Source organism: Zootoca vivipara, chromosome 3, assembly GCF_965207765.1.
Source record: "Zootoca vivipara chromosome 3, rZooViv2.hap1.1, whole genome shotgun sequence".
Classification (NCBI taxonomy): Eukaryota; Metazoa; Chordata; class Lepidosauria; order Squamata; family Lacertidae; genus Zootoca; species Zootoca vivipara.
In genome coordinates, this window is record NC_142586.1 from 70,230,430 (window position 1) to 70,452,689 (window position 222,260).

At 41.8% G+C, this 222,260-nt stretch overlaps 2 protein-coding genes and 1 long non-coding RNA gene across 48 annotated transcripts; 2 read left to right on the forward strand and 1 right to left on the reverse strand.

The window, feature by feature from the left end:
* Positions 1–52,058: 52,058 nt before the first annotated feature.
* LOC148686295 (uncharacterized) lies at positions 52,059–64,313 on the reverse strand. 2 transcript variants are annotated; one of them, XR_015949052.1, is made up of 3 exons: positions 64,189–64,313; positions 59,831–59,903; positions 52,059–52,197 (listed from the first exon to the last, which is right to left on the reverse strand). It is a non-coding gene; the product is annotated as an uncharacterized LOC148686295 (long non-coding RNA). The 2 variants fall into 2 exon arrangements; XR_015949053.1 differs by lacking the exon at positions 64,189–64,313 and adding an exon at positions 60,816–60,947.
* AFDN (afadin, adherens junction formation factor) lies at positions 63,031–154,847 on the forward strand. Of its 45 annotated transcripts, none has more exons than XM_088666349.1 (34): positions 63,031–64,025; positions 85,749–85,944; positions 89,057–89,172; positions 89,818–89,978; positions 92,248–92,408; positions 92,650–92,807; positions 94,771–94,882; positions 95,932–96,099; positions 100,711–100,755; positions 110,753–110,847; positions 112,058–112,317; positions 113,458–113,527; positions 114,966–115,078; positions 117,047–117,108; positions 118,423–118,628; positions 121,357–121,377; positions 122,124–122,269; positions 122,913–123,007; positions 123,821–124,086; positions 124,492–124,635; positions 125,650–125,848; positions 126,259–126,362; positions 126,660–126,746; positions 134,033–134,098; positions 134,227–134,300; positions 135,549–135,694; positions 136,811–137,005; positions 137,602–137,693; positions 137,793–137,981; positions 139,397–140,425; positions 145,340–145,474; positions 147,361–147,874; positions 150,963–151,044; positions 152,748–154,847. In XM_088666349.1, exons 1-34 carry the CDS (start codon positions 63,915–63,917, stop codon positions 152,890–152,892), a joined length of 5,763 nt encoding a protein of 1,920 aa, XP_088522475.1. In that variant the 5' UTR covers positions 63,031–63,914; the 3' UTR covers positions 152,893–154,847. The 45 variants fall into 45 exon arrangements, with proteins under 45 accessions (XP_088522475.1, XP_088522499.1, XP_088522506.1 ...); XM_088666373.1 differs by having other exon boundaries at positions 147,361–147,649; XM_088666380.1 differs by having other exon boundaries at positions 147,361–147,457.
* A 2,489-nt stretch (positions 154,848–157,336) lies between these two features.
* KIF25 (kinesin family member 25) lies at positions 157,337–199,869 on the forward strand. The gene is made up of 15 exons (XM_035108534.3): positions 157,337–157,482; positions 160,705–160,770; positions 164,344–164,466; positions 166,696–166,834; positions 168,483–168,586; positions 169,460–169,548; positions 173,428–173,470; positions 178,010–178,077; positions 180,965–181,039; positions 182,938–183,087; positions 185,703–185,879; positions 191,119–191,273; positions 193,413–193,616; positions 196,510–196,665; positions 198,769–199,869. The coding sequence occupies exons 1-15, from the start codon at positions 157,408–157,410 to the stop codon at positions 198,924–198,926; spliced, it is 1,782 nt and encodes a 593-aa protein (XP_034964425.1). The 5' UTR covers positions 157,337–157,407; the 3' UTR covers positions 198,927–199,869.
* Positions 199,870–222,260: the final 22,391 nt, after the last annotated feature.

Consider the following 222,260-nt stretch of genomic DNA (forward strand, 5'->3'; position numbering starts at 1 on the left):
GGAAGGACAGATCGTGAAGCTGAGGCTCCAATACTTTGGCCACCTCATGAGAAGAGAAGACTCCGTGGAAAAGACCCTGATGTTGGGAAAGATTGAGGGCACAAGGAGAAGGGGACGACAGAGGATGAGATGGTTGGACAGTGTTCTCGAAGCTACGGACATGAGTTTGACCAAACTGCGGGAGGCAGTGCAAGACAGGAGTGCCTGGCGTGCTATGGTCCATGGGGTCACGAAGAGTCGGACACGACTAAACGACTAAACAACAACAACAATCTGCAACAGACATTGGGAAGGACCAAGAGGGCAGAAAGCCAAGAGACTTTTGTCAAGAGTTTTCAATCAGCTAGAATTCGTGTGATATTTGAATCCAGCCAGAAGTTTTCATGAAACACGCATTCAGGTCAGAGGCACGCTGTTAATTATTACCGTCCTCATTAGAGCTTGCGAGTTACTCATTACACAAATAGGTTTCCAAACAACTTGCAACACATTTAAGAACATTAGAATGCATTATCGTAAAAACGCATTTACACAAAACAAATGCCATTCATAAAAAACACACGAAGCAACTCCTAATAACAGTAGCAGAAAGCTTTGGCAACATGACTAACAGTAAGCAACATCATGGAGGTACATCAAAAGCCTGAGGAAAAGGTGAGTTTTTACCCAGCAACAAAAAGACATTGTTAAAGGTGCCAGTCGTGCCTCATTGGGGAGAGTGTTCTACAAATGGGGTGTTGTTGTTGTTTAGTAGTTATAAAGTCTGCTCCAAGCCAGAAAATGTCAGAATGCCATTATACAAACCAGTGGCACAGCACATTTCATATCTCCCAAGTGCCCTGGAAAAAAGGGACATCCTAATTTTTCATGCAAGGTCTTGGCAGCCATTTTTGGTGCCGCAATCTCTTGCACCCTCACACCACGTTTTCACCCCAAAAAAGCACTTGGGGGGCATGGGTCACGTGATTCACTTGGGAGTGCATCCTGGAAGACGGACGTTCTAGTTTGGGGCTTGAAAAAGATGGATGGTATGACATTGACTTCTTGTCTTAATGTCAAAGTACATATTAAAGTAAATGGGTACATAGCTGCCATACAAAATGGCAGCCCTATGTCTAGTTCTGCCTCCCTGCACTTCCCATAATGACTAGTAGAACTTATTGTGTCATGTGTCACATTTGTTTTCAAGTCATTCCAGTTGAATTTAATAGAACTGAATACTAAGCATGCTTACCTGAAAGTATTTCACTGAAGTTCAGAGTAAGTGGGTTTCACAAAAGACTAAAGACTAGATTGGTCTGGCTTGGCCATGTCCACAGAATGGAAGATGGCAGGATCCCTGTGGACTTGCTGTATGGGAAGCTGGCTAACAAGAAGGCTTGGAACATTAACCCCCACCATGTGGGAATCCCTTGCAGATGACCACAGTGCTTGGAGACAGACAGTCAGGTTATGTATCCGTAGCAGTGACCAGAGGAAGAATGATCACTGGGAGGAGTGCAGAGAGAAGAAGTGTTGTGCTGCATCTGCAACAGCAAAAGTGGACACCTTCTGCTGTCCCAGCTGCAACAAAACATGTCTCTCCCATTTCGGTGTCATGGTCCGGGCTGTTTACAAGTGAAGTCCCAGCAAGGAGCATTGGGACCGGGGGCAAGATGGTAGGCACAAACGTCCGAAGAGCAGAGGTCAAGAAGCACAAGGAAAGAAGTCACAGTCCGAAGGTCAAAGCACAAAGTCACAGTCCGGGGGTTCAGGGCACAAAGGCACAGTCAAAAGGCTTACCTTCCAACTCCCGGACTGCAGAATCCGGGACCGGCAGCCATGTGACACCGGAAGTTGCGTCGGCGTAACTTCCGGTGTTGCTTTGCTCTTCTATGGGCACCAAAAATGGCCGCCGCCAGCTTCGAAAGTCGCTTGTACGCATGTCAGGAAGTGCGTCGGCGCAACTTCTGGTGTCCCTCCGCCCATCTATGGGCACCAAAAATGGCCGCCGCCGACACCGGAAGTCGCGTCTATGCACTTCCGGACATGCGTAGATGTGACTTTTGAAGCCGGCGGCGGCCATTTTTGGTGCCCATAGAAGGGCAAATCAGAAAGAAAAAAATGGCCGCCGGCAGGAGAAAATAACGGAGAAAAACGGGAGACGAAGTGATACAGGGGACCACCGGGAAAAGGTAAGTAAAATTGGGGTTTTCCCGGAGAAAACGGGGTATTTGGCAGCTATGGTCAAAAGGTAAGGAGGCACACGGCGAGGCAGAGAGTGCATTGCTGTGGCAAAGAGCTGAGGGGAAATGCTGGCCTTATATACCCTGCCAGCTCTTGCCACCAGGTGCAGCAAATACCAAGTGGCCTCACCTGTGCGGCCGCGCCCTGCCTCCCCGGAACAAGCTGAAGAGAATCCCAGTCCTGCAAAGCCCTGCTGGTCCAGGGCCCGGCTCCTGTGCAAACTCCTGACATTCGGTCTCTATACCCACAGACTTCACCCCCAAAGGCACACTCTTCCATTGTCTCCCAAGACAGATGGGTGCCAACTAAAAACTAGATTAGATTAGAAGTGAGTTTTTCACCATCCAAACGAGGCACAATAAATGGATGTCCATCTGCCATATTTTAGTCGGGATTCTTGTGTTCCAGGGGATTGGAAGATGACCCTTGGGCTCCCTTCCAACTCATTCTATGCATCACACAACACTGAGTTCAGGAAGTGGTTTCAAATTCCTTGATCTACTTTTGTGACTTTGACATCTATGTAAGAGGTAAAGGGATCAGTCCAAACCTAATTAAAGTAAATGTATTTTCCACTCTCTGGCTCTAAGATTTTCATCAAAACTGAGTGTAGCTTGGACTATTTCGTGGGTTTTAATTTTTGCTAATGCACTTCTAATGGAATCCAGCTATTAAAAAGAGCAGTGAACTGCTTGAAGGTGTACCACTTGCATCTGATTCATTTTCACTAGATTTCAGGAATACTGAACAGTCTGCTGATAAGCTCCAGGAGCTTGTTACAAGGAACATTTTGAAAGGCTGAGACTGTCATACCTACAAGCATCTGACTAATTAATTTTCTGGGATCAATCAGAAAGAGGCAGTGTTCCAACAGTTAGTATGGTCAAGAGGCTACAAGGAACAGCCATGTTCATTTAGTACTTGAGGAGGGAAATTCCTCCTCCTAGTAACTATTCACTGCCTTTCATAACACTCAAAATCAGCTGCCCAAGGCAACTGCCTCACTCTCCCTAATTTAGGGCTGGCGCTGTGTCTGCACCATTCACATAAAAAGCGTCCGGGTGGGGGGGCGAGGCTTACTTTTAACACATGTCACATGGATAAAAGGGGAAGTCATTCTCATGTATTATTGCCTCCATTCCATTTGTTGCTTTAGCCCAGTCTAAGGGCTGTTGTCAATGAAGTCCTAGAGAAAAACCACTGAAATTATTGAACATGAATTAGTCACCTATATTAATGTCCTTACGTCTACTCTGAGCTTTCACTGAATATCACATGTATGTTGTGACCATAAGGTGTGATTTAGGACATCTCCTATCACTACCATTGTTTAAATAAAGATAACAGTTTAGTGTAGTGGTTAGAGTGTCCGACCATGACTGAGGAGGACCCAGGTTCATATCCCAACAGGCACTGAAGCTCATTTTGGCTCAGTCACACTTGCACAGTCTAACCTGCCTCACAGGCTTGCTCTGAGGGTAAAATCAGGGCCATTTGGCGCCCTGGTGCCGTGGTGCGACGGATCCAGCGTGACGGGCGGGCGGAGCTGCAGCGCAGCAGGCAGGCAAGCAGGCGCCCTGATGCCCTGCGCCACCCAGCCTGGCCGTAGGGCCGGCCCTGGGTAAAATGAGGGGTGGGATGCAACCATTTCTTCTTTTTTTAAAATTATTTTTTATTAAAAAAAATTCAAGTAATAATAAAGAACAATCATGACAATCATACTTCCAGTTCCATATAACCACATCCAATATATAACATAAAATAACAGCAAAAAAAGAAGTACAAACACAGATAAGAAAAATTAAAAAAAATACCAATGACATATAACATACAAAAAAAAAGAATATTCAATTAAAATTTCATATTTATAGATTTCATAATTCCTTAATGGACCTCCTCGAGTCCCCTTTTTAACGGTTCCAATGGGATGCAACCATTTCTACTTCCTCAAATTCGTCAGGAGAAGGGTGGGATTTTGTTGTTGTTGTTTAGTCATTTAGTCATGTCTGACTCTTCGTGACCCCATGGACCAGAGCACGCCAGGCACTCCTGTCTTGCACTGCCTCCCGCAGTTTGGTCAAACTCATGTTCGTAGCTTCGAGAACACTGTCCAACCATCTCGTCCTCTGTCGTCCCCTTCTCCTAGTGCCCTCCATCTTTCCCAACATCAGGGTCTTTTCCAGGGAGTCTTCTCTTCTCATGAGGTGGCCAAAGTAGTGGAGCCTCAGCTTCAGGATCTGTCCTTCCAGTGAGCACTCAGGGCTGATTTCCTTAAGAATGGATAGGTTTGATCTTCTTGCAGTCCATGGGACTCTCAAGAGTCTCCAGGGTGGGATTTAAATGTGACTAATAATAAACAAACAACCATTTATTCATAGTAAGAAGAAATAAACTTATTTATAGCATTATCACCTTATTATTATAAACTTATTTATAGCATTATCACCTTATTATTATAACTTATTTATAGCATTATCACCTTGTCTTTCCTTAATTTTCTGCTTATTGTTCAGGAACATAAGAACATAAGATGAGCCTGCTGGGTCAAACCAATGGCCCATCTGGTGCAGTATCTTGCTCTCACAGTGACCGACCAGAGGCCAATGGGAAGCCCAAAGCAGGACCCAAATACAACAGCACTCTGTCCACTTCTGATTTCCAGTAGAAGAGCGCCATCGTTCTCACCTTATATTAGGCCAGAACGGGATGTGACAAGAGTGATATGGCTGCCACTGAAAAGAGTAGGAGAAAGGATACTAGCAGTCCTGTAGATAATGACACATGGTTGCATCTGGTGCTAGTTCTACTTAGAATAAAGGTAAAGGGACCCCTGACTGTCAGGTCCACTCACGGACGACTCTGGGGTTGTGGTGCTCATCTCGCTCTATAGGCCGAGGAGCCGGCGTTTGTCCACTGACAGCTTCCAGGTCATGTGGCCAGCATGACTAAGCCGCTTCTGGCGAACCAGAGCAGCACACGGAAATGCCGTTTACCTTCCCACCGGAGCGGTACCTATTTATCTACTTGCACTTGACATGCTTTCAAACTGCTATGTTGGCAGGAGCTGGGACCGAGCCACAAGAGCTCACCCCCCTTGCGGGGATTTGAACTGCCGACCTTCTGATCGGCAAGCCCTAGGATCAGTGGTTTAGACCGCAGCACCACCTGCGTCCCATTTCTACTTAGAATAGACCCAGTGAAATCAACAAACCTAAGTTAGTTATGTCCACCAACTTCAAGGGGTTCATTCTCAGTAGGACTAGCGTTGAATACCACCCATGGTGCCCTGCGGTGCATTATGATGCTCGGACTTTGGAGACCTGTGTTCAAATGCCCACTCATCCATAAAGATCACTGAGTGATATTGGCTCAGTCACTATCTTTCAGGCCAATATACCTCACGGGGTTACTGTGAGGAGTAAATGGAGTAGTGGAGGGCACGAACTGCGTACGCCATCTTGAGCTCATAGTGTGTTTTCTAATTCTAGCTGTTTCCAGGACAGAGAGAAGGTGATGCTGAATTGCTGGTTGTGACACCAGCCAACTATCTGCCATTATGTCAGTTCTGGCAGCTCGAATGTAGAACGGACACTTTATTAATCTAAAGACACTTTCTCAAGCTCATTTTTCTGATTTTTATCTATTCATCTGTAGCGGACTCTGTTTCAGAGAAAAGGCTCCCTAAGCAAGATTCAGCCGAACCAAGCAAGGCCTTTCAGCCTTGAGGTTATTTAAAACGGCTTTCACCTTTCCAAAGAAAACGTGTTCTTGTCTACAGTTGCAGGCATTGCGCCCCCAGGTGATATCCACATTCCGTTGTGCTGAAGTGCAAGAATTTATTCCTCCCCTTCAGGGTAATCTATACCTACTCACTCCTTTGACAACTGATAAAAATAGAAAGCAGATATCACATTCTCCCCAATGTCGCGCAGGTGGAGAAACAGCGTAGGGACACAGGCTAAGGAATGGGACATTTCTTTCTTAGCTTTATCGAAAGAGTTTGCAGCACATACATTTTTATGGATGTCGACTCAGACATAAGCCCCGTTGAATTCAATGAGACTTGCTCCCAGGGAAGTGTATGTGGGATTGCAGCCTTAAGGTGGCACAATGAAGCAGGTGAAAGAGGCCTGGGGGGTGCCACTGAGGCAGAGTGTTTCAAGGACCAGGGGAGCTTCTTGAAATGTAAAGAAACTGTCAGATCTGATCAGCTGGTTTTGTGAAGGTGGGGAATGTCAACACAGTGCTTCGACTTTCCCGGGGACTGAGGCTGTCAGATAAAGGGAAGTTGGCGACAGGGACACCTGTGCATCGGAATGAAAACACTTTGCAGTTCGGATAGAGGAATTGGCAATCCTTTTTACAATACTCTGTAAATCAAAGGATAGGGAACTCCCATCACCATTAGCAACGTTGGCAGGTGGGAGGCAGAGGGCCACAGATTCCCATCCCTGCTGTGAGATTCCTCACTTCCATTCTGCAGTCAAAGCTGGAAGTCTATATTTAAATCTAGGGCTGCCTTCTCCCACTTGTCTGTCACACTTGCATCCCCACACTTTCTCCAAGGAGATCAGGGCAGTGTTTACAGTGGAATCTCTATTTGTGACCATAATCCGTTCCGGAGGTCCATCCGGAGGTTGAAACGGGTCGCTAGGAGAGGCGCCGTTGTGCGCAGGTGGCGATTGCCGCTTCTGCGCATGCACGAATGGCGATTGCTGCTCCTGCGCATGTGTGAACGGCGGCAAACCCACCAGTTACTTCCAGGTTTGCCGCGGTCATGACTTGAAACAACCATAAGAAGAGGCGGTGGTAAGTAGAGGTTCGACTGTATAGCATTCCAAGAACCGCAGGAGGGAGGTTGGTCAGAGAGAGAGAAATTTGCCAGAGGCAATCTAGTGAGTTTCATGACTGAGCAGGGATTTGAACCTGGGCTTTTCCAGTACCCAAACTCTGCCCACTGCACCATACAGCTTTGCTGACCCCATTGTCTGCTTCAGTTATGGTATAAAATGAGATGTTTGCTTATAGTGCAAATGCATATACAACTTCCCCACGAAAAATAACAAAGTGAAGCACAATACAAAATGTGCCATAAAACTCAGTGCAAAGATTCAAGTCCCATTTGTCAATGGTATACATATCTGGGTCACACATCAGTTCAAATACAGAGTCAATAATGAAATCAGCTTTGCCTTGAGCGGTGTGGAAAGCTTCACAATGTTGTCAGGAGATTATACACTATTAACTGAGTTGCACTGCTGTTACCACATGGAATATCCCTAGCTGGAATAGTTTTGGGGCCGACTGGTATGGTCAGTGCTTTTTTTTTTCTTAAAAAATGTTTAGGGGCACTCTCATTTTGACTCAAGAAAATCACAATTTTTTAGTTCAAATCGGGGAAAGTAAATACAGTAAATGGACAAAAGTACAAAGAACATGCATTACCTCATATTACACAGCTGAAGTGCTAGATTCCAACTCCTACTTCACACATTAAATGCTCACTTCCACCTGAGACACAGGAAACACCGTGACAAGGAAATGAGGCTGCCATTGGAGGTAGCAATGGAACTGATGATTCACCGTGCTAGAGAAGAAACTATTTTTTAGAAGTTTTTTCTTCTGTTAGATTCACAAAACGTTTAGGGGTGCACGTCCTCCCCCCCCTGCATCCCCCCAGAAAAAATGCACTGGTATGGTCAACACTTCATGTTCACATTTACCAATGCCATCATAGAAACCCTGCACGAGATGGAGCAATTTTGGCAGCCACAGTACTACAGTATGTATAATCTGAACCACACTGTTGCATGTGACACCAGTTCTCAAATACCAAGGTAGCACAATGCAGGAAGAGGCGAAGCAGACAGTAACCCCTACTGCCCATAAAAACACTATATTCCTTCACTCTCTATAGCCATCGTTTTCCTGGGCTGCAAAGACAGGGGCCCCTTTTGCTCCCTGCTTCTCCCTACATCAAAGGGAGCTCTGATTCTTTGAGATGTGTGATTCATCCGTTAGCATCTGCTTCAGAAACTGCAATGACAGGCTGATGCTGTTAGCCGGTGATGAAACAGCAAAACAATCTCTGCTCGGCGTGTTTAGATGGCACAAACTGCTGGGTCAGCAAATTCTGCAGAGTTATGTCTACACAGGTACTGAACCAGAAAAACCAGCTTCTCCTCCTCCTCAAGATTATAGAGTGCTTCTCTGCTGCTTGAATGAAATGTCCAAGACAAATGTTTGTTTTGGAGTCGGTGTGCGAATTTGAATTTTAGATCTCGCCCACCCCACTTAGCATACAGTAGAATCTCTTAGACTGTGTCACAGAATAGCCAAGCGATGTCTGGTTTGGGGTCACACTACAGCCATTCAGAAAGGGACGAGGGAGGGCTGACTTCAAAAATGGCACAGAGGCTTTTCATTAGGAACAGACACTATACAAGCAAAATTAAAGAGTAGGCGTCCAGGTTTTGCAGGTTCATTGCCGATCTTGTTCTACAACCAGAGTACAGTGCTGACTGCAAACGTTGATGATGTCAGACCGTACTTAAGAGCAATTCCCTCCAAGCTTCAGGCAACTCTACATATGCTCAAGGATCAAAGCAGTCCATTGCACTGATTTATTGCATTTTTGTCTCACCCTTCCTCCAACAAAGTCAGGGAGGTATGCAGGGAGTTATGCTAGTTTATCCTCACAAAAGCTCTGTCAGGTTGGTTAGGCTGAGATACTGGCTCACCCAAGGTTACACAGGGAGCTTCCTAGCTGAGTGAGATTGGATCACAGGCCTTCCTCACCCCCACCTCTCTAGTTGGGCAAACCAAAGGCATCCAGGAAGAAAAATGAAAACTGAATGAAAAATGAAAATGAAAACGGATCCTTTGGGTGCATCCATTTCAACGGATCTTTGGGAAACAGAAACCCCTTGCAAAATTTCGGCAGCTTCTCTTTAAAAAGTTTATATCTCTGCATGGGGAAATAATAACTTGAACAGGGCATGAAGTGATATTATTTACATTTGCTCAGCAAACAGCGCAAGAAACGACTGTAGATGCCAAACTCATTTGTCACAAGAATGTGCCCAGTTTGACTTGGGCTTAATTCTGGTTTGGCAAGCTAATTTTACATAAGTACAGAACCCCACCTCCATTAGTGGAGACACTCCTATGTCTCACCAATAATGGCTTCAGATGCCCTGATAGCCACCCATTCAGCTGTGATCATCTCATCCTGTGGGAGCTTTCATTCCATTGCTGGGAACTGCCTACGCTGCTAACTAGCCCAACCCACCCCAAATGCCCCAGGTAATGTGGCTGCCAGGGCCACCCTTGCTGCCTGCACTTGTATTATCATACGTCTTGGGGCCAATTTACAAACTGTTCTGACTAAATCTGCCCTGTTGTTGTTTAGTCATTTAGTCATATCCGACTCTTCGTGACCCCATGGACCATAGCACGCCAGGCACTCCTGTCTTCCACTGCCTCCCGCAGTTTGGTCAAACTCATGTTTGTAGCTTCGAGAACACTGTCCAACCATCTCGTCCTCTGTCGTCCCCTTCTCCTAGTGCCCTCAATCTTTCCCAACATCAGGGTCTTTTCCAGGGAGTCTTCTCTTCTCATGAGGTGACCAAAGTATTGGAGCCTCAGCTTCAGGATCTGTCCTTCCAGTGAGCACTCGGGGCTGATTTCCTTCAGGATGGATAGGTTTGATCTTCTTGCAGTCCATGGGACTCTCAAAAGTCTCCTCCAGCACCATAAATCTGGCCTACTGGTGTGGAAAGGAGAGCTGTTGGGGCTGCTCCTTCAGCATCATGTAGACATGCAGCTGCTGGGTGGGCAACAACTGGACCACAGATACCATTATCTCAGCACATGCCCAGGGCCATTCCTGCTGGAGCTCTGAAAAGTTCTCTTGGAAGACTAAATAGACTTGGCTTACTTTATACAGCAGCATTTGCCAATTGGACATAGATACCTTCTCCAGTGTTTATAAACAGCCCTGGGAACCTTGCCACCGAAGGTGGAGTATATAAATCATTTAAATAAAATAAGTAAAATCAATCTGAGTAAAACATGCTTAGAATTAGGATCTTGCTCTCCTGCTTTTCACCTCAGAATGCCATTTTGCAGGATTCTCCCGAAGGTTAATTTCATGAATATCTGGAAGCTGAGACTTGAAATGAACTCTGCTTTCTTCTTTTTGTACAATGGTGGGTTCATCACATGACAAGCACGATTCAAGCTATAACGCTGGTGGCAGAATTGCTGAACTGCAGATGACCTGTAGTTTGAAAGAGCCGTGGAAATTGCCCTGGCATGATAACTGCTTGTCCACAAGTCTTAGCCGTCTGCATGACATCCTTGGAATCCCTATTTCATTCAACTCAACAAAGGATTCAAAATCTGGAAAGTAAAAAGGACTTAGGTGAAAGCCTTTCCAAATGATTGATATGTAGAGCAACAAACACACACACACACACACACTCTACACATTTGATTGGAGGAGGGAAGCCAGTAATCTCCCTGAAATGCACATATTAGCATTTTTTGGGGGGGGGGATATCCCAGTTTACCTAGCCCTGAACTGTGACATGTATCTGAGCACAATGTGTGCTAGAATATCCACTACTATTCTCAGTACTATGTGAGTGTCATAATCCCCTATCAGATAATGGTGCCCAATTGCTTAATTGTAAGCAAATTTCAAGATGTTAGAAAAGAACATTGAAAGCAAATTTCAAGATGTTAGAAAAGACAATTGTATAGCTTCATATTAAACTATGAGAGCAGCAATCCTATGCATAAAGGTAAAGGCACACATTGTGCTCGGATACATGTCGCAGTTCAGGGCTAGGTAAACTGGGATATCCCAATAATAAAAATGCTAGTACAGTATGTGCATTTCAGGGAGATTACTGGCTTCCCCCCTCCTCCAATCAAATGTGTATAGCTATGCATACTTCCTTACTAAGGCATAAGTCCCATTGAACCTGCACAGGCTCAGGCTGCCAGAATAACCCTTATACTGTAAAGAAGGAAGTGATACTGATGCCACAGTTTTAGGAGAGCTGCCTGTTTAATTCTTGAAATAAATATACAGGCTCGTGTTCCTTACCGAGCATTAGCCTTCCTGTTGCCTTCTTAACACTTATGCAAAAGGACAGTCCATGGACTTTTGCCCTACCTACTAAACCATTGCACCACACTGATCTATGTGGCATCTTCTTTAACTGTGTCTTTAGGTCAATTCGAGGTGGTTCTGCTGTTCCCCCGATGGCTAGTTGCAAGGTCATATGACTGTCCCAGTGAATATGCAGCTGAAGTGGGTGGGGGTGGGTGGGAAGTGACAAGGCAAGTCACACAGCCTGGGATATGGGGTCACTGAGCTATTGTCTTTTTGGTTTTAGTCATTTCCTTTCAGAACATGACATGGGCATGGCTTGATGCAGTGCTGCCTCGCACCATCTCTCTAATTGCATTCGTTCGTTCTGCACCACCTGATTAGGCCCCAGGTGACAAACCTCCTGTTTTGTTTTTAATTCCACACTTTCAGGCAGCCCACACCAACTTTTAAGCCATGTGGATTGGGGGAAAGGGCTTGATTGGATCAGAATCCGCCTTGCTGGCAGGTGCGAGCCTTGATCCTTTCTAGGCAAGTGGTACTGTAACCCTCCCGATGTTGTTGGAATCCGACTCCCACAACTAGTGTGGTCAATGATCCAGGATAAAGGGAGTTGTGAGCCAACAACTTCCTTCCTTGGAGAGCAGCTCAGCGGTACTGAATCTGCTTTGCATGCAAAATGTCCCTGGTTCAATCTCTGGCATCTCCAGGGAGGACTTGGAAAAGCTCCCCATATGAAACCCTGGAGAGCTGCTACCAGTCAGTGTAGACAATACTGAGCCATATGGATTTCTGGTCTATTTTGTTCCTAATATCTGAAGGACCAGAGGCTCCCCTTCCCTGTTTTCCAGCTGCCACTATAAGCTCATTTGTGTGTACATGTGCATTATGTCCCTGAAAGACATTGCAAGACATTAAAGCAGTAGCACCCTTTCATACCCTCCAACCTTTCTCCGATGAAAATAGGGATGTCCTAGTCCATCATCATCATTTTATTATTTATATCCCACCTATCTGACTGGGTTGCCCCAGCTACTCTGGGCACCTTCCAAAATATATAAAAGCATAATAAAACTACAGTGGTTGCCCAGATGTCTTCCAAAGGTTGTAAAGTTGCATATCTCCTTGGCTCAAGGGTCGCATAACTCCATAACCTCCAATATTTCTCCAATGAAAATAGGGACATCCTAAGGAAAAGTGGGACATTCTAGGATCAAATCAGAAACGCTTCTGTAAATCCAGGACTGTCCCTGGAAAATAGGGACACTTGGAGGGGCTGCCCTATAGGCTGAGGGGGAGAGAAAGAGGTGGGTTCAGGAAAAGGGAGAAAAAAGTCAGGGGTAGAAAGTGGCTCTGTCTCTACCTATCACCAGCATGATGCCCCCTCACCCTGCCCCAGATTACCCCAAGGGTATTTTACTTTAGTTTCACAATTTATAACCTGCTTTGCATTCAGAGAATCCCCAAGTGATATATGGAAATGAAATATAAAACATAATAAAAATAACAAAACAGTATTTTTTAAAAGCCAAGAGAAATGCTACCCAGCCCTCGACAGAGGAAAAACGTCCAATAGAGCAGCATCCTTCTTCCAGGCATCCTCACAGTCTATAGCAATATTCATTCATCTGCGGTATTAAGTTTGCTAGCTCACCCAACTCAGTGCACACAAATCCTTTCGAATGTGGGGGTGAGGAGATAAACCAGGCATCCCCAAACTTCAGCCCTCCAGATGTTTTGGACTACAATTCCCATCTTCCCCAACCACTGGTCCTGTTAGCTAGGGATCATGGGAGTTGTAGGCCAAAACATTTGGAGGGCCGCAGTTTGGGGATGCCTGAGATAAACTGAGTCCCCCCACCCTTCTTGCCATATGCCTGCAGAATACAGAAAAGAACACTGGCTCCAGGCAAGTTGGTGACCTCTGTCTGTAAGTCCCTAAACTGGGATTTAAATCTTCAGGTATGCAACCAATGCCCTAACAAAACTCAGTGCATTGAAACCTTAGAGAGAGGGCTGCATAATTAATCTTCCATGGGTTTTAAGAAGCATTATAATAAATCAGGCACATCTGAATTTTGATAAAACTAAAATAGCAGAAGGTATACTGTACAAATGTAATTGCCCCTTCAGGAAGAAATATATGATTATTATTATAACTTTTTTTTAAAAAAAAACTTTTATATTGCTACTCTCATTTCCTCTGATAATTTAAGCATATCATCAACAAATCAAATTCAGACGCTTTTGGTTTTTATATTTAGATGGAATACTTTTAAAGACCAACAGCATGGTAGCCTGAGGCAAACTGCCTGAAATAGTCATTAGCTAAATGTAGATCTACATTTACTTGTGAAAAGCCTTCATAATGAATACCTAGCCTATTTGCTGTAGAAACAGGTCCCTCAAAATAAAATTGCACTTGAGACCTGATAAGCCTTATCAAATCCACTCCTATAGTCAGATGTTTGCTATGCCACGCATTTGTTAATGTATACTTAAAAGCCATTCCATTTCTTGGTCTGTTCACCTGAAAATAAATATCCCTCTGTTCATGCCTTTAAGAAAAAGAACAAGGTGTTTTGTCCTGAAATTGTCTTTTCAAATAGGTTTCGATCAAGCCTGATGAGTGATATAATCTGATGAATGGTAATTGTGAATTAACTTTTTTCTTTCTTTCTTTGCAGAATAATTTACCTTTAACACTCATTGATCCTCTTCCTAATTTGTGTCAATTGGGCCGATCCCTATAACAAATAAATTTATGATGGCAGAAATAAAGAACAGCCCATGTCAAATCAATGTCCATAAACACTGGTGAGCATCACTGACGGCAATCCATTTTAAAATTGCAAGGGAAGGGAAATAAGAAAAACACAGCGCTTCCAAATCTCCATACCATATGGTCATAATTTATTCACCTGCTTTCTTCTATAGCTTGGCCACCATTCATTAGGGGGCAATTCACATGCTTGAATAAAGATGTATTCTGGGAGAATGCTGTTGTGCTCCGTTCTTGCTTATGTGCTTCTTATGGGCATGTCGTTGGCCACTATGAGAACAGGATACTAGACAATAGGGGCCTTTGGTCTGATCCAGCAAGGCTCTTGTGTTCTTATGATATGAATACTTCCTCTATATGCCATAGCCTATCATGATAGCCTGCCTTTCCCTTACTCTCATTTATTCTTTTGGGAAAATGCGCATGGCCAGTCAAGAAGAGAATGCTGGTAGTGCTATCTGATTGTGAGAATGGGGTCTATAGAATTTTCACCATTGTGTAACGTTACATTTTTGATGTGGGTATGCTTGATCAAATAGTTCAGGCATATAAATTGAAAGTTTTTTTTGGGAGAGGAGAAATCATAAGTATATGGTTGCCTAAGGAGAAACAGCTTTATTTCATAAATGTTATTCATACATTTGATAACATTTATGTACCACTATGGCTTAGATCCAGAGAAGTGCCAGTGGAAGAGAGCTGGTGGAGCACTGACTTTCTTGCACCTTCCTCCCCCTATCAGCCCCCTGAAAAGTTTCTCCAGAGGGTGGAGAAACTCCACCCCACTCAATGGGGTGACCTGTAGCCTGGGGAAGAAAGGAGGCAAAAACCTTGGGTAGATGTACTTTCTGTAAGCAGAACATCTCTGGAATGAAGCCTACGTTTTTTAGATGTACACCTGAGATTTTAAAGTGTACACACCTAAACAGATGCTCTGGCTGCAATCCAAAATATATTTCCTAGGGAGTGAACCCTGTTGAAAGCATTCAGATTTAATTTCCCAATAAACTTACATAGGATTGTGCTGCACATGAATGAGACAAACACATGTCTTGTAAACACATCTGTTACACAGAAATCCTCAATGTTTATCAGATAGTCAGGACTGACATCATTTCGTTGTTGAGTGTACAACCAATGGAATATCCAGACTTCTCAACACACTGGCTTCAAAGCGTCGCTTCAAAGTTTAAAACTGTTGCTTCAAAGTTTAAACCTTGGCTTACCGCACATGTTTGGGGAAAGCAAACTATAAAATCTGCCTTTCATAGAATGCAACCACAACCTCTGATTTGTTCCCTGCTGAACACTGAAGGAAGGAGTGGGTAAGGACTGATGTGTGCATTCCCCTTAAACCATGGTTTGTTTTAAACCAAGGGTGGTGAACCTGAGCTCTCTAGATTCCACCTTCCATCCACCCCAGTCAGCATGTCCAATGACCAGAATTTATGGGGAAGGCAGTCCAACAACATCGTGGGAGGGGAAACAAGTTCCCCACCCCCCTTTTCAACTATAATTTTAAATGATTTGTGAACCAGGCCAAAATGTTGAATAGCTTCTAGCGGCACATCTCTCCTCCCTACATTCTTTTTAGGTAATCTATAGTAATAGAATCATAGAACCATATATTTGTAGAGTTGGAATGTCCCCTGCAAAACAGAAATCTCAACTAAAGCATCCATGACAGATGGCCATCCAACATCCAACTTCTGCTTAAAAACTTCTAGTGGGTGAGAGTTCACAACCTCCCGAGGGAGTCCATTCCATTGTCGAACAACTCTTACTAAACCTGTCCATTAATACAGGTTGGTTGGTTGGTTTTTTATTACAGTGGTACCTCGGTTTACAAACTTAATCTGTTCTGGAAATTCACTCCTAAACCGAAACCATTCTTAAACTGAGGCACACTTTCCCTAAAGAGGCCTCCTGCCACCAGTGCCCTTCCACCATTCGAATTCTGTTCTTAGACCAAGGTAAAGTGCTTTTGCGGAGTTCATAAACCGAATAGTTCATAAACAGGGTTGCTCTTAAACCAAAGTACCACTGTAGTGTAGCTTTTTCTAAATGGAAATAAGAAGAGGGGGTTGTTTTGACAACAATGCTATATCATGTTCTGGTCACAATATTTGAGAGATGGAAATCTGAAACCCACTGTCACAGAAGCATCATTGCAGCCGCTAACATGAGTAGTTAAATCAGTGGGATTGTTGGATGAATGGCAGTGAATCAGATCATGTCGTGATATCATTTCCTAATAGAAGTACTGTAGGTCGGCTTGGGATGTTCCAATTACGGTATGTGTTCTATATAGGGGGTTCTGGATCCTTTTCAAAAAGGGAAGGTTAGAGCAAATGCAGCCTCTTCCCTCCAGAGGATCACTAATAAATAATGGTTATTGTTAGCTGCCTCTCTCTTTCCCTGAAGACTGACACTGAACAAGACAGAACTAAGGGATATTGGCAAAATCATTCTGCAGACCTTTCAGCCCTGAATTATTATCATTTTGGGATTACACATTATCAATTATTCTCTCACAATTTAAGGCTGAGAGGAGTATACCTGTATTCCTCATATACAGTGAGCATCTATCTCATTACGTAGTGTGCTAAAGTGAGTGTAAATTGGGAGGTGGGAGTGTGACCTCATACATGTGGCCTTAGTCAAGCCCTTGGTCTCAAACACAGTCCTTCACCAACTCAAAGGTTGCTGTTAGAAACTAACATATCTTATGGGACTTTAAGGTTAGAAGATAAAGTATGTGAAGTGCTCTGAACTATGTGGCATAAATGCTCAGGCTGGTAGCCAACAAAGTAGTTCCATTTGGACGAGGATTTCTGACTGTTCAAGGGGACTTCACTTCCCTCTACACTCCCCATGTGCCTCTTAAATCTCTTATGGGTCCCCGCCCCGCCCCCGCACTTCCAGAGAAGATCTGGGGGTGGTGCTGGGAGATCCGGGGTAAGGAGAGGGAGGAGAAGTTCCATTGCACAAATGGAAATGGTGGTACAGCTCTGTCTGAGGTGAACCACCACAGATGCCTTCTTTCCTGGCCAACAGAGATAATAGTAAAGGTTGATGGCTCTGTGGAGCTTTATGGACATGCCTCATGCCTGGGTCTCAGCTACATTAGTCAAAAAATAACATTTTGGATGTGTTATAAACATGCAACTCCAGATGGCACCAGAGAGCAAAGAAAATTTCTATGTGATTTTTACATAGTGTATTTTCTTCTTCTTTTCATGATGATTTAATTTCTGGCTTATTTATAGCATCTCCCCGCCCCGCCCCGCCCCCGCATGTAGATCCACCCGGTTGGTTTTCAACCCACTGAAGTCATTGAGGTCATTCTCATCTTCTTAGTACAGCAATTCACTACTGGTATGATCACCTTGGTACTTAATGGAAATTGGCTCAAAGTATAACACTTCTATGCAGTGCTTTTTTCTTTTAAAAAATGTTGAGGGGTACTCTCATTTTCCTACTCATATTGAAATACTGCCCCTCAGTGAGGCCAAACTTAAGATTCACAAGATGTTTAAGGGTATGCGTACTCCCAGAAAAAAAGCACTGCTTCTATGGAACTGAAGCCTGCAAAGCAGGGTTGTGAGCTTGCCTATATGGTGAGTTGCACCAACTGCATCACAATCATTTTTCATGCACCAGGAACAAGGAGACCTGTCCCTGAAAAAGAGGTGTGTGGAAGTTGCTGGCCCCATTTTGCAATGTGCATTTGATGAGACTGCACAAATCACTTCTGATTTCTGTTCAGGTCAACCAGCCAGCTTATGTAATAGGGACATGGCCTCTCCCCAGTGTCCATACAAGTAACATGACTGACTGTCAGCTTCTCTTTCTTGTAAGCTGGAACACTGCTGATTTTTATATGGCCAAACCAACCCTAATTTTGTGAGATTAACTAGTATTATGTCTAAAATATTCATCTCACCATCAGCAATTAATTTGGATTGCTTAATATAGCCAACATTGAGTGATGTTTTACGCTGCTAATTTCAGGGTCAATAATTTTAATAACAGCTCTCAAAGTCTGAGGATGCAACACATCACTTGCCTTTCTAATGAGTGGATAGTGATTAACATTGTAATCCCTACTCAGAAGTTAGCCCCATTTAGTTCAATGGGTCCTACTCTGAAGTAAGCATCGGGCTGAATCCTAAGTAGATATGCCAGTGAGTTATTCCCATTCAACTCAGTGGGACTAACCTGTAAGTAAACATGTTTATGATGGAAATGAAAGTGTTACATTCTTGCTTGTCTGAAGATGAAGTTGATTATTCGCCCACAGAGAGAGGGAATGTTTCATGGTTGCATCAGTACTAGTTTATCCCTTTAAAGTATTATGCTTTCAACACATTTCATATTTCAGATGCAAATAGGAGTGCATAAATTACATGTTACAATCTGTTAATCTCCTCCCATTCTATCTCCTGAGAACTGAAACATAGCCATGGAGAATGGGTGTGCTGAACATAAAATGAAATCTATGCCTGAAAACTTCATAATGGGAGCGTCAGAATTATTGCTAGTAGTAAGTGCTTTTCATTAGGCTCTCTTCACACTATTGTTTAATGTGCGTTCACCACATTTCCAGTCCTGTTCATATGACGTTCTTAGGAAATGCCTGTGCATTCTGTTTCTTTTTGAAGAAAAGATAGCAATTGAAGAATTTCCCACCCCCAACTGGCTCCACAGCGATTGGAGTTCACAAGCTGAGCATTCTAAGCATTCTCAGCGACGATATTCCGAAAATTTTGAGAGAAATTTTTCTATGTGCCACAGCTACAGCTCAAACATTGATAGCAATGAACTGGAAAGGGGGAAATGTTCCAGCCATAACAGACTGGCAAAATAAATTACAGGGATATGTAGAAATGGCGCAACTGACTAATAGCTTGAGAGGCAACACAAGACAAGTAGTCGTACAAAAATGGGATAAATATAAGAAATATTTACAAAATTATAACAGTGGTATAACATCTATGGCAGCATTTGATTGACCCTTACATAGTGAAACATATGAGAAATAAGTCAAAAGGTACTAACTGTTGTAAGACTGTATTAGAAGGAATATAAAGAATAACTCAATAATGATAGGTATATTCATTATAGAATAAGGCTATACACTGGGAAATGATAGGAAGTCCAACTACACCTTTTTCTTTTTTTCTTTTTTTTTTCTTTCTTTAATTCATGCTAATAAATGGATATGACAACAAAAGATAGTAAAAATATGAATCAGTTTAATTTACGTAAGTAAACAAAATACTACTTGCATCTGTTTTTGCTTACACGGATTATATATACATTTACTCAAGAGGATATACATTTACTCAAGAGGATATACAATACATATGTATATGTACTGTATATGTTATACGAGATATGCTATATGAGATGTGTCATATGATATAAGAGATTGTTAATAAAGAAAAAAAAAGGAATTCACAAGCTAATACATATTCACAAGCTAATACATATTTGTCTTTAGTTAAGATGTGAACTCCTTTATCAAAGCTGTCCTAAGTGGTGATGTCATCACGACAGTGATCAGAACCAAACACACATTGGCTATGGATGGGGTAGAAACAATACCATCCCATAAACGCCTCCTAGTGTGAAATATTGAAACAAATCAGAGACTAATCAGCCACTGGGGGATGCAAGGTGATGTTTCAAAGCACAATATGAAAAACAGACCTCAGTGCACTCTAAAGTGAAAACGTGAACATGCCCTTAGTCACCATTGCAAGTCACTATCAGGTGGGGAGTGTCTAAAGCAACACGGTGCCTTCTTTTGTGGAAGGGGGTTGGTGGTTTTGGTTCACTGCCAACCTGTGCAGTGACTGGCACCCGCACTAAGTCACAGTAGTAAGCTTGGCTGAGCAAAGCACTCATGCTTCAGTGAACTTATTCAGAATATCTGCTGAGAAGCCAAACAGCAGGCTCCTGAAGCAAAAACTGACAGGCCAGGGGGAAGTGTCTGCCTTAGTCCTCTCTTCTGGGGTTGAAAGATCTCTTTTCCAGATGGTCTTTGTGATGAGCGAGTGCTTATGCCCTGACCAGCAGGCCCTTCCCACCCAGCCTGTTCCTGTTCAAGTAGAAAAAGGTTTAAGGCAGACAACAGCAAGAGGGCTGGCAAGAAAAGCTACCAGTTGGGCGTCTCATCTCAGGAGACATCTGGCAACCTTGGGGTGGTACCTACCCAGGAGCAGCCTATCTATTATGAGTTTAGCAACTGATTTATTTATCTGCTCTATCTGCAATCAGGCCTTCTTTCAAAGAGCTCAGAGCAGTGTTTTAGCTTGCACTTGAGGCGTTCTTGATGGAATCTTAAAACTTGTGAGACTTTGTCTTGACTTAATATAAGAACAACCCTGACCAACATACACCATCCTGTTGCCCAGAGAGGCCAAACAGAAGCCTATAGGAAGTTCACAATTATGTATCTTATTTAACGTGCTGTGTCACCCACCCCATTTCATTTATTTGTGTTCTTATGTTGATATCCCATCTTTTTTTTCCATCATGGAACTAGAGGTGGCATACATATGGTTCCCAGGTGGCTTTAGCATCACATGACCTCATGTTCCCCCTAGACCATACCTTGTTGACTGCAGTTACCTGCCCAGCCGATGGATTTCAGAGACACAACATGAGAATAATGAAATTTCCTGTAAATACAGGCTTATTTGGCAGATGTGAATTTTGCAATCTAAGATCTACAAATTACTTGTCAAGATCTAGAGTGGCAAATACGAGTTCTGCTATTTCTCGGGGTTGTTTCTTCTTCCTCCTTAACCACCTTGTCAACACATGGGTGTGAGGGTGTGAGCATTCTTTCGACTGTCAGGCAGACACAACCTAATCTCTCCACCACTGATAAAACAGGCTTTGTCTTTGCTTGCCCCACTGTGTCATATCCCTTTCTGTAAGGTGATGTTCATCATGGGTACAGTCTTCAGGTCCCTCTCAGAAATTTCCAGATGGTGCATTGAAATAAGGCTACAAGAAACCTTATATTGAATCAGTCCTTTGGTCCATCTCTGCCCCACTGGTTGGCCTGAAAGTGGAGATTTGCTGATTCCCAAATTATTCAGTACCACATATTCTCATGAACACCTCCATATGTCATACTGAGCACAGGTAACATGACACCACAAACATGCAGTGGTATGTTATCTGTACAAGCACCACCTGATAAGTGAAAATATGTGTATGGTGCATGGTGGCACTGTGGGTTAAACCACAGAACCTAGGGCTTGCCGATAAGAAGGTTGGCGGTTCAAATCCCCGCGACGGGGTGAGCTCCCAGTTTGAAAGCACATCAAAGTGCAAGTAGATAAATAGGTACCGCTACAGCGGGAAGGTAAATGGCGTTTCTGTGTGCTGCTCTGGTTATCCAGTAGTGGCTTTGTCATGCTGGCCACATGACCTGGAAGCTATACACTGGCTCCCTCGGCCAATAATGCGAGATGAGCACGCAACCCCAGAGTCGGTCATGACTGGAACTAATGGTCAGGGGTCCCTTTACCTTTACCTTTTACAGTATAAGAACAGAAGAAGTGCCCGCTAGATATATTCAGATATATATATATTGCCTCCTGCACTGAAGGTAGTACATGCCCTTCATGGCTAGCAGCCATTGAAAACTGTATCCTCTGTGAATTTGTCTACTCCCTTTCTAAAGCTGTCCAGGTTGGTGAGCATCACCACACGTGGCACTAGCACTTCCCAGACAGAAAAGACTTCTGAATTTCAGTGATAAGCATTGAAGTTGCTTATGTTGAATCTCATTTTGAGATATAGAATACTGTCATAAGCCAGAGGGCCAGCTCACAACATTGTGCCGCCTGAGGCAAAGAACAAGATGGCATACTACCAGCATCCATTCCACATACAGAAAGCAACTGGACTGGCAGCTGAATCTTACTTCAATGTTGGTGACAGCATATGCTACTTAAGGCAATTGCCTCATTTGACCTAATGGTAGGGCTGGCCCAGCAAAGCTGCTTTAGGTGAGAAGTGTGTTCCTTAGGTTCTCAGGTGAGCCAGATGTCTCCCTCCCTAGATAAGGTGGAGACCATCTTCAAAGAAGCATCATGGATAACAGAAAAGCCTAAACCTTTCATGTCCAGTAGGCAGGATTTGATGGGCTGTTTGGCTTCTCTTCCCCTACCCCCACCACTTTTTTCTTTAACCTCTTCCTCTTCTCCATTAAAATATCTGGCAAACCAACAGTTTGTGCTCTTTTAGCCAGTTCTTTTGAATAAAGAGACTCAGCTTGCATTTGGCTAAGGAATATTACAACTCTATAGATAGATATTTCCCATTGCGCTGCAATCCCCCTCTTGCATGTGTACTTTGGCATTCACTTCCTTCTTATTGTAACAGCTAGGGCCAAATGTATTTGAAGAGAAAATAAAATTTAAAGAAAATGAAATACGGTAGGTAAAGCACCATAGTTATTTTCCCTAATGAGAGACAGAAAGGCAGCTGCAGCTTTATTTGTGCATCTTACATGAAATTATCAGCTCCAAACGCAGGTGCATATCCCCATTCACACCAGTAGATAACAGCCATCAAGTTCAGTGGAGCTCAGAATGGGTATCACATGGCAAACAAACATCCACACCAGGTATACATGTAGATTTCCCTTCTTGGGTCTTGGCAAGTGTCCCAAGAAAACAGCAGAGATGTTACACTGACGGTGGTGATGGCTGCAACTTATTAGACAGGTCCATGGAGGGTAAGGCTGTCAATGCCTACTGGTTTATGATGACTATAGGTTACCTCCAGAATCAGAGGCAGCATGCCTCAGTGGAGAAACAGCAGTTATGGGGAACAATGGTTGGAGAGGGTCATTGCCCTAATGTCCTGCTTGTGAGCTTCCAATAACTTGGTTCAGCACTGTGGAAAACAGGATGCTGGATTAAACTGGTCAGATCCAGCAGTGCAGGGTGTTTGTCATGGACCAGGAGCCAGCTTCACCTGCTGAACAGCAGCCTGAAGGGGGAGTGACTCCGCCTGCAGCTGATCAGCCTTCAAGGACACAGAGGAGAAGGGGCGGATGAGAACCAGCTGGCTTCACCTTCTTAAGCAGAGCTTCCAGCAACAGTCAAATGATTGAAACAATGCTTGTAGTTTCTGGCCCTACCTTGTTGTTGCCTGCTCATCTTGACACTTGATCATTGGATTCCCTGATCCCTGGACTGTCTGACCATGTGGATTGCTGTTTGCCCACCCTTAGGACTGGACCTGACTTTGGACACTGAGCCTGCTTTCAGGCCATAGCTGCCAAGTCTCCCATTTTCCCCGGGAAATCCCCATTTTTCCAATTGTTCCTAGCTGAAAAAATGGATTTTTTTGTTTTTTCCCGGTTTATTCTGGTGCGGTGGCCATTTTGGAACTGGGCGGAGCATGCTCAGAAGCAACTTTTGATGCTGCTCTGCCCAGTTACAAAATGGCTGCAGTGCGACTTCTGGCGCGACAGCCATTTTGGAACTGGGCAAAGCAGCATCAAAAGTCACTTCTGAGCATGCTCCGCCCAGTTCCAAAATGGCGGCAGCACTACTTCCGGTCTGCTATTTCTGGCCGGTCCCTTATTTCTCTGACAGCAACTTGGCAGGTATGCTCCAGGCAAGTACAACTCAGAGACTCTTCTGGCTGGCTGGTCTCTCACTCCGCTCATTTCTGTGCATTGCTGCTCAGCAATGAGACGACGACAGTGTTGGACTTTGTGACTCTCGGGGTCCCTTCTAACTCTACAATTATGAATCTTTTTACTTTTTTAATGCCGTGTTCTTATGTTCTTAACTCAAAATGGGAAGGTAAAACCCTGTTTACTTCCAATGAAATCTAAACAGTATTCCATTGTACCTGAAAATTGGTTCTCAAGTTTCAGTCTTAGAATTTGGGATTTGGTTGGTGTGTGCGTGGAATTTAAGGCTTGGCTTTTGTTGATTTTTCCCAAATGTTTCTTTTAATCATGTTCATTTCCATGTTCTCATTAAAAACACAGCACAGAATGACAAAGGCTATTTATGTTGCAGATGACTAAGAGCCTAGGTTGCCATTAGCTTCTTGGGCTCCTAGTTTATAAATCCTGCTTGACAAGAACCACCTAACCAACATGAAAAAGAGAAACAGGTATTTTCTGCATGCCAAATATTGTCCAGACTACCCTGATGTTTACAGATGAGAATACAAAGGCTTGGCTCAAAAGAGCAGGAAGCTGAGAAGGAAGTCAAGACCTGCAGATATCAACAGATGGGAATGAGATCACTATTTCTAGGAAGATTGGACTGAATAGACTTCACAGGAAAATAAATTAGCTATCGGAATAACACCCTCATAATGTTCTGATATGCGGGGATTCGGGAAACAGAATGAAATGGTGCATTAAAAAAAGGCATCAAAGTCGAAGAATGTTTTTCTATCAGCATGAGGCTCCAAATCAAATTCATTTGTTGACTCTTTGCTAACATCCTTTGGCATGGTGGCCAAAATGGACACTGCTGCACAGTGTACGTTTTTGGGCAGATAATGTATTGGATATTAGAAAACTTGGGCAAACATTTACAGCACAGCTTGAATTCAGTTCAGATATATGCTTCCATTCAAAGTTTGAGAAAGGATTACTGGACCTAAACAGGATGCATTTGAGTAACACAGATGGTTCAAATATTGGCCTTGGATATATGGACTGCAGATTTGAATTCCACCCAGCACTGCCTGGGCAACTGTATTTTCCAGGGAAATACAGGTTTCAGAACTTGAAACCAAATTTCAAAATTTTTAGTTTCAGAGTTCCACCCAAATAAAAAGTGTCTAGAATGCTAGAATCTAGTCTTGGGTTCCAGTGAGTCGTGTTTTTTTACAAAAAAATCCTTTTACTGTGACAGTTGAAACATTAATACTTTCCTCATGTGCAGTAGCATATGTATTGCTTCTTTCGGGGCTTTCTGTGTTTGCTAATATCGTATGCAATATTTTCCACTGAAAAGGGTTCAAAGAGACTTGTGGCAACCTATCAGTTTTCATGAAGCACTAATTTAAACATAGGCCAAGGTGCATTCAGTGTTCCTACCTGCTTTTTTAAAAAACTGAACATCACATTATTCTGCTACAATAAATTAATGCACTGTGGTGTTTGTAATTTTTTTAACCTAGGGATGGGGAAATCTGTGGCCTTCCAAATGTTTTTGGACTAAGGGCAGCAATGCAGCTTCCCCTTCCCATCCCTAGGTTAACAGAATTACAAACATGGCAGTGCATTAATTTATTGTACTACTATAATGTGATGTTCAGTAAAAGGAGCAGGTAGGAACACTAAAGTACAATGATTCATGGTTCACAGAAGAGCACAACAAGAAGGCTTGGGCATGATGGGTTTGTGGGGAATTCAGTGCAATCCGTATGACACAAAGGGCATTTTCATCGCACCCAATTTCTCTGACTTCTTTCAGGCACACCCAGAGTGGCAAGATGAGCCAGTATTTGGTTTAAGGAAGGAACACCCACCCAACACTCCCCACTGTAATAGGATACAAAAACAACTTTGGCTGCATTCACTTACTATGCATACACATCATACATTTAAACCATGGCTTTCCTCCCAAAAAGTATTCTCGGAACTGTAGTTTATATCTCAGAGAGCTACCATTCCATTACAGGCACCTTTCACAAATTACAGTTCCCAGTAATGGGATGTGCTACCCCGAGTTTTACTTCAATTCCACTTATAATAGTGAGCAATAACTAGAAAACAACACCATAATCTCTCATATACCTTTGTTCCCCATGAAAATATTCCTGGAGAATATTTCATGGGAATATTTCCCAAAGCAATTTTTACATGCAATCTAGACATTACTGCCAAAGTGTGTGTGTGTGTGTGTGTGTGTGCGCGCGCACACACACACACACACACAAGCGCACACACAGAGCTGAAATCCACACAAATTACAAAAATTCCAGTCAAAATGTAAAAATGAAGTATCCATATCAAAACCCATCCTATTCCAGGGCCTGTGCTACCTTGAGGCACAGAAACAGTCAACAGAAAACTTCTGGCAGCAACTAACCCCTGAGGCATAGTCTAGAGGTAGTTTTTAGTCAGAATTTTCTTCTTCTTCTTCTTTGATGATCACTTGTTGCTGAGTAAGATTGTCTCCCATAAACACGGTTTTAACAATGAGTCCGTAAGTGACTGTGGATGCCAATTCTGGACCCACACGTCCTTCCATGGTGGGGACATTGGTTCCCGGGCGGGAGTTGACCACGGTGTGGATTTGCCAAGCATGCCTTCCTCTTAGCACGTTTCTCCCTTGCGTTCTGAGTTTGAGTGTCTTCAAAGTCCATGACACCTTTGGTAAAGGCTGTTCTCCAACTGGAGCGCTCACAGGCCAGTGATTTACAATATCCTGCAGCAATAGGGCAAGCCAAACTTCCTGAGATGAATGGTTTTTGATGGCCCTATTTGTCTTCCAAAGTGGTGAAAGGTCTTTTGATTTTGCTTTTTTTAATGAAGGCTTTCATTTAATACACTTCCAGTAGCCAGGAATAGGGTGAGGTGGCATTTAGCCAATATTTGGGAGTTTTCTGGTTTGCAACCTACACTGAGCTCTTGGGACAGGGTGAACTAAAGAAATATAGATTTAGAATATCAGCATTTCCTCTACTTTCCAGGGTCAGATGCAGTTTATTTCTGATAAATAAATACTTGCTAGATAAATAAATACTTGCTAGATACTACAAGACGTGAGAGCGCTCTTGTGTCAAGTCCTGCTTGTGGGTTTCTGGTTGGCCTCTGTGGGAACAGGATGCAGGAGCAGATGGGCCATTGGCCTGATCCAGCAGGCTCTTCTTGTGTTCTTAATCATATAAGATCTCTTTTAAAAAAGAGAAAATTACAATAGAGCAGAAACATTGTACAGTCGTAACTTGGAATTTGAACGGAATCCATTCCAGGAGTCTGTTCAACTTTCAAAACATTCGGAAACCAAAGCGCGGCTTCTGATTGGCTGCAGGAAGCTCCTGCAGCCAATAGGAAGCCGCGGAAGCCCTGTCAGACGTTCAGCTTCCAAAAATAGTTTGCAGGCCGCAAAAGTCACTTCCGGGTTTGCGGTGTTCAGGATCCAAAATGTTGTAGAACTAAGCTGTTTGAAAACCAAGGTATGACTGTACTAGTACAGCAGTTTTGGAAAGCCTCACTCACTCTTGGCCAGGGGTAAGCAAACTTTTTCAGCAGAGGGCCGGTCCACTGTCCCTCGGACCTTGTGGGGGGCCAGACTATATTTTGGAGGGGGGAAAAGAATGAATTCCTATGCCCCACAAATAACCTAGAGATGCATTTTAAATACAGTAAAAGGGCACATTCTAAAAGGTAAAGGTAAAGATACTCCTGACAGTTAAGTCCAGTCATGAATGACTCTGGGGTTGCGGTGCTCATCTTGCTTTACAGGCCAAGGGAGCTGGCATTTGTCCGCTTCCGCAGAAAGTTTTTCTGGGTCATGTGGCCAGCATAACTAAGCCGCTTCTAGCGAAGCCAGAGCAGCGCATGGAAACACCGTTTTCCTTTCCGCCGGAGCAGTACCTATTTATCTACTTGCACTTTTTGGCGTGCTTTCGAACTGCCAGGTTGGCAGGAGCTGGGACCGAACAACCGGAGCTCACCCCGTTGCGGGGTCTTGAACCGCTTACCTTCCTATAGGCCAGTCCAAGCGGCACAGTGGTTTAAACCACAATGCCACCCGCGTCCTTACACATTCTACTCATGTAAAAACACACTGATTCCGGGACCGTCCGTGGGCTGGATTTAGAAGGCGATTGGGCCGGATCTGGCCCCTGGCCCTTAGTTTGCCTACCCATGCTCTTGGCCACATTGAACTTGTTTATTATTTACTTTTATTGGTTGCCTCATGATATAAACTCTCTAGGTGGCATGCAAACATTAGATATAAAGCAGGATTGAAAATGCCAACAAAACTACACTCAGTTCTGTGCTACGAAGCAACATGAAAAAGAAAAGACTAAAACCGAGTGCCAGCTGCAGGTAAGCAGAATCATTGAATACATAGGAAGGGAGGGGGCACACATAAGAACAGTTACAAAGCCAACTGGATTCAAAAAGAATTTGGGTTCACGGATGAGTATGGTTTGTTTGATGTTTATTTTTCTGCATTTTGGAGCACTAAAGTATAACTTTGCTTCAGTTCATAGACCATTAACAATGACTGTATTTACTGTCATAGGAGTCTCTTGACAGCTCTCCTATTGATGCCAGAAAGTGATGTGCCTGTACATCACGAGGATTTTAGCTTACTACCTTCACTCATAACCTCTCTGTCAGGAAACTTCTCAGATTTGGCAGTCAGCTCCTCTGTTCGACTCTGCCTTTCATACATACAGAATGAGAACAGGTCAGACTTGATTTCTGGGACACACTTACTCCAAAACATAACACTGCTGCCTTCCCCCTGGGAGTCTACCAGCAGAACAAAAACATGAATAAAATTACTGGGTTGCAGTTATCCCTCCCCCCAATCTCTTTCCTGCCTGCTCAGAGAATGGGTTTTATGTAGCTTGACTCCTTGGAATAGCTTTAATCGGAGTCTGTTATTGCATGTGGTGACATGTGTAATTTGGGGTCACAGCCACGCCATACATTTAAAGCACTCTTATATCACTTTAATGATCATGTCTCCCCACCCTCACCAGAATCCTGGGAACTGTAGTTTATTAGGGGTGCTGAGCTACAATTCCCAGCACCTTTAACAAACTACAGGTCCCAGGATTCTTTGTGGGGAAGATGTGACTGCTAAAGTGGAGTTACAGGTAGGTAGCCGTGTTGGTCTGAGTCGAAGCAAAAATAAAAAAAAATCCTTCAGTAGCACCCTAAAGACCAACTAAGTTTTTATTTTGGTATGAGCTTTCGTGTGCATGCACACTTCCTCAGATACACTTGAAACAGAAGCATCAGACCCTTATGTATGACGCTTCTGTTTCAAGTGTATCTGAGGAAGTGTGCATGCACACGAAAGCTCATACCAAAATAAAAACTTAGTTGGCCTTTAAGGTGCTACTGAAGGAATTTTTTATTTTTGCTAAAGTGGAGTAAGAGTTCTTTGAATGTATGGGGTGGATGTACTCCAAGTGATTTTCCTGATTCCCAGAACCACCACCAGTTGGGTTGACTATTGGTGTTGATGGGTCACAGGTAGGTTCAGCTCAAAATGGCAGCCGATGAATTAATTTGGGTCTTGCACTCTTGAGTGAACATGTTCCTCCGTTAGAAGGCATAAGGGAAAACAAAACTGTGGATTCCAACATAGTCATCTGACTCATCCCTGAACATTCTCAGAATGCAAACTTCCACCATACAAGGTGAATGAGCTAATTCATTCATTCAAGAAAGGGGCATTGCATTACATCTGCTGACTCCCCCCACCCCCGTATCAGAGGTGATTCATATTACACATGGTGTCTGATTCATAACAACCTGTGTGATAACTGAACACACAGTTTGACCGTCACATCAACATTAGCTTTGCACAGGAACATTTCCTTTTTCTCGGCTCTCATCTTGTGTTCAAATAAGCCACTTAGCTTGGTGCTTCCCAGAAAGTCTCCTTGCTGTAATTTAATTGTTTAAAGGAGCATAGTCAGCCTATTCTTTGCAAGCTGTCTTGACCAACCAGTTACCTTCTGGGTCCAAATCAAGATATTGTGTTTGAAATGCAACGTCCACTGTAGTCTAGGCCTGGCATATTTTCTGCATGAGCATAAACATTCTCTTTTTTCTCAGGTAAATCACCTTATCTGGTAGCTGCTTACAGCTATCAGCCAATTGTTATTCAATTTACAATTGTATATTTATTGCCAGGGAGCGGTGATTGTGAGATTTTCTGACTCAAGAGCCAGAATGACTTGGCTGACCCATATGCTTTGACATGGGCATTTCTGCTCCACCTCAGGCAGCGAAATGCCTTGGGCTGTGCCTATGCAGCACTAGCACAAAGATCCATGCAAATGGGCCTCAGAGTTGGAGAAAAATCACATACCTAGATTCATCAATCAATCCTGAACCCACTTTCATTAAGTCTCATTCATAATCAAGAGAGCAAAGATAACATGGCATCTGTGCTTGATGAAACCACTAAGAACTACAGTGGTACCTCGGTTTAAGTACACAATTGGTTCCGGAAGTCTGTATTTAACCTGAAGCGTACTCAACCTGAAGTGAACTTTCCCATTGAAAGTAATGGAAAGTGGATTAATCCATTCCAGACGGGTCCGCGGAGTACTCAACCTGAAGCGTACTTAACCCGAAGTATGAGTGTACAGTAATTGGTTCTGGAAGTCCATACTTAACCTGAAGCGAACTTTCCCATTGAAAGTAATGGAAAGTGGATTAATCCATTCCAGATGGGTCCGCGGAGTACTTAAACTGAAAGTACTCAAAAGTGTACTTAAACCGAGTATGACTGTATGTTTATAAGAGGTTATGACAAATCTTTAGAAGACTTGTGGTACCGTAAATAAATGACTGTCCTACAGAGCGCTTGGCTCTTGCTTTCTCGTGCTCAGTTTCATTCTGGGTTTTTTTTTTCCAGTCAATGCCTAATAATTATCTTCAGAATGATGATCAAATATAAGTTACTATTTTAATTCCTTCGTGGCAACAGCTTGTTATTTTTATCCAGTTTCACATGTACTGCAAACATCTTTCACAACTCTCAACCCAAATGTGTGACTTTGACTGATTTTGCCAAAATATAGCAGAGAACATTTCTCCACAGAAAGCTGTCTAGGAAATTCTATTTCATTTATCAAAATGGTTCTCCTTTCCAGTTCTTATCACTCTTCTTTTGAAGGTGATGCCACATTTCTATGAGAAAAACTGAATTAAGAAATGCAATTAAGATAAGCTAATTGGCTACCCTATGGAACGAAGAGGCACACATATAAAAATACATGCGTCTTCAGGGAGAGAAAACTATTGCTTATGTAGGCAAAATTGTAGCACACACACCCTGCAAGAGGGAGATATGAGCAGGCTTTGGGGGGACCTGGAGATTTGCAGAAGTACCAAAGCATCTTTAGAACCCTCCCCCTCCTTGCAAATAAACAGACCAATGAGGGCTGTTTGCTCAGCAGCCTTGCCTATTGGAAATGGGATAGAAAACTGTCACCAGGGCAATGCAGTGGAGAGGCTGGAATTCCAAACAGGGAGCATTTCACACAGCAACATTTTGTTTTGGTCCCACTTACACAGTTGGCGGTTGTGCAGATGACATACGCAGAAATTGGAATTCAACTATCAACTAGCATTTGTAATGCACATCGAAAAAGGGCAGGCTTCCTTGAGCAGGTGCCATGGTTTCTTTTCTATTGAAATCGCATCCCCCCAAGGATGGACATGATGGATTTTATCGGCTGATCTATCCTGTCAGGAGCAGATTTTCTTTCCTCGGGCTTCTGCCTAATACTGTTCAGAATGATATGCTGCATGTGTTCCCTTGTGGGGCGCCATATTGCCAAGTAATATTCCCTTACGAACTGATGCATATGAATGTGAAAATTAGCCCACAACCTTTAGGCTACTAATGCATTTGCAAGTTATGGCAAAGTGACTAAGTAATGGATGCAAATAAGACCAGAGCCTTAATTTCCCATTGAACGTCAACCTTCCAACCCTTTTAGGTGGCCCACAGGCTTTTCATTATAAACTTAAGAGCCTCACTTTAATAAATGATTGTGCGCCTCAAGCCTTAATGTTTTATGAAGACCCAAGCCTTCATACCTGGGTCTGAAGAGAAATGAAGTCAGAAATCAAATTTAAGGGTGTAAGAGCATCCCAAACATACGTTACCCACTCTGTCCTAAACAAATAGGATCAGGTTGCAGCATATATTCTTCATCTCTCTATAGCTCTGTAAGCAGTACTGTCCTACAGAACTCTAGCCCCCTCCAGGGATGATCTAGCCTTCTCCTTCCCAGAACTTTGAGCTTTCATTTCAAAAAGTGCAAGTTCTCCATCACTTTGCCTACACCAGGGTTGGGAAACCTGTGGCTCTTCCAGCTGTTCCACCATCCCTGACCATTGGACATGTTGACTGGGACTGATGGGTGCTGGAGCCCAGCATCATTTGGAGGGCGGCAGGTTCCCCACCCCTGAGCTACAGAGAAACAATGGAAAACATGCAAGCAGTATTTGACTCCTGTAACTCAATAATCATTAACCTGTTCTCCCATTCTAAGATGATGAACAAGCACTTTAAAAAAAGTGTTTAAATTGGACTTGCATGTATTAACATTATTTATTTATTTATTTATTTGGCGCGTGTATAACCTCCGACTCATTAACAATGTTCTTTTTTTATTGGCTTCAAACAGATCAGGCTTCTTATACGGTACTTAGGTATTTGCTGTTTCACATTGACATCCAATGGGCTTGCTTTGTATTATTTATCTTATTTTTCACTGTTGGATCACCCACCTTAAAAAGCTACCCTATGAGATAGGTTAGAGTGTTAGTCTAAGAGATATTATTATTATTATTATTATTATTACTACTACTACTACTACTACTACTAGAAATATCAACAACCTCAGATATGCAGATGACACAACCTTGATGGCAGAAAGTGAGGAGGAATTAAAGAACCTTTTAATGAGGGTGAAAGAGGAGAGCGCAAAATATGGTCTGAAGCTCAACATCAAAAAAACCAAGATCATGGCCACTGGTCCCATCACCTCCTGGCAAATAGAAGGGGAAGAAATGGAGGCAGTGAGAGATTTTACTTTCTTGGGCTCCTTGATCACTGCAGATGGTGACAGCAGTCACGAAATTAAAAGACGCCTGCTTCTTGGGAGAAAAGCAATGACAAACCTAGACAGCATCTTAAAAAGCAGAGACATCACCTTGCCGACAAAGGTCCGTATAGTTAAAGCTATGGTTTTCCCAGTAGTGATGTATGGAAGTGAGAGCTGGACCATAAAGAAGGCTGATCGCCGAAGAATTGATGCTTTTGAATTATGGTGCTGGAGGAGACTCTTGAGAGTCCCATGGACTGCAAGAAGATCAAACCTATCCATTCTTAAGGAAATCAGCCCTGAGTGCTCCCTGGAAGGACAGATCGTGAAGCTGAGGCTCCAATACTTTGGCCACCTCATGAGAAGAGAAGAATCCTTGGAAAAGACCCTGATGTTGGGAAAGATTGAGGGCACTAGGAGAAGGGGACGACAGAGGACAAGATGGTTGGACAGTGTTCTCGAAGCTACGAACATGAGTTTGACCAAACTGCGGGAGGCAGTGCAAGACAGGAGTGCCTGGCGTGCTCTGGTCCATGGGGTCACGAAGAGTCGGACACGACTAAACGACTAAACAACAACACTACTACTACTACTACTACTACTATCTCAATGAATGTTTCGGAAGCAAGAAACACACTGGGTGGATGAATGGGAGATAGAGGCAAGGAAGTGGTCTAGGCTAGCTAAGATTAGGGAGAAAGACGAACTCCTGCCATCTATAGGGGTGGGCTACGGTACCTGAAAAAGTAGCACAGAGGAGCCTTCTAGGATGATTGCAAAAAGCCTAACAAAATTAGGATCTGAGGTGTCCTTTTATGGGAAATCTTATCATACAACCTCACCCTCAAAAAAGCTTTCAATGAGAGTCTCCTATACTCTAAATCACCGTATTTTCTTTCACATATTAATGGATGCAATGTGGTTGTTTTGCTGTTTTGACTGAGTTGCCAACTCAGCCACGTTTAGAAAAATAACAGTTTTCCTTCATATTCCAATTCTTGTAAGTTTATGATTTGTGAAGGACGCCAGTTTTCAGTTTCAGGTTTGAAAAGAAGAGCTTGGTAATGCTTCCAAATAGGACACACTCACCAGAGATTATAGGAGAGAGTAAATCTTAGCTCCATTTCATCTCTCCCTCTTTTCTGGGACAAGCATCGCAACAACCCCCGAGGCCAAATTTCCCATAATATGTTGCCTGTGGTTTCTCCCACCTGGATCTGCTTCAAAGGAGACTCCTCCTCCTCCTTCTTCTTCAAAAAGGCATGAGCAAGGGACAACAAATGTTTATGATGAAATGCACCTTGCAACTTTAAATGGAAGTGTTGGTGTGCTGACAGCTGCGTTGTTGTTGAATGCTTCTGAGATTTATAATAGAAACAAACTATTGCATGAATGTGAGTCACCGAATTTTGGCGCCAATCTCAGTACAGTTAAGGTTAAAAATACATACTGCTGAAGAGACCAGTGGGTCCTGACTCAGTGCTTTGTGGATCAGTGCTGTAGCTGTCATGTGCTCAGGCCTGCAGACCGACTGGCATGCAAGCTCTAGGCAAGCAGTTGCTCAAACTGAGAGTGGGACTGCAGTGGATCTGGGAGCTGTAAGGGAGCTTTAAGCAACTGGAATCACCTAATTTTACAAGACCAGGAGGATTCTGGGCTTTTATGCTATCTCCCAAGCAGCCGTCATGATAAGAAATCAGAAATCATAGAATCATCTTCTAGTCCAACCCCCTGCAGGAATCAGTGGTTGATCCACGTGGCTGAATTACCAAAGTGGCTAGGTCAAAGCCTGAGGTGCCTGATGCTGCTCTAGGTCAGGGGTGGGGAACCTGCTGCCTTTCAGATGTTGTTGGACTCCAACTCCCATCAACCCTAGCTGGTAAAAAAGGTAAAGGACCCCCAGACAGTTAAGTCCAGTCAAAGGCGACCCTGGGGTTGCGGCGCTCATCTCGCTTTCAGGCCGAGGGAGCCGGCGTTTGTACACAGACAGCTTTCCGGGTCATGTGGCCAGCATGACTAAACCGCTTCTGGTGCAATGGAACACCGTGACAGAAGCCAGAGTGCATGGAAATGCCGTTTACCTTCCCGCCGCAGCAGTACCTTTTGAATGGCTAGGTTGGCAGGAGTTGGGACAGAGCAATAGGACTCACCCCGTCTCGGGGATTTGAACCGCTGACCTTCTGATTGGCAAGCCCAAGAGGCTCAGTGGTTTAGACCACAGTGCCACCCGTGGCCACTAGTCAGTGATGATGGAGTCCAATGTCGACTGGAGAGAGACAGGTTCCCCACTTCTGCTCTAGGAAATCTTCAATGAAGGATTTTAAGCCAGATTGTTTGTGGACCATTGCTGGCTTTCTGGCTATTCCTCTCTCAGGCTCCATTCCCACCTGAAGAGTGAGATTATTAGTGAACTTGCTTCAAATGACTGTTGTAAGAAGGAATACTACAAGAAAATGTTGACACAGTGTATGTCGGGTGTGTGTGTGTGTCTGTGTAATATATGAAGCAGCAAAACTTTTTCTCATGAATGAGGCATGGCAAGACCATAAAACAAGCCTGACTCTATGGAACTCTGCCTTTCCTCTTTGAAAGCTTCCTTTGTGTTTTGTGCAGGAAATCACAAGAGTTCTTTGTTAGTATTGCTTGCAAAGTTTTCATAGGTGTGTCTTCTTGTCTCTCTTGGCAGCACAGCTTTAAACCTGTGCCACACTGGCTGTCAAATTCAGAAGAGTATTCTCTATAGAATTGCTTGTGACTGTTCTGCAGTGGTAGCGCTTTGTCATCGAGGTTTGGCTGTTTTCACTGCTACCAGGAAGCTGCACAGTGTTCGGAACAGAATCCTTATCTTATAAGACTGTTTCATGCAGCAAGTGGTTCTTATGAACTAGCTCATCACACATCGCTTCCGTCTTGCTGCATATTTGTATTGTTGCATGCTACCCCAGTCTCCTAGTGGTGTAGTATTCCCGGGGTTCTAGGCGCTTACCCAGGGTGCAGTTTCCTTGGAATGAGGGTCGGTGGAGACTGGTGTCTTTAAGATACATGGTTTATTTGCACATATATACAACCAGAGCCTCCAATGGAGGGCCTCCCCAAAAGATCTTGCTTCTCCCTTAGTCACAACTTGGATTCAAGCAGAAATCAAGCATGACTCTCACTCTCTGGCCAATACCTGCTTCCAGCCCAGCTCACAAACACAACTCTATGGCTATTGCCCTCGCTACCAGCCAGATGGAGGTGCCCCATCCATTTGCCCTCTGGTACAGAGCAGCTTTCTTTCTTATACTAAGAACCCACACTTAGGGGCCATTATGCCCCCTGCCTGGCTAATTCAACAATGGTATCTTCCATTAGATTTTAACCCTTGCTAGATCCAGGAATTAGAAGGGGCTCAGGTATTGTACATCCTAACCTGCAGGCACGGTGCTAGGGCTTTTTGCGCCCTAGGCTAAATCACCTTCTGGTGCCTCCCCCCGGCACATGCGTCATGACGCCTGCGGTGTGCGTCATGACGCACACGTCATGACGCGTGCACAACGCCGCTGATGCCGCTGCGTCCCCTCCATACGCGGGAGGGCGCTGAGCTCTCATTTCGGCTCGCGCGCCTCCCGCCTATGAAGGGGACGCTGTAAGCTCTTCAGCGGCCGCGGCAGTGAGCGAGCGTCGGCGTCGGCAGCAACAGCGCCCATAGCTGAAGGCTTCAGCTATGTGCGCTGCCACCGCCACCGCTCCTTCTTTGCTCCCGGCACGGGCGGCCGGCGGGCAGGCTCAACAGCGCCCCCTCCATTTCGGCGCCCTAGGCCAAGGCCTAGTTTGCCTAAATGGAGGCACCGGCCCTGCTAACCTGCTTCCCAAACTCACAACACTATTTATTCATTTATGAAATTGTTTATAGGCCGCTCAAGTTGGGCTCATTAAAAAAACATACCAAGAAATGAAAACAATCCTAAAGTGACAAAGACAGCAATATTGACAGCTGTCAAAAACATAGATCAGTGCAAGCAAATAATAAAAGACTTAACCACTAACAGAGCAATGCTCTCTAATATAGTTCCTTGGAAACACTTATTTTTTAAAAGGTAGTTTTTCAAAGGTAAAACACATTAAAAATAGCTCCAGTAAATATGATACAAGTATCTTTCAGGGACTGAGAAAACTCTCCCTGGTGTGAGTCATTCCTTGTGTGAACTTGAGTGTCATATGAAACTGCCTTGTATTGAGTCAGACTATTGGTCCATCCAGCTGAGTATTGGTTGCACTGACAGCAGTGGCTCGCCCAGATTTCATGCTGGAATCTCTCCCAGCCTATGTGGAGATGCTGCAGATCAAACCTGGGACCTTCTGCATGTGGTGCCCCTGAGCTCTGGCAATGTGGCCGAATTTGGGCTCTCAAATTTCAGCGGCACCCTGCATGATGCTAAAATTCAGCACCACTCCACCTCTCGTGCTTCGTTCTACAGCATTGTTGTGGCGGCCCCCGCAGCATGGCGTCCAGTGTGGCTGCACCAGTTGTACTACCCTAAAAATCACCTCTGGCTCTGACCCTTGAATGAGTACATTCCGCTCTCCAGTTGCCACATCTGTAATTTGAATTCTTTGTTGCAGTTGTCTGTGGAACATGTACAGCCCCTTTTAAGGTCTCTCTCCTGAGGGGGTTCTCTGATGTACAAACAGAGTTGCACTCCAAAATCGTTCACTCCCAGGCTTGTTTCCCTCCTCTTTTGAGGTTTAGCAAGGGACAGTGAAAACGGCCAGAGAAGGCCGGTTCACACATATAGTGCAATGTAAGGGCCGGTTTCTCCATGTCTTCATTTCAAGCCACAAGAGACTGCTGTTTTGTAATATGTTTACGCTGTGTACATAAATAAGGTTTTAGAGTATGAACTCTTAGAGCAGGCACCCCCAAACTTTGGCCCTCCAGATGTTTTGGACTACAATTCCCATCATCCCTGACCACTGGTCCTATTAGCTAGGGATCATGGGAGTTGTAGGCCAAAACATCTGGAGGGCCGCAGTTTGGGGATGCCTGTCTTAGAGGCTAACACTGGGTGGTTATATTTCTAAAAGACTAAGGCTTCTGTCACATTAAGACAGGGGTGGCTAACCTTTCGACTCTCAACTCCCATAATCCCTGATCACTGGCCACTCTGGTCAGAGCTGATAGTTAAGATTAACCACAGTTTGTCCATGGTGCTCTGACATAATGAAAAGCTGCAGTCAGTCAAAGACAGGAGAAGTTGTTTCTGATCTCTTCCACATGGCCACGCCAGGCTCGCTTAGATTAATTCCTGTAATGACAAACCATAGAACCATGTGTACCTTGACATTATCCCTTGAGAATTTTTTTTTAAAAGTTTCATTTGATTGTTTCCAGCAACTGGTAATTAACATGTATATCTTTGTTGGTTGGTTGGTCATGCTCTCTCCCCTGACTGTAGCCACTAGTGTCTTTGGTATGGACAATCCAGGGCTGGCCCAATGTTATGACTTGCACCATGTTCACAGTTCGATTGAAGTCCATAATGCTTTTGGAGGGAAATGACTCTAGAATTTCTGAGCAGTAGGGCAGTTCTGTGCTGCTGCTCACATCTCTACAAAAATGTACATGAGAGCTCTGTGTAAATAAAAGTGAGGCATTCAGCCTGTGGCACACCTTGCACTCTTGAATACATTACAAATCATTCCAAAGTTTGGAAGACATGCTTAGCCAGCTTCTCTGCTTTTACCGCTTGGTGTGAGATGCTAGCTAATTATGCCTAGATTATGATGTTGATGCATAGGTTAGATAAGGGAATAATTTTCTGCTACTTCCCCACACAAGCCAGTATCCCAGACATTTCCCTTCAAGTTATGGCCTATTAAACAGGCTTTATATTGAAATGTTAGCATTGGTTAATTCAGTGAGACAATGAAGAAGGGCTATTTGCATTTTGCTCTTTAAAAGAGATGAATGCATGAAAATGCAGAATAAATCATCTCTTTTGAGAAAAAGTTGTCTAGTTGGAATAGTGCCCGGGCTTTTTCTGCAGTAATGCTAGTATACCTGCAGCAAACATGATTGTAAGGTGTTTATTGGAGTTGCTGTCAGACATGTGCCTGAAAGCAGTGTCTGTCTCCATCTTGAAAGGGCAGGTGGAGGTCTGGTTTAATGAAAATGCAAGTCAGTCAGATTTTTGTTAGCTCCAATCAATATTTCCAATAAGTTGTGGGACTTCTCATCTCTAGCCAGGTGGCATACACTCAAGCAGGTGAGAAATTCTATCTCGGTGCATAAATGCCCCCAAATAATTGATGTGAAATATTTTCTCAGACTCCATAGCACAGAATAACACCGTAGTTCCAGAATATCCCTTCTAGGATACTAATCAGTCATGACTATGCTCACATTGTACCCCACAAGTGATCTCTCTCTCTCTCTCTCTCTCTCTCTCTCTATATATATATATATATATATATATAAATGTAAACTGGGTATGTTCCTTCGTCTCCAATGTTCAACAAAACCGCTTGACCGATAGCGTTGAAATTTGGACACAAAGTCAAATGTGACTACCCGAGTGACCCCATACCATTTTCAAAGACAGATGTGTCACCTATGCCACGTAAAAAACCCCAAACCCCGTGTTTCAGAACTCACAAATCATACGGAAGTGCATGCTGGGAGCACAGGAGAGGTTGCAAACCAGCGCCCTCTAGTGACGGCTACACTGGTACTGCACCTAGGAAAGCTTCCCTCTCCACAGCATCTCGACTTGGCTTTGCAGACTAGGCCGCTTTCCAGGCTAGGCCGAGTGGAGGTGGGGGCTTGCCTGGGTGGGGGATGGGGAGAGGAGGGGGTGGGATAGGTAATGGGTCAGAACAGGGTGGGGGGAGTCACAGGGATGTGCCTGTGTAAACATAACACGCGTAAAACAGGGGGACTGCTGAAGGTGAGGGAAGTCTGAAGGGGGACTCTGAGGCTCCATTTAACAGACTGAGCCACAGCAACATGTGGCAGGGCCAGCTAGTAACTTACAAAGTAACAAAGCAAAGCTTCCATTTGTGGCACTAAAGCTGCAATGCTATGAACTTTCCGGAAAGTAAGCCGCAATGAACAGAAACTGACTTTCTTCTGAGTACACATGCATAGGATCACACTGTAAATTAAACCCAGAGAGTGATCAAGAAAGTAGATTTTAGAAGCAGGTGCTTGTACTGGGAGGGAATAAGTGCAGATGAGAAAATGACTGCAATTCATTAATAGGCAGAAATAACAACCTGTTCTCCTCCTTCTCCGAGTTGGGGTGTGTTTCAAAAATAACTCATCACATCATCCATCAACATATTGGTGAAAGGTTTCATACCATTCCTCCCACATTATGACAGTGAAGAAAATGGAAAAGATGATATGACTGCATGATTTGCAAGTTGTACCCGAAGCTGTTCCAAGGTAAGTCTGCTCTTTGGTTAATTATAGGAAGCCAATGAACAAGGCCTAGCGTCTAATGCCAGGACAGAAAGATGTTCCAACCACTTTATGAACACTGCTAACTTGTAGATCCCTTCCAGCATGTAACTGTCTGAGGAGGAGAAAAAGTGTAAAGATGAAAGCAAATACCAATCTCAATTTTGGATACGTTGATCCAATCTATCAAAAGAAATCAGTGGGTATCTTCACATTTCACCATCGAGCCTCTCTTGTACTCTGTGAATGCTGTTAATGTGCAGAACAGATCTAATTTTATACTGAATGAAGAGCTTTTGCACTCAAATTGCAGAAGCAGAAAATGCAAAGAGAGTTGATTTAAGGGTCACTTAATGGTCCAAATTAAGCCTCTCTGACACAGATTGGAAACCCCCTGAATGATCGTATGACTAAATCAGAAGTTAACTCAGAGTTAACTCAGAAGAGTGAAATATTTGCATAATCACAAGCTGTAATAAGGAATGTGGTGATGAGCATTGAACAATGCTAAAATCATCCTGCAGACTACAGTACAGTAATCTAGCAATTCTTTAATTAATAAAAAGTGGGAATGGCAAATGTTGTTAATTAATGAAAAGTCTGACTCTATTCTCTTTCAGGCAATGTGGTTGCTCATCGATCTGTTCCCATTCATTTTTGTAAATGAATCATAGCTGCCAAGTTTTCCCTTTTCTCGCGAGGAAGCCTATTCAGCATAAGGGAAAATCCCTGTAAAAAAGGGATAACTTGGCAGCAATGAAATGAATCACCCCCTCTTTCTTCTCATTTAATAATATTGATGAGGCTACTGATAAATGTTGATTGGGGTGTGCCTGAACCTCAAGATTGGTCTTGTATCAGTTTTGGTTTTTGCTATAAAAAAATTCGGATCTATTTCTGAGTCACAACTGTTTCTGAGTCACAATTGTTTCTTGATCTAATCTTATATTTCCCCAATCCATTCAACGGCTTATTAAATCAGTGCATATTTCCAATGGGAAGAAAGCATTCTGGCAATTTTCTTGGAAAAAGACACATTCCCTTTTGAGAAATGCATCCTTGGCTCTAGTTTCTGGAAAGTTTATTAGGAGGTTTTATATCGATGATCTCCTCGATTTCTGACTTATCATCCCTAGTTCATTGCATACGTTGGTGAAAGAAGGGCACTTCTTTATGTGCATGTGAAAGGAATATATTAAATGTGAGGAAATATAAAGCCTGACCTTTTAAAGGTCTTCAGTGAATCCATAAAACTGAAGAAGATGCATCCGATGCCTAAGAGATCCAATTTGCACTCCCCATGCAAAGCTCAAATAAACATGGAATCTATGTACCTTGTAATGGGTCACCAGGTAAAGTCATTATTCTTTGCCCTCATCTGCTGCTTTATATAGGCCACACTGCTAGACAGAAAATAAAATTGTATCAAGAGGATCCAAACCTGCAGGACTGGGGTAGGGAATCCTACTAAGAAGCTGCAGGAGAGAAAAGAAAAAGAAAAAAGATCACGAGTGAAGGCCTCTCCTATATATCTTCCCTGAAAGTAAGGCGTCAGGGATGTTCTGATTTGCATAGGGTCATAATAATCTCTTGCCATAAATTACACTAGTTTTAAGAATGAAAAGCTTAACCCCTCCCCCCCCCCCCCGCTGTCTTGTGTCTACAATAATAACAGAGTTTTACGTTTGGTGCCTTTTCAGAGCGCACAGATAATCACAAACAATAAGCAGGTTTTCGCTGGTTTAAGTAAACAGTAACAGAAAGCCAAACCTGAAGATTACACAAAGGCTGGAGGATAATAACGGGTTCTCTGATCTCAGCTAGACCATGGAAATCAAGCAGCTGGCAACAAGGCAGAAGGTAAATCTATTTAGCAAATAAGACTATGATCCCCCACCCACCCACCCAGGCACATTATTTTATAGCTGAGATCTCAGGTTTTGTTTCACTCATGTATGTGAAAGCACATCCTGCCTCCGAATCTTAGAAACTGTAGTTTTACGCTCACAGAGGTAAAATTCCCAGCACCCTTAACAAACTACAGTTCCCAGGATACTTTGCTGGTGGGGGGACGTGCTTTAAATGTACAGTGGTACCTTGGTTCTCAAATGTTTTGGTACTCATACAACTTGGAACCCAAACCCGGCAAACCCGGAAGTGTTATGGTTGTGAACCTTTTTGAAAGCCGAACGTGTTCCGTTTTGAGTGCCACATTTCCATTTTGAGTGTTACGCTGAGGTCTGTCTGTTTTTGCTATTTATCTTGCGTTTTTGTTTTTGTGGCTTTTTTGTTTTGTTTTTGTGACTGTGTGGAACCCAGTTTGGCTACTGATGGATTGATTGTGTGACTGCAGTACGTACATTGTTTATTGTTTTCATTTTATGGATCAATGGTCTTGTTAGATAGTAAATTCCTGTTTTAGGGGTTGTATATAAAAGTCTGGAATGGATAAACCCACTTTTCATTACTTTCTATGGGAAAGAACGCCTTGGTTTTGGAACGCTTTGGTTTTAGAATGGGCTTCTGGAACGGATTAATTTTGAGAACCAAGGTACCACTGTATGGGGTGTACACAGCCAAGATGCCAGTCTTACCTGGATATGGAAACATTTCTACAAAATCTATTGGAGGTAATTACACAGCAGGTAGGGGACAGTCCACAAAGACTGGAAAGGTGTAGTGTTGGGAGGAAGTAAATCTATAGATCAAAGAAGTAGAAAGCTCCAGAGTCTCATGGCATTCCCATTGGCCGCTTCAGCTTGGCGGGTCACAAGTTGTGCAGACACGTGATAGATTATATATATCACCTAGGTTTTGTATATATTAAAATATGTTACAGCCTTTCTATCTGACGCACTAACACCAATATAAATACCAATACAGTGGTACCTCAGTTTATGAACACAATTGGTTCCGGAAGTCTGTTCATAAACTGAAGCGTTCATAAACTGAAGCGAACTTTCCCATTGAAAGTAATAGAAAGTGGATTAATCCGTTCCAGATGGGTCCGCGGAGTACTCAACTTGAAGTGTACTTAACCCAAAGCATGGGTGTAATTGGTTCCTGAAGTCTGTTCATAAACTGAAGCGAACTTTCCCATTGGAAGTAATGGAAAGTGAATTAATCCGTTCCAGATGGGTCCGCGGCGTTCGTAAACCGAAAATTCGTAAACCGAGGTGTTCATAAACCGAGGTTCCACTGTATCTTTCTCCAGATGTAAAAAAAAAAAATCCACATAACTTTAATAACCCTCCTCAATGTAATGGCTTATTCCAACAGTTATTGTAATATTTATCGAGAACAGTAATCGTTCTGGGTGTTTTCCGACTGTGCTTATTCAACTGGTTGCCTTTTTTTTTTTTTAAGCCACTTTCCAGTGTTTTTTATGTAATCGTCTCAGGCCCAATCACTTATTTGCCATGATTTCTTAAATAAGCATATTCTGGAAATATTTGAGTGAAACAGATTTGCAGTACATGTATGTTTACAAAATAGCTTGGCAGCGAAGGATCACACTTGCTCCTTCCATGTGGAAGGAATAGAGCTTGTCACCAGAATGTTCTAAGCACAGCTAACTGGAGGTTGTGCCATGCAGCAAAATTACACTTCACGGCTGGAGCAGCCCAAGGCTGCTTACAGATGGCCAGGTGTGGGTGGAACAGGAGATGTGAAGCAATGGCGGAACAGTCAGGTCATTTAGTATCCAGGATTAGACCTCCTCAAAGCTGAAGGTGCTTTTCTTGAACATCCCCCCCTCCCCAGTTTCATTGTCCAGTCTAATCCTTTCTGTCCACCAGTCTGCCCTTCTTTCCTGCTTGCTGTTGGAAGGGGGTGAAAATGCCTGCATATTCAGAGTGAGGGCAGGCAGCCTGAATTGGCTTTATTTGTCCTCAGCGATGCCTGTAGCTGTACCAAGCCAAATCTGGCTATGTTGCATCACTATGTGATTTCCAGGGAGGTCAATTAATCAAGGAAGAAGACAATACATAACCACAAGGAAAAAATGGCGCCAAATCAGCAGCAGAGAAGGAAAATAAGGACAGAGAAAAGGACAGGTTAAAAAAAAAAGATTTAAAGTCAGTCATGAAATATTTCAGCTGCCCTGAAAGCACTATTTTTGACAGGAACATCCACAGAGTAGAATATTTGGAATCCTGTTTAAAATGAGGGAGAAAAATGGGCATGAAAACCACTGCACTCTATCAAATGCATGATGCTTGAAAACAAACTGCCCCTAACTTGGGACCCTTGTACCTACGGGACCGCCTCTCCTGGTATGCCCCGCAGAGGATCTTAAGGTCCACAAACATTCTGGAGATCCCGAGCCATAAGGTGGCTAGATTGGCCTCTACTAGGGCCAGGGCCTTTTCAGTATTGGCCCCAACTTGGTGGAACGCTCTTTCACAGGAGACCAGGGCCCTGCGGGATTTGTCATCTTTCCGCAGGGCCTGCAAGACAGAGCTGTTCCGCCTGGCCTTTGGGTTGGATTCAGTCTGACCCCTGTGTTTTCCTCCCTCGTGGTTTTGATTTATGGACTACTTAAAATGAGGCTGCATTTTGAATTTTAAAATTGTATTTTAATCTGTATTTTAATTAATTGTTTTCTTTTCTTTTATGTCTTATTGTAATTTTATTGGTGTTAGCCGTCCTCCTCCTCCTCCTCCTCCTCCTCCTCCTCCTCCTCCTCCTCCTTCTTCTTCTTCTTCTTCTTCTTCTTCTTCTTCTTCTTCTTCTTCTTCTTCTTCTTCTTCTTCTCTAGTTATGAAATCTCAACAGGCAGCAACTTATGTTGGTTATATACCATCCATTTAATGCATATCTCCCTCCCCCAAAAATCCTGGGTTCTATGGTTTACCTCTCACAGAGCTACAATTCCCAGTGCTCTTAATCCTCATTGGAGGACAGGATATGGACAAATGCAGTAACCAATCGTAACAAAGCAACCAGGAATAAAGCTGTCAACCCTAATATAATGTATAAGGCACCAGAGAGCTCAGTTTGGGGCTAATGGTATGGAAGGACTCAGCTGCCTTCCTTGCTGCATTGCCAATGTAGGTTGCTGCTAGCCTGCTTTTCCTCTGCACTTCAGATGACCAGAGGATGTCATTCCAGCTAGGGAGCCTACATTTCATTATAAATTCTAACTCTGGCATGGTGATTCAGTATCAACTGTGTTCAAGCTGTCCATCATTGCTTGCCAGCTTGATGGCATGATAGCCTCCCAGTTTGATTACCTTGCTGATAAGTTGCTTGCTGACACCCAGATTTTCAATCTGTGACATTCAGGACCGTTCACAGCCAGGCAACAGGCTCTTTCTAAATGTAATAATGAAGTTCATATTTCAAGTCTTTGGTAATAGATGTGAACATGCTAGAGATACATGAGAGATTTGAGGTGGAATCCTGCAGAGTTTGCAGTGGCTGAACATAATGTCCTCTTTAGCACTCTTTCTGCCCTAAAATGTCAGACAAAGTTAAAATGGGATCCAATAATAATATAGTGGCTGGTACAAAATCTGATACATTTGAAATTCAGCTCCTTTAAGTGACATTCATTGACTCTGCACAAAGAGATTGCATAGGCTGTCAAACATCTTCAAGTAGGTCATCTTTTGGGGATTAGACTAAGTTGCTATCTGTTGACATTTCACAACTGACATCATAAGCTTCTTATAAATTGAATGAATTCTGCTTCTCTTTTCTTGGGGGCTAAAAGCATATGATAGCTGAAATTTTGCCACATAAAAGGGTGATTTGGTTTCTTTCTCAAAAGTAGCTACTGTAGCAGTTTGGGGGAGCTTAACCTCTCATAAGTGCATCTCCCCACATAAATTTGCCACCCAGTAGGTATGAAGATCTACTTTGGAAATATGATACACATTTCTTAAACAGAGAGGTGCTGCTAGGTTCTCACATGTGATGTGTGGTTTGAAGTCCTGACCAATGACCTGTAAACCTGCCCCCCTAATCCTAGACTCATGGGGACCGTCTGGCCATGATTACACAGTAGCAAGGGAAAGGCATTCCTTTCTTATTACATCATTTTTCATGTCTGAGCCCTGAGATGGAAATAGGACATGAATCCTGGGGAGCTATGGCTTAAAATAAGCCCTAGGTAATGGTGGTCACAAAAACTATCTGTGACACCAACAAGCCACTCAGTAACTTCAGCTAAAGAAGTATAAGCATGGAGTTTCAAAAGTGTTTAATTTTGACCTAAACCTGCTCATATGGCAACCTTTTGAATGCAAGGCGTGTACTCTGCCACTGAATTACAGGCCATAATTCCTCGGTGTTTCAAATGAAAGGCAAATGTCTGGTTGTCCTTAAGTTGCTTTGGCCTATGGAAATCTTAAGAGTTCCAATCTGGTCTCTTACTATAGGCAGGGCTCAAATGAAATTATTTTTTTACAGGGCCATAACTGCAACATAAGTGTGGTTAGGGCAAACTGGATAATAGAGGCAGGTGCAGAAATTAAGCAGATGGAAAAAGAAAGAGAGAAACAGACAGAAAGATGGCAGCAAAGTTAATGGATTTTATTAAGAGGATTTGTATCCCCCCCCCTTCCAGTTGCCCAGGACAGCTTACATTAAATAAAAACAAAACAAAATAAAAACAACAGTATGGAACATATAATATTAAACAATATTTCTAGATTACCCTATAGCACTGGGCTCAAAGAGGCTTACAGATATAAACCAATGAAGCAAATATAGGTGCAGCGAAAAATTTGGGTTGCTTGGTGACTGTTCTCCTTTGTGAACTGGGACTATCTGAACATAACGGGTTACACATTCTGTTGAATTTGTGGATTGTAACCATAGATGTCCAACTTATGTAATGGAAAGCTTCTTTCAGGCTTCTTTGCTCACACATCTGGAGTCATGTATGTTTCTTTCGTTTATGCATGCCAACAGTATGCCACCTTTCTCATTGCTTATCCTATTTTGTCAAATAAGCAAGAGGAACCATGTATGCTTGATGAATCTCCAATGAGATTATGAGAGCTGAACATATTTGTGCATTCTGATCTCCACTACATTTCAATTGCATGTTTAGATTCCTCCAAATGAGGTACTAACTAACTTATTTTAAAATCCTGCCTTTCATTATTACAGAGCCATCCATAAAGGCAGAGATCCTTTAGATGCCTTGCATATTTTTCACCTTTAAAATATGTTCATAAGAACTGTCTTCACTGCTGTCACAACTTTTAAAAAATAATAATCACAAAAGTTCTTTATCATAAGATATTTTAGTGTGTTGGCCCGTTAGAGCTAATGAGATGACCTTCAAGTCTCCCTCTTCCTGAAGTAGTTTAACTATTTGCCTCATACTCCTTTTGCATGCATTTCTTCAAACACTCTCCTTCTTCTGAGAGACTGCTAAGATCAGGTGCAGAGTACCTGCCCACTGTTAATACTGTTCACTATCTTATACCTAGCTCTTCATTGGTATCAATCAACTAAACATTCACTCTTACCATTTTTAACAGATGGTCTCCTCTCTGCCTTTAATTGATTGTTAATCCATCACCATCTACCCATTGTCTAGTGCCATTTGCTGACTGTAGTTAATTGCCTTTTCTACATTGTCATTGTCATTGATCTACAGTGTATCTCATTTTTTATATTCAGCAGCAGGAAAAGAGAAAACATTTGCCTATGTCTAACACCATCTGCCCCTTCCATTTTTGCTCATTGCAGCCTCTAGGACTGCTTCCCGTATTATATTTAGGAGCATGGAAATGCCCCCATGTTTCACTCCTTTTTGAAATCTAGTTCACAAGTGTGTACCGTAGTTTCACACTCATCCTCTATTGTAGCAATTTGTATAACATAATCACTGCCCTTGTTTTCCAGAGGGTGCCATCATCTGTGGTACTGCCCATAAAGAATCATTTGCAATTGCAGATCTATGATTAGCAGTCTTCCAGGAACATATGGCTGAGTTTCATAAAATTCCTTCATAGTCAAATTGAAGGACATATTTTGTGTGAAATGGCCCTCCATTGGGTGATCAAGTAGCTATGTAGCAAGAGGAAGGGTGTTGCAATCATATGCTGTTAAGGTTACCATTTTGCATCTTTAAGGGGCAGAAACAATTCTATGATTCCAGGTGCAGTTTTCTCTAACATTGGGAATGTTTAGTTTTGGTCTGTAAGTCTGCTATTAATGGCGAAAACCCTGCATGAAAAGGGTTGCAATACTACAGGCTATACCTGAACATCATCTACTGGGATTTGACAAGCTTTAATCATTTAACAATGTGTATTTGGATGATGCAAGGTCAATAAGATAAATGTGTTTGAAAAAAGAGGGAAATGTTTAAGGAAAACACTGGAAGAACAAGTATTGAAGTGAATTGTTTTCCTTTACTGCCATTATAAAGCCCATCAGGAGGATTATAGTACTTTGAAAATTCAGGATAAAATCCTATACTGTACACACCTACTTTGCAACAAATCCCGCTGAACTCAACAGGATTTACTACTGAGTAAACATGTAAACGGCGTTTCCGTGCGCTGCTCTGGTTTGCCAGAAGCAGCTTAGTCATGCTGGCCACATGACCCAGAAGCTGTCTGCGGACAAACGCCGGCTCCCTCTGCCAGTAAAGCAAGATGAACACCGCAACCCCCGAGACGTCCGCGACGGGACCTAACGGTCAGGGGTAACTTTACCTTTAAACATGTATTGGATTGCAGCATAAGCATATTACCTATGTAAGTCTTATTTCATAACAATCTACAATTCAACACAGTGGAGACCAGAGAAAAATAGGAGAGATGGAGTCATAGGAGAAGGACATGTGTTTCATGCATACACACACTTAGCCTTATTTACAGCAGGCACAGGGTAGCCAATGTGGTGTTCTACAGTTGTTGCTGATCTAATCTTTTTGTCATCCCTGGCCAATGATCATGCTGACTGAGGCTAATGGGAGTTATAGTCAAACAAACTCTGGAGGGCACCATATGATCACTAAGGGGCTTGGCCAAAGGACTGTATCCAACACCGCTCTTTCACTTGTGCAGAAAATTTCACAAGGGAACTTCCCTTTCATCTCCCCTGCATTCCCCCTTGCATCTTCAAAATCTGCTTCAGAAGGTTGGGGAACCCTCTGCATCAGATATTGGGGGGTCTGAAGGAAGAGGAGAGGAAGGGGAACTCCCTATAGTGCAAAGGGAACTCTGCTTACACAGCATTGGGTGCAACCCATAGAGAGGAACTGGAAGGAAGATTTGATGGAATATTCTTCTGAATATAATGTCTCTATCCCATATACAGTAATTTATCAATAAGACATGAAGCCACTTAATTTTAAATGGTTAAGATGCAGTACTCCGAAGGAGTCTATTTTTTGGCAGGAACACTATTTTGCACACACTGAGGCAACATGCTGCTTGATCCTTAATCTTGCACCTGTTGTTTAAGAGCTAAACAACAATTGAGCCATAACATGATGCTTTAAACCACTTGTAGATATGATGCAAAGGCCACCATGCTTTGGAAAAGTACTGAGATTGGGGTCAGGTGTCAAAATGCATCCAACATGAAAGTGCACCTGCAGCAATGTTGTGTGAACAGAAATGTCTCTGAGATTATGGCACTGCAGGAACTGATGCTGAAAACCCCAGTACTGTATATTATAAAAACTTAAGAGATGGGGAGGAATTAATTGTAAGCAGCAGGGACCCATTGGGTGGTGGTCTCATATTTATAGAATTCTTTTGTTAGTGAGAAAGATATGGGCTAGCTACAACTGGTATAAAGGACTGCAGACTGAAATGGGTAAGGAATCAAAAAACAAACCATAGCATTTAAACTTTGGGAAACTGCATTTTTGAAAGCTGGAGTAATGTAATCCAAGTTTTGTTGATTATATGTAAGACATGGGCCTAGAGTCACATGAAACATCATATCCCATTGTTATTGGATAAATCCTCCCTTCTGTTCGCAAACGTCTTTTTAAAAGTGTAAGTTGTCCAGCCCCCATGACAGACATCTGTAAATTACATAAATAGTAGATTAAACAATCTGTTGTTAAGAGTTAATTTTGGCCATAAAGTGCTCCAGGTGAACTGGAAGGGGGATATTGTAAATAGGTTTTGTGATGGCTACATTATATTTAAAGTACAAAATATCCAGGCAAATCCTGAATGATTTAGGTTACAATCCTATAAGCACATTTACCAGAAAAGTAAATCCTATTGAATGCAGTGAAATGTATTTCTATGTAACTATGTTTGGGATTGGTCTGTAAATCTGAATTAATACGGTGCAAGTGTGTTCTAAGAACAAGGTTAGATTGAGTGTGACCAAAAATTATGGCATTTCGGTTACATTAAGCAGTGTGTTCTGCAGGGAGTTTCATATATCCCATCTCTTATCTAAACTGAAGCTTTTTTTTTTTTTTTTTTTTTTTTTTAGCAAATTGCCTGTCGGAAAGATAGGCTTTTGGTTCCCCAGTTCTGTAGTTAGGAATAGCTGTCTATGTTACACACAGAGTGATTTGCAATTTTGTGGGGTTCACCAGCAATTCTGTGGTTACTTAGTTTCTGTCATGACTGAAAGCCTTTAAGTCGGTGCATAGGTGAACAGCCTCCAAGCCTATTTCCCACCTGCTCCTGTTGCTAATTTCTTCATTAACAAACTGTTAGAATTTATTTGTTTGTTTAAATTTGTTATCTGAAGATCACAGGGTGGTTCACAACAAAAAAATATAAAACGAGAACACAAAATACACAATAAAACAAGAGCAAACCATTAACCTAATGCATGCTATTGAATTAAGAACATTAAAAATAAAGAACATACAAAAGTAAATATGATAGTTAAAAAACAAAGAGGTTTTGCATGCAACAAAAATTCAATAAGAAGTTGGGGGGGGGGACTCATAAATAATAATCCACAGGAAGTTTTTGTCTGAAACCTCTTGGTTTCTCGCAAATGAGTAATGGGACAAACAGCTCTGCACTGCAACACACTGCAGTAGACAGGAAAATGAAACTTCAGTTGGTTATTATGGTTTCCTGCTGTGGCTTTCACTTATGCATTGATTTATTCTTGTCTGAAAATTTCGAAGGCAATCTGGATTGCTTACTTGACGTTATCATTTACCACCTCTTTTCAAAAGTGCTATGAACTAAATGGTTTTAATGGCAAATGGAAACAGAGACGATGCTGTTCTAATTTATTTATTCCTTATACACATGTGCACATATTACAATTCATAAACTTCTTCTAATGGCATGATTGGGTAACCTTGCATTCCTTACTGTCACCATTGCTGAAGGCAGTGGTGGCCAAAGCTATATTATTCTGCACTAAGAAAATAAATTTCTAAGTCCACTTAATCTGTATTCTGACTCCTGTATAAACTGCAAATCTGCATGTATTTCCATATTTTGTATAATTTATTCTCTGCTTATAAGAAGGAACACTGAGTTATGCATGTCCCACTTCTGAACACTGCATAACTTGCTCAACTTCCCATGCAAGGTTCTGAGATTCCATTGCCCATACACTCTCCCTTCCAATCCTATGGGCTTGAAATAGATCTTTATAAAATGAAAGTGGATCTTTTTGGATGTTCAGTCCTGTGCTTGGAACCAAATTATGTCATTGTGCTTAAATTGAATACATGGCATCTTAATGGCAGAAGCGACTGTGTGTGACGGCTCAGAGATTCTTCTACATCTGTGTAATTTTGTCCCATGTATCCAATGGACAGCCTGGTTCTAGAGCTGAAGTGAAGAGAGGTAGGACTGTGCATAAGCATGGAGAGTCCTGAAAGAAAAGGAATTTGCATATTACTTTATAGGGAACACACTTGCTTAGTTTTTAATGGGTTAAATGCCTGTTTTTACATTGGAATACTCAAAGCAGAATGTGAAGATTTGGAGAAGCTCTCAAAATGCACGATTCATAAATCATGTTCATTTAGAATTTGATTATTAAAGAATTTTACATTAAAATTAGAAAGCTGATTTAAAATCTAAGAGCACATTTCTTAAGATTATCAATAATCTACTGTTTAAATACTAAAGGAACTGACTATACAAGAGATTCATCAGCCACATATATTTGTATCTCATACCAGCTTTATAGTCTGTCAGCTTAATCCAGATGGCTAAATTCTGCTTCCTCAATGGTTCCTGGCAGATTTCAACACGCTGTGAACTATTGGTTTTAGATATTCAAGATTTAGAAGACAGTGGGAAGGAGGACCACATCTAGAATGTATCAGGCTGCTGCTATTGATACTGTGAAGCAAGCCTTGCAAAAGGAAGTCCACTATATGCTAGGAAACTTGGGAATATATGGATAGAAGCTTTATTAGCGCATAATCAGAGAACTGTAGTCGATTCTGAAAGACAATCTATCCTTCTTGCATGACTTGAATATCCTTACTTAAAGACAATTGCCCAAACAGAAGAAACTATGTACCAGCAACAATGGCCCACTCAACAGGGATGCATATATAGGCTCAGCAATTGCTCCTGTAATAAGGTGGCGGCAGCAGGGGTAAGGAATGGGGATGGACCATTTTCTGTTCTGCCTCAAGTGCCCAAAACATCCTGGCCCAGCCCTGTAGATGCTCACTTGAAACTATCAGATTTAGGATCAGGAGAGACTGGGAGGAGCAAGCTCAATATGGAGGGTAACTGTCCCTTGTTAATGTTTATATGTTAATATTGGCTACCAGTTCAATGCCCTCGCTGTCCAGGGTGGGTGCGCTCCTGAGGGAGGTGAGGAGCTGAGGGTGCCCTTCTAGGCACGGGATAGCTGCTCAGGTGCACAGAGAGGTGTGTGCGCCCTGCAGCTGGGGGTGGAGAAAACCGCCCACAGGGGCGAAGCCAGCCGCCGATGGCAGACATTCAGCCTGCTGCCCGCCCATGACTCCCAAGCCTCTCCCAGCTGACAAAATGAAGGGGGAATGGGGGGGATGCCACCAGCAAAGTAGCACAGCTCCCCCCTTCCCCCAACAGCTCGGGGTAGGCTTGGGGGTCGAGGGGGGGTGATGTGCCGAATGTCACCCCCCTCAGGGATGACACCCGGGGTGGCGCCCCCCCCACTGCAACCCCCTTCCTCCACCACTGGCACTGATTGGATCTTTTGCCTCCTGGCAGCCCTCCTCTGCCCAGTCTCCTATCTAGACATGTATGTGTAAAATTTGTCAATTGACAAAAGGCACGAAAGCTGATGCTAGAAATATATTTGTTTTAAAGGTTCAATTAAGCTCTTTATTGTATTAGTAAATGAACAAGTTATGGTTTTTAGCAACTAAAAAGGTCAACATTTAAATTGAATGTACACACATCCCCCCCCTTCAAAACTTTACAAATAAGTACATTAAAAAAACAACCCAACCTTATATATTGTATGTGCTTGAGACAAACAGCCTGGCTCCATATTTCTAGATTTCAAGCACATAGAATAAGAAGGTGTACTTACAGGTCAGGCTGCACAGTGTGGTGAAGCATGATTTTATTTTATGCTGACATGGCGGGGACCTCATAAAAGAATCACAACAGGATATGCTGAGGTAAAAGTCGGGAATTGAGATGCCACGGATGAATCCTGACATCAGCTTTTTCCAGGTGTTGTAAGCACTATGGTACTCGCAATCAGTCTCGCAAACTGATTCAGACTAGTGAACACCAGCAAACCCAAGCATTCAAGGGGAGAGATGGGGTTGATCTGTTTCAATGTGGACTACTAACAGGGTAACAGGGCAGAGGGAATTAGGACAGCTACTGCATCTAAACAGAAATGGTAGCCCGAAATCCCTAAAACAGGATTTTTTTCGGTATTTTCTGTTTTAGGCACTACTAGCTACTGCTGCTCCTAGTAGCAATGTTTGGAAGCTCCAGTCAGAAATTCTGTTCTATATCTTTGTTCCAGTGATGAACAATCTCAGCTGGCATTAGAATGGAGGTGCAAGAGTTAAGTACACTGATTTTAAGTGGCACTGTGATTTCCAGATTACAGTAAATGGTGGACTGCAAATTAATAGTGCCTGTGAAAGCCTTCCCACGACTTGAATGTGTCATGCTGCCAGCAGAGGATACTGGCAACTTTGCAGCATAATGTGCTAAAGAGGTTTCACTTCTGGTCAAAGGTTTGAACTGGCAGGTATGTTGGGATCATCCAAAAATGTACATCATACCAAGATACTGGTGAAGTCCAAAATTAGGCCTTTAATGAACATGGCTACCAGATGTTTTACAAATGGGAGAAATCAAACAGAAAAACATATAGCTCTTTAGTTTTTTTCTTCATCTAGCTAACAATTTAACTTTTACTTTCTGGCTGTTTGCACTAATTGCCTAGTAAGGCATCCACACCCTCATGGCTTGTTACCAGAAATAGACCTTACTACGGTATGCCTCAGTTGCTTTATAAAGGGGGTACGGGAAGAAGCAACATTTACATTTATCTGTCTCAGAGGGCTGCTGAGCCATAATTAATTAATTCTTGGTGGGGGCTTTTCCTTCTTCAAAAACCAGGTACCTTACATATGCCTGCATACTTTGAAGACTTTCATATCAGCTAATTAGAACAGTGGGACACAGACTGTGCTACTGGTTCTAAATATTAACTTTTGATCATACATTACTGTCATTAAACTAAATGTTTAGCTTGAATCAATTTATAAATCATCCTACATTTGGTGAAATAAAATTACTTTGGGTAGAGTATTTACTTTCCCAATGTTATCAGTATCATAGAAATCCCAAGTGGTACAGAGAGGGGGGAAAGTATTTGATCCCCTGCTAAATTTGCCCGTTTGCCCTCTGACGAAGAAATGACCAGTCCATAATTTTAATGGTAGGTTTATTGTGGCTGTGAGAGACAGAATAACAACAGGAAAACCCCTAGAAACCTAGAAGACAAAAGTCAGAGATTGATGTGCATTATAATGAGTGAAATAAGTATTTGATCCCGTCAACCAGCCAGATGTCAGGCTACCTGGTATCTTCACTGTAATAAAATAATAATAATAATAATAATAATAATAATAATAATAATAAATTATTTATTATTTATACCCCGCCCATCTGGCTGAGTTTCCCCAGCCACTCTGGGTGGCTCCCAATTGAATATTAAAACAACTAAAGAGCTATATGTTTTTCTGTTTGATTTCTCCCATTTGTAAGCCTTGGCCTCAGTTCATCAAGCTACTTGTGCATCTCCCTGGGAGGAACTGAGCATAATGTCATGGTGGCTAGTTTGGAATCTGCTGGATTGATTGCTTCTGTCGACAGGTATCTTTTGTACAGGTACTGTAGTGAGCTGGGATTACAGGTAAGACCTCTCCCTTACAGCAGGTGCTTCTAATCTCAGCTCGTTACATATTATTATTATTATTATTATTATTATTATTATTATTATTATTATTATTCCTCCCAGGGATATGCACAAGTAGCTTGGTGAACTGAGGCCAAGGCTTGTCGGGAGCATTTTGAAACCATAAAAACAGCATCTATGGCTGTGTACATATAACAGTGGTACCTTGGGTTACAGACTCTGCTAATCCGGAAGTAGTACCTCGGGTTAAGAACTTTACCTCAGGATGAGAACAGAAATTGTGCGGCGGTGGCGCCGCAGTGGCCCCATTAGCTAAAGTGGTACCTCAGGTTAAGAACGGTTTCAGATTAAGAACGGACCTTTGGAAAGAATTAAGTTCGTAACCAGAGGTACCACTGTACTGTCTTAAAATGCAGCGAAGTTGTTCGTTTTTCTCAAAACACAGTATTTAATAAGAAAGAACAGGATATGGGGTAGATATGAATTGTAACTAACGTCATGGGTTCTCCATTTCCCAAACCAGTCATGGAAGTACACTGGAGGCAAAGTAGTGTGTATTTTGAATCCCAGTTCACTTTTTTGGGGTGGGGGTGGGCACTGGAAACTGACCTATACTAAGTCAGACTATTAATCTCCGAGTATATTTCACTTCAGTTGCTATGTTATAATTTACGGTAGCTTTTCTTTTGCAGTTGGTAAATAAGTCTACTTGAATTAGGCTGGAATCCTAACTCTACTTAACTGAGAGTAAACTCCACTGGACTTAATTCTGAGTATACATGGTTAGGATTGTGCTGCAAGTTGTGATTCTTTTGGCATACTATTATATAATTGTTTGCAACTCATGGGAATGGGCGTGAAATGAGAAATAACTAAATTTAAAACCCCAGGGCTTTTTGATAGTTGGCCCATTAATTTCAACAGGCTTAGCCTACAATCCCATACTCACTTAAGTGGGAGGATGCTCTCCTCAACTCAATGGCCCTTCTGATTACTCATGTCAGTGACTGCCCTTTAGGCATCTAACTTTGCATAGGATTGATACGGCTCTTTTAAACACATATAGGGTCGCAACGCATTTGATATGAATTACATGTGTAGAGTTAGGAAGCTGAAGGCCATCAAATATATTCATCTTATAATTCTCATTGGTGTAATAAAGTCCACCCCCCTCATATTGGAAAAACGCATGTTAAGTGTAATTGGCTGGCTTAAACGATACTTTGATGCATGTAATCTACACAACTAATGAGGATGAGTTAATTTTGCAAGGGCAAGATTTTATTTCCTAGTTTGTGTTTACACTGTCCAAACATGTCATTCTTATTCAGGAAAAATATTTTACTTCAACAGGTGTTTTACCACAGTACAGAGAGCAACAACAGAATCAAATGTATTTTTCTCCCTTTCCTGAAAGATCTAACTTCTCTTTTAAACTGACTGAGGGGATGGAACGGGGAAAGTTGACAGAAGCTGAGGAGTATCTGGTTGGGAACAAACTATCCCTCAGATATGAGGTTTTTTTATGATCGACCAAATGAGGGAGGGAAAGACATTGGCACCAAAAGTGCAGGAGCACACCATAACAATTCAAAGTGGACTGAGCACTGAGGGTAAAAAATGACAGACACATATGGAGAGAAATACTGCGCATAGATGTATATATGCTAGTATAGCAACATCTGAAGCAAGATAGACAACTGTTCTTTAAAAAAGTATATAGTAGGTTCAACAGAAAACTGGTATAATTGAGAGAAATGTTATCTCTAGATACAAATGCTATGGGAAAAACAGGGAAGTTGTTGCTTCTTCATCCCAGAATCATAGTGTGTAACCTGGAGGGATTTCAATATTGTATTTATGTAATACTGTTTTATGTAATATTTTGTCTAACATGTTATGGAGAACTCAAAAGCTTATCACACTTTTGTGACAATTTTGGTTGGTTCTAATAAAGATTATGTGGATTTTGGAGTTTTCTTCTTCTCGTGAACCAACACAAAGCAAAACAGTAGGAGAGTTTGTAAGTTATTTCAAGTGTACTGCTGAATCTAATTCCAGAAAACCTGTTGAGTGAGTATCTATCTTTGAAAGGTACTTTCTGGCCTTTAAATTCAGTGACCCAGAAATCTGATCCTGATCCGAGTTCTGAAGTAATTTCATTGTGCAGGTTAACATTACAAATGTGCAACATTTATTCTGGTTGTAAGATTACTGAGAAATTATGCAGGCACTGAATAGCAGAGGGAAATTAGTTGTGACGACCAATGAGAGCCAGTGGTAAGTTGAAGCCAGGCGAGAGCAGGGTATGAAAAAATAGTTGAGGAGCAAAATTACTGAGAATGCTGCAGACCCCATAAGACCCAGCCATGTGTCTACTGAAGCTGTTAAGTTTCTGGATAAGTAGGCAATAATTTTTTCAAGCTTATCTCTACAACAATGAGGACTAGGGTCTGACCTTTATATTCGGCACAAGATATTCTGTCACCACACCATGTACTAGAAAATAACTTCCAGTACTGTACAGTGTTGGCAAAGGAATTCAATAATTTTTTTGATATGAGCCTACCTCAGCTAAGCTTAAGTGGATCCTTTAAGAGCGCTGTGGCAGTTGGCTAAATGCATATATAAATAGCAAAAAACTAAAAGGACAGGCTCTCAACTCATAATTTCCTTGATTTTATATTGGCTTTCAGATACTTCTGATTATTTGAACTATCCCTTCCAGCCGTTAGGATTTTATGGTAATTTCTGCATCTTTTAGAAATGAAATTCCTTAAAAAGAAAACAATGTATAATTTTATAGATAGATTATAACAGTGCAATAAAATCTACATAAGCCTTAGAGCAGTGATGGGAACCTGTGGCCCTTCAGATGTTGCTGGACAACAACTCTTGTTATCCCTGGCCAGTGGCCATACTGGCTGAAGATGAAGTCCAGCAACATCTGAAGGGCCACAGGTGTTCCTACCCTTGGCTTAGAGGTATCCTACAAACATGCAACTTTCTTGCATAAAAATTCAAGAGAAGCTTTGGATCAGATTACAGTTATCTCTTATAACAGTGTTTCTCAACCTTTTTTGGGCCACGGCACAATTGTTCCGTGAAAAAAATCACGAGGCACACCACCATTAAAAAAGTTAAAAAATTTAACTCTGTGCCGCCCTATATTATAATTATGACTGTAAGAAACACTTGCCAAATATTGCTTTCCGGCGGGTCAGTGGTGTGTATTGGCGGCCGCCAGGCTCGTTTGCACTGAGCTTTGGGAAAGAGGAGGAGAAATATTGCTTTCCGGCAGGTTATTGCTGAGTATTGGCGGCCGCCAGGCTCGTTTGCACTGAGCTTTGGGAAAGAGGAGAAGAAATATTGCTTTCCGGCGGGTCAGTGGTGTTTATTGGCAGCCGCCAGGCACGTGACAATGCAAATTGCCCTTCTCGTCGCCGCACGTCGCGGCACACCAGCCAGCGTCTCACGGCACACTAGTGTGCCGCGGAACAGTGGTTGAGAAACACTGTCTTATAGGACTTCAGCAAGTAAATGTAGGCTCTGGACTTTCTAACCACAGATGAATGCACATGGAACAGTGACTATAATAGGCTTTTGTGCATGGCTTTGAGAATGCTACGGGTTTTGTTTCTTTTTTGCTGTTACCACATTTGCAAAGCTGTGATCTGAGTACACTTTTGCCACCTTATTTTTTAAAAAATGAGGAAAAAATGGAACCAAAAAAGGACAAAGATAAGGTCCACCCAACTGTACAGATAGCTATAGCTCACAGCTGGAACAAGTAACTTGTACCAATGATAGGGTAGGTATTGTAGGAGGAAAATATAAAGCCCCATGGCCCACGTGTGTGGGGTAAATAGCAAAAGAATCGGCTGGGCACCTGGATTCAAAACATGGGGCTAAACAGACTCTCCAGCAGGAGAGAACTCTTGGTAACAGAGCTTAAATTCACATAAGTCAAGCAGCAGAATAGTGTGGAAATGTAGGCTGTTAAATCTTTTTATCCTGTCTAGTTTGCTTGCAAAGTATTCCCCTCTTTCTATCCCTCTTGCAATGAACACCCATACACTTTTAAGTAAATTTAAAAGGCTTTACTTACAAAACGTTCAAAAAGTCAGATTCATGCATAAATCCAAGCTGCAGCAAGGAGAACACAGGCAAAATACCCTTGGCTAGAAAATACCCTGTTTCTCATATTTTAAGGCATCCCCATAAAATAAGCCATAGCAGGATTTTTAAGCATTCAAGGAATATAAGCCATACCCCGAAAATAAGACATAGGAGCAGCAGCAATGCCGGCCGCGGCAGGAGGAGGAGGAAAAAAATAAGACATCCCTTGAAAATAAGCCATAGTGTGTTTTTTTGAGGAAAAAATAAATATAAGACGTGTCTTATAATATGAGAAACACGGTACAGAAAGTTAGCTTTAAACATATGCTCTGAAGTTGTTGTTTGCTTAGACACGTCTTCCTTAATCAGTTACATGGCATGGACAGAGATGGAAAAGGAAGAGAATACTTCACTTCCTCCATCAGAGAAGGGGGCTGAGTCTAGAAATCCAGCTCTATTATCTTAACCCCTTCATGCACTAACTAGCATCCATGCATGGTTATGCTTGACTGCAATTTCCCAAAGGTATTACATGAGCTTGATACATTTGTGATTTCTGATTCTTGACAAGCATATGAGAATGCTAGCTAAATACCCTCTTGTGGCCTCTTCAGAGGCACATGAACATATCCAAAGCTTTTGTGCAAAATTCTCATGGAAAGGGAGGCCCCCCAATTGAATTATAAAGTTTATTAAAATAATTCTATTACGCCTTTTACATTGGCTGATACACATTTTTAAAAATATTTAAAACCCGTATTTAAATACAACTAAAGCACTCAAGTAATCAAACAGAAATCCAATCAAAGCAAGTACTGAATTAAAACAAAATTAAAAAATTCCTTCCAGTAGCACCTTAAGAGACCAACTAAGTTTGTTATTGGTATGAGCTTTCGTGTGCACGGTGAAGAAGTGCTACTGGGAGGATTTTTTTTATTTTGTTTTGACTACAGCAGACCAACACGGCTACCTACCTGCAACTATGTACTGAATTATTAACTTTTGGATTTTCCTACCCCCCAAAATAATGAATGGGTTATCTGGGGGAAAGTTCTGAATTCTCTTTGTGCAAAGATATCCCTGTAACAGAAACACAACTTTAACAGAATACAAGAGGATAATGACCAAGAAAAGGAAGTAAAATTTATGTATTTTTACAGTTCAGTGATTGTTTAATAAAGCTACAAAAAACAGACTAAAAATAGTATTAGTGTTCCTGAAGAGCCAGTATTATTTTCCCCATTTTTAAAAACAAGGCTTTTCAAAGAGTTTCCTGGAATAACTACTGTACTTCATGCACCTGCAAAGAATGTGCAACTAAAAGGGTTGGCACTGCAAGATAGACGAACAGAGAAAAACTAAGTGTCATAAAAAACACCCACATATACCCCTATCCCCTGCATTAAGAGGAACACCAGTCACTAAAGGAAATTGGGTAAGCCTGGCTGCATGGAAGACAATGTTGGGGAACGCATAGAGCTCACTGGATCCTGACCAGGGTTTTTTTTAAGGGACAGAAAACCCTCCTATATCCACAGCAGTTCTCTGCTAATCTTGACACTGGTGTCAAATAAAGCAATAGCTTTAAAAATTCCATGGACTGAACCCAAGAGGTTATGCACATGCTCTGTTATGGAGTCCTTGATTAATGGAGGAACTTAAGTGACTAGAACTACAATCTCGCGGGAATACTCTTAGGGAAAGACCCACCATTAACAAACTAAGGCATACATCTTATGTGAATTGACAATCAATTTTTTAATTTTTTAATTCCCTCCCACCACTTTTATTATGCTTTATTTCCTAGGGCTCAGCACAGCTCAACATGTTATCCAAACACTTAAATATACGTGGACTAAAAGTTATCCTCAAAAAATCCTCTAATAGCCACCCACAAAATCCTTGCCCTGAACACTGAAGGCTTACGGTACTCCCAGAAAATTGGCAATCTTAGCATTTTTCTGGTATCTGGGAAAGCAAGTTCTAAAACTGGAGAGCTTTATTATGAAACAAATGAGAATGGAGAGAATGTGTATGAAAACATTGCCTAAGGACAGATGAATATTGTACAATGAGCAGAGATATATTCCCCCCCCTACTTTTATCTACTTCCCTTGCTCCAAGAGATGACTCATTCTCCAAACCGGTCTGATGGGCATGGCCTCTCTTGCTTTTTCTCCATACCAATCACAGGCTCTCAGCTGCTCTGTAAAGCCTCTACACATGTTTATCTTGTTTGCATGCATGTGCCCATGTACACCTCCACTCGGTGCCCTGCTCCAAGACACCTGCTATCTCTCCCAGCCTCTCACTACCAGACTAGTGTAAGCCTAAAAGAGCAGTCCATGCATCTGGTTAAACTAATTTATTTCAATCAGCTTAATACATTTTTAGCTGTCCTCTGGGGAAATGGTAAAATCTTCAATTTTAGACAGAAGCCAGGCTTATTCATTCTCACAAGCACATAATGTGAACAGGGAACTGCATTTTACAATATCCTGATGCCAACCCTCCCACTTGTGTCACTCAACAGAGATTCTTACTGGGCAGTTTTTCATCCTAAGTGCTGTTGGCGGATTCTGCAAGGAAGCAACAACTTTGGCAGGGCCTACTTTGCCAGGGCTGTGCCAGGTCCCTGTGCAAGAAGTTCCTTGGGAAGTATTTCCCGTGGCACTTCCAGTCCTAGTGCAAGAGCTGCTGGAGGCAACTGTGCAGCACAACCCACCTGCAATCAATGGGCCTTACTCCAGTAGGTGATCTTGAACACGGCAATACTCTACCCGTCTACGGTACTGAGAAGGCAGCCACGCTGATTTCCATGGGACCAACTCCCAGATAAGCGTGTATAGGATTACACTGCAAAGATGACCTATTTCAACACTACTTTCTCAAGCCTTACCTAAAAATACTGTGGGTAACCCTACCCTCAGACTGCTGTCTTAAACATAATTTCTGAGGAGAAACCTCCGGTGCCTATTATAGTGGGGCTTACTTCCCAGCAAAAACTTGCATAGCAATTCGCTGTGCATAGATATTCCTATTATTCCCATTTTAAACATGAAGCATTGCAGGTGGGTGACCAGGACTTGCCAAAACTCTCGCAGGCAGAGAAGACAGGGTTTATTTCAGCAAGTCCCACCCTGCTTTTCTTTATTTACATTTTTTTTTGGTGGAAAATAAATTATATACATGCACACGCTTAGGAAGGCTGCAAGCCTCCCTTCTGAGTCCCCAGAGAGCACCATGGCTAAACAACAATTAATCCCTTCACGCGATTGCCATCCTCCCCAGCGCCTGCCTCCGCAGCCCGCCGCCACGCACAAACCCAGCCCCCTTCAGCCGCCACCCTTCATTGTTCTTGCCGCCACGGCAGGCTACCGCGCAGCTCTCTACCCGTCCTCGCTTAGTTCAAACCAAAACGCCCTCAACTGCTAATTTCCCCCTCACACACGGGCGGGAGGGGAGAAGCAGGAGGAAGCGCGAGCACCGCGCGCTCGGCCCTCTTTCGGTGCGCGCGCTCGCCGGGCTGTTGACCTGACACCCGAGCATTAGAAGCACAGAGGAGGCACGCACGCGCACGCGCGCAAGGAAGGATGGGTGGGGGGAGGAGGAGGAGAGCGGCGTAGGTGACGCGCTCGCGAAAGAACGGCTGAGCGGCCGCGCGCACGGAACGGTGTCTCTCCCTCCCTCTGTGTGTGTGTGTGTGTGTGTGAGAGAGAGAGAGAGAGAGAGAGAGAGAGAGAGAGAGAGAGAGAGAGAGAGAGAGAGAAAAGGCGGGGAGGGAGGAAAGGAGACAACCGGGGCGGGGAAGGAGGCGGCGGCGACGGCTTTCCGCGAGGCGGAGGACTGAGAGACGCTACCGAACAGGAAGCGCTGCCACCGAGCCAGGAGCCGCTTCCCTCAGCAAGCGAGAAGAGGGCAAAGTCTGGGCTGGTGAGAGCGAGGAGGGGCGGCACCAGCGACCGGATTCCTCCCTTCGGACCCCTCCGCCCCCTTACAAATCCGCCGGGAACTCCGCGCGGCCCTCCCGCCGTGTAGCTCCTGGCTCCAGGAGCCCCGGAGGGCTGCTGAGGATGTCGGGCGGCGGCGGCAGCCGGGAAGAGGAGCGGCGCAAGCTGGCCGACATCATCAACCACTGGAACGCGAACCGGCTGGACCTGTTCGAGATCAGCCCCCCCACCGAGGTGAGCGCCCGGCCGGCCGGCATTCTCTCCTTTCTCTCTCCCCGGAGCCGAAAGCGGGCGGAGAGGGAGGGGATCAACGTCTCCACACGCGGCCCTGCTTTCCGCCACACGGACATATCTCCCGGCCAGCTACTGCCCTCCCCCGGTCCCTTCCTTTCCTTACGGAGGTGAGGCCGGCGGTGGCGGCGCTTCCTACAGACGCCTCCATCCTCGCGGAGGGGAGGCTCCGCCCCTTCCCGAGGTGAGGGACCAGGCAGCCCCCCGCTCGCCCCCTCCTCCGGGAAAAGAGATCCTTCATTACAGTATTGCCTTCCGACCTTCCTCGTGCCCACTTCACTGGCACGATCACATGGAGGGAGATTATGTCCAGCGCCCCCTAAAATCCCCTTTGGATGCGGAGCAGGGAGGCAGGCAGGCAGGCCGACCTGCACGGGCCCTCATTTGCTCTGGGCGACGAGATAAGCCCTCCCGTACCTGTACCCGCCGTGTCTCCCTTCTTTTGTAAAAACAGTATCCCCCCGCCCCAATCTGACTATTTACACCCTGCGAGGAAGAGGCGTTGCTCTCGTTTTTCTCTTTTATATGACCCCCCCCCCCCAATGGCTTGCAGCTCCTACGATTGCGCCCCCAGCCTGGCAAGGTACGGGGCTCGCCCACCCCGCCCCCTCCAGGGTTTGGCTCAGCCTTTCTTTCTAGCGATTGCTAGTGTTTGCTGAACCCTCCCCGTTATCCTCACTATCACCACTGGTCGTCGACCCCCCCCCCCAAACTAAAGTACTCCTTTGATTCGAAGTGGTCTCGCGGGCTAGCGGCATTTATGGAAACAGGCTGCCCCTTTTGCCTGAAACATCGTGGCTTAGCTTAGGAGGAAATGTCGCAGGGGATCGTTTGTTTGTTTCTCTGTGTGTGTGTGTTTGGCGGGGAAAACATTGGTGTGTATCGAATAAGAATAGGCTTGTTGTGTAGGAATCCGGAGTGAAAGGGGAGGGAATTACTCTTAATTGAAAGGGATGGTGTGGTGTAGAGATCAAGACCTGGAAAAGGTGTAATTATTATCATCTAACCGAAATAAAGGAGTACTGTACAAAAATCGTCTAATTTATCCGAACCCGTTTTGGAAACTAACCTGTAAAAAGTGTTGCATCTGTCCACAAATAATTTTCTTAAAATGAGCTGCTGAGCTTTAAAGGGGGAGGGGAGCTTTCCTTTCCTATGATATTAGCAGAATGGTTTTGAAAATGCTAATAAAACTAGTATTATGAGCAAGTTTCACAATTATGGGAACAAGTTCTACAGGAAAAACTTAATTTCCTCCTAAAACTTTTTTTAATGAAAAAGATTGGATACTTCTTTAAAATTTAAAAAGTTAAAGCCACACCCCATCAGGTTGTTGTCAACATTCTTTTTGCTGGTCAGTCTGTATGCTTGAGTTAAGTATGAAAGGTGGTGTGGGGGGAAGTTTTGATAGGTAGATTGTTCTCTGCTGGCAAAACAAGACTGCTCTCTGCTTATTGGGTGGAGGCTGATCATGTGCCTGTTCCCAAGAAAAAAAAAGGAAATTTACACTTGCTTTTGGCTCCTGTTAGTCTTTAGTTGTTAACAAAAGCCCAGTGATGAATAATTGAATTATTTTCTTTGGTGTTAAATAGTTAACATCTAGAGAGAATGATTTCAGATTTATTTTCTAAGATCCTGAACTCATATTAACTTTAAATGTGTATGTTCCCTCACACATTTGTGCAGTGTTTAAATTTACATTTTATGTAATATTAAGCCTTCCGTGGTCTTCTGCTGAAACAAAAATGTATGTGACCTATCTCCATTTTAAAAAGTGTTAGCACTAATATAGTTGGAAGTGGCTTGTTAATAGAATTCTTTTTATACCTGATCATTTGGCTCTCCTCATTTTATGACAGGTTAGAGTTGTGCTGTCACGATTGTTGATAGCTGCCAACATAGGAGCTTGAAGATCCAGTTGTCTTAGATCAGCTATTCAAATCTATTGTGATCTTCCTGTTCAAATCTGTTTTAGATAATGGGACTGGTACAACTAGAAAAATGACCTGTCAAATTGGCCAGGGCTCAGTCATTTGTAGACTTATTTTGATGCTTATCTTACTACACATAATGCTAAAATATCTATGCTTCTGATTGGAGCACTAGACCTACATGTTCCTCTGATGGCTTCTTAGTCTAATTTCATTATTTATTATTATGGAGCTTGTTTTAAGCTTCATATTTAATGCAATATAATGCCTTTTTTATCAACCTTCCATGTTTTAATGAACACACACACACACACACACACACACACACACAAACAAACACAATTCCAGGTGCAGGCAGAACTTTGTTGTGGTTGTTGGGTGTGCCATGAGATGAGTTCTGGTGAACCTGAGTCCCTTTGTGCATGTTTGAACTATTTTAGAAAAGCTTTGCTTTGGCAATACAGAAATGTTTCTTGGATTAGTGTGTCCAGTAAGGCTGCCATTTACACACAAGCTTTGCACTTCCTCACAGTGGTTCCACCATCTCCTCCTGTCTGTCTGTGGTGCAGGCGTGTCTCCATCACTGTGGTAACTGGACTGCTCATTGTGTATCCCCTCTACCTCCTTCCCCACAGCTCTATTTTATTTATGCTCTACTACACTTTTATATGTCATGGGGGTGGTATAATTGCTGGTCTGCTAAGGGCAAACATGTATTTCAATGTATTTCAACCAGTTAATTGGGCATAAGTTGTGAAAATGGGCATGTTGTGAAAGCATAGTTTAGCTGAAATATCCCAGATAGGTGTTGGAAAGGTGTTTCAGAAAAGACTCCACAATTATGTTCAGTGCTGAATTATTTTACAGAAACAACTAAGCTATAAACAGAAGTAGTAACAATTTAGTGATTCATACTGCATGCCGCACTAAGATGAATGGTGAATTGTTTACTTTGATTGCACCTAAGAGGTCAATTTACATTTTCCCCTTTCCCCCTACCCCCAAGTACTGGAGGAAGCAAACCATAATCCCTGGATTTGTGTTGTGTCCGAAACAGGAATTCACTCACAAGAAACAATGATATGTAGCCAAGGTTTGTTATTGGCGTACTGTTTGCAGTTTGTTGGCATGAAATAAATCATGATCCCAGGTATAGACATGGCATGAAGCCAGGGAATCATGGCCTGTTTTCTCTGTATACTAGTAAGAAGGAGTGAAAGAATATTCTTAGATGTCATCACTGTAAACTATTAACTGTGATGTGCAATCCGGGGCAGTGCTCTTCAAGTTTTCAAAGTGTTTTACAAATGCTACCTCAATAATTCTTACAACAGTCTGAAAGGCATAATTATCTGTATATTGCAGATGGGCTGAGACAGAAAGTGGCTTCCCTAATGCCTCTTAGTAAATTCACAGCTGATGCTACTAGGAAGTACATTTGACTCACAATAATGACTAGATAATGTACCCAGATTGCTTTTATGGGAATCACTTCTGTAATATATAGTTCATAAGGGCCCAAATTTTGCTTTGCTTTTTATGCTATCTTTTCATACATTCAGTCATGGACTTTCTTGTGAGAGTTATTCCTTGACTGGAAAATGAAGTGTGTGGATCTGTGTAAGTCAGGAGCAGAAAAATGACAATCCAAATTCAGAATGAGCAGGGGTTTTGCCCTCAGAAAACATGAGAGGCAAAATAAGTAGAATTCCTTGAACTCCAACGAGTGTCATATCTTGCTACAGTTTGCAACCTCTCCTGCCCTGCTTCTACTTTAGTACTGGTACCTTTTTTTTCTTTGGCCAGTCTTTTTTCTACCCCTGAGTGATCCCAGGCAATCAGGGATAGTTTGGGAGTGTGGTAATGTCATAAAGTGAATCAGATCTGGACATGTAGTGATGTGTTCCAAGACCCAAAAAGGTTGTGGAGCCCGATATAAGCAAATAGTATATAATTGAATAAAGATGTCTTCTGGGAGAATGCTGTTGTGCTCAGGTCTTGCTTGTGTGCTTCTTATGGGCATGTTGGCCACTATGAGAACAGGATACTAGACAATAGGGGCCTTTGGTCTGATCCAGCAAGACTCTTGTGTTCTTATGATATGAATACTTCCTCTATGTGCCATAGCCTATCATGATAGCCTGCCTTTCCCTTACTCTCATTTATTCTTTTGGGAAAATGCGCATGACCAGTCAAGAAGAGAATGCTGGTAGTGCTATCTGATTGTGAGAATGGGGTCTATAGAATTTTCACCATTGTGTAACATTACATTTTTGATGTGGGTATGCTTGAAATGTTATCTTGGGGCATAATGTGTAGCAGCACTATTATGAGCTTGTGCTACTGCTAGTAAAGAGCAAACCAATATTGACAACCAGGTCAGAGGGCTGCAGGGATCAACCTGTTTCTCCAAAAACTTATTAGTTTTAGTGAGAACAGCCTTGTGCCCATCTCTTTGGCCAAGGAGCCTATACAATGACACAATAGAAAGAGGCAAAAGCAGAAAATGGGACTGTTGTGTCTGTATTCCTTATATCACTCAGTTATGGGGTGGTACTTTTGCCTTTTAAACATGATGGGGGTTGGATATTGGGTTTTTTGTGTTAATGTATTTTGTGCTCTCATTTTGTTTTTTTATGTTGTGACCTTTGTATGAATTAAAATAAGTAAGCAAGTTCTACTGAGTTCGGTGGGATTTATTCTATGAAATGTCTGTGTAGGATACATCTATGCAAGATTGCAATGTTAATCAAGTAATCATTTTAAATGTGAATATGAATGAAACTATAGTTCCTCTGTATTTTCAGATTGTGCATGCAATATTGTAGCAGTCACCACAGGGGTGAATGCCTCTTTTAAGATGATGCTTGTCATTCATAGTGTTTATATGCAAGTCTAATAACAGCTTTTTAAAATAGGCAGCAGATGTTTATACATTGGGACACCCCTGCATATCAATCAGATGTTGCTGTTTTTTAAACTAGGCTAATCTAACTGATTAAACGCTGCATACAGGGATAATGTGTGATTCAGATACCTATTGTTACTGGCAAGCAGAAACTTATACAATTACCTGACACTCCTGAAATTTTTGGGCAGAACAATCCTAATGGAGTGGGGGAGGGGAAACCTGTGGCCAAGCAACTGACAAATCTGACTTATATTTGCTGGGTGGATGGTGAGGGAGAGTGGCTGAAGAGAAAATGAGGACACCATCTCCAGGGCTGGCATATTTTTCCTCCTATGTCAAGTGAATAGGAGCCCTCAGGTCTAAAGCCTCCCTAGATCTACTCGTGACGTGCCCTTTTAATCTTGAGGAGGCCTCTGGAGGTGGACCTCCCTCTCTCCCTGTGGACAGGTAGACCTGCAATATTCTGTGGCAGCCACAAAGGGTCATAGGATTGTGTCCCGACTGATTTTTAGTAATCATTCATTGAAAGGATCACACTTTGAAAGTACAGTGGTATCTCAGGTTACAAACGCTTTGGGTTACAAACACTTCGGGTTACAAACTCCGCTAACCCGGAAGTAGTTGCTCCGGGTTGCAAACTTTGCCCCAGGAACGAAAATCGTGTGGCAGCAGTGGGAAGCCCCATTAGCGAAAGCGGGCCTCAGGTTAAGAACGGTTTCAGGTTAAGAACAGACCTCCAGAACGAATTAAGTTCGTAACCCGAGGTACCACTGTATTTATGGATTGATGCTAACTGATGCTTATTTTTAAGTGAATTGGTAATTATGAAAACTAACATATGTTTTAAGTTTTCTGAACCTACAAGGCTAGAGTTGGTGGTTAGAATAGTAATTTTGGGGGGGTTAGAAAGAAAGGAACTATTGCATTTTTTTGTTTACAGCTTTCAGTGTGGAGATTTCTGGAACTGTATCAGAATCATTTGACCAGTGTGCATACATTTTAAGGTACTCTTCACTGAGTTTATCTATCAGAATAAACCTTCCGTGCCATAATTTTGTTCAAAATTTTAGTTGAGATAACTTAGGAAAAGACAGGTATCAGCAGATTAAAAAAAATGTTTACCCAACCTTAAATATTTCACTAGATATGGTGATTGCTAAGCTTTAGGAATGGAAACATTATGCTTGATTCTTGGAACATACCTTTAGCATCTCTACATAGTGATTGAAATCCTGGCTGTATATTGTATTTATATCATAGCCTGTCCTGACACTAGACCTTAGAACACAAGTAACATCAATGTGAACAAGACAAAAGGATCCCTCATACTTCAGCACTGTGAAAAATCATCTTGAAGAATATACATTGGGTTTTTTATTAGTTTATTATGTCAGTTAGAAAAAGCTTTCACAATTCAGTCTAATATAAACATGTTAAATTTCAAATTTATAAACAAAAATCAATGGTCCTCCTGTCAAACACTTCGAGTAAGACAGTTTTCTATGTATGTAAAAGAATAAACAATGGAGGAAATATCTGACTTCAGGATCAAGCAAAGGTGATTTATTCAAGGATGTGTTGTGAACTTTCTAGTGGCACCAGGGGCTGCACATCATCAAAAGTACCTGTATTAAATAAGATCAATATATGTCTTCTTGGATCTCATTAGGGTCATCTGCTGACACCGTGCCCCCTGGTAATCTTTTACTCCTATTTTATGGCATCCAGCTACCTGAGTTCTGGAGTATGTTGATTTCTCAAATTATAAATATGGGTTAGTCACAGTATAGTCTTATTGACATTTTCAATGAGTAAATGATCTTACTGCAGGGGTAGGGAGCTTGTTTCAGCTCAGGGGCAAACTTCTCGGGGCCACGTGCCACAGGTGCTGGTTTTGCCAGAAGCAAAAATGGGTGAATCAACAAATAACCGTTTTTTAAATCTTTGTACAGTAGGCTAGATTTTTCTCTCTCTCTCTCTATTAGAGGTAGAAAGGATAAGTGTGGGGCAGCTTCAAAGAACAGTACTGGGAGAAACAGTTTACTTTGAATGGAAACTGCTTTCCCAGCAATTAGACTAAAAATGTGTTTTAGCTTTTTCAATCCTTTTTTGTCTTTTTGCAGGGTGGGGGAGTGGTCTTCAAGAGTGTTGCTGGGACAGGAAGGGTTGGACAGTTCTGGATCTAGCCCAGGCATCCCCAAACTGCGGTCCTCCAGATGTTTTGGCCTACAACTCCCATGATCCCTAGCTAACAGGACCAGTGGTCAGGGATGATGGGAATTGTAGTCCAAAACATCTGGAGGGCCGAAGTTTGGGGATGCCTGATCTAGCCCTTAGACTCAAAATGGTATCCCAGACCCGTTGTTATGCATGAATATTTTCTTGTGGCAAAATGCGTCATAGCTGTTACCTTAATATTTTTGTTGAATATTTATGAAAGAAGAAAAACTTTTGAGAAAGCAGTTTTGTCCTGAATAACTTAATAGTTAGCTTCTCATTTGGGTTGATAATTTCAAAGTTTGCATTTTATTTTGCCACAATAAACTGGCTTAGCAAATTCCTTATAAAAGGTGGCTACTGTGGTCACTGATCTGAAGGAAAACATAGGTCCATTGAGTGTTATCTGTTTTAAATCTGAGCAGCTGTTTTGATTGTGTTATAAAAGGAAGTAAGGTGATGACTCATAGGACCCAGAGAGGTGTTGTGAAAAATAGTTTCTGGTTTGGCCTGTGTAACTGAAGGTGGGGTAGGAAACCGTGTAATGAAGTAATAACTTTGAGACTGGTATGCTGTGATGCTGTAGAGAAGAAGAAGAAGAGTTTGGATTTGATATCCCACTTTATCACTACCTGAAGGAGTCTCAAAGTGGCTAACAATCTTCTTTCCCCTCCTCCCCCACAACAGACACTCTGTGGGGTGAGTGGGGCTGAGAGACTTCAGAGAAGTGTGACTAGACCAAGGTAACCCAGCAGCTGCATGTGGAGGAGCGGAGACGCGAACCCGATTCCCCAGATTACGAGTCTACCGCTCTTAACCACTACACCACACTGGCACTAGAGATCTAAAGAATTGAGAGACTGATGTATGGAGATGGTGTTAACTGGTTTTCATTATGATAATTTTAAGATTTCTTAACAGTAAAGCATTTTGTGCTCAAATAAACTCTCCCTGATCCTTGAGATTGAAAGTTTAATGTTTGCTACTTTTTGATTCATTGGTTTTCTCTTTTGTAACCTCTGTACCATTTTCAAGGGCAGCCCCTCATAGAATATATTCCTGTAATCTATCCTTCCTATTCTTGGTTCAGGCCTGGATATGTGACTGAATCAGCTTTTGTTGCCCTAATTTCTTGATTGAGGTGGGACATGGGGAATGTTACTGTTCTTGATTTTTCTGTGGCTTTTGATACCGTTCACCATTGCATCCTCCCGGACCCACTCTCTGAAATTGCTATTTGAGACACTGTACTATAGTGGTTGTGATCTTCTCTGTAGGGGCAAGTCTAGAGAGTAGCATTGGGAGAGTGCTTATTGGCCACTGAAGCAGTGTTGACATTGACAAATATGGCTCATTCAGTATCCACATGCTACACACCTGCTTATTTAGGGGAATGCAACATTATCTAGATCAGGCTGTTCCTTCAAACCCCAGAGAAAGAGTTGAGTGTCACCATTGTACTGACAACACATCACTCCAGGTTCTCTGATAACCCCCTCCTGGTGGCTTCATATACCGTGTTTCTCCGAAAATAAGCCATACCCTGAAAATAAGCCATACCCCCCAAAATAGGCCATACCCCAAAAATAAGCCATAGTGATGGGCAGTTTAACCTTGTAGGTTAAACTGTACCATACTTAATAAACATAAAATAAGACATCCCCTGAAAATAAGCCACCGTGGGTTTTTTTGAGGAAAAATAAATATAAGACGGTGTCTAATTTTTGGAGAAACACGGTAGATGTTAAAAAGTATGGGAGACAGAACAAACTCTGTGGGACAACACGTGCACTCCTATGGGACATTATATGAACAGGTCATTCATATGAACAGGATGCAACTTTAAATGTGCAGTAGTTGAAGTTTTTTTTTAAAAAAAATCCTGGGCTTCAGTAGGTTAGAAAGAATGTCTCAGCCAAGAATTAATCTTGTATGTGTCCAATAGTAAGTAAACTTTCATAATCCTTATGAGCATTCTGTGGTTTTGTGGCCTGCCTTTGTATACCTCTGCACTTGAATTAATGGTTGAATAACCTGTTACATTCAGCAGATAGTTGTATTGCTACTCCATGGAATTGCAGACATGTTATAGAACAATAGACTTCAATTCAAGGCTGAAGAAATAAATCTGTTGCAAGCTTCAAAACGATGCTATTTCTGGTCTGGAGTGGAAACAGGTGTAAGAGAGGCTTGTGTGATTGCCCATCAAGAAGTGGCAGGTAAAGGGAAAGGTAGGGAGGCTCTCCCCGCTTTAGCAATTACAGGCAGATTTGGCCTTTGGCTTTCAGTCAGAATACCCTGACCTAGTGATCTGAAAATGAGATTGAAATTCTTGCACTGCATATTATTAGAATGGATGAAACATATTTAAGATGACCTGCATTATTACTGATATGTCCTGGTATTTCTGCCTGTGGAATGTGGTATGGTAGAATGCTGTTCATTCAAATTTTATTTAAGGCAACGTGCTGATTCATCTGAAGCAAGTGACAGCATTTCCTTCTGAGTATGTACCAGAGCTGACCAGAGTTGCCACACAAGTTTTCTTGTCATACACAGGATACACATACTGTAATATTTATTCAGAGAAGTGTTGGTGAAAGGGTGTTGAGAGAAGGTGGCTTTTTCACCCCCTTATCCCTTCCTGAACCCCTAAATAGGATGGGATATATCACAACAGGAGAAAGGGGGAGATGGTCAATATTTGGGCAAAAACACCTTCCGTTAAACATGCCATGGTGGTATTAATTAAATGTGACTTAATTAGGTGAATCCCAACGTGCTAGCCATAGTCACGAACAAGTGTTTCTTTCAGAAAATCTGATTTTGGTTCATTAGAACATTAAAAATCATATCCATGCAAATTATGACAAGTTTGTTAGGTTGTACAACTGAATTACTGTCTAAGCAATGAAGTGCTCAGGGTGCTTTATGTATGTAATTCTCTTTGTACAGTAATATACTTGATTGCCTTTCTTTTTAGTTTTATTTATTTAAAACTTGCTGCCTTTCAGTTTAAATATTTTTCAGGCTAACATAAAATAAAAATTAAATATAACAAGATTAAATAGCTAACTATGAACTCCAAAATACCATTACAGCAGTGATATTTTAAAGTTGTATTGTGGTGGTTTGCTTGTTTTTTGCACGCCGCAATACAAATGGAACATGTTGTAGCCTGCAAATAATAAGCAAACAAAGCAGTATAGTAAGCATGAATATAAATATACAAAGGTGTGTTGATTTGTTCAAGCTCTGTCAAATAATCAGCGTGCATAAGAAGTTGACTTTGATTTCATGGGGTTTACAAGCACAATCCTGTTGTCATTCCCTCTGGGATCAATGCTCAGGGTATGAGTGCAGTGTCTTGTGTAACCAACATGACATAAAGAAAGGTGGATCAAAAGACAGTTGGGCACGGTGGGCTCTTGTTTCTCTTCCTCTTGACCAGGGTTTCCCCAACTTTGGTCTCCAGCTGTTTTTGGACTACAACTCAAATCATCCATAGCTAGCATGGCCAGTGGTCATGGATGATGGGAATTGTAATTCAAAAACAGCTGCAGACTCAAGTTTCGGAAACCCTGCTCTAGAAAAACCACAAACTGTAACCGAGATTTGTTTTGCGGTTTGCAGCTCATGGTTTGGAGAAGACAAAGCACAAACCTGGGTTTGGATAACATGCTTGGCCAAACCATGGCTTAGCTCGCAGCAGTGCAGGAGGTGTAGGAATGCAACAGCTGCAGTCTCCTCTCTGGGATCCCTTACTGTCAAGTCAAGCTGTTTCTTTCTTGCTCTTTTTTGTAATCAGATGGCAGGAATATGTGTTCAAAGCAAAAATGGATAAGCTTAGATTCTTGTGATCTTTAACACATTTGTAGGGTTTTTAAAACAACCAAAGCACTGAATATATTATTGGTTTGTGGAATATTTCATTGGCACTATTTCTCAACAATACTTTTTTGTCTCTCTGCAGACTATTGTCGCTTTCTCTTGAAATTCATTTTCAAATATTTTATTATTTCTCTTATTGCTGTTAGCCTTTTAGCTGTAACTAAATCTGTACATACATTAGACTTTCGGCATTTAATATTAAGAATTTTATGTGTGTCCAATTTTTAAATCTAATGTTATAAAGTAATGTAGCTGAACATGTCTTTGCTTTCAGCTTGATTAATGGGAAGAAATGCAAGTTCTCGCACATGATTCTGTGATTCCGGGACATTTTCATGGAGTTTCCCATGTTGTGTCCTGTAATTATAAGAAATGCTTTTGTAAGATTCCACAGCTCTTTGCTTTCCCCCCTTGCTTTTGTTACATTTTCAGTAGCATATATTTTGTAATTGTTACTCTTGTGTTCTGTTGGGCATAATATTAATATATGTTATTGTTTGATAGCAAGAAGAAAACAGAAACATCACCTTCTAGATGCTAGCATTTAGTAGGGGGGGGGGGAAGCTGGTCCAGGGATAAAATGAGATATAGTTAACCCAAGTTCTGAAGAAGGGTTAGAGACAACAAGAAGATAAAGTAGCCCAGGAAAACTGTAGGCTATTTCTCTAGTTAAAAGGTAGTTTTTATATAAGGCTGAATGTGAGGGCTAGTGTATCCTGTCATAAGGAAATGGTAGACCTGCTGACAATTCATTCTTGTCTTAAGTCTATATCAATTATAGACTATATCAATGTGCCAATTATTTGTTGTAGCTGAATTGCCAACAATATTGTGAGCACTCATCTTGAAATTTGTGTTGAACAGAGTCTAATGTTATATGGGAGCTACAAATCTGGAGAAGGTGGAGAAGGGACTCTGCACTCTAAATGGGACCTGTGAAGTTAGGGCTTGGCTCAGTTCTGTTTGTGTCCTGTTTGACTCTGCTTGGTGGTGGTGACTGGTAGTAATTCTGGTAGTGGTGAGTGCACTGGAACACAATCCTTATCCTAAATAATGGGGTTGGAAATGGGAGGTAACAGACTCAATGAAGTTTTAAATGTGTGACACTGTAAAGCGGATGAATGTGTTGTGATTAACCCCTCACTCTACCTGAGATGCATTCTTTGCATTTTAGGGGTCCTTGTACAGCCCAGCTATCACAGTGTTAAGTCATTTTGTTTGTCTGTGTTTAATGGGAGATTAGACAACTTTATTGAAGATAAAGCTAACAGTGACTACTAGGAACAAGTGGGAGAGGAATGTTGCCTTCGTGTTCTGCTTTTGAGCTTCCCATGTGCATTTGGTTGGTCGCCGAGAGCAAAAGGGTATTACCGTGTTTCCCCTTTTTTAAGACACCGTCTTATAACTTTTTTCCCTCAAAAAAACACACGGTGGCTTATTTTCAGGGGGTGTCTTTTTTTCTTTCTTTTTTTTAAAGTGCCGGTACAACTGGGTCCCACTGGCTCAGGATGCTCAGCGCTCTCTTCCACGCGCATTATCAGCACCACACTCTAGCCAACTGAGCTATCCAGGTTTTACAACATAATACTGTAACATAATGCACAACATGATGTACATAACATCCATTAAATGAAACAAGAAAATAAGGAGATTATTTAAATACAATACATAATACATAGCAAGCAATTGCAGCAATTGAAACTGGGATTTTTTAATGCTACGTGTGTCCTCTACCATTATTGCTGTCAACCAGGCTGGCAGCAGCTCTCCAGGATTTCAAACTTGGGGGTACCTGGGGGTTAAACCTGGGATCCTTATGCATACAGAGCACAGGGTGCTCTGCCACTTTGTTATGGTCCTTTCCGTTTTCTGCCTCTTCTATTCTCTCCCTTTCCCCTCCTACCCATCCTGAGTCAAGGGCTCTCCTTCCTTGGAGGCTTTTAAGCAGAGGCTGAATGGCCACCTGCCATGTATGACCTAGCTGAGATTTTTGCATTGTAGGGGGTTGGACTAGATGACCCCCGAGGGTCCCTTCTAACTCTACAATTCTACCGATTCAACAAAGGGCATCATTATCACCATCACCAAACTGGTCCAAGCAACTAAGGAGAACGTCTTGCGTACACCCCTGTCCTTTTGATTGGCAGCTAAGCTTCGCCTGGCCGGCTTCCGAGTTGCAGCACCCGATTCTGCAAAGCTCGCCGCGCCGATGGGAGGACGCCCGCCTGCCTGCCGCGCAAGAAGTTAGGCAGAGCCGCACAAGCTGCACAAACTCTGCAAAGAGGCGGGGGCGGGGGCAGTCCTGCCAAACGGGTTGAGTAACCCCGCCGGCGGGATACGGAGATGGCGTAAGGGAGCTGCCTGCTTCTGAGGCGGCCTTTCGAGAGCCTCGGGCGGCAGAGAGGCGCTCCAGGGCCGGCGGCTCTCCTCGGGGACGGGAAGAGCCGCATTTCCTGAGGGGAACAGCCTGCGGGCTGGGCTCTGGGGAGGGGTGGGAAGGTGCTTGGCCCCTGCTGCCCCCTCAGCTGTGAGGTAAACCTGCAACGAGCCCACACTTTTCCCTCCGCAAGCAACGAGCCCCTCTCTCTTTCCTCCTGACGCTCGTGCCCTTGGTGCTCCGTGCGGGAAGGAGGGGGAGAGGAGCGGCGTCAGCTCTCGGCAAGGAGGCCAGGGCAGCTGAATGATGAGCCAAAGAGGAACCTGCGCGGCACCTTTTCTCTGTCGGGGAGGGGGGGGGAGAGAGACGCGATCACAAACATACAGAGAGAGACAGACGCGCACACAGGGGGAGAGAGAGAGAAAGACGCACGGGGAGAGAGAGAGACGCGCACGCACACACAGAGAAAGAGACGGACGCACACACACACACACAGAGTGTGCAGCGCTGCTTCGCACTTTGTCAGCGCTGCAGCCGCCGCCACTTCCGAGCGCCAACCCGACCTGGCAGGCTTCCTCCTCCTGCCATCGCCGGCATTGCAGGAGCTGGGTCCTGCTGGCTTGTGCCCTCGGTGCTCCGTGCGGCACTGCTGCACGCTTTATCGGCGCTGCAGCAGCAGCCACCGCTTCCGGGCACTGACCCGACCCAGCAGGCTTCCTCCTCCTGTTGCAGCCAGCATGCTGGGTCCCGCTAGCTGGTTGGGGCGCTCAGTGGTCTTGCTCCGCACATCGCGGAAGTATGGCTTATTTTCGGGGTATGTCTTACATTTCTCAAATGATTAAAAACCCTGCCATGGCTTACTTTTTGACTACGTATTAAAAAGGGGGAAACACGGTAGAGAAGAGAGTCTTTTTATGATCTACCATGGCTCTTCATTATGTCTATCTACCCAATCTAAAAAGCCAGTTTCCAACTTTTCATTGCACTGTAGCATTACCAAAAAATAGAATTCAGAATAGTGCTGTCTAAATAGAAACAGGCATCATTTTTTTAAATTGCTGTCCTTGGTGACCACTTCAGGTTTAGCCTCCTGTACCCTTTTGAAGCTACGAACATGAGTTTGACCAAGCTGTAGGAGGCAGTGGAAGATAGGAGTGCCTGGCGTGCTCTGGTCCATGGGATCACGAAGAGTCGGACACGACTAAATGACTAAACAACAACAACACCCTTTCCCTTTGCATGTCAATTAATGGTTGTCATACAATTTTATGATAAAGCATTGTATTTAGGACTGGAAAATTTTTTGACGAGAGCTCCTTCTTCCCAACATTGGGTACTCAGCCTTCATTGACAGAGATTCCACAGGGGGATCTTTCTGCAGAGGGCCCAAGTAGCCTTTACAATACGTATGCAGAAGTTCTTTGTGTGTGTGCATGCAACTTAGCTGTTGAAACAACAGGCATTTTGGGTAGTTCTTAAGACATTCAAATTAGAACCTTTGCTCATAACTCTGCATTGTATATACAGTCGTACCTCGGGTTACGAACTCGATCCGTTCCAGGTTGCAGTTCGTAACCCAAAAAGGTTGCAAACTGAGCGCCATTTTTGCGCATGCGCGGAACACACACGCGCCGAAAACACTTCCGGGGTGCGGAGTTCGTAACCCGAACTGTTCGCAACCCGAGCGGTTCGTAACCCGAGGTACGACTGTATAAACATAAAACTTTATAACAGTGCTTCAGACAATTCCTAATGCCAATGAAGAAAATAGAACCATAATTTTTGTGGAACTCCTTGACACAGGAGGTTAGGTTATCTCCTTTGCTGGTGTTCAGTCAACTAGAAAGTTCTTTTATAAAAAGCTTTTGACTTTTGTGGTTTTAGGGGGTTTTATAGTCTGGCTCTCTTGTGTTCTTTCTTCTTTTGCCTTTATTAACAATCTCTTATATCATATGACACATTTCATACAGCATATCTCGTATAATATATATAGTACCTCGGTTTGTGAATGCAATCTGTTCCGCGGAGGTATTCGCTCGCCGAGGCATTCGATTGCCGAAGGCATGCTTTTGCACGTGCACAGATTGCGACTGTGCATCTGACGCCGCGGAACCCGGATGTAAACACTTCCGGGTCCGCGGCGTTCGTAAACGGAGGTTTTCGTAAACAGAAGTAGGCGTAAACCGAGGTTCCACTGTATATATACATATGTATTGTACACCTTCTTGAGTAAGCATATACTGTATATAATCTGTGTAGGCAAAAACCATATAGTGTATAATTAGTATTCTGTTTACTTACATAAATTAAACTGATTTGTATTTTTACTATCTTTTGTTGTCTTATCTATTTGTTAGCATGAATTAAAGAAAGAAAAAAACTAAACAAAAAAGGTGTAGTTGAACTTCCTATCATTTCCTGGTGTATAGCCTTATTCTAGTCATGAATATACCTATCATTATTGAGTTATTCTTTGTTGTTGTTGTTGTTGTTGTTGTTTAGTTGTTTAGTCGTGTCCGACTCTTTGTGACCCCATCGACTATAGCACGCCAGGCACTCCTGTCTTCCACTGCCTCCCACAGTTTGGTCAAACTCATGTTCGTAGCTTCGAGAACACTGTCCAACCATCTCATCCTCTGTCGTCCCCTTCTCCTTGTGCCCTCAATCTTTCCCAACATCAGGGTCTTTTCCAGGGAGTCTTCTCTTCTCATGAGGTGGCCAAAGTATTGGAGCCTCAGCTTCACGATCTGTCCTTCCAGTGAGCACTCAGAGCTGATTTCCTTCAGAATGGATAGGTTTGATCTGCTTGCAGTCCATGGGACTCTCAAGAGTCTCCTCCAGCACCATAATTCAAAAGCATCAATTCTTTGGCGATCAGCCTTCTTTATGGTCCAGCTCTCACTTCCATACATCACTACTGGGAAAACCATAGCTTTAACTATACGGACCTTTGTCGGCAAGGTGATGTCTCTGCTTTTTAAGATGCTGTCTAGGTTTGTCATTGCTTTTCTCCCAAGAAGCAGGCGTCTTTTAATTTCGGGACTGCAGGAGCCCAAGAAAGTAAAATCTCTTACTGCCTCCATTTCTTCCCCTTCTATTTGCCAGGAGGTGATGGGACCAGTGGCCATGATCTTGGTTTTTTTGATGTTGAGCTTCAGACCATATTTTGTGCTCTCCCTTTTCACCCTCATTAAAAGGTTCTTTAATTCCTCCTCACTTTCTGCCATCAAGGTTGTGTCATCTGCATGTCTGAGGTTGTTGATATTTCTTTCGGCAATCTTAATTCCGGTTTGGGATTCTTCTAGTCCAGCCTTTCACATGATGAATTCTGCATATAAGTTAAATAAGCAGGGAGAAAATATACAACCTTGTCGTACTCCTTTCCCAATTTTGAACCAATCAGTTGTTCCATATCCAGTTTTAAGTGTAGCTTCTTGTCCCACATAGAGATTTTTCAGGAGACAGATGAGGTGATCAGGTACTCCAATTTCTTTAAGAACTTGCCATAGTTTGCTGTGGTCGACACAGTCAATGGCTTTTGCATAGTCAATGAAGCAGAAGATGTTTTTCTGGAACTCTCTAGCCTTCACCACGACAAGGCATTGATCCATGAAGGGGGAGTTATTCTTTATATTCCTTCTAATACAGTCTTACAACAGTTAGTGCCTTTTGACTTATTTCTCATATGTTTCACTATATAAGGGTCAATCAAATGCTGCCATACCGGTAGATGTTATACCACTGTTATAATTTTGTAAATATTTCTTATTTATCCCTTTTTTGTACAAATACTTGTCTTGTGTTGCCTCTCAAGCTATTAGTCAGCTGTGCCATTTCTACATATTCCTGTAATGCTCAAATTTTTTGGAATATCATTGCCGAGAATGCTTAGCAGAAAAGCCTCAGGCTTTTATAGAAAGGTTAACCCATAGATTTTTTTTCAGCTCATCATAAACAAGGCACCAGAATTCTCTAAATCTTCCTACATGTCCACCACATATGATACATGTCTCCATTGCTTTCCCCACATTTCCAACAGTTGTTTGCTATGTTTTTGTACATCTTTGAGAGCTTTGATGGGGTTAGATACCACCTATATTGCATCTTTAACATGTTTTCTTTAATGTTATATATAACATGCCGTAAACTTCATAGTTGTTTTCCAGAGGGAAAACCTCTGGCTCTCTTGTGTTCAGTTCTGGGATGTTTTGTTGTGGTGGCAGTTTTTAAAAATGAAATATCATTGCTATGTTGTTGGTGTATTGTTTTAGCTGTTTTGGGCATCTCTATTCAGAGAGGAAATGTGAGTTATAAATTATAAATGTTCAGCTTTTGCCACACCTTTTCTGTTGTGGAATGCTCTCCCCTGAGAGTCTTATGTGCCTAGATCTATTCTTGCCTTTTAGAAAGTAGATGAAGACTAGGGCATAGAGCCAATGAGTCTTCCTGCATTTGCGTATCTGAATTTGGTTTAGTGAACTGCAGGGAGAGAGATCAAGAGAAAGTATGTGCTTCGTTTCTGAAGAGCTGCTCACATGCCACCTCCTTTTCTCTCTGGCCCATGAAAAAATGTTGGAATTCCTAACTTGAATGGGGTGGTGAGGGCTAGTGGGAGGGATTGCTGTTAGTACTGCACTGTAAAGCAGCACAGTATAAATGATGATTTCTCTTTTTACTCCTGGAAGTATGTGGGGTATGTGGTGAGCAAATGGGGTAGGTTATGGAGTGAGAAAATCAGATGAGTAGATAGGAAGGTTCATTTCTTGATTATTGTTTTTGCAGGGCTAACCAGTCTGTTTTTTACATACAATTTATGAGTGGCTCCCATATTTATTTTTTTAGTTAGTTCTCACTTTGACTCTCCAGGTTTCACAAGTCTTAGGAGGATTTCTGCCCCTTCCCCTCTTCTGTGCTCCTTCCCCTGGCTAGGGAACTACTCCTCAGTGGAAGGGGGCATATATGTGAGTGCATGTCTTGTTTCTGAGCTGCTGAGTTAGCACTTATGCATTAGTTTTGCACTGTGGAGGTTTCCAGTGTACCCTAGCAAGTAAGACCTAGAGATTCCTGTCATGGCTTTTAGTACGTTATTGTTGCTTAGTGTTTGGATGTTCACAAGATGCTTGTGGATTTAAGTAGGATATCATTATCTTAGTTACAATAAACATTCCTGTGAAACAATGAAAGTCGTATGTTGTGCATGTATATGAACTATCTCGCATTCCCTTTATCAGATAATTCCCTAGAACAGGGGTGTCAAACTCAAATTCATCGGGGGCCGCATCAGCAGTTTGGTCACCCTCAAAGGGCCAGTTGCGTCTGTAGGACTATGTGTCCACTCTTTATTATCATAAATTATTGTCACTGCATTCAATTATTACTGTTTTTTGTAATAATGTAAGCTCATTCCCGCCCCCACGCGGATCACATTCCTGCGTCGTGGCGCGTGTGTGGGAGGGGATGTAAACGAGGGAAATTTGAACAAAAGGTGGGGATCGACGGCTTCCGGGGGGGGGGGCGCAACTAAACCTTCGGCAGGAAGGAGAAAGCCACTGCTGGGATTAAAAACCTGCAGATGGAAAGAGGGCTTCCCTCTCCCGCCCTGCGCACACCCAAACCCCGCTAGGCTGGATGCCACACGCTGCAACCCACCCCATGCTTTGGAGAGGGGCAGGAACATGCAGTGCAACGCCAACTCCCTGCTTTGCTTTTGCATCCTCCTTCCTCAGCGCCAGAGTCCCTTCCGCTCGCGCTGAGGGAGGGCAGCGGATTTCCCGAGGAGGAAGGCGGCGGCAGCCCCAGCAGACGTGCATCTTCGCCTCAGAGCTGCTCTTCCGCCCACCCGCGCTGTTGTCGTCTTCGCCGCCGCCTCTCCCTACAGGGACTGCAGGCAGAGGAGGCTTGAAACCCCCCCCCAAAAAAAATTCCCCTCCCACCTACTCAAACCTCGAGGCGACTCCATCTGGAGCCCTACATCACGAGGGGCTGAGAGGAGGAGGCGGCAGAGCGGGAAGAGCAGGAACCCGTGCCGTCGTCGTCGCCTCCCTCCCGGCCGCCCCCCGGGGAGCAGCTCCGCCGGAACTGAGAAGCCAAAGGGCGGCTCGGGGGTGGGGGGCAGAGCAAAAGCCAGGCACCCTCCCGAGTGTCTATGAGGAGAAACGGGGGAAGAGGGAAGGGAAACCCGGCTCCATCAAGAGAGCGGCTGTTGCGCTTCGCCTACTTCCCCCTCAGGCTCACTCCGCGTCCCTTTCGCCCGCTCGCTCGCCCACCTCCCGGATGCAGCCGAGGAGAGGAAGGGAAGCGGCGGGCGGCGGCTCCCCATTGCCGCCTCACTCGCTCTCAGAGACAACAGCAAAGCCCGCCAAAAAAAAAATCCAGCACTGCTCTGTCCCGGCACCAACTTTGCCGGTGGCACCTGTAGGGCTTTCCTACCTCCTCGGCGGGCTTCCTCCTCCTCCTCCTCCTGCATCTCACTTCCCCGTCTGGCCGCTGTTCCACCGCCTCCCTCAGCCTCATTCAAAATTGAAATTCCCTGGCCAAGGCCGTCAGCGCGGCTCCAGCGCCCCGGCCTCCGCCTGCAGCCCCACCCCCGGTTTTGACCCTCGGCCAATCGCAGGCTCCAGAACTACTGTCAGCGGCTATTGTCGTTGTCGGCTACGCGGGCCACATGACGAGGTCTGGCGGGCCGGATTAGGCCCCCGGGCCTTGTGTTTGACACCCGTGCCCTAGAATTTCACATGGCAACTACTTTAATAACTTGTCTTGAATTTAGGGCTCTAAAGGTTAAAGCTAGCACTTTGAATTGAGCCCAGAAGTGGACTGGGACCCAGTGCAGATGATGAAGCACTGGTGTAATGGGATGATATTGATCATGCTCAAATAATCTGGCCACCTTAATTTGGACCAACTGAAGAGATTCTGGACTGTTTTCAGAGGCAGACCCACACATTATAGTAATCAAACTGGGAGGTTACAAGAATTGGGTGAACTCCAGCAAGCCTTTATTTGTCCATGTAGGGTCACCGTTGTTACATCACCCCAAGTTGATAAATGCATAGTGCATTAATTTAAGAATGCAGCTATTGTAGAGCATGTACCTTGGCTGTCTGAAGACGATAGACTGCTTTGTGAGGGTAATGTTCCTTTAAGATATGAGCTAGAAAGAACCACCTGAAATATACTAGAAGTGAAGGGATGTTGCCAGTAGCAGTCAGAGTGTGTGAGAGAACAACCCAGAATGTTAACTAAGATGGACTGCTATTGTACTAAAGCATGTAAGAAGTTTCCAGCATTGCTGAATAATGCAGGGATTTATTTTCATAACTACAATTTTTTTGCTGGACATTTTAAATATTTTAGGATACATAATTTTGAAAATATAAAAAATAACCCAGCTGCATTTGCCTGAAATTGTTTCTCCTTTCTGTACTTACTCATGGTTTATGAAGCTTAGGGTGATCATCATACAATTAACCAATTGTAATAAAACCTGAAGCAGTGGTGCAGTTAATACACTGTGTTTAAACACCAGTCTATAAAGTCTATATACACCTTGTGTATTGTTTTCAAATAATTCAGATTTCATTCGTGAGATTCTATAGTACAGACTCCAGTTGAGTCTCCCTTGGGGGCTGGAGGTGGATTCCATAAGTAGGGATCATCACCAAGAAGGCCCTTTCTCTGTTTGCCGTCACCTCATGTCACGTGGGGAAACCTGAGAAAAAGAGCCTCTGATGAAAATCTCAAGGTAAAGGCAGATATAGAATCATAGAGTTGGAAGAGACCACAAGGGCCATCCAGTCCAACCCCCTGCCAAGCAGGAAACACCATCAAAGCATTCTTGACATATATGGCAGAAGACGCAATTTGGAACTATTATGATACAGATCATCCAATTGTGGAGTCTTAATGTGATGCATTCACCATGATAAATGTTGTTTTAGGATCAGTAAACATGCTATTCATGAAAAGTGCTAAAATTTAAAACATTGCAGTAGTCAAGCTTCAAATGCAGATCACTTGGAGTTATTTGTTTAAACTGTTTCTGATATAGAACTAAGCATATTTAAAATCAAAGTACTCCAGTTTATATAGGTGTATGGGTATGGACAAGAGTTATCTGCTATGGCAGTTACCTGCTATTTCTAGTTGTGGGAAAAGTAAACATAAGAGACTATTTCCTCCGCTCATACACTTCTCTTTCATAGAATGTGTTGAATATGTAAGAATAACTTGGTGTATTGGAGAGGCAAAATAATTGATAAATGTATAGAAATAAATTATTACATGAAAAAGCAAGTGAATTGACAAAATGTCATTGATTCTATTTTATTTCATTACAGGATCTGGAATTCCATGGAGTTATGAGATTTTATTTTCAAGACAAAGCAGCTGGAAATTTTGCAACAAAATGTATCCGTGTGTCTAGCACTGCTACAACTCAGGATGTAATAGAAACACTTGCAGAGAAATTTCGGCCGGATATGCGGATGTTATCATCCCCTAAATACTCACTTTATGAAGTGCACGTCAGTGGAGGTTAGTGTATTAAGTTTGGGACTACTCAAAACTTAAAACTATATCTATATTAATTGCAGAGAGCGAGGGAGTAAAATTTGGCTTAGAAGATTAAGTAATTTCCAATTACTGCTTGGCAGTTACATTGCTTGGCAGTTTCCCTTGGCAGTTACATTGATTAGATACAACAAAATTGTCGGTTAAAATGACATATTGAAAACTTGCAACATAAAAACATAAAGTCACACACACTCACAAATTACAATATAAGAAAATTCAGATTCAAAATGTCAGACCTCAAGATTTGGCCTCAGAAAAAAAGTCTCCCATTGCCTTAATGAAGAGGAAGATCTTGCATTGGTTTTTGAAGGCTTGAAGGCTTGTTCTGAGATTATTATTTTTTAAAGAAGTGTGTCCACAATGCTGGGTTTACAGTAGTTTAGAAGGATTTTTCATTAACTGATGCCAGCTATTAGTCCACACAGTAATGATAATATGAATTAATTGTATTCTCAAGGATTAATTAATAGAATGCTTTTGAACATGGAGTGTAAATTTCAGCTGGCTCAGAATGTGGTACCGTGTTTCTCATATTATAAGACATGTCTTATATTTATTTTTTCCTCAAAAAAACACACTATGGCTTATTTTCAAGGGATGTCTTATTTTTTTCCTCCTTCTGCTGCTGCGGCCGGCATTGCTGCTGCGCCTATCACTATGTCTTATTTTCGGGGTATGGCTTATATTCCTTGAATGCTTAAAAATCCTGCTATGGCTTATTTTATGGGTATGTCTTAAAATATGAGAAACAGGGTACCTCACCTCTTAAAGACAGTTGGTATTATACACAACTACTTTCTTTCATTTGTACTGGGTACTGATTTCTCTCGAGGGCCCTGCTTGCTAGAAACAATGTGTAATCTTAATATAATCATGCAGGAAAACAGTTTCTACAGAAAGCTCAGAATTGCACATCTGAACAGAATAACCAGTCATTGTCTTGAACAACAGTAGAATGAATGTTAAGCCAAACTCTGAAACTCCTTTAATGCTCTCTTCCATTGACATATTTTTTTTTCAGGCTGTAATATACCAAGCAGTGCATGCACATATAGCATACAGACACTGCCTTTAATAATTATTTTAAAGTATTTTACTCATTTGCATATTTTTCTTTTGGAAATTAACCAAATTTTCTAGGCTGCATGTCAGGATTTGATGCTAACATTGTATACCAGTTGATAGTTAGGAACTTCATTAGGTTTTCTGGAACTGCTTGTAATAGTGTTTTTTGTGTGCATATCTACTTTTCTGTGGGTTCTGCTTATTCTTGACTGGTTGGTACTGTTAAGTGTCTACTGTTTCAGCTTTTAAGAAGCAACGTTGACATAAAATGCGTTGGGCTTCTATCTTGTTAACACTGTTTTTAATTTTTTAATAATCTGTTAGATGTTGATGTCTGGATATCTGGAGTTTGGTATCATCACTGTGTTTATGGCACTCTATTTTATTTCATTCTTGGCTGGTTTAGGAATATGAATATTGACTATGAACTAGTTTGTGTTTTGATTTGGTAGTGGATTGGATATGCCTTGGTAAACTGAAGCTGAATTGAGAGTCAGCATGGTCAAGTGCTGTTTTGTTTTATTGGTTTTAAAAACTGTTTCAGGCTTACAAATTTATCTTACCGTATATACTGGCGTATTAGACGGCTTTTGAACCCAGGAAATTTTTTTCAAAAGTTGGGGGCCCGTCTTATACGCCGGGTCCAAGAATCTGCAGTCACCGCATACGGTGGGGGGAGCTCAAAAACGGCCGCATCCCCACTGTATGCAGTGACCATATGAACGCAAAGAAGCGCGCTTGGGAGGGGGCTGCTCCCCGCCAGGGAGAATGGCTCCCTCATGGCTTTGTGACCTGGATCAGCGCAGAGATACAGTTTTGTGTATTTCATTGGTGTCAAGCTGCTGCCTCTTCTCTTTTTGTCAGCGCAAAGCAAAGGGATCTCTCCGTCTCTCTCTCTCTCTCCGCTCTCTCTTTCACTGCTGCTCAGCGTCTTTCGCTGGCTGTGTGAGCCTCCGATGTCTCTGCCCCTCTATCGCTATCCTCTCTATGGTTTCTTTCCCCCCCTTTTGCTGTCTCTGCCTCCCTCTCCCTCTCCCTCCTTTTGATCGATGTCTCTGCTTCTCTATCTCTCCTCTCTCTGGCTTCTTTCCCCTTCTCAATAACTAAGCAAGCAAGCAAACAAACAAACCACCATTTCCCCGGCTGCAGACTTGAGTGCTGGAGAAGACAGCCTCCCCTCCCCGCCAAAAAAGGGCTGGAGTACATCCCAAATTCTATATTTTAACTTGAAAAGTAAGGGGTCGTCTTATACGCCCAGTCGCCTTATACGCCAGCATATACGGTAATCTCTTACCATAAAATTTTAATCCACATTCCCCATTTCTTATAAAGATGTTCAAAATCTAACAGAACAGCCAGAATTTTAAAAAGTTATATTACATGTTCTTGAATTTAAATTGGATATTTACTAAATATGATGTTTTTGTAAGTACAGCTTGAGGGGCTACTTCTTAGTAGAAGGATGACTTTAAAAATGAAGTAATGGCTAACCTGTCAGTTTCTAGCTTTGGCTTTGTGAGCAATATTAATCTGAAATGGTAATGAGGAAATGGCTTTAATAACTGTCATTTAAAAAAATAAAAAATAGGAGCCATAGAGGAGCCCCTCCTTTCACTTATGGAAGGAGCTTTGAAATGAATAAATATTAGAATTGTCTGAGTTGCCTACTGGCACAGCTTGCCAGTGGTTCATATTCTGCTCTGATTTTAAAACAGGGCAGCTAACCAGGTATCCCCCAAATGTTATGGACTGCAACTCCCATCAGCTCCAGCCAGCATGACCAATGAATAGGAATGATGGGAGCTGATATCCACAACATATGGAAGGTACCATGTCAGCTGCCACTGCTTTGAAAGTTCTGATATGATCTTCTGCTTCAGAAGTGCAATAAATTAAAGCATGAATTAAATCTTGTTCTTTGGCTAGTAAGTTAACAGTCAATGTACTGCAATTGTTGATCTTGAAATAGTAAGTAATCACTAGTTGTGCTTTATTTCATATTTTGAAGAAGAAAGAAGATTGGATATAGACGAGAAACCTTTAGTTGTACAATTAAATTGGAACAAAGATGATCGAGAAGGAAGATTTGTACTCAAGAATGAAAATGATGCACTTTCTGCAAAGGTAAAAGAAAGCAATATTACTGTATATTTTGGACACTATTGTAAATGCATTTGAGTTTTCATAAATTGCCTTTGGGCTTGCAACAACAAATCTGGCAATGTATTGTGGGTACATATGACCGAGTTTTGGATAATCCTTCTCCATTATATTCACATCCTACAGCCTATTAGTGTGTGTCATCAGACAGTCTGCTCTGATTTATTGTCACTGCTGGGCAGCCATCAGGGATCACATCTCTGCTAGCTACTGACTTGACTGATGAGGCTAAGCAGTTGATTGCAAAATGTTTCTGGGGTATCTTCCATGGTCAACAAATTAAGTTAAAATATCATAGTTTTGCTCACAGTCAATGAATATTCAACTGACACTTGCTGAGGTGGCCAGTTGGTCAGATTACTCCAGAGGTCCTGGTTTATGCAAGTGATTTTACTCTTAAAATTTATTGCAAAGAAATTACAGTGAGCCACCATCAGTTCTGCCTATTGCTTTGGGCCAGGCTGTAAAAGAACCATGCTACGTGGAAAAGCTCTGCTAATATGTCGCCTGACTGCATCATGTTTCAAATAAAATGAAATAAGTTTTCATTTGGAAATTAATGTGGTTAGAGTTGCAGTAGATCATGATACTAAACACTGTTTGTTTCAGAAGGCTCAAAGCAATGGCCCTGAAAAACAAGAAAAAGAAGGAGTGATTCAGAACTTCAAACGAACTTTATCAAAAAAAGAAAAGAAGGAAAAAAAGAGGCGGGATAAAGAAGCATCACGGCAAGCTTTAGATGGTGATGGGCTGTTTCATGGGGATGATATGTGAGTATCAGTGCATCAAATAGTACAATGTCTAATCTGTACATAGATGAATACTTTAACTTGGGGAGACGTCTCTTAAAATATATGAATATTATACTTCCTTCAGGGTTGGTGTATACAAGTTCTCATTCAATACTGTCACATAACTTAAGGGTTATAAATTGCATCCAAAGGTAGTTTACATAATCAGAGAGACTGAGTTAACTGCTCTCTTCCAGAGCTAATGTGTGAGGGAAATGCAGATTGGCAGGCTAATGTGACCATTAATGCTTTTTCTAAAAAAAAAACAAAAAAAACATGCGGCCAAACCACACATTGTATTAGACATGCACAGGTAAACCATCAGGCTTAACCTGGTCACTTCTATTTTGGGGGAAAGTGTGCATAGGGTCCCAATCCAGAATGTGTCCCTGATCCCGGCAGTGCTTTTTACTGTAGACACCAGTAAAAGCAAAAGCAGTCGAGAAAGTGATTTTCAGCAGAAACTGGTGTGGACTCCCAATCCAGACCAGACCACCACACCAGGATAACCATGTTTGTTTCCCTACATATGAATGGGCCTGAATAACAGAGTTTTGAGATTCTCAGGAATGTCTCTTTTCATTTTGACAAAATTCCTTTATCTGGTTCTGTAAATTGCCCATTGAATGTATGCATTTCATATGCTCAAATATGACTTCTCCCAAATGGGGAGATGTAGTTTAGTGTTACTAAATGGCCTCGGTCCACCCCCATCGTTCTGCCCAGACACTGAGATCCAGTACAGAGGGCCTTCTCAGTGGTGGCGCCCGCCCTGTGGAACGCCCTCCCATCAGATGTCAAAGAGAAAAACAGTTACCAGATTTTTAGAAGACATCTGAAGGCAGCTCTGTTTAGGGAGGCTTTTAATGTTTAATAGATTATTTTATTTTATTTTTCTGTTGGAAGCCACCCAGAGTGGCTGGGGAAACCCAGCCAGATGGGCGGGGTATAAAAATATATTATTATTATTATTATTATTATTATTATTATTATTATTACCTCTGTTTAAAGCCTATACTTACAGCAACAAAGAAGGATGATTCTATGTAGGTTCCTTTTTCGAGGTAGTATATGTATATTTGTGTGTGTGCACGCGCACGGGCAAAAATGGAATTTGGGACCCTATGGCAAATCCATCTCAAGCTTTCTGAAGGAGGTTGGGAATATTAAATCTCCTTGATTATAATCAGTAGAGACTTTTTTCCTCTGTAGATGACAGATGCCTAACACTGTAAGCATGTCATCAATCCTCTGCTGGATAAAAAGCCTTCCTAGGATAGAAATACCCCTTTGGTTCATGGAATACTTAAGTTTGGTTCTACCCCAACATGTAGATGTTTACTACAGGGTATAGAATTGTTGGAGGTAGTGTTTTATGTAAGTTTTATGTTTCTTGTTATGTACCTTTTAAGTGATGTGCACTTGTATGCTTCAAGAGCAGGTTCATTGTTTAGGGTTGCCCCATCTTTGTTACTGGAGGCTTAGTTAGCCTTAGTAACTAGGAGTACCTTTTACCAGCTACAGCTGGTATACCTACAATAGCTGTTTTGGGACAGAAAAGCCTGACCACAGCCAGTCATGTACAGTACTGGTCACCTCAAGGCTCAATTATTGAAGTGCACTCTGTAGGGCAACTTACAGGCATCTTCTGGAAGCACCAGTTTGTGGAAACAAACTAGCTAGACTCTTGGTTCAGACTGACTATATGCTGCTAGGTCAGTTTCAAGGCTCTTGTTTTAATTTACATGATTTAACAGCTTGGATCTGGGAAGCTTTAAGGAGTACCTGACTCCCTATATCACTGGCCAGTCACTGATGTCTCAAGGGGGTCACTGTTAGTGGTCCCCCATGGCTTGTATCCATGAGGAGTGTGAATTCAGTGTTGTAGGACCAACTCTGTGGAACTCCCTCCTAGCTGAGATTAGAGAAACCACTTTCCCCTTTTTGTTGAACTTGCAGCTCCTAGTAAAGACCTTTTTATTTCAGCAGTCATTTTAAGTATGTTAGAGTTAACTGAATAATATTTAATGTTTCAGTGGATCTGAAGAAGTGTGCATGCATATGAAAGCTCATGCCAATGACAAACTTAGTTGGTCTCTAAGGTGCTACTGGAAGGAATTTTTTATTATTATTTATTGTACAGTAAGGTTATAAGGATTCAGCCTGTCTTAGACTATAGTGTTAGGCGGTATAAAAATTGCTGAAATAAATAAGCTATTTCATTATTGCCTTAAATTACTATTGGCAGTGAGAATTCTCGCCTTGCAGCAGAGGTCTACAAAGATATGCCTGAGACCAGTTTCACACGAACAATATCTAATCCAGAGGTGGTAATGAAACGACGGAGACAGCAAAAGCTAGAAAAGAGAATGCAAGAGTTCCGGAGCTCTGATGGCAGACCAGATTCAGGTGGTAATTTAGAATAAATCAATAATATTCATTGGATGGGTGGAACTTACAGAATGTGTGCTGACTTCCATTAGTCTTCCTGGGGACACTTCAGGGGCTTTTGAAGTATAAATACATAAAATACCGAAGTTCCTTCTTTTTGCTGTTTTAGTGGATACTGAAAATCAATTCAAGTGCTTAGGTTGTGTGACTTACATTTCATTATATTTTTAATTTAAGTTACAAATTATGTATTTTTCAGGTGGTACATTGAGGATTTATGCAGACAGTTTGAAACCAAATATACCATACAAGACAATCCTGCTATCTACCACAGATACAGCAGACTTTGCAGTTATTGAAGCACTGGAGAAGTATGGTCTCGAAAAGGAAAACCCCAAGGACTACTGTATTGCTCGTGTGAGTAAATAAAATAGTTCTTGAAATAATCCTGTTGCTTGGGTTTTTTAAATGATGATGTTGTGGTGGGGAGATTCCCCACTCAGCTTATTTATAATTTATTGTCTGTATCAACATGATAACTTGGTTCCTCAGGTTCTTCAGACCTTAGGGTTGGTATGGTTGGGCAGTAATCTTAGTTTTAGTATCATATAACTTTATGATCCTGCCAAGTGATTTTATCTGTTGAGTTCTTGGCTGTCTTGGTTGGCATCTTGCCCTGAAGAAAGTAGCAAAAATTAGTGAAAGCTAACAGTGCTGAATAATGTTCTTGATCTGTTTTTAAAGCAAACTAAGGTTTTGACTAAAAGGCCTAAAGTTCCAACCAGATGCCCACACAGTCTCAGACAGCTGTTATTGTTAGCACATGCTGACATTCAACTGTAATACCATGAGCAAAAGTGGTATATTCCTGTTGACTGACATGGATAGACGTGTCTGTGGGCTTTATTTTGACGGTTGATTAAAGTTGTTACCTAACTCATTGCAGTATGGGCAAAAGCTAAAATGGGTGGTCAAGAGGAACTCTTGTTACAATCTGAGAAAATTCTAAGATTGAATCCATGAAGTACCTTACATACTATGAACAAAATTTATCAAACTTCTGAAAACATAGTACAAAAATTCCTGAGTATGGATTGACTTTTTTCACCACATCATTGGCAGATATCTCTTTAAAGGTTTGTGTATGTAGCCAATTATTTTTCACTGTCAGTACCATTTTTTCTGAAGTGTCTGGTTTTCCCATCTAGAAGGTGCTCTGAATTGTAGCAGTACAGTCCTCTGTGTTAAAAGTTGCAAGGGCTGTTTCGTTCCTATAAGAAGCCTGAATTTAGGCCTGTAGGTACTGGAGCTAGGGTTTTCCTTGATATTGATCTCGACTATGGCAGGAAAGAGGCAGGTTTGCTGTCTAGCAAAAGTCTGAATTATTGCCTTTACTAAGTGAAGGCAGAAGGAAGATAGGATGCCTATCGTGTAGCAGAAGGAAAATGCACATGTAAAAACTAATTTCTCTGTAACCTTGTGTAATCTGAAGTGAGGTGACCAGTGTTAGGGTCTTCTGTATTGTGGTCACTTGGGTGCTGATTTCCTTTCCATGTTAACGGTAGTTAGTAAGATCTTTTAATTTTATGGTTCGATTTATTACTTGGTAGTAGAATTTATATACTGTATATCTAGCCAAATCTTAGATTTGTGGAAGCATATTATTGTATTTGTGTACATCTTTTTCTGGCATATTGAAGCAGAAGTCATAATATAAAGTTATTTGTGTCATTCCTAAATTGTCAGCCATAGTCTCCCCCACACCTTCTTGATCACAATACACAACTTGGCAGATATTTCAGAGTTTGGTCTTGTTTAAATGTAAACATAAAACCATGGTTTTCTGTTCTGAGAATATATCACAGCAAGCCTGGGCATTCAGTCCTTCTTTCTTGTGATAGGGAGGAAGGCATTGAGAGCTTTTGCATTTGAATAAGTCACCCTTCCCCATTACTCCTGAAATTGGTGAACTATGATTGTACAAAGGGTCATGTGAGCCCAAGGTTTCTGCAGGCTTGTTCCCACAACAGAAAAACCATGATTTCCCATTATGGCTGAACAGGGCCACTGTGATACTATCCTACCAGCCGTGATGCAGGCATAAAATTTCACTACCTGCTTTGTAATATCAGAGTCATAAAACTTGAAAGGATGCATTCTTACTACCTTTTGGTTGAGCAGTGAGCACACGTAATATAATAATAATAATAAATTTTATTTGTATTCCGCCCTCCCAAATAATATGGCATGGTGTACTTTGTACCAACAGAATTATGTACTGCTTACGTTTGGAGAAAGGAAATGAGAGGGTGGTTTGGCCTCTGAATGTTTATCCTTGGGTAACTGCTCTGTTCAAACTCATAATTTATCTTTTCTGTAGGTCATGCTTCCTCCTGGTGCTCAACATTCTGATGATAAAGGTGCTAAGGAATCTATTCTTGATGATGATGAGTGCCCACTTCAGATATTCAGGGAATGGCCAAGTGACAAAGGTAATTTTAGTTGTTCATAATATGTAATAAAACCCAATGGTCACATACTGGCAAGGCACTGTGAACAAGCCAGGAGGAGGAGTGGGTTATTAGCCTTAAACCTAAAACACTTGCACTTTGTTTCTCCCCTTGGACATGGATGAGTCCTTGTTGTCTGGTCCTGTTATTGTTTGCCTCAGTGTCTGAATGATCAGACTATTGCTTGTATGATCTTGTTAATCAGGATTTGAAACAATTGTTTGTTGACAGGCAGTCCTCATGCACGAGGGGAGAAAGGAGTCATGAGCCCAAGGCTCCTCCAGGTATATTCATGAAGCACCAAACAATGGCTAATGGAGAGTCATAAAACTTGGCTTACATTGCAGAAGTTAACTGCTTCCACTTTGCTCCTTTCTGCTCACCTGGGAGGAAACAAACCATGATCTCTGGCTTAGCATTACATTTGAGATCATGGTTTGTTTTGCTCCAACAATCCATTTTTTTGTACCCAAGGCTTTGTATCCAGTAGTGTTGCTCAGTGAATGGTGAGGCTTCAGTCAGCAGGATGCAAAGGAAAGCAGGGTTGTTGTTTTTCTGTGTTCCTCTCTCCCACCCCTGGGCTGCAAAGACTTGTTATTAGCTTACTGATTGTGGTTTGTTTAGAATGAAAAGGCTATCCATTCAAATATAATATATGATCTAATGTACTCTAGAGCAGTGTTTCTCAACCAGTGTGCCTCCAGATGTTTTGGGACTACAACTCCCATCATTCCTGACCACTGGTCTTGCTAGCTAGGGATGATGGGAGTTGTAGTCCCAAAACATCTGGAGGCACACTGGTTGAGAAACACTGCTCTAGAGCACTGGATTCTGGAGAACAGTAATAAGTTATGTTGAAAATATTTTAGTTCTTTAATCCTCATATTTAATCCTAATTTTCAATTCGATCATTATGTTTAGGAGAGCACAGTCAAATCTGTATAGTTAATAATATACAATATGAATTTAATTTATTTATACCTTAAGGACAGGAGAGACCTCAGATGTTTTGTTTGTGGTTTTGTGTTTAGGGATACTGGTCTTTCAGTTGAAAAGGCGACCACCTGATTATGTTCCAAAGAAGTTGAAGAAACAATTTGATGGAAAGCCATTAAAGGGGAAGGAAAGAGTTGACGGGTCTGGTTATGGCTCTTCCCTTCCTCCAGAGAAGCTACCTTATCTGGTTGAACTAAGTCCCGGTAAGAATTTCTATTACAATAATGGTCATCCATTTTTTGAATCACTTGCTTTCAGGTCAACCCTGATGGACTCTAATACTTTAGAGTTCACTATCCTCCATTTATTGTGCTTTATGGAATAGAATTGGTAGGGATGGGTTATTTTGATTGCAGTTTCCAACCGAAGTTTTAAGGTTTCTGGATCATTAGTCAAGGGTACTTTTGGATAAGTTGGATAAAGCAGCTTCATCAGATGGTTTTTGAAGGAAAAAAAGGCTATGTTTGATATAGTCATCCATGAAATCACTGAGGTAACAAAAAACACATAATAGCAAAGAAAATAACAGACTTATATTTCAATATTCCATTTGAATATAACTTTATAGATTTTCATTTTTGAAGTGTTTTGTTTCAAATTGTATAAATAGATACAACATTAAAGATAAATGTATATGAAGATAGATTCGCACCACGGAAAAAAGGTTTGCACAAGGATTCACATGGTGCTGTATTAAGTAGCTTCTGTGTTGGAGCTCAGGCTTCTGCTTCCGTAACAACATCTTTTGGCTTTTGTTTCACATTTCTTACACAACACTTTAGAGTGAGGTAAACATTTCTGGGAGGGGTTGAGATTTTGACTCTCATGTTTTTATTGCCTGCTTAATATGTTATTGATGCTGTGCTTTTATTAATGTGGTATTTTATTATATAGCATTTGTATTTTATGAGTTTTTATGATGTATTTGCCCTGAGACCAGATGATAAAGGGCAGGGCGAAAATAAGATGAATAAGTTAAACAGAATAGTCCTTCCCAGAGTGGAGTGCACCTTTTACATAAATTTGGCCATATTGTATCTAAACTGTTGTTTTTAGTAATGGGAGCATAGGAAGCTGCCTTATACAGTGGTACCTCGGTTTAAGAACAGTCCTGTTTATGAACGATTCAGTTTACAAACTCTGCAAAACCTAAAGTAGTGTTCTGGTTTGAGAACTTTACCTCGGTCTAAGAACGGAATCCGAACGGTGGAAGAGCACCAGCGGTGGGAGGCCTCATTAGGGAAAGCGCGCCTCAGTTTAAGAACGGTTTCGGTTTAAGAACGGATTACCGGAACAGATTAAGTTTGTAAACCAAGGTACCATTGTTTTTTGTCAGTCCAATGGTCAATATAGCTCAGAAATGTCTCCATTGACTGGCAGCAGCTCTGCAAGGTTTCGGATCAGGAATTTCCCCCCAGCACTACCTGGAAATGCCAGGGATTGAACCTGGGACCCTCTGCATGCAAAGCAGGTGCTCAACCACTGGTGCTACAGTGCTTCCTATATATTACAGCCCTTCTTATAAGCTACTGTCCTCCTTTGTCTTATTTCTACCAGCTGCTCACACTGTTCTCACAGATGCCAATATCTGTGAAAGAAAATCTCTAACCAGTATTTGGAAAAAAATAGCTTTTAATAGCATTTATAGGCAAATGCTTCATATTAAGGAATGCTGCAAGTTCCCCCCATGTTTTTTAGGAATATGAACAGCAAAAGCCAAGCTCCTCCACCCTTTCACTCTCACCTTTGCACCCCCACAAGTCTAAAAGCCACAAGAAGCATGGGGTTCCTTATGATCAAGGTATAAACTTATACGACCTTGCAAATATAGAATTGGCAACAGAGAGGTGCAGAGGGCAGAAAAGTATTTGACTTAGAAAGCTGATACTATTTGATTTAAGGATTTCCAAATTTAAAATTGGAGGGACAAATGCACCCCTTATATTTTGTATTAGTAATAATTGCTGGTTAGAACAAGCCTTATTAGAAGGAGGGAAGCCCAGTACAGTGATGCATTCACAGTGTTAATAGACAGCTACTTCTAAAGGCAGGTAGTTCTGTTGCATCTGTGCATCAGGAGTGATTGATCCAGTTGCATCAAATGCAGAGATGTGGCAGAATCACTTGCTGTGGTGGAGGATGAATTGCAAGGAGATAAAGCCAAAACAATGAATCCTGAAGGCAGCCCTGTTTAGGGAAGCTTTTAATGTTTAATAGATTATTGTATTTTAATGTTCTGTTGGAAGCTGCCCAGAGTGGCTGGGGAAACCCAGCCAGATGGGTGGGGTATAAATAAATTATTATTTATTTATTTATTTATTTATTTGGACAGACTTTTTGTGGGTTGAGTAGTTTAGGTTCATGTAATTTAATTAATTCCTGGTGAACACAGTAGTTGTTCTCTTGCACTTAGGGCTTATTGTTACATGAGAGCCAGTGTTGCATCATGAATAGTGTTGTTGTTAGACCTGGGTTCACATCCTTGTTCAGGCATAAGTCTCTTTAGGTAAAGGTAAAGGGACTCCTGACCATTAGGTCCAGTCGTGACTGTCTCTGGGGTTGCAGCGCTCATCTCGCATTATTGGCTGAGGGAGCCTGCGTACAGCTTCCAGGTCATGTGGCCAGCATAACTAATCTGCTTCTGGCAGCACACGGAAACACTGCTTACCTTCCCGCTGGAGCAGTACCTATTTCTCTACTTGCACTTTGATGTGCTTTCGAACTGCTATACTCTTGAGATCATCATCTTCTGATGCCCCTCTTAAGGGGAGGGGAGGGGAGGTGGGTGGGTGGGTTAGTTATTGAGTGGGTGCTATTCATTGGTGTCACCCTGCATGTGGAATGCTCTCCCTAGGGAGACTTGCCTGGTTCCTATTCTGATAATTTTTCAGCACTATGCAAATATTTTTATTTCCTTTTCAATTCTCACCTGTACTGTTTTGTGCTGCTTTTACCTGCTGCTTTTTGCTGTTTTATCATGTGATTTATTTGTAAGCCAACCTGAAAATATTATTATTGAGGGTGGCATGTCAGTATATATAAACCGCAGGTGGAAAATATATTCTGGGTTTACAGTGTGGAAAACAAAGCACACATAAATGTCTGCAGTGATGTGTCAATGGTTTTCCAGTGTAGGAATTGGGACTAGTAGAATTTTGGAGTCTCACCACCTATCAACCATGTATGCAAATGTTCCGTTGCAGAACTGAATTCAGGTTATGCAGAAGGATGAAATCAGAAAATACTGAAACCAGCCTCTGTCATTGTAAACAGTTCTGGTTTGGAGTTCTAGATTGTAGCTTGAATTTTATGATAATATGAAATGTGATCTTTATACTTGGAGTTATTTGTTATGTGGCTTTTGTGTCATAAGTAAAGGGGCCCCTGACCATCAGGTTCAGTCGTGTCCGACTCTGGGGTTGTGGCGCTCATCTCGCTCTGTAGGCCGAGGGAGCCGGCGTTTGTCCGCAGACAGCTTCTGGGTCATGTGGCCAGCATGACAAAGCCACTTCTGGCGAACCAGAGCAGCGCACGGAAACGCTGTTTACCTTCCCGCCAGAGCGGGCCCTATTTATCTACTTGCACTTTGATGTGCTTTCGAACTGCTAGGTGGGCAGGAGCTGGGACCGAGCAATGGGAGCTCACCCCGTTGCAGGGATTCGAACCGCCAACCTTCTGATCAGCAAGCCCTAGACTCTGTGGTTTAACCCACAGCGCCACCTGGGTCCCTTGTGTCATCAGTAGAACACGGTAAATACAACAAAAGTAGTACCACTGTTCTAATCCTTTAAGAATATGTGTCAAGTGTATTCTGATTTTCATATAGTTTGCCTCCACTTGGGAACCATAGGGAGCAGTTCTTTATCCTTTGAAAACAAGTTTTGCTCCATCCTCCTGTCTGTGAATTTTATTATACATACAGTATAGACTTCTTCCTAAAAGAGGATTTTTTTTCTTGTGGTTCTTTCACTATTATTCACTTTCATTTGTCTGATATTAAGGTATGGGAGAGGAGGGTTGAGGCAGTCATAGTGTTTCCAACAAGAACTCTTCTTACCAGAAGGAATATGCAGTTTTGAATGTGCAAGATACTGAAGGCTGTTGCTTCATTTGCACTATCTTTCATATGGGGATAATACGTGTGGAGGTTTTGTACAGCAACCAGTTATCATGTGGGGTGCCCAGTTCATATATGGCAACAAAATAAAACTTAACCTCCAGCATATGTGATAGTGCACATGATTGTATTTGCACACAGATTGTCTGGATGTAGGGAAAATATCTCACATGACAACATATTGGGAGACTGCTACTCTGCCATTTAATTCCAGCTTTACTTAATATTTGAAAGCAGGGTTGTGAGTGGATGTACCTTGGCATCATATTCTGTGCGTTTGTAATGGGTATGATGGTACCCCAGTACATCCACCTATGTGAATGAATGGAAGACACAATATTTTCTTAAATTAAAATGGAAGTCATATGAATTAAGGTTTTAGTTTGTATACAGCTATTGATGGCCTTTCCACTTTGCTTGGTGATTTTTCTGTGCTTTCTTCTAGCAGCTTGCTGCCAACTACTTAACAATCGTATTAATCCATCCACAACACCAATGTCTCTATATTCTGTGCAGTATTTAAAGTTGAAAGCGTTAAAAGCACTTCATCCTTTTAAATTGAGTAAGTGTTGTTGGCTTACAGTTTCACTCTTTCCTATCTTTTCTTTTCTCTGCTCTCCTCCGCATGTTCTGCATGGTATCTGTTCTGCTGATGCTGCCTTCACCTGGGTCCTGTGCATGTGTTTTCTAATCCCAGGGAGAAGGAATCACTTTGCCTACTTCAACTATCACACTTATGAAGGTAATGCTGTTATTTAATACTGTTCTTTCTCACTAGTCACTAAAATCTGTGCTAGCAAAAAAGGCTTTTGTCAATTTTGAAAACAGATCTTGCATTTTTCTTAATAAACAGAAGCTCAGATCTAACCCTTTCTAGTGTTTAGCTTCAGGTGTGGAGGAAAGGAATAATTCAAAATTAAACTTTTTTTTTCTAAAAAAAATCCCTAGTATGCTCTAAACACTATCATCTGGAGGCCACATATATCAATATTAGAAAATTTTGTAAAATTTGGGTACTTGCGAGGGTTTGGGATCACACATCTCAGTTCAATTTCTACATGCACATGTACCATCCACTGAGAAAATTGACAGTTTATAATCTGGGACTGGATAGCATGGACTGGATTCAGCTTCCAGGAGGCTGTCTTCTCCCAAATAGATGGATGAGCATTGTTAAAAATCCTCTGATCAAGGTTATACACATGTAGCAGCCCATTACTGCATATTCATGCAGTTGGCTTGTGGCCAATAACTTGAACAATATGCTTTACATTTCTAGTTGCAATTAGAAACCTCTTTCACAAATCAGAAGATGACATTGTTTTTCTTTCACTACCTAGAGTTTTAGTTTGATCAAGAGGCAGTGTATGTGTGTGTGTAGAGAATGAACACGATTTCTTTTGTAACAGTTGTTAATGAAAAATGTTTATGAATCCTTTGTTTCCCAGTTATGTTGGTAGCTAATCTGTTTTTGTTTTTTGCAAAAGAGAAACAATGGCAATATACTTGGTTAAACATGGTGTTTGAAATATAATAGTGTTGCTTCTCTTCTGAAATATCACCCATTTCTGTAAGTTGGCTGTCAGCTGCAGTGTTTTCATAAACTTGTTCTGTGGGCTGGGGGCGGGGAAAGAATGTATTTGTGTACCAGCAGAAAATGTAAACTCTTAGGCTTAATCTCAGTTAAAGCAGCAGACTGTTTTCTTGCTGCTACTAAGATATTCAATCCATTATGAAGAATATTTAATGCCTGTTCTGTCAATTCTTGCTTTTTAAAACCACTTTTAAAATAATGCATGAATCCTTTTTGGTGGTACAGGAAAAGCCCTAAAGCTCTTGGGTTCTCTTAAGTAGGTCACATAATTTTATATACATCTTTATAATGTGGAATTGTCAAGAGTTGTCTGTAGTTTCCAAGATGTCATTGCATTGGCAGTTCTATTAAGCTTTAATTCATGAGTGGGCAATTTACGCCCCCCCCCTGTATCGTTGGGCTCCCAGCTCACATTGCGTCCAACCAGCCTGTCACAAGTTTCCCCAGCCCTTATTTAGGTCATCTGTTTATAAGTAAAAATAAGAAAGCTACTGATAGTTCTCAGTTATTGTTGAGCTAGTAAAGATCTTGCAGTAGATAATTCCTCTTCAGGTCAGATGTCAGGGCTATGACAGTTGTTACTTCTGGAGAGAAGGCTCATTTCTGGCTCTGCTTTTGTCCAGGAAGCAAGGCGCCTGCTATTCCTTAGCCTCTGTCTGGGAGCATAGCCCACTTTTCAAATTTTATTTATTAACAACATTTCTAGCCATAATATAAAGCCGTCAGGGAGGCTTACAATAAATAAGAAATAAAATATTAAATGAAAAATAAAAGGAACTTGAATATATAAAAAAAGAAACTCGCCAGAACCCCAAAGTTAGAAATGCAGATTTAAAAACTGAGAGGGCCAGCATATATAAAGGCCTAGGTGAACAGAGAGGTCTTTACCTGGTGTCTAAAAACCATAAGGATGGTACCAAGTGGAGGTTTCTGGGAAGGCTGTTGGAAAGGGAGTGAAAGAGACAAAGGGGAACCACTATGGTAAGTGACTCTAGATCTTGTAACACTCATCTTGTTGAGCATAGGGATGGGCTTCCCACAGCCAGACCTGCAGGACTGCTGGAGATAACAATTGGGTGCAGACAAACACATGGTCATGGTGAAGGAAATGCTCTGCTTCATTTCATTGGGTTAATAAAATAGGTTGTACAGTAGTGCTTCTTGAAAATGCAAGGCCTGCAGAAGAGGAAGCTTTTATCTACTTTTAATGCCATCATCTAGCCTTTTTTTTAAGTAGAATGGCCAGAGTAGTAGAATGAGGTGCTAGTGTATGGGAGGTATGCCTCTCCCATGTCCCTCTCTAGTTTCCACTTTACTGGTTGTGCTGGGGGAAGGGGTGTATGTTTGTATGTCTAGGTTGCCAATGAGAGGTGCATCTGCTGTGTGAACAGGTCAGCATGTGTTGCCATCAGTTATAGGGCTGGTGTCAGGTATCTGCATGGTTGGACATTGCTTAAGGTCCACATCCCAGCAGAAGGCCCACTGGCAAGAGTCCCCTGGACCTCCTGCTCCTCTTCACCACTGCACCCTGCTTATTCAGCTGCTGCTTGCTTTTCTGCACAGTGCATACTGAGGTCTTCTCCATTAAGACAGTTATTGTTAACTTTTACCTTTCTCCATAGTCTGCGGTGGTGCTGTAGAACCTCATGGTCTACAGAGGTTCTACTGGGTTCACAGATCTTTGGAAGGGCCTCAACAAACTAGCCAGAGTGGCAGATTCACCTGTGGATCTGCTCCATGAATTTGTCTATTCCTCTTTTAAAGCCATCCATGTTGGTGACCATCACTACCTCCTGGAGGAACAAGCATCATAGTTTGACTATGCGCTGCATGAAGAAATGCTTTTTAATATGTCCTAAGTCTTCCAACATTCAGCTTGTTTGGATGTTAGAATCATAGAATTGTCAAGTTGGAAGGGACCCTGAGAATCATCTAAAACCCCCTGCAATGCAGAAACATGCAGCTGTCCCACATGGGGATTGAACCTGGCACCTTGGCGTTACCAGCACCATCCTCTACCCAACTGAGCTAGTATTATGAGAGAAGGAGAAAAACTTTTCTCCATCCACTTTCTCAATGCCATGCATTCTTTTTGTTTCCCCCCATCTGTGATTCTTTTACCCCACTCCCTCCCTTCCAGACTTACTATTCCATGCTTCCATATATTTTTCCTCTATGCTGGCAGTCAGGTTCACCATATTGCAGTGAAAGGAGGTGGTGGTTGTTTTGCAGGGGGGGGGGGACATCCTGAAATTTCACTTGAAACAATTTCACTGATTTAAATTGATGGAGAGCCAATTTAGCATGCTTAATTTAGTACAAACAACTTTAATAATTAAAAAGCCATGTTAATATTTTACGTCACTTACATATCTGAAGAGTTTTCCCAATAGCTAAGAGTAGTTTAGCTGTTAAGTCTAAACAAATGCAAAGCTTCGGTTGAATGTTATTTGTACCTGAATACTAGTAAATAATTTAGGCCTCTCAGTTGATTAGCATACTCTTCCCTTATGTTATTTACCTTTTTAAGAAAAAAAATGAAGGTACAGAAAGCTGTTAACATACTAATCTTAACATACCTGAAGAGTTGTGTGCATGAATATATGCACTTCTTAAAGAAAAACACTTTTTAAAAAAGTTAATTGCAACCTTTTTTTGTATTTGTGTAGCACTGTGTCAATCCCAGTTGGGCAATTTGACTTGTGTTCTAATCATTCATTATGCTTCTAATTTATTTTATGCAGCAGTGAATTTCTAAAATTGGAGCATAACTGTGGCAAAATATAGCACTTTGCTGTTTATAAGCTCTTCTCCAAAGAGCGCTGTGTAACAACACATCATAGGAATGGCTTTGTTTTTCTTTACAGCATAATCTGGGGTAACCAACATGGTGCCCACCAGATATTGTTGGACTACAACTCTCATCAACCCAAGTCAGCATGACTAGTAGTCAGGTGGAGGACACAATGTTAGCTACCCCTTTTGTAATCTTATGCCTGTCTGTTCTGAAGCAAGTCCTACTATTTTCTATGGGAGTAGATGTGTATTTATTTTTTGTAATAATATACAAATAATATACTCCGCCTTTCACAAATTTCCTCATAAGTTGGCAAGTGTATATAGACAGAGCAACATACAACTGCAACATATAAACACATAATTTAAAACATTTAAGTTAAAAACAACAAATAACACCACAATAGTCAGCACATTGAAGCAGCGATCAGCCCAATAAGACCCTGAAATGCAGTATACAGTGGTACCTTGGTACTTGAATGGTTTGGTTCCCCAACAAATTGGCTCCTGAAAGCTGCAAACCCCGAAGTAAGTGTTCTGGTTTGCGAACGTTTTTTGGAAGCTGAATATCCGACGCGGCTTCTGCGGCTTCCAATTGAGCGCAGAAACCTCCTGCAGCCAATCGGAAGCTGCACCTTGATTTTCAAACAATTTTGGGAGTCGAACGGACTCCTGAAACGGATTAACGTCGAGAACCAAGGTACCACTGTAACAAGAATAAACGACCTTCTCTGCAACAGCGCCCTGTCTCTGGAATGCCCTCCCCTTGGAGCTATGTCCAACACCAGCCCTGCTTGCTTTTTGTCGCTTGGTGAAGACACAGCTTTGTGCCCAGGCCTTTGTTGAGGAGTGAGAACTGTAATGAGCCACGCAATATGCAGCTCATTGTCACCTGCTGCTGGTTGATCTTCTGTATTATAAGGGTGTTTTATGATGAATGACTTACTTTGTATTTTTGGTTATTGTTTATCTGACGTCTTCGATGTTGCGTTGGGAACCCTCTATAACATTGTGGCATTTGGTGCTGGGGCTCCAGTGGGAAGGTGGAATGTGAAATGTGCAAAACAACAACAACCCACCCTATCTCCACTTAAATACACAGCTGGAAGAATGATTCACACACCCTACAGTCACCTAACTAGGAACTGCCTATTGAGAGATGATGAGGACCATGGCATGAAAAATTTCCTTCTCCCCACTTAGGCTGTTTCTTTAGTGTAAATTGTTCTTCCCTCTCATTTGCCCCCTGGAAAGTTAGCATGAGCACAAATAGCAGTTATTGGGTTACTTTCAGGGGTGAGGAAAAGTATGGAGAAAGGAGAGATAAACCTCCCTTTTTTCCTGTCCTGTGTCTCCAACCAGATCAGGTTGTCGTTCACTGCTGTTTTTAAACATTTTCTTATTACACTTTCCTTTTTAAAAATCTCCTGCCACCAGCTGTCTCTGTTCCAGCTCCTCAGTTTGTTGTCATTTGGTATGCTCTTCCCTCAAACAATTGCATAGCACACCACAAGTTGACAGCAGATAAAAGCTTATTATAGCCCAGCTAAATGATTTAAAAATAATTTTTCCCATCTCTCATTTTCCTTCCTGTTTCTGTCATCCCTTCACCACCAAGAGCTTGTGCAATAGCTCTTGAAAGCCTGGCACATGACCCTTGCTCTGAACATTATAGGTAGTAGTCAACTAAGTTTTACTCAGAGTAGACCTGTTGAAATTACCGGACAAACTTACTCATGGACATTGATTTCAATGGGTCAGTTCTGAGTAAAACTTGGTTTATACTATACAGTAAGAGATCAGGGTAAGTCAGGCATGTGCTACATAATACCACAGTTACTGTATATTTGAAGCCTTTAAAAAATGGAATTGTCTCCTTTGGTTCCCGCCCCTCATTTTTTTGTACTTGAGCATACCTTGGGATTGATCCAAGCATGCTGTTATTTCCCTCTTATTGCTCAGTGAGCCTGTTTTGGCTATAATGATGTTGGTGCACTGGGACTGAGTATTTCAGCATTAGAAGGAGCAATGCTGTTGCTCTTATAAGTAGAAATCCTACACACACACACACACACACACACACACACACACACACCCTGCCCTTCTTCCCAAGTACCTAAAGTGTGGTGTACATAAAATGATATTAAACTACCTTTCATATAATCAGGTTAAATGTGTTTGTTTCTCTTAAGGGAAATTCAGCATTTTTTATATTAAAAGTTCTGCTTTTAATGTAGGTTTTATCTGGGCAGATCTTTGTGATCTCTCCACTGCCTCCTGTGACTGCTTAATTAGTACATATTGTTGCTTTTGCTTATGTATTGAATGCAGTGAGAACGAGAACGCTGCTTAAAAACTGAAAGAAAGTCTCATGTTGAGGCAGCTACTTGTGTAAGTGCTGAAGCAAGAATAGATCTACATAAGAGCATCTTAATATTACTTCCCTAAACTGGAATTGATCAGGATTGTTCTTAATGAATACTGCTTTGCTATGTAACTAGATGGTTGGTGTGAATGTTCAGTGGAATCCAGCGAGTGCTCAGTTGGGGAAAAGGGATTTAACATGTACCTGTATGGAAAAATGCTACATCAGGGGTGTGGAACCTCTGGCCCACAGTAGCATTTGGAATGCCATTCTGTTTTCACCCAACCATCGGCTGGGATCACTGGTGGTGTCAGGCAGTGGGTGGAAGGACAGGATTTAATCTTGTATTGGCTGCACAGCATAGAGAGAAGTACCGTGTTTCCCCTTTTTTAAGACACCGTCTTATAACTTTTTTTCCTTAAAAAAACACAGGGTGGCTTATTTTCGGTGGGATGTCTTATTTTTATTGCGTCAGTATGGTACGGTACAGCAATTTGCGCGCTGAACAGGCGGTGGAGAAGTCAGCTGAGAGGCGTGTTTTTTCCCTGCGTCTGTTGCCGGTTTGCTGGCTCCCTGAGCACGCAGGAGGGGCTGAGGAGGTGACAGGAACAGGGCCGTCTTAAGTCTACCCAACACTGTGGGAGGCAACTGAGCAGGAGAGAGGGTGGCGCTGTAAGAAGGACTCAAGAACATGGCCTCATACCAGATAATAACTCTGATCCATCTTGCTGAGGATTGACTGCACTTGGTGATGGAGGCTCGCTAGGGTTTCATGCAGGACCTTCGCAGAGCTACCTGAAGATGTGGGATCTTCTGATACTTCAAGGAGATGGTTGTGTGTTGCGCTCTGGATGACAGATGCATAGATCTGGAACTGGGCTGAGGTTGACTCACTGGAGCTGCTCTCCTGGTTCCAGGGTTTAAGGGCCAGAAGTATAAAGCAGCATCCTATGTTTCTGAGGAGAGAGGGAGGGAGGGAAGGAAGGAAGGAAAGAGGGAGTGGGAGGGAGAGAGGAAGGAAAGAGGGGAGAGAAAGAAGAGTAGGAAAGAAGGAAGGGAATAAAGAAGGAAAGAAAAAGAAAGAGGGAGAGAAGACAGAAAGGGAGAAAGAAGGAAGGAGAGGGAAAGAAAGAATAAGAACGAGGGAGAGGAAGAAAGATGGGAAGGAAGGAAGGAAGGAAGGAAGGAAGGAAGGAAGGAAGGAAGGAAGGAAGGAAAGGAAAGGAAAGGAAAGGAAAGGAAAGGAAAGGAAAGGAAAGGAAAGGAAAGGAAGGATGTGGAAAAGAGAGGAGAGGAAAATAGAATTTGGTAGGCGGGGAAAGTGGGGAACAAACTAACGAAGGCTGAAAAAGATGTGTCCGAAGGGGAAAGGGGGATGAGGAAAACAAGTGAACCGTAAAGAGGAGGAGAGGCAAAGAGGGGAAAGTGAAAAGGAACAAAAGGAGAAATCTGGAGAGTTGGGCAGGAGGGCAGGGGAGAGGTGGGCAGGGTCCTGCCTGCTCCCACGCAGGGCTTCCACGCCTCGTCAGTGCACGAGGCTTGAGACAAATTACAAAGGCAAACAGGGGCTTTCGGGGACGGTGGCAGCGGAGCTGGCAGCTTTCGCGCACTCGAGGCGAGCCGCGCTGACGGGAGAAAGGTGTCTCTCTTCCCCCACCTCCGGCACAGCGGCGAAGTTTGCTTTGTCTCCCTACTTCACGCCCTGAGGCGCCGACTTCCCCAGGAGCAATCACCCGCCCCAGGATCGGTGCCTGGAGGATCGCTGCCTCTGCAGGACTCTCGCGCGGAGGTTTCCTTCCGCAAGCTCCAGGCACCGATCCGCTAACGGCGCCTGCAAAAGGGGCCTGCCCACATCAGGACAGAAGAAAGGGAAAGGCATCCTAGAAAGAGAAAGCCACGCCATGTCCCTTTCGACCGGTTAACGTCCCTCTCTCCCTTCGTGGAGGCTGTCAGAGTAAGCGCGGCTTCTCTCTCCCCACCTGGGCTGCATCTCATTCGCAACAGTGTGCAGAGAGAAAGGCACCTCTCTGCTCTGTTCCGCCCCATTGTGAACCCAGCGGGCAGCGGCACGATCCCGGCTACATCCCCACGGCAGCTCTCCCTGCCTTCAAGACTGCTTTGCCAGAGGCACGGCGATCTGCACCCCAGGAGAGCACGGCATCGGGCAGCTGGCCTGGCTAAGTGGGGGGGGCGCCGCTCGACGGAGGCAGCTCCGCCGACACGTGGGCGGCTCAGTGTGCATGCCTCCTCGATGCGCCTCTGCTGGGCGGGCGCCGGGCTGCACCGTGCCATTCAGCCCAATGGGAAGGACGCCCCTGGGCAGGAGCAATGGCGGCTTACTTTCGGGGTACGTCTTACTTCTATTACTTATAGGAAAACCCTGCCATGGCTTACTTTTTGACTACGAATTTAAAAAGGGGAAACACGGTAAAGCATTTCTGCACAGCATATTTTCCCTTTTTTCAAGGGCTTTCAGACACTGCCTCCACCAGTTTGAGCTTCAAATGGGCATAGAGGGTGCTAAAAACAATGCCTTTTGCAAACAATGGCTACTTGCACACAGGCAATGCTTTCAAAAGACAGCTTTCTTTTGAAATCATTGCTTGCACATGGTGTTTCTAACTTTCACAAAGTGCCCTCCTTCCCTCCCTCCCTCCCTCCCTCTTTCACACACACACACACACACACAGAGAGAGAGAGAGAGAGAGAGAGAGAGCGCTGTTTGAGCTCTGTCAAACAGGAGCATGGGGGCTGTTAGAAAGCCACTTGCAAACAGCAGCACGGCTTTCAAATCTTGCTGCACTAGCTTTGAAGTCCCAACAATCCTAATTTCAAAGCCCATTGTCAGTTGATTGCTCACCTGTCAAATTTGGCCTGCCAGGGGGGTAAGGAGATATGGATCTGGCCTGTCGCATTGCTAGAAGCACCCCTCTGCTGCATTTCTTTTCACCTGTTGCAATAGCCTCAAAGTACTTCTGACAGTCTCTCAGGATAATTGATCCATGAATTACACTTTTAGATACTGTATGTGTACAATTCTCCCCAGCAGCCAAGTTCGGAGGTATGGTGCACATCACCACTACTCATATGCAGTTAGAGTGAGAACTGAGAAACCATGAACTGTAATATATTAAAATGTGAGGAACATTTTTTAAAAAAGAAAATCCACTAAATGGAATATTTTATTTGTTTATTTATGATATTTCTAACTTGCCCTTTATCCATAGACCCTAAGGAAGGGAAATATGCACATCAGCAGCTACTGAAAGATATAATCAGGGATAATTTAGTGCACGAATCCAATGTTTCTTTTTGGGGGGCAGTAGTGGGAGGCAGCACTTCTTAAAACATTTTGTTTGTACTCTTTAAATTTTATGTATGTATGTATTTACATTCTATACTGCCCTTCATTCAAAGATCACAAGGCGGTTTACAATATATACAATATACTGTATATACAAATTGGAAATTATGGTTAGGAAAACAATTGGATTCTATCATATCAACTCGTACTCAGGGTAGACATGTTGAAACCAACTGAAGTCCATTGATTTAAATGGTATACTCCAAGCATCACTTAGTTTGATACAACCAGGTAATGATATCTAGTTCAGAGTAGACCAATTGAAATAAAGGGATTTAACTAACTTAACTCGATTGATTTCAATGTGTCTGCTTTAAGTGTGACTTAGTTGGATGTCAGCCTGTATATTTAATGTTTCTTCCTGTATTATCTCAAATTTCCCCGTGCTAGTATGTTTTTATATGTTTATAGTGTTAGTTATTTGAAGACCTGGATTTATGTATCATAACATAAACATAATTACTGAAATAAATACTATTTTAAAACTTAATTGAAATGTGCTTTGGAATTCCAGCAGTGGTATTTTGTTATTCAATGTCCTTGTGTATATTCATTTTTTTTATAAAAAAGTACATGCTTTAATTACCTCTGCAAACAAAATAACTTGTTCTTACTTGCAGATGGCTCTGACTCAAGAGATAAACCAAAGCTCTATCGTCTGCAGTTAAGTGTGACAGAAGTTGGTACAGAAAAATTTGATGACAACTCCATACAGGTAGGAAATGTATATTGAGTCAAGAAAAAGAGTTTGGTTTGTATAATCTGCAGTCTCCTGTATTTGGATCAGACAAAAAAAAGGGGGGGGTTATTCTTAAGAGCAACTTTAGATCCCCCCTCTCACACGAAGAAGAGAGAAATAGGAAGGAGAGTGCACAATCCTAAAGCCATTGGAATCATAGCAAACTGAGGTTCAGCTTCCCCCCAACAAAAGGCCTGCACCCCCTAAGAAAAATCCTAGATACGCCCATGAATTTGCAACATGTCATCATTGCAACAACCCATCATTTGTTTTGACATTGAATTCTGTTGAAACCTTTGTGTGACCCTGGGAAGAGGAATGATATACTTTCCAGACTTTCAGAACCTAGACAGTTAGTTGTTCTGGCTGGTTGATTGTATCCAGTTGATTGTATTCATTGTTAGTTCCACTCAAAGTACATATAGGCAATGACCAACTTATGTGTGACGACCTGGAGGTAGCCGGAAAAGGAGGTGGGGCAGGGGCAGAAGTGGGTGAAGAGGGCTTATGCTCATTCTTCCAAAGCGTGGATGTCAGGAACGTAACCGCCATACAATTGGTCGTTGCCTGTACTCCCATTTAAATTAATGGACATGACTACCTTAGATTAATAAATTTCAGTGGGATCTTTCCTGAGCATAGGTTACTTTTGATACAGCCCAGTATTTTTAAATGCTCCTGGTCAACCCTTTCTATTGTAACCGCTTAGCTTCATGTTCAATTGTGTACTGAAAAATGTTAAGAAAGTGGGAACCAGGAAAAATAAAATAAAAAAGGCTTCAGTTTTGAAAGTTGTAAACGTATGTCTGTGGACTAGCACAGATGCTAGATGGTATTGTATTTTTTACAAGATAACATAGTTATTACATCAATTAATGTTGCTATTACCCAATCATTATACTTATCAGCTTACATGCATTCACAGATGGCAGCTTTTGGTGGTTTCTGAAAGATATTTGATCCCATCACTCATGGTACATTTTGAGGAACTTGATGCTGAACTACTGCAATTAATATTGGGGGGGGGAGTACTTTGCTTATTTAAACCAAAACATATATGTACATATTAGCATGGGTTTTATTTCCTGTTGTTGTTGTTGTTGTTGTTGTTATTGTTATTTTATTATTATTTTAAAAAAACTGATATCAGTTTTGCTGCTTCTAAATTTTGGTTATTTATTTTCAGTTGTTTGGTCCAGGAATTCAGCCTCATCATTGTGACCTCACTAATATGGATGGAGTTGTTACAGTTACCCCAAGAAGCATTGATGCCGAGACTTATGTAGAAGGTCAGCGGATCTCAGAGACCACTATGCTACAAAGTGGTATGAAGGTTCAGTTTGGGACCTCTCATGTATTTAAATTTGTGGATCCCATTCAAGATCACATTCCTAAAGGACGTCTAGATGCAGGACACATGGTGAAAAGTTCACGACTCAAACCTGGGTAAATCACCATTTTCAAGCAATAATCCCAAACTCAGGAAATTATTTAAGATGATGATGGCATATCAATGTTTCATTTTTCAAGTGGCAACCCTGATAACAATAATACGGTTATCTTACCGGTACTAATGTTTAATACTCTTGCTCCATCTTGTGAAATCTTTTGGAATTTCTAGTTGCTTAATTCATACTTAAAACTAATGTTGTGTTATAGAGTTCCATTAATAAAAGAGCAAAGTCAACATAGCTAAAAGCACCATGCTATACTATAATAATTTTATAAATGTTATAATTTTATAAAAACAAGGAAGAAAATGCTGCGCGCCTTTCATATTACATCCATTTAATTGTATTCTTTATATGTCATGAGGTTAGGCATGATGAAAATCACAGTGGTCCCTGAACTGTAGTAGCATGAAGAAACAAGTGTTGGACTATCTTTGTATTTGCATGAGAGAGAGAGAGAGAGAGAGAGAGAGAGAGAGAGAGAGAGAGAGAGAGAGCGAGCGTTTTGTTTACAACATTTCTGCACTGCCTTTCCATAAAATGACTATGAGAGCCAACAATAAGTACAACAAATAAAATAATGACAAGAATATCAATGAGCAGAACAGATTAAAATGTGGCAGTTTTGAAGTAACTTCCTAAATTACTTTTAGTGACCTTTCTATAGTGTCATTCTTTGAAAATGAGATAAAATCTTTCTGTGTGTAAACATAATGTATCAGCTAGTAACAAATTCCAGAAGCAATTAGTCTAAACATTGTGTTATGTTTCTGGATATTGTATGTTGCTAATAATTTAGTTCAGGGGTCCCCAAACTAAGGCCCGGGGGCCGGATGCGGCCCAATCACCTTCTCAATCCGGCCCCCGGACGGTCTGGGAATCAGCATGTTTTTACATGAGTAGAATGTGTCCTTTTATTTAAAATGCATCTCTGGGTTATTTGTGGGGCCTGCCTGCTGTTTTTACATAAATGGAATGTGTGCTTTTATTTAAAATGCATCTCTGGGTTATTTGTGGGGCATAGGAATTTGTTCATTTTTTTTCCAAAATATAGTCCGGCCCCCCACAAGGTCTGAAAAACTGAAAAAGTTTGCTGACCCCTGATCTAGTTCTTGAATATATGTTGTCTTTTTAGAGCTGTACAGGAAACTACATTTGACTTAGAAGGAGATGTCCATAGTGGAACAGGATTGCCTGCAAGCAAGGTAACAAATTGTCACCAGGCCTAGAAATGTGCTAAGTCATTTTACAACTAATAATTTAAATACGTTTTAGTAATATATACTGAAAATCTGGCCATGAAATCAGTCAGTAAGCTTTCTTTAAAGAGTAGTAAGCCTCTACTCTTTGAACGAACACTTTTTGGTTGACTTCATGGCCAGATTTTCAGTATATATTACTAAAACATATTTAAGGCTTCATGTGTTGTCATAGTTTTATTTTATATGCACAAGCCTCAGCCGTTCATATTTCCTCCTTTCTCTTTACTCTTCGGATGTATATATACAGTGGTACCTCGGGTTAAGAACTTAATTCGTTCCGGAGGTCTGTTCTTAACCTGAAACTGTTCTTACCCTGAAGCACCACTTTAGCTAATGGGGCCTCCTGCTGCCACTGCGCCGCCGGAACATGATTTATGTTTTCATCCTGAAGCAAAGTTTTTAACCTGAGGTACTATTTCTGTGTTAGCGGAGTTTGTAACCTGAAGCGTTTGTAACCTGAGGTACCATTGTACATGAGAAGGAGATTGAAAGCTTATGATGGGATATTATTACACTTCTCTGTGACATCCAGACTTGGAATTGTGGTCAGTTTAAACTATGGCTAGTCAGAACTAGGCAGGATCAGAACAAGGTTTCATAACTTTATTAATCATAGCTTATCAAACCACATTTCCCTAGGTTTAGCCATCATAGGGAGTTGTACTTAATTTAAAGTATGGTTTCTCATTAAATATGAACTTCACTTAGGTCTTGTAAAAAGCATTTTTACACTGAAAATCAACCTTTTCAGATAGTTTTATCAAGGAACCTCTGTATTGAATTTCTGTACCTTTCAAAGTAGTATTGGATCACTGTCCAGGAGTCCACTATTGGAACTCACTTCTCACATAAATAGAAACCACACCCTAAAATGTGGCCAACATTAACTTAAACAGTGGAACCTCGGTTTATGAACACCTCGGTTTACGAATTTTCGGTTTACGAATGCCGCGGACCCATCTGGAACGGATTAATTCACTTTCCATTACTTTCAATGGGAAAGTTCACTTCAGTTTATGAATGCTTCAGTTTATGAACAGACTTCCGGAACCAATTACACCCATGCTTCGGGTTAAGTACACTTCAGGTTGAGTACTCTGCGGACCCGTCTGGAACGGATTAATCCACTTTCCATTACTTTCAATGGGAAAGTTCGCTTCAGTTTAAGTACTCCGCGGACCGTCTGGAACAGATTAATCCACTTTCCATTACTTTCAATGGGAAAGTTCGCTTCAGTTTATGAACGCTTCCGTTTATGAACAGACTTCCAGAACCAATTGTGTTCATAAACCGAGGTACCACTGTAGTTGCAGAGAAAGGGTGGGCAAGGCAAATCTCTGATATGTTTTGTGATAAATGCTTCTAATCTTGTGTGGAACAGAGTACCAACAGATTGGACAGTGACAGAATGTCGGCATCCAGCACAGCTGAACGAGGCATGGTCAAGCCAATGATCAGAATAGAACAGCAGGATTACCACAGGCAGGATGGCAGGTACCAAATAACGTTTTTCAATTTCTAAGGTTGATAGGGGCAGTCTGTATATTTTGATAATCAACTTCATTTTACCCCAAAAGCAGGACAGAATATGGTAGGATGTAGATGTAAGATGTAGAATTGTGAGATTATTTTTAATGGCAAAATATTTGATTTCAAATATTCCATAGGTGCTTTTTTTTATATATATATACAGTATAAAGCAAGACATGGGTCATTTCATTTTAGCAAAAGAGCATTAAAATATGTATAAATATCAGGCTGTCTGGCAGATCTTTACACGAAGGTGTGGTAATAGGACAATACAACTTTTCAAAAACAAGTGGGCCTTTTGCATGATTTGGATTGGGGAAAGCCTATGCACTTTCAGAACTACATTTGCCATAGATAGCATTATGAACCCTTTACATGTTTTGAATACTGTATTAGGTTTCAAACCACTTCAGGAATTTCTCATGTAAAAGAGATAGCAAAACACAAATCACAATTTCATAGTCCTGCCAATAGTCATGATTCAGATTGTGTTCAAGTTTACTGTGAAATCTGTCCGAGCTAAGGCAGTCATTATATTGCTTTAAAAGTGGGGTGTGTGTGTGTGGATTGTACAACTCAGACATATATTTAAGTGTAACTGTCAGCAGAATAGCTGGGGAAGCCATTGTCATATTAAATTATGGTCAAAAGAGGGAATGAAGGCAGATCTAATTAAATGTTCCCAAGTACAAATTTAACTGAGTTGAAAGAGGTTAGTGAGCAGAGACCATGATGATAAACGACTTGCTGCATCTATTTTCAAATGGGCATTTTCAGGTTGTCAGTTTCTTATGCAATGTCAAGAGAAATATATGCTTATTTCCGATTTAAACTCAGTACACATTTTGAAATGGCTGGCAATAGCCTTGTACTACTGGAGAAAACCTTTACTGGTAATGGAAAAGTGTGACCACATAAGGTTTCAAGTTGCAGGGGAGTACTGTTGGATTGATTCTTTTAAATAGTAATTTTTTATTAGTTTTCAATTACAATTCAATAATGGCCTCATTATAACAATACCAATTTATAATACAATTATTAATACCAATCATTAATACCAGTCAATTATATAATTTAGATAAAGTGGCCTCCTGCATGCTAGGATTGATGGCTTGATTATTTGCTTTATTTCTGTGTTCCAAAATCTTATTAATTTCCATTACATTCCAGTCATCATCATAATCCCATATGCAACAACTGCAATATTAATAACTTCTGTTCGTGTGGAGCAGTTGGATTGATTTGGGGGGGGGGGATGGCTTGCCCTCCAGTCTGTAGGCCATAGTAAATGTCACTTCTGTAATAGACACACACTTCGTCTTGTAACCAGAGACTCTCTGGTTTACACATTTGAAAGTGATAACGGGCAGTTTAAAGTCTAAAACCACAGTTAATTTTCCCTGTCACTTTATGTCACATTAGTTCACATATTAAGCTATTAGTCATTCCTTAAGTGACCTACTTGCATATGACCCAGCCTTCCAGGTCTCATAAAAACATAGTTTTTGAAATAGTTGTATCTATTACATTGTAGTAGCACCTGTGGATTTAGTGTGGTGCTAGTAAGCTAACCTCTCGTTCTTCTTTTATGTAGCCTCATGCAGGGGTCTGTGTGTGTAACATGAGCTGTTTACAGCAGCTGACAGGCTGCCTTGTGCACTGCAAATTCATTAAAATTTCATATTCATCTATAATGCAGACCTTCAGTTCATGATCTATCTTGTTAATGATCAAGTATAACTTGAGAGTGAATCTAACAAGAAGAGGGGAGAATCAATCCCCCCCCCAGTACTGTATTTTTCAGTTCATGTGAACAAAAATGGTGTATAAAGTCCCAGAAGCAAAGCCTTTGGAGAAGTCTGTATCTTTTGATAGTGGAATTAATTTTCACTCTTTAAACTGGACTTTTAAAGATCTGCTTTCTGTCTGTAGACCTCAGGACGCACATGGACCTGAATTGATATTACCTGCAAGCATTGAATTCAGGGAAAGCTGTAAGTAATAACATTTCAAACAAAATCTGGTTAGGTGTGGCAATTTTTATTAACAGTTTTTATTTCATTCTCATAGATAACTTCAAATATGCGAGCAGTTTGAAAAGTTACAGTGGTCACATTTTCCCCTCAGTTCCGGTCATACTCCTTACAGAAGCCAGTGAAATGCTACAAAGTGAAATAGTTGTTAAAGGTTATAGCTATCAATCCTATGCCTTTCCCATGGGACCACAAAGTTTTTAGAAATAAGAGATGAAGGCAGAAATAGAAGCAACTATTGCATTAAATAAAGACACCGGTTTTATCAATAATTTTAAACTACTTAGGAAATTTAACTACTTAGGTTTTACTAAGTAAACTTGTAAACCACTTAGGTTTTACTAAAATCAACCAGTATCTAAATTTTGTTGAAAATAAAATATTTTTTAAAGAAAAAAAATCATGAAGTTGCATATTTGCAGAGCCATTTGTCAGAAGGTTCCTTTATGTACCTTCAAAATATTTCTAGACCCTCCCAAAGGTTACAGGAATCACTCCCAGATATTTTCTTAGATCAGATAAGTCACACTTTCTTTGGCATAAAGATCTCAACCTATTAAAAAGTTAGCCTCCTGCAAATCAGTATACTGTAGTGGTCCGTTTTCTTTAGTGGCCTGCTTTGCAAATTACAGCAACATCTGGCCACTCTACACTTTGCAGTAGGCCAGTGTGTTGTATATGGGCTGCCCTGCAAGACAATTTAAAATACTCAGGTCCAAAACATAGCAGCCAGATTACTGGTTGGGGTTCATAACCCCTGTTTTAAAATAGCTGCACTGGTTGCCAGTTTGTTTCCAAACCCAATTCAAGGTGTTCACATTGCAGTTTAAAGCAATAAACAACTTAGGTCCCAAGTATCTGCAAGACCATCTGCAGAGGTCTTTGGAGATGCAGAGAGCTCTCAGAACTTCTGTTACCCTTAGAAATGCAGGGTATGATGTCCCAGGAGAGGGCTTTCTCTGTAGCAGCCCCTGAATTGTGGACTGTCCTTGCCATAGAAATGTGTCCAGCATCTTCCTTGTACCCCTTTTGCTATATGTTGAAGATGCACCTCTTTACCTTGGCCTTTGACAGTCCAGTCCCTTGTACTGAGGGACCAAGCTCTTTTGCTGAATTTACATTGTTCTGTTCCACTTGGAACAGTTTTATGTGTTTTATAATTGTATATTCTGTGACCCATCCTGGGACTTGGTGGTGACGGGCACGGAATAAACCTTGCTTATAAATAGAACAAGTTACAAATTCATCTGATCTTGGTTTATCTTGTTTTTGCAGCTGAAGATTCCTTTTTGTCTGCCATTATAAATTACACCAATAGCTCAACAGTTCATTTTAAGCTGTCGCCTACATATGTTTTGTATATGGCATGTCGGTATGTATTGTCGAGCCAGTACAGACCTGACATCAGTCCTGCTGAACGTACTCACAAAGTTATTGCAATAGTCAACAAGATGGTGAGCATGATGGAAGGAGTTATACAGGTAAGCTGCAGTTTTAAGAGAATTTCTGTGAATACATTTTCATAGCTTAACTCCCCACCCCCACCCCCAAAAAACTTCGCTTTTAGCAGGATTGTTTAACTAGATAACTGTGGCTGAAATCACATGGTCAATGTGATAATGGATACCACAGGGCAGTTTATAAATACCACACGAAATGACTTCAATTGCAGTGTAACACAAACAAACAAAAAACTAATCAAGGTCCTCTAAAAACAAAAATAAGATCAGTAACAGGAGTCTCTTACTTGCGTATAGATCTTTATGTCAGATATTGAACAGGAGATTCAGATAATCATGGTTTTAGAAAACCCCTGTATTTAAGCATTTTAAATGGTATTTAGCTAGGTTCTACTCAGAGTAAATTAATAAACCTTAGTCTTTTCCATTATCTTCCATTGGTCTACTCGAGTAGGACTTGAGTAGTAAACCAACCTTTAGGTTTCATTTGTTGCCCAAGTCCATTTCAATAGGTTTAATCTGAGTAGGGCTAAGATTGGGTATCACTCTTTGCCAGCATGGGTCTCCAGCTCAAATTTTTTGTTCCATGCTGTTGTCTACAGGAGGGGTAGTCAACATGATGGTTTCAGGTAGTGGTGGACTACAACTCCAGTCATCCCTGACCACCATACATACAGGCTAGAGTTGGAGTCCAGCAACATCTGGAAGGCCTCACATTGGCTACACCTCTTTTTTTATGTGTTAAATCCAGAATTCTCATGGGTGGAGCTCTGTTGGAGGAAGACACTTTTTATGAAATCCTCCTTCCCCTTGCAGCCTTGTGTATGCCTTGTAAACTACTGGGAAGGGTTAAGAAAACCTCAGTGTGGGATGTGGCTTGTGGATTGCAGGGGAGGCGCCTCTGGTTCACAATTACTTTCAGGAACAGAATGAGTTCTGAACATGGAGGGGGAACTGGATCCAACCCATTGTCTCCTATATATGCTCATTTATGCCTTCATATTAAAAAGAGTTGTTGTTTTTTGAATGCTTGGAAGAAATTACTGAATTAAAAGAAATTCAGGCTTTCAATTGCAAATAGTTTGCTCATCACTCAGTTTTTATTTTTTTATTTTTGGTACACATGGTGCGAATGTGAGCAGCAGCAGCATCACTCAGGGTTTTTAGTTTTTTAGTTTTTTGTGTCCAAGATTTAATTTTTCAATTAAAACATACTTGTCTGTTAAAGCAATTCATTTATTATGGCTCCACTTGTATTTTTCTTTAAATGGTCCTATTTCTGTCTTCACCTGTCTCCCTGTTACGTTAGTAGTGCTATAGATTCGGAACGCAGTCCTGCCTGTACTACACACTCTGAATAATATGGAGATCTATCCCATTGAAGCCAGTAGAACCTTCCTGGCAGCAGAAGTGATTGAGGGTTGTATGGGGTGGTAGCAACACCTTCCTGGTGGTGGTGGTCTTGTGCACTGGTATGTGGCAGGGCAGTGGTGAGGTCAGGGGAGCTCTGGGTTGGTGTCATCAGCATCCCACAGGTGTGTGTAACTGCTAGACACTGATGTCAACCTGGAATGCCCTCAGTCCATCCCTGTTGTGAGCGCAGTGCTGCTGGGAGGTAGGATTCCCTCTTCCAAGCAACATGCTACTGCTGCCTCCTGCCACTATGCTATCACTCCTGCCACTATGCCACACCATGCATTTTGAGGCAGACAATTCCACACAGTCTTCCTTTACAAGATTGTAGCATCTAGATTTCTTGGAATGGTAGTCCTTACCATCATGTAGCAATTTTGAGTGCATATCTGCAATTCTCACAATAGATTGTGCAATAGTTTCTGATAGATTGAATGTTATCAGTTTTGCTTTGATTACAAAAATCTGATCAGCCTTTTATTTAACAGAAATGTAATATAAAACAAAAAGTACAAAAATGTACACCTATCATATTCCCTTGGGCCTCTGTTAAATTTAGGCTGTAATTCTATATTCCTACATGGGAGTAAGCTCCAGTGAATACAGTAGTAATTATTTGTGAGTAAACATGTATAGGATTGTATAGTTTTCAATCTGCTCTAGGCATGCAAATTCTATAGTTTCCATGGAGCTTGAGACAAACTTTTATTATAATTATGTTTATGCTTCCCTTCAATCATATTTCCAGGGTGGTAGGCAAGAAAGTCAAATGTAAATCCATTCTTAAATATGAAGTAAAATAGAAGGAAGAATGTCAGAATTTCAGTTAATCACTGGAGTTCTGTTTGCAGAGACCCTCCTCGATAGTAATTAGATTAAAAGCATTTTTAAAATAAGCTATTGTACAAGCAGTATCCCAGTGAAAATCCAGAAAATGGATTAATTGTCACTGCAGAAATTCTAGTGGCAAAATTACTGGGGATAAAACAGTCACAACCATAGAAGAGTGCTCTTAAACTGTGACATTTCTACTAGTTTTGTTTAATATATGAAAACTGAACTCACCTGACTACAATGCTATATGTCTGGCAGTGAGAAGTGAGAGCTGCCTTCTCATGAAAAGGAAAAGCTCTGTTGTCTTCTGTGGAGCAGATCTCCATGCTACTCTTTGGAGGATTGTGCAAATTTTTCTCAGTTGTATCACATCTAGTGGTAAAATGTTTTAATGTGACTGAGCATAAGTCTTGTGCCTTCATATTTAGTGTTTGATTTCGAAAACTACCATGAATGTTCACAAGTTTCTTTCTTCTGTTTGATTTCCTTCGTTTTTCTCCAGGAGGTAGACCAGGTTGATCAGGTAGGATATATTGCTAGGAACTGATCCTAGCTGTGTTGGCTTAGCTCAGTTTCTCATGCTGCTTCCATGTAAAATACAATATTTCTACAGCTGGATTGAACAGTTCATAACCCTCATTCAGCAGCTGGAACATGCAGTACTAAAATCCTTTTTTGACTGCGCAGCCTATCAGCATTCCATAATTTCTGCTTAACGCACTTCAGTATGGAGACATAATGACAAAAGTTCTTTTTCTTCCCTTTTTTTTGTTTTGTCTGTGGTTCTGTTCTTTGGATCTCATCTGAGGTTGCCTGGCCTAGCATTTGTGGTCGGGAAATGGTGAGATAGATCAGTACTCGATACTGAGTTGCTTGGTGTCAAAGCCAGTGGCTAGCAGTATCTGGGTGACAATGGGCATTAGTCAACATGTGCTTGCGCACATACAGATTACCAGATAATGCATACATCTAAGCTTTCCACATTTCATAACAACATGCTAACTCCATTTCACAAATGGCATTTGGAATATTTAATAATTTATCATTAAAATATCGCTTGTAATTTGAAGCAATTGCAAGATGTCCAGGATATATTACTTACAGTTTCATAGAAAATCATTGCAAATATCTGGTAACTGAGTTACGTTTGGTAATATGGAGGGGGTACTGGTCTATCTAAACAGAGCCTTTTGATAATGAATGCAAGCTGAATTGCCAGAGGAAGACTTCCTTTTGATGTTTACACAACTTTTTGAAAAATATTTTCAGAAACAGAAGAATATTGCAGGGTCACTTGCTTTCTGGATGGCAAATGCATCTGAGCTGCTAAACTTCATTAAACAGGATCGAGAGCTTAGCCGAATCACCTTAGATGCGCAAGATGTTTTGGCACACCTAGTTCAAATGGCATTCAAGTAAGATAATCGGATTTCTGTATATAGTACGTTCATCAAGTTTTTCCTTATTCAGGAAAAGTTATACATTCTTATCTCCAAATGCCTTTAAAAACAGATATTGAGTGTTATCCAATGTTAGTCATACCCAGAGTAAGCTCATTGAAATCAGTGAACTTAAGTGCACTTATTTCAGTAGGTCTACTCAGAGTATAATTAATTGGCTATTACCAGTGTTTTCATTTTTAAAAGAATTAAAGTTGGTTAATTCATTTGTTTATCATATCTGTTAGTTGCTCAATCTACTGGCGCATCTTATTATGCTCTAAGTGAGGAGGAGTTCATCCTTACACTTGGGCACAGTAAAAATTCTGAAGATTCTTTATTAGAATTAATTTATATTAAGAGTGAAATGTACAAGCGACCTGTGTAATTAGAAGTAAAAAAATAAACTCCTTTTGGTGTTATTTTTCCAGTTTCAAGCAATCTGCGTTGTGTGATAGAGCTAGTAGATTATATGTTAAGCTAAATTGTTGACACTTAGGTAAATTCATTTTTTCCATGGCTGCAGGTTTTCATCAGCCTAATTTCTATGTTAATGAATCTAAATATTCTTTAAATGGGTGGAAGCCTTAATATTTATACAAAATTTTATTTTTTTCAGATATCTGGTTCATTGTCTTCAGTCAGAGCTTAACAACTACATGCCTGCATTTCTTGATGATCCAGAAGAAAATAATCCTCAAAGGCCTAAAATAGGTTAGATCACTTTATGATATAATGTACTAAGCATAAGGCCTACTGTCATGAGAGGAGCACAGTGGGAGACCTTATATATTACAGGGAACTGCAATGTGGTTTTGCATGTACAGTAAGACGGAGTTCCTCATCAGCAAGCTGCATGGCAGCCATTGATATCTAACCCATCTTTCCTGATATTGTATGTTAGAATGTAACCATGTGCGTGTGTTTGTGTTATTAATTGTTATTTAATTAATTGTTATTTAATTATTTATTAATTAATATTAATATTAATATTAATTGTGTGGAATAATGCATGGCCCTTCCCACTTGGATAACTCCAGTAACTGCCCTAGGCAGTTTCTTTGAGGACTTTAAGCCATGTTCTGTGGCAGTGCCAAACAATATAAATATAGTATTTGTGCTAAGGACATTACCAATTACGCATATTGACTGGAAGGTCAGCGGTTCGAATCCCCGCGACAGGGTGAGCTCCCGTTGTTCGGTCCCAGCTCCTGCCAACCTAGCAGTTCGAAAGCACGTCAAAGTGCAAGTAGATAAATACCAGCGGGAAGGTAAACGGTGTTTCTGTGCGCTGCTCTGGTTTCGCCAGAAGCAGCATAGTCATGCTGGCCACCTGACCCGGAAAAACTGTCTGCGGACAAACACCAGCTCCCTCGGCCAGTAAAGCGAGATGAGCGCTGCAACCCCAGAGTCATTTGCAACTGGACATAACTGTCAGGAGTCCTTTACCTTTACCTTTTTTTAACGTAACAGAGTAGCTCAACCTGGAATGCATAGCTGAGTAAACTATTGTATTTTTTCTTCTAGATGACGTCTTGCATACGCTGACTGGAGCCATGTCCCTGCTGCGGCGATGTAGAGTGAACGCTGCATTGACCATACAGCTCTTTTCCCAGCTGTTCCACTTTGTCAACATGTGGCTTTTTAACCGATTGGTTACTGATCCAGATTCAGGATTGTGTTCACATTACTGGGGAGCCATCATCCGGCAGCAGCTGGGGCACATTGAAGCCTGGGCAGAAAAGCAGGGCTTGGAGCTGGCTGCTGATTGTCATCTCAGTAGGATAGTACAAGTAGGTATTTGGTAGTAATAGGAAAAATAAGTGCTTGCTTGCATGATCTTGGAAGATTTTCCTCTACTAATTTAACAATGGAAATTCAGACTTAGCCACCTGTATGAAGTCATATGAAACCAGTGTCTGCAAAGTAGGGTTTGGGGTGTTCAGTTGCTTAATTGCATCAATGTGGTTTTCCTCAGAGAGGTCTGTTTTCTTGCCATACTGAGGAGAGCTATTTTGTACCAACTGCCTTATTTTTTAAAAATGTGTTTTCTAGTTTAACCTGTGCTAAGAGTTTCAAACACAAAATGTGTACTCATTCAAGAGCAGGGTTCCACTCCCCAATTTGGTGTGTAGAGGTCCACTGTCATGTTTCTTCATAAAATAAAAGTGATCCTACTAATTGTGCTTCTTTTTCAGGCAACTACTTTACTTACTATGGATAAGTATTCACGTGAAGACATTCCAAATATCAACAGTACCTGCTTTAAACTCAATTCTCTACAACTGCATGCATTGCTACAAAATTATCATTGTGCCCCAGATGAGCCATTTATTCCAACCGTGAGTTAATCTTGACTTTTATTTATTTATTTATTGTGGGGAGGTTCTTATTAAGGCTATTAAACATAATTTCCCTATAAATGTTTATATAGTGAAAGTTACGGGGTAGAGTATGAAAAAATAATGCTAACTTTATGTAATAATAAAAAGTTTGAGACATCTGAACCCCATTTTTTAAACGGTGATAGTAATTCTTAGCTTGAGTAGCCTATTCCGGCTCACATAGAGAAGGAAGAAAATACAGGAACCCCATGTTTTTCATGGGGGTTGTGTTCCAGGTCATTGTATATGACAGTGCTCTGCCCATTACACCCCCTTTTCCGTCCATTTCCAGGTCACCACAATGCTCGCATGCGCAATCATATATCAATTGGACGCACATAAATCTGCTTCATTGTTTTGAGTATCAACAGATAGGTTAATGATGCATTTTCAGTGCTCTTGGACTTATTTGTGTTTCCAATTTTGGGAAACATTGCAGTATTCTATTTATGGAATACATCTCTGGTGTAGCTTGCTACAAGTTCTTGAATTGTAGGTGGGAGGGTGGCGAGAGCAAAAAAAACCCCTGCTAAATAGTCAAACTAGGTTAAAAACCTAATGTTTCCCTTCATTATTTTTCCTGCTCTTCAAAATACAGATTTAATTATGATAAATATGTAACATCCAGTATAAATCAGTTTCTTCCTATTGCAAAAATGAATGCCTGCAATTCTTGTTTTGGTATCAGTATAATAATCCCCTTTGTATTACTTGTTGATCACAAATGTTTAATATATTTCTAATAATTTAAAGAATTTCATTTAAAGGGTACCTGCAGGTGGGGTTAAAGCTCACAGCTACGGTTGAATGAAAGCTTTTGCCTCTTGTATCTGCTTCAGACAACATCAACCTAAACATATCACATACATATTTCGCATTTGCTAATTTGGGGTGGCTAAAGTATAAAATGATAACTTTATATTATTGGATTCTCATGTACAGCATTGTTTACTCTCTCTCCCGCCAAACTAGGAATTAATAGAAAATGTTGTAGCGGTGGCAGAAAATACCGCAGATGAGCTGGCTCGAAGTGATGGTAGAGAAGTACAGTTAGAAGAGGACCCTGATCTACAGCTACCCTTTCTTCTGCCAGAAGATGGTTACTCATGTGATGTTGTCAGAAACATCCCAAATGGGCTGCAAGAATTTTTAGATCCACTTTGCCAAAGAGGTTAGTCCTTTTAGTCTTGTACTGAGACAGAAAATGCTTCCTCTGCTGTAGCTCAGCTAAGTAAAATTCATGTTGTCTTTAGATGTTTGGAAATCTCTTCTTGTCATTATTTTTTATGCAGGATTTCAGCAACTTTTGTTGTCATGGAGATTTTATTTGGGCATCCCTTAAATCAAGAAAAGGAGTTTCTTCTTTCCAGATTTGTATTATCATGTGATGCACATTCTGTGTTGCCTCCTTTGTCTTTTAAAAGCACAGCACTTGTCACATTGATGATCAACACTGTTTTTAGTAATGAACCATTTGTATGCATGGTATTTGTTTTTTTTCTGGACTCTCAAATTACCTCATATGAGACCTGGGAGAATACATTCAGTTATACGTTGTCTCCCACACCCTATCCCTTCTAGGTTTCTGCAGATTGACACCTCATCCACGTTCACCAGGAACTTGGACAATATATTTTGAAGGTGCAGATTATGAAAGTCATCTGTTGCAAGATAATGCTGACCTGGCAAGTACTTATCTTCTGGACATTATGGGAGAGGACGTAAACCATATGCAGAAACTAACCTGTTACTTAGGGTGGCACCTAGAGAGTTAAAATACAGATGATTGGATTTACTATATTTTTCCTTCAGCATAGCATATTAGTGCTTTCCTTAAGCTATTCAAAGTGCTTCATTTTGCAGCATAGAAGTAAGTTGAGAGCAGAATTACCTGCAACTGTATTAAAGTACCCAGAATGAATTCTTACTGCTGTGCTCAGTGTCGTGGAATACAGAGTTTAATCTGTGCTTTGTTTCTGTAGGCTCATCCCTTAAGGAAGGAACCTGAGATAATCACTGTGACACTAAAGAAACAAAATGGGATGGGTCTGAGCATTGTGGCTGCTAAGGTAGGAATATATAAATATACTAGAAAGCTCTGTCCTCCTGCTTGCTCCACACACACACACACACACACACACACACACACACAAAAACCCAAGCAAGGCTGTTTTGCAGCCCCTTTCATGCCCTCACTTTCATATTCACTCCTATTTTTGTACCTCCTCCCCCTCCTACTTCTGCAGATAAATGTTACTGTACCTTTAAGAATAGAATTTTGAAGACTGCCAGCTGGTTCAGTTAGGGGTGGTTAAGTGATGGATGTTGTACATATATGGTGTTTGCTTGTTAATAAAATACTTGTACAGTATTAAATTACTGCATTGAATCTGGACACACATGGTACCAGGAGTGAAGTAATATTTGAGGGCTCCTTTATCTTATACACAAGGTAGCTGAGGAATGAAAGAGGGAGACAACAATGGAGAGACATGGGGGGGAAAGTGGCAATTTAAAACAAGCCTTGAGTACCATAAGAAGGGAGTAGAGAAAGACTTTGTTGTGGTAGCTTTTTCATGTTGGCCTCTGTGTTGTCCCCATTTCCACTATTTATCCTTTGTTGTTTTTCCAATCCTCAGTGTTCCTCCCTTCAGATAGCCCCCATTGTCTTAAACCAGGGGTCAGCAAACTTTTTCAGCAGGGGGCCGGTCCACTGTCCCTCAGACCTTGTGGGGGGCCAGACTATATTTTGAAATAAAATATGAACGAATTCCTATGCCCCACAAATAACCCAGAGATGCATTTTAAATAAAAGGACACATTCTACTTGTGTAAAAACATGCTGATTCCTGCACCATCCGCGGGCCGGATTGAGAAGGCAATTGGGCCGCATCCAGCCCCCGGGCCTTAGTTTGGGTACCCCTGTCTTAAACAATCCCTCCCCCCCCTGCCCCGCTCCCAGTGTCCCTCTCTTCTCACTCACATGCTACTGCTGTTGTGCAATAGGCTTTGTCTTTTGGTCCTCTATCCCATCCTGTTTTCATGCAAATCTAGGGTTCTGATGAGGCACTCCAAAACCTGCAATGGGGGGTTGCACAGTGACAGATAGGACAGTGAAAATATAGGATATAGAGATCTATTTTCATGATCTCACGGCAAGAACAAATCTAGACACTCAAGTTTTTCTTTTTGGAATATTAAGTGAATAATTGAAACAAAAACTTTTATGTATTGTGTGATACATATTCTTTATATATGAGAAACACCTTGCTTACAATTTGCACCCTTTACAAACCAGCATTTCCTCTTAATAAGTTGAATGTGACTCATTTTAAGAAGTTAGGTTTGGGAGGGAGGGCATGCAGGGAAGATTTTCTCAAATATCGAGGACAAAAAATAGGGGAGAGAATAATTTTGACTAAAAACACAGCAACTTCTTTAGTTATGAAAAGTTATTGAATATCCTTATACCCATTAGTTATCTTTCTAAAACATTAAAAAGTTTGAAAGGAGTGATATATAAAGTGTGTACGTGTATATATATACACAGAGAAAGAGAGAGGTTTTGATTTTGTCCACAGTAGCCATAAAGTGAGTAACTGAATTGCATCTCATCCTATTGACTGAGGTGTGGGGAGTGAACAGGCAGGAGAGAGGCTCACCCTGATGACTTTTCTGAGATGTACATTCTAATGTGAATTAATGTGAAAAACAGTACATTCTAATGTGAATTACTGTGCCACCAGTTTCCAACCACCAGATGGTGTACTGTACCAGTATTGTAAAGCTGCCACACGTTTAACAAATTTAAACAGCTAGTTGGTAGGTGGCAGTGTTTTAAAACAGCATTTATATTTCAAGGAATAAATTTTAAGATCTGTACTGTTTATTTCAATAATGATCTTGCATCATTTAAGCCAGAAGCAAGTCATTCACTTTTGTGTTCTGCTATTAAGATACAAATGAACAGTGCAACTTTAGTGATATTTTTGCTGATTGATACATTTTTACTTAGGACGTGGTTAGTTGCCCCAGAGTATGAATGTGGGCAGGGCTGTTTCTGGCAGGTGCAGGACACAGGGCAAATTTGCACACTAAGAATCTCTAGAGGCGAGACCTTCAACTTTTTAAGAGCTCTGGACAGATGTAGATTTTTGAGCAGGTGCTGTGGACATCACACCCTCTGGCCACTTCTTTTCTACCTTCCCTGAATCAGGGAATCACACAATCTATCTCTCCAGAGAGAGAGAGAGAGAGAGAGAGAGAGAGAGAGAGAGAGAGAGAGAGAGAGAGAGAGAGAGCGCATGCACACACTTCACTTTTTCAGTGAATCTCTGTAAAAGTCATATTCAATAGAATTAATTCAGTAGAAAAACACTTAGAGCAGAAAGAGGAAGTGAGAAAATACACCATTTTTCTAACTTTCTCCTTCGGCTCTGTATACTTTTCAAGGGAGACAAAGAAAACCTACCTCATGGTGAAATAGTTACTGAATGGGAGGAAGGCCTCAGAGGCTTGGTGAGCCCTAGGGGAAGACCTCTAGGGCACCACTGTGCCCATGGTCACAATTCTGGCAACCTCCACTCAAGCGCTCCCTCTGGATGGTCATTGCTACCACTGCCACTCCTATGCCTCTTCCTCGCCTCAACTCCCAAATTGCTGTGCCATTTTAACACAGCAACAGTGCTGGTGCACTTTCCTCCCCTTTATCTGAAGAAAGGGTTGCTTCCTCAGAAGCTAAGCAATCAGGGTAAGGTGGTCCAGGAAAGGGACTGTGTTGGTCATCCTCACAAAGGATTGAGTTCCAGAGCAATTTGCTAGAGATAGTCCTGAATTCCTATGCATGTCCAAATTACACTCACAATACTGCGGGTTGTGTATTTTCAGCTTAAGAACGCGGCGGACCCGGAAATGTTTACTTCCGGGTTCCACTGAGTGCACATGCGCAGAAGCGTTCTATCGGCACTTCGCGCATGCGCGGAAGTGCCGCTCCGGATAAGTACTTTTTGGGGTGAGAATGTCACCCCGTAACAGATCAAGTACATATCTAGAGGTACCACTGTAATGGTTTCCAGTAGTGGCCTTGCTGATGCTTCATTTCTGTTGCAAGACTTTTCTATAGCAGGAGTACTTTTTTGGTGGTAGTGGCTGGATTGCTCGGGGGTCAGGGGGGCAGTAATACTAAGAGACTAAGGGCAGAATTTAGTGCTCTAAGCCTGAAAGATGTTTCGATGCTAAATGCTGCCTGACTTCCAACCACACTGTGGTTACATTTTATGAAATCCAGATGATTTGGAAGCAGTGTGTGCATGCAGTTTACTTTAAAAATATATCACGGGGTAGGATGGGGAGTGAGGGGAGGGGTTAGCATACGACTTCTTCCCATCTGTGGGCCAGCACTTACTTCCTGTTTAATTTGGATTTTCTGTATCTTACTGAAACGGCCGCCTTGATTTTTCCAGGCAGTGCCTATAGTTTAATAAAGCTCTTAATGATAAACTAAAGGCAGAGTAGCATAACTGATTGTACAAAGGGTTGGAATATTGTATTGGTTGTAACTAGTGTTGATAAATGCTATGCTATATCAGTGTCCAGTTCAGAGCTGTCTTGCTGGGTGTTTTGGAAAATCTGGCAGACTGATGTTTGGGTTGTAGTTGAAGGCTGAAAAAGGATTGAAGAGTTGTATTTCTGGAGTTAAAATGTGGTTTTCTGTCGTTGGAAGAACAGAATCCTCGGTAAGTCTGTTCAAAAAGTGCTTTCCTATAAACGTTTAAACATTATTCCAGTATTTTTTGCTGTACTTTGGCCAATTTAAGTTGTCAGTGACTACTTCATTTAGCACTACTTGTTGTTGCATGCAGCTAAGTGATGTTCTTTTTAAAAGTTAGCACAATAAATTTTTACCTTAAGCCAGTTCCTTTTCTGTGCTTTTCAATGACAAACTTAGTGAGAGGTTTTAATCTACTGTAGTCTGTCAAGTGAACAATTGCTTCATTTACTATTGAAAGATTATGAATAATGTAAGATGTGCGCTTTTCCTTCCATCTATAATCCAGAAATATCTTTATAAATCTTGTGATTTTGTTGTGTGAAGAATGTTAAAACATATTAAAATTAACAATCTAAACACTAAATAAGAATAAAATTAACTGACTTCAATATATTTATTTCTGTAGAGGTTCCTTTCGTTATTTACATGCCATTTAGATTGATGTAAGTATTGATACTGAACTACTTGATGGCATAGTTGACCTAAACACAATCATAGTTGAAACACACATTTTTCTCTGTGTCAGTCACCACTCTTCACAAGGAAAAGTCAAAACATTCACTATAAAGCAGTGTTTTGTTTTTATGCCTGTACTTTGATATTAGAAAGGAAAACTCAATAACTCTTTCAAGTAATGATTGAGAAAATATTTATTATCAATGACAATAGTAGAAAGAAAATCATTGCATTAGGAAAGTGCAATACTGCATTAAACCACTGATTTATGTAAAAATGGATTTTTCAACAAAGGGCTTTCATCTAACCTTTAATGTATTGTTGATGTTCACAGCCTAACAGTTCTGCATACTTACAAACAATCCTATGTATGTTTACTTAAAAGTAATATGTTAAAGTAATGATAGCAATGTAAAGTAATGATAGCTGCATTTAGGATTGCAGCCTCAAGCACCTAATTCTTTTATGAATTGTAACTAATATAGCTACCGTTATTCTGGATTCCGAAGCTTATGTTAAGATGGGATAAAAGAAGAACAAAGCTTGATCCTTCTTTTCTACACTGCTCTTAAAATCATAGAATTGTAGAGTTGGGGACCCTGAGGATCATCTAGTCCAACCCCCTGCAGGAATATGCAGCTGTCCCATATGGGTATTGAACCTGCAACCTTGGTGTTATCAGCACCATGCTCTAACCAACTTCAGCTTCCACTACTTCAAATTTTCAAATAGGATTAGTAGCTGATATTGTCACTGTTTAGCAGTTTCTTGAAGAAGAATGTATAGAAAGAATGTGAAAAGCTTTATATCATTCTCACTTTCTGTTCTGCTATGTCTCAGAAACAAGCTTTTATGAGAGCCACTATAGCCCAAATGGGAAAAGTAAATGGCCTGATTGCAGTGTGGATTGAGTGCCTTTGATCCAGAGATCTATGAGCAGCATTACACACACAGAACACTCCCACTCAAATAAGGAGTATAGAAGAGAGGTGGTTTTCCCCAGTTGCCCTTTCACTCACGGACTGTGAACATTTATTCTGGAGGATCACAGTGAGACAGGGAATTTGCAAAAAATCACAAACCACTTCCATGAGTGGGAGCCTCCACTGAATTGCAACTCCTTTCCATGAATGGGAGGGTTTGTAACATTTACAGAACATCAGGCGACTCTTCTCTGACACTTGAGAGATCACTCAGAGTTCTGTTTTCCACATGGAGATTTAAAAAATGGACAAAACATACAAGTGCCCCTCTGACAGTTAGAAGCAAAGTCCTTTCTACCTTCTATGTAGACTAAAGTTATGCAGCAAATTGAGCTGCATATATAGCGGGGGAAGGTTCCTAGCTAGGGAAAGTCAATAGTCCAGTGGTTGAGCACATGCTTTGCATGCAAATAACCCCACATTCAAACCCCATTATTTCCAGGTAGGGCTTTGATGGAGTCTGCCTGAATTCCGCTGACAGTTGGGTGTCTACAGTATTGTGCTAAGGAGACCAGTGGTCTGACTTATACATATAGTACATATGGAAGTATATGTATGCCTATACTTATACCACATGTATGTATGGAAGTAAATTTGTTACAGATGAGTTCTCTTGCTTTAGAATCTATTTTAATACTTACAAGGTGTAAAAAGTGTTATAAGTGCTGTATAGATATTAAAGATAAGATTGGTATATTGAGGGTTGGGCACATAATAATAATAATAATAATAATAATAATAATAATAATAATAATAATAATTTATACCCTTTGCTTCTTCTGCCACACTTGTTGCGGTTTACAAAATCAAAGGTTCTGTTAAGGAATTTGGAGCAAAAGGAAGAAGCTGTGGAAAGGGGGGGATTAATACTGGTTGCAAATGTTCATTCACAGAAGTATATTCTTGTATTTCAGTTTTAGAAGCCATTGAACAATACACATGCAATGCAACTCACATAAATTCAGCAGGGCTTCTGTTTAAGAAATTGCAAGCTAACAAAATAACCAGGGATATAGTGTGATGTAGCTGTTGAAGAGTCTGAATTAAGAGTTGGCAGTACTTGTTCACCTCACAGTTCAACTATGAACTTGCATTGTCTTGCCCTGGACCACCTAATATTTTCCCCTCAGTTCCTCTGCCCACCAGCCAATCAGTAATATAAGTACAGGGATGGTCATAGAGTTCGGTGAGATCCTTATATCAAATAGTTTTATATTTTAGTTATCAGTGGGTAAATGGTTAAGTGAAACTGCAATATCATCACACTCCTATATTTCTATTTGTATAATAAAACAAAATGTAAAGAATGTCATCACACAGCCCCTGTTGGAGGATTTGTAGTTTTGTGTCCCAATCCTGAATGTGCATTAATTCAGGATGGGATAGGGGAGCAAATATGAAGTGGTGGTTTAAAGCAACAGAAGTTTGAGTAAAGCAAGGTAGGAGGGAGCTAACAGGAAAATGTTTTTTTTAAACAAGCAAACACTCATATGTGTGCAATATCAATCAACTGAACTTAACATTATTCAGCTGACAGGCTTAAGAGTCTGTTCATCTTAAAGGTACAGTAACATCATCATGGAAGAGGGGGGAATGCAAAGGGGGCTGTTAACTAGGAGGAGGCATGAAAAAGGGGTGATGTATGCGCAGAGGAGAGTTGGAAAAAAGGAGGAAGAGGGAGATAGGAAAAAGAGGATGAAGGTGAAAATGGGGATGCAAAGAGCTGTGAAAAGGAGAATAAGAGGTGTGGGAATGCAGGTGAAAGCATTTGCATGAAAGGGTCTGTGGAATAGGAGGGGATGATAGCTTCAGAATGGGGTGGAAGGCGAAAAGGGTGCTTAGTAGTTGTAATGTGTGGGAAGAAGAAGATGCAGGTTAGCAGGATGTGCAGTGAGGATGCACGAAAGGAGGGGGAAGAGGAGGAGGCATGGATATGGGAGTGAAGATGAAAATGGTTGCAAAGCAGGACTGCAGAACAGAAGAGAGAAGTGGCTTCAGAAGTGTGGTTGGGAAGGTGAAAAGCAAGCTTAGTAGTTGCGTGGGGTGGGAAGGGATTAATGTGGGGAGAATGGCACGATTTGCTGCTTGTCAGAAAAAGCAACCTTTATTGTGCATATGTAATAAGAATTGTTTTATCTCTTTCTAGGGGGCTGGTCAAGATAAACTTGGAATCTATGTCAAATCTGTGGTCAAAGGTGGTGCTGCAGATGTGGTTAGTAGTACCTTTAATTATTAAATTACTAAAATTTCAGTGATTAATTTTGAATTGTTATAAGCTACATAGTTTAGCTTGGCTAATCTCCTATTGTATAATGTACCTTTTATGAAACATTTAACCAGGATGGACGACTGGCTGCAGGGGATCAGTTACTTAGTGTGGATGGACGCAGTTTGGTTGGACTATCCCAAGAGAGGTATGTCATGCTTTTATGTGTTCATAGAAGAGTGGTGTGGTTATAAATTACATAGGACTTTTCCTCTCATCTTTTACACCCCTTGATTTGATTGACATATATTCCATTCTCAACCTCCTCTGTCTTTAATCACTGGTCATGACATAGATGTTGAGACACATTTGCTCACGCAAACATGTGTAGTGTAGTGCTGTGACTTGCAATGGCTCTGGAATTTTTGAATTGTAGGAGGCATTTGGTTTGTCCTGAGAAAAGCGACTCCGCTTTTCATCTCTATGCTGTCTGGTCTGCCAGACTGTTTAACCAACTTGTAGCACTTCTATTAGAACCATATGGGAAAAATTGAGCCCTTTTGCAACAGTTGCAGAAGTGGGGCTGCACAGATTGGCAACCCAGCCAGATGGTGGGGTATAAACAACAACAACACTAGTGTACCCTTTTCTGCTGCAGTACCACTGATAGTAGCTCAGAGTGCCTCATCAAAGAAATTTCTGGTTCCCAGAGTCTGTGATTAAATCCTGTATTCGATTTTAAAGCTTGCAGTCCTTGCAGTTTTAAAGACAGTCATTTGTGCCATTTCTACTTTAGTAAATAAACTGGCAATTCTTTCTGTGGTGTGTGGGGTTTTTTTACTTAGAGAAAGTTTGGATGACATGTGTAGCGTGCAAGATATTAGATGAAATTTTTTTTCTACTCATGGTTCATAAACAGGCTGTAAGAGAGAGGGCTTGCAGAGAGCAGCCCACTCTGCTTACTTCCATCAGATGGGAGAGCAGCAGCAAGTCTGGGAGGGAAAACCAGGAACAGGAAGGGTTAAGAATGGTCCAGGGCTCTGCTCCAGGCTGGGAGAAGGGAAGCAGGGGTGGAGCTAGCTTCAGCAGGGGCTGGAAAGGAGGGAGTAAGTTGAACGGCACCTCAGGAGCCTGTTTTGGGACCACGGAGGACCCATAGAGCAAGGAGGAAGGGCGTTTGGATGCCCAGTCTTAAAAGGGGGGTCAGAGCCCACGAGACGCCATTGTGGGCTTCTGCCCCATGCAGAGCAGACATGATTTGAGACATCTCACCACTGTATATAGCATGCACAATAAAACTCTGAAAATCCAGAGGATGTGTGGAGTGCTTACTCGGGAGTAGCCAGCACCCATCTGTGACACAGGCCCTTATTCCAAATATTACTATTTTAAACAAATTAGTTTTATCTTTTATCTGGAAAACTTATATTTTGTGTACTTTCTCTTTGATCTTTAGTACTATCTTGCTACTGTCAATTTTCAGGGCAGCAGAGCTGATGACAAGAACAGGATCAGTAGTGACTCTAGAAGTAGCAAAACAAGGAGCAATTTATCATGGTTTAGCAACTTTGCTTAACCAGCCGTCTCCAATGATGCAAAGAGGTAAAAAACTGAAATATTCTTGTCCACATACATTTTTGGGTGAAAACCAATCTTAAATCTCCATGCTTTCTAGAAATTGTGTTTGAATAAACATAGTACAGCCTAATTCACTCATTATTCTTTCTCTGAAGGAGAGGCATATACTGTAAATCCTTAAACTCTAGTACAATGCAGTCCTATGCATGTCTACTCAGAAAGTCTCACTAATGGGGCTTGCTGTTGGACAAATTTTCATAGGACTGCAGTGTTGAGTATGTTGAGGGTTGTTCCCCAAAAGTAATGAGAGCACAGACTATTTCATAATCTATTTCCTTCTCTGTTAAATTTGAGGAATGATCATGACCTGTTGAAAGGACAAAACAGTCAAGATTGTCAAGCGTTCTGAAGATTAGATTAAAACATTTTCTATGGGTTGGTACTGTTTGGCAAACATATATTGAGTCTGACCTCTGATCCATCTGGCCTAGTACTGCCTGCTCTGACTAGCAGCAACTCTGCAGATACCTGCTGCATAATATCCTTTTAGCTGGAGATGCTGGGGATGAACATAGAACACAATGCATGCAACACCTGTGCTTTTGCCCTGACTATGTGCTTCTCCAACTTAGATAGGAGTGAGAATACTGCATTTCATTTCTTTTGGCCCAGTAAATGCAGATTGTGTGGCAGCTCTGTTCATTTGTTAATTTCACTGGCTTGGAATGAACTGTAATTCAAGTGATTCCTGATTCATCTCTCATTCAGAGGCCCCTGGCAAGCCACTTTCATTTTGGGTGAGATACTACCACCTCAGTATTAATTCACCTTAAGAAGGAAGCAGGAAGTGCTTCATAGTTTAGCCTCTGTCTGAGCTTGTCTTCAAAGAACCTTCCTTCTAGTAAATAGAAAAGAGAGTGTCCAGTGACTAAAGCCCCATTTGACCAGCACACAGCAGGCAAATTCACAGATAAGTCCAAATTCTGAATTTACTTCCCTTCACCAAATTTCATTCATCTGGGATTAAGGGAGTGACTTTGAGATCACATACCAAGTTCAAGGCAGCTTTGAATACAAGCAGTAATCATATGAGAAGTTAAGCACTGATTGTTCTCATACAACTTCTCTCTCTTTCTGGAGTTTCAGACCGCCGTGGCTCAGGAAAACCCCGACCAAAGAGTGAAGGATTTGAGCTATATAACAACTCCGCTCAGAATGGATCCCCTGAGAGCCCCCAGTTGCCTTGGACAGAATATAATGAACCAAAGAAATTGCCAGGGGATGACAGACTGATGAAAAATCGAGCTGATCACCGATCTAGTCCCAATGTAGCAAGTAAGCAGGAAATGATTTAAAGATGTTTATATGGACCATGTTTCTGTAGAGGACTGAAATGCTCTGAAAAGGAATGGAATAAAAATTTGATAGTTAGCTACCGGGGCTGAATTCTAAAGAAGGTGGTAGGCCTCCACAGATGTTATGAAGCACATCAGATTGTGGGTCCTCACAGGCCATCATTCAGCTTGTAAGTGCCTGGGACAAGAGGTGAGCCAAAGAAGAAGAAATCAGAGGCTTCCAGGAACCTGCTGTAGTGGGTATATGTATATGTAAAATTATGTACCGAGACCCCTAAGTACATGCATACATCATTTGATTTTTTTGTTGCCTTTCCATAGTTAAAACCATGCTCAAGGCAGCTTACAACATGAAGAAATATACATAATATAACAAACATAGTCATAAATAGGTAGAGTAGGCTTGTTATTCCACCCCTGAAAAGCTAGCTGTGAAACAAATTACGGGTATATACTATTTTCTTACATTATTTAAGAGGAGCAAACAAGTTTATCAACCTTGTTATTTCTCTTAGTTTGAAGCAGTTCTCTTGTGTAGGCTAACAAAGATGGTTAAAAAATAAATTTCCTCAACAGACCAGCCTCCAAGTCCTGGGACCAAGAATGCATATGCAGCTGGAACCACTAACAAGATAACATCAGTGTCTACGGGAAATCTTTGCACAGAGGTTAGAAGTAGCAAGCAAAAAAACATTTACCATTCATAAAACAGTGTGGTGTGTTTTAATAGGTACAAAAGTGTAAATGATCTTTCTATATTTATACAGGAACAGATTCTACCACCCAGACCGGAAGCATATCCTATCCCAACACAAACTTACACTAGAGAATATTTCACATTCCCAGCCTCCAAATCCCAGGATCGAATGGGTCCTGCTCAGAATCAGTGGTCGAGTTATGAAGAGAAACCCCAAATTCCACCTGAAAGTAATCATTATATCAGTGTTGCAATGCAGGTTAGAAATTTGCTTTTATCAACTAAGTTAACTGAATGGTTTTGGTGTTGTGGTATGGAATAATAAGATTATTGTCCCCCTAATATTTAGTACTTGTAAAAATATATCTGGTTTGTTACAGCTGCTGTTTGTTATTGGTTAGCTTTAAAAATTAGAAATTAAAGGTTCACAGTATATCTAAATTGCTAAAAAAAAAAAAAAAAAGGTTCCATACATACTGGCATCTTGTATGAAAACTTGACAATATATATTTAGAAGTGATGTTTGAAACATACCAATAGTAAATAATATTGGGAACATTTCTTTTGCCAAAGGTTTGTGTCTTAAGAGTGACTGTAAATGCAGTTTAGTATTCAAAGACTGCGTTAACTATTGTCAAACCATAAAATGCCTGTTTAAGTTGTGTTCGCTTTTAAATGCCCAAGTCATTAGCAATCTGCTAGTAGCATTTTCACAGTGCATCTTACACAAGTTGCTTTGTGTTCAGTGCTTCTGGACTAATAGAGCATAAGAAATGCTTTCATTCCAAACAATGCATTCTTTCTAGGTCATGGTTAAGGTCATTGATAGAGAAGCACCAAATAAGTTGCCTTTGTTCATAGTTTCTAACTACGATTCTTTTGAATCGGGTCAACTTTGTGCCTAAAATAAATCTTGGAAGGAACACTAGAGAATTTGGAATTAAAATTTATAGATGGTTTCATTGGAGCTTCTAAGGTATGTGGTGCCTTATTATCAAATGCTATTACATGCTGTGCAGTGGTTGTGTTTTTCACTTAATGCTGGAGAACTTCATTGTGATCTAATCCAAATGCAGCATATCTATGAAGATGGAATATTTTACCAGGGATTTAATGATCAGATGTTTTCCTACCCTATATAACTATGAGGAGGAGTGGGGAAATACAGCAAAGTGAACAGATGGTTCCACTTCCTGTGCTGCTCTTAGGGTTAATTGTGATTATAATAAAAGCTTGTCACAGCAGTTGGGAGGCAGGACTAGATAAGTTACTGTGCTTCAGTTATTCTTGTAAGCTGCTAGCCCTACATCTTCTATGGGAATACGTTTCAGAGCTGGAAGTAGTTTCAGTTTGGCATTGTTGTGAGTTCTGTGTGAGAATGGATATACAGCCTAAATTAGGTTGCTGTTCTTTCTCCTACCAAAGTAATTTCGTAATCGTGTATCAAAGCTCACAGACCTCTAGAGCTTGCATAACTTGTTTGGAATGAAAGCCTGTATGCAGTACTTGGAACTGTTGCAACATGCTGTTTATGAAAGTGTTGATTTTACAGGAAAGTGAGTAAGTAAGCATTTCATCATCACTCTAGAATGCTATAGACTGTCATTCAGTAATTTTTTTATGTACTGTATATGAATTCTAACATGTGAAAACTATTTCTTCTTCTTCTTCAAGCGTGTAACGCGTTCTCAGGAGGAACTACGAGATGATAAAGTTTATCAGCCAGAAAGGAGTCGACTAGAAGTTGCCATACGAAAAGATGTGGAATATATTGATCGCAAATCAGACAGTGATCCATGGATGAATTCTTCTGTGGATTCTAGCACATCAAGCCAAGAGCATCTAAACCATTCCTCTAAATCTGTTCCCCCTGGTTCTTCTTTAACCAAAACTGGACCTGGTCGCTGGAAAACTCCTATTGTTTCTCAACCAGTATCACTAGTGACTTCCCAGTCCACCAGAACCGACCTTCCTCCCCCTCCCCCTCCTCCACCAGTGCACTATTCAACTGACTTTGATGGGCTGCAAATGGATTTGCCTCTTCCGCCACCGCCACCACCTCCAAGCCAGTTGGGGCCACAGTCATCATCTCAGGTTGCTGCTGCAGAACGCAAAAAGAGAGAAGAACATCAAAGGTGGTATGAAAAAGAGAAAGCCCGTTTAGAGGAAGAGCGAGACAGGAAGCGTCGGGAGCAGGAAAGAAAACTGGGGCAAATGCGTTCCCAGCCACTAATTCCTGCGCAGTCCCTACTTCCTCCAGTTTCAGTTCAGCAGGTGAAACCAGAAAAGCCTTCAACATTGCAGAGATCCCAGGAAACTGTCATTAGAGAATTACAGCCCCAGCAGCAACCCCGAACCATTGAGCGAAGAGATCTGCAGTACATCACCATCAGCAAAGAAGAGTTGTCCTCTACTGATAGCTTATCTCCTGACCCTTGGAAACGAGATGCGAAGGAGAAGCTGGAGAAGCAGCAGCAGATGCACATTGCAGACATGCTGAGCAAAGAGATTCAGGATCTTCAAAATAAGCCAGATAGAACAGCTGAAGAGAATGACCGCCTGCGCAAGCTCATGCTGGAGTGGCAGTTCCAGAAACGACTCCAAGAGTCAAAGCAAAAAGATGATGATGACGACGATGAAGAAGATGATGATATTGATACTATGCTGATTATGCAGCGACTGGAAGCTGAGAGAAGAGCAAGGGTAAAATGAGAGAATGCTTTTAATAAGCTGTTTGCATTCTAAAATGTATGTTAGCCTAAAAAAAAAAAACCCACCTTAGATATCACCACAGGATAAAGGAGGACTGGACTCTCATATTGTCCCTGTCTCTCATTGTATATAATGAAGTTTGGTCTAATCTGTTTTGACTTTGTCCAAGTAAGTGGTGTATTATAAGCTACTAACTAGAAAGCTTGAGCTGAAGATAGCTCTATTTCCAGTTCCCTCCCCACCTCCAGCCCCCCCCCAATAGCAACGGAATGACCAGAAAATTAGATATCCTTTCTAATAAATAGATGTTGATCCCTGCTTTGTTTAAGTCTAGTATATGATTGCATACATATATAGTTGTCCATAAGGGCAAAAAGTGAAGGACTGTCACCTGAATTTTTTTTAAGTAACCCTATTTTTAATTCTGCTTGATTTTTGTACATTCATGAAGCCAATGCCACAACATATTTTATGTTCATGTTTCATCTGTCAAAATGCATAGCATGATTTGGATTTTTAATTCCACAACAGTGATGATGTGGTTCTTTCATTGGTAAAAACACAAAACTACAGAAACTGATTAAAAACGTACATAAACTTTTTTCATGCAGTAGTATATAAACTAAGTCAAGGATTGTGTACTTGACAGTGATGAAAGTTAAAAGTGGTGCAATTCTTTATTTAAAGATTTGCAAATAACTGGTCTATAAATTATGCTGCTTTTGCCACAGTGAAAAGCATTTGCTTTCCAAGGCAACCATTTTATGCATTTTCTCAGTGAAAGCATTGCTTTATTTTTATTTTTATTTTGTGGCTCACTTTTGTACACTGCAACTTAAATCAGTTTCTTAAAGGCTAAGTGTGCCCTTGACAGATTCATTATATGGTATCTTGTGGTTGCTGCCTCTTGTTTTGTCACACAGCTTTTTTAACTACATTAATATATTATTTAAAAACAAAATTCTTTATTTTGCGTTATCTAATACATTAATCTTGTTCTTTTAAAATCTGCATTATAAGTCTTTGTTAGGTGGTCATCTCTGTTGCATAACATCTGCTAAATCATTCCTTTCCACTAGGACTGATAAATTTACATTTCGTACATTTTAGAAATATACCCCCCCATCTCTAATAATCAAATATTTTTAAAATGTGGTAACTAATTGGCTGCTTTTTTGCAATAAAAATTGTATAGCTCTTTATCCACTTATAGATGGACTGTGTGTTCTATCTTAAAGGACACACTTTACAGAAATAACTTGCTTTTTAAAACAATTTTTTACTGATTTATTTAGAAAGGTTCACCAATTCCACATTAGCTTATCAAACAGTGCTTTTCATTTTTCCTTTTATACAGCTGTAGTAACAAATCAAAGTGCTTTTGGCATAGTGCAAATCTAAATTTATCCTTATTTTCACTGAGCATCTTTCTTTTTCCTTCTCTTATTACCTGCAGCAGACTGCTATGCCAGCAATCTCTGTTCTAGATTTGGTATGTTCTTATTTCTTTCTCTTCAATGCCTTTTTCTTGCTGCTTTTTATCTTTTTCTTCTTTTTAAATAATAATGATCCAATATGCATTGGATATTGCTTTCTAAGTGCTTTATGGCAGGGTGCAATGTGTTAAATGGCTGTAAGCAAGCACACAGTCATTGCTTGAGGTATGTTCCTAGCTTTTCCCCCTCCTGCCTTTATTCTTTAAAAGTTGTGTTCTGTTTGCATCTTTGAATTGTTTGCAGCTGTGTCCTACCATTTATATGACTAATATATTTAACATTTTCCAAAAATAACCCTTAGCTTTGATAAACATTATATGTAGCTGGGACTGAATGGCTCCCTTCTTTTTTATTGTTGTTACTCCCTTGTCCCGCAAACCATAGATTTAATTAAATTTATTCTAACCATTTCAATATTCAACTTCTAAAGCATTTATCGTTTCTTGCTCCCATGATGGATTTACATTGTTTGGCATTCACAGTTATTTCCTAGAAACTATTTGCTTTAGCACTTTGCTTCTTGGAATGCTACCTTGAAGTAAAAACTTTGGAACTCATTTATAGTTATTCTAAATATCTCTATAAAAATAACCCCTTAGTTGATCAGTAAGGGATATGCTGCTAGTAAGTAGCAATATTGTGTCAGAAGCTAACAACATTATAATATAGGCAGAACTATGCATCTCAGCAGACTTTCCATGATATATAGCTGTTTTATGAGGCAGAAATGAGATTCTCTGTACCCTGATTACCTGATCTTTTCTTACTTCTGTTTGCCCTGTGATACAGCTTGTGATCTGGCTGGCACATTATAGTTTCCTTTCATCAGCATTTTTTATTTTTATTTTTCCTCAAACAAAACCAGTGTATAGACATTAAAATAACTCTCAAGCTATAGAAAATATAGAAAGCTTTCTGATTCTGGATTTTTAGAGATTTAAGCACCTGTTTAACTGTCTTACTGGAATCCATAGAACTTAAAACTATCTAACATTGGTAGGCTTCTGATGATGAAGTATATAAAATAGAATTATAGTTTTAAAAAATTGGCTCCCTATCCCATTTAATTTAATTTATTTTGAAGCTTCTCTTCAGAGTAACACCACTATGACACTTTGGCATTCACAATTTGAGTCTCTTCAGCAGTGTGGGACATAGTCCAGTAGTTCTCCTTTATTCTTTCATGACCTTTTCTAACAGGTTTTTAACTAGATAATATCCACATATCTCTTCAAGGACACTTTCTGAAATCCTTTTACTTCTGTAAAATCTTCCCAGTAATGTAAGACGATCTGTTGTGCAGAAATAGGCCCTCCTTGAACATGAGTGAATACTTTTGCACTTACCATGCACTTTATTCACATGATTTTTTTTTCCATGTTAAATGACTGCAAATGGTTCCTTCTCTGTGGAAATCCTTATGCAATGTTTTAATGAGAAGAAGCAAAGATATTACTCTAAGTAGCTATTCACTTGGGCATGCTGTCAAGGCCAGATCGATTCTAGTGCCATTTTTTAAAACTAAATGGGCAAAAGGATCTGTTCCTTTTGACTTGCATACCTTGTAATTCTTGTTTCTTAACAAGTTTTTTTCTTCTTCTCTAATTTACACTGTAAAGTACATAGCTGGTTCTTTAGTAGGATTAGTGCCATTTTCAAAAGCTGAGTAGAGTTAGAAACAAACCTTATGCCTGCTGACCCACATACCAGTTGGGGGGGGGCAAGTGAGAGGAAAGAGTTAGATTTACCAAAATATTGTACACCTATACATTTATACGGTACTATAAATTCATTTCACTGCTCATTAAGTCAGCTCGTCAGCACTTAGGAAAGGGGTGTCTAATCTGCTGTGCTCCAGATGTTGTTGAATTGCAGCTCCCATCATTTGTACCCATTAGCCATGCTGGCTGAGGCTGATGGAGGTGTAATCCAGCAACATCTGGAAGACCATAGTCCAGCGATCCCCGGTTTAAAATGAGGTGAAATGAGGGGATGAAAAAGTTGTGATGGATTTTTTTGAATTAGTATATCTAATAAATATATAGAGAGAATGGGGCTTTTCTGTGGTGGCTCCTCAAATATGGAATTCTCTCTCCAGAAAGTCTCGCCTAGTGCCATCATTACATGTCTTTAGACACCAGGCAAATTCCTCTTTGCCCAGGCCTATGGCTATTAAATAATCTGTGGCCTGTAAAAGTGTGGGGCAGAGGACTGTTTCTATTATGTTTATTTTACTATTAGGTGTCTGTCAGTATGCTTTTTACTATATTTTATTATGTTTTTATAATTGGTGTTTTGTACACTCTTACCTCGGGTTACGGCCACTTCGGTGGCGCGTTTTCGGGTTGTGCACCGAACCCAGAAGTCCCGGAACAGGTTATTTCTGAGTTTTGCCGCATGCACAGAAGCGCCAAATTGCGACCCGTGCATGCGCACATGCGGCGCTGCGGGTTGCGGACGTGCTTCCCGCACGGATCACGTTCGCAACCCGAGCATCCACTGTAATGTGTTTCTAATATTGTACACTGCCCTGAGATCTTTTGATAAAGGGTGGTATAGATATTGACATAATGATGATGTTGATGATGATGATGTTCACTACAGCATTTGTGTGCCTTTTGAACCTTCCAAATTCACTTACTGATTTAAAAGTCCTATTTCCCCCCTGTCCTCGCATTCTACTTTCAAGTGGACCAGCAATTTCATAAAGAGATGTTGATTTCAAACAGATTAGCTCTGAGAATTTCACCATTACAAACGAGGAAAGAACAGCAAGTGCCTGGTTCTTCTTGTGCTTGTATCATTGTGCTCTCCAACATGGACATGTGATATCTTCTTTAGTGGGGAACAGAAACTTGCCCCACATTAGATGTTTGTTTGGGTGGGGAGATGCTGCAAACATCCAGCTAGTGGTATAGGAAACAAGTGTAAGTCTCTTGTATTCCCTTCCCACAGATGTAGCCAAAGTGCTGCTCTCCAGATGCTGTTGGACTACAGCTGCCATGCCATCATGCCTAATTGTGGCCATGCTGCCTGGGGTTGATGGCAGTTGTAGTGTAATGACACCCGAAGGGCATCACATTAACAACCTTCACAAATGACTGAAGTTAAACTGTGGAAAACAATCATGCAAGTTCTTTAGGGGTAGGGGAAGAAAAGAAATTCCTCTGCACATTTCTTTTCTCTCGGTAAAAAACAGTATTAATTTTCCAGAGTTTTAAGGGGCAATACTGATCCTCATCACATGGCCAAAATATTCTGTTTTAGCGGTGACAAATTAACACCTGTGTTGGACTATGGGTTTTTTTAAAAAAAAAATGAACAAACCAAGAGTTTCTCTTCAGAATTTCTGTACTGAGGATTCATTTGCCCTTATTTGGAGGGGAAATTGAAGACAGATCTTTGTTAGCTACAGGATGAAGAGCGTAGACGGCAGCAGCAGTTGGAAGAAATGCGTAAAAGGGAAGCAGAAGACAGGGCCAGGCAAGAAGAAGAGCGCCGGCGCCAAGAGGAGGAGCGGACAAAGCGAGAGGCTGAACAAAAGGTTGTGATCCCCTTGAGTGAAGCAAAAAATCTTTGTATGCTTGACTGCTAAGAATTCATTTTTTTATGAATGGTGGATGGACACCCTATTTTATGCTACGTAGAACAGGTTGGCTCTGTGCACAAACCTTGAGAGTCACTGCATTGCTTGCTACTTTTATAGTGCTTAACAAGTATTGGATGCTGAATGCTAGCTAAAACCAGTAAGCAGACTCCATTGACAGGCTTAATAAATGGCAAGAGATGGACAAATGCAAAAATAAATATATTACAAGGTTGTTGAATATTTAGCATAATGAGAGAGATTCAAGATGAAATTCAATCCAGGTGATTAGAACAAAAGAATGAAAGTGGCAAAAAGGTTTTAAAATATTTTAAAAATTAAGAGAAAAAGACATTTTAAAGATTTTTAAAGGAGGGAAGAGCCATCAGGCAAGGTATGAAGTTGTATAATTCCATATGTGCTCTTTTCCTCACCTTTCACCTCCCTCTTGTGTGCAAGTTCTCCATAACCACCCACAGCCAATCTTGTTGGGCCATTCTCACCATAGTTAGCAGGATCCTTAACCATGTAGTTTCACTGATTGGAAGTTTTGAGCTGTTAGCAACAATCTCATAAGGAGCAGTGCAAATGTAAGAACCATGGATTAGGGAGCAGGCTGACTCCCTACTTATATATGAACTCCTCTTTCCCATCTCAAAAAATGTTCAGCACTGAATCAGCCTGTAGTTAACCATGGTTAGCAACGGCAGGTGTAAAATTGAACCGTGGTTGAATAGCAGCGCTTCAATGGCTCCCATTACTGTTCCAAAGAATAATTGAGGGAGATGGGAGGGGGGAGGTTGTATTAGAAAGGAATGAAGAGGTATGGGCTCTTGCCAGGTCCTCGGTCCATTGTATGGATTGTCTCTTATGAGGTTGCAGGTAACAAAGCTCAATAAGTATAAAACTTCTCTGTATCAATTGAATGGTAAACTGAATCGTAATGTTTGTTTTCATTGGTCTGGTACGTATGTGCAAGAAAGTTTGGCATTAACTTTCACTCAATATTGAATATATGTTCAGCATGTTATTTGTCAATAGGGACAGGAAATACTACTTGCCTTCAGTATTAGCTTAAATAAGAGAGTACCGGTAATATCTGTTCAATCATTTAATTTCAAAGAAGTTGTACTTTGTACTGTATATACCAGGCACGTCCAACAGGTAGATCGTGATCTACCGGTAGATCACTGAACATGTGTGATAGATCACTGGCTCCCCCTAAAGAAGCTCAACAACTTTGGCTCCCCTAAAAAAACTCAACAACTTTGGCCTGAACCCCCCCCACACACACAAAGGGGGTAGATCACTAGCAGTTTTTAACTTTGTGAGTAGATTGCAGTCTCTTGGGAGTTGGCCACCCCTGGTATATACAGTGCTTCAGACACCTTAGAATACAGTGCAAGAAGCTCTATCGAATTGACAGGCTAGAGGAATACCTAATTTCTAGGGCAGTATGTTGTCAAAACAATGAATGCCAATACAATTCTAAAGTGATAACTTGAAAAGGATGGGTAAACTTTGGTGAGCTACTGGTTTTTTTCTCATTAAAAGCAAGGTAGAATTCTACATCAGTTGTACGCAGCCTTATGTGTGCACCATTCCTTTAAACTCTATGCAATGTTTGGTAATGTTTAAGTTTATTTTTTTCAGTGAAAATATGTGCCATGTCTTAAGTGCAAAGATGATTCCACATTTGAAGAAGCTTGTAAATAATTTATAATAGTAAACATTGCAAATTTACTGGGTATAAGAGACGAACTTGTAACTGAGTTTTGTTTTGTTGGTATAAAAATGGCCTTCTCCGACGTTTGTTTGACCATTTGTTTCCTTTGGACCCACAGAGGCGACAAGAAGAAGAATATTACAATCGCTTGGAAGCTGAAAGGCGCCGTCAGCATGATGAGGCAGAACGGAGATTGCTGGAGCCCGATGAGCCTGGTCTGTACAGACCTCCGCTTCCACGGGAATATGAATTCCCACCCTTGCCCCCTTCATCTAATGCTCCTCCTCCCCCACCTCAGCGAAACACCTCTTACCTCAAAACACAGGTCCTCTCCCCAGATACGCTTTATACTGCCACGTTTGTTTCATACAATGATGATGAGGAGGAGGATTCCTGTCTAGCAGCAGGTCAGGATAAGTACTCCAGTACAAGAAAGTCTTATGGTGACCTTCCTCCTGCCAGCCTTAAGCCACAGCAGCCCTCACGCCAGCCACGCCCAGCCTCAGATGGCATATTTCTTTCCAACTCATTCCAGCCATCCTCGGTCAATGCCAACAGTACTGCTTTCAAAACGAGCCAGCCCCCTCCCCTACCAAACAAACCGAGTTTCATCAATCCCAGCAGCTCAAAAGGTAGACGCAAAATTTTAATTAAGAATCTTCTCTGTATGAAACTCTCTCCACATTTCCCACTATGGTGTTCTCAACAAAATCACTTCATGATTATATCTCACTTGATCACTATCCTAAGCATGGTGGTCCGACTGATGTGCTACTGTAAATCCTATTTTTAAATGTGTGTGGTCTTTCCATTTTCTTACCAAACTCTCTGTAATTCCTACTTTCATATAATGAAAGCAAAGTGATTTTTTTATTGAAAAAAATCCCCATTCAACCAGCTAAAAGTACTGTTGGTTTTGGCTTTTGTTCTGTATCTCGTTTCAGCTACTGTTTCTTATTTTCACTGGGTCCATGGTGCTTTCACATTTCTGAGCCACATGTTTCTCATGATAATAGGACATGTGTGTCTGGTTTGTTAATAATGGGAAGATGTTTTCCTTCTGCTTATTTGGCATGTATCTCATGTGCAAATGGCTTTAAGAGTATTACTACCAAACAACAGTATTTGAAATGTTAGGTGTATATTTGAAGATTCAGGAGAGAGAGGTTAATTAACTTACAAACAATATCAATAAGCATATATTGATGCTTCTAGCACTGGTTGCCTAGAGTTGAAGCAGAAGCCTATTTTTCCATTTCTAGTGCTTCCTCCCTAACTTTCTCCCATAAGTTACTTTTCCTGACTTTATTCTCATTAGCATAAATTAATAAACCTCATAACCTTGGCAGAAAATAGTTCAATTATCTGCAGAGCACAACAATTCTAGTGTAAAAGAATTGGGATGCCACACTGACAAAAGGTTGTGGTTGGTTTAGCTTTTGATAATTTGGAAGATGAAAACCAATTTATTAAAACTCTTACTTTTCTAAGTATTCTCCCAATTTAATTTTGGTAAGCGGGGCTCTTTGAATGTTTTGCCCTTTAAACCACCATGTGTAGTGAGAAGCGGGAGGCCAGCAAGGCTTCTTCGGTTGCTCTTAATGTTATAATAGCAGTAACACAAAATAGAAACACACCCACTGATGTTATCTTCTTTGAGTACCGATGGGAAACCTATTTAGAACCTCCAATTTATGTGAACTGGTGACTAGATTGTGCTGCTATGTAGCCACCACACCTGTCTCTATTCATGCTACCCAGTGCTCACCTACTACATACAAAGAAAGAGTTGAGTGCAAACTTAATGAACAAATAGGTAGATATAATATTTGCCAAAATGAGGGATACAGTATTCCAGCCCTGATGTCATTTAATAAAAATGAATTAGTAAAGTAGTTTTTTGTACTTCCTCTACTGATACTAATTTAACAGAACCTGAACACACCCGCTGGGGTATTTTAATTCATGCAAATGATCAATTGCCAAGTTCCAGAATAAAACTTGTTTGAATATTATATAGTGTACATATAAATACTTAATTTCAGCCTGAAAGAGGTCAGTTAGTGGCCATCCTTTTCTATTGGTTGACAGGGAGTCAGTGTAGCACAACATAATTAAACTGAGTTGTTTCAAAAATACTGCTAATCTTAATCCTTACCCCTAACCCTTTTCATGTTTGTGAGGGGCAGCTACATCCTCCAATAAACTACTAGCATCACATTTTAAGATACAAATTAATGTGGGTACATTTTGGTAATATTGAAGAAGGCTATGTAATATGATTATTCACCTTCATTTCAGCACATTCTTAAAAGCCTATAAAAACAGGTCACACATTTCTCTTCAATGTTCAGTCAATACTGCCTGCATAAAATACAAAGCTCTTTGCACAAATGCAGAATTCACTATACAGCTTGTCATCTCATCATCTCACTAACACATTTCTGCCCTTTAATGAACACTACTAACATATGGCAAATTGTGCTTCTGCAAAACTCCAGTTCTTAAGCTCCTTCCACTGGATCATTTGGGATCACTTCAAACATTGGTGGTCACAAATTTGGCAATAAAGCTTGATCAGCCTTGACTAAATATACAAATGTAGGCTAGCTGCATTTTTCTGCTGTGCAGATCTTTCAACATTGCAAAAAAGTTTTTTGGCTTTAAAATTTGGCAGAGGACAGAATAATTGTTTGTTATAAATATTTAGTTAACATGCATGGTGGATTCTGTGCATTTATATTCAGACTGCATTCTTAGTTTATTGGAGAATCTATAGAGTTGAATTAAAAATACTATTGGAAGGAGCATGCACTTGTTTTTGTGTAGATTAAGGCTCACAAGACACAACACAGAGCATCAAGAGACTAAAAATATCAGTGGAAAACGGACAAGGATTTGTGGCGACACTAGTGTTTTTCTTAACAGTACAAAAAGCAAAAGCGAGGGAGACCTTAAAATGTGGGTGTCGATATTTCAAGTATAAATTATGTGTTTCGTCTTGTGGCCTTTGGAGAAGATAAGTCTAGAATGTGGGAATTTTATGTGTGAGAACTGAATATAAAGGTGCAGTGCTGTGAAACATATAGAAACTTAGAGAAAGATATGACAAATTCCCCATCTCTTGAGTATGTTTTACAAAATTACTAAATAATTTTGCAGCCTTAGAATACCAGAAAAGTGTCCACACCTTTGCAATCCATATATTATATGCCATAAAGTTAGTCTGTGGGTAATACTTAAGCAGGAAAATGCAATAATTCCAGTTCTCTGGCCTCCCTTGAAACTGGAGAGATAACTATCTTGCACCACAGGCTGCTTAAATTCATTAAGCTTAATTGGGGTTTAAGCAGTCTAACGGCATACTGAATTTCCACATTTCAATTTGGAATTCTTAGTTGATTTTGTTGCTTTGTGATATATGATCATTCAAATGTGCATTTGATTTGATTTTATCACAATCATATTAAAAGAGTAAAGTCTTAAGGCAAAAGCATTTGACAATTATTTGTTTTAGTAGGATATGTCTTTCATTTAAGTAATCAAGACAGAAGTGTATGCTTTGAATCATCTTAAAGGATAGAAAGCACAGATTGAGCCATCTTACTCTATCTAAAAAGCACTGCAGCTTTTTGTGTGTGTGTGTGGTGGTGGGGAGTAATATTGCCTTGTGGCACTGAACAGATATTTCATTTGGCCTTGTACTTTTTCTTGCATAAGGCTCAAACTACACTGGATCTACTGGAGCAATTGCAGGCCCACATGAACCCTTCCGGGACCTGAGAGAGAAAAAAGCAAAAAGGTGAAATGAAAAATGCCTTAAATAATAATGGTGAATGTATGTAAGCAGTTTACTTACATCTTGGTTTAAATATTAGATACTTGAAGTTCAAAAGCGTTTGAACATAAACATTGTAGTCCCTCCTGTTAAAGGAAATTATTATTTGAAACTTAGAGAATGCCTGACATTTTCTTACATTTATGTGTAAGAACTAAATATAAAGTTGCATTGCCGTAAAACATAGAAACCCCTGCAGCTAAGCTGGCATTGCTCTGTTTCCTGTGGACCACTTCAGTGAGGCCAAGGGGGGGGGGTCTTGTCGTCTGGACAGCCCAGGACCTCCATACACGCTGCCCAGGTTTGCGCCCCAAAGAAGTCATTTGGGTGCTTTGGGTTGACTTCACCCCTGGGGGCGCACTCCATTGTCTCTCAAGACAGGCAGATGCCAACAACCATACATTTGTCAAAAAATAGACGGCCTGTGCTGACAGCTCCACTACAAAAGGAAAAAAGGAGGCTGTGGTAAAGCCATTCCTCAAGAAACCTTCCCCAAATTCAGAAAATCTTAAGCAATTACAGGCCAGTTGCCAGTCTCACCTTCTTGGGCCGGGTTTCTTGAGTGGGATAGTCGCAGACCAGATCCAGGCACTTTTGGAGAAAACTTATTTTCTAGATCCATTTCATTTGGGGTTTAGGCCCGGTTTTGGTATGATGATAGCAGTTGGGAGAGTGACCTTTCAACAGCTTTTGATACCATTGATCGTGTTATCTTTCTGCAGCAGCTATCCCAGTTAGGGGTGGGTGACACCGCTTTGTGGTGGTTCTGGTCCTACTTGAACGGTCTCTTCCAGAGAGTGATGCTTGCGTAGTGCGCATCAGTCCTGTGGAGCCTTCAATGTGGAGTTTCTCAGGGTTCCATTTTAACCCCCATGCTGTTTAACATCTATATGAAGCCACTGATTGGGGACATCCGGAGCATTGGAGTACATTGTCAGCAATATGCTGATGAAACACAGCCCTACTTAACTACATCTGCAGATGTGGCAGTGGATGTGTTGGACCATTGTCTTGCCTTGGTAATGGCCTGGATGAGAGCCAACAAACTGAAGCACTGTTCCTTGGCCAGATGGATGGGAGATTGCCTGCTCTTAAAGGGGTTATACTCCCTTTGAAGTAGTGAGTTTCACAGTTTGGGGTTCCTCCTGTGCCATTGCTGCCACTTGAGGCTTGGGTGGCCTCAGTGGTGCTGAGTCCCTTCCACCAGCTTCAGCTGGTGGCCCAGCTGTGCCCCTATCTGAACAGTCTATGGACTTATAAACTCTGGAGAGGGTCATTGGTGTTTTTTTTGTCACTATAGTATGTATTATTGTGTTTTTATATTATAAGCTACCCTGTGATCTTTGGATTAATAATAATAATAATAATAATAATAATAATCTAAAGTATGAACTAATTCTGTATAAAACATTGTAGCAGTCTTTACAACAGCACTGACATTTGTACATAATCTGATACAACGTGGACAAAATTGTCCATGCAAAAATAAAGACTAACAACCCAATCCTAATCTGGTTTACTTGGAAATAGGCTTCTTTTAGTTCTATGGGATTTACAAATATGTATGCAAGTGATTGCAGACCCCAGCTAAAAGATATGCAATGCATCTAGATTTCTGGCAATGTAATACTTCTTTCTGTAACACTGAGTTCTCTCTTTCTTTGCAGTCAAGATGCAGATTTACCTGGTGCACCAGAAAACTTGACTTTTCGGGAACGTCAGAGACTCTTTTCCCAGGGTCAGGATGTGTCCAACAAAGTTAAGGCATCTAGGAAATTAATGGAATTGGAAAATGAATTAAACACAAAATAGGATTAAAGGCACCTTATGAAACATAATCCGAAGAATATCTGTGGGACTAGGGAAGGGGCTGTTCAAGAAGGGAGAAGTGTCTTCTGACAATTGAAATGGAATCTCAACATCTGGATGGTTGAGATTTAGATATGTTGCAATGGCAAGAAAAACATTTTTTCCCCAAGAGCTTGTGTTTATTCAATGAAAGCACTGTAAAATGTATTTTAATTATATGAATCAAATGTCATTATGTCCTTTCTCCACACCCTTTCCTTTCTTTGAGGATTTAACTACTTCTGCAAAGGTCCTGGATCACACTTACTGAAGAATTGTTGCTTCCTTGTCTTACAAAAAATACTTTGTTAGCTGCTACACAGATAAAGTGGCTATAGCTTGAACTGCCTAAACTAAACTCTGCACTGGCTTGTTGCACTCTAGATTGTTTGATTCAAAGTATGAGGTGGTAGACAGTTTACTAGCATATCACTAAAAACTTGTGGTTAGAGTCTGGGTTTCCTTGGATATTCTCTTGCAGTAAAAACAGAATTGAATACTCTGAAACTAAAAGGGCTGTGTTAGCACATTTTAATCCTTAGACACAGAGTGATATCTATATTCATAGAGTTTTGGGGACATGAAATACTTGACTTGATTTATATTGGTGACAGTCCAGTGATGTGATAAAACATGCACCCTGGATTTTCCAGCTCTTCTTCCTTCATCCCTACACTTGAGCTGTAAACTACTTTTAAAACTTGAGTTGTGAAATCCTTGGTAAGAGCTGAAAGAAGAGATTGGTAAAATGTAGATGGACGCATAGGAATGGTGTGTGTGTGTGTGTGTGTGTGTACATGTAGATTGAGAATACAGTGTTTTAAAACTATGTAGAAATTCCAGACTTAAGCAATAGGGAATGAGTTTCTTCTGGTAGCTCCCATTGTAGCTAAGACAAAACCAAAGTTAGATGTTAAAAGGACTAGAAGATTTCCAGTACTAATAGATAGCGTATTAAGCACTACTTCCAGAGGGACATGGTTACTATGACTGTGATAAGAAAGATGAAAGTATTGTCTGCCAAGAATAATTTTACTGCGGTGGCCTGGCAGCACATCACTTGTCCTTCATGTTGAGAAGTGCTGGTCAAGCAGCCTTTGGTTTACTAGCATCCTCTTTCTATATATTGTAATATTGGCAGTTCAAGCTATCTTTCACACTATATTGCAGCATTATTTAATTTTTAAGCAGTTGAAATCTTTTTTCTCCCACAGTTCCTGTATGGCTGATGTTGAGAATAAGGACCTCATTAGAGTTTGTTTCTCATTGTGTGATGTTTAAAACAATATATTATATTGTGATTCTAAGCAAATTTTCTATTTGATAAAGCCCTTAATTGGGTTTTAGATGATTTTTATGTATAATATGTTATCTTATAAATATATATTTAGGGAATTATGCACACTTCCAAATGCAAAGGGTAGACTTTCACTGCCTTAGAAATCACTTTTAATAAGAGTTGTATGATAAATAAATGCAAGTTAATGATATTAAAATTGGAGTGTAAATATTTTTTTTTACATATTTCAGGTTTCTTATTTGAAAGTGTGCTTTTACCGTTCACCTGTTAAATATGAAGTAGGAGATTAAATTGGTTGAAAGTGTTAATGAAGGATTTGCATGCTTGCTATATCTGTTAATCAGGAAAAGCAAGCCTCCCCCAATTTATCTTGAGAACACTAGATATTCTGTGGCTGGAATACTGTTGCTGCTAGAACCTAAGCAAAGAAATATCACTTACCGTGGAGTGGATTTGACTGCTACTGGGCATTCAGGCCACATGTGAATATGAGTAAAAGTGCTTTTCATAACTGTCTGTGCATTATTATGAAAAAAGAAACATCAAAACTGCTGTAGTTTCCCATTTCTACTGTATTTCACTTGCAACCTATTTTTAATAAACTTTGTATTGTATTTAACTTTGCACTGCATAATGTCTGTATCAAGAGTATTTGTTCAAATCACAAATGCCAATATCAAGTTATTTTGTTACACATAAAATATAATCAGAGACACAAAGTACGTAATTGAATTTTAGCTTTTGATAGAGCTATAGAATCTCTAGCATAATACAAATGAATGTCTGTTCAGTAAACCAGATTCGCAGTGAGCTGTTTTTGCCACTTAAGAACTTGTAAAATACCAAATTATTGGTTTACATAGGTATTAGAGCAGGGGTGGGGAACTGGGTAAAGCAGGCATCTCCAAACTGCGGCCCTCCAGATGTTTTGGCCTACAACTCCCATGATCCCTAGCTAACAGGACCAGTGGTTGGGGAAGATTGGAATTGTAGTCCAAAACATCTGGAGGGCCGAAGTTTGGGGATGCCTGGGGTAAAGCAAGTGGCCAGATCTTGGGTTCCTTAACTGTCAGCAGGCCATATTGGATGGGTGAGTTCTGCCCAGTCAATTCCCTGGTGTCACTATGCCATTTTTCCCATTTGTAGCATGACAAGCCGCACCACAAAGGAAAATCCAGGCCCAGCAAAGTGGGCTTAAAGTTACCACTGATAGGTGCTGACTTCAAGCTCTACTTTCTACTGGGATTGGCTGAACTGCAGTTTCTCATGGTAAACTCTATAGTGCAGCCAATCTCAGCTAGCGGGCTCACAGTGCCAGTCAGCTAATTGGCAAGGGAGGCTTGCTAATGCATAATGAAGAGGGCACTTTAAGGCTTCTGATGGTCCATTGGCAGCCATATCTCCACCTGCCCCATCACCTGACATCATATAATGACAGCAGGTGTGGTGTAGGTGGCCACAGTTGGAGAAATTGGCCTCACAGACCTAATTGTGCTGTACCTACCGTAATAAGGCTCATGGGCTAAAGGTTTCCCACCTGAATTCAGAGGCGGGAAATTCTTATATACAGCATATTTAATGGCAGTTTGGCTATAAACCAGACCAGGGAGCCTCCAACCCACAGACCAAATTTGGCATTCAATGCCATTTTTCCTGGTGATATCAGCTGAGGTACTTTGTCCTTCAAGCAAGCAAGGGACAAGCAAGTGGAGAAAATATTAAAGGAGCCAGTACAGTATGCCGCAGTCTCTCTCTTTTCCCCTATCCAATGCCTGGTTCAAATAAGTATTTTAAGGAGGTCAGTGTTTGAGGCAATCTCTACCCACACATACACCTTAAAGATGGCTCTGAACTGGAGGTTCTAAGAATCGGCATGGGCAAGGCTTTGAAAGCAGGGGGGATTTGGTCAGGTGGGCGGGGCAACCCACATACATGTCATGTGATTGACAGGTGACTTGTTCACATCCACCTGTCCAAGTTAAGTCCACCACTGAAAAATTTCCTTTTGAAAAATAAGTGTGTGGACATCTTTGGACAGAGAGTATGGGGAAAGCTATAGGGGCTTCAGAGCAGTTATATCAAGCATTGGTAGTTGCCAAGAAAGTTCTACTCCTAGTTACAGGTATCTAGTCTCCATAGATTGGGAGATCTCAAAGTGCTGGAGGATCTTAAGACAGAAACAAACTCCAAGATCCACATAAAGTCATTTTCATGCACATTTAAATAACCCAACAGGTGTAAAAAAAGCCTCTGGCATTCTGAAATGTATAGATGATCTTAATCTCTGACAGGCTGTTTCATTCCTGGTTAGTTTTGTGATACAGATTAGTGTTTGCCTAACTACGATCTTGTTTTATGCAGAACTCAGTGCTGCACTGTCTCATGCCTACCCAAGGCTCCTGATCTAGGCTTTAGTAACAGGAGGTGTGGAACTAACCCCTGTGCCTCACATACTACTCATTCCTCTGTCAACTTCCTGGCTGGGCTTAAGCTTTTACTAGAAGGAGGGGGAATCCGAACTGAACAAGCGTGGAGAAGAATCCTCTTATTGTCCTGCTACCTGCTCACTGCCAGCTATTGCTCAAGGGGAGAGGGATTAAAGCAGGATAGGCGAACTCGGCCCTCCAGATGTTTTCGGACTACAGCTCCCACCATCCCTGACCACTGATCCTGTTAGCTAGGGATGATGGGAGTTGTAGTCTCAAAACATCTGGAGGGGCGAGTTTGCCTATGCCTGGGTTAAAGGATTGAGAGCCTATTTTGCCTAGTTGAAAAAAGGTAAAATGCAGGAGGCAGCTGCTTCCTCTCGCTTTGCAGGCACCACCCTCCTCATTATATTTAATTTAAACACAAGTATTGACAATATCCTTGAAATGCAAACGCTGCTCCGGCGCGGCTGATGCCCTCTCTGTGCCTACTGGGCAAAGGGTCTCCGCTGGAATCACCAGCAGAGAAATCACAAGCAGCTTCGTTAATCCCCACTCGGCTGGGTCCCTCCCCTTTCTAAGCCCGACCAATCGCGACGCTCTCCCTTCCCGGAAGCGCAGATCTGTAACCGTGGCAACCGCGGCGAAGCTATGTCCTTGGCTGCAATTGGTCGATTCAAACGCGCTTGCCAGAAAGAGTGAGGCTGGGAGAAGAGGCTTTTTTCTCACCTCCTGGACCAGCAAACTTCTAGGATGCGGCCCGGGGATGGGATAAGCCTGAGCTTTTTGTCGCAGCAGCGGATCCGGCAGCTGGAGCAACAGCTGCGCGTGAGTCTCTGGGAAAGGGGTGCTTGGCAAGGGCGAAACTGTTGCGGCTTAGAGAGGGGGGGTTGCAGGAATGAGTGTTGGGTAAGGTGACGAATGACCAACTTGTCCTTGTGGCTAATACACCTGCTGGATTTAGCTCCATTATGCCCTCCTCCTCCTCCTCCTCCTCCCTAACATAATAAATATCGCAGAGAGATGAGAGACGGCAAGAACTCCTGCAGGAGCTCCCTGCCTGCATCTGCTCATTTTGGGAGAGAAAATGAACCATACAGGAGCGGATTTAGTTTTGATGAGGTCCTAAGCTACTGAAGGTAATGGGGCCCTTTATATGTCCAGCAGTCCTTTGTGTGTTCAGACCCAGAGACACCCCCCCCCTAAATAAATTCACACGACTCAAATTTTAGTTTGGTTTTTGGCAGAATTTAGGCCACAACTTTATTGATTACAGAAAGTGAGTGGTTGCATAGACTCTGGTTCGACTAGCTCCCTGCACCCTCACAGGTGGGGTTAACCCAGGGCACCAGCATAGGTCAGCCAAGGGTGAACACCTGTATAGGCGGAAAGCCGGGAACAGCCTATGTCCGCCACCCAGATGTCCCCCTGGACTCAGGCACGGGCACAACCCCCTCTCAGGGGTTGACCAAACCATTTGAGTCCCTGGATTCCTTTAACGGGATACCCTTCACACAGGGATGGCGAGAGCGTTCTCCCATCCCTATCACCTGAACCAGAGCCTATCCGCAACCTTACAAGTTGTGACGATTTGCTACGTGGCAGGCGAAACCCAAATGGCAACCGCCAATCAGCCAAGTGGGGAAAATTCCTGCTGTGCCCCTGTCCCAACGACAGACGACACACGGCGGCATAGCATGGTCAAGTGCAAAAGCCCTAAAAGTAGGGAGAGATGGGCAGGTGTTCCGAATGCACACACCAAAAGAGGAAGCTCTGAGTCATGTGCGCATGGGTCCCTCGATCTGTTTAGACTGCGCCCCATTGGCCAGATTGAACCCAACATCGAGGGACCTACCAATCGGGTGTTGTGGCTGACCAATCTTACCCACCCACAACACAGTCTCTAGGTCTCACCGCAACACGTGCCCTCTTTTAGGGAGGACACGATTTGTCAACAACAAATTGTCACTGTTTTTTTGTGTTGAATATATGCTATATGGTAATTTATGGGCCTAAAGGCCATTTACACATAACAAAATGTATTCTATCAAAGTAATTGTTAAACTGAAATACAATTATGAAGAAGTATATTAAAAATTAGCAAACTAGAGATATTTTAGGGAGCGGGCTAGCAGGCGGGGGCCATTACTTACATCATAGGAGCCTACAAAACACTGTTGCTGTGTGCCGGTTTTATTTTATTTGTTTTTTATCTTATATTTTGGAAATGTATATCCAGTTTTTTCCCTTTAATTTTTTTGGGGGGCCCCAAGATAGTGGGACCCTAAGCTATAGCTTGTTTAGCTTATACATAAATCCAGCACTGAAACCATAGCATGCTGATCTTTCATATGGAGAACTGAGTTCTGGATCCTAGTTAAGGCCAAAGTGTACTGAGGCTGTGTGTCAGAGAAACAGTTTATATTGGAGAGTTTTGTCTGCTTCATTTTAGTACACCAATTAGGACCTATGACAAAATGTTGCAATGTGGAGCACTCCTGTTCAGCATTCCAGCCTGCTATTCTTGCCCCATTCTAGTATATTCCATTCGCACCCCTGCTGCCAACACAGACACATTTTGTGGCCACTGAGCAGGCTCAGTCCTTATTGGGTTAATGTCATGGGGTGCCTCCTTAAAGTCACCCCCCAAAAAAATTGTACCTCTGTCTCTTTGGTTCCCCCTGGGCATTTTGATACTTCCTTCTTGCTTTCAAATGACCCTCTCTGGACTACACTGTTGCTGGCAGTCTCGTAGAATCATAGTGCTGGGAGGTACCCTGAGGATCATCTAGTCCAACCCCCTGCAATGCACGAATATGCAGCTGATCGAACTTGCAACCTTGGCATTGTCAGCACCACACTATCCAGTCAGTGGCTTAGTTCACAACTGGAAGAGGTAACGCTTTGAATGGGTTCATCATAGTTCCTCTAGCTGTAGTTAGTGTGCTGCTCACACAACTGTTTCATATAACATATTGAGTGGAGAGTGAATTTGCTCTTGTTGGTACCACCCTCTTCACGCTGATCTGAGCCCTGTTCATACAAGCAGTGTGTGCATAAGCTATCCTTGTGCGATCTGCACCCTGCTTGATGAAGATATTCAATATCTGCAGGTCAGGAAGCTGGGCATCAGATGCATGCCTCTTCCATATGTTAAGTGTACCGTATGTGGTATTGCTGTGTGGAAAGGACTCATGGAAAGCTGCAACAAGACCCCAGTGTCATGCCAAACACTTTTTGGAACAAAGATATGCACATTTCAATGTGATTCTGACATCTTTTGGACAGAGACAACGAGGAGGAACACACTTTTTCCTACCCCATCCATGTATGCTTTTGAAGGTGTTACATTTTAAATACACAAATGAATGGATATTTCCTCTTTGGAGTAGAACTGAACAAATCTGCTGGCAATCTAATTTATTTCCTTTTGTAATCCCTTCATATTTTATGGGGCTACCATTCTAGAATGCTAAAGGGCAATGCAATTAAATAGATGGGGCCCAATGAGGCTGTTTTCCACACTTCCTTCTCCAATATGTTTGTACAGTTGCCAGTGGCAGTTCAGAAATAATATTACTGTAAAAGAGGGGAAAGCACAAAGAGGTGGATGCAGTGATGGCACACACATTTTTATGGGGAAAGATTTTTAATAATGATTTAGAGCTGTTGTGATTTTTGTTATTAAAATGTTCTGAGAAAGTATTGACTTAAATCAATGCATAATAATACTTGGTCCCTGTCTTAAGTTGTTTCCATGTTTCAGGTGTCAGTTAAAAAACCACCACCACCAATACCACCCCCCAAATTATGTGATAAGAATTGAGCTTTAAACTACATATCAAATAGCTGATTCTACCAAAGGGTTCCTCCTACAAATTGTCCCTGAGGCAAGGATGACCAGAGAGTTTGGTATGTTATAATGTGTGCCTTGGCTCTTAGAGTGAGAAACAGATACAGTTTGGGATCGGAGCAGTTGCTAGCAGTAAATTAAATTGGCTTCTTGTATAACTTTATCTATTTAAGTTCAGGCTTACCATGTTTTTCCAGACAAAGCAAGAACGGATCATAGTGCTGGAAACAGAAAATGCCCTTCTGCATCTCAAGCTTGCAAAAGTAAGTACTGTATAATGTACTCCATTTCCCCATCCCACTGTAGTATACACTCCCCCCCCAAAAGCTTTCAATTTCAACTTATTAATGGGTCAAACCTATGTAAATAAACACACTGATCCAGGAGGCATAGTTCCACAATTTGAGTTCACTTTACAAATGACTTCCATCTAATATCCATTGACCAGGAAGATGTGCTTGCCAAAAGAGAGTTACTGACAGGTTGCTGGGGAATGGCCATATCTCCAGTTGGGCTGGGAGAGACCCCTGTCTGAAATTGTGGAAAGCTTCTGCCAGTTAGTGGAGACAATCCTGGGCTAGATGAATGAGTGGTTTGATTCAGCAATAAAGCACCTTCTGATGTTCCCAGGTTTCTGAAAAATGTGTATCCTGCGTCTGGTTCCTGATATTGGATCAGGTATCCAGCCGATGGGGACTGAATGTGCTACAACAGGTGATCTGACTGGTGAAGTTCAGCATAATACAACCTGGATGGAGATGTATCTTCCTATCCATCTTGCAGCGTGGATTTGAAGGTATATCCTCATCTGTTCCCCTGGGTTGCTATGCATATTTGTGTGTATTACTACACCTTTTAGTATAAGCAGAGTAAAAGCCATCTGTCAACCTACAGGCACAACTGAAACATTAATTACTGTAATTATCACCTGACACAGCTCTTCCTGAACAGTTGCTGCTACCTAGAATAGACAAGGGCCTAACTCACAAGTCTTTGGATTTATCTACGGACATTACAATACTGGCTGTTTCGTTTTCAATCCTTTCCTCATTATCTCCAGCATAGAATAGGCTTTTTCCCCCACTGCTAATTGTGTGAGTTGTAATTTAAATAAATGCTTGTTAAGTGTCTTAGCAATCTCCAAATCAACCACTTTATTTTCAACATTATGCTCCTTTTTCTTCTCATAAGGGCAAGACATCCACTTTTTAAAGGAAGTGCTCCTGCCTTTTATGGATAGCTTCCTTGAGCCTTGTCATTAACCGTATTAGCATCTTCTTGAATTCGTTTGTATGTTTTCTTACCTATGGAACACATTTTACCTGACATTCTATTAGAGAGACTTCAAGGCTACTGGAAATTATTTGATATTTGATCCTCCCCTTTAATTAATGCTGTCATTTTTAGGAACTGCAACATTTCAACATTTTCTGCTGTGCTGGTGCAAATGAAAATCAGCGGAGCTACATGGGGAGAGAATATTAAAGCAAACATTTTGCCATGTGGTGTAGCCTCTTTGCAGCTGTGTTTCAAGTGATTGCTTGCAAGAATGAATAAATGATGGGCCACATGTTACAGATTTTGCATGTACCCTCTTCTACCGGAAAACACATGAGACAGATTATACATGTTTATTTCACTATGGAAAAACAATTCAACTATGAAAACACATTGTAGAGCGTTGGTGCTAAGCATGGGTCTCTGCAGTAAAGTTTCTCTGTGTTCACATGATGTAAAAAAACCTGCTTCCTAGGTTACCAGGTTCAGAATGCATAACTATTATAATGGTAAATTATACAGTGGTCCACTGATCTGAGGTAGTAATCTTAATTGTCTCATTCAACATAGTATTTTTATTGTTATTGTTAAGTGGAAGAGGAAGAACAGGTCTAGTGGAAACTACCAGTGCCTGAGAAACCTTTAAATGATGACAATAAGTTGCTTCTTCTTTATTAATTGCCTTAATTTAATTTTCAAGCCGTTGTTGAGCATAGTCAACACTTATCCTTGGTGAGGGATTTTGCATCTTGCACTGCAACACTGCTAGAGATTTAGAAAACTTGGAACAGTTGGAGGCTGGGCCCGCATTAGGGCAGACTGCAGGGATTAGTGGTAATAGCAACTGTCAGCCAAGAGGTTCTAATCTAATGTGAGACTGTAAATTGCTGGGTGACCTCATGAAAGTCTCTTGCCCTTGTGGAGGCTTGGTTAACTCTTTAAGGATAAAAACGGGGATCAACTGAAACAAAATAAAACTTGACTGAAAACCAGATGTTGCCTTTTGAGCTCAGCTTCCCTGCAAGTGCTTACCAGAATTAACTCAGTGGAGAAATATGATGACTGCAGTGCTTCAAAGTCTTCACATGGATCTCTTCAGGAACTTACAATTTTATCTCAGATGTGTGAAACCAGAAACCATTTGTGACATGGACTGCTTGCATCTTGACACTTAGCTTGCAAGAAGCAACCATCAAAGGCAGGTAGCAGCTCCGGTGCACACCTAAAAGACACTGACTGGCCTAGCCAGAAAAGGATGGTGAGCAGCTTAAGAGATGACTTGTGCTTGTATCTAGATACTAAGAGGTTGCATTTAGCTGTCATGGCAATAGATGTAGTTTACTTGGGGGTGGGGGGTGATTTAAACCATAATTTTTTCCACTGCTGCCTTCTCTCATTACAAGCTCTTGTTTTAATGCATATATTGTGTAACATAATACTTCCTTTCTGTCCCTTTTGAACCTGCTGTCAATCATTTTCACTCAATTGCCCAGGGGGTCTGTGACACCACTCACAAAGCAAAAACTACCATAGAGGTATCAATGTTTTCAAAAGAAGGGGGTCCATGGCTTGGCTTTTTAAAAACAGGAGGTTCGCAGTACTTAGCTAATTGGGAGCTACTGGCCTACAGCATTCAGTCTGGTTTTGATCATAGCCAGTCACCTTACTGAAAAAACAAACAAATACCGGAACACCTTATTTGATCTTCACTGTAATCCACAGACCACTTCAGAAAAAGAACAATATCAGATCCGTTGGCCTTTTCAGCAGAATGGTATGCAGGGGGGTAGCAGAGGCTTACTATGGCTTATAGCTGTCATAAATGCCTGCATCTCCTCAGATTTGTTGCATGAAACTTAAAAAAGAAATTGTCAGGGGATTGACACAGATGCACCTCACACAGGGCACAGGAGCTATGCAATGGAGACAATTTTGTGCGCAGCTGATATGTCCTGATGGAAATATACCAGGAAAAAATTAATGTTTGTCTAGAGCATGAGAGTTTCTACATATTGAAAAATATACCAACCTTCATTGTCCATGATAATGTAGAGTAAAATATTAACTGCTGACAACAGACACTTGGAAGGTGGCAAGAATGTTAGGGTTAAATGAACTCATCTGCTCTCAAAATTGATTTTCATTTCTCCTCTCTTATGAATAGAAATGGGATTTCAGAACTTTTTAATATAAGAAGTCAAATGTTAATCAATTCATTGTGTCTACAGCTATAATCTCACACTGCTGACTTAAGTGGAAGACTGTCATTCATTCAAATAGACAACCTTTTGTGAGAACCTAGTTAGAAGCTGAAGGTGATCAAACATTTAATGCATAAAGGAAAATAGAAAAACTAGGGGTGGTAGAAAACCATTGCTTCCTGTGAAAAATTTCGATTCCTCACATCCAGCCTTGGCATAAAAATACAGTGAACTGTTGTGGCTAATAACACTTGACTTTCTGAATGTTTGCATTTTATGTTGTTGGGCTTTGTAGAAATCTCTAATTGCCAGTCTATTTGTCTTTTTGAACTATCTGGGTTTTTTATTTTTAAACAGAATCAAGGAATTATTGGGAAAATCTCAGGTGAAGAAGCAAATGATAGCTTTGCTTATTACAAGCAACAGAAGTGTCATGGAAGTGTCAGATCCGTTATAATCCAGCTGCATGAAGCCATACAGGTAAAAACACTCACACTGCAATCCTAACCCTACTTACAAGCAAGCTTGTTTTCTTCTGCTCCAGAGGGTAGGACCCAAACCAATGCATTCAAATTACAAGAAAAGAGATTGTGACTAAACATCAGGAAGAACTTTCTGGCAGTAGGAACTGTTCAACAGTGGAATAGACTTCCTCTGGAGGTGGTAGACTCTCCTTCCTTGGAGGTTTTAAAGCAGAAGTTGGATGGCCATCTGTCATGGATGATTTAGTTGAGATTTAGTTGAGATTCCTGAGCTCTGTGAGTGCGGCTTTCTCCCAATTGAAGTGCAGAGTGTTTGAGGACTGGGAACATTCGCAGGGAAACCAAAATGCTTGTTTACAAAGCTATTGTACTGCCAACCTTACTATATGCTTGTGAAACATGGACCACTTATAAACGCCATCTCCAACTCCTCGAAAGATTCCATCAACAGTGTCTCCTAAAAAATTTACATATCAGTTGGGAAGACAGGCAAACTAATATCAGTGTACTGGAAGAAGCAAAGATCACCAGTGCTGAAGCAATGATTCTTCAACATCAACTTTGCTGGACTGGCCATGTTGTGCGGATGCCTGATGATCGTCTCCCAAAGCAACTACTGTATTCCGAACTTAAAAATGGAAAGTGTAATGCTGGTGGTCAACAAAAGGGGTTTAAAGACTGTCTCAAGGCAAATCTTTTAAAATGTAGTATAAACACTGACAACTGAGAAACACTGGCCTGCGAGCGCTCCAGTTGGAGAACAGTCTTTACCAAAGGTGTCATGGGGTTTGAAGACACTCGAACTCAGGACGCAAGGGAGAAACATGCTAAGAGGAAGGCACGCTTGGCAAATCCACACTGTGATCAACTCCCACCCAGAAATAAATGTCCCCACTGTGGAAGGATGTGTGGATCCAGAATTGGCCTCCACAGTCACCTACGGACTCATTGTTGAAACCGTGTTTATGGAAGACAATCTTACTTGGATACAAGTGATCGGCAAAGAAGAAGAAGTTGAGATTCCTACATTGCAGGGGGTTGGACTAGATGATCCACAGTGTACCTTCCAATTCAACAATTCTATTCTACCCGGGAGTAAGCCCCATGGAATTCTATAGAACCTACCTTCTGAGTACACATACAAATGCTGCACCATCAGAATTTGAAAAACTCTGTATGCGGAGAATTTTTTAAATGGAGCTTGACCTTTAGGAGCCTCTTATTATTTTGTTGTTTTTCTTCTCTAAAGGTCTTGGGTTTGGGAGCAGGTGGTTTAATTGATTGATTAGATATTTTTATACCACAAAGCAGTTTACATGAAACATCAGTAAATTATTTAATCTGAACGTAGACCAAAATGTGTCCAGATAATTCTGCTGGAAGAAGCCCAGTGTAAATAGTCCCCAGTGGGAAACCATATTGCTTGTGAAACACCTGGAGGGAGGATGGATTACAGTTATAATAAATAATACATGCTTCCACAGCTTACCTTGGGAATCATTGGCATGCAGTTCCAATATATGCTCAGACTGGGAATCCTATTGCAGTGATATTCTGTGAAAGGTCGCATAAATCCCATTTGAGTTAGTAGGAGCTAAATTAGTGTAGAACTGCAGCCATAGGGAGGAATTAAAAGTTGCACCAAGTGTTCTGTCAGTGCAGGAATTTCAGCTTGCCAGACAGAATGATCTCCCCTCTCCTTTTCATGTGCTGTTCTGGGAGCTCTCCCACTCCATTCCCGTCTGAACTTCCTGGCCAGATCCAGTTCCCAATCCCTGCAATAAGGAAAATACGAAGCTGCTCCTTTGCTTTTTCTCCCCTAATACCCTAAAGACTGTTCATAGGGACACGGGTGGTGCTGTGGTCTATACCACTGAGCCTCTTGGGCTTTCCGATCAGAAGGTTGGTGGTTTGAATCCCCGCAATGGAATGAGTTGCCGTTGCTCTGTCCCAGCTCCTGCCAACCTAGCAGTTCAAAAGCACACCAGTGCAAGTAGATAAATAGGTACCACTGTGATGGGAAGGCCAACGGCGTTTCCCTGCGCTCTGGTTTCCGTCACGGTGTAGTCATGCTGGCCACATGAGTTGGAAAGCTGTCTGTGGACAAATGCTGGCTCCCTCGGCCTGAAAGCGAGATGAGCACTACAACCCCATAGTCGCCTTTGACTGGACTTAACCATCCAGGGGTCCTTTACCTTAAAGACTTTTCTTTCTGTTTCTTAAATAGAAACTGAAGCAAGACATGAAGAATCTCCGTCTGTCTGCCCTCACATTCTCCAGAGATGTCCAGCATCAGGGCAAAACCTACCTTGGTCAGATTTTGGCTGCTGTCCAAAGGCTTCAGCTGCATAATGAGGCTATGCAAAGTAAGAGAAGAGCACCAGTGAAGGCTTATCACGGTGGCATCTAAGGTTCTTGAACCATATGAGCAATGCCACCATTGGTAGCAGCTTGCAGAATTTGCAATGAATTTGGGTTGAGGGGCAACTTTTTACCGCTGCCAGGACTTTACACGAAGCAGATGTACTGCACCAAGATCATATTGCATCTCTGGTCCACTCAGAGAGTAGATGGTTTGCCTTCCTGTCCCCTTGGAATAAGAGATACAGGGGTCAGGCAAAAGCACCTAGCAATAACTTAAAGTAGTGATAAGGTTAAAGCTTACTGGGAAATGATATATAATGAAATGAGAAGGATGTTTAAAATAACCTTTGTAAAAAAACCTCAGAAGCTTTTGTTTTGGGAATTATAGGGACAGAACTAAAATGTATAGAAACTTATTCATGTCTGCTACTACAGCTGCAAGAATGTTACTTGCCCAAAAATGGAAAGAGGCAGAAGTCCCAGCAAAGGATGAATAGATAAAAAACCTTATGGAATATGCAGAAATGGCAAAACTAAGCGGAAGAATAAGAAATCAAGATAACAATTTTTTAATATAAAAGAATGGAAATGGTTTATTAAATATTTACAGATAAATTATAAACAGATAAAAACATTGGCAGGATTATGGTAATAATCTGCAGTTTCATAAGAGTATATATTTAAAGAAGATGAATAAATGAGCAAATTAAGTTAATTTGGATATGTAGACGATATTAAAAACAAATTTAAGGAACCACAGAAAGGGGGAAGGAAGACAAGTTTTGAAATGCCAAAACGATTTTAAAAGTAGTGAAAAGTATAAATAATTTAAAATAAAAATAAAAAATGAAAGTAGTGATGAGGTGGAGCATGTTTCTATGGAAAGTGAACAATGAAAATACAAGCACAGGTCTGGGCAGCCTGTGGTCTTTGAAATGATGCTGGAGAATGCTATCTATGGCTACCAGCCACAATGGCAGTAGTTTTCCTTCACTGTCAGAGGCAGTAGGCCTCTGAAAACCAGTTGCACAAGTTGTCACAAGTGAGGAGAGCGCGGTTGCATTCATGTCCTGCTTATGGCCAGCTGCTGTAAGAACAGAATGCTAGCTAGATGGGCCTTTTGCTGGATGGAGCGGGGCTGTTTTTATGGCCTTCCATTCAACTCAAATTCCCAATTGCCCCAATCAGAATTACCAATAGTCTAGGATGATGGGAGTTGTAGTCCAGCAACATCTTGAAGGACCACAGCTGCCCTACCTTTAATATAAACATTGCCCAGGTACTTCGGATCAAGATCCATCTTGCCCAGCACTCTGTTCCCAGCAGCAGCTGACTGAATGCCCCTAGACGCTCCCAAGCAAGGCACAAAACAGTAGCAAAGTGCAATTTGGGTGGAGCTATGGCATACCGCCATGATGCACTCATGGCAGAGCTTCTCCACCTGTGGAACATACAAATGTTTTCAGTGCAGAGAACAAAGTCTCAAAAGAGAGTGCTGGACTTGAAGAGCCTCTCTGGGATCATATTTGCATATTCCATTTTTAAATGGCTTCTCGTTTGGAGGCATAAGTGTGCAGATGCTCTCAGGCCCATGCCTGAGGGGGAAATAGCCTAACACTTCTGTGAACATTTGTGAAAATGTCTTTTCAGCCTTTCAGACCAGAGCCTTTGAACTTGAGCAGTCCTTGCATGAAGTAAATGAGCGATACCAGAAAGAAAAACAAAGGAGAAAAGTAATTCATAACAGTTTAATTGTAAGTGTCCTGGTAATTGAGTCTAATGTCTTTTAAAAGATCTACCTAAATATCGGAGTTGCCAGTATGCAACTTGAGGTGACTTTCCAGTTCCTTTTTATCAGTTCCTATATCTGCATGGGAGGATGCCCTCATGGTTTCTCTTGTCTGCTCTTTCCAAGGCCTGTTGCCTTCCCTTTATTCCCAGCTGCTGTGGGACAAAATGGAACAGCCATGGTTGTATCCTCTTCAAACTGTGGGGCTTTTTAAAGAGACCATAAGGTTGTCTGAATTGCAACCTTTTAAAATATGCCTGTTGTCTTTGTCCATGGAGTTTTCTTGGCAGGGATACTGGAGTGGCTTGCCAGTTCCTTCTCCAGGTGGATCATGTTTAGTCAAAACTCTCCACTATGACCTGTCCATCTTGGGTGGCCCTGCATGGCATAGCTCATAGCTTCTCTGAGTTATTCAAGCCCCTTCGCCACGGCAAGGCATTGATCCATGAAGGGGAAGACAGGAATGCCTGGCGTGCTATGGTCCATGGGGTCACGAAGAGTCAGACACGACTAAACAACAACAACAACAAAATATGCCTTGACATCATGTGCTGCATTTACTTTCACTAGTACATCAGTCAGATTACAGTGGCTTAAAAATGGGGAAAGAAAGGCGGACTAAGGAGATTAAGACCATCATCTTTCATCAAAATCCTGGTCTGGGGTAAAACCAACTTGGACACTTTTTCACTCTGTGGTAATTTAATGAGGCAGAGCTTCAATAGTCATGAGGCAAGATAGCAACACCACAACTTTCTGTATTTTCTTACCGCATCTGATTCACACCATTTCATTCATGAGTTTTTAAAACTGCTATGTTTCTGCATTGCATTCTCAGGAACTAAGGGGAAATATCAGAGTCCATTGCAGGATCCGCCCACTGTTACCATTTGATACAACTCCCGGAGAGTCAGACTTAAAAGACAGGTAATTTATTTCATGAATATAGTTATGTTAACTGACACTCGGGTGTTTTTCCGGCGCCAGGAAAAGACTTTATTTTTATTTTCTTAGGCTTTAAAACTTTTGTTGGTCTGTTTTATTTGGGTGTTGCTTTTATAGAGTTGCTGTTTTTGGCTGAATTTATGGGTGTTAGATATTTATTGTATGCCACACAGATAATGAGTTTGAAAGCTAGGGTACAAATCTGAATCAAACAGTCTCATTGTTCTCCTTCTATTTGAAAATGTTGGTTAGATTCTGAATTTTTACATACTTTGGAAGACTTTACAAGTGGAATCTGCAACAAACTTGCATTGTATGTTCCTGTTTAGAATGTTCCTGTTTAGAATTCCAGCCAGTCAGATGTGTTCTCCTCCAAGGCAGTAGTGGGATCAAGCAAACCAATTTACTCCTCTGTCTCCCAGTTTTTCATTTGGCCTCAACCAACATTCAACATTCTTCAGCTCTTGCAAGCCATTGAGTATGATGAATCCTCTTTTGGCTGAGGAGGTTTTGGGGGGTTGGGGTGGAGGGGGAGATTGCCATGCCCCTTTTGGTTTTTAAAAATGTTTTGTATTTTTCTGTGCTCATGGGCTCATCCAGGCATGTTAATGGTTCCCTCTTGCTTCCCCAATTCTGTTGGCACTCAACCATCTGAATTCTCTGTTACATGAAATTAAGGTGAATTTTACTCGTCTCCTTTTGTAGCCTTCCAGCTTCTTAGATCTGGAGGATTCTGACATCACCATTGTTGGGTTCAGATTCAGGAGGTAACAACTGACATGCAAGCCCTGCCCCCAGCATCCCCATACTGTGTGGCCCTCCCTACTCCATCTCCAACCTTCCTCAAGCTGAGCAAGGAAGAGCTGCAAGAGGACTTTTATTTGCCTTTCCTTGGAATGCCATGCATGACTGGGGACCCTGTTTCATGTCCCTGTCTCCATTCATTAATTCAACATTTTGTCTTTATCTTCCGATTAGCTTTCATGAAGGTGGAAGCGCCTCTGAAACATCCTTTTGTATCCTCTGAGCTTGGCAGATCTTGTGCATAACTCAGTATGGAAGATGCTGTGAAGGCAGAAAATAAAGCCGAGATGCTTTCTGCCTGGCTTCCTTGCATAATCCTCCCCGTACTCCAAGCTTGGTGGGGCCCCAGGAAACAGTTTGTGGGGCTGAACAAAGCCCTTTCCAGACTGCTAGTTATCCCTTTTCCTTTAAAGAAAGTAATGGGACTTTTCTTCCCAATGAACCTGTCATTACACTATCATTACAGACCATGAAAGATGGAGCCACTAAAGTAATATTGAAAGTAGGCAATTCCCCTTCCTTATTGGCTCTTCCAGGTGACCTGCTGGTTGAGCATGTATCCTGAAGTACATGAAAGCTATATCATAACTGGTCTTTTGTTCTGATTTGTTTATGGGCTGGTTAGATGACAGTGATCAATCATGCTGCATTCATCCTGATTTCCTTACAGGGTGCTTGTACCTCTTCCCATTAATCATTTCTTCCTTTCACGCTTCTTAATGCACATCCTTGTCACTTTGCAAACTGCGAGAAGTCCCATTCTTTTCAAAAGTGGATCTCTTGCCTGACAGAGCACTTTAATCTACTTTAATTGTGCAAACTCGAATCCCTCCTGCAAAACATTGACAGTCTGGAGGCTCCCAGAATGATTGTGTTTTTCGTATGTTGCTCATCAAACTGTCTTGCTGTTCAGGTTCCATTAACTCAGACACCCTTTTGCCATGTCACATCCCTCTCTAGGCTGAAAGAACAGGAGGGATAGGCTGATGTAGCATGCCTATACTGCTACTTTATAATCTGTTGCTTTGTAATCAACCCTGATGTAGAGAAAGCAATCCCAGAAAGCCACAAAAGTGTCCCTTTATGTTTGCTTGTATATGGGTTTAAGAAGGTTGTATTTATTTCTGTTTGCTAAGGTTTGGGAAGGGGGGAGGAATAAAATACTGCTGCAATGAGAAAAGCAATTACAACTAAGAAGAGAGCTGTGTAATCTAGGATTTTTATGGCTCAAAGGAACACAATTGTTTTTCTGAGGCTTTCCAAACTTAGTTGGTCTCTAAAGTGCTACTGGAAGGATTTTTTAAATTTTGTTTTGACTACGTCAGACCAACACGGCTACCTACCTGTAACAAATAGCGGTACGTTTACCTGCAAAACTGCAGTGCAAAGCAGAGTGGTCTGTGCTCCAGCACAGGTCTAAGCATCCTGTGTTTCTCCGCTGTCCCTATACATTTCTCAGCAAAGCTTCCTTTTCTCCCAGCACTTACACAGCTATAGCTGAAAACTCACACTTCCATTTCCTTTAATGTAGTGCTCTGTTCTTCATGTTGTCCAAGTTGCTAGCGCCCACACTGTGTTAAGAGCTGAGGGTGGCATTCAGTGTAGCACTAAGGGGTATGCATGTGAGTAACAAGGTCCGCTGGCACCACGGGATTGTCCCCTCTCCTCTCCCTGTGCCACCTAAACCTGTCCTGGGCATTCCCCTGCATCTTCTGGAGCAGATTTAGGGGGGAAGGATGGGGGAGAGCGGACCTTGTTTTCCTTATGCAACAATTAGTTGAATCCTGACCATAGTTTGAGTCTGCATGTTTATTATTTTTCATTTGGAAATAGCAGCTGGGGGTGGGCGTTGATCAGAACTGGGATCATAGAGGGGATAGAAGGTTTTTTAAGCCATTTTAACCCACAAATCATGGTCCTGACGAAGATCCTCCACATTTGCTGTTTGTTTCTTTCCAATAACTGCTTCCAACAGTAGAGCTTCATGAGCAAATTTTGAGATGGTTGCTGATAAATGGGTTGGGTAACGTCTCTCTTTACATGATGGTGGCAGGAGAAAAGCATCTATACCCTACCCTACGCTTCAGCTTGAAAAGCTTTCAGGGTGACTTGCATATCAATAAAAACAACACAGCCCCTGCCCTCTGTCTAAAAAGACACAGCACATAAGGAAAAAGGAATGGGGAAGGAAGAGGAAAACATGCATACTCTGGCACCAAATTCTTTATGTTGCAAGGTTCTTATAATGACTAGCTTTGATGGGAAGAGACTGCTTACAGTACAAAAGCAGACCTTGGTGACCCCTGAGAAATACTCTTCCTGGAAGTGACTATAATGCTGGAAGTTGTTGACCTTACAGGGTGGGGTCTTCACTTGGCCTAGCTGGAATTGCTTCTTGTCACTCGCATCATGACAGGGAGACTCATACTGGCCCAGCTGATGCCACCATTCTCAGAGGAAATAGTCCTCTCTTTCTCCCCAGAGGACAGTTGGACCTGATAGTCTCTGGGGGAAGCAGCAGCGAATGAAGGTGGCTGTTCTTGTTTGGATACCATCTGCGTATTTTATTACCAGGAATATGGCCTCTGCTTTCCTCTGTTCTGGCGAGGCAGTCACAGTATTCAGAGCTCTAGGGAATTTTAGTATGTAAGGAATGGGGAAAGGTGATGTTTGCACATGGTATTGCAACTATTTGACAATTTCCACACCTGGGGTCCCAGCTTGAGCTCAAGGCCATTCCTGCAGCTTGCTTATCTTTGTGGTTATTCCAGCCCTGACTGAACCTGTCGTCAGGTTCACTCCAAGGGTGAGTAGCAGTCAATGTGAGCCTAGGAGAATAATCAGAAAACTCTTCTCCATCTAGCCAAAAGGCCAGCATAGGTTCTACAAGGAGAAGGAAGGGGCACACATCTTGCCACTAACCAGTGGCATAGCATTGGTCCTTAGGCCCCTAGGATTCTTGGGCATTTGTGCAATTGGCTGTTTTGTTAAAGTTAATGCAAATTGCTGTGTTCTTCTTGAATGCTTTGTAAGTTAATACATTTTGTTGTCAAAAAGGCAGAGAAGCATCCCAGAAAATGTGGTGTGTGAAGCTGATGATGTGAGTATATTTAAGTTTCTATGGCTTTTAATGCTTGTGTTTCCTGTTTTTATTGCTGTAAACCGCTTATCCCTTGGATAAGAAAGCACTTTCCAAGAGCTTTGCATATGCATCTTCACATGCCGCATTCACTTTATGACTGACTCCCCATCCCCCTCTGATATCCTGAAGGCTTGGAATATTGATGTTACCCTTTCTATTCTTCCATCATATGTACAGCCACCTTTAGTGACTATGGCTAGGAAGTTATTTCTGGCACTGTGAAGTGAGTTCTGGTGGTCTCTTGTTAATCATTTTCTTCTAGCATATCAATGTGCAAAAGGCTTTGTTTGCCCTCACTGTAACTCTGCGTGTGCATCTGTGTAAGTTTAAGGGGTTACAGTCATACCTTGGAAGTTGAACGGAATCCGTTCTGGAAGTCCGTTCGACTTCCAAAACGTTCAGAAACCGAAGCGTGGTTTCTGATTGACTGCAGGAAGCTCCTGCAGCCAATCAGAAGCCCTGTAAGCCCCATCAGACGTTTGGCTTCCAAAAATAGTTCGCAAACTGGAGCCAAAACCTTTGAGAACTAAGCTGTTTGAAAACCAAGGTATAACTGTATTCTTATTCCAGTTTTTCAGCCAGACCATGGCTGAGAGGGTTACTTGTGATGACACAATGATATGTGACCATTCCCAGCATTCGAATCCAGCACTTGGCCCACCGAATCACACAGCTGAGTTCTGTCAGTGGCACTTCAGCTCCAATAATATAAGTTATTTCCCCCCTTAAACTACTAGTAGTTGCTTCACTGATGCCTTGCCAGAGGCTAGAAATACAGTGTCTAAAATGTGGCTGCCTACCAAGCCTTGCTTTCAAGTGCATTAAAGGGAACCTGGTTTAAATCCACCAAAGCAGGGGAGCTTGAGAGCTGAGCTGCAAATCCAGATGGCATTCCAGTATTAATTAAGCCCATTACCAAGAAATAACATTTGAAAGGCATGGAGCTAAGATGGAGTTTTAAATTCAGGTTTTGTGGTAATTTTCTTGACTATTAGGGCTTTCCATCAGATACTCTTCATTATTTACACTTCATGCAAGTGTGCAGCCAATTTTCCTTTTATGGTAGCATATAAAATGCAGCAGAAGAGCACATGAACATATGTAGCTGTGCTATACTTACTCAGGCCTTCTGTCCACCTAGCCCAGTGCTGTCTGCCTAGCTTGGCAGCATCTGTTACAGGATTTCAGACTGCAATCTTTCCCATCATTTCTTTCTTCCTTTTGTGTAAGTGATGATGCTGGGGATTGATCTTGGGGTCATCTGCATGCAAAGCACCTTATCCACCATTGAGTTATGGTGCTTCCATGCATTAGATCTACTCTGTCCCCTATATAATCTAGGCATGTACTAGGGTCCATTCAAACACAGGCTTAATGGGCTGTTTTGGAGGAGAGTGTTCTCCTAATGGCATTTGCGTCTGAATCAGCAGAATGTAGATGAGGGCTGGTTTGGTATAGTGGTTAGTAATTTGGACCAAGGTTCAAATCCTCACTTAGCCATGACACTCATTGAGTGACTTTCGGCAAGTCACCCTTTCAGCCCAACCTACCTCCCAGATTGTTGAGAAGATAAAATAGAGGGGGTGCTATATCTTGAGCTCCATGGGTGGGGGTGGGGAGATGCATAGCAGCTATAGCCATGGGACATGGCAAGCTGACCCCTTTGGCTTGACTTGCCCACCCACTCCTCTCCCTTAATGTGACCCTCCAACAAAGCTCGTCGCTGTGTTCTCCAGGCTCCTAGAAAAGCATTATGAACCCATTGCTTCCAGTTTGTTTCCAGTTCTATCTTCTCTCTTTCTTGCACTTTCCTATATAACCCTCCAGTACCGGTATCTTCCTGCTACTTCAGTTGAAAGGCTAATGGAGTCTAGTACTTGAACCCTAACAAATACCATCACTAATCCTGCTGCTAACCCACCTCTGGCATTAGTGAACTGCCATTGTAACAGCAATTAATTTATTGCTGAAATCAGACTGGGCATATTCCAGTGGGATTTCTCAAGCATTTGTAGAACTGCAATTGCTGCATGATTTCAAATGGAATGTAATTTGAAAACAACAGCACTGGACCAAAATTACTTCAGATTTGGGGAGGCTTGAAAGCTGTTGAAAGACTGTGGTAAATAAAAAGTCTGTTTGTTTAGAGATTCTTGCATTGATATTTGCTAGAGGGGCAAGTGATCTCTTTTTTCGCCCCCTTTGAGTCTTGTAAATCTTGGCTTGAGAACTATCACTTCAGTTCCAAGGCCTAAAAAAGGTTTTAGGTTTTTATTGCAAGTAAAGCACAGTATTTCATTTCACCGTTTTGAGTTCCTTCACCCTTATAAAGCCTTGGAATCTTTTTCATATGGATGATTTTGGCTACTTGCATTGGAGGTATGAGAGCGTGGTTATTGTCATGGCAACTGCTTGCTCTACTAATTGGTTTGAAATGTGAAATTGGTTTTATCAGTTTAAAAGAGCAGATGTTTGGCTTTCCTTTCCACTTTTTCTAGTTCATAACATTTACTTTGCTGTTCTACTTCTTGGTTTGCTAGTAACAGCCAACATATGTAGTTAATATTGCCACCTACCTGAGCCTTGAAGGAGATGGTGTGACCGCACTCATTATTTTCTGTAACCAAAATGTATCATGTCAATCAAGCTTGGGATGGAAGAGGATGTTGGCAGTCTACCAAGTTGACTCGGCATATGCAGAATAGGTCAGGAAATGTGTAGATGAAGAGTCTTCTACTGGTGGGTCCGGACACTACTGATTTACTGTTTGGGTAAAAGGTGGGTCATGTAGATTGAAGTCTACTGATCTAGCTCATTCCATATGAGAGAGCATCCTTGTTCATAGCAAGGATGGAAAAGAGCTGGTTTCATACTGATAGTAACCTGGAGGTCACAAAAACATGTGTGTGTTCATGTGGTATTTACAGTGCTATCTCATGCATGTTTACTCAGACATAACTGAGACATAACTCAGCACTTTAACTGGTATGGTGTGAATGTGATTCACATGGAAGTTCTAAGAATACAATGCCCAAGTGGCAGCATGATGACTCAACTGTGATTACCTTGTTCAAAATGCCAGGCAGCTAACCCACTGTATAATAATCTAGAGTCAAACTTATACTCCATTCAAAAATAGGGCTGGCTTAGGGACGGGGTGATGTCTGGGGAAGCTTCCAGTTGTATTTGCATCAACAAGCTCCTCCCACTGGCTGTTAACCCTCGAATGACCCTGCGCTGAGCAGGGTGGGGTCATGTAGTGGAATTTGCTGCCAAGGGGTGTGGTGGAGTCTCCTTCTTTGGAGGTCTTTAAGCAGAGGCTTGACAGGCATATGTCAAGAGTGCTTTGATGGTGTTTCCTGCTTTCCAGGGGGTTGGACTGGATGACCCTTGTGGTCTCTTCCAATTCTATGATTCTATGATTCTATGTATAGATTGTTTGTTCCAATGCCTAAGCCAATACCTCTCACATGCTGTAACCTATAAAGTTGTGGCCTTATTTAGCCCATTAACCTAAAATAAATGAATCCTTGTGTCTTATTTATTTGTATGTGGGTGGCGGGTCCTCGACTCACAATTAAAGTTACTTCCCTGTGCATGGCTTCTGTTGGTTGAGATGCTATATAATATAACAGGCACGTCCAACTTTCAAGAGACTGCAATCTACTCCCACTTTTTTAAAAAACTGGCAGTGATCTACCCATTGGATTGACAAGAGTTGTTGAGCTTTTGTGGGGGGGAAGGATCAGCCAAAGTTGTTGAGCTTTTTGGGGGAGGGTCAGGGTCACCCGATCAACCAGGGACACTCGGTGATCGACCAGTAGATCGAACGGTTAGACATCCCTTATATAAGCAATATGACAAATACTTCCCCGAAAAGCAGGTTTAATTCCATAGAATATAAGTCACAGAAGTGCCTCGACAGCAATGCCTCTTATTTGAGGGGGTGCTCTTGTTTCTTCTTGTTGTCATCCCCACAACAAGTAGAAACGTATTTTCAGGCTTTACTCTATAATTGGCTTTCAAAAAAATTACTTAGGGTTGCATTTAAACTGCTAGATTCCACAACACAAATCCAAAGGTTTGGATGAAACCTCCTGTCCTTTTTGAGTGCTGAAAGAGCATACTAAAAAGAGCAGAATACAGGGCCTTGTATCACTTCCTCTTCCCCCTCCTGAGTCAAATTCTTTGGATATGGGTATAGATATTGAGCTATCTATTCCTCTCTCTTGTTGCTATCTAGATTTCTGCTAGATGGACCAACTGCATACATCTGTGTGTATCGCGACATAAGTGCTCTGTTCACAGCACACCCACCCCTCCAGACTGTGGCATTCAGGAACCATGTATTAAAGGCAGGATATGGCTATGTGGTTTTTGCAGATTGGAAGGTCTAAACATCCCACTTTGTGGTGAACCTTAAAGCATACATTTTCTTTTCATTTAGACTTACATGATGTATATGTTTTAATTGTTACCACCCTTGTTTTCTGTTAGGAAACCATCTTTGTAAAATGCAACCGTCCCGGTCATGCTTTGATAAACAAGACGTTCCAGTATGAAAGGTGGGTGGTCTTGGGAACCATTGTGGCTTTGACTTAAATATATATGATTTTTAATATGAGTTGATAATGGGACTCTGACTGTTCTGAAGACATCTTGCATTTGCTACTTCCTCATGAACCTTCAAGGCTTACAACTATGAAACAAAATGAAATTCTGAATGCTCTCTGAAGGAAGAAATGTTTTATTCTTTTATATTTGAAAAGAAGATTGTTACCACCAGGGTTAATCTGATGCTCAGATGAAGTTTCCCTTCACATACATGATGTTTCCCCATGGAGCTATTACTATTGCAGTCACATAGGGGACAGTGATAATCTGAGTGGATTTAAGGAACAGTGTAGCTTAAAATACCAGTAGATCGATGCATGGGGATAACAACCAAAGGCACACATGTTTTGGTATCTCCCCTCAGTTAATGGGTTAGAAATAGTTGTCCTTCTATTCAGCTTTCTTAGTGCTTTTTACGGAGGTAAAAGCTTCACACTCCTTTACCAGTAAATAAATGGCTTCACACATTCTAAGTATCTCACTTTCTGAGAACAACTGAAAGATACAGTATTACTATGCCAAGATCCAGCTGCCTTATATTCCTGTCATGGGCAGTGCCTCCCTGATCAGTTCATATGAATGAAGGACCCAGTTCTTTATATTTTAGGACAGGAGACTGTGTTACCTGTCCTAAATATTGTTACACGGTGTTTCTGTGTGCTCTGGCACTCGTCATGGTGTCCCATTGCGCCAGAAGTGGTTTAGTCATGCTGGCCACATGACCCGGAAAGCTGTCTGTGGACAAACACCGGCTCCCTCAGCCTGAAAGTGAGATGAGTGCTGCAACCCCATAGTTGTCTTTGACTGGACTTAACCGTCCAGGGGTCCTTTACCTTTTTACCCTTTTACCTTTACAGAACATGCCATATGTGCATCAGTGTGTGTTTAGTTCCTTCCCCACCACCCGCCAAAAAAAGATGAAGGTTAGAATAGTAAATCCTTTCAAAGAATGTAGCTCTTGGAAGTGTGTTTTTCAGTGTCCCCACACAGCTTATTCTTATAAGCAGAAGAGCATATGGTTCTTATGAACTTCAAATGTCTATTTTTTTTAGCAGCTTTTTAGTGGAACTAATAAATGTCGAAATGCTTGGTTCTATTTCAGCAGGGAAAAAAAGATCTAGCTTTAGTATTTTATGTTTTTTTTCAGATACTTTTATTAGTGGATGGTAAATAAAACAATAATGAAACAAACTAAAAACAAGGCTTTCAATATTCAGGATCAAATTGACATTAAAGACCATGTGTCATTTTGCACGAGCAGGTCGCTTGAGATTGCTTTGCGTTCATTAACCAGAGCAGGAAAGCAGATTTGAATTGTTCATTGACACAAAATGAAGCTACTGTGCCAAATTGCATCCCATTTAAACACCCATCAGACAGAACCTCAATGAAGCAAGTTCCATATCACCATGCAAGCATAACCCCTTAGAAAATGTACTGGTATTTAAGAAAGTGAAGTTTTATCCTGTGAATACTCTCAGTAGTTTTGTGGGAAAACTTGCCCCCATTAAATACTGCACCAACCCTAAAACACATACTGCTGTTGTGTCCTATTACTGTGAGTTTTAAGTGGCAATCGCTCATTTGAACCCGTGGCATTCCTGGCAGAGATCAGCTCTTGAAGACTATTTTGTCTTATTACCTTGGCAGCTGCCTAATAAAGGCATGGTGTTAAATTACCATTTTGTCTTTAGGGATGGGTGGCTGCGAGTTTAGGTTTCTCTCAAGTTTCTCATTTTTGCAGTCTTCAGTTCAGTTTGCCACATCAGTTTGTAAGGGATTTTTTTTAAAATCCTCATGAATTTTCATCAGCATTTTAGTACACATCTCTCCCAATTTTACACATTTTTGTAAGCACTTTTGCCTGATATATGCATTTTTGCAAATTCATTCCCTAATAAAATGCATTTTTGGTTTTATCTTTGCTAGTAAATGCATTTCATGTACACTTTACCCTTTGTACTCATTTCTTGGCTACAAAAGTCCATTGCAAAATTCAGAGGTGTGCTAATTTATAAAGTTGGCTGTGTTTCAGTTTGCTTTTTGCTTGGGAAACTGTGGCATTAGATAGGCTCACACTGAAATGCAAACTGAATTAAATTTCTCCCCCATTCCTATTTGTCCCACCTCATCTGCAGCAAGCCTCTGACATTGTGTTGGCCCATAATCTGAACCCACATTGGTCTATTTCCAGTGTGGTGTGGCAACCATATGATATGAGGCAGCCATATGATATTCCACTTATTTCCCCACCATGGCAGGCAAGCCGGGTATTGATGAGTACTGACTGATCCATATACATCATCTAGATTCTTGCAAAAGTACCAACTTGGTCATAACTATGGTACCTAACTGTAGGCCTCTAAGGATCCCCCCTATAGCCACAGAATTCCTTCCAAAATCTCAGCAAAGCCACTGCAGCACAGATGTTAAAAATGAAGCTAGAATCCAAGTAACATGCTTCTGTGTGCAGACAGTAAAATAAAAACAGTGGGGGAGAACTGAATGAAAACATATCACAGCCTGGTCTGTGTCTCTAGAAATAGCTAGGATTTGACAAGGTCCTCCTTGGCAGAGTCCAGAACACTTAGACCCCTTGCATCTGGCTACTGGAATAGAATTGTGGCTCAACTCTGTTTAATTTCCTGATGTCTAAACCAGCTTAAGAGTAGGCGTGAGTAATTCCCTTCCATAGATCTTAGTGCTTCTGAAGAAATTGTTTCACAATATTGGAGATTTCAGTGAATAATGCTGCTCTGTTCTTTGTTCTTCTTTCTTCACTGCAAACATTCCCAGACCATTTTGCCAGAATGACTGAATTGTATTTTACATCTACAGAGTTTACAGTGCTTCTGAGTCTCAAGTGACAGTGTTTGCAGATGTAGCCCCTTTGCTAACATCTCTGCTGGATGGGTGAGTTGAAAAGGGAAGGGAAGTGCTTCTAACAGGATAAGAACAGTCTCAAACATAGTCTATTTCTTAAAGAGAGAGAGAGAGCGCTCAAAGGCGTAAACCCTACCAAGAAGTTAATGCACCTGCCACAAAAGTAGGGAGTCCTTCTTTTCTCCTGGACTTTGATATGGTACATTAAAACTATGATGAATTAAAGACCATCAGAAGGAACAACACCAGACCAAATCTGGTGTCTTGCTATAGGGATCCATAAGGTGGCAAAGTTGCCTCTTTTGGATCCATTTAGAAAACAACAACACCATGTCCTAGAAGGGAGGGGAGGAGGTGTTAAATGCTCTTTCCAAAATCCCTTCTACCAAGTTTTCTGCTAACTCCAGTGCAGTAGTTCTGCATGCAGATTAGGGAAGGATCTTCCCCCTTAAGCCTGTTTCTGTTTAAAAGAGGTTCCCTGAAACATGGCTTTTTTTGCTTTGCTTCTCCCGCCTTCAGCCATTCAGGAAATGTTCTGTTATTGGAAACAAAAGTACTTCATGCCTTTTCAGGACACACCATTTAAACAAAAGCAGATTGTTTGTCTGGAAAAGATGAGGTCCCTCTACCAGCCATGTTTTTGATCAATCTCCCGTCTGTAAAATGCGGAACAGGCGCAGTGTTTTGACTTTGAGCTTTCTAGCCCATCTGAGCGTTTGTGGTATGAGCCATGAGTGATCTGTAACATCACCTTATGAGAAAGCTGGTGAACATTTCTGCACTAAAGGTGCAAGGTGCCGCAGTTTGGGGATGCCTGTCTTAGATTAAATGCTGTATCCCTCTCTCTCAATAGGCAGTCATGATTCACAAACTGGTCCAAATAAACAACGGCACATAAAAGGAGCCTACTATTTTTTCTTCTTCAAGCAGTGCCTAGCCTTACTTTCAGAAAAGAGCTTGAATATGTGGATTCTGCTTCCTGAGTTCACAATGCTGGATCTGCAATACCTTGTAGATTCCTATCCCTTTCCCAGGACCAGATCCACACATTTTCTTTCCTCTGTACAATATACCACCATCCTCCCCATCTCTCGTTTTAAGGGGCTACCTGGAACACTGCCAGCACGTATCTTAAAAGGGCAAAACTATCTAAATTAAATGTTCAGCTGGGTTTTGCAATCTGGGTCAAAACAATGGGGAAAGGTGGAATCTTATACCGGGGCAAGGATGGCCTGTTAAATCTTGTGAGCTGGACCTGATCTACAATGCAGTTCTAGCTGTGCCATAAATGTTTTGCTCGCAATGTAATGTTATGCCTCCCCCCCCTCTCTCACACACATTCTAGCTATGTGAAAATCCTGGCTGCTAGGCATAGCTAACTTCAAATGTACTGCTACTAGGCTACCATTTAAAGAACAGAGAATGCTCCTAAGATTGCAGAGAGCTCTTGAAAAGCATCCCTTCCCAGCAACACTGATCATCTTAAACTGGCTCATATCACGAGCTGAAAGCATCCTTTCAGATGATTCTGCAGAGTTCTGTGGCTGCTAAATTGTACTCCACAACTTGCCTCCATCAAAAGTAAACCAAGGACTCTTGTTACAAAAGGAAACATCCCTGTTCTGGAGCAATTGTCTGTCCTTGCTTCTGCCCTCCCTTGCTTCCCTCACCCCGCTCCCATTTCCCTGTTTTCTCCATAGAAGGGAAGGAAAAAAGAGATTTTGCCCATCCATTCCAAGTGGACTTATTCTGCCTACTGTGGAATTTCCAGGAGGGGTGGAGGTTGCAGTGTTTTGGAAATTAGCAAGTTCTATGAACTTTTATGTGAAGTTATTAGAAAACTGGAAAATGAATTTTCTTCTCAACAGTTTCCAACTTTGATCAATAGTAGCTATTGGCTTTGAGAATCTTGCTTTTCTTCTTTGCAGGTACAATGTGTGCATTATGGCTTACGGACAGACTGGAAGTGGGAAAACACACACAATGTTGGGTCCACAGTCTGAGAGTAATTTCACTTTCTCCATGGAAGACGAGCAAGACTTAGGAATTATTCCTAGAGCTAGCAAAGAAGTATTCAGGTATTGATGACAGCAGATGAGTGTTATTTTTTTTTATTTCATCTGTTTATTTCATTTAGTATCTTCCTCTCAATTCAGAGTTTCTCAACGTGCAGTACAGCAGTTGCAGCCAGGGAGACGAGAAGCAGAAAAAAAGCTAAATGCAGTCTTAATAGGTTCATCTCTCACACAGAGTGTTCCACAACTTCAGGGCCATTATGGAGGATTCCTACTCTCCTGTGGTCACCAACCCAATGACTGATGATACTATTTATACCTTTTGAGTGCTGGATCTCAGTACTCTGAGTAATCCATGGAATGGAAAGATAAAAAAAGGATGGGACTTCATTTCCTGTGGCTTTTAATTTTAAATAATTATTAAAGCCCATTTAGAAAATGCCAGAGTAGACATTTAAGCCAATCATCAATACGCACAGATAAATCAATTGACGGCAAATTCTTTCTATTTTCAGTGTACAAAATTAATTACAATTCTTATTTCAGAGTATTTCTGCACAAGCCCATCTCTGTTGCAATGCCTGATATTTCCCCTCCTTCCTCATTGTTCTTTGTGGTTCTCAGTCAGGGCTTTGTGCATTTACTGTACATATGTTCTTCCTTCTCTAACAATTATGAGGCTGTTCTTTGAATTTTGGGGGCAGGCTTCTTTGAAAAATAAAAATGCCAGATGTGCACACAGGAAGCCGCGTGCCCCATCAGATATAGCCAGGAGCATGCAGGATTACTGGCAGTTAAAATGGAAATGAGTTTATGTCACTGAGGCCTGGTGAATAACGGCATTTGTGCATAAATAGGCTGAAATGTATGTTGAAAAGATAATGAGTTGCATCCAGAGATCCACCAACAGAATAAATTTTGGTACCGGTAGTTGTGCTGTGCTGTAAACTATTGCACAAGAGCTAGCAGAAGACTTTGCACAACAGAGACTTATCTCAAGCATACATCTTGAGCTCTTGTGCAAGAAATTGCACAATACCTGGTGCTAGCAGACCCCGTGTAAAACTTTACACTAGTACACACCTTGAGAAATTGTGCTTGAGTTTGTTCAATGCCTTGCGCTATCAAGGGTTTTCATAGAAGCATACTGCTGGATTCCACTTCTGTTTTCTCACACAGGGACTTTGTACTAAGTTGGGTAAACCCCTTCTGCTCAGGTAGGTAGTATTTCACTTACAATAGGGCATGTTTGGATCCAACCCAATATGTTCTGATCAAAGTGAAGGTAATTGGTATCAAAAATCAGATTAACTGGACAGATTACAGCAAATTACATGGGCTACTGGTACTATAAAATACCCTGCAAAAAATGGTTAGTGTAAATATTGTTGAAGATTCATTCCCCGTGTCTGCAGTCATGGGATTGTTGTCTATCACATGACAGTATATGTTTTCATTCCACAGAGTGGGAAATGACGGAGACAGGATGTTTGTGTTACTGTGTTCAGTGAAGTGGGACTATTGTCCTTTGTTCTTTCTCTTTGCTGTCTGATGCTAGAGAGAGAGGGAGCCATGTTGCAGTGCTCCGTGTATGTTTATATGTACAGTAAATAAAATAGATTAGCCAAATGCTGAGTTGCTGAGGTCTGTTATGCAAACTACAAAGACTCTGCAGATCCCTAAGCATGCTAATGCTTTTTGGTATTAGTCACTGTGATGTTCGGGCTGGAGAAAGCTTTTGAAGCTCCCAAACGATCGACCAAGAGGGAGAGAACATGCCAGTCAGGCATGTGTCTTTGCCAAGGTCCTACTCGTCTGTAGGACGACTTCTAACATTCATAACCTCATATATCCTCATAGGATCCCTAAGAATGGTTTATTCTTGGTAATAAGTTCATCTTGAATATTCCTTTCTGGTTGTCCCATATGTGAAATGGAGAGGGGCAGGAACTGAAAGAACTCCAAGCCACCATACAGTGTTGTCCACTTTGATTGTATGGGCAAACAAGTAAAGTCTGTGACACAGAGAGGTTTTGTTACGTATCTAGTGGTTGTCTGAATTTTTAAATGGCATTTAGAGACACGGGGCTGTATCCAAATCAGTTCTAATTGGAGTAGACCCTTTGAAATTAATGGACCTAGGTGAGCCATGCCCATTAAGCAGATCTACTCTGAATATGACTAACATGGGATACAGCCCATAATATGCTACGTTTTCAATCCCTTGCACATGTGCAGTAAGGCCTGCCTCTTTTACATCCATGTGCACCTAGGATGGATTTCCCGTACACAGGACAGTGCAACTTTGCTTGTCATCCGTTGCTTCACTGCCTTCAGTAGCCTGATGACCCACCAACGCCATTTGGAAATGGCTGAGAATGTAAACATTAAGGATCTTGCAGTCGTCGTTGGCCTTGCTAATTTCGTCAACAAATCTCTTTTCCTTTTCAAGTTCTACTTTTTGCGTGGAGCCTGTGCAACTGAAGCGTATTGTCAACAGAATTGTCCCAGTATATCACAGCCACAGCATAATGGGCTGGGTTTCTGGTTAGGAAGTTTGGGGTATTTAGATAAGCACTTAAGTCGGGCTGTTAATAGTCCCCTGGATCACAAGCCTAGTTTATTCAGGGTTTTGTTTCAGTCGCTAAAACTCTCCCCACTCCCCTCTCCTTTTTCAGACTCCTTTCAGAAAAGCCGCTAGGAAGCCATTGGGTTGAGGTTTCTGTCGTGGAAGTATATAATAATGAAGTTTTTGATCTTCTGGCCAAAGACAGCTGTGGAAGAACAAGTGGTGTCAAAAGGGACATAATCACAAATAAGGAAGGAAAAAGCGATATCCCACTTCTTACCCATGAGTGAGTACTCTTGTGACCAAGAAGTAATGCAGCCTGTCTCGGTGACAAAAAAATGCTAATCTGTATAACGTTGTTACAATCAACTTGCTTTTCATACTCATTTGTTACTCGTTAGCATCACTGCAATACGACTTTTTCTACCCACCCCCTTTTTATTTATTTTGTTTGTTAAGACATATTTTCTGAATGTTCTCCCACCTGGTGATCTTTTGCCAGCTCATGTTTTTTGGGATGTGGGGTGTCTCAATCTCATTTGCTCTCTAGGCGGGGAGGGGAGGGGCACATATTGTAACTTTGCCTATACAGTGGTACCTCGGTTTATGAACACAATTGGTTCCGAAGTCTGTTCTTAAACTGAAGCGTTCATAAACTGAAGCGAACTTTCCCATTGAAAGTAATGGAAAGTGGATTAATCCGTTCCAGATGGGTCCGCGGCGTTCGTAAACTGAAAATTCGTAAACCGAGGTGTTCATAAACCGAGGTTCCACTGTACAGTACTTGGAAATTCGTTATAGTTGAGAGCAGGAAAGGGTTTCAGGGTTGTTGTTTTTTTCTTTGGAAACAGTTTCAGATGGTAAAATTCCACAGAAAACCATAACTGTTTTTATTCCCAGTAGAAATGTGATTCCCCTCCCCCTTTCTTAAACTCCTGTAGTCACAATACACAACACAAGCATTTCTTATGCTGTTTTTTTTGGGGGGGGTTGAAGGCAGACACAACAGACCTTTTATTTCCTTCATAAACTATAATATACTACACCCACAAAGGAGATAATTTAAGACAGTATTTTTGTCTGTGGGTTTCACTAACATAAGCAAACCACTCGAGCTTTGTTTATGTGGTCCTGTATTTTTGCCAAAAATCCTTGATTAAAAATACACCAAATGTGCTGGAGGGCTGAGCAGACATAATTCCCTCCGTTTGGTTTTTTATTCTGCATAAATTGATCACCCCACAGAAAATTGGGGGCCACTAAGAATTTTTTTTTTAACGGCTCTTTCTGCAATCAGGGATCTGAACGTTTCTGAAGTCTAATATTCTGGTTCAGTGGATTTTCTTCATAATGTTTATACCTAAGGACAAAAGGTTTAGGATTCAGTGTAATAAAAACCAATTTTAAAACAATAAATTCATGATTTATTTGGAAGGAGAAAGGGGAAATCAGACTTCGTAGAGTTGGAAGGGACCCCAAGGTAACAGCTGAGCAGACTAAGTTAACACAATATTGAGAAAGCGTTGTCGTCATCTACTAATACTGTAATTTCTAGGGCCTGGTTACATGTTACATTTTTCCTGTGGGATGCAGGTGGCACCGTGGTCTAAACCACTGAGCCTCTTGGGCTTGCTGATTGGAAGGTCGGCGGTTCGAATCCCCGCAATGGAGTGGGCTCCCATTGCTCTGTCCCAGCTCCTGCCAAACTAGCAGTTCGAAAGCACACCAGTGCAAGTAGATAAATGGTGTTTCCGTGTGCTCTGGTTTCTGTCACAGTGTTCCGTTATGCCAGAAGTGGCATGCTGGCTACATACCCAGAAAGCTCTCTGTGGAGAAACGCCGGCTCCTTCGGCCTGAAAGCGAGATGAGCGCCGCAACCCCATAGTCACCTTTGACGGGACTGAACCATCCAGGGGTCCTTTACCTTTTACCTTTACATTTTTCCTTTTTGATTTGCTCTGCCAAGAGATAACTCTTACATTTATTTCTTGTTGGCTGAAAGGGTCTGACTTGTTTTGGATGATCATGTTTTGGCTTATTAAACAGAGATCTGCTCAACCCTTCACTTATGCATGGAGCCCCTTCACTCAAGCCATGTTTAAACCAAGAACCCTCTAATCAGCCAAAGCATGGCTACCTACTTTGGAAAAAGCCAGGCTAGTACACCAACTTCAAGCTGTGGTTTAATATTTTAATTTGTTCTGAAGCTGGTAACCATCATTTCCTAATTAAGATGAAACAGGAAACTGGTTAATTAGAGGCTTTCTGGTCTAATCTGGTTGCTGGCAAAGGGAATAGTTCAAAAGCTCCTATTGCGTAAAGGTAAAGGGACCCCTGACCATTAGGTCCAGTCGTGACCGACTCTGGGGTTGCGCGCTCATCTCGCATTATTGGCCGAGGGAGCCGGCGTATAGCTTCCAGGTCATGTGGCCAGCATGACAAAGCCGCTTCTGGCGAACCAGAGCAGCACATGGAAATGCCGTTTACCTTCCCGCTGTAGCGGTTCCTATTTATCTACTTGCATTTTGACGTGCTTTCGAACTGCTAGGTTGGCAGGAGCTGGGACCAAGCAACGGGAGCTCACCCCGTTGCAGGGATTCGAACCGCCGACCTTCTGATCAGCAAGCCCTAGGATCAGTGGTTTAACCACAGCGCCACCTGGGTCCCTACTCCTATTGCATATCTCAGCTAAATAAGCTAAGATATGGTCATCCAAACACGGTCAGTGGCTAAGTAGTGACTACAGAATTCACTAAAAGAATCTATACAGTGACTGCAGCCTATCTTTTGTGTATTATGAGGAAAGATGTCAGTTGCCATTTGATAAAACTAATTCACAAAAGTAATAGATCCCCAAACTCTTATTTATCATCTTTCTCACCAAATCGACCCACCTCAGTTCCACAAAGTCGTAAGCCAATTAACTAAAGTATTCAACTTCTGTGATCTTCCTACAATCCATTTCCCATGCTTTCTCTCCAAGAAATTTCTGGCTTGTACAGTGGTGCCTCAACTTACAAATGTAATCCGTTCTGAAGGCACCTTCGTAAGTCAAAAAATTCATAAGTCGAAAAAACGCCATTGGAAACACGATTTCCCATAGGAATGCATTGGAAACGGAAAAATTCGTAAGTCGAAGCAACCCTATCTAAAAATTTGTAAGTCAAAAAATCCCTATCTAAAACCACCGCGGGGTTTTTTCCGGATGTCGAGACATCCGTAAGCGCGCGGGCATTACCCCCATTCCTAAGTCGAAAAATTCAGTTGTCGAGTCATCCGTAAGTCAAGGTACCACTGTATTTGAAATTTTGGTCCTGTCAGTCCTTGGTCCTGCGATTTAGTGAGGGAGAAATCTGTTGCAAGCTGGAAAATGTGTCATATGGTAGAAAACTGGCAAACAAAAGATCCATTTTTTCCTTCCCATTGTTTGGGAGGCTTTGCTTTTATTGCAGGGTTTTTATTATGCAGTTTTTAGGAATTTCAGGGGGGGGAAAGTTCCTTTTAAAGAAATGTTTATGTGTCCATATGTTTATGTGTATACACACACACACACACACACACACACCATTCTGCTAGATGTACAAAAAGTGGGTCTTAAATTCAATGCATTTAGGCAAAACATTAATAAACACATAGTATTAAGTATTTATACAAAAAAGCTGGAAAATGAAAGACAAATCAAAACAAAATAAGGGAACCATGGTGACTGGCCACCCTTACTCTAAAGAGTCTAAAGTAAGTTAAAGGGTTTTTGAGTAGTGTTTCATCTATAGCCAAGGAAGAATTGTTGTGTTTTTCCTTCAGAGACATTGCACGCTGGGAGTTTGTTCTTGAAACCTTCTGGCCCATAGGCTATCATATTGGTTCCATTCTCCTAACCTGATTATAGAAACAGCATGTTGGTATCCGGTGGGAACCAAAGGTGCTGTTTGGTTTTTTGTACTAAGCTATGCAAAGCAGGTGGGTGCTTTTCTTTGCGTTTAGCCTTTGAGTACGTTCCCTCTGAGCGAACGTTTGCCACCATGGGGACAGGGAGCTGCCTTTGAAATAAGAGCCATTTCTTTCTTTTCTAGATTGAGCAATCTGTAATACCAATCAATGGGTATTGAGTCCCATTTGACTCCCATATGGAGCCAGAATGTAACTCCTCGGAAACTAAACTTGCAGCTGTCTCCCACCCCATGTGGCAGACGCTATTCATGCTCTCTTCAAGCTGCTGATTTTGCCTGCAGGCAACTGTATCCAGCACCCTGTGCGTGTTGGCCTTGAACGTTGAATGCACAGCTCCAAGCTACCTTAAACTGAAGTGTCTGAGAGTTGAGGGGAGAGACTTCACCTCCTTCAGAAATGAAAATGGGACGCTGACTTCCTGGACTCAGAGGAGGGTCTTCCTCCCATCCGCCTTCCCTTGAGAAAAATTGAAATTCTGTTAAAAACATAGGATTTCTCTTTCTAAACGTTGGTGTGCTGTCAGTTTCTCAATCACATTTCTTCCTTCTTGGGTATTATTGTTCTGCTGATATTTCGGACATATGAAGAGCTAAGTCTCACTACCTAGGAAAAATTAGTTTAGAAAACAAATCTAACTAGGGCGAAGTCAGAAAAAGTGATGAGAAAATTCTGACCAGTTTTATTTGGGTTGGCATCCATGACTGAAGAGTGATGCTCTCTCCAGATTGAGATGCTAGTTTGTAGCTGGCAACACATCATACAATATTGTCTTTTTTTAACAGCCGACAGTCTCCATATAATTAGGCTGTTTCACAATTCCTGTTAAACCCTGTATTTCAGTTGGAGGTGTTGTGCATAATTCACAGCGGGGAGGAAACAAGATGAACTACGCACTGCAATCGTTTTTGCATGTTTAGCGACTTCTGTTTCACTTTTAATCTCTCTCTGTGCCAGGTTCCCAGGACGAACAAAAATCCTGAGATTTCTTTTGAATACATACATTCATTCATCTTAGATGCAGAAATGATTTTTTGCATGGCATGTGCTTCCTTTTGAGCTTCTCAGATCTGGATTTCCTCATCCTCTTCTTGGTTAAATTAAATGAATACTGTTACAGGAATTTCCTCAGAATTTGTGTTGCAAAAGATGGTTCCACTGTTATTAATCTAAATTACAGTTCTACAAAACTATAGTGTCTTGATGGACAATGAAAATATTCAAGACTGACACCTAAAACTGTCAGAATGTTATTCATAGTTACCCAGATGTTGTTTATCATTGACCATGATTGTTACAATTTAAATCAAAGCACCAAGGTATATCTTGGTGTATCTGTATCTTAATAACTTAATTGTGTATCTGTATCTGTATCTGTATCTTAATAACTTAGTTGTTTTACAAATGCACCATATAAAACTTGCAGTTTTAGTACAGATACTTTAGGTGGTGGTGGGGAAATGGAAACAATATTGGGAACAGGACAATATGAGACCCCTGGGAAAATTAGCAGATCTGTACTCATGCTTAAATTGCAGCTTGTTTTAAAATCCTGCTAAAATGTTTTGCTTTGTAAGGCCTGTTGAAGATGCTGTGGAGTTTTTGGAACTAGTTAATAAGGGCTTACAACTGAGAGTCAAACACCCGACACTTGTCCACGCTCATTCCTCTCGTTCTCATCTTGTGATAACCTTGACAGTAACCACAAAGGCTGACTCAGAGGATAACTTGGGTAAGTTGCCTGTTTCTAGAATACCTCTAGGATTGTCATGAAATCCACTACCCATGCAAAGTATTTGCTTTGCTTTTACTTCCTATCTAACCTTTAAACGAGATCAGAAATGTAATTGACTAGTCTGCTTTAATACTGACAATGAATTCCAAGTTGAAACTTGCTGCAGCCATTTCCTATTATTTAAATTCAAGCTGGAGAAAAACCTGAGAGGCACTGGCTAGGAGAAATTCTGGGACTAACACGTGGGTGCTCCTTCCTAGCTATTCACTACATTGTATAGTGTATATCTCCTGACTCCTGCTTTTCCAGTTTTAAGTTAGGTTTATTAACTTTATACCCCTCCTCTTCTAGTCAAAGGTCCAGACAGCTCATTTCTATAAAATTCCATCACAAAAATGGAACCATAATAAAACAATATTATAAACTGTTATAATAAAGTGCTATCCCCTCCCAAAAAAATACCTGAGTGTCATGGACTAGCTAGATGCAGAAGAGTGGTGGGAGGTAACAGTTGGGGAACCTGCAGGGGGATCCTCGGGGGGGAGGAGTTCAGATTCAGGGGATTGGTGATGTGATGATGATGAGTGGTCAGAGGGAGATGAGGGGGAAGACTGGGAGGAAGAGGTGTCTGAAGCTGACGAGGTAACAGAGTTTAGTGAGCAGGAAGAGGCTGGGGCAGAGAGCAGTCCAGAATCAGAGGCAGGAAAAATGGGGGGGGCGGAAAATAGAGAGGAGGCCGGTTGCTGAAGCTAGGAAGTCTCCCCCTCCTACTGCAACCAGCTCCTCTCCTCCCTGGTCCCCCAGAACATATAGAGCAGGCATCCCCAAACTGTGGCCCTCCAGATGTTTTGGCCTACAACTCCCATGATCCCTAGCTACCGTGTTTCTCCAAAAATAAGACACCGTCTTATATTTATTTTTCCTCAAAACAAACACGGTGGCTTATTTTCAGGGGATGTCTTATTTTTTTATTAAGTATGGTACAGTTTAACCTACAAGGTTAAACTGCCTATCACTATGGCTTATTTTCAGAGTATGGCTTATTTTCGGGGTATGGCTTATTTTCGGAGAAACACGGTAACAGGACCAGTGGTCGGGGAAGATGGGAATTGTAGTCCAAAACATCTGGAGGGCCGAAGTTTGGGGGTGCCTGATATAGAGGAATGAAGAGGGAAGAACAACAAGAGATTAGACGAAGGATCTTGAGATTGCTTGGGAAGGACCCATGAAACAGGGCCGGCTCTAGGTAGAGCCCCGGTGGTGCGGTGCGCCAGGGCGCCGGGCTGGTAGGCTGGGCGCTGGGCGGCAAAGCCACGCGGAAACCATGCTGCACCCTGCGAGGGCGGGGGCGCCGGAGCGATCTCCGCCCCTCAGCGCCAGGGCGCCCAACCTGCTCGAGACTGCCCTGCCAGGAAAGTAGGAGTCTTAGGGAGCAGTGGGAAGGTGGAGACCTCCAGTCATAGCAACTGTCTCATTGGGGCAAGACATACTGGGAAAAGTTGCTGTGGTCACTAGGTCTTCACAGTTTTGGTTTCTTTGAATAAAGAGTGAACGTCACGGACACTGGTGTTTTTTATTGCTGTCCTACTCCTGACTCCGGATCCTAACCCTGAACGAAAGCTAGCAAAACTATTCAAGTTACTAACAGACAAAGTACATAAAGACTGAAAAGTTTTTGAAGTTCTCATAACCTATCAACATGGGCTCACCTGAGACTCCTACAGTAGTTCACAACGGAGAAGGCTTTGATGCATTCTTCTCCATCAATGGTATATCCTACAGTAAGTGAATTGTAAGCAAGGCTAATACTGCTGACGCTGGTTATGAGTCTTTCAGTGTTGTGGGATTGCCGTTATCTGGAGAAGAAGTCATAAAAATGAGCAATTGCATCTGGTTTTGTGAGTAGTGGATGCAATTCCCTACACATCCTTGATACATCTCTATGCCAGCAGAACAGTGTATAATCAGAGCCCAGCAACTGTATAATAATCACTTGAAAATTACTGGGTCAACCCTTTGTCCTAACCCAGGAACTGAACTGAACTGAACAGATTCCCCATCGCTCCTGCATGTCTTACTTCACTTCTGTGGGGTCAGAAACAAACTTTTCCCGTTATTTTTCTTTCCTTCACCCAGCAACTCCCTGGGCAGGTGACCGTTCTAGTCCAAAGATGGGTAGAAAACATTTCCTCACTTCTCCTTGCTCAGTGAAAGATGACAAGCCCTCCTTTCCTTCTAGAGCTTCTTCTCCGACGCTGTTTTTCAATGAATCTACAGAAAAACTTAAGCGAATGAGAACAAAACTGCAGCTGGTGGATTTGGCTGGCAGTGAATGTGCTGGTAAAGTAACCTTTGGGACAAGACATTTTCACACTTGTGATGGTAGAAACCTACCTTGGGATCGGTTTGCATTGAGTAAATTTAGCCAGTGCATGTAGACGCTGTGGACAACATGTTCCGCTCCAAGGACCACATCTGAAATGGATCTGATTAAACTGTTAATGACAGGCCCGTGTGCCTGTTGAGATCCATAAAGTGCTTAGCCTGCAAAGAACAGCTACAGAGATCCCAAGCAGGGCTCCAAAACTTTATTAACATACCTTCAAGGTTTTATTTAGTTACAATCTTTGTAATCTTTTGCTAAATTACCGTTGTGTTTTGATGCATTCCATATCAAACCAGAGTCATCCATTTACCTTTTAACTCACCCTCTTCCACTTTTCCTAGAATCCACTGATGCCCTCTTTCCTGATCTTTAAAAGCTGGTCTGGGTAGAGGCCCTAGAACCAAATATTCCTCGAGTGCTCCCCACCCCTCCTAAATTGAGTATTTAGTTAGTAATTTACCAAATACCAGTGACATGTTGCATGAAAATTTGCAGCAGGTTCTGTCTCTAGAGGAAGTGTTTTGTATTCAAACCATGGAGGGGGAAATACTCCATTTTTAGGATGGATTCTCCCCTCTCCATAGACTTCAAAGCGTCTTTGAAGCTTTGCCCCCAACACCAATAAGCTAATTGGCACTGAAATCACATATTCAGAAGATGTTGCTCTTAGCACTGTCCAATTGACAGGTGTCAGTCACCTGATATCATTATGGCATCAGGTGATGGGTGCAACTACGCACCTGTCAAATTTGATCCTCGGGGGAAGATAAGTATCTGGCCCAAAGTCAGAATCAGTTCCCAACCCCTGCAATACCATGAGCTTTCTTGGTTAGTTTTGGAGCAAAGTGGCATTTACTTTGTCCATTAGCAATAATGCACACCATATACTGTAATACCAGCAGAGCTGTGGGCCACTCTTTGACTAGAGATTCTGCAGGCATCCTCACTTTAGACTTTCAGGCACCTTTCAAAAACTTTTTAGTGCCAAGAGGCCTTAGTTGTTGTTGTTGTTTAAAAAAGAGTAGCCATTAATTTTAATTTTTGATCTGTATTGCATTGTATTGTTGTTTTGCCTAAATTTAAAGCCCAGCTCCTGACCATCACTGATCTTGGAGCATAAGCAAAGGGGGCACTCGGTAACATAGCTGTTAAGAGGGGCCTGAATTCCCCAGTTCCTCTCCTACCTTGATGCACAGTCACAGTTCAGCACCAAGTTTGTTCAGGCTGCTGCTTAATAGGTATTACCTTTCTGGTGCTAAACCACCTAGGAATGCCTGCAATTTAAGGCTCACAAATGGTTTAAATACATCAAATATTTGTCCAGATCAACATAATTCAGTGTGGCTTCTTCAGCCTCCTTATGAAAAACAATACCAGGAGGGATGTTGATACATCCTGTAAGTAATTTCCTGTTTTCTTTGGCTCCCCCCCCTTCTTCCTCTTCAAACGCAGTCCTTTCAGAAACCTGATTATTTATTTCCTAAAGGACAAGCTTCCTTACCAAGAAAAGCCGCTCAGTCAAATGCAACATTCCAGAAATAATGTTTTGAAAACTGAACCTATGTTATGAAAGAGCTTTTTACGTTGCTGCCAAGAGTTCTTTTCCCTGGTCACTGGTCACATTAGGGGGGGAAAAACACTATTGAAAGATACACATTTTATTTGTTGTGGGTGTTAAAGCTTTCTTCTACTCCCCCCCCTTTAGCCAATATACAGTTGAGAATCCTGTGATGTTTCCACAGCTTCTTGGGGGCAGCCATTTGCTGGTCTGTTCTTTTGAAAGACCAGATCTCCAGGTGGCACCACTCTGCATCATTAATGAACTGCAGTGATTATCGCCAATTTGTCTCAGCTAATACTTTACATAATAAATAGGTTAACGCCACAATCCTAAGCATGTTTATTCAAAATTAAATCCATCTGTGTTCAGTGGGGCTCACTCCCAAGTAAATGGGTTTAGAATTGTAGCCTAAACTCTGCTCAATTTCCGGAAGACATTTTTTTGCTTGGATAAAGTCAATTATACCCCATCAGCTTTTCCATTTAGACTATTTAATTTTAATGTGTCATCATTATCGTCAACTTGTGAGTCTGGTATATATGTCTTATCAGAGTCAGCATTGGTTTATTATTTATTCACTTTTCAGGTGAACGTCACAAGGAGACTTATAAAAAAGCGTTTAAAAATATTAATTAAAACTGCATAATAAAACAGCAAAAAATGCAATGACTACAAAAGCTTTTTTAAAAAAAAAAGAAGGGAAAGTTTATTAATTTGTGGTGTATTTTTTGAAAGCTGGATCTCATCCTTCAGTGGGGGAGGAAAAGACCTCGGCAGAAACACTATAAGCTACGGTAGATCAGGCTTCCTCAAACTCAACCCTCCAGATGTTTTTGGCCTACAACTCCCATGATCCCTAGCTAGCAGGACCAGTGGTCAGGGCTGATGGGAATTGTAGTCTCAAAACATCTGGAGGGCCAAGTTTGAGGAAGTCTGAGCTAGATGGTGAGCTGCTCTTCTAAGCTTGTCTGTCTTTTCTTTCCTTATCTGTATTTCCTCCCCTCAGGGAAAAAGGTCCTTAGGTATCCCTGTAGGTTGTGGGAGGGAGAGGTCAATTCAGCTGGAGCAGGTTTTGCTTTATTTTAAGTGGGTTTGTCCCATGTCGTCAGTGCCAACTTTCACCCCTTGTGAATGTATTAAAATAAAATGAAGTTGACCTGGTAGAATCACTTCAAAAAGTAATGAGAATTGAACCTCTGTATGAGAAGTGTACTGTATATCCAGGTGTCTGGAAGAATGGAGTTGTGCTTGTTCTCACTGCTCTGTTTTCTTTTCCTGTGCACTAGGCATGTCTGGTGTGACCGGGCCAGTCCTGAGAGAGACATCCTTCATTAACCGCAGCTTGTCTGCTTTGGCCGATGTGCTTGGAGCCATATCAGAACAGCGCTCTCATGTGCCATATCGAAACAGCAAACTTACCCATTTGCTTCAGGATTCCATAGGTGAGGAGAGCCCTTGCTTTAATAACTCCTGCATTGAACCTTCCTTCCATTCAGTTTGGAATTCATCTGTGTGAGATATTTCTCACCTTGATCTTAAATTCAAGAAACCCAGATGGTGATAAAACAGGATGCTGAGTCAGAAGTCTTCTGGCTTTGGGGTGTGCTCTCCCCTCCCCTGCTCAAGCATGACTCTTCAAACTTTGGCAGCTATGCAGCGAGCATGCATTCACCAGGTAAAGATTTGTCCACCATTTCATTGCAATGATGAGAAAAGCTGCACCTGTTGAAGGTTTACCTGTTTGGTAGCTACTAAAGACATGGGGACCCAGGTGGCGCTGTGGGTTAAACCACTGAGCCTAGGGCTTGCTGATCAGAAGGTTGGCGGTTTGAATCCCTGTGACGGGGTGAGTTCCCGTTGCTTGGTCCCAGCTCCTGCCAACCTAGCAGTTCGAAAGCACGTCAAAATGCAAGTAGATAAATAGGAACCGCTACAGCGGGAAGGTAAACGGCATTTCCATGTGCTGCTCTGGTTCGCCAGAAGCGGCTTTGTCATGCTGGCCACATGACCTGGAAGCTATACACCGGTTCCCTCGGCCAATAATGTGAGATGAGCGCGCAACCCCAGAGTCGGTCACGACTGGACCTAATGGTCAAGGTCCCTTTACCTTAAAGACATGGATCCCTCTCCACAAATGCCAAAAATTAGCATAGGCTTATTCTATCTATTTGGCTGTTTCTTTATTTTTTGCATAAGCCCTTAATTAGGCCAAAAAACTTGATTTTGGCATCCAGAAACATTAAACAGTATAGTATGAACTGAGGAAAAGACTGAAGTAACTATACTCAGGTTGAAACAAGCCCAAAACAGTGCTTGTGTGAACTGAGATGTGCATATATTTCATTAATAGACATACATGTTTTTCTATCCTGCTCCTGGAATGAATGAATTTATAATTTCATGAGGTGAGAACACAATGAAAAGGGTCCTCTCAAATTTAAAATGTGATTATCATTCTTTTGAAATTGTCGCCTTTGGCATGTTCCTTAAATCCAGCAAAGTTTTTCATTACCTTATATTTAAGCTGCTATTTCCCCTCCCCACACCATTTGTGGGACCAGCCTTATTAAGAGACACAACCCTGCAATTTCCACTATGTCTACAGCTTCTATTGCTAGGCCCTTGAATTTAATCTTTGCACTCTTGATTCTGAGGTGTACAATTTTCTCACAAACCTTACCATCTCTTCTGCCAACACTCCACTACAGTCATATAGATATGAAAGAGCCGCCTTTGTTTCTGCATACACCAATATTGTTCTGACCCTGAAATCTTCTTCCTCGAATGCAGTCATTTTCTGTGAATGCCACTGTGGCTGGCCTGCTAGCCATTTCAGTCATCTTCCAGCTAGAAATACAGCTCTGCTCTCTGCCTTTGGGGAAACTTGCACTCCTGCAAATTTTATTGAATGAGCCCCCACGTAAAAAGAAAAGGGTGGGTATACTGTACTTCTTACACTGGGATTCACATAATGATGCCACAGTTAGATTATGGCCTTGCACAGCATCCTATTTAAAAATATTGTTTATTTAGCCCTTCCAACCCTACCCTAAATAAATGCTTTGCCTTGTGAAATGGACAAGATCCACTCTGGTTAAAAAAAAGGTAAAGGACCCCTGACAGTTAAATTCAGTCGTGGACGACTCTGGAGTTGCGGCGCACATCTCGCTTTATAGGCCGAGGGAACTGGCTTTTGTCTGCAGACAGTTTTTTCGGGTTATGTGGCCAGCATGACTAAACCGCTTCTGGTGCAATGGAACACCGAAACCAGAGCAGCACATGGAAACGCTGTTTCCCTTCCCGCCGGAGCGGTACCTATATATCTACTTGCACTTTTTTGGCTTGCTTTCGAACTGCTAGGTTGGCAGGAGCTGGGACCAAGCAACAGGAGCTCACTCTGTTGTGGAGATTCGAACTGCCAACCTTCTGATCGCCAAGCCCAAGAGGCTCAGTGGTTTAGGACCCCCCCCCCCCGGTCTAGTTAGCATTTTGCAATTTATTGAAAAAAAATCTGTGAATATGTATGTCTTATTTGTTCTTCTTAGGGGGCGATGCAAAGTTGCTGGTGGTGCTGTGTGTCTCCCCCAGCCAAAAGTATATCACAGAGTCACTGCAAACCCTGGGGTTCGGATCTCGCGCACGGCAAGTTCAGAGAGGGCACGCAAAGAAAAGAAACCAACTAGCGCTGAGCAAGTCCAAATAAGAAACACGGCTCCTGTGGATTGAAGCATTATTAATGAGTTCCTCAGACTGAAATGTATCTTGTTGTCATAAAGCTGAAAACTGCCAGTTAAAATAAGCACTCCATATTGGCAAGCCGTAAAATTGCTTGGCAGTGTGTCTTTGTTCCAAGAATAATTGCATGAGTTAACAAACAGCCACCACTAAGGGTAGATGAGCATGTCTATCATTCCTTTTTGGGGAAAGCAGTGGGATGATAATGTTTTACAAGGCAAATCATTTTGGAATAGCAAAACAAGGGCAGGAACGCGCGCCCCCCCAAAGCTGAAATCTCTGTTACTTAGTGCTGCTAGCTATCAAAGCAGAGTGACAGGAGAATGCCAGACACATTGCGGTGCACAGTGGGTGGCATCTACCATGAAGAATTTAATCAGGCTAGCTGCCACAACCCCTAGATCTCTTTCCTGGTCAGTCACTTCCCGTTAGGACCCCAAATGTATATATGTGAAGTTAGAATTTTTTGTCCCTGTGTACAACACTTGACAATTGCTTAGGCTGAATCACACCTGCCATTCTAATTATAATTCACCCAGGTTGGAGATATCCTTTTGGAGCTCCTCACAATCTCTTTTTGTTTTAACCACCCCAAACAGTTTGATATTATCAGCAAACTTGGCTACTTCACTGCTCACTGCCAACCCAATTACTGTATGCTGGTCTCCGACCGTAATAAATTATCTATCTGCCAACCCAAGTAAGGAAATTTGTCATGTAATTTCCCTTGGCATTGAGCACAGAGGAGTAAACATTTGGTTGGATATTTTTATTAAGGAGAAAACAGGTAATTAAAATTTAGCTTCAGAAGAGAGAATAATCCTGCTCAGAGCTTTACAACATATCAGGGTCTCAAGTGATTTTTTTAAAAAATATTTTGGTCACAAAATAAATTGGCTGTAATTTCCTCATATCTAATTTCCTTAATCTGATTTAAGGATACTATGACATCTTGGATAATAAGGACATTGTTGCTGAGTTGCCACAAGGGGATAGTCCAGGGATGAAGAAACTCCAGATCTCGCTCTGACCTCTGGGAGGCTTCCCAGGTCATGTTTTTTGTTTGTTCGCTTGCTTCCTTGCTTAAATTTCTATCCTGCCCTTCTTCCAAGAATCACAGGGTAGTTTATAATATAAAAACACAAAAATACATAACATTGTAGTCAGCAAAAACAATAACACCCACACCACCTTTGTGTGTGTGTGTGTGTGTGTGTGTGTGTGTGTGTGTGTGTGTGTGTGTTTGCCTGGCTGAAACATGTCCTTGAACTCTTGCTTTTCTGTAAGAAAGATGGGAGTCTGTGCGTGGAAACCTCTGGCTGCTTTTGTGCAGCTGTAATGTAACCTACTGTGTAAAGGTAAGAGTCACATCCATTGTTATGTCCACTTTTGCATCAGGCTCTTCCCACCACTGTTATGTGGTTCCCTACCCCTGGATTAGTCCATATCACATGCCATTTCTCTCCTTATAAGGAGCCACATGGACAAAAATAAATGATGTTGGCCATACATGACCACCTGATTCACAGGTTGCATTTGGCGACATGACAGTCAATGAACCAAGGACTGTATCAGTAACCAGAATGTATGAAATTAATCTTTCCGTAATCAGAATCGTCATGACAACTCCATGAGGTTGGTTAGATGAAGGGTGGGGATTGGCTTAAGGCAAATTTCACAGCTATATGTGATTTCATTCTCCCTGGTCCAAATCTGCCATTCAGTTCACACAGTGTCAAGGAAGAACATGTGAACATCACCCAATTTTAACATTTCTGTAGCATCTTCCAGCAAGAGAATCACCAAATCCTTCTGTATGTTGGGTTGCACACTTGTGGCAAGGAGAGAATTGGCAGAAACAAGCAATAAGCTCTCCCTCCCTAAGGACTTTCTGCTGCCATCTTTGCTGCACATGGTGATTTAGAGCATGTGGACAATATGGCAGCAGGGAAACAGTACTAAGCAACTTTAAAGATCAAGAGATTCGGTGGTATGTGGTGGGACTTTAATAACATCTCATTTGTTTTATGTTCTGTTTTAATGCTCTATGGAGGCCCATGATTCATTCTTTAAAAAAAAAATATTTTAAAAATGCCTCAAGTGATCACAACTGCCTCCAGACTTGGGATAGAGGTCATTGGCGGGTCACTGCAAGGAGACTTAAATTGCAATTTGCCGACCCAGAAGACTGGAGCTTATAGCACTCCAAGTCTCTTAACCTTCTTGAGCATAAATATTTACCCAGAAATTTTATAGCATGCTCCAATTGGAATTTCACCCTTCAACATGTACCAGCTGCTGCATTATGCAGGGAGCTGTATGTGGTCTGGTCTCTGACCTTTCCGAGTGTTTGAATTGCGGTGACATGAATGTACACCGCAGTGTAAAGAATAGGTGCCTACATTTGCCTTTTACCTCAAATACAAGTATACATGTAAGCATACCTGTAGTCTCAAGAAAGTGTGCAAGGGTTGCTATTTTCCCATAATTCCAATGAACTTAACATACATAGCACTGAAGAGGAACAGACAACATTTTGGCAGATTCTCTGGATCACAAATGAGCACTTTCTGCTACTTAAGAGTTTTTATTTTTGTCTAATGGTGACAAATGAATAATACATTTGACTTCTTCGTTATGCCCTGGGTTGAAAGCACTCCTCCTCCCCTCAGTCTATTTCTAGCCAGTAAGATATTTCAAGAGAAAAGTTTCAAAATATGGGCATTGGCTGCTTAAAACCCAGGAGCGTTATAACTCTCTCATCCACACTCTGGGCTGCTGAAATGCCCACTTTGCTTGTGGTTGCTCAAAGAGATGCAACAACCCTCTAGACACCACGTGGCTGTCTCAGGCAGTCTTTGTGTGGCTTTGATGTCTTGGTGTGAACGGCCCAGCTAGGTGTGAGTGAGTGTTTTTTCTCTCCTCCTTTAGCCCGGCTGATGGTGTACCTATTTTTATCCTGGGATGAAAGGCTTACTCTTTCTTCCATTAGATTATCACCTCCAACATCTGTTCTGCTTCACTTGCTTCTTCTTACAATGGGACTGAGATGGACACAACCGTCTGCTAGCACTCTGCTGTGTGCAAGATTCCTTCAGAGCGACAATGCAAGCTGCCATTTCTGCCTCTTCCCGTCACCGATTCAGCCATTTGCAAAGGAATGCAAAAGGCCAAAATGAGATATTGGGGACAGAAATGTAGCATCTTGAGAGGTTTGAGCCTCTATTAATAGCTCTTCTGAATGAAATGATGCAGGCAGTGCCTGATGGAACGTCAGAAGTTTAAGGGGTGATATGATAGCCATGTTCAAATATATAAAAGGATGTCATATAGAAGAGGTTGTTTTCTGCTGCTCCAGAGAAGCGGACACGGAGCAATGGATTCAAGCTACAAGAAAGAAGATTCCACCTAAACATTAGGAAGACCTGTTTGACAGTGAAATTTGCTGCCAAGGAGTGTGGTGGAGTCTCCTTCTTTGGAGGTCTTTAAGCGGAGGCTTGACAGCCATCTGTCAGGAATGCTTTGATGGTGTTTCCTGCTTGGCAGGGGGTTGGACTGGATGGCCCTTGTGGTCTCTTCCAACTCTATGATTCTATGATTTTAAGTGACAGGACTCCTGGGTTGGTTGGTACTATGCATCCCATAATATGGAAATGTGTTAGATTTGCATACTATACTTGCTTTATGCATAGAACATAAATTTCATGGGCATAGATTGTGCAGTGTGTATGTGTAGGGTATAAACTGACCTGAAGGCAGAACTCCAGAAACAGAAGGACAATAACATAGTATTTCACCAAGTGGCAGTTTCTACTTAAATTGTAGTGTACAAAGATCAGTGTATTTCAGGCTTGCTGTGAAATCTGAGCCAAGGTTGCATGGGGGACCCAGAAGTGATGGGATGTCTCCAGTGATTTCTGGAGCCAGTGTGGTGTCCTGGTCAGAGTGTTGGACTAGGACCTGGAAGGCCAGGATCCAACTCTCCACTCAGCTGTGAAGCTCACAGGGTGACACTTTCAGCTGAATTTACCTCTCAGGGTGGCTGTGAGGAGAAAATAGGGAAGACAAGTACCGGTACTATGTATGCCACCTTGAGCTCCTTGGAGGAAAGGGGGAATATAGATGCAATTAATACATACTTAACTAGTGGGCCAGTTTTGACTGGGCAGGAGCAAAGCAGACATATAGGATTCCCTATTTTCCACAGACTCCTGTTGAAGATGGGGTACATGCTTGAGCAGAATCGCCTACACTTGTGTCTTAAGTCCATAAAAGATCCCAGTGCGGATGGATGGCTGAATCTTAAGCAAAACAAGGTGGAACTCAACTAGTGTAGATGTGACTGAATGTTGGACACATGCATAAAGTCAAAGACAAATGTCAGGGCAGAATTCTCTGGTTGTGTTGGAGTGTAATGTTAGCCTAAGTGATGCTAGCACATGCTATATGTGGAAGGGGTCATATACCATGGCTCACTATTTATCCAATAGCACCCTGGAATTCTGATAAGGAAAAAGGTTTTACCAATATCCTAAATGGGCTGGAGTTTTAAGGTGCTTGTAGGTGCTGGAGGAGACTCTTGAGAGTCCCATGGACTGCAAAAAGATCAAACCTATCCATTCTGAAGGAAATCAGCCCTGAGTGCTCACTGGAAGGACAGATCCTGAAGCTGAGGCTCCAATACTTTGGCCACCTCATGAGAAGAGAAGACTCCCTGGAAAAGATCCTGATGTTGGGAAAGATGGAGGGCAAAAGGAGAAGGCGACGACAGAGGATGAGATGGTTGGACAGTGTTCTTGAAGCTTCGAACATGAGTTTGACCAAACTGTGGGAGGCAGTGGAGGACAGGAGTGCCTGGCGTGCTCTGGTCCATGGGGTCACGAAGAGTCGGACACGACTAAACAACAACAAAGGTGCTGCTCCAAACCGCTAATTCACATGGATGTGCTTCTATCGACTCTGTGCACATGTGTTGTCCATCTGTCCTCTCTGGGAAGGGGGTTCTAATCCTACATTCATTCATACCAAGGTATCACTAGAGCACTCACTGTACATCGACAAAAATTTGAAGAGTTGCTGTCACTCAGAATAGATCGCATCAGGTGTGATGGAGCAATGGTCTGATTCCATGGGTCTATTTGGAACCTTTGTTTGGATTAAATAGTCTCTTGGTCCTTTCAAGTTTTTGTGTTCAGGAAACTACTACAGCTGTAGCAGGCTTTGTACACTATTTTACTGCCTTTGTCCTTCAAGCAGCATCTCCTTGCAATATCCCAGCTCTGAATTTACTTGTCAGCTACTGCTAAACGGCTCGTGGTTTGAAGAGGTTTACACCTCTTGCCTCTTTTCTGTTGCTGCTCTTTACACCCTTCCATTCCTGCTCTTTGTTCAGAGCTACTACCACTAAGAAAAAGAAAAAGCCCTTAGACATTGGAACTTGTGCCGGATGCTTTGAAGATGGAATGGAACAAGAAGTTAAAAGGAAGTTTCCTTTCCCCTTTTCAGATAACATTTTTAAACGATCATAGGTCTTTCTGGTGGATTTCTTCACTAAGCAACACAGTGGTCTGATCCCAGAGTACAGGTTTTTGCAATTGTGATGTCGACAGTTGCCCTCCAGTCCACCCTACCGTTACATATTAATTATACCCCAGGCCTTCATTATGACCCTTCAGTCATATGCAGTAAACTGGCCTACACAATCTGCTTTGGATGTGCATCAAACTGCTCTAGTGGCTTTCATCTTTGCCTGCAATCCAATTGTCTGACAACGCTCCAAGCATTATGTTGTGCAAAAGGGCGGTTGCCCTCGGGAAGATTCTCTGGGGGAGGGGAAACCCTACATGAAAAGTAAGTCCTCTTTAGGGGGTGGTGAATGTATGTGAATGTATGTAGCAGAGTGTGCAGAGGGGCTCTCTGCAACTCTGTAAAATAATAAAAGGAAAAGCTAGAAACAGAATACTTTGCTAATGGACTTTGGGGTGATCTAGCTTTAAGAAGTGTTTTGTGTTCAAGAGAAGCATATTAAACTTGCATTTGTCTTCCATCAACATAATAAATATTGGAATAAAAGCCCACTGATGTGTTTACAAATTCTGAGATTTTGAAACATTGGGGATTCTTTTTGTGTATTTTATACGAGCCTTTCAAATCAACCATAAACATATTTCATTATAGCTTTTCTCTACTTTCATGAGGGCTAGAGTCTTTGGAAGCATAAGCTGCACGTCTGATCCTTCCAACAGAAGCTCATCTGGCAGGCTTGTGACCACCCTTGTGGAGGGGATCGCATAAGCACTTCTAGGTGTTCAGTCAAGATCAAGACAGCCGACCGGTTGGTGCTTAATGAACGCAGAGCCCTCTCTTCATGGGCCAGTAACAATACTTTATTTTTCAGCACTAATTTAGCTTGAGCTGTGGAAGTGGGTTGCTTTGAAGTAAATTAGAAAGAGCTGTTTTATGTACTGGGGATTATTTGTAGTGCAAATGTTTAAGCAAGATTGGACCCAGCTGCTGAAGCCACATTGCATTCTGCTGTTAATCAGAGGACAGAGCGAAGCTGCCTCAATGAAAGCCAAGCGCATTGAGAAGCATCAACATAAGCAGAAAGTCATTCCCAAACCCTCAAATAATATATTCAAGCAAAATATAGGCAGGTCTGGCATCAGAAATGGATAGAGTTGTCACTCCCCCTTTTTTTACTGGCTCTGCTGCAGGTGATGCGAGGAAAAGCACTGCCTGATTTCCCCCCAAACTTTTGTTAAAGGCACAAGATTGGGGCAATTTTAAAAAATGCAGTTAGTATGAAATAAGCTGTATTTCTGGAGTAACAACATCCAATGAAAACAAAATAGCCTTAATGAACTTACTAGCCATGAACTTGATTAGCCATGTCTATTTAGAAGTAAGTCCTGTTGAATTCAGTGGGGTTAACTCTCAGATAAGTACGGTTAGGATTGCAATCTTAATGTTCAAATGCCAGACCTGAGTCCAAGAGCCAGTGAATGAATTTATTTCCCTGACTACCTACGATTGGAAAATAGGGCTTGGTACCCACACTGGCCCCCCCAAAAACCCCGCTCCCAGCAGGACCATTAATTGATTGTCATAGCCAGTCACAAATATTAGCTAATAGAGAAGTAAGTATGACCATAAGTAAAGATGAAAGTATCTGCAGCCTGCCAGCACAACTAGTCATGCCTCTCCTTTTTGGCCACTCAGAATGAAACGAAACCACCACATAAGAAAGTTCAATAACAAATTTGGAGGGGGCGGGGAGTGAAAACAAAAGCCATTGGAGAAGCAGCAGCTCTGACTAAAAGCTTTAGGAGGAGTCACAGATCATTTGGAAAAAATGGACCCTTCTAGTTTAGAATAGGAAACATTTATGCATAGATAATAGAACACTTGGCTGCAGAGTCACAGAGGAACTCGGAAATTTTCCCTGGACATGAGGCAACAAGGGAATCTATCCAACATACAATCTTCCCTTCAAAAATTCCATTCAACCACTTTAACACTAGGAGGGATGAGGGAAGGGAAAGCTTTCAGAGATGGTGTGTGATGACTGATCTCTCTGGTATAGGTATTTTCAAAAAGGTGGCCCACAAATTCTGCTCCAGTTAGATTTGGGAGAATTAAGTTGTGGGACTGTCAGGCTTGTACAAACCAAATAAGCATTGCCTAGTCTTTCTCTTCTGCATATCAAAAACCCGATTTAAGATTCATTTCAAGCTGAATCTTTCACCAAGTGTTAAGCAGCAAACGGCATGTCAATTGAGTCAAACTGCATATTGCTCAAGGCTGGCCAAGTTACATTGACACCTGAAGCCCAAAATCCAGCAAGTGCTTCCCTCTCGGTCAGTAAAAACACAACAATAAATCAAATAACTAACAATTTGCTGCCCTGCCACTTATTACACTCAAAATGAGCCACCTTGTTCCTGACGCAGAGATCATCTCTGGAATGTAGGGGAAGGTGGCCTTACTGCAGATAGGGATGTATCTTAACTTCCATGGAAGTTTGGGGAGAAGGAGAAAGCATGTTCAGGCATGCGTCTGAACATGTGAATGTTGTATCCCTGGATGGGAGGCAGCGGTTTGGCATGCAAGCCCCATCTCCCAACTCTCCCATCTGCATTGCCTCACATGTTCAGTCCCCAACCTTCACTGTGTGCTTATGGTAGGTTTGCAGTGGGTGGGTGGGTGTGCTCACATTTGCTTGGATGTGAATAGACTTCTCTTTGTGACTGGGGATGCCAATAAGGAGGCTCTGCATGTGTTCAAATGAACACACAGACAAACCTCCCACAGCTTGTGGAAAGCTGCCTCAACTCAGTGAAACTTACTTCTGAGTAATTCCACAGAGATTACAGGATGGTTCTCAACAGATTTAAAAAATGATACAGATAAATTAAGATATAGAGATTAGGAACCTCATAGGGTTAGAAGGAATTCATCTAATTAATCAGGTATCAACCCAGAAATCAGGTACAGAAAAGAAAGTGAGAAATGTGAGAGAGAGAGAAAAGAGAAAAAGACAAGGAAAAGACAAAGTGAGTTCTTACTGGAAATAAGTGTTTATAATATTATCAATGATGGTTTGTATTCCTTAAATAGTTGTATGTACAGGACAAGGTTTTTCGTGAGTTTTCTTTGTTTTTTTCCCTCTCTCTTTTTTCTTTTCTTTTTTCCACTTTCCTCTTTTTTCGTTTAGTTTTATTTATTTATTTATTATTTGTTCTGTTTTTCTTTTCTTCTTTTTTTGTATTAAGAATAATATGTTTTTATTGCATCAATCAAATTGTAAATGAAGTTAAAAAAAATAAAGAATACTTGCACCACAACACTTTTAAGGGCACAATTCATTTCTATTGATTTTTCACTGGATTTTAGTCATAACTAGCCTTGTGTGGATCAGACCATCGTATGGCACATAACAATGTTGTTATTACTGAGCTTCCAGCTCAAAGGCTATCACTGTTTCTGTTTTATAGGTTATATTGTTGTGTGATGTCTTGAGAGGACCTTGTCTACAAAGGTAGTCTTAAAAATGCTTAATAGAAATAAACCAATCTGTGCTGCCTTTTCTGAATCCCAGAATGCTTCTCAAACTTTTGTGTCTGTTCACGTGCTGCTTGTGTAACCAGGAAAGCTTGTGAAGAAAGAAAGCCTTCCCTCCCATGATGAGATATTTACTAATGCCAGACCATTTGCATTGCACCCGAGTGCCGGCAGTGAAAGGGTTACATCACCACGGCCACCAATAAAAGACGCCATTTTTCCAAGGGACTTTCAGAGGTCAGCACCGGGGTGCTAGACTCTAAGAAGTTACAAGAGAAAGTTATTGGCACAGGAAGCAGACGGCATTAAACAATTTAAAGGCATTCTTGTGCCTCTGTGTTCTCTAATGAGGATTGATAACGGATGCCAGAAAGAGAGCCGTCTGTCTGTGTGAAGGGAGGACAAATACTGAAGTCAGCCCAAATCACAACTGAGAAACTGTCAGGATCAAGGGAGTCTGGCATTGCCTTCCAGAACATCTCAGAGATGAAAGGAGAGAACAATCTTTCCACTGGGAAACTTTTGATGTGGAATACAATATATTTCTAGAGTACAGGGTACTTTTTTTTTAAGGGATAGCCTTTAAAAAGTATATTAAATCATCTAAAATTACCATTATTTATTTGCTTTTTAAAAATTTGAACTCCCTTCCTTTAATAAGGTCAGACAATGTTATTAACAGGGTCAGCTCAAAGATATTTTGCTGCCTAAAGTGAAGGATGAAATGCTGCCCCCCCCTCCATGTACAGAAACTAGCCAGACTGGCAATTGAATCTTATTTCAGCACTAGCAGCTATGCAGCTGCCACGACAGGAGAATAGTTTAGGCACAGAATAGGGTACAAAATCTGTGTTTGCCAGAGCCAGCTGCCTGAGGCAAAGGACAAAATGGTGTATGCCAAAACTAAGGTTGCTGTACCGTATTTTTCGCTCCATAAGACACACTTCTTTCCTCCTAAAAAGTAAGAAGAAATGTCTGTGCGTCTTATGGAGTGAATGCGTGGTCGCTGGAGTCTGAATTGCCCAGGGGCAAAAGGCAGATCGTGCTCTCTTTTTTTCCCCTTAGAAAGAGCTAAAGGCTAACAAGAGGGAAAGAGAGTGTTGAAAGGACCTGCTCAGCTGATTGCAAGAGATCGGGGAGGGAGATAAGGGATGCTAGCTCCCTTCCCGGTCCCGCCCAGGCCCCTTGCCCAGGCATCAATTGTTGTCTGCAGAGAGAGGCTGCTTGTTTCCCCAGTGACATGTGACTGGCTGATTAGATTATCTGTCTGGAAACTGTAGAAATAGGTCCCTTTCCTTTCCTAGAGAAGCTGCAGAACTGAGTTGAACCCCATAAAACAGGATTTTTTCCCTTTGTAAGGTAAGCTCAACAACTTTGAGCTGATCCTCAAAAATGGAGCTTTCCCCCTTTGCAAAACAGATGCATAACTGTGACCTGAGCAATTGGGCTTTTCCCATTTGCAAAAAAAGCTGCACCTATGGTCAGGTGCATCCTATGGAGCGAAAAATACGGTATTTGATAAGAGGGTTTCCAAATCCAAGTGGACATTAGATGGTCATACCCTCGAGCAAGCACATAGATTTAAATACCTAAGGTTGCTTATGGATGAAAAGCTTTCATGGAAACCCTACCTGGATGCAATCAAGTTATTATCTGCCCGCTCTACTGGACAGCTATTCAGGTTCTTCCATTTGAAGGGGGGGCAGTTAATCAATCCAGCCATCAAGATCTATGTGTCAAAGATAATTGCACAAATGCTTTGCGGGGCTGAGATCTGGGGAAGTGGTATCAAATCTGAAGTAGAAGTCCAACGAAACAAATTCATGTGGCAGATATTGGGGCTTACACTGGGGATGCCGGCGGCCCACCTCAGAGCTGAATTGGGTCTCCCCTCGATAAGAGCCAGAATCAATCTAACCTACCTCAGATACTGGCACAGACTGAATGTCTCCGAGGACCACATTCCTACTCCGCTCTGCTGGTTAGATTAAGGACAGGTGGCTGGGCGCGAAAGTGTCATGATAGGGTTTGGGCCTTCAATCTCCAAATGGAGACATATTTAGCCCTCAGTCCATGTGATCTAAGAAATTGGGTATGTGATCAGGATGCCAACCGAGATAGAGCATCCATTATGGCTGCCCGTTTTTCTGTTTGGTACACCCAAATCAAGATCAACTTCTCAAGAACCTGCCGTGTCATTGCCATGGCCAGTCCAAGTCCTTTGCATGAGGCAAAGGACTAAATAGCACACACACACACACACACACACACAATTCTATGTAGAAAATTGAACAGAAATTCAATTTCATTATATTTGGTTATGGGACATCATCCTCTGTTCTTCCTGAGAGTACCAGGGCCTTCTTGGTAGTGGCGCCCTCCCTGTGGAACACCCTCCCTTCAGATGTCAAGGCAGCCCTGTTTAGGAAAGTTTTTAATATTTGATGTTATATCATGTTTTTATTATTCTGCTGGGAGCAGCCCAGAGTGGCTGGGGAAACCCAGCCAGATGGGCAGGGTAATAATAATAATAATAATAATAATAATAATAATAATAATAATAATAGGCTAAGCACAGGCTAAATGGCAAACACTTCAGTGCCACTCCATGCCCCTCACTGCAAGGGTTGCCAGAGGTAGGTGCTTTACTCTGTCTAATGGCTGTGCCAACCCCTGTTGTTGCACTTCTGATGGGATGAGTCCTCCTTTTCCTGTTCTGCATGCACACAGAACCCTTATTCCCCATTGTCTTCCTTTATATTTGCATGTGTGATTTTGCATGTGCAAAATCCACCAGCGTCTGAATTGGGGGAGTGGGAAGGTGCTGCCTGGATGAATTTATGTGTGGTGGGTGGGCATTGGCCATGCCTACTGCCAGCATGTGGCCCTCAGAGTGGCGGCTGTCAAGCCAGCCCTCATTGCCCCTGCCCTGGGAATTTAATACATAGTTTAATACTGCATGGTCCCCCCCCCCCTACAAGCCAAGGATAAAATCAGCTGCTGCAAAGAGCAGGTGCTCAGCAAGAAAAAATAGGGAGCCTCTTCCTTTAGAAAATAACTGTGGTACACACTGGAATGCTGTTTTCAGTCACTGACTTGAATGAAGGTGGTTTTAAATGGCCTTGATTAAAGCTAATGCACCATTAAAAACCATAGCTTAGCTGTCAGGATCGCTAGTAGAGAATATATTTAAGATAAGATGGGGAGAATAGTGTAGACAGCTGTTATGTAATTCAAATATTCTGTACTGCACATGGTTTTTATAATACTGCTTTTGCTCTCTTGCAAGGCTGCCTTCGATGACTTTTCAGACAGCCTAATTGCATAACACAAAGCTTTGGATGTAACTTAACATATTTCAGCTAGCGATGGATAGATCAGTCTATTCGCAGTCCATGTGTTATTTTGTATAACTGTGTGACTGTTCATCTTTGAGCTGTTATTCAGACTGGAGAAAGGTCAAGATATAGGAATCTCAAAGAAATAAAATGAAATGTCACTTTCACTCATTCAAAAGTCCATACCAGTCCATTTTAGGATTATCTGCTATTTAAAACTGCAACAAATCCTCATGAAAAAACACATTAAAATGCTATTCAAATAGATATTAGTGAGCCTATTTTCTATAACAAAACACATTGCCAAATTATGTATTTTTCTTAAAATATGCATTTTTCAATGTCTTTTTTATTTTTTGAGGCATGAGTAGCACCACAGAATTAGGAGAAGTGCAAATTTCCTAAGGAAAATCATTTTTTCCAATCTGCACATTAGTTTGGAAAGTGTGCATCGGGATCCGTTTGTATCAGAATTCACACAGACTGAATTCCTCAAACGCCCCTAATCTCATCCGAGAACCTTACTGCCCCTGGCAAGGTTGTGTTTGTAGAGAGGCTGTAGATGATTTTCAAGATAAATGGGTGCCGCACTTTGAGAGCTGTTCTAAGCAAAAGCAATTGCCCTTTCAAGCGAGAGCTACGCTTGATTATGCTCAGCGATAAACAGACAATGCTATAATGCAAGCAACTAATCTATAGCAAGCTCCCCTGTCTCACTCAAACGGCAGCCTGCCCCACAAGAATGATGAGCAAAAGCAGCCCTTCACTTGCCATGAGGCCATACCTCAGGGGCAGAGAGCACATGCTTCCAGGTGTTGAGGTATCTGGAGTCCTGCTTAAAGTTCCTGACCTGAGAAAGACCTCAGACTTCAGAGCATCGCTGCCAGAGTAGACCGTGTTCAGGTACAAAAGGGAAGGGGAACCTGAGGCTCTCCAGATTTTGTTGGACTCCAACTCCCATCAGCCCTCACCAGGATGGTCAACGGTGATTGGATGATGGGAGTTGGAGCCCAACTACCATCCCCCAAAGATGGCAGAAGGGCCATTGGGTTGAGCCAAGCTGCATTTTGAAGCCACACCAAATTTAAGGCAAAAGCAGACAATGTGAAGCCTCCCAGATGCTGTTGGACTTCAAAACTTCCATCAGCAGCCCCTGCCAACATGGTCAATGGTCAAGACAGGCATCCCCAAACTTGGCCCTCCAGCTGTTTTGGGACTACAACTCCCATCATTCCTAGCTAACAGGACCAGTGGTCAGAGATGATGGGTATTGTAGTCCCCAAACAGCTGAAGGGCCGAGTTTGGGGGTGCCTGGTCAAGGATAATAGGGGTTGCAACACTTTTGCTACCCTGATCTTAGTGCTATAAGAGCAAGCCTCTTACACATTCACCCTTCCTCTCTTCTCCTCTGGGGCAGCCTTGAGGTTGGAAGCATTTGCTTCTGTTTACAATGGACTTTGGTTTGCTATTCTGTCCAAACCGGTTTGTTTTACTGTATATATTGTTTGTCCGGACTGCTATTTTTGAACCTATGCTGACTGGACTGGATAAACCCAAGTTGAAACTATTGGCATTTCTGAGATTGGGCAGAAAGGCAAACTTTGGTTAGCTAAAAAAACACAAGAGGATGTTTCCTGTCGCCCCCCTCAGAGCCATGCCAGACATGAAGACAGGGGGCAGGAGCAGTCTTGTGCAGGTAACCATAAACTGTAGCTTAATATTACACCCAAACACATTCTAGGAATGCAGCTTAATAAGTAGAGGAGCTACAGAAGCTCAGCGGTTTTGCCCAAATTGTGAGGGGGATCGGTGATGAGTTGTTGCTGATACTTACAAGGGAGCAGTGTTGATAGTAGAGAGGGGTGGGGTGGGGTGCCATCCCAATTCTTTACAGGTGGACCAGTCTAGCCTAACCATTCCATTTTAGTTTTCTCCCACTTTGGAACCATTCCGTTTTCTTCCAAGCTTAGGGTACCGCTTGGGAGCAAACCCTGTAGTACTAAATGGGGCTTACCTCTGAGTAAACATGCCTAGGATTGGTTGCACTGTTCATCAACAAATGATCTGCTGTTCCTGCGAATTTAAAATTCCGGGGACTGCAAAAGCGAAGGCCTAAGTGTTCCTGTTGAAATTTTCAGTGCAAAAGCAACTGCCTTATGGAGAGAGAGATTCTGAATTAACTTTGTGGCTGAAGGGTGTTAGCTGAGTTGAAACGAGCCTCTGCTTCACTCACTCCTGCTTCCCCCCCTCCCCCTGCAGCTTCTGGTAATCTTGCTCCACACAAAATATAATGGTAGGCAGCTTCAATGGGGCAGGAGAGCAGGGGATGGCCCACTGTCATGAACTGGCGGGAAGGAAGAGAATTCCATTGAGGGGGGCAGCTGGGACTGGGACACATGGGGAGAAGCAGGAGAAGGAAGTACTCACAGGGTGACGGAGGTGCGCAGGAACCAGAGCAGCAGGACCCATCACTAGAGCCAGAGGGGCCCCTGTCTCCACAAACACGGCAGGTTCTGGCATAGGGAGCAGTAGGCACTACAGGAGGCTGAGGCAAGCAAGGGCCCACAGCCCAGCTCCCTAGCTGGACAGGTGGGGCTCTGGGAGGAAGTTGTGATTCCTCAGCTGGAGTAGGCTCAGGCCAGGTGAGGGTCACGCGCCTCATCAAGCCCAGGTGTTGCAATCAGCATGCAAAACACAAAAGGGAAGCAGAGCTGAGGTGCTGGGTCTGCTCAACTACCCATTTTGGTGGACCTTGGCTTGGATGCTCCTGGACCTCTATGGGACTGTGCTTTAGGTTTGACTCTGGACTGTATCCTGACTGCTGGAGTTCAGCCATGGCCTACTTGGATTGGCCCTGCACTGTGTTTCCTGACCTCAGACGTTGAACTTTGGGCTTGACATACTGACTTGCTGCCAGGTAAGCCAGGGGTTCAGGACACCAACTATAGATTTCTACTGGTAGATCACTGGACGTCTGTGATAGATCACTGGCTCCCCCCCAAAGAAGCTCAACAACTTTGACTCCCCTAAATAAAGCTCAACATTTTTGCCCTGCACCCCAAAGAAACGGGGCTTTCCTTCCCCCTAAAAAAGCCCTAAAACTTTGACACGAACCCCTAAAAAAGGAGCCTTCTTAAAAAAAGCTCAACAATTTTGACCTGAACCCCAAAAAGGGGGTAGATCACTGCCAGTTTTTAACTCTGTGAGTAGATCACAGTCTCTTGGGAGTTGGCCACCCTTGCCCTATAGCTACACTGTGAGCTCGGCAGATTCCAGCTCATCAGGACATTTGTTCCCTATGGTGTAGGAATTGGATTTTTAGTGTGATGGCACCTACCCTTTAGAAATCCTCCCCAATACACTTTAGACAGGTGTGGTCTTCATTATCTTTTCAGCACTTACGGTGTCAAATACTATTTATTCCTTTGCGTGTCTCTCACAAGTGAACTGTCCCTGTTACTTTTATACTGTGCAATTTACCACGGCATGGAACAATGTAAGGCATGGGTACCAGGCAAACTAAGGCCTGGGGGCCGGATCCGGCCCAATCGCCTCATAAATCCAGCCTGTGGACGGTCTGGGAATCGGTGTGTTTTTACATGAGTATAATGTGTCCTTTTATTTAAAATGCATCTCTGGGTTATTTGTGGGGCATAGGAATTCAATTTTTTCTTCTTCAAAATATAGTCCGGCCCCCCCACAAGGTCTGAGGGACAGTGGACCGGCCCCCTGCTGAAAAAGTTTGCTGACCCCTGATGTAAGGAGAGGGGAAATAGTGGATGAGCAAATACCCCCATTAATGATGCGGGACAAAAAGTTACCTGCATCACTGTGGGCGCACATGTTTTGGCAGAGGTTGAACTGCTGCTTCATGAAAGTGGAGCTTGCTTTGTATTCGGCAGCAGTTAAAAATGTGGCTTTTGGGAAACAAAAGGAGCCCGAATGGCATATCAACATTAGTGAGGTTTTGAGCAGCAACGCAGACGAGTCCTAAGTAAGTTACCAAACAGCACTCGAGAGCTTTCGCTACAGCCCAGAATGCTATTTGGTTGTTTAGTTAGGCTTTTGGGGCCTTGCCAGGCGCTGTGGTTTGCCGGAGTTGTGCGCGTGGGTCTCTGTGCAACTGCCACTAATCCATCCCTGTTGTCTGGGGAGATGATGAGGATGTCCCAAGATGCATTGCTGTTCTTGGCGTGCCACTCGCCCAGCTAAATGGGGTGGCTCTTAGCCACAGCAGTTCTTATCCTTGCAATAGGCTGGTGGCCAAGAGACTGATCTACGAACCAGAAAATCTCTGATTCAAGTTTCATTTCAGTCATGAAATCCACAGCCCTGGATCAACTGAGGTGTCTTTCTCGATCTGGCCCAATGCCTCTTGGGAGTCAGCGTGCACAGCCTATCCCAGCCTGACTCCGCCATCCCCCAAATGGGACAAAACATCAAAATGTACACATGTACAGTTCAGCTCACAAAGGTGGAAATTGTGGGCTTTGATGCACTACCTCATTGTAATGATATTTTTCTTCCTGCGCTTGAACTATATGTGCATCAAGGGCCGTTTCTATGCAAACATACAAGGCTGCTGGTGGTGGGGCTGTGGGCTGTTGTGCAGTGTGGGCTGCATGAATTTGGTTCTCCTCACTGCTTCAGTCGGGACTGTTGGGATGCCAACAGTAGCAATTTTGTCGTAATAAAAGAGGAGCTGCATCTTTAAATGACTCCCCCTAGGCTGTGCATTGTCATTCTGTAAACTCTGAGCTGCACTTAGCGGAGAGCTGTGGGTTTTCAGTGTTTTGGGGTTTTTTGTTTTTTTAAAAAAAAATTGGTATTGTTGGGAGCCGTCCAGAGTGGCTGGGGCACCCCAGTCAGATGGGCAGGGTATAAGAAATATAGTATTATTATTATTTGTCTTGCTAAGTTTCTTTCCTCCTGCTTGTTCTTTGCATTTTCTGTCTTCAGATGAACTTGGTTCGAAACCTCCTGAAATCTCCTATTGGAAACATTTTAACTCCGTGTGCGCCTGTGTGTTTTAACAGCGTTATGGAGCTTGGGGCTGGTGCAGCAGAATGATTCTGATGTTATGTTGCTGCAATTTTCAGAGGAGTAACTGTGTGCTGACAGACTGCCAAAAATAAATAAAGAAAAAAAGATTCAAGGTAGATCATGCACTTCAAGTTTAGGCGCTAAGAAAGTTACCATGTCAGCTCTGTTACTTAAATTACATTAGCAGAAACCTGCAACACAGCTTGATTTTTTAGGGAGAAATGTTACAGTGAAGAGTAAGGGTTTGCTCATATGAGCTGCTTAAGTTCAATGTTTCAGACTAGGTTTTCAACTTTTTTATGAACAGAATTTCTGTGCCTTTATTATTAAAAAAAGGCAGGCAGAAATCAGCAGATGATGTGTAGTCTCCTGCCCGTTACTGCTTCTCCATATTGAGAAAGGATCTGTGTCTATATTTCCGGCTGCTATTCATCTACTGAAGGTACAGAGCTTCATAATAGCCTATGAGAAGAGCCCTGCTGGATCAGACCAAAGGCCCATCTCATCCAGCATCCTGTTTTCCACACTGGCCAACCGCATGCCTCTGTGGGGAAGCCCACATGCAGGGCTTGAAGGCAGCAGCTGTCTCCTGTTTTGAATCTCCAGCGATAATCTTCAATGGCCGGTGACAGTCGATGCTGGAGGTTCAGGTTGTGTACAAGCCCAGACCCTTCAAATGTCCTGATTTTCCTGGAACATTACTGGAATTACAGAAGACATCCCAGCTTCTGATTTGATCACAGAATGTCTCATTTTCCCCTCCAGAGCCACTACCGTCAAACTTGGGGAGGAGGGTCAGCCAGCGCTCTTGCCAACCCTTGTGCTTGCAGTGTTGCCCCAAGAGTATGTTATAGTAGGCTCCAGGGGCCTCCTGGCGGTTTGCTGGCTGCAAGAGGTGAGGTTGCAGGGAACCAGGCAGAAGGCCTTCTCGGTGGTGGTGCCTGTCCTGTGGAACGCCCTCCCATCAGATCAAGGAAATAAACTGACTTTTAGAAGACATATGAAGGCAGCCCTGTTTAGGGAAGTTTTTAATGTTTGATCTTTTATGTGTTTTTAATGTTCTGTTGGGAGCTGCCCAGAGTGGCTGGGGAAACCCAGTCAGATGGGCAGGGCATAAATAAGGTTGTTGTTGTTGTAAGCAGGCCAAGATGTGTGGTGGTAGCAAGGCAAGCCTGGGCCTCTTCTCACCACCTTCTTGGGCCCATCCCCACTTGAAGCAGAACCCGGGGGGAGGGAGGCAGTTTGCTGCTGGAGCAGAGGCAGCGGACGCTCTTGCTGGCCCCTCTCTGCTGCTGCCACCACTGTCATGGCGGCCTGAGGTGTGCATGGGAGGAGAAAGTGAGTGAGGAGGGAAAGGAGTGAGTAGCTGCCAGGTAGGGGCTGTGGCAGGTGAGGTGGCCAGCTGACTCGTGACACAGCATGGCAGCAAGAGACACGCCACTCAACTTTCATCTCGAACCTGCTAGGTTGGCAGGCGCAGGGACCGAGCAAGGGGAGCTCACCCCGTCGCGGGGATTCGAACCACCGACCTTCTGGTTGGCAAGCCCTAGGCTCTGTGGTTTAACCTACAGCGCCACCCGCGTCCCTGAAGCCATCATAACTAGTACCTTTTGAAGACCCTCACACTTCATGAATTTGTCTTGTCATCATCTGAGCTGTAGAGACAATCACTGCAACTTATTTCAGCACGTGTCATAAACCAAGTATACCTGGTTGTCAAGAAATGCTCCCTTTTGTCTTTCACGAATCTAATTTGTTCCAGCAGACACCTCTAAAACATGTGCCAGCCCTATTTGAAATGCAAAGCCTGAGGGTGTGGCTCCTCAACACCCTCCGGTGTGTCTTGCCTGTCTCCCACTTTGCTACATATGTTCAGCGAATCCCTGTACCAGCAAGAAATGGTGCTATCATGCCACATTGGTAAGGAGAGTCTCTGCACAGATTGGCACAAGGGGTAATGCTTCTGTGCATGTGTGCTGAGGGATATGCTGTGCCCCAAGGAATTTTTGGATCCAGGACAGGCCCATGGTGGATTCTAGACAATTCCTGTTGTGTTTACTTGTGCAGTTGCAGCCCAGCCAGAACAACAGATTGTATTCTTGATGGTACAACCAAAAGGTCATTGTGGCAGTTAGGAAGGATACATTGTAATGGCAGATCACTCTGTTTGTTTGTTTGTGTGTGTGTGTGTGTGTGTGTGTGTGTGTGATTTTTGAACAAAACTGTATGGCTCTACACCACTTCCCATGTTTACATTCTAACTGCAGTTGTGTAAAACCTTTGTGCACTGTAACTATGCCTACGGTAATTCCAAAGTTTAATTCCATCTGCTAGTCTATCTAAAATGGCTAATAAGAAATAAGCCACCAAATAACCTTCGAAAACAATACTGCATTGGACAACTTGTCATGTTGATGCTCAGAACTGACTAATGAACAGTTCCCCCATTCTTTTGGCTGACAGGATGTGCTACATAACTCCTCTAGTGCCCTCTACTGTCAAGAAAGGGCCATGCATCCCACCCCTTGAAATGCAACTCGCTTTGGAAAAAATTCCTATTACAGTGGTACCTCGGTTTACAAACACAATTGGTTCCGAAAGTCTGTACTTAACCTGAAACGTACTTAACCTGAAGTGAACTTTCCCATTGAAAGTAATGGAAAGTGGATTGATCCGTTCCAGACAGGTCCACGGAGTACTTAAACTGAAAATACTCAAACCGAGGCGTACTTAAACCGAGGTATGACTGTAATGTGTAAATGTGTTGCACTCAGATACAACTTGAAGTCACTTCTGTGATCATGGCAGTGCCCATGTGTACTGACAGGGTTGCGGGGATTCCTGCAGATAATGCTGGGAATTGTAGTTCTGTGGGAGGTAAACTACATCTCCCATAATTCTTTGGAGGAAGCCGTATGCTTCAAATGTACAGCATGTACTCTGCCACATTAAATAAATGAAACCGTGTTACCGCTATTAATCCTATTAAAGGTCTAAAGACCGGGGGGGGGGGCGGAACAAACACTGTCCAGCTGCTGTGGCTCATCAGTTTTATGTTGTGATAATGGCTCTGAAATTGCTAATGGATTCTGGGTGATGGACTGAACATCAGAGGTTGAACACATGCCTTGCTTGCAGGAGGCCCCCTGATTCAATCCCCACCATCTCCAGTTAAAAGATGGAAGCCAAAAACTTCAATAAAATGTGCAACGGCTCATTAACCTCTTAGGTGCTCAAAGGATGGCAGGAAATGGATGTGCCAAAGAATAGCAAAGATGGTAAAGTGCTCTTCAAATGTACCCATAGGCCTTAAAAGGCTGGTGACCACTGTCATAATTTATTTGGCTTGCAAATGGAAAGCAGGTTCAGTTCAAACCCCTACAGTGCACTGCCAGCCTTGGGCAAAAAACTGCCACTCAGACACCAAATCCACAAGATTGTTGTGAAAAGTATTATATTTTGGAAGACAAATGACGCACTGAATAAATTAACTATGCAACTTGCATGTTCCACGAAACTATAGTCAAATCCTAGCTGTCACAAGCATTAGTCACACGTGACAATGTAATAGTAATACTGATCTTTTGTACAGAGGTAGGGATCCTGTGGCCCTCCAGATGTTCAGGGCTGATGGGAGTCATAGTCCAACAACATCTGGAGGACCACAGGTTCCACACCCCAGCATAGTGCTTAAAGCATTTCACATGCATGTTCTAGTCGTACTTCTTACAACAACCTGGTAAGGGAAGGCAGTATAAAAATCTTCCCTATCACGGAGACTGAGAAATAGTAACTTGCTTAATGTCACCTAAGGAGTGCATGACAGAGTCAACATTTGAACCCAAGGCTTCCAGATTCATAACTCAAGTCTCTTTGCCATGATGCTATCCCAGTTCACAAGTATAACCCACTGCTCCCTACACAAGCCTTTTCTGTTTAAGAGGACATGCAGTTAGCAGTTCTCTGTGCTAATGGACAAATGAGAGAGCCAACAGCATTCTGGGGAAAGGGTTATATTGGAAAAGGATGGTGATTGTTGACTGGCAGAGTTGGAAACCCCTGAGTCTTGATTTTAAGAGTGGAATCACTTAAATAACACTCTACCTGATCCTTCAAATTATGGCCACTTGGAGGTGCTCTAAGAATATTCAGGAAATAAGGCCTCAACATTTAGGAGCGGGGTGGCATCAGAGGGCACGTTACCCAATTCTACATCCAATGTGCCACCAGCCCTGGTGAAGCAAGCACACATTCACTGGCTATTGAAAAGCATTTCCCTAACTAGAATAACTTGCAGTCTCCAAAACACCTCAGACATACTTAAGTCTTCAAACGCAAAATCTCATTGCTGCCCAAAACTTATAAAGATGTTCACTGGTTTTACGTATTCACACTGTGCCTTTGGGCTTGCCAAGAGTGGCTTATATTGGCAATAGGAGTAGTGACATAAAAGCTATGAGGAAGAATAGTGTTGGCAAATACTTTATTTCCCTCTCTCTCTCTCTGAGGTGGCCATTTTCACATTTCTCTTCCACACTCAAGTAGCACACACTCAATGTTGCTTTTCTAGCAAGCTTTTATTATATGTGTGTATATATACGAGTGGGAGTTAGTTGGATCCATCTGTGTGCAAGTCCCCCCCCAAAAAATACAAAAGTTTTCCTTTCATGGAAAGGAGGAACATTGACCATTAAAAACCAGAGAGGCTGCAACAAGTAACTTACAGCTGAACAAATATTGACAGCTGGTTTCCATATCTTCAGCAGATTAAAAGGCCCTTTTCTTTAATCGCATACCGCAGCTAAGCTAAACATGAAACAGAACCTCAAGATTAAAATCAATACATATATATCAGAACTCATAAGTTTACATGAACCAAAAGGGGGCTGCACAGCCATCATAGTGGCTGAAGAGGTTTCAAGACAGGGGGAATGGTTCTCATGTTACCTTTTCAGCAGATGGAAGAAAAAAAGGGGGGTGCAATCCCCTCGGAAGGTAAGAAGGGACCCAGCTGTGATCATGCCCAGTTTAGGCACTTTCCATTCTATTGTTTCATGTTGGGCTCTCCCCATTTGAAATAATCAGTGGGCCTTAATGAGGGGAGTTAAACTATGATGCGATGGAATAGGAAAGAGCTTAAATTTGGCAGCTGGCTCCCCATGAGAACTGGTCCTCACACCCTGAGCACAATTTGGGTACTCCTTCATTTCCATCTCATCTCTTTCAAGGAATCAAGACAAGATATTTGAAAGTCTGCTGTTCCCTCCCCCATTTTTGCTCACTACAAATAAATATGATTATACAGACAGAAATACAAAGTAGAGAGAATCTATGAACAATGGGCAATGGACTAATGGACTAATTCAAGGGATTGGCACCAATTCTTCATATGTGAACTATGGAAAGTTAACTTCTTCTTTTTAAGCAATAATTTCTCAATACAGTACCAACAATAAGTATTGCTGGTCTAAAAATGCCTGCAGGGCATTGGCTCACTAGGGTCAGGAGATGTCAGACCAGAAGGAGGTGACAGAGGCCACAATCTACTGAGACATTCTCTTGCACAAACTCTGCAGGAGAGCAGCTTCCATTCATTCCCATCAGGCTCCTGCAAGGGAACTTCTTACTGGGAAGTGTCCAGGATCTGAAACTGATTTCACACCTCTCCTGAAGAGAGAGTTTACATGAGAGGAGAGTAGAAACTGCTATAGCAGCAGCCTTTCCATCTCCTCTTCACTGCCCTTCCTATTCCTGATCATTAAATGTGTGCAAAAGGATCAACAGCACCAAATTGGGATCTCACTAGTCTTTCTAGCCCTATAATTTTGTGGAAACTTTTTTTTTAACCTTTAGTTTCC

What these genes read in the sequence shown, in the direction of transcription:
- KIF25 (XM_035108534.3), top strand. Translation starts at nt 157,408, where the DNA reads ATGCGGCCCGGGGATGGGATAAGCCTGAGCTTTTTGTCGCAGCAGCGG. An exon ending in TGGTGTGTGAAGCTGATGAT is followed by an intron (nt 173,471 to 178,009) that starts GTGAGTATATTT and finishes GTTTTCTGTTAG; the next exon opens with GAAACCATCTTTGTAAAATG. An exon ending in CTAACATCTCTGCTGGATGG is followed by an intron (nt 181,040 to 182,937) that starts GTGAGTTGAAAA and finishes TCTTCTTTGCAG; the next exon opens with GTACAATGTGTGCATTATGG.
- AFDN (XM_088666349.1), top strand. Translation starts at nt 63,915, where the DNA reads ATGTCGGGCGGCGGCGGCAGCCGGGAAGAGGAGCGGCGCAAGCTGGCC. An exon ending in GGAATGGCCAAGTGACAAAG is followed by an intron (nt 94,883 to 95,931) that starts GTAATTTTAGTT and finishes TTTTGTGTTTAG; the next exon opens with GGATACTGGTCTTTCAGTTG. An exon ending in ATGAGCCATTTATTCCAACC is followed by an intron (nt 124,636 to 125,649) that starts GTGAGTTAATCT and finishes CCGCCAAACTAG; the next exon opens with GAATTAATAGAAAATGTTGT.